Source organism: Dermacentor andersoni, unplaced genomic scaffold (assembly GCF_023375885.2).
Source record: "Dermacentor andersoni unplaced genomic scaffold, qqDerAnde1_hic_scaffold ctg00000033.1, whole genome shotgun sequence".
NCBI lineage: Eukaryota > Metazoa > Arthropoda > Arachnida > Ixodida > Ixodidae > Dermacentor > Dermacentor andersoni.
Genome location: NW_027314755.1, coordinates 2,363,244 through 2,651,601, shown reverse-complemented (window position 1 = coordinate 2,651,601; position 288,358 = coordinate 2,363,244). Strand labels below are relative to the sequence as shown.

General features: G+C 46.2%; 1 protein-coding gene, 1 long non-coding RNA gene and 1 pseudogene across 2 annotated transcripts; 1 reads left to right on the top strand and 2 right to left on the bottom strand.

The window, feature by feature from the left end:
- The first annotated feature begins 21,750 nt into the window (after positions 1-21,750).
- Positions 21,751-44,999, top strand: LOC140214411 (uncharacterized). Its single transcript, XM_072285778.1, has 3 exons — positions 21,751-22,161; positions 42,169-42,316; positions 44,696-44,999. Exons 1-3 carry the CDS (start codon positions 22,102-22,104, stop codon positions 44,845-44,847), a joined length of 360 nt encoding a protein of 119 aa, XP_072141879.1. The 5' UTR covers positions 21,751-22,101; the 3' UTR covers positions 44,848-44,999.
- Positions 45,000-51,115: 6,116 nt separating this feature from the next.
- Positions 51,116-176,302, bottom strand: LOC126518109 (uncharacterized; annotated as a pseudogene).
- Positions 176,303-177,159: 857 nt separating this feature from the next.
- Positions 177,160-182,009, bottom strand: LOC140214412 (uncharacterized). Its single transcript, XR_011891352.1, has 3 exons — positions 181,920-182,009; positions 181,498-181,853; positions 177,160-177,242 (listed from the first exon to the last, which is right to left on the bottom strand). It is a non-coding gene; the product is annotated as an uncharacterized lncRNA (long non-coding RNA).
- Between the last annotated feature and the right edge of the window lie 106,349 nt (positions 182,010-288,358).

The following is a 288,358-nucleotide window of genomic DNA, read 5'->3' as shown; positions in this document are numbered from 1 at the left end:
CGTTTGTTCGTGTTTACAGTTCAGCATATATGGTTCAAACATCAAAGAAAACACTTCATGTGTTTGGATAATCTCTGCTGTATGTCATGTGCCACTGTTCGACACCAACAGAGTCTCTACCAAGCACATATTGGTCATCACGGGAGCCCCCATCTACATCAACAGGAAGGCGCTGGAGCCGAATTTGCAAGGCTTTACACCATGAACAAAGAACTTGTTCCAGAAGTATTTGGATGAGATATCAAGTCTACAGACGACTGTGCTAAGAGTGAAAAGAGCCTCTGCCATCATTCCGCCAACACAGATATTGGCCGAGTCATCCAGGTACCTAAACAACAAAAATTCTGTCTTCAGATGTACCTGCATTCTCTGAACAAGCACAGACGACGCTGGCCAAAAGAGTTCCGTCAGCTTGCCCTTCCTTAAAGAGTTTCCTGCCCTTGTCAAATACCATTTGCGCCAAGAATATTTTTTTTCAATGAATGCAAGCTTTTCCAGTCCACATTCTTTTTAAAGATCATTCCTATTCCTCATCCAAACATTATAAAGGTCAACCAATTCTTTGCTCATACTTAACACCAGTCACTGTCTTGTAGCATAACATATCTGTAGCAGTATATTCTAGTGTGCGTTGCCATGTGCAATTGCTCCCCTCAAATAGCTTATGCGGCATTGGCGTGTGTCTTGCATTAACAATCGTACCGTGCGCTATGTAGCAATAAAATTTTCTAAATATTTTTGGCTTTCAATGCTTGGCAGGCAGAGTGGCTTCTTTCTTGAATGCAAGCTTTCTCATTCCCATATTTGATTCCTAGTTCAGAATTGCTATTCTTGGTAGACAGCCTGCGTTTTTCCACAAGCTACATTGAAGTGATTGATTGCGGAACCTTGTTGTGCTGCTGTCCGACTTGGTACACGTGACCATGTTACGTTTCTCGTATGTGGGAGCCTGGTCAGTTGCATTGGGTAGCAGTCTCTCGAGGCAAGCACCTGCACCTGCAGTCCGCACAGCGACATACACTCCGAATTTACACGCGCCGTGAATAGTGCTCGAGATTCCGTCCTTTCCTGTAGCTGCCGCCTGTAAATTTTGCTTGTGGCCTTCCTCGGCCATAATTTGGCATCAACGGAGAATATCACAAGTGATTACAAGGTCCGAAGTGTATGAAGTTGATACGCACATGGGTGGAAAGGCCAGGAAAAGTGGCTGAAAAATGGTGACGCCCAGAAAACAGACCATGCCCATATTTAGAGACTGTGGGGCACCAAGTTTTAGTCACACATTAGTGGCACGCAACAGAACAAATAGAAATGTGCAGTTTGGAACGCAAGAAATGCTCAAATGCCAGGTACTTCATGTCGCTATGTTGGCTGCGGCAGCAGATGTTTCCGTCACGCGATTCCGTTGCAATGCAAGTTGCTCATCTTCAGTGGTGACTGTCAGTGCAAACATGTAGGACCCACTGTTCAATCTGCTTCCGCAGCTGGTTGTTGCTTGTTACCCGACCACCATTTGCGACGAAGGCAAGCAGTTTGCCGGCAGCCGGACGGTTGAATGTGCCGTAAGCGACCCGCGTGCGTGAATGCTCACTGTTGTCATGTGGATCGTAGCCAATGTATAGTGTATAGTGCCAATCCGTTATGTTAGAGGTATGCTGAAGTGACTTGATTGCATAGTCTTATTTCAATGCTGTAGAACTTGGTGGCTGCTGTATTACATTTCTAGGATGAGCGACCTGGTCAGTTACATTGGGCAACAGCCCCTCAAGGTGAGCACTTACTCCTCTAGTCCGCACAGCGACATAGACTCCCAGTTTACACGAACCCTGATTGATGCTCCCCGTTCTATCCATTCCTCCTGCATCCATGTGCAAAACTTGCTTGTGGCCTTCCTCGGCAATAATCTGGCGTCAAGGGAGGCTATAATACGTGATTACATGGTCCGAAGTGTATGAGGTTGATATCCACATGGGTGGAAAGGCCTGCGAAATTGCAATTCCCGCAAAACAGATCATGTCCATATTTAGAGCAGGTGCTGCACGAAGTGTGAGCGAGATATTAGAGGACACCGAAAGAACAAAAAGAAACGTGCATGTTGGAAAGGAGTTAACGCTAAAATGCCGGGTAGTTCATGTCGCTGTGTTGGCTATGGCAGCAGATGCGTGCATCACCCAACTCATTCGCAATGCAACTTAAGGCGACTACCGATCCAAAAAGGTGTTACACTGCCCAAGCGCCGCTGGTTGTCCCTCGTTACTAGACCACCTTGTGCGACGAAGACAAGCACCACACTAATGTTCGCGTCGTGCATATTTAAGCAGTCTACGCGCAATGTACAAAAAGGGAATCGTCATCCAAGTTGTACATGCTACCATCTTCACTATTGTCGTGTATCAGTAAACGTTTTTTGTGCCATCCATGAGAAGAAGGAGAGCGAAGGAGAGCGAAGCGAAAAGCGCATTCATAATTTGGCACCACGCATAAAACGTACACCACCCCATTTGTTTCAAAAAAGAACAAGCACGAAACAAGCGTCCAAACGAACTAATTGATGATAAGGCGTTCCTGATAACAATGCAAAGCGTATGCATAGGGCTTAACCACATACGTTTCCCTGTAAAGATTACGGTTGCGCAAGCTGCCACGCTAAAAGAACAAGCATGGCAATTGATATCAATGCATACTATTTCGGGCTCCCGAGGAGCAGTGCGGATACGAGGAGCGGCAAAGATAAAAGGAAAGGTAATACCACCAGCGGAGGCGTGCGGTCGAAGTAACCTTTACTGCCATTACTCTACAACAATAAAGCACTGGATGCCCCTTCAACAGTTGCAGTGGTGGTTTTCAACATCTTCAATGGACATCTACTTATGCAGGGCGGGGATGGCGAGTCAACAATAGAATTAAGGCGAGTGCGTCAAGAATATAGTGAATGACGTATTTGGGACTCAAATCAATTGCTTGTACAAGTTAACGGACTGCTGTTATGGTGCGTTCACACAGACATTCGGCGCCTGGAGCGGCGCGGAACCCAAATCGGCGGCAGCGAGATCCGCCGGAATAACCACTTCCGCGCCGATCGCTCCCGGAGCGATTCTTCCGACAATTGCCGCCGGATTCCCTCACCGCGGACCAATTGGAATGCGTCTCAGAAATACGAAAGATCGACGCACTGGTCATATGGCAATCTTCGAATACGTTGCAACATGGGAAATGCTCATCGAATTGGTGCGTAACCACCCCGTCCTTTTGGACAAGTACCACGTAAAGCATAAGGACTAAGCGACCGCACAAAATGGCGTGGTCAAGCTTCTAGCGCTCTTGCAAAGCAGGACGAACCCACTAACGCCGCTGGCGTCGTCTCTTCGGCGATGCTACTGCGCGTATCGCATCGCCAGAAAGGTGCTTCCCAGCAGGCCTCGCAATCCTGCCTCTTCTTGTTCAGTGTTTACTACTGTCGTTGCAAGCAGTGATGGAGAGGCGCAACATAAAAACACGCGAACTCTACGCGACCGGAGAACAGCGCAGTTTCGATACGGTTTACTATATAGAAAGGGGCAGTGGATCCACGGCAGACCCTCCACTGCGGATTTTTTTATTGAAAGCTCAGTGGCGCCACAGTCGCTTTCCCCTGAATGAGCGGTCTTCACGACGGTCGGACGCCTGTGACGTCGGAGACCCTACGGCAGTTGCATGGAGATTTGGCAAGCCTTTCACTCTGCCACGTCTAGTATTGATACTCGGTGGCGGAAACTGATTTTCTTCCCCACGGATCTGCAGTCAATAAAAAGTGGAGAAAGAGTGGCTGAAACAATGCTAACGACACAACAACGACGGTGCGCTGAGCAGGCGACAGCCACTCAGCCCGTGAGTTCGCCTCAGCCAATGGGCGCTGCCGAAAACGTCGGAGCTTCAGGAGAAGGCGATTGCAGCGCCAGCGCAATTTCAGCGTTTTTCGCAATACTCTCGGCTCTTGCCAAACCAACCTCTGGACCCACTCCCCCATTCTAGTATCCTCTACATGATCCTGTAGTTTTCTGTCGCAGGAACATCCGGGATATGCCGCGCGATTGCTTGGAGGTGCGCATCTTACACGGCAGATGGCTCTGTACCGCGTTCCGGTGGCGCGGTGGGCAAGCAGTGTGCACGACGTGAATCTCAGCGGCAGGAGGATTCCCCAGTGTGAATGTGCCATGAGAGTATGTATTTCCATCTTATTAAAGGTGGATACACTGGAGAGTTGCACCGCCTTTTCCCGTAAATTGTGCGCATGCGTGTGTTGCGAGAGAGTTATTCGGGGACTGCACCTAGCTATACTAAGGAGGAGTACGTACGCAGTTTGCTCTGTTCCTTCCCAGCCGATGGCAATCCGCACAACGCAAGAACCGGCGTTTCAGTTCCGTTCAGTGATGATAAAAGTGGTCAATACAAAGTCCGAAAATGGGGAAGCATACAAAACGGCAAATTCTCAGTAGCAACCTTTCATTATGACGCGTGCCATGACCTGTAGCTGCGCTACAGATGTTGCAGACTTTCTGCTCAATGAAACCATGCTTCGACACTGCCCCCCGGGCCAGCTTCTTACTGATCGTGGCGGCTGTTTCCTAGCAAAGACCATTGACGAAATTCTTCGTATTTTGTCTACTGAACATAGCTTTATCGCAGTCTACCATAGATAGAAAAACGGTCTTACCGAACGCGTCAAACGAACACTGACGGATATGCTGCCTATGCACGTCTCTACTGATCACCGCGATTGTGACGCCATCCTACCATACGTTACTTTTACCTAAAGCTCGTCCCAGCATGACACCACCGGCTATACGCCGTTCTTGCTCCTGCGGAGCTGCAATGTTGCGTTGCCTTTCGAGACGCTCCTTCCTGCTGGTCCACACGTAAACACCGCATATGCTCAGGGCGTCATCTGTCGAGGCTGAATAGCTCGCCAGGTTGCTCACACTAGGCTGTGTGAATTGCCGGCCTCCCAAAACGAACGCTATGATAGCAGGCACCGCGAACTCCAGTACCCTCCTGGATTTCTCGTTCTAGTCAGGACGTCGACTCGACGCCAAGGCTTGTGCGAGAAACTGCTCTCTTGCTACACTGGACCCTACAAAATTCTGCGCAAACTCGATAACGTTGACAACATCATCACTATGCTGCCACATTGCCGGTCTTCTTTTACGTCTACTACTGATGTAGACGGGGTGCTACCACTCTAAGGGCTTTCTGAACATGCTCCATCCGGACATTGATCCGCTCTGCCCAGATTGTGGCACTGAATTTAACTGATTAGGTCACATGCCCGGGCAGTGCCCTGTGTTACAGGATTTTCACCGAGAAGAAAATTGGTCGAAGGCCATCAGAGACCTGAAACAAGACGTCCAGCACCTGGCTGTCCAGAGGGGCCGTGAACGAGCTGAGAGGCATGGCCTCTCTGTTGAGACATGGGGCTAGCCAATGGCAGGGTAGGGACTCACCTAGCAGGCTCCCTGGTTAGCTCCTCAGGACTCCAATAAAATCGTTTACCACTACTACTACTACTACTGGTGTTTTCCATGTGTCGCGCCTAAACTCTTCTTCACCAGCAGTGCTGATGGACTTTAGAAGTCGCCGTGACGGCGCTCCGTCCACCCTGAGTGATGCTACGAGGCATCGCGTATGAGCATGCCGCCAAAGGACTCTCCCCGCGAAGGACTGCCGCGTGAGATGCTGTCAACCATCCTGCGGTAGCAGCAGCCTGTAATTATTGTTATATACGATTCCGTCTCTTCCTCGTGCACTCGTGAATCCACGCGACAATATGGTGATGCACTAAAAGACCAAGGCAGCGAGCTGAGCTTTTATCGTTACGGGAGATCCGATGCGGCTTGCTTCAACGATAATTTGCCATTAGTGCAGTTTACTTTTAGCGATAATTGCAGGATCGCTTGCCATAAGCTCTGCGGGCAGGAATGATTTAGAAATGAAGAAACAATGTGTATTAGCCACAGCGTATCGCAGTCATGTTTGCTGCTGACCACGAGGTCATGGTTTCGATTCCCGGTTGCGTTGACCGCGTTATCACGGAGAAAGACTGCAGATGTGCAGGTGTAATTAGATTTCAGTACGTGACTAAGAAATCCATGTTGTAAAAACAAGTTCGGAACCAGTCACTACGACGTCTTTCATAGGCCTATCTTCCTGTCTGATTGTAGAATAATAATTATTTATTCGTCGAGCTATAACAACTTCAATAATCGATGGATGAGTGTTTCATTGCCGAAAAGCTTTTTACCTCACCTCATGTTATCTTTCTTTAATCATTCGGCAATCACATCTGGAGAAGCCGGCGGTAAATGGTTGCAACACTTCCAACTTTAACCAGAATACTAAATAAAGAATTCCCTTGCGTAAATCGAATGCCCCCTTTGCCTCCACATTTTCTGAGGATTTTGGCATGAGGCAAAATGCATATGAAGCGGCAGAGCAGTAGCGATACACTTAGTAGAAGGAGGTTGGCACATACTTGTTCAGGCGGACCTCGCTGCCTTTCTTCAAAGAATTTCGATCTCTACAGTGCGTATGCTTACATAAATGGCCGGCTAAGTGCGGAGGGTATTTGAAATATGTGTTGCTGGTAGGAAATCTAGAGAATTCTCGTGGTATTAAAAAAGTCTTTTTTCCGAATGAAGTGTCCTTTGCTCTGTGTGTGTCCTCTGGAGCTATCATTCGAAGCTGGCAGCTTTAGCAGCTCACCGATTTGACAGCGTTATTGCAGCGTTTGTGTAGACACATCTACTTGTGGTGAGTTTGCCAGGGTGAAGAAAAGGTGACTAAAAAAAGATAGACAAGAGAAAGGACAGTACACGATGGCGTGATTCGTAGGGTGAATCGCTAAGTTGAAGCAAAGTGAACAATGATAATAATGGGACGTCTCACAGTATCGGTAAATCATTAGTGAACGACACACTAGACGTAAGAGCATTCACAACGAGCCTTCCGACCAGCTGCTATTGTTTCTTTCCCGAATAGCATGCGTCTTTCTCACGCGCGTTCTTGCTCAACAGCTTTTAGCTGGCAAGATCACTCGTCCTTTCCCTATTTTATCCTTCCCGATTTGTTTTCTTCTAGAGGCCTTGTATCATTTCTTCTTATTACCAATGGACGGCCACTAAGGGTGAAAGCGGTGAGACTGGATGACAAGCAGGCGTGACCTTTTTAATGGCGTACCGGAATGTCTGCGCCGATCTACACGTCCAAATATATATTTTTTTCTTACTGTAAAGGGTACATCACTGCAAAGATGCTATTATCGTGGCGAAGCAGTAGAGTCAGGCATTTACGAACAGATTTACACACACACGTACGCTGACGCAATTACGAACAGGGGACCGCACATACTGGCGAAGGCACTGACGTACGTGCAATAACGCATGTGTGTACGCGTAGAAAAACAGGCTACGAATAAAAAGAACGAAATTTCAGACGGGTGGCTAACACTTAGGACGAAGCAGGTTGCCCGAGAAATGTGATGTAGCGGTAAAAGTAAACAGAAAAGGGCTATAGAAAAGACGAAGAGGGAATCGAAGGTCGAAAGCACCTAGTGTACGCTGAGAAGAGTGACAGAAGATATAATAAAAAACTCTAGAGGTGTGACAAAGACGGAAGAGTTCGTAGCACTTAAAACAGACGTGCACTCTGAGTATTTGCACACGGGCTGCGGGCTATGGAGTGTCTGCTTGACGATTTGGCGCAGAAAAAAAGAAAGAAAGAAAGAAAGAGATAAAGAAAGAAAGAAAGAAGAAAGAAAGAGAGAAAGACGAGTGATTGTGACAGAGCGCTTATGGATCCGTCCTTTCAAGCCGCGGCAACTATGGTAAGCGTGGTGTGACTTTCACGGTGGCGGTTGCCACAGAGGCGTTAATATGAAATCTCGTGCGGAAGTGGACTAGAGTTGTCCAGTCGTTACATTTCTAACAGCTTTGGAACAACGCAGAACTACATTTCATTACCGGCAGCCACCTTCATCCTCTCAAATGGATACGTGGTGGCACAAAGTTAACAGATTGCACGATATGAAGGAGAGTACAGAAGAAACATTAGATTAGAATGTTTCGCGGGGCCATCTACCATATTCAAGCCATATTTCACACCTCATTCATTAGAGCAAAATTTAAACTCGGTTTTGGTACTGACTCCAAATTTATTTAGGCGCAAATGAAGGAAATGAATGAATGAATGAAAATGAATGAAAAGTGTATAATAGCTGTGTGTTACCAGTACTCGTGTACGGGGCAGAAACCTGGAGGCTTATGAAAAGGGTTCTACTCAAATTGAGGACGACGCAACGAGCTATGAAAAGAAGAATGATGGGTGTAACGTTAAGGGATAAGAAAAGAGCAGGTTGTGTGAGGGAACAAACGCGAGTTAATGACATCTTAGTTGAAATCAAGAAAAAGAAATGGGCATGGGCAGGACATGTAATGAGGAGGGAAGATAACCCATGGTCATTAAGGTTTACGGACTGGATTCCAAGGGAAGGTAAGCGTAGCACGGGGCGGCAGAGAGTTAGCTGGGCGGATGAGATTACGAAGTTTGCAGGGACGACATGGCCACAATTAGTACATGACCGGGGTTGTTGGAGAAGTATGGGAGAGGCCTTTGCCCTGCAGTGGGCGTAACCAGGTTGATGATGATGATGATGAAGACGCTGACAAGTAGGTTTTTTTTATTCCCGATAACAGGTTACTTAGTGTTAGCACTGGTTGGGCGAACATTGTTGTCGGATGTTTCTTATGTGTCATGTCCTTCCGAGATTTCTAACGCCACATTTTGTTATTTGTTTATATTGAGAGTTTGCAGAGATTCTTGAACGCTTTTCAAGCACTTTATGTATTATGTGTGTAATCACGAAAGAATATGCTATGAATGGTGCTGCAATGAGTACCAGAATCTTGGAGGCGAGAGCCCTATTTCGCCGAGTGTATGCTGGTTGGAGCCACTATACTGCCGCCGCACTAAACACAGATACTATACGAACACATGCCGTACTGATCCCTTATGAGAACGAGTTCATTAACGTGCGCCTAAAGCTGGGATTAATGAGCAAGAAAACGTATGTCGGTCACACCATCTGCAAAAAAATGACCGTGGCTTGCTACTGCGAGTTGTTTCAGGTTTCGTTTTATGCAGAGGTCTTTTTCTGCCCTCATCATATTTTGCGTTTATATTCTTTTGTGGTATATTATTATTTTGAGCTCTTGGGCTGAGCGTGCGTCAAGTGCGTTCGTCTGAAATGTCTGTGCATACAAATATATTGTTTAGCAGCCGTTTCCCCTTGCTACTACGTGCGCTGGAGAGGATTAGTTCCAAGCATCCACTTCAAAGGTTTAATATAGTTTATCGAAGGAATGATAAATGCTTTTTGAATCAAATTTTAGCAAACATTTGTCATGCCAAGAAAGTTCCACAAGATGGGACAGAGTTAATAAATTGTGAATTACTTAAGAAAATTGGGGCAAATGATCAAGTTACTGAACATTGTCATTTCGGTGGTGTAAGGGTAACAAACAGGGATAAGGTGCCTCAGCAAGGGTGGCCAACGTTTTGATAGGAGGACCTATCTTCGTCAAAGGTGGCCTTGTCATCCGCGACATGTTATTTTTAAAGGTTTAGTAGAGTGACGTCAGGTACGGTTGTGCACGTTACGTGCATATATCAACATTACGACCCGTTTTCCCATATACAGCTGCCCCCTCCCGCGTTTACTCGTGGGAACCTCATATTTGTTATTCCGGCTTCGCCCGCCCCCTTTTTTTCTGCTTTACTTTGTCTTTTTTTGCAATACCCTCATCAACACATTCCAAAGTTTCAGAAGCCAGTATACCTTTTTCAGCACCTCAGCCTTACAGGGTGTCACCACTTCTGTATACCACCGCGACGACGCCTGCATTGAGCTACTGGTGCTGACGTCCCTTGAAAGACCAGGCCACTGGCTTCCAGATAATAACATACATCAGCACAAACTTGTGGTGCCAGTGGCCACAGCTAGATTTCATGTACTGGATGTCTGGGAGTGATCAGCATGGGCTGAGAGACCCCACCTCATGTGGGCCCTTGCTCTCCAGTACTGGCCTCCCCAAGACGTCTTTTCTGAATGAACTACGTAGGGGAAAGTTGGAGTCTGTGCGTAATACTTATATTTTTTTACTGTGGCCAGCCTTAACTATGTACGGCGTAGTAGAGCAACACAATAGTATTCATATAACGGTAAGGAAGAAAGAGAAAAAAAGAAAGAAATTGTTAAACCACACAGGACCGGTAGAAATACTAAGGAACACGTGTCGAATCTATTAGGGACATCTAAATTCTTTTCGTAAAGCTATTAAGGCAAACTAAGCTATTGCGAAGGACGCAGGCACTGAACTAAGCCAGATCCGCGTGAGACATACCCCCAAGTTCTTGACCAACTCCTAAGTTTCACCGCATGTCATACTTCTTGCACCGAAAACCAACCCCTGCAAGGAAAATTTCTTTCGCGGATCAGCGCAACTCCGCAGAGGAGCATATTTTGCTGCCTTCTCACGCGCCTTGTCTTTAAGCACCCGTAAATTGGCATTCCATACGACAGCCAAGTCGACCACCACCACTTTGTCCTGAGTCTCGATGACTATGTCAGCCTTCAGCCTAATGCCCTCCCGAATCGTTAACCGATGTTCTTCTCGAACCGTAACGCTCGGTCTCTTTTCCTGCACTAGACGCGCCACCTGTTTAGCCACAAAGTTGTGTGACTCAGTACGCGCGAGGTGCACAGACTCACATTCCTGCAAGATGTGGAGTGCAGTTTCCGGTTTTTCATGGCAACGACGGCATAGCTTTGCTAGTAAGAGACCTGGTTGGATAAAGATTAGTCCTAAGGCACAATGCCTTAAGACGATCACATTTATTCAACAACTTGAAATCATGATTCAACCGAGTGTTAGCCACGATGTGGTGTTGGTGCGCCAGGAGGTCCTTGTTGGTGTACTTGGACTTTAGACCAGACCACTGATTTTGTGATCGTCTATCTAGTGATGTTTCAATCGCTTGCGGAGATCTTATTCCGGAAGGGATTTGGAGAAGTTTTGAAATTCTTACAAAGTTCTTATTTAAAATGCAATGAAATTGATGATCCACGAATGTGTCCCCTAGTCTAAGTAAACACTCAAGGCTCTTGAAGTGAACCGCCTGAACAACTCACTGCAACTGAATTGCACCCAGCCCCCCGCTCTTTGAGACTAACCAGGTGTGGATATTGGGAAAGCCTGCCGGTAAATGAAGAACCTTCTTCATCCATTTGCGAATAAGCTAATCCAGCCTGCAGGATTCACTATACAGATGCACTATGCAAAAACACTGGAATAACCAGTTGTCTTAGGCAAATAACATTCTGAAATGACTTTAGCGAGGTCTCAGGAATGAGATCAAGAAGTTCCAAAGCTTTGTCGGAATGGACAGTCGGGTTCGTAATAATGAAGATATTTAAACAAAGATATCCAATCGGTTGATGTCTATGCCTTGGCTGAATTTCGTGACCTAAAATAGTAAATGTAGGATTGTTGTAGTGCACAGGTCTTCAATAAGCGGACAAGGGCATCCTGATTTTGTCTCCTCGTCTTAAAAACCACGGTGACAGACATCTGGCGGCAGCGCTGACTTCATTTGTAGCCTCTCCCTTTACAAACAGCCGCCACCGTCAACAATCGCACGTGATGTCACTCTACTAACGCTTTAAAACTAACATGCCGAGGATGACGAGGCCGCTTTTGACGGAAATAGGTCCTCCTATCGAAACGTTGGTCAGCCTTTCTGAGGCACCTTGTCCCTCTTTATAATCTTTATATCACAGTGTGCTACTCTGTCTGTCAGTCCCATTGTGATATTGTGCTTTGCAGTTCTAACGTGGGCCGAGCGGTTCGTCGTTTGAGAATGATCTCGCTCGTCAATATTAAACTTGGTTGCATTGAAATCTATTCTAGAGGAGAATTTGGAGAGAGATTAGTATTCAGGCGTGTGGAGATTGTGTACGCTGGGGTGGGAGGGGGGCTCCATTGGAAATTGTATGCGTTGCGTAATCGGTTACCAGTGAGGGGGTGGGAAGGGGAGGTGAATAATTTTAGATTTGAAGATTACTAGACACATGGCGATGGAACGCCGTGTCTTTGTTCCGCGTTTCATGTGTGGTTTCTTAAACTCAATATCACACGATGTTTCAGATGTAGCGAAAATGGGGTTACCAATGTCGACTGCTTGGAAGAGAAGGGATCCTTCTCCGTGACAAGACCTTAGACACCATAAGAAAAAGGAGCACCATTTGAATTAGGTACGTCCATTTCAGTTCTGTTACACTACTGAGTTTGAATTGACTCGACTAAATGTTTATGTTACATCGCAGATGCAACATAAATTTTTTGAAGAGCCGAGAGAAGGGGGGGGGGGATGCGTGTAAAACGCGATAATGTTTAGGGCAAAAGCTCCATCGTAACTCATAGTGCCTGGTGTGAGCTGGTCTTGGAGGAAACCCGTGCGCCTGTCATGAAATGTTTATTTCCCTGCTCAGGCTGTCAGTGCTAAAATACATATTAACAAAAAAGTGCGCGAAAAAGACATAAACGAGAAAGAGAGAAACGAGAGGCACGGGCGCTAGTTTTGATGAATTTCAGTTTTGCTAAAAGACGTTAAAAAAAAAGACAGACGAATGTTTATGCAGCACTTAGCTGTAGCAAACCTATGTATAAGTATTTCTGCAATATAATCGACACCGAAGCACAGGGAACTAAATACTACTGCGTTCTAAGAGGTTCAGGTGAAATACGTAACGGTTATTTTACGCGCCTCGTTGCTTCCCCTGCACTGCAAGTTCATTTTGACAGGGAATGTAGTATGTGCGTAACCTGTTCCTCTACAAGCACCTTGAAAGAGAGTAACTTTCTTTGGCTTTTTAGCTGGTTTTCATGGTCGGCGGCTGGATTTTTTCCGCAGATGTGTGCAATCAATCAATCAATCAATCAATCAATCAATATGTGTTAGAACAATTAGCGGATCACTCAATAAATGAATCATGGCCAAGTCCATGCACTCCCGCAAGCAAAACGTTTCGACGATAATTTTTGCCTCCGTCGTAAAACACACTTATCTACTTCATCAGTATGCTTCGGAAGTGTCTGTATTCATTTGATTTCGGCTGCCCTTGTAAGCTCTTCACTTACTTAGACGATCATCTTCGACTGTTTATGTAGCAATTTCTTACTTTTTTGTCTTTCTTTCTTCCTTTTTTGGGTTTCTTTCTTTTCTTCTTTGTTTTTTAGCTGAGAAACGTTCAGTGGAATTCCTGTGGATTTACTTTGTTGCTTGTTCCGCGATGTTGCTTCCGAGATAATCCCCTTTTCTTTCAGGCCCTATGCATTCTTGCAATGCATTTCGATCGGAACCAAGACAGAAGACGAACCCGCGACCCCGTGTTCAACCCTGAAACTCCATTTCCACAGGGGATACCGATATGAGTGCTTTCATTTTCTCTAATCGCTTCAACTCGCACAATAGCTTGCGACACTGATGCAGCTTCCGCGAACCCGATCGATATTTTTAGCTTTTTCTTTCTTTGCTACCGCCTGAGAGAAAAGATATCGAGACACCGTCAGCACAACGAAGGGAGATTGTGGTAGGTTGCGTACTAACGTGCAATTCTGCATATTCACGCTCTGACCTTTGAAAAATAAGAGTCCCATCATCTATGCTAAGCCCACGGAACGCGAGAACCGCATTTGCATTGGCGGCTCCAGCATTGGATGTAGCGACGCTTGCGAATAAAGGAGCGCCAGTGGAGACGGCTGACTGTCGAAGGCGCCTTTGTGTGAGCGTCACGAACTCTTCACTCACCATGCGCATGACATGGCCTGAATAGCGACTGATTAGCAGCAGTTAACGCGGTGTGCGCGTTTTCTTTTCGGCTGCCATCGTTAGTGATAATATTGTCGACTTGGTGAGAGATAGGTACTGTCTTAATTCAAACTAGAATTCCTGGCGTGCCTTCGAGACTGGAAGGCTGCTGAAATTAAATGAGAAACGCGAGCCGTCGCAAAATTTGGATTGGGGTGTAACACACACCCATTAAAATTGTCGATTAATTTGTTGGTAATTTACTAACACAGCCTAATTACACCGTTTTTTCATGGGTGCCACTATATTGCTACGCAGTGGCGCCATCTATGAGCAGTCTATGAGTGGCTGGGCGAGCGCTTTTGTCTTGCATGGCAGATATACACTCGGCCTGTAGTTCGCCTATTTAGTATGACGTGTGTCTTCTGCGTGGTGAACGGTTGTGTGCGACGTACTGAAGTGGTCCAAGTCGATGTGGTCCTACTTTGTGCTGGCGTTGAGGGGGACGGAGCACGCAGTGCGATGTGTGCGCACACGTTTGAGCCTGCAATCAACCTCGGAGACATGACATGACATGACAATAACTTTATTTGAGTCCTGAGGGACTGAGATCTTGGGGAGCTAAAACCGAAGGCTCCCGAAGATCAAGTCGGTGGCGCCACCCACGATGGGACCGGGAGATGAAGCTCCGCCGCAATGTCGTGGGCCCTCTGGACAGCCTGGAGTTGCATGTGGAGATTGCTGCTCTTGAGCGATTCCTGCCATTGTTCTTTCGTTATGGGTGGAGAGGCGTTAAGGGCTGGGCACAGCCAGAGCATGTGTTCAAAAGAGCATGAGTCATGACCACATTTGGGGCACGACTGTGAGTGGGCAGGATCTATCCTGTTAAGAGACCGAGGAGAGGGATACGAACGGGTTTGCAGAAGTCTGAGTGTGCTAGCCTGAGGTTTGTTCAATTTAGGGTGAGGGGGTGGAAATGTCCTCCTGCCCAGTCGATAATGGGAAACAATTTCATGGAAAGTACATAATGGATCTTTGTGGATGTTGACCTCGTTACGAGCCAGGCTACCCGCGACAGCGCGGTACGTGAAATCACGCGCTCTCCGGTGGGCCTGCTCGTTAGGATTACATCCAAGCGGGTTAACTGAGCTATCTAGATGGGCTGGGAACCACGAGATGTGGTATGTTTCGCTGCTCGCCCTAGTCTTTTGAAGTGCTTTAAGCAAAATACCATTCGCCTGTTCCGATACGATAGCGGACGAGAAGGATCTAACCGCCGTGCGCGAGTCCGAGAAGATGATAGCGGGAACTTTTGAGCTGTGAAAAGCCAGAGCGATCGCCGCTTCCTCCGCCACATGGGCAAACTTCGTATAAACAGAGGCTGCATTGACCAGGTTGCCTGCCGCGTCTACCACCGAGACAGCGAACTTATCCCCACTGTCATATCTGGCAGCATCGACAAAGAGGGCATCTAGTTTCTTCTGATTTATCTTTTTAAGGATGGACTTGGCTCTCGCCAATCTCCTACCCTCGTTATGCACTGGATGGATGTTTCGTGGAACGGGCTCAACCATGATGCGATTTCTGGTTTCCCCGATCAAGCTAACTTTGGTAGCCGGTTCATGTCTTGGTTGGATTCCCGCTTCTTCTAAGATCTTGATCCCTGGCTTAGTGGATGAAAGTCTCATTATTTGACCCGCTGTGTGAGCTTCTATTAGCTCATCGATGGTGTCATGGAGTCCTAGCTCCAGCAGCTTCTCAGTGCTTGTGGACTGCGGAAGGCCGAGCACGCGCTTGAGGCCGGTTCTGATTAGGGAGTCGAGCTTGGCCTTTTCCGCTTTACCCCAATTAAGGTACGGTGCGATGTAGATAACATGACTCAGGAAGAATGCTTGATAGGCTCTGAGCAAATTGTCCTCTTTGAGACCGCCTCTTCGATTTGAGACGCGGGCTACAAGTCTTAGGACATTACTAACCTGTCCAGTGAGCCTGTTGAGGGCCGTCGAGTTACAGCCCTTGGCATTAATGAGGAGACCTAGAATTTTCACCGAGTCCATCCTCGGTATAGGATGCCCATTTTTAGCTCGAATTTCTATCGGCAGAGTTTCCAGAGGCGCAAGGTTTCTGACCCCCTCTCTGGACTGGCGGTATAACAATAGCTCTGATTTAGCGGGGGAGAGTTCAAGGCCCGTGTTTGAAAGAAAGTCTTCAGTAGCCTCCAACGCGCTCTGTAACGAGTGTTCGAGCATGGCTAGCGATCCGCCCGGTGCCCAGATCGTCGACTTGTCGAATTGTCGATTTTTGAATGTTGCATTTACTAATGTGACCCTATTGCAGCAATATCCTCTAGTTCTAAGGCGTGGCTTAGGAGCAACGGAACGTACGCGATGATTGTAACAGCGTGAGTGCCATTCTGCTACGATAAGTGCTGTGTTGTTATACTTTGACAACCGTTAAAACTGTTAGCTGTAAATTACATAGCGCGACTACTTGGTTCCGTGGATGCTGTTTCAACCCATGAATAAAATAGTTTTGTTTAGTAGTAACAGCATACCTTATAGTGTGAATTAAGCTTGTCCAGCAAAGCGACCGTTTACGAACTGCGCGGGCGTCCTAAGCCGTGGTGGGTGTTGGATTACAGATATCTTTGTTCTATATAGCGCGTGGTCCAAGCAAACGTTGTGCGGCGTGACTATGCGAGGTCGTATTGCCGCATTATCCCGTTTTCTCTTTCTTTTTAGAGAAAGAGGACGATAACCGTTTTTTTTTTCGGTTGTGTTCGTTCCGTTCTTTACGAAGCCCTCCCACGTATTACGGAAATTTGGTCCTCAGAAATAGCCATCGCATTCTTTTTATGCGATCCCTCTCATATATCACTGCTTTACAGGGCGAAAAGGCAATACCGAAACACATAGCTTATAATATGTATCATGCTCGTTCACCAAACGGCAGTGACCGCTGTGTTGAGAAGCGCCATTGGCGTCATGAAGGAAGGCGAGCGTGGACATATACTATAGTGGTTTCAAGCCTACTACACTTGAAATGCGTGAGAACGATGCCGGTGTACGACAAATATTTGATAGCGCCTGCCGCTTAATGCCTCGTGGCTGCCTTAGGTTGGCCGTATACGAGCTTGCGCTCTTATGGTTTAAGTTTTAGTCCGTACGGCAAGAGATCAGATAGTGAGCGGATTGACCATTTCATGCTGGTATTACAGAGACACCGGTTCTCTTCGTTGAATTAAAACCGATATACACAAAATAGTTCAAAACACATACACACACCATGGCTGGTAACGCGCATCAGATGTTTGCGCCCCCAAGAGATATTTCTGCGTACAGTAGTTACCGATGCACCTAAGGGATTCTCTGACGACTTTATATGAACGGAGATTCCGTAAATTTCACAAAGCGGGATTTAAAACATCTTGAAATCGTTCTGCGGCACACGACAGCAATACTTGAAAAAAAAAAAACTGGCAGTGGCTTAGCTCGGCTATGCCCGGTTATAGATAGCGAAAGCTAAGGCATAGCATGGTTAGCCTTGGTTAATCTTTATTGCAAGTCCAGGTTAGTCTGCTTGTCTAGCTATGTTGCGGCGTTTAGCCAGTCGTTCGGCGCGCTGTTCGTCTGTTTCCTGGGCGATTCGCTTCCTCGTCATCTCGTTCCGATGTCTATGCCAGGCCTTCTCCTGCTTATCAGAATTGTCACCGTCCATACTGCCGCCTCAACTGTGGTTGCGGCGCACGCGAGCTCTCCTTTTCAATCCTCCGACATGTCATCAGGCATGCAACGCAGCTGACGAAGCGAGCGGAGGCGAGCGCAACGAAGAGGAACGTCATACCAAACGGCGGTGGCGGAGAGGCGCGGCACTCCGCAGCGGCGGAACACATGTGGCTCGGAGCTACTAGTGGCGCATGCGCAGTAGCGACTAGGGAGCGAGAGATAGAGAAATACCCGCGGCCAGGCGTGCTCCTCGGAGCACAGCCACGGCGAAATCGCAAGTTCGCAGCCAGTAAAGCTTTCGCTTTAACAGCGCGGTGCCGGATAGTCAGAGTCAGATAGTCAGAAAGCCTGGGAGGAGGAAAGGCTCACCGCGCGCCCTTTCCCACTCGCCCGATAAGAAAGTTTATATACAAACTTTTATTCTCCCCTTCCTCTCCGCCCCTCCCTTCTTATTTATGTGGCTGTGGACTCCATAATTACGATACGATGTTTCGGTGCGGACCGACGCGCCGAAGCCGCTTTTTTTTTTTTTGCCGTGAGCGGGACATGTTCGCGTGTGATGCTAGTGACGAGGGCATGACGAAAGGACCGTGCTACACGGAATCTTGCAATGAAATCAATGAACATTAGGGCCGCGAGTTTGTGGTTATGCCTTTTCGCGATGCGAATGCGTTCCGACGCCTTCCGCGTTTGTGAATGGCCAAGAGACGCTCGGCCCCGGCCGGAGCGTCGAACGCGGGTACTCACGAACGTGAAAAGCGCCGGAACGCATTAGCATAGGGAAAAGGCATCGCCACAATATCGCGGCCTAGATCTACGTAGTTAGTTAGGGTAGTGTTTTGCTGTAGCTGAACACACAAAATATACATTTCGTCTGTGCACTATCACAGTCCATAATTTTGAGATGTTCAGTATTTACAAGACGGATAAGCTTCCGAGCGCACGACTGTTTTACTCCAACGAAAAAGAGTTGGTAAATTTATTACTCACCAGTGTGACGCTCGTGCTGGCGCACTCGCTGCGGCGCTCTCTTCAACTGCTGCTTCAAGTTTTGCCATTGTTTTTACTATTCTCGTACATTTCGGCGCATCCTGTGTCTCGAACTGAGAACTTCAATTGCAGCTGCCCATGCAAGTTCGCGCTTTTTTCTTGTCAGCGCGGAATTAAATTTACACAAACAATGGAGCCTTTCGCTCGCCTATCAGCTGAATCAAATCCAATTTATCTTCTTCCGATCAGTGCTGACTTCTAATACGCTTAGTTACAGCCTCGCTGTCCATGCTTCTGGTTCCGTGCGCGGAAAAGCGTTTACGGAAACCTCGTTGTCATGCCGGATGTTTACATCAGGCGACGGCCACCGATTGGTCAGTTCCAAGCGATATGGACATCGAGATTGAGTTCAGCCCATTCCCCATCTCATTCCCAGTTGGCGGCAAAAATTAGCGCCTAGGTACTTAAACTACCTACCGCCTTCGTTAAGTGTGGGCTGGAATTCATTGTTGGTGGTTCCTGCAAGCGCACTACTGCAGTCGGGAAGTCCAGTAAAAGTTTACGTTGTGGACTAGCCCTTAATGAAACGGCATACGGACTGGCAAAGGCAGCGCTTGGTAGGCCAGTGGGTTTCTTTATTCCCAGCGTTACTCTGCTAGTGGTAACAAGAGTACCAAGGCGAAAACAAGTCCTAGGTAGAAAAGATGAGCCCCTCCTTGCTGAAACGCATTACCAGCATTTAGCGTTCCCCTGGAATGCCCGGGTCACTTCTCGGCAAAGTGAAGTTTCTATTATACTATTACGAGGTCGAATGCCGCAACTAAATCTGCACATGAGTATTTCGAAAGATTGGATGCGCTTTGTAGACGATCTCAAGGAAGAAGACGGAACAGGCGCAAACTAACAACTGAGGTGTCCCACTCGTTTTCTCGGCTCCCTGCAAGCTGAGTCACCTTTGCGCCCGCATTGGGAGTCTTCACGCGAGAAAGAAGCAAGGTTGTTTTGGCATGAAACACAAGAACCCCCATGCAGATATCCAAGTTGGCGTTATTTATCAGATTCTCCTGACATGCGGCAAACCCTACATAGGCCAGATGGGCCTTCGTTTGAAAGTGCGAATCCGTGAACACGAAAGGTCTATTAAAAACCAGGAGCAACCCATGCATTGCCTAGATCATAAATGCAGGCCTCTGCTCAATCAGGTTACGATCCTGCGCAAATGCAGTAACGAAAAAGCGCGGGAACTTCTAGAGGCATATTATATAAAAAAGAAGGGACAAGCGTGCATCAGTGACACATCGGTCATGCTTTACAATAGGGAGGCACGCTTCCTAGAAAATATGGTTAGCTGAGCCACGCCATTGGTTCTTTCTGATTTTGCGTTTTTTCTTCTCTTGTCTGCTGCTGATACCTCGATGCGCCTGCGCTGACATGAACTGATATTTAATTGCTTCCCTCGAATAAACCTCAGTTGTTAGTTGGCGCCAGTCCCGTCTTCTTGCTTGTGATCGTGTACAGAGCGCATCCGATCTTTCCAAATACAATGAACCAACTTGCACAACAACGCATACTGCTGCACATGAGTAGGTGTGGGTTCGCGCCATCGAACCGTTCTGCATCATGTGGGAATATAGAATCGCTGGAGCATTTCCTCCTATTTTGCCGCAAATATAATTCCGAAGGAAAGATCTGCCTAGTGCAGCCCTTATCGTGTATATGCGTTCTCCTCTGAGAGATTAACATTTTATCAATTGTGGCAATGACCCTTGGTCGAGATATAAAGGAGGTGTGACAGACAGTACATGAGTACATCACTGCGACTGGTAGACTTTCATGTTAAGCACATTTACCTCATTATTAAAAGTGAATCGCGTAATGTTCATAATATGGCATCTTCGTCATAATTGGTATGACCAATATTAGCGAAACAGAAACAGAAATAATTAATATTTACTATTACTTAAATATGAATACTACAGTTCAATAAGTTAACGGGAAGCAAGAAGTTCAAATTCTGTTTCCACTCAGGACAATGGCCAGTACGCCCCTCGTGGGAACGTGCCGAAATTTGAAGGAAAAGGAGAAGAAGAAGAAGGAAGTCCAAATAGCGCATAATGGGTATGCGCCACTGTTTAGGATGCAAGACAAGACAAGATCGGTCAAAGCCGGGTGGAATCGCAATTATGTCCACGTGTATTACGTGTGTTCTTGAAATTTGTTCCATTTCCAGCTACATAACATGCCTGCATGACGCGAAAGAGACCCTGGACGACCTTCTTTGCCGGAATTCAATGCAGTAAGTGCAACTGTGGAAAGACGCGCTACTTCGACTGCAGTGACCATTGCGCTTTTCTTTGACCATTGCGGTGGTTACCTCTTTCTATCGCGCTGTTGAGGGCCCTCTGAGCGCGATTGTCGTGTCACCTGCTTTCGGTGAGCTTTAAAAAAACACAGGTGGTCGAACTTAACCCGCAGACCTCACACACGCGTCGCATAGCCACCCGTCTAGCTTGGGAAGTTCTATCTCATATTATCACCTCCATTCTTACGCTTGTTCCAGGTGGATGTACTTATACAGATGAGATTCTGGAACATTTTTTTAGAGTACACATCTGTACGCGAGTGAGTACCGACAACATTCCATGGTTGCCCCATTTTCGGCTCTCTTTTAGAGAATGATTGTGCACCCCTAATGTAGCACGTTTACTCAGTTAGGGTACAAGTAGAGTAAACGTGACTAGCAGGGCTGTACGATAACTATTCCGGTTATAGTTAGACATGTGACAAGCAGGTACTCCATCGAATAGGATTTGCTAGCTGTCTTTTGCCTCAGCATATACGCACGCAAACAGCGTTTGCACGCTGGATTTCGCGTTGCATCGAACGCAACCAGCGCTCCGATGAACGCGCACCGGAACGCATCAAAGGGCTGCGGCGTTCCACTGAGCGTCGCCCGCTTTGCAAGACTGCTGCGGCGTCCGAGCTCGGTGGTGACGTCAGCGTACACCAGGATATATAAACGCGTGCGCTGACAATACACGGGGGCGTCCTTGGTTTGGGACTTGGACTCTTCTGTGTGGTGTTCTTCCAAGAGTGCGTCCCTCCCAACACGGTGGCAACAACGCTAGACAGCACTATTTCTTGCCGATGTCGTGTTTGTTTGTCCGAAGTGTATTTTCGACTTGGTTAGAACAATTTCCTTGTTACATGTCATTCTCAGACATGGACTCCGCAGCCAACTTTGTCATCGTGCCCGTCGCGCTGGGGCCGCAGGGAATGTCTTCATCTCTACATCTGGGCAGACATCTACTGCCAGCAGCAACCCGGGACACCCCAGGGAGCCCAAGCCCTCTACCGGTAGAGCTGCTGGGTCGTCGCCTACGTCGACCCTGTGGCTGCTGCAGCGCTGGCCACCCTCCCGGTCTTCGGCCTGTACCAGTACCCAGACGCCCACGCCGCCATCGCCGCCGTCGTCAGGTTGGAGACCATGGCCATCCTTGCCGCATCGACGTATTTAAATATGCAAGTCGATGACGGCAACGCAACGGTATGTATTTCTGCAGCATGCTTGTGACCTACATTTTTCGCAAACATTTTCTCAACAGTCAAATAATTATGTTATGTCATGTGGAGGGAAACAATGCATTGCACGCCGTAAATACAGGGTCATTATGTAAACATCTTAAGTGTTGCTCGTTTCGCAATAGATTGTTGTGTGAGATTGGATACTGAGTTCCCTATAGCTTACGATAGCATATACCGATAAAGAATTGAAGAATTACAGGCACATGAGCTTCTTTCAGTATTGAACAATATATTCGCCAAGATTATTTCCAATACAATCAGGAAAACGCTTGACCTTATTCAGCCAGGAGAACACGCTCGCTCCATGAAGGGATGGAGTAATGACTACATTGGACCAGATGTTTGTAATAAATCCGTTAATTAAGCAATATTTGGAGTGCGCTCAATCTCGGTATATGCCTTTGATTGATTATGAAAAGGCATTTGATTCAGTAGAGACATCATCAGTCATGAAAGCACTGCGCAATCGAGCAGTACAAGACGCATATTTGAATATCTTAGGAAATATCTGCAAGGATCCCATGGCTCCCTTAGGTCTCCACAAGGAAACTAGAACATCTACTATAAAGAATAGGGTCAGGCAACGAGATACAATATTACCATTGCTATCCACTGCAGGCTTACATAAGTATCACAGCTATTAGACTGGGACGGCTTAGCAGGGGGGATCAACGAGGAATATCTCGGTCTTTAGCTTGGCAGATGACATTATATTCTTCTGCTGCAATGGAAATTAATTGGAACAAATGTTTAAGACTTTAACTGAGAAATTAAAGGGGTAGCGTTGAAGAATAATATGCAGGAGACAAAATTAATGATGCATATCGTGGCAAAGGAAAAAGAATCCATGATCGCCAGTCAGCGTTGACACGGGAGCTGGTTGATGTAGGACAATTACTCACAGGGGATCCTGACAATCAGAAGGAAATTTACAGAATAATGGGTTGCTGTGCACACGGGACGAATTAACAAATCCCGACTGGCAGCTTACCGCTGTCATTGAAAAGAAAAATGCGGAATCATTAGATTATACCGGTGCCAACAATTGTGACAGAAAGTTGGACGTTAACAAGGAACTCGAGAAAAATCTAAGCTGTGCACATAGAGCGATAGAACGAAACATGCAAGCCGTCCACAGAGAGCAAGAGGGGATAGCCGATATTTAGGTGACATTAGGAGAAAAAGAATGCAGCTCGGCAGGCCATTTGGTTCTGCTAGATAACCGGTGGATTATTAGAGTTACAGAATGGCTGCCAAAGGAAGGGAAGGACAATCCAGGACGGCAATAAATTGTTAGGTCACGAAGTGAAGAAATTTGCAGCTGCAACTCGGAATCACTTGAACAAGTCCGGAAGTAATTGTCGGTCGCTGGAAGAGGTCTTCGTCCTGCAGTGGACGTAAAATTAGGTGGCGGCTGATGATGACGATGGCATCGAAGTACTTGAGTTTCTCACGACGGTGCGGTGAAGATTACTGTAGTAAAACATATCCATTTGTTGTAGTTTGAAAACAGACTAGCTGCATGGGTTGTCGGTCTCACGTATTATCGCGCAGCTTGGCAACGGTAGACAGGTCAGGAACCTAATTTTACGTCTCGCAGTTGCACCTGTACTGTCAGGGGCGCCATATATAGAGTAGACATGAGTAATAGATTAGGCCACCTTATGCTCCTTAATTTAATTATTAGTCATATCATAAGAAGCCAGCAAACACTGACACCAAGGACAACGTAGCGGAAATTGCTTGTGCTTAATAAATGAAATAATGAAACGATAAATGAATGGAAATTAAAGCGGATGAAAAAACAACTTGCCGCAGGTGGGAACCGAACCCACAACCTTCGCATTTCGCGTGCGATGCTCTACCAATTGAGCTACTGCGGCGCCGTTTTCCCATCCACTTTCCTGGGTATTTATGTGTCCTAGTAGAACCCTGGGAGTGTTAGCCAGCGCCACCACTCACAGACCTTGCCACGCACGCGAAATGCGAAGGTTGTGGGTTCGGTTTCCACCTGCGGCAAGTTGTTTTTCCATCCACTTGAATTTCCATTAATTTATCGTTTCTTTATTTCATTTATTAAGCACAAGCAATTTCCCCTATGTTGTCCTAGGTGTCAGTGTTTGTTGGCTTCTTATGATATGACTAATAAAAATCGGGCCCCTTGGGTAGCCCCCTTTCTTCTCGTTAATTTAATTATGGAGTTTTACATGCCAAAACCACCATATGATTATGAGGGGCGCCGTAGTGGGGTACTCCCCAATAATTTGGACCACTTGGGTTTCTTTAATATACACCTAAATCTTAGTTCACCGGTGTTTTCGCATTTGCTCCATCGAATTGCAGCCGCCATGGCCGGGATTCGATCCCGCCACCTCATGCTTAGGAACCAATCACCGCAGCCACAAATCGATCACGGCAGGTCTAATGCTCGTTAAAGGGCCCCTGAAAAATCTCTCACCTTTTTTTTTTTTTTGCACTTTTCAAGTCACGTGCTTCTTGTAATTCGTGACGATAATCGGCGGACGCAGCAGCGCTTCGCGGCGCGGGCACGCCACAAAAAAAAAAAAGAAAAAAAAGCATCGTCTCTCTCCTGGCTTTGCCGGTGCCTCTGCGCGTAGCGCGATGTGAACGGTGCACTCCAGTTCACGTCACAAGGTCAATGCTGTCGATTAATCGACCTACGAGAACCCACGACTTCCAATGGATGGATGGATGAATGCTAGACGCCCTCTTTGGTACAGGGCGGTAGCTTACGCCAACAAACTCTGTCCTACCTATGTTAAAAAATAAAAAAAAAGAACAAGGAAAAAGAAAAAAGATAAAGAAAATAATACACCGAATTACCATTACCAAAGTATCTGAATCCATATTTCGAACTTTGTTTTTGTACGCCTTCGTTCTTTGTAGCTTAGCCTACTTCCACCAATCTTCCAATCGCCATTTAGTCATCTCTATAGCGAACGTGTTTGCTTTTTTCCCTCCTCTCGCTCAACGCAAGGGTCTCAAGACGGCCAGTGGGGCCTAAATCGACCACTGGGGCAGATATCTTCACATTCCAAGAAAATATGCTCCGTCGTTTTCCTAGCTTTAGCGCAGCAAGCACATGCTTGTTTTTCTTATATCTCGCTTTATAGGTGTATCTTTTAAGGCATCCTGATCTCAATTCGACAAATAGGGAGCTTCCCTTTGAGTTATCATACATTATTTCTTTCCTGATTTTCTTCTTAAGTAGTTGCTCATGGCAGGTTTCCTTTGAAATTCCGCCACCCGTGACATTATCTCAGCCTCTCTGACTTTTCTCTTGACGATCGTTTTTGCCGTGTTGCTCCCCATGCAGATCGCATAGCACGTGGCAAGCTTCCTAATTCTTTTCCTCCATTCTGAATCAATGTTTTTTTGTCCAAATTACTGAACATTCTGCAAGCCCATTTACTCTCTTTCATATCCTCAAGTCGTTCTTCATAATCAAATTTACTGTGAGCTTCCCTGACTTGTCCAGCCAATATCACTCTGCACAGCTCGATTTGTAGTCTTCCCGTGAGCGCCCAATGCCAGGTGTCCCAGTGACCTTCGGTTGCCATCGAGTCTTGATTGCACCCCTGATTTCAAGCAAAGAACCGCATTTTCAAATATAAGCCCATGAACCATAACACCTTTCCACATACCATGGAACACCTTGTACCTAATAAACTCTATAGTGATGTGTTTTATTAATGACGCATTTCTCTTCCCCATTACTATGATTATTGCTTCCTTGGTTTTCACATATTATTTGCCTTCATTCATCCATATACTGAGGTATTTATATTTTGTTTACGCGAGGTATTATGCTGCCCTTTATTGACACTGTCTGTTCACTGTTTTCAGTGAATTTTTCACTGTTTCAGCGAAGGAAATTAGCCATGACATCTGCTGAAGTACAGTTGCATGCCCACAAAACCTTAGTCTGACCCATCATAGATTATGGTTGCAGAGTATGGAACCCTCATCAACAGTACTTAGAAGATAGGCTGGAAAGGCTTCAAAATAGTGCATTACGATTTATATACTCAAAGTATTCTCGGTACGAAAGCGTCACTGCACTTAGAAAGCAAGCAGGCATTTCCAAACTTTCCAGTCGGCGTCGCGTTGCCGACATGTAGTTCCTTTTCATGCTCCATCATGGGTCTGTGAGTATCAACAAAGATCGGTACCTGCAGCCACCACATCGCCACACTAAACGAATAAATCACGATAAGCACATCAGGCCCCACGTCACCCATAGCAATACATTTAAAATATCTTTTTTTTCCTTCGTCCGTCGAGTTATGGAATTCTTTGCCATGGAATGTTGTTGACAGCGATTGTGTGTCCAGCTTTGTAACCAAATTATCTTTTTTTCATCCTGTGCCATACCTTTTCTTCATCCTGTGCCATAGACGAACGGGTGGATGTCTGATTTTTCCCTTTATTCATCCTATGCCATAACGTGGAAGTTGTATGTGCTCTTTTGAAATTTGGCCAGAATGATGTGTTGCCGAACAGCACATTGATGTGCAAATGTCCTGTGTATAGTGATCGAAACAGTGAATACCCCTGTAACCCACCCCTCTATGGGCCTGCCAAGGCCTACAGTATTGCTAAATAAATAAATAAATAAATAAATAAATAAATAAATAAGAAAATTAAAATAAGACCTGATTTTTTAACCTTATGTTTCAGTTCTTGCCTTCCTGTCCACAACTATTAGCCAGACGATGCATACACTTTGCTCGTTATCTAGCAACACAATGTCGTCCGCATCAAACAAACTTGGAAGCTGCTTCTCTACTACATTGCCCGCCTGTTTGTATTTGAGATGAAACCCGATATTGATTCCATCTAGTGCCCTTTCCATCCTCACACTGTACACCATGAACAGCAGTGGGGATAAAGGGCACCACTGCCTCAGTCCCTTGTTGATATCAATTTTCTCCTCGCTCCTCATCCCATCGAATTCAACGCCAATCATATTTTCTTGGTAGATATTTCTGAAAAGCTGTAGACAATTATTGCCTAAACCTTCCCCTTCCAGAATATTCGAGAAAATGTTGTGGTCTACGTTGTCATACACCCCTGTAACCTCCAAACAGGCTACAGGTAAGGGTTTCCTGTCCACTCTTGATATTTCAATACACTGAGTAAGGTCAAATAAGTTATGATACAGACACCTACCAACTTGATGCAACTCTGAAGTTTTCCCAAAATGTTGCTATTGTCAACCCATGCTTGCAGCTTTAATTTATTTGACTACATTGCCAACCTGTACGTTACCGATGTAATGGCCAACGGTCTATATTAGTGAATTCTATCTTTCTCCCTCTTACTTTTATAAAGTTAATTCCTTCTACTTTGTCGCGAGCTGTCTACTATTCGTCTTACTTTTAAGGTTTTTCCCACTTCTTTCAGCAGAGCTTTCTTACTTTTTGGTCCTAGTGCATTGTTCAGCCTAACGGGATCCACGTATAGCCCTATCGCTGTGCGCTAAAGAATTTCCTCTTCGGGCTTCTTCGAGTTAAAATTTTTCAGCACCAGCTCCTTTTCCACCTGGTCCTCTTTCATGCGCCTTCTTTCCTCAACTACAACCTCGTCATTTCCCTGGACAGATTCGGCTGGTATTTTTTGGATGTTATTTAATGCCGCGTCCTCTTCGAGTTGGTTTCCATCTTCGTCGTGGATATATTGTATTTTTCCAGGCTTCCTGCGTCGTAGTTTTATGTGGACCCAATATATTCTAGGTGCGGCCTTTTTTTCTCAATGTATTTCTGAGAACCAACGTTAACTTTCACCTTCTATCTTTGCTTGCACCGGTAGTTGAACCACAGATTTTTTTCTCCCGGTATATATCCCATTTGCTGGCTACTTATTCGTCGGCAACTGGGCCTTCTATGCTTGCCTGTGCTCTCGGGATGCTTTATATCAATCAGCCACCGCTTCTCGTATTCTCCCTGTTCCACCAGCTTTTTGGATTCCTTTTTCGTTTCGCGCGAACATGTTGCTTCTTTTTCCGTATTTCGGTCGGTATAATACTTAGAAGCTCACTATATTGCCACTCTCTGCTTGGCCATTTCCCAAGATCTTCCTTGACTGTTGTTACTATATTTATTTATTATTTGTTGAACGTTCAAATTCGGATTGGCTATATTGCCCTATTTTCTCTGTTTCATAACTACATCTCCCATTTTCAAAACAATGGCTTTATGGTCCTTAACGATGCAGCTGTATTCTTCCTCGTCAATGATCATCTTTCTCAACTTATCATGAATTCCTTCTTTCATCAGAAAGTAATCAATTGTGAGTTGTCGGTTTCCTACTTCCCACGTGGTCTGTCCGTCACACATCCGTCCCCTTCACGATGAGGAGGTTATGTTACTGATGAAGCTCTTGCATTGACTTCCTGGTATTGTCGGTATAGGCATTTGTATATAGGCATGTGTGGCTGTTCATGTCCCCTAAAAGGATAATTTCGGCATCATTCGCGAAACCATTATCAGAACTTAGACATTCAGCTAACTTTTGATTCTTCTCTGTGCAATAAGTTGCGGCCCACAAATACGTTACGCTCAGCGAAGTTTCCTTTCCACTCATTGTACAGAATAACGAGAGATGCTCTTGACGTTCAATTTATTCTTTTCCATTTGACTCCCAGATGGAGTCTTCTCCTCCCTTTATTTCCGATTTACTTTTGAGGCACCCTTCGCAAACATAATTCTCAGTCACTGACGGCTGTTCCGAGTCTCTAGTTTTCGGTGCTGTAACCGCATACACCACTGTTCGTTCACTATTTAATTTGTCCTGAATCTCGAGCAGCTTTTCCTTTCTTGGGCCGCCCTCCATGTTTTCGTAGCCTATTACATAGCGAGCTTTCATTCTTGTTTTCATCCTTTTTCTATTATTGATGCCGACGGTTTTTTATGGTTTCTCTGAGGCATCTTCTTCATAACTACCTACACAGGCCTCCTGAGCCCAGCGCTGGGCTAGTCCTGTCACTTTTTTTAGGACGACATTTAGCCCACCTGCTACTAGGGTTAGTTGCATCCATGGGCATTTTCCGCGAGCTTTGCTTTTGCGCGCTCCATGAGAGAACCCAGTATTCGCCTTGGAAATGTCTTTACCACCCCTTTTTTACCGCCTTTCACCGAATCCACAATTGCTTCTCAGCACCTAGCCAGGTCCGAGTCGCCGGCGATAATCACCCTTTCACTCTCTTCTACTGCCAATGCCTCTCCGTGCTTCCCTTTGTCATCATTTTCCGGTGGTGGAGGTGACACAAAATATTTTGTGATATACATTATAACATCGTGGGTGATATACATTATTACCCGCGTGTGATTCCGACTTGACAAGTAGCTTTGACCGCTGCTTTCCGGCTTTTTCTTTGCGGTGGCGTCAAGGTAGGTATTGCACTTTCCAGCTACCCCGTCGCCACGTTTCACGCTTTCCACGTCCTTCGCTGACACTCCTTGCCCTGTTATATCGGGAGACTGCGTTACATTGTCACGACGATTCTCGTTCACGATGGTGGCCCTCTCCCGCTTTTCCTGGGCTGCGTGAAGTCTTTTTTTTTTCACCGTCTTTCGTACATCATGCTTCATAGTTACCTAATTTTTGAGCTCTTCGACCTGTTTCAGATGTTCATCCAGGAAATCCTCCATTTTCTTATCCTAGAATCGACATCCCAGTGTCTGCCGGTTGACTCGATTTCATCTCCATCCTCATCCTTCCCCTCGTCTACGTTGAGGGACCCCCCGCTCACTGCACGCTTTACCGTCTTTCCTTGCCATGTGTTGCACTTGGCTTTTTCTGATGCAAACACCAAAGATTTCGGAGCACGTGTCTCCTAGCAAAGGCCTATACGCACAGAATCTAAATGCTTAAAAGGATGCAATGCAATTCTCACCAATGTTTTACATGCAATAAATGCTGCACAGACTTAAGGTTTGACAAGTGTTCGCACGTGTTCAAACCACGCGGCCAAGCTCTCACTCTCCTACCAAAGCGTATTCCCAATATCAATGCACACAAAATAAAATTGCTAATATCGCTAAATCGCTAATATCGATAAATCGCTAATCTGTCTGCTTTCAAACTAATATTTAAAGGCTAGAAAGACTTTGACTATACCGCAAAAGAAATGTGCACGAAACACAACCGCGCGCACGAAAAAATAAGAGAAAAAGAGAGAACTAGCCAATTATAATTTAAAGGTTAAAAAATCGTCAAACCAGAAAACAGAAGCAATCTCAAAGCATGCGCAAAAACGCATGTTTTCATCGCCGCCAAGGAGCCCTGGAAAAACACGTCGGTTCGCCGTAGCGCTACCTCTGTGCAGTTGATGCAGTCAGCGCTCGCTGAGCCTCGTTGTGTTGCTTGCTGGCACGCACACGTGTTGCGTTTTTTTTTGTTTGCGACTCACAGTCCCACATTGTTCGATTTAGTTTTTTTGTCTTTTTGGAAAAGCACTAAAAAGCACTAATAACTGGAATAAGTCATGGTGCTCTGTAAGTGTGGCTGTCAAAAGGCAAAGCACCGCTTTAATTCCCGCAGTTCCTAAGCATGAACTTTCGCTTCGCTAAACGTGCTCCAATTTGAAGCTTGCCGGTGACCGCTACTCCGGCTGAACCAAGCTGCTTGCTGTGAGAAAGGTCCCTATCATGAAGGTGCATGTTAATTTTGGAGCGCGCAAATTTCTTTAGGTTTAGTGGTAGCTGCTTCATCGGCAAACGCTCATAAATTTATTCTTATTATATTTTGTTGTAGCTATGCCGCCAGTAAAGATTATGAAACTCCAGCTTCATAATTCCTCGTCACTTGGAAAATTATGGACCTAATAATTATTATCGCACAAATGACATATATACTGTGCATGAATCGTGCAAGTTATGTGGCATAATGGCCTATTTGGTTCCAATTTTTCTCCTAATGTCAATTAGAATATCGGCTTTAACCGTTTGTTCTTTCATTCAAACGGCTCTCGTTCTGTCTCTTAACGCTATACCTAGCATTCTTTGTTCCATCGCTCCTTGCGGAGTCCTTAGCTTGCTTTCAAGCTTTTGTGTCAGTCTCCATGTTTCTGTCCCATATTGACAGCATCGGTAAAATGCACTGATTGTACACCTTCCTTTTCAATGATAATGGTAACCTTCCAGTCAGGAGCTGACAATGTCTGCCGTATGCGCTCCAACCCATTATTATTCTTCTGTGAATTAACTTATGAGGGTAAGGGTTCGCAGTGTTTTACTGACTAAGGTAAACGTACTCCTTCGCAAATTCTAGTGGCGGACTTGCGATCCTGAAGTCTTGTTGCCTTCGCCGGCGATTATCTTTTTCTTCGGCATATTGATCTTCCATCCACTCTTAGACTACGAGTATCTTAAGGTCCTCAGTCACTTGTTGTAACTTGTCTGCATTGTTGCTTAACAAAACAATGTCATGTGAAAGCCGAAGGTTGCTGACCCTTACTCCTAAGCATTCGCAGTTTAATAGCCTGAAAACTTCCAAATCATTGGAGAGATTCTGCGTCCTTGTCTGATGCCTATCTTTTGAGTTATCTTGCGTAGATGTGATCCATTGTAAAGTATATTTTCCTGAAGCCAGCCTGTTCCCTTGGTTGATTAAAATCTAGTCTTGCCCATATTGTATTGAAAATTACCTTGCTAAATATTTTATATTATACTGGAAGCAAGCTAAGGGGCCTATAATATTTCAATTAATTAACGTCGGCCTTTTTGTGGATTAGTACAATGTTTGCAAGTTTTTCAAGCATTGCGTATCCTCTGTCTTTGATAAATTCGACTGTTATTCCATCTTCTTCTGCCGTTTTTCCCCGTTTCATATTTTTCAAGGCCCTTCTGACCTCATTGCTAGTTATAGGAGCAGTCTCTGCAAACTGTTGATTAATGGTTCGGATGGAGGTATCCTGGCTCCCCTGGTACTGTACAGGTCAGTATATGATTCTTCCACTGCTTTTATTATACCTTCGAGATTGCCGATGATATTACCCTGGATGCCTTTAAGTGCATTCATTTTCGTTTGTCCTATGCCAAGTTTCCTTCTCACTGATATCAGGCTGCGTCCAGTTTTACCGACTTCTTCAGTCTTTCTCACGTTATAATTTCGGATATCCCTTATTTTCTTATTGTTGATTAGTTTTCACAGTTTCCTGTATTCTATCTCATCTCTTGAATTGGACACTTTCATTCTTTGTCGTTTCTTTATTAGATACCTTCTTACTTGGGAGAGCTTGCCTGCCGGTTGCCTTGGTGTCTTGCCTCACACTTCAATTATTGCCTCTGAAGCCAGCCTAGTTACCGCTTCCTTCGTTACCTCCATGTCATCTTCACCTCTCTGTTCTGAGTGAGCGTATTTGTTTGCAAGTGCCAGTTTGAATTTGTTTGGTTAAACCTTAATGCCTCTAGCTTGGCTTGTTTCTTTTTCACTTCACTTTATTTCCTTAAAGACCCTCATTTGAGGGTATTACACAAAGGGTGGGGCACATGTAGGTTAACAACAGAATACAGAAAAAAATTTGAACGAGTTATACAAACAATGGTTATTGTGATGCAAGCGCACGCGTAATTTGGTTAAGGAACATAGATGGGCATATGATGGCAGCAAGTTCTTGGGGAAGGCCGTTCCAGTCGCTAGCAGTCCGGGGAAAGAAAGAAGAAAAAGCTTTTGTGCGTGCTCGCGGTCGAGATACCTTGACCAAGAGGTATCTCGTGCTTGAGTTATCTCGACTAAAATGGTCCAGAGACCAATTTTATGCTATCTGTCTTCAAATTGAGGTGTATCCTAGCCCTTAATTAGCTATGATCACTGAACTTTACCCTACTCTACATTTCTATATCCTGCACTATGCTTTCAAAGTTAGAAAGTATGAAATAAATTTCATTTCGTGTTTCACCATTACCGCTTTTCCTGGCCCACTTTCTGTTGCTATGCTTCCTGAAAAAAGTGTTCATTATTCGCAGCTTATTCCTTTCTGCGAATTGTACTGTCAAGTATGCATACTCGCGAACTCACCCAAATTTCAGCTTTTTAGCGTAGGGGTAGAACCGCCTCTGCACGCCACATAGCTTTCTTTCTCTGTGCTCCACGCAGCGTGTGAAATGCATTCCACCTTCGACGACGCACAGTAGAAGGGAACTCTTTCCGTGCAGATGAACGGATGTACTGATGCGATAAGAAGTTATTATCTTAGAGAAGAGGGAATTGTAGACACGAATCATGCGTCTGGTTCGTTTAGAGCGCATGATGCTTAGACGCATGATCATCATCGTTACTTGCCACTCCCCAGGCGACTAATGAGTGCAAAGCCAAACATACGGTTTCAGTACCTGACACTCTCCGATGAAACCAAAAATACGAGAATTTATTGTATTAGTACATCCCTAAATTTAACCCGAAAAAAATCGATTTCTCGCCGATTACCAGCTTGAAAAATAGCACCCGATGATTACCCACCGAAAAAAAAAAAATCAAACCCGAATAGAAACAACCCTTATTATATGTGAATACTGGAATTACTGGTGTAATGACCTCACTCATGTAAAATACGCGCCCAGAAATTTGTTAAAAAATCCCCCAAGACATATATTTAAAAATTACGCATTATAGGATTCATCGTTTTTTTCTTTCCTTTATCTGAGAAGCTTGGCAGTGCTATCTGTAGTGTGGTGCTAGAGTTCCGAAGCTTTTTTTCTTTTATTTAGTCGGTGGCAAAACAAGGACGTTGTGCCGAGATTTCGGTTCCCTGTGCACGTAGCAGCAGAACAGCCTCTGAGATCCAGCAGCTGCCTCCGAGGCGCTGCTATCGCGGGTCTCTGGGGCTTCACCATTCATCATCATCATCATCATCATCATCATCATCATCCTGGTTACGCCCTCTCCAGGGCAGAGGCCTCTCCCATACTTCTCCAACTACCCCGGTCATGTACTAATTGTGGCCATCTCGTCCCTGCAAACTTCTTAACCTCATCTGCCCACCTAACTTTCTGCCGCCCCCTGCTACGCTTCCCTTCACTTGGAATCCAGTCCGTAACCATTAATGACCATCGGTTATCTTCCCTCCTCATTACATGTCCTGCCCATGCCCATTTCTTTTTCTTGATTTCAACTAAGATGTCATTAACTCGCGCTTGTTCCCTCACCCAATCTGCTCTTTTCTTATCCATTAACGTTGCACCCATCATTCTTCTTTCCATAGCTCGTTGCGTCGTCCTCAATTTAAGTAGAACCTTTTCGTAAGCGTCCAGGTTTCAGCACCGTACGTGAGTACTAGTAAGACACAGCTATTATACACTTTTCTCTTGAGGGATAATGGCAACCTGCTGTCCATGATCTGAGAATGCCTGCCAAACGCTCCCCAGCCCATTCTTATTGTTCTGATTATTTCCGTCTCGTGATCCGGATCCGCGGTCACTACCTGCCCTAAGTAGATGTATTCCCTTACCACTTGCAGTGCCTGGCTACCTATTGTAAATTGCCGTTCTCCTCCGAGACTGTTAAACATTACTTTAGTTTGCTGCAGATTAATTTTTAGAACCACTGTTCTGCTTTGCCTCTCCAGGTCAGTGAGCATGCATTGCATTTGGTCCCCTGAGTTACTAGGCAAGGCAATATCATCAGCGAATCGCAAGTTGCTACAGTATTCTCCATTAACTCTAACCCAAATTCTTCCCAATCCAGGTCGCTGAATATCTCCTGTAAACACGCTGTGAATAGCATTGGAGAGATGGCATTCCTTTATTGGAATTGTGTTGCTTTCTTTATGGAGGACTACGGTGGCTGTGGAGCCGCTATAGATATCTTTCAGTATTTTTACATACGGCTCGTCTACATCCTGATTCCGTAATGCCTCCATGACTGCTGAGGTTTCGACAGAATCAAACACTTTCTCGTAATCAATGAAAGCTATATATAAGGGTTGGCTATATTCTGCAGATTTCTCTATCACATGATTGATAGTGTGAATGGTCTATTGTTGAGTAGCTTTTATGGAATCCTGCCTGGTCCTTTGGTTGACAGAAGTCTATGGTGTTCCTGATTCTATTTGTGATTACCTTAGTAAATATTTCGTAGGCAACGAACGTAAGCTGATCGGTCTATAATTAAAGTCTTTGGCGTCCCCTTTCTTATGGATTAGGATTATGTTAGCGTTGTTCCAAAATTCCGGCACGCCCGAAGTCATGAAGCATTCCGTATACAGGGTGGCCAGTTTTTCTAGAACTATCTGCCCACCATCCTTCAACAAATCGGTTGTTACCCGATTCTCCCCAGCTGCCTTTCCCCTTTGCAAAGCTCCTAAGGCTGTGCCATTCACCATTCAATTCACCATTCAATCTAGCCGGAAGGTGACGCGTTACGGGAATAGCCAGAGTCAGTGCAATCAAGTGCTGTAGTTAAATAAAGGGTAGCACCATCGAAAAGAATCACGAAAAAGAAAATCCTTTTCTCAGTTTAATGGCCACACCCTTGCTTTTCTCCCCAAATCTCAGAAAAAGAACCCGAGGCCTTCACACGAATATGTAAGTAATATTAAAGTTGTTGAATTAGTAATATGCAGCTAAACCTGATGCAAACAAGCATTTATTTTCATCCTGCACGATGCACTTCCTGGTGCAATGTTTGCATTTATGGGCACTTCAGTGATAGCCACATATTTAATGTGATGCATTAAAGTGACGGTCACAGCTTCGCTGTGACGCCTTGTTTCGCTGTCTTATCTGTACGAGCAGGCACTAAATTGTATAATTTATTCGGCAAATCTGCCCAGAAGCACAGATTCCACGAACCCAAATTCATATGAAGTCGCGGAAGACCTGGCCTTGAAAACACAAAAATTTCAAAATATTTTCTACGTTTTTTCTCAAAAATGAAACCGTTTAGTTTTACGTGCCAAAAAATATGCGGTTTTACTTGCCAAATTCATTTTCTGATTATGATGCACGGCGTAGTGGAGAACTGCGGAAATTCGGACCATCTGGGATTCTTTATTATGCACTTAAATCTAAGTACACTGGTGTTTTCGCATTTCGCCGCCATCGAAATGCGGCCGCCGTGGCCATGATTTGATCCCGCGACCTCGTGCTTATTAACCCGACACCCCAGGTTTCTCTATGCAGGCTTCCTTTTGCAAAACACGACTTGAGGCATTACGATCTAGATGGCAGAGTGGCATACCAGAGGCAGTGTGGCAGTGCAGATGATAGAGTAGCAGGTTTCTAAGCACAGTATAGAACTTTTCAACTATGACTTATGGGCTCAAAAGTATATAAAATCTAATTACATTACTAACCACAATTCAGAAAAACGATATACCCTGGTCTCATTCTTCTGAAGTGGACCAATCTATTTTTAATCTTTAATCTAGTCCGTATATTCTGTGGAAACTTGTGGCACATACCTGTTGCCCAAAATTGATGTAGACAAAGAGTTAAAAAAATTACAAACATCAGAGATGCCATGGAATATTATAGCTTGTCTGATGATGAATCTCTCTGCTTTATACTTATGGACCGACACTATACATATAGCATTATGCAGGAAAAAGCTTTATTTCCTCATTTGGTGTATCACTCGTCCGTATTCAGTGCAATACATTAGACAGCCTACCTGAGACCACACACTAGCGAATCGACAAGTGGAAACCAACAGAAAAACAAAAGAATTTTTGCCTAAGAAAATTTCGATTCAATCTCATCTGAATTGTTCTTGTAGCTACATTTACACATAATGGAAAGTTTCCACGTTTTCTTTTCTCGTAATCTAAAGTGATAGCAACTGCACAAATATCAGTGTGAGGCGACCAAAAAATAATACTGAAGCATAGCTAATTTAATATTGGTTTTGCACGAAGTAAGTTTGACGTTAATGCAACGACGTTTCTGTAACATATTCGAAGAAATTAAATTAGGGGGTTTCCGAAAGCAGTGTAGCCCGCATAAAAGTGACGGTCACAAACTATCTGTGCATTTCAGTACTCTACGCATAGCTGTGGTGTTATGTGGAGAAAGGGCGGTGCTGGTAGCTGGTGTATGTTGTACAGTCGTACACGTGTCAAAAATATGTTGTTGCTTTAAACCAGCCACTGGCTGGTTTAAACCAACAACATATCTGTAGAGAGCTTTAGATTAGGGGACGCCACGGCGTTGGTATGGGAGAACTAGGAGCTGTGGAACGGCGCATGCGCAGATCCATACGTATAGGTCTGAGCTTGCGCACTGCCATGGTTTATAGTTCTTGCATACGCAAGCCGCTTGCATCCCCTAATATAAAGCTCTCTAGTGACTTATGAGCACTGAAGTTAGGACGGTCCGTTCTTTCGGAGGAAGACTGTTTGGAGAGACCACATTTCTGGGCCTGGGAGGCCCGCCAGCGAATTATAACACACGTCTTCTGTATTAACAGCTGAATATATTTATTTACTTGTGCTGTGAAGTACAGTCGGTGTCATCCTTGTGTAGAGCGCGGGAACGGCAGCCTCCGGGGCGCTCAGGAGGCAGCTAGCGACGTCTAACGCTAGCTTCAGGGCCCAACGTCTAACGGTAGCTGCTCGCCACGTTTGGGCTCGGCAACTACCGTTTGACGTTGCTGGCTTGCTCCTGAGCACCCCGGAGGGCGCCGTACCCGCGCTCTACACAAGGATGATGCCGAGTGTACATAGTTAATTTACTGAAGCGAGGCTTCCTTTGGCTTTTCCTTCTACTTTCCCACTGGTGCTGCTGCTTTCTCGCACACCGCGTTCGGGGGAGCAGTAATGGGGCTTTACAGCATGTGTATACACTCGTTCAGATCTTGCCAATGCGTCGCATGTGAGCTCGCTGGGCATCGCCAGCTTAGCACTTTCAAAGCTATAATTATCCGTGACGCCCTGCAAAAGCATTAGAGAAGCTTCAGCGCTTATTCCTGTATTAACCTGTAAGTCTAGAGGGAGGGTGGATTGAACAGTATAAAGGGGGCATGGAATGGGTAGAGCCGATGGAGTCGCAACAGGAGTGAATAACAGCCTTGCCACTCATCGCTCACGGTTCCCATACAAGGAGGGAGTGGAGGATATGGATAGGTGATGTGAAAATGCATGGGCACGCTACTACTACTGACACGAGTGGTTGCGAGGGAACTCCATAAATTTAAGCCAAAGTTGCGGTACGGTACAGTTCTCCTTTTTCTACAAACTAAACGCCACGCAAATTAGTCAAGCGGACAACATACGCATGGCTTGCAGAACCAGAGCCGCATTTAAGCTCACCATATAGTCTAGGCGACAGTACGAAAGTGGTCGCGAGCCATCATTAACACTCATGTGCCTGCCGCGGTAGCTTTGCGGCTACGGCATTTGTCAAGGTCACGAGTTTGACCACAGCAGCCACATTTCAACCAAGGTAAAAAAAACGCCCCTGCGCTTAGATTTAGGGAAACGTTAAGGAACAGCATGGCGTGAAAATTATTCCGGAGTTGACCACGTCGGCGTGCCTCATCCTCTGTATGGGTTCAGGTACGTAAAACCCCATAATTGAATAAAACCAAGCGCATGCTTGAGAACAGCACAATAACACCGCGTAAACGCACCATCACGTGGCTTTTCTGATATTTCGCGGGCTTTCTTTGCTGCCTGGAAGATAGGACTACGTGAGACGTATCGCAAAGGAAACAACTTGATCGGCGGTTTCTGAAGGTTCCCTACAAATCTCCGTATCATACTTGGGGTCCTCAGCCAATTAACACAAATTTGGGCAATTCAAGTAAGTTAATTATTGAAATATGATAAAAACAAAATTGTCTGAATCACTATAGGCTATTGCGAACAGTATGCTTTTGGTTCAATTCGCTTCCGACACGTCTTCCATTTTTAAATTCTTGACTGAAATTTTGTGGGACGTTCAGTATGTTGCTAAGCATTCTTATCCTTGTTCTATGTGCATGATAACCCAAGAATGGAGTATAAACTCGACCTCCAGAACGGAGTGTGCCTGCCCCTGACCTCTGAAACAGAGCCAAGCTACCTGGATAGCGCTCATGCTTAATTACTTTCCTCCGATAATATAAAAGTAAAGCTAATTAAAGAACAAAAGGTCGCTGTTACAGGCTAAAATATTACGTTTGGCTGAGCGCTGATATCAGGATCACCCATAAAATTTGACAGAGCCATCACTATTCATTCTAACAATATTGGCACAGACGCCTGAGTACGAAGAAAAGAGTTCTTTTAAACTACCAATGCCTTTCCACGTCACGGAAATAAGGGAAATTAATTGGATGACGAATCCATGTAACTTCTGTTTGAGCTGAACAGCGCACATATAACGTTTTATGCTTAGGTTGTGGTTGATTAGAAGCACTTTGCCGTAGGTAAGTATGTGAGTAGGTAGGCGGGAAAGGTACGTCCTGTCCCGCTTTGTTTTCGGAATTGCAGCTGTGCCATCGGCACAGCAGCCACGTGCACTAGTCATTAGACTACTGCTACTTTAATCAGACCGACATCGCAAGCCTACTTTATCTCTGCAAAGCCATCAAGAACTTTGAAACGTATGGTGCGTGCGCGAAGTGCTAGTTTCTCGACTGCTTGCGTCTTGAAAGCTAGGGTGTTGGGGCGCTGTGAGATTGCACTATCTCCGGGATTGTCCCACATTAAATGAACAATTTCATCTTGTAGCAGCTCACGCTTTGTACAAACTGCGACGTTGTACCGAGTTCATCATCGGTCCAGGTTGAACAGATGTTAACGTTTTATTGCCCGACAACAAATGACTTCGTTTTGATACAAACCACCTAATAAAAGCAAATACACGCTGTATATGATTGTTAAACGCTAACATTTACTGGAGATTACGTCATAATACGCGTTTCTCTCGGCAATTCCTTAAGTACCTCTGCAGAACTCAATAAACGGCGGCCGTAAATTCGGGTCAGGAGGCTGCAGAAATTATGTAATTGTACACCCTACGTTCGTATTCAACGTCACCGTCTGGCGGCCTTCGTCACACTTAACCACTCGATTTACGCAAACACGTAAGGTTTAGCGGAACGCCTAGTAATATCGGGTTGCCAGGTACAGGCCACCCGCTATTACTAGGGGTAGCCTGTACCAGGCCACATGGTAAAAGAGAGCGGTAAAGCATTGGCACAAGTGACCGATAACCGGAGCAGGGAAATTGAGGCGCGCGGCACCCTTGTTCCAGTGCACACTGGTATCTTAACTGCCACGTGATTCATGTTTCAAGAAGCGGGTCCCTGGCACTCTCGTTTACGACGGAATCGGGAACAACAGCGTCGTGTACCACATTTTATCTTCTCGGATCATCGGTCACTTGTGCTGATCTTTTTCAACTGCAGCTATAGATCCGAAATGCTTCGCGTTCCCTGGCTTCGCGGAGTACGCCGCATTTCCGTATCTTTTGTGCAACTAAACTAGGCTTTACAAGTCTGCAGGCTACTCTGTATCCGTCCTTGAGATAACCAGGCGTCCGAAGCTAAGCCGAATTTTGGAAAGGAAAAATTCTCCTGCACCCCCGTATAGCACAAATGTACGAAGAAACCCCACGCGAATTTCTCAGAATGAAAGCTTTACAGTAAAAGAAAAGTTCTTTTTTTTGAGCAATCTGCATGAACCCGAATTTTTAGATCCGTAAGCATTTATGTACTTACCGAAGGAGAAGACCGTCCGTGCGTCCATTAAGACGCCCGCTTTCAACATAGCGCCCGCAGCAGCGAGCAAATTGACCTTCGTGCTGTCTCGCGCTTCAAAGCCAAAGAAGCGGTGACAACACAAAGCCGCGCGGAGCTCTGAGCAAACGCCGCCCCCAGCCACTTTTGTAGATTGCTTTCAAGATATTGGTCCGCGTGTCTCTATTGAACAATAAGTAAGCAGCGATAACACAGCACGCGAAGCTATTAGAAGTCGGCGCTATTTGTCGTCATCGCATATCGCTTTTAAGGCATAGTCGGTGCGGCGCTGCCGTCAGCCGGGTACGTTCGGTTTCCATTCTTAACGGTTGGACGCGGATGGATAAGGCGATAAGGAGCGATAAAGATTATAGTGATCGGAACATAAGTTCATGTCCCGTTGCCATCTGCATTACTTTGCTTGCGTCGTGAATGCTACTTGTGGCGACGCCCACACTAGTTCGCGTCGCCGTAGTGCCGTCTTTTGCACTCGCCGGATAAGTTTCATAACAACGATAACGACACTGGGGTGCGTGGAGATGAGCAAGTGGCACAGTGCTAACGCATACTTTGATAACTCCCATAGGAGTTCCTGCTCGACTTTTTTTCCTTTCGAGGCGTATGCAAATGTTCTCTTTCCGGAATCGTTCACCACTTTCGGTATTAACTGATTATTCTTAGCGAAATGTTGTTCGAGCAATTTGAAAGGTAAATGAGGAGAGCTTGCGTTAATTTCACCTTTGCATAAAAGACAGCGATTGATATTCCGAAGAGCTTCCGCATTAAGTGAGAAATTGCGTTAAGTGAGAATGAGCAGCCAATACCAGTACAATTAATGAAGATAGAACCATGCAGACTCGCCGTCATGAACATTTTTAATAGGAGCAAGCTAGTATGTAGCACTTGGTCCGTGCATGCATCATATATTTTGTTGTATCAGATGTAGCAGCGACGTCTCATGCTGAGTAGCCTATCACGACGCCATTTCACTATCAAAGCGCGACAAGAAGCGAGGGAACAAACATCACGCATTCCAAGATCAACCAAGCGCCGATTTAGGCATAAATTGCCGAGGCATAGAACAATGAACAACTTTCAAAACATGTTTCTCCTCTTCGTCTACACTCCGTTGTGGTTTCGGGCTTTTATGGCCGGAACATTGAGGATCACTTCATACGGCAGCAGTGCTGTCAGTGTTTCTTCTTTCTTCCTACACGTTCATATCACGGAATGCTGCAGCCTCGTCACTAGTCTCACAGTGAGGAATTGGCACCTCTGCTTTCAGGGCATGCAGACAAGACTGAAAACGGAAGCCCCGGTTTCAGACTGCCGGCCCACAGCAGCAGCAGCGGCGGCGGCGGCGATGACGCAGTGGCCAACACAAGCTGCGCGGGCATGGAAAAATCATCGGGCCTATTGGGAAACGAAGCTAGGTGAGCCAAACAATGGCAATAATTGCTTTGGATAGAGCAAGCCGTTGGGGCGATAGTGAATTCTGTGTATGGGTAAGTTGTGCTTGCACTGATGAACTTCTGCGAGGGATGGAAGTTCTGCCCATTCAAATGCCAAATGCCAGCTGCTGTTCACACTATATGACACTGGCGTAAACAGGAAGCTTTAGATCAGGATCTACTATCTAGGCACACGGGAAACGAGAAATCAGTTTCCTCGGCAACACAGTGCACCAAGATTGGTGAAGTTTGCTGCAATAAAGAAAAGTGCTATTACTGTTATTGGAGCAATGGCGTTCTTCACTGATGTCATATACTCAAGAATGAAGTGAGAAACTCAAGCATCAAGAATAAACATTTATAACTCTGCAATGAAATCAATGCAACTATTCTATTAATTACACCAAATGAGACATGTAAAGTACACAAAATATGTGCATAACACAGCCCTCTGAAATATGCTATTTCATGAGTAGGTACTTTGGAAATTCTTGTTCGCGTTGTAGCAATTTCACGGAAACTGCATATGGATGTAAAACAAACTTGTCCACTGAGGATTCTCCATGAGATGCAGCTAATAGAACTTCGGTTGTAATATTTTTGGGGAAGTTAAATTTGTAAATTTTGTGCATGTGATCTTTTCAAACTCAGCGATGTCAGAATTTTCTTATGAAAAACAAGTGAAAATTATAATTGACACGGTTGCGAAATAAAATGTTTCAAATAAATAAAACAACTTGATTACAACCCGCGCGGAAGGCAACAAAGAATTCTATTCTTAGGCCTACACGGGTTTTCCGAAAACAACACTGCCGCTCTCGTGGCCCGTTGATCACTTTCCCAGTTATTTATTTATTTACCTAGCTCTAATTGATTACGTATTCCACTCACGATACCGGCCAATCTGGCATGATTAGAAACAACGTACATGATATGGCCCCACGAGTTGAAGCACACCATAAGATCGCATGACTCATGTTAATCGCAGTAACAAGAATAGATATAGGTAAACAAATAAACAGCACATTACCGCAACAATAGCGAACAATATTCATCTAGAGCTTAGCTCAGATATTTCGAAAGAACAACAGACAAGAGAGAACACATACACTATGCGCCGGCGTCCTTGCTCTGCCAGCCCGGTCTTTTTTTTCTGTATCTATCAAACTCTACAAAAGATGTCGTACCAACAATGACTTCGCCCTTGCAAACTTCATTACCTTCCCAAGAAAAAGGCTGTCAGCCATGGGCAGAAAATAGAGGGGAATTCAGGTTATTTATATTACATCAACGTAGATTGCAATACACGCTGTAGTGCATACTTGCACAAGGAGATCAAAAAGCAAACAAAGATAAACTTCTTCGGCTGCACAATTCATTCATATTGGGTGAACACACTGAAGTAATTTACCTATTTGTGCTCACCGCGTCTGGGAGGATAGATGATCTGCTCCTCGGCTGTTCATTGCTTTCGGGGGGAACGGTTTATTGTTCGAATACGAGTCGAATGTTAAATGACTTGATACAACAGCTGCAGAAAGGTTTGAAGTTTGTTTTCTTCTTATACGATATGTAGGGATTGAGCTGTGACATATGACGTCGGACTTTGCACCACTTTCAATTATTAGCGTGCAGACCATAAAGTGGATCGTTGCAATGGCTCCTACCCGCAAGAAGCGGGTCTAGCCCAGAGAAAAAAATATATGATCATCAGGAATGGCTCATTCCCCGTAGGCAGGCAAAGTTGTAATGGCTGAAAATAAATGCAGAAACTAAACGAAAGAAGGATAAAACGAAAGAATGAATGAAAAAGAGAACGAGCGATAGAACGAAGAAAACAAGAACAAAGACGGAGAGAATGAAAGAAGCTTTACGCATTGTTTTAGGTTCAAGCATGTGTCGTTGCGGTGGTCGACCTACGGCTTGATATGTTTGCTTCACAGTGTGGCTCGTTATGTATCAGAAGAAGTCTGACCCCTCAGATTGCATAGCGTAATTTCACTACCACGTGTGCAGCAAGCTTTCCAATTTCACGTGTTACATAAGTGTAACATGCCGAACGTTTTACACTTCTTAATACGCAAGGCTTCCTAAAAACGCCGACGTATTATAGCTGATGCAAAACAATCTTTGTCAATACCGCATGTCTCACTTCCGAGGGCACACATTTCAGGACTTTTGCCTGAATACTACTTGTGAGCGTCTTAAAGACGCAGCAGCAACTTATTCACCACTCAGGTTCAGCAGGTCACCTTGCCAATAACGTACGGTTTCGTTTGTCACTCTCAATTGGCAAAATGTGTTTTTGTCCTCCCGTAATAAGAGTCTGCATATTGAGCTCCTTTGTCCGTCTTCTTGCAGGAATGCCACTGGAACCGGAAGAAGGGAACAGCAAGAGTCGTGCGGTGTCTGTGGAATTGTTTGGAGCAGACGGGATGCGTTACAAAGACACGCCAACGAACACACCCGCGACACAGCCCATATTTGCAAAGCATGTGATCAATCGTCTGTGAAGAATTCGAAGTTTGTGGAACATTGCCCCAACAATACCGGCAAAAACCGCAAATGCGAAACCTGTGGTGAACCGTTCCACCTGGCTGATCATCTATCTGAACATTACCGCCCGCGCACAGACGAGAGACCCTACAGATGCGAGGTATGTGATAAATTCTTCCGGTGTTCTGATGACCTAGGTGTCCATAAACGCATGCATACAGATGAGAGAACCTACAAGTGCCATATATGTGATCAATTATTCCGGTAGTATACGCCCATCTAGATGTTCATAAGCGAATGCGCACAGGCGAGAAACCCTACACTTGCTAAAGATGTCGTAACTCATTCGTGCGGATGACAGATCTCCGTAAACACCGTAACACTGACACAGACGACAAACGCCACACCTGCCATAAATGCAGTAAACCATTGAAGCACAGACTTAATCTCAACCGTTATCTCAACTCGTGTTGTGGAGACGGAGCTTTCGTTTGCGAAATATGTAATCTATCCTTTATTGGAAACTTAGGTCCGAGTCATCACCGCCAAAGCATGCACGGGGATAAAGCACTGAGCGATATGGTTTCGCAGAGAAAGAAACCCTTCATGGACATCTGTGCTACTTATGTGGAGGAGGAGGAAGAGGAGGAACTTGATTATTCTTAGGGGAAGAGGGGAAGGGAAAGGGTAGGGTGGGAGGGAAGTGGCTGTTTGGGTCCCCTATTCTAGGACACCAGTGACACTGGCTACTCCCTCCGCCTGCCCTGCTCCAAGAGGCGCCTTTCGGCCCCTAGCCCCGGCCGGGCAAGGAGGATCTCCCACGGCTCCCTACTGTAGGTAAGCATCTCAGGCGAGTTTGCTTCCTGTGGTCTTTTTGTGCATTCCCACGTCACATGTGGTAGTGACGGCCATGCACCGCACCATGGACAAATGCCGGCACGTAGGGTGGAATTCATGTGGTGTGCCCTTCCCAAGTGGGGATAGGTGTGTGTTTGTATTCTGTATGCGTGGGCTTCTTGCACCCCCAGTTGCCGATGTGGGGGTGCAAGGCGCTCTCTCGTGAGACGGTGCTCGAGGATGTCTCGGCCTGTAAGTGGACTATCTTGGAAAGGGCTGTGGTTCCACGCTCGGGTTGTGAGTGCTCGAGCTAAGGAGCGTGCCCTCTCCGTGCCTGGGATTCCCTCGTGTCCTGGACACCATATGATTGCATGTTCTTCTTGGAGTGCGTCGCCTAAGATTCTCAGCGCGATTCGTGGCGACCTGCCTTGCATGTACAGTGCTCACGGAATGAAATGCGACAGGCAGCCTTTAGTATAACCCCGCATATTTGCAAAGTACTCGAGGGTACCATGTCATGTCACCACGAATGTGGTCACCAAAGGTGACGCTGACTTCGATCTAAGTGCACGCGCCAAAATTACGTCGATGCGATAGGAACTGCAGCCGGTAGAAACGAAAGTATGCGCATTAGTTAGCCCTAAATAGACGCGTTTCATTCCGTGAGCACTGTACATTCTGCATGCTGCTTGAGAGTCGGAGCTAATGAGTGCAGAGTGCCTGGTGCTATCGCTGTGTCTGATTGCTATCGCGACTGCTGAAGCGTCGGAAGTGGCTGTACATGTTGTGTTTATTGAGGCCGTTATCTGACAATGACGTTTGACAATGACGTTTATTTGCATCAGTACATGACGCGAGGGGCATGCGCAAAAAGCTGCCACATGGACAGCTTGACGAAGCCGCAGGCCCCCACATTGGCGTTTGCGCGGCGTTAGCGAGCACGAAGGTAGTACATCATTGTTTACAAATGTACTTTACACAATATTGAGCATCGCGAACCATGCGAAGCAAATGAAGAAAAAAAAATGTGCTCTAACAGGTCATATTAAAAAAAACATATCTAACCAATAAGGATAAAAAACAATGATAGGCACAACGGTATTGCAACTGTTCAAAAAGCACGAGGGTGAGAAAGACATAATCATAACACAAGCTGTAACAATAACATTTCTCATACAAACTAAACAAATGAAAGTCAAGAATATGAGCTATACGAGGTGTGACACAAAAGAAACGAGACTAAGTGTGTAGTTTGAAAAAAGAGTGGAGTTGGCAACAACTGTTTTGCTGACGTAATCCCACACACCTCCTCTATTCATGCGTCCAGTTTCGACGGAATCGATCATGCCAGTTGGGAGTGCTGCGTCATTGAGTGAACATGTGCAACTGCATCATGCCGGAAAAATGTCTGATGTAAAAACCGAACAGGGAATCAACATCAAATTTCTTGCGAAGCTTAAAAAATCAGCCACAGAAACATTTCAAATATTAACCAAGGCTTATGAAGGTGTAACTTTATCTAGTCCACGTGTGTTTGAATGGCATAAGCGGTTTTCAGGGGGAAGGGACAGCGTGGAAGACGATGAACATGCTGGGCCCCAAGGTCAGCGATTACAGTCCAAAACATTGCCAAAGTTCGTGATGTGATCAGTGGTGACCGAAGACTAAGTGTTCGTGCAGTGGCGGAGCCGGTTCACTTGGATAGGAAAGCTGTTCGACGCATTTTATCGGACGAATTACACATGAGGAAGATTTGTGCGAAGGTTGTTCCAAAAGTTCTGTCCGTTGATCAAAAACAGTGCCGTAAAGACGTGTGTGTGGACATGTTAGAACTCATTGCAAACGAGCCAAATTTTTTCGAATCTGTTGTAACATGTCATGAGACATGTATTTTTACCTATGACCCAGAAAGTAAGTGCCAGTAAATGCAGTGGTGGTCTCCAGAATCCCCAAGACCCAAAAACGCACGCATGTCAAAAGCAACATTCGAGGCAATGTTAATTGTCTTCTTCGACATTAATGGAATTGTAATGATTGAGTGGGTTCCCAGGGGTCAGACTGTTAATCAACACTACTACATTGAAGTACTAAAAAGACTTCATGAAGAAATTAGGAAAGAAAGGTCACAGTTGATGAGTGATGAATGGCTGTTGCACCAGGGCAATGCACCCGCTCACACAGCCCTATCTGTCAAGCAGTTTCTGACCAGCAAAAACATTACTGTGATGGGGCATCCTCCTTATTCAGCTGATTTGGCTCCATGCGACTTTGATTTACTTCCTAAAGTTAAATCTTCTTAAAGGGAACCCATTTCACGTCAGTTGAAGAGGTTCAGGCAAAAACGGAGAATCTCCTGAAGAGCTTTCCAAAAACCTCCTTCCAGACCGGTTACCAGCAATGGCAGCACCTAATGCAGAAGTGTGTGAATGCTGAAGGGGACTACTTTGAAGGTGATAATGTCACAGAACTGATTCAGTTAGTACAATAAGTTATTAGATCAGTCTCTTTTTTTTTTGTGTCACACCTCGTACAATGGGACTAGTTGTTTTCGATAAGGAAAAATTTGCGAACGCCAGGGAAACAATCTAGTTCAGGCAGAAATAAGTATACAGAGCTTTAAAAGAGGTATTTTCCAATCCAGCGGTTTCGCAATCAGTAATCTTGGTAGGTTGTTACGAATAGTTTTGTTGTCCGTATGTCGTTCTGACGGTTTCTACTTCCGAAAACTCTCTGGACCTGGTCGTATATGCTGTAATGTTGATTTTTAAATCCGCTAGTGTTCTTAAAAAAGCTGGCTCCATTTTTTATTTCTTGTTTGTACGCTCTACAGAGTCTATAATCGTACATACTGGCAATTGGCATTACATTGTATTTTATAGAAAATTCACATGTATGAACATATTTTGGAACTTTTTCTACGACTCGTAGGATTTTTTTTGCAGTACATAAAGTTTTTCCAAATTTCCCTGTGTGGTAGTAGCCCAAACTAAGTGACAGTAGTTTAGACTAGAAAGAAACAGTGTGTTGAAAATCAGCATCATTTTTGTTAGCAGTATATGACGGTTACGGTAAACAAGCCCGATTATTAGAGATAATTTTGCCGCCAAGGAATTTATGTGCATATCCCAAGATAAGTTTTCTTGAAAGATAACACCTAAAGTATTAAAGTACGGAACTATATCGATAGGCGTTGAATTTAGCAATATAGGCGTAATAATTATTACGCTTTTATTCTTGCTTCAAAAAATTATTCCTTTTGTTTTGTTTGTGTTTATTTTAAGACAATTTTTACGTGTCCATTCATGCAATTTTTGAAGAATTAAGTTTGCTTCCTCAACTAATTCATCCGCCGACTTTCTTATCACGAATATGCTAGTATCATCGGCGTAAATTATATAGTTTGCCTTGATACTGATACTAATGATATCATCAATATATAAATTAAAGAGGAAAGGGCCCAAAATACTGCCTTGTGGCACGCCACAAGAAACGGCCAGTGGACTAGAGAGTTCACCATTCATACCGACCCTTTGCTTGCGGTGTTCTAGATAACATGTGATGAGGGATGCAGCCTTACCGCGGTAACCATAACGTAGGAGTTTCCTAATAAGAAGTCAATCATTGACACAATCAAATGCTTTTGTAAAATCTAGAAACAACCCCAGAACCAGTTTTCCTTCATCAATTGCCCTTGAAATTAACTCTTTGTGAGCAAGTAAGGCACACTCCGTGCTGAGGCCTTTGCGAAAGCCAAATTGGCATTCATTTAGAAGTTTATGTTTTAGCTCAAAATCCATAAGCCGATTTAACATTATTTTCTCAAGTACCTTCGAGAACATAGGGAGAATTGATATTGGACGATAGTTGCTCATGTCATTTTTGTCACCTTGTTTTATATAGGACACTAATGCGTGCTTCTTGCATTTTACTGGGAAAAATAGCTTGACTGAGACAAAGGTTGAAAATATATGCAATGCATGGAGCCAGAATATCGACAACGTATTTTAAAGGTTTTATCTGTAACCGGTCAATATCTTTCGCACTGCTGCTGTTTAGAGTTTTAATTATGTGGCTTACTTCGTTTTCACCTACAGGTTTAAGGAAAATAGTCTTGCTATTAACCGGAATATTACTAAGATCATTTGGTAGCATAGGCGTATTACCTGCACTTGCGAAATATGTAGTAAATGTATCTGCAAGCCGCTTCCCAGATAATTATATACCATTAATATCTAATTCAAGAAGTTTACTGATAGGTGGATGATGCCTTAATACAGAGCTGAGCCTTTTCCACATAATCTCAGAGCATCCAGCAGCTGCTGCAAAGAAATTTGCAAAATATTCTCGCCTAGCCTTTTTTATATCTTTATCGAGGCGATTACGGCACACTTTAAATTGGCGGAATAATTCGATATCTTTAGTTGAAATAAACTTGCCATAGAGAACATTTTTATGCGCGATACGTCTGAGAAGCTCAGAGTTAATCCATGGTTTCCGAATTTTTTTCCTTGGCTTAACGCGCACTGGGGGAAAGCTAGATTCATATATCGATTTGACAATGTGAAGAAATTTTTCATAGGCCCCATTTTCTTCGTTGGATTTATATACATCATCCTAACAGGCATCTTCTATTTGTTCCCGAAATATAGACAAATTGCGCGGGGTTATTTTTCGCATCTGCTGCATTGGCTGCGTTGCCTTCTCTCGAATGTGCCCTTTGGCGCAAATAAATATAGGCAAGTGGTCACTGAGGTCATAGGCAAATAGACCCGCCTTAACTTTTTCAGGGATCATATTTGTGAAAAAAATATCAATTAAAGATGATGAATATTCAGTAACTCTAGTGGGCAAGTCTATTACATTCGCTAAAGCATTCATTTTCAGTAAAATATCTAATTGTAAAGTTTGGGAATCGTTTTGGATCATATCAATAGTGATGTCCCCGCCGAAAATTAAATCAAGCAGATTTTTATTAACAAACTGAAAGATGTCTTCTAATTTATCAAAAAAATTGCTAACGCTGCCATTGGGAGGGCGATAACACACTATAATAGCGGTGTTATGCATTTTTATTGCTAGAATTTCATAGTCAGTTGTTGTTGCGGAAAGTTCGGGCAGTAAGTCACACTCGAATACTTCCTTTACCAGGATTCAAACTCCGCCTCCTCGAGAGTATGACCGATTTAAGTAGAAGGTACTATAATTTGGGATACGGAAAATATCTGCATCGTTCATTGACCATGTTTCTGTTAACAGTATCGTATCAAATGATTGCCCAAGCTGTTCAAAAAACAAGGAGAGGCCGTTTTTCTTATTAGAAACTGAGCGGATGTTTAGATGAAAGCATTTAAAGGATTGCTGAAATTTTTTGCCTAAATGCTGACTGAATACTTGTGGTAATATGTAAGTCTCCCCACTTGCACAAGCCATCGTTATCAAGAACTGTTTTTAAGCGAGCTTATCAAGGTCCCTCTCGGTACAAACAGCTACTGCGCGTTCACCGTCAGTTTTTCGGACAAGAACGCGGCCGTTGCTGTGCCACACATATTTGTAGTTTGCTCGCTTCACCAATATCTTTGTCTGAAAAAGCAAATCGCGAGTCCTTTTCGTGACATTTTCAAGCAGGAATACATCGTCTTTCGATTCACGTAACTTCTTTCTGCTTTTCCACCAGCGATCCCCATCTGCTTGTTTCGCGAAGCGACATATTATACCCGGTATCTTTTCTTTCTTTGATGGCAGCCGGTGAACTGAAACGTCATTTTCTGAGAGCTGTGGAAGTCCGAGCTGCACGGCTGCGTCGTTTGGCTTTTCGAGCAGGTTTTCTTTTTCAGAGTGTTGTATCCCATGAAATTCCAGGTTTAAGCGGTGGCTCCTCCATTCAAGTTGGTCAATTTCAGCCTGAAGCTGATCGACATCGCTCTAGTTTCCTTCAAGTATTTCATTTCTGCGTTTTAGATCCTGGATCACATTTTCATTTCGCTCCGTTCTTTGTTGCAGTTCATCGTACTGTTCGCTCAGAAATTGTAAAGTGTCTTCAATGCCTTCAGCTACCTCTCGGAGTGGCAACATCTGGTCAAGCTTTCCGTTAATGGTCATTAACAACTGCCGCACGTCTTGCGCGTCAGAATCATCCCTAGATTTGTTAGGTTGCACACGTAATTTCTGCCGTCTACAGGACGTGCAGCGCCAAGCCAGGCGGTACGCATCTCCCTTCGACCTAATTGTCGTGTCCGAGGTTCCTGAGCATCTCCCGGTGTGAAATTTAGAAGTACAGTCTCTACATTCAATGATAGAGTCTGAAACAGTAAGCGTTAGCTCACAAGTGGCGCATATCACATTGCAAGACATGGTCACAATTTGGCAGCATCAGCAATAGGGGAAAAATTACTAAGTATAGAAATACTAACCTGCGAAAAGGCAGGTTGTTACTTTGACGATGCTTCTTCGATGCTGCCGCTGCCGCCAATGTGAAAGCAGGCCTCGATTTCCACCACTTTATAGCTTGCTCTGTCGATGGTGGCGCTTGAAGAAGACTGCGGCGTGATCCGGACAAAGAGGGCTTGCAGCAAAAACGCTTGCAGAGCTACGCCCACCAAGGTTGAAGCAAGCGCGGTAGCGACGTCACAGGACAGCTGGCGTTATCTGCGAAAAGGCAGGTTGTTACTTTGACGATGCTTCTTCGACGCTGCCGCTGCCGCCAATGCTCTTTTCCGCAGCGTGTTGCGAATAGCTGTATTTGACGTGTCCTCTAGCAGTCCGAGTGGCTTCCAGGTATTGCACTTTTTGATTATTCCCAAAGCGTTTAAGTTGCTTGACTCGGGCTTGTTTTCGCCCTTTGTGGTATCGCGATTCATGTTGTTTGGTATCGGTGTGGCTTGTATTTGCTTCCTGATGTGGCGGTGTAATTGGTGGATTTGGTCACTGCATTACCGCGATCTCAGCGAGTATCTTAGTTCGGTCAGTCGTTGTTGTCCGGCTTGTGTGAGACACAGGCGCTATGTCTGATTTATCAGAACCGCTGCCTGTAAACTCCTGTGTCGTGTAGTCGTTCATTTCCGGTGTTCACTGGTGATGCTAGCGCCACCTTGTATGCGCACCGTATAATCTGGGCGACCAACTTGATTTCTGTGCCACTTAAGTTTATATAGGGTAGAACGTATGTTATCCGGCTGATGACAAAATCTTGAACCAGTCGTATCGTTTCGCTTTCGTACAGGCCCCTCCCTTTCTTTGTGATTCTCCCTATCAGTCTTGCTATTTGCTTCGTTGTGGCTTTTAGGGTCGCGATAGTGTGATCCGCTCGCCTGGTTCTTTGGATCCAGTGGCCCGAGACACGAATCTTGGTCTTGTCTGGAAACATGCTGTTCTCTAGTTGGAGGTGTAGGTTTGACCTGTTGTGGTAGTTTCGTCCGTGGATTCTGATCCATTCGGACTTTTCTGGTGCACAGGCCATGCCGTGTTCTGCCACGAAGTGATGGACGGTGTGGATGGCTTCTTGTAGGGTGCTTTCTTTGTGGCCTAACGATCCTCTGTGCATCTATAAGGCGATATCATCCGCATAGAGCGCAAATTTGAGGTCTTGGATTTGATGCAACTTTCTTGTCAAATTGTCCATACCAATGTTTAGCAATAAGCGCGAGAGTATAGATCTCTGTGGAGTTCCTTTGTTGGCGAGGCTGAGCTTGGGTGATCGTATATCTTCTAAACCTATCGTGGCAGTCCTACCAGTTAAGAAGGATTTGACATAGTCGAAAATTTTCTTTCCGCATCCCATTTCTTCTAGTTCCTCCATGATGAGCTTATTGGACATAGTGTCGAATGCGCTCTTTAGGTCCAACCTCACTGCTACGTTTTCTTCTTCAGTCGCTACGTGGTTTAGTACTTCGTCTCTGAAACTGAGGACAACATCCCTTGTTGAAAAATGTTTGGAAGATGTACATGTACAGACGATAGGAGGTTGTGACTTTCGATATAATCGGTTAACCTGGTGAGAGATATTACGTAACTGAGATTGGCCTGAATTTCTGAATAGCTTTCTATTTTCCCGGTTTAGGGATTAAGACTATGGTGGGATTCACTTGATGAGTCGGTTAAAATAATACACCCCTCGTTACGCATAGGGGTGGACAGCCATAGTATTCTGACTAGTGCGCAAGTTAAGTAATTCGCCCGCGGCTTTTGCATAACGAAGGGAAAGTGAAGCCGTGTAGGGAAACGACGCTGATATTCTTCCACAGGAGCAAGCAACTAACTAAACGCATCGTGTGCATACACCGGCTTCTCTTCATATTTAAAACGGCTGAGTAAAATGCTGCTTTCTAGCAATTAGTAGACGAGGCATTGTCGCCAGAAATATGTATCGTGCTTCATTGCCGAAGTACAGTGCAGGTCCTAGACAGCGCTATTGATTTGCAGAACTATGTTGTCGTCGAACGTAGCTTTAGAAAATTTCAAGAGAAACCCTAATGGGCTGCAAGTATGCGTTTTGTGTAACTAGTAGGTTGAAATGTCCACTCACCCGCCGTGCATGCTCAGTGGCTATGCTGTTGGGCGGCTGAGCACGAGGTCACGGGATCGAATCCCGGCCACGGCGGCCGCATTTCGATGCAGGCAAAAACACCCGTGAACTTCGGTGCACGTTAAACAACCCCAGGTGGTCGAAATTTCCGGAGTCCTCCACTAGGCGTGCCTCATAATCAGAACGTTCTGGCACGTAAAACCCCATAATTTAATTAATGTCCACTCAAGATTCTTGACACTTCATTTGGTTAGAGAAGTGTTTTGTGCAAGCGCTTTACCAGTACTATTGAACACGTTTTAATTCAGAATTCGTTTAGTCTTTCAGTGATTCTGCTGTGTGAATAGAAGAAAACAATTCACATTAGCGACCACTCAAAAAATGAGGACTGTTCTTTATTGTCAACTGAAAAGTAATCTCTGCCATCAATTGAGGTTCTTCAGCGCTGTTGCCTTCGACAGACAATAGTTGTAGGGGCTGTTAAGAAAATATATTGCCACATTGTATGCATAGGAATAGTTATTTCGTTTTTTTTTGTTCAATGCATTTCCTATTCTGGTTCTGTGTTTGGCTCTTGTGTTCTTACCGAAGATCTTTGTTCTGTACCATAAACTAAGCCGATGACAGTAGTGAGACTACTAAATTTAAATAGCTTGAAGCTTCACTATCTGATATGTTATCCTTATAGAGAATATTTAGTTATGCTTGCGTTATTGTGGTGGAACCTCTGTCAGTCTTTAAGGGCAGTATTTATCCCCTAGAATGTCGCATGTTTTGACTCGGCCTGCTCGCTAGTTAAAGCTGTAAAATCATCTTAGTCTCCTGCGACAAACGCATCCTTGCGCACGCTAGCACGGACTAACGCTGTTGGTGCGCAGCGACGCATTGAAGGAACGCCCAGTGAAGCATGGACGGAGCGCGCGGAGTGATAACGTTTCTGGGCTGTACTTCTTGCGTAGCTTCATCAGCGTTGACTGCTCTGTATGGAACCGAGTACAGTAAACACCTAATTATTGAAGTCGCTGAATTATTGAATAACGCATTTGATTGCTCGTGGAAGCAGTATTGTCGAACTTGCCACAGGTATGTGGTTTTATTTAAATTTCGTACAGCTCAAAAAAAAAAAATACACGCTATATAATATTTGAAGAGCTACATTTGAAAAGTAAAAAGGTAAATCGAAACCAAAGCTTCAATTTTCTTTTTCTTCGCGCTGAAGAGAACCTGAGGAAGCAAGTCCTATGAGACTTCAAATTATTATATCACAGATCTCAGTATCGAACCGCTGCCAGCAAACCGCGGGACGACAGGTACGGGCGGTTACACCAGTCGACCACTGATTCCAAAGTTTCAGCGAAGATACGCTTGGGTTTGTGAAGCTAGCACGTGCATTTTCACGACTGTGTTTCAAAAATCGCGTATAGGAACGATGCTACGCCATGCGTGAAGGGTCGTAACAGGCATCAGTCGAAAGCTGGGTTGTCGGACTACTTGCAATGTACAGGCTATTACGATATGCGTCGTAGCTTTATCACGGGGACGTTTTTCTCTTGAAAATCGAGTACAAATTTAGTCGCTTCTACAGGCTTCCATTGCTGAAGCTTTAACCAATCTCGTCACAAGATTGTCGCTTTCCACAGCATAACCACGGCATTTGCCTTATGTTGGTTGTTTTCCTGAACCACTCTGTCACCTGACTTTTACAATGATCGACCTGCAGCTTTATTTATTTGCTTAAAACCCACTCGTGATTTTGAAAACTTGCTAGCTTCACGCCGCGGCTGCTTGGGTGCCTGGTTGTACGTGTCCAGACAAGCAGGAAACGACCAGGTATACTGTGAGCATTATCTTCCCCTTAATCCTCTTACTCTGTTTACATCTGTTTACATTGTAGATAAATTATGATGGCCACGCCGTTCTCTTCAGCGCGCGACCCTGCTGAATTAGGCGTCGAGGTGCAACAGCTGCCTCGCAAGCAGCTGGTGCTTAAAGTCTAAGCAAGATCAGTAAGGAAGAAGGTATATCTAAGTTGAAATTTATCCCACTGGTTGCTTAGACTCACTGACTCAGTCGTAATTTTCCTGCCAATCTTCAAGATTGTACCAGCGGGGGCCAACGGACATGGTAGGTCGCGCATCCGAGCGCTGTCGGTGCATGAGGGTCTGGTCGGGTGGGCAGAGACGATGACGCCGGAGGCTCCTGCTGGTTCTTGGCCTTACTGGTGGAAAGGCAGAAATGATAGTATTTTTATCGGCTGTGTATAATTCTACACATTCGCGTAATAAATAAATTAAGAAGCTTGCTGTCACGTGCGCACAAACCGACACGAACACATCTCAAGCGATGACCGCGAAAACTCGCTGTCAAATCTCTGATTGTGCGGACACACGGCAGCAGCAGCGAGCCGCTTCTTGCTGCTTTTCGCTTCAATGCGAAGTGGCGAAGACTCAGCCCACACAAAGCTATCAGCCTTCGGCGCACTCTGTCCGCTTCGCAGATCGCTTTCGCGATAGGTTCTTCGCTGCCCTTTCTCCCTCCCCTTCCCCGGTGCCTTGCGTGCGGCGGAAGACGGTGCGCTTCGTCCCCCCTCCTCTCTTGCGTGCGCAAGTTTGACCGCGACTGCCGGCTCACCCTCGATAGATTTGACTTGCATATGCAGCATACGGTATGGCGCGCGGCGATGATGTTATCGGCCTTGGAATTTTGATCGAACGTCTCATAAAATATGGCTGGAGTGTCATGTACTGCTATCACAATACTTGTGGCGTACTTCTGACCGGGATTTGAACCATGGACCACTCCGTGGCAGCCAGTGTAAGCCAAATTGCATTCATGGGGGTGAAAGTTGCTCTGACAACAGTTTGCATCCCACCCGGTTCAAGCCAAATTATATTGAGAGGTCTCTCAATTTTTTTAGTCCCCTACAGTCCTACAGTAAGGCGTAGGCATCTTTTGGCGAGTACTCCAGGAAAATTTGTCCCACGATGCTTTAACTGGAAAATGAATGCATAAGTGGTCAATATGACGCACGTAATCGTTATAATACTGAAGGAGTAGATGATTGGCAGGGTTACCAAAAAAAACCTGGTTACGTCGCCCTCTTCGCGTCAAGGTCTTTACAATAAACTGAACATAAAGAAAGGAAACTTAAAAATGGTTGTGGTGGGGCCAACAGGAAAAGGTTGCGATGGCGTTTCAGCTCAGTAGATGCAATTTATCTGCAAAATAAATACATAAATCATCAATTTAATGTATGTAATTGTTATAATAGTCCAATAGTACATGATTGGTAGGAATGGGTAGACATGCCCAGGGTAACTAAATAAGCAAGGAAAAGCGAAGTAGCAGACGAGCCAAAAAAAATCTGACTAAATAGTACGCCATTCTCATAATTTCTGTAGGATGTTCTATTGCGTGTATTTGCATTGTTTCGAGCGCAGTACTACATATATAGCAGGATGTGTCACACATAATTATTTGTCTAAACAAAACCAACATGTTGTTCTTTTAGTCCGCGTCTTCGTAGCGCTCTTTTCATCAAGTAAACAAAACCAATACGGCCGTACTAGTATTTTAAGAAAGCTGAGATCTACTCGTTGAGCGAGTGGAGCCAGGTTTCAAAACCTCACCAAGCGTTTGATAAGCATAAATTGTTTTCCCAATAATTAAAATGTCAATATTGCTTCAACATGTTGGGCCAATAAATACATATTCAGCACGAGATGCTTTTAGTCCCCGTAGTTGGCAACATTCAAGTGATCTAGCACGAATGGCTAGAGCAGTTACCCAGGCGCACGAATGAGAACATCCGGGCAATTTTTGAGAACAAAACAAGATCGTCCGGACAATCACATCAAATGGAAGAAAATTCGGTCTGCTGTCCTCAACCACGTGGTACAGGACCACGTTATGTACGCTAGTTACTGCACAAACAAGTTGCAAAATAAATATTGCTTCGAAGTTCTTCCTTGTGTTGCTTCACATAATCAGTGAAGCTGTAACTTCTGGTGGGCTAAAGTTTTATTTGTCATAGCAGCCCATGATTTACGCGGTGCTGGTTTTGTATCGCCTCGAGAGATTTCGCCATTGCATCTTGCTGTTCTGCATTCACGAATATGCCAAACGGTTCACTGCCCTTTATCGTTTAGTTTTGTTTCTCTTACAGAGCAATAACCGCCGCTTGGCTTAGTAGACAAAGAGGAGTTGTTTATGAACCCAGTGAAAGTCCTCTTGCTTAAGATGAAGATGACCAACATGGCAGTATGCAAAGCTTGGCTCCATCAGCACTCGTTCTATAGTTGGTGATTTTCATGAATGCAGAACAAACGAGGGCAGTGACGACATTGTCAGTATTATTCACTACCCAGCGAAATATTTCATAATTGCAGGTCGAAATTGCCTCGATATTCCGCACAGGGCTATGGGTGCACATAGCAGATTAACTGGAACGGCAGCACCTGAAGTCAGGGTGCTGCCCTTGCTCTCTCTCCAAGGCATGAGCGTAGCGTTGATGGTGAGCCAGCCCACTTCGGTTGGTCGCGTGTACAGCCACTCTCCGGGGTGGCGTAGCGGCTATGGCTTTGCGCTGCTAAGCCCGAGGGTGCGGGAACAAATGCCAGCCACGGCGCCTGCTTTTCGATGGAGGCTTAATAGAGAAACGGCCGTGTAATGGGCATTGGGTGCAATTTAATGAACTGCAGGTGGTCAAAATTAATCCGGACTTCCCCAGTACGATGTGTTTCATGTTCTATCATGGTTTTGGCAGGAAACATCCGAGATAAAACCAATAAAGCATGCTACAATTTGTATATTACAAATTGACATGCAGCCGTTTCATCATCAGTCAAATGAAATGTAGAAACATGCATGTGTCGGAGCTTCAAAGCACGTTTACGCTAATATGAACGCACCGCTAAATATTCTCCCCGTTTTCGACAGAAACCAATATAGGGCGACGATCCTAGGGGAATTTGGGGGCCAATGCCTAGAATTCGGACTACATAAAATAAGGGAATAGTCATCGCGTGCTAACAAGAAATGACCATACGATTCTACACGAACTTTGTTGTTCTTACGCAAGCGTCTTGAAAAAGTAACTTTGAAGAGATAATGTAGAAAAGGGGCCCTAATTCTTGTGCTAAGGCAGTTACTCCACCTGTGTTTTTTAATCGCGCTCAACTTGTGAGCTTGCAAACTAAACTCCAAATTTCAGCTTGTATCATTCATGGTCAGGGAAACAGTAGTATATATAAAAAAGACTATATGTTTTCTAAGTGAATATTCTGATTATTCGTCACCTGCACGGGCACCAGAAAAACAAATCTATTATGCAGCTGACGTGCACCACGTTAGCTCATGAATAATATTTGAAAACATGCCTGCTTTAAAATGCCCCTGCGCCTGTGCTCACACTGCTTCCTGCAGCGTGATCACACGCTCGCGCTCCAGGAAGCAGAGTATGCGGAGCTCTCTGCTGAAATGGCGGCACGCCACATACAACAGATGGGAGAAGCACCATTCAGAGACACCGTCCACGCAGTACGAACAAAGAAAGAGCTGAAGTTCTCGAGAATGCCACAGCCAGGCCGGATGGCGGAGCCGAACAAAGCGGTACAGAGCGGCTGCCTTCGCTTCGGAAGCGACGCCCACAAGACCGCGAAAAGCAGGTTCCACCACGTTGAGTGTTTGTCTTGTCGGGGGAGGGGACACCTAGCTTCAATGTGAAATTCCAAGTCACGTCAAGAAAATGTAGCTCCTAGTTAGGAACCATCCTAGGACAGCGAGGACTACGGACTGTTCCTGTTACGCCTCCGTGAGTCGTCGGCAGGACTGGTCTGACCGATATGGCTAACACTACAGTGTAAGGGGTGTATGTGAAGATTCAAGTGGATACAGGGTCACCAGTATCAATAGTGACATGGCGAACTTTGGCCCAGCAACGCCACCGTTAGGCTATGCTCGACAAGTCGTCGTTTCAACTGCGTTGCTTCTTGGGGAGACTACCGGTGAAAGGACAGCTGAAAGTTCCTGTAACCTATGATGGGAAAACTGCCAACGCAACGCTAGGGGCGCTCGGCTGCTCAGCCCCAAACTTGTGCCGACGAGACATAAGTTAAGCATTTCAGCTGATCGAAGGCTCAGTGCTTAACGTGGACGGTAACGTCGGTAATCCGCCAGCTGCTGACGAAATTACCATTGCTGCTACGCTGACGGCGGAATATGCCGATCGGTTTCGCCAAGGCTAGGATTAATCAGCGGGTCTAAGGTTCATATACAATTGCGTCATATACAATTGCGCGAAGGAACCGTACCGTGATTCTTGAGGTGATTTCTGTACAATATGCGCTACAGCAGCCTGTAACTGCAGAAATGAGAAGGTTGGTTGACACGTGCACACTTACGCCAGTCACCAGCGCCGAGTGGGAAACTCCACTCGTTCCCGTGGTCAAGAAGGACGGCTCCATCCGCGTGCGTGGCGATTTAGAACGACAGTCAACACAGCATGCCACACGGAACAATATCCGCTGCCAGAGATAACGGATATATTTGCGAAGATCAGCGGAGGGGAAATATTCACTAGAATAGATTTGAAAGATGCATACAAACAGCTACAAATAGCTGACGCGACAAAGAAGCTGGTGGTGGTAAACATGCCAAAAAGTTGCATCGCTTCAACCGGCTGCCGCTTGAGGTTGCGCAAGCATCAGTGCTTTTTCAGAAGGGAATGGAAGCAATAGAGCAAGGTCTACCGGGTGTACAAGCATACTTGGACGACCTGGTAAAGAAAAAATGAAATAGTGACACGTTACGCAAGGTGTTCTAGTGGTACAGAAAAGCCGGTGGTACCGACGCAGTGGTTGTTCACAGTGCGATATTGCAGTGCGAGCTGCTGCAGGTCCAATGCTAGGAGCGTCACCTGAACTTCACCCGCTGAAATGCGGATTTCGTCAGCCGGATGCGGAATCCGTTGGTCATCGCTATAGCGCAACATCCCTGAGGCCGAAGATGGAGAACATCGACGCGCTTTTACGAATGCCTCGACCTACGTGCGTAACATAACTTCGCCCGCTACTAGGCGCGTTTACGTATCGAACTCATTCGTGTGGAACTTCGCTACAGTACATGCGCCGCTACACGAGTTATTAAAATAGAACATGCCTTGGCAATGGGAAGCTAAGCAATAGGATACATATGAGGCAGTGAAGTGAATAATAAAGGAGGCGGAGGTTTTTACCCACTATGACTCAGCAAAACTACTGATATTGGAAACGGACGCATCCTCATGCGATATCGGGACAGTCTTGCACCATAGAGGGGACGGCGTAAACCAACTAATGTCTGCAGCGGGGCGAAATTATGCTCGGGGAGGGGCGTGGAACCGGCAGCGCTATGAACTGCCGCTCACGCACGTTCTGCTTCTCGTGCAGGTTGCATGTAGTTCCAGGGCGCTTTCAACAGGCCAGGAATATATACCATGTAAAACATTTGCCGTTCTTATCCTGCCGGTTCCAACCCGTATCGTGCATAACTGCGTACGCATGCACTCCGACGCCAGAAACCGCTCACGGCGTCGAATTTTGCTGTTCTGTCGTTATGCATCTTATTTCTTATTGTTAATACTCTGTGGGGATATTGAAATGAATCCCTGCCCTAGCACTGATGCGACTCTACGAAAAATTTCGGATTAGCAAAACGTGATTGTTCGAAAGCTGAATACTATTGAGGCGACTAAGGCGTTACTAAAGGCAGCTGTAAATGATTTGACTTCACGTGTGTCGTCAATTGAAGCGAAAATGTCAGTGTTGACGAACTTATAACCCTCCATTATGGAGTGTACGGCACACTATGACGCACAGCACGGGGCGATACAGTTGCTCCAAAATAATATTGATGATCTTGAAAATCGTAGTATAGGCAGCAGAACCTCGTGTTCTACGGCACACATGATGCACATGTTTGCGAATCTTGGTCATCATCTGAATTGCTTTTGAAGGAAGTATGCTGAAGATGAGACTGAATGAGACATCTCTGTAAGGTGCCTTGCGGATGTCTCGTGCTGAAGATGCCCTCTCGGTGAGCGCATATTTCACCCCTCATCTTTTAAGAGGTTCAATACATACAAGCATTTGTCTAGCAAACCAGATTTTTTTTCAAGGGAACTTTCCACGTCTCAGTAATCTCTCTCGTCGTATTCGAGTGCTGATTGCCGTGTTATAGTTTGTTAACGAAGCTTTCCCTCAAGTCTAAATATCTTAAGGCAGTTTTCCTAGCCTCTAAAGCCGCTCGAGTTCGCTCTTCTCCTTGAGCGGCCATTTTTCCTAGAAAGTATGCCTTCCAACTACTACGCCCTTAAACTGGCTCTCTTAACTGTACTACACGCAGAGACAAAGAAACAGCGCGCGCATTAGATCCCATAGATGAGATGAATATTTACAATTATTATTAGAGTTATAATTATATTCGAGTGCTGATTGCCGTGCTATCGTTTGCTAACGAAGCTTTCCCTCAAGTCTAAATATTTTAAGGCAGTTTGTCGTGTGCGTATCATGGCTACGCACGCTTATATCGCATTCCGTTTCTCTACCACGGGTGCGCTTTAAAACCACGGCGTTGCAGTTTTTGCTTTTCCCTTCTTTCTTCTTCTCCGCCCTTAAACTGGCTCTCTTAACTGTACTACACGCAGAGACAAAGAAACAGCGCGCGCATTAGATCCCATAGATGAGATGAATATTTACAATTATTATTAGAGTTATAATTATATTCGAGTGCTGATTGCCGTGCTATCGTTTGCTAACGAAGCTTTCCCTCAAGTCTAAATATTTTAAGGCAGTTTGTCGTTTGCGTATCATGGCTACGCACGCTTATATCGCATTCCGTTTCTCTACCACGGGTGCGCTTTAAAACCACGGCGCTGCAGTTTTTACTTTTCTCTTCTTTCTTCTTCTCCGCCCTTAAACTGGCTCTCTTAACTGTACTACACGCAGAGACAAAGAAACAGCGCGCGCATTAGATCCCATAGATGAGATGAATATTTACAATTATTATTAGAGTTATAATTATATTCGAGTGCTGATTGCCGTGCTATCGTTTGCTAACGAAGCTTTCCCTCAAGTCTAAACATTCTAAGGCAGTTTGTCGTGTGCGTATCATGGCTACGCACGCTCATATCGCATTCCATTTCTCTACCACGGGTGCGCTTTAAAACCACGGCGCTGCAGTTTTTGCTTTTCTCTTCTTTCTTCTTCTCCGCCCTTAAACTGGCTCTCTTAACTGTACTACACGCAGAGACAAAAACCGACTATCGCGGACAATATGAGTTTCTTTCCACGTAAGTGTGTGGCTCGGAGCAGGAGCTGTGGCGCTTGAAAGTAGCCTGGGGCATGACGAACCAACCGACTGAGCTATCTTTCCGGGCAACATCGAAGGGTCACGAGTTCAAATCACCTGTTATGTTCCTTTTTTTTTTCCGCCCCTTTTTCTTTTCTTTCTTTTAATGTCTTTTCCTTTATTTTATCACTGTACGGGAACCCTCGTAAAAAAAAAAAAAAAAAGAAAGATATATATCTTCAACTATGTATGGCCTCACACTCACATGTGCAGGTCATAAATACCAGGTTCTCTAGCCGATTGCGATCCATGCGGTATAACCGAGCTCAGATTGGTCCACCTTGACTGACCAAGTAGGGCACCACTGTAGGTTAAATGAGGCGTACAACTCCTGCGGCACCCGCCGTGGTTGCTCAGTGGTTATGGTGTTAGACTGCTGAGCACGAGGTCGCGGGATCGGACCCCGACCACGGCGGCCGCATTTCGATGCGGGCGAAATGCGAAAACACCCGTGTACTTAGAATTAGGTGCACGTTAAAGAACTCCAGGTGGTCGAAATTTTCAGAGTCCTCCACTCCGGCGTGCATAATCAGAAAGTGGTTTTGTCACGTAAAACCCCATAAATTAATTTTTAATTTAACTCCTACGGGGACGGTAGAGTATCCGTCTCCTGTGCAAGAGGACCGTGATTCAAATCCCGGTGCCGCGCTATTCTCCACCGGAAAATACAAAAAAAAAACCGTGTGTTGAGAAAATTGCACAAACAGGCCTGGAGTGCGGCCTGTTCCCGGTGACCAGAACCGGTAACGCACTCTCTCACCAGAGCAGGATTGGCCACCCTGGTGCAGTACTTGGCCACAACCTCCTATATGAATACAACAATCGAACCCCGGCCCTCAGTCCCCAGCAGCCGCGAAGCAACTGACCACGGCGGCGGTCAGATCTGTGACGCTGCAGAGGGTGCTAAGAATACCTGGCTCCGGACAGGCCGCCATTGGAATCTGAACCTGGCAACGTTTAACGTTAGAACGCTATCTAATGAGGCGAGTCTAGCAGTGTTATTGGAGGAATTAGAGGGTAGTAAATGGGATATAATAGGGCTCAGTGAGGTTAGGAGGACAAAAGAAGCATATACAGTGCTAAAAAGCGGGCATGTACTGTGTTACCGGGGCTTAGCGGAGAGACGAGAACTAGGAGTCGGATTCCTGATTAATAAGGAAATAGCTGGTAACATACAGGAATTCTATAGCACTAACGAGAGGGTGGCATGTCTTGTTGTGAAACTTAATAAGAGGTACAAAATGAAGGTTGTACAGGTCTACGCTCCTACATCTAGTCATGATGACCAGGAAGCCGAAAGCTTTTATGAAGACGTAGAATCGGCGATGGGTAAAGTCAAAACAAAATACACTATACTGATGGGCGACTTCAATGCCAGGGTAGGCAAGAAGCAGGCTGGAGACAAGTCAGTGGGGGAATATGGCATAGGCTCTAGGAATAGCAGAGGAGAATTATTAGTAGAGTTTGCAGAACAGAATAATATGCGTATAATGAATACCTTTTTCCGCAAGCGGGTTAGCCGAAAGTGGATGTGGAGGAGCCCGAATGGTGAGACTAGAAATGAAATCGACTTCATACTCTGCGCGAACCCTGGCATCATTCAAGATGTAGACGTGCTCGGCAAGGTACGCTGCAGTGACCACAGGATGGTAAGAACTCGAATTAGCCTAGACTTGAGGAGGGAACGAAAGAAACTGGTACACAAGAAGCCAATCAATGAGTTAGCGGTAAGAGGGAAACTAGAGGAATTCCGGATCAAACTACAGAACAGGTATTCGGCTTTAACTCAGGAAGAGGACCTTAGTGTTGAAGCAATGAACGACAATCTCATGGGCATCATTAAGGAGTGCGCAATAGAAGTCGGTGGTAACGCCGTTAGACAGGAAACCAGTAAGCTATCGCAGGAGACGAAAGATCTGATCAAGAAACGCCAATGTATGAAAGCCTCTAATCCTATAGCTAGAATAGAACTGGCAGAACTTTCTAAGTTAATCAACAAGCGTAAGACAGCGGACATCAGGAACTATAATATGGATAGAATTGAACAGGCTCTCAGGAACGGAGGAAGCCTAAAAACAGTGAAGAAGAAACTAGGAATAGGCAAGAATCAAATGTGTGCGTTAAGAGACAAAGCCGGCAATATCGTTACTAATATGGACGAGATAGTTCAAGTGGCTGAGGAGTTCTATAGAGATTTATACAGTACCAGTGGCACCCACGACGATAGTGGAAGAGAGAATAGCCTAGAGGAATTCGAAATCCCACAGGTAACGCCAGAAGAAGTAAAGAAAGCCTTAGGAGCTATGCAATGGGGGAAGGCGGCTGGGGAGGATCAGGTAACAGCAGATTTGTTGAAGGATGGTGGTCAGATTGTTCTAGAGAAACTGGCCACCCTGTATACGCAATGCCTCATAACCTCGAGCGTACCGGAATCTTGGAAGAACGCTAACATAATCCTAATCCATAAGAAAGGGGACGCCAAGGACTTGAAAAATTATAGACCGATCAGCTTACTGTCCGTTGCCTACAAAGTATTTACTAAGGTAATCGCAAATAGAATCAGGAACACCTTAGACTTCTGTCAACCAAAGGACCAGGCAGGATTCCGTAAAGGCTACTCAACAATAGACCATGTTCACACTATCAATCAAGTGATAGAGAAATGCGCAGAATATAACCAACCCTTATATATAGCTTTCATTGATTACGAGAAAGCGTTTGATTCAGTCGAAACCTCAGCAGTCATGGAGGCATTACGGAATCAGGGTGTAGATGAGCCATATGTAAAAATACTGGAAGATATCTATAGCGGCTCCACAGCCACCGTAGTCCTCCACAAAGAAAGCAACAAAATCCCTATAAAGAAAGGCGTCAGACAGGGAGATACGATATCTCCAATGCTATTCACAGCATGTTTACAGGAGGTATTCAGAGACCTGGAGTGGGAAGAATTGGGGATAAAAGTTGATGGAGAATACCTTAGCAACTTGCGATTCGCTGATGATATTGCCTTGCTTAGTAACTCAGGAGACCAATTGCAATGCATGCTCACTGACCTGGAGAGGCAAAGCAGAAGGGTGGGTCTGAAAATTAATCTGCAGAAAACTAAAGTACTGTTTAACAGTCTCGGAAGAGAACAGCAGTTTACGATAGGTAGCGAAACACTGGAAGTGGTAAGGGAATACATCTACTTAGGGCAGGTAGTGACCACGGATCCGGATCATGAGACTGAAATAACCAGAAGAATAAGAATGGGTTGGGGTGCGTTTGGCAGGCATTCTCAAATCTTGAACAGTAGGTTGCCACTATCCTTCAAAAGGAAAGTGTACAACAGCTGTGTGTTACCAGTACTCACATATGGGGCAGAAACCTGGAGGCTTACGAAAAGGGTTCTGCTGAAATTGAGAACGACGCAACGAGCTATGGAAAGAAGAATGATGGGTGTAACGTTAAGGGATAAGAAAAGAGCAGATTGGGTGAGGCAACAAACGCGGGTAAACGACATCTTAGTTGAAATCAAGAAAAAGAAATGGGCATGGGCCGGACATGTAATGAGGAGGGAAGATAACCGATGGTCACTAAGAGCTACGGACTGGATTCCAAGAGAAGGGAAGCGTAGCAGGGGGCGGCAGAGAGTTAGGTGGGCAGATGACATTAAGACGTTTGCAGGGACAACATGGCCACAATTAGTACATGACCGGGGTAGTTGGAGAAGTATGGGAGAGGCCTTTGCCCTGCAGTGGGCGTAACTAGGCTGATGATGATGATGATGATGATGCTGAAGAAAATTACAAGTTAACTCTGAATCGATGGAAAAAGCCTATCGACTTGGAAAATTTCCAGAAGGAAAAACGCGACCCTTGGTCGCAAGGTTTGGGTCTCTGATAGAAAAACATTCGATTTTAGGAAAGGCCAAGAATTTGAAAGATACAAATATCAGTATGTCGGAAGACTTTTCCAATCCAGACCGCAAGAGAAGGCGAAATCTCTGGCGGTTTGCTCAGGAACATAAAAGCAAGGACACACGTGCGCAGTTAAAGCATGACATACTTTGCATAGACGCCATCAAGTACACCTATGATGACTTTTAAGACGAGGTTGTACCGTGCAAATGACCCAGTAAGACCTTATCGACTTCACTTTCTTTTCTGGTAGTCAACTGTAGGAGCATTAAATAAAAAGTTGATGTTTTCAATAATTTAGTGCGCATGGTCAAACCAAGTGTAGTTACTGGCACCGAGCCGTGGCTCGTAGCGAGCTCTGAAGTTTTCTCTGATAATTTTACATTTTATAGAAACGATAGGAATTATCACGGAGGTGGTGCATTTATCTTGGAAGACCAGCGCATTCCTTATATACGCGTAAATATTTTAGAGGATAGGAGTGAAGCTGCTTGGTGTGAGCTGAAACTCTCGAGCGGCAAATCACTACCATTCTGCTCCTTTTACCGGCCACCAATTGTTTCAGCTAGAGAATTGCGTCATTTTACTGCTACACCTACAATAATCACACCCGATTACGTCATTGTGGGTGGGGACGTTTTTCTACCTGATCTCAACTGGAATGGACAGCCGATAGCCTCTAGGCGCTCCCCTAGCTTCAAATCTAAAATTGCAGATTTTATGAACCGCCTTTCATCAAGACAAACCATGCTGAAACAGGCGAGGAAGTGGTATCCTAAATTTTTTTTTTTTTCTCGTATATCCCAGAAATGGTCCAGAAGACTGAAATATTGTCAGGGATAAGCGATCATGACGTCGTGCTATGCGAACTAAATATGAAGCATGTAAGCGTTTACAATGAGAAGAGTCGGCGCATGTACAATTACGCCGAGGCTGGTATCCAAGCACTGAATACTTCACTGGAAGCATATTTAGTTGTGTTCGAAACTCTTGCGGAAGAGTATTCGGTGGAAAACCTATGGGTTTTTTAAAAAAAATATTTTGAACTTGAACTTTTCAAAATTGAACTGGTTTGTTCCGTCGGGGGTATTGATTAGAAAGCGTATTGAAAGTAAGCCATGGTACACTAAAGAACATGTTTTAGTGAAGCGTAGGCAAAGAATTTATCCTTCGTTGAAAGGATACCCTTCTAAAGAGAACTTATGTAAACTAAAACTGGCAACCCGGGAAGTGAACAATGCTACCGTGCAAGCAAAATCATCCTACTTTGAAACAACAGAAAGTAAAATAAAGCAATGCCCGAAGGAACTTTGAAAGTCTATAAAATGAAATAAAAAGCTACATTTCTAACCTTGCTTTGACCAATGGTGATGTTATAATTTGCGACGCCACAGAAAAGGCCAAGTTGTTCAATCTGTGTTTTACATCAGTGTTCTCTACCCCAAGAGATCCTCGGAAAGATTTGAAATTGTTGAAACACGAATCCGCACACATGCCTAAAATAGTGATCGAAGCTTGGGGCGTTCAATTACTACGTGATTTAGATGGTGTGAAAGCTGTGGGCCCTGAGTGTTTACCCAATTTTATGCTGAAGTCTTGCTCTCATATAGTGACTTGAAAATTCCTTGGAACAAAGTTCACTTCCTGCTGATTTGAAAATGGCGTTGGTTGATCCTATACACAATACTGGCCCGCGTAATTCGTGCCGCCGAACCGTCCTTTTATCTGCCCGATCGTTTCTCGTTCGTGGTTTATTAATAACGAACATATCATTTCACTCACTTCTGTGTGCAGTAAAGTTCTAGAGCATGGTTTATGTATCGAAAGCAGCGTGGAGTTAGACAAGGATTATCATGAGTCACACAACTAGTAGAGTACACACGTCTTAGCGCAGCCCTGGAGGACAAACAATCGGCTTATTACATTTTTCTTCACCTTCAAAAAACCTTCGACACAGTTTCAAATTACGTGTTACTGCAAAAACTGAGCTGTTTTAATAATAATCCCCAAGTTATTGCATGGATCACCGAATTTTTGCGCGGGAGCCGACAATATGTCGTCGTTCATAAACGGCGAACAATCTGCAATTACTAATGTGACGTCAGGGGTACCTCAGGGATCAGTTCGAGGGCGCCTTCTTCTCCTACTTTATATCAATCACAATAATGAAAACGCACAGTCCCACATTAGGTTATTTGCCGATGACTGTATAATATACCGGAAAATAACATATGAAAGGCACTGCTTCGTAATTAAAAACGACTTATATGCGTAGACAAGTGGTGTGAGCGATGGGAAATGAAACTGAATCTCGAGAAAACGGTGTGCATGAGGTTCTCCAGAAAGAAAGATACTGCAAAATTTGAATACAGAGTAAAGTGCTCTCCAGTAAATATGATATGTAAACATAAATGCCCAGGCGTTTACTTTTGTCCCTCTTTATCATGGAATCGGCATGTGGATGATACCGTAGGCAAAGCTTGTCGGAGCTTGGGATTTTTGCGACGAAATACATGTGCATTTATTCCAACAAACCCGGGAGTTGTTATATAAATCATATGTAAGATCTGTACTGGAATAAGCATGTTCTGTGTGGGATCCATAACACAACACACTAACAACTAACAAAGAAAGACTAGAAAACGTTCAGTCCATGGCGGCAAGATGTGTACTGGCGGGCAGTTTAATGCAACGAAATCTAAGGCAATGCTAAACTGGCAATCTCTGCAGCAGCGAAGAGCGTCGTTTCGACTGAAGCTTTTACGCAGCATATATCGTTCTCATGCTCGAATTCCCCGTGACGTATACATAAACTAGCCTCACTACACATGAGCACGCAAAGATCACGAGCACAAGGTAAAAAGAATAGAAATGTAATACGTCGGCCTTTAGCAGCTCGTTTTTCCCAAGAACCATCAGTCACTGGAACCGACTTCCTTCCTCAGTTGTAGGAATTTCTTGTCCTAAGAAGTTATTTTCTGCATTAAAAGCGATAAAATATCTTGCTTCCTAAGGCTTGATAAATATCGCGTTTACGTCTAGCAATTATCATGACCTATAAAGAATTGCAGTTGCAAATGACTTTTAGTGCCTCATTTTTCGCCTTGTTGTACTGTATCTTTATCACAGCGTTTTGTTTGTAGCTTATTATTCGGTTTGTTCTTTATCTTTTCATTGTGAACCATTGCAATAATTCTGCTTTATGTACTTTTTCTTTCACATGTGACATCTGCAACGTGGCTCTGTATAATACTTCGTTTCTCACTTATATGAAATTATACAAACCTGTCATTTTCATGCTTGTTTCTTCTGTGTCCCCCCCCCCTCCCCCAACGTAATGCCTCAATGGGCGCTGCGAGTACTAAGTAAATAAATAAATAAATAAATAAATAAATAAATAAATAAAGTTTAAGGCTAGATGCACTCGGTATATTACATGAATGCACAGAAAGAGACAACGGTTGAGTGGGGTGAGCGCGAGCGACAACAACCGTCCTCTTCCTCTTCGTCTTCTGGTGGCGCCCGTATTTCTCACTGCAGTCACTCTCCGTCGAAAAGGGAGCCATCCTAGCGACCTATTAAACAGGCAGCAGTGGCAGATCGTAGTGCTACTCCAGTTGGTCGACATGAACAGTTTCGCGTCCGCGAAGCCGTTGACCTACAGAGGGCTGAATAGGCTCAACGAAGTAGTTGACCAGGGACGTCTGTTGTAGAACCCGGTAAGGGCCGTCATACATTTAGCTTAACATTGCAGAAAGGCCAGGAGCGGAGGAAGGAACGCGGATTCACACCAGCGTTCCAGGTGAATATGATGGAAAAGTCACGGTAGCGTAATGGCCACGTTTCTCGCTGGCCTGTTCTTCCGCGTTAAGCGAGTGAGCAATCTGAAGACAGTTTTCGGCATAAGTGGTGGCTTCGGATAGAGTTGTAGATTCGCGATACAAAAGAATTTTGTCCAGAAACGGTGAAGGTTCGCGACCATAAAGAAGATCCAGTGTTAGACTGAGGGGCGCGATTGTAAGCATACGTAACAATGGGGTAGTATGCGGTTCCAGTTAGTACGGTCAGCGGAGACGTACATGGCGAGCATGTCGCCCAGAGTACAATTCAAACGTTCAGTCATACCATTGGTTTGAGGATGATAGGCGCTTGTAGTTCTGTGGACAATGTTGCATACGCGGAGGGTTTCTACAGCTTCGGAAAAAGAAAATGAACGACCACGCAGGGCGCGCCGTGTCGAAGAACAAGGTTCCGAAGCATGAACAAGCCGACTTCATGTGGCGTGGCCGCCGAGAGTGCTTAAGTTTCGGCGTAGCACGTGAGGTGGTCCACGGCAACGATGACCCAACGCTTGCCATCAGGGGTGTACGGTAGAGGGCCGTACAAATCAATGGCGATACGGTCGAAAGGCCGGGAGCAGCAAGGCAATGGTTGGAGCGGCCCTGCTATCTTGTGACGTGGGCTCTTGCGGCGTTGGCACTTGGAGTGCGAGTGGACGTAATGCCGAACGAGGCGGTACATTATCGTTCACTAACATTCGAAGCCTTGTGCGTAAACGCGACCAGCTTTCTTCCTTCCTTGAAGATAGCAAACCGGACATACTAGCGCTAACTGAAACTTGGCTCCATCCGGATATACCTGATAAAGAAACCTTTGAATGAGTTCACGACTACAACATTCACAGATAGTACCGAAACGATAAAAAGAGGCGGAGGCGGCGTCCTTCCAGGAATAAGAAAAACACTTCCATCCTATGTAAATAACTCATACTCTAATCTAGAAATTATCTGGGTTGCATGCATGTTTTCACCCTCGCGAGCACTTATAGGTGTATGTTACCGACCTCCGAATTCTACTAATTCATTGAATAATGACTAGCGCACCAACATAAAATCAGTGACGAAGCTTCACCAATTTGATGCCATCTATCTGCTAGGAGAGTTCAAGTTTCCTCTGATCGACTCGATTAACTTATCTTCGTCCTGTAATACTCCAACAGAATTCACCAATTTAACCTTAGATTTTAACATGTTTCAGGTTGTTACGCAGCCTACACGGGGTAATAATATCTTAGATTTAATCCTGACAACAGAACCTGAGACAGTTCATCATATTGTGTCGATTAATGATTTTAGCGATCACTCCTTACTGCAAGTAACTCTCAACGTTCCCTCATCTTTTACAGGCTTCGCTACTAAAAAATACGCTAATATAACAAAGCCAAATACAACTTTATGAATTCGGAATTAGATATATTTTTTTCCCACATGCTGTTAACTTCATTTCACAGTCGGTCGGTGGAGGAGAATTAGATACTCTTCAGGAATAAGATTTCTGCCTTGGTTAACCAGTACGTCCTTTTCATTAAGATAACCAATGATAAATCTAACCCATGCTTCACCAGATCCCTACGCTTACCGAGAAATAGAAAGACGCGCCATTACGAAAGTGCTAAGCGCTTACGCATGCAAGCAGCTTGAGACACGTACGAGGAAAGCTTGAAAATTTACTGCTCTGCCCTGTCTTCAGCTAAAGATAAATACTTCACTCATGACCTACCATATCTTGTAAAATCTAATCCCAGAAAGTTCTGGCATATTATAAATCCAGATGAGGACCACACTAACAGCTCTTTACACAACAATAAAAACCCTCCCATTCCACATAATCAGTGTGCTTCTATATTCTGCATAGAGGATCAAGTTGATTTGCCAAATGCATGGGAACAGAACTTCCAATACATGTCACCAACTGAAATAACAGTTGAAGTTGTCGCATGCCTGGTAAATAACCTCAAGCTAACCATATCATGTGGTGTTGACATCAATTCCTCGCCAGTAGCATCGAAGCCGTAGGCGTACATACGTGTTTAGTACACCGGCATGCGCGCATTGCGGATCTGCATGAAAAGAGGCACAGACGTCACAACGTCAATGGCGAGGAATCACTAGCAACCATTTACGGCCATCAGGTAGGTAGTTGCAACGGAACAGGAGTCCTTCGCGGATAGCAAAGGGGCGAGCGGTGCGATGAAGCGAGCCGTCGGTGGTCCATGGTGACGGTTAAGATAGATAGCCTAGAAGAGAGGCTATCCAAGGATCCCTGTGTTACTCTGCTGGCATGTCGGCGAATGTAGGAGACGAAGAATCGTAGCTGGAGACACACGGAGTACCAAGCTCGTCGGGCAGTGGTGAGCGCGAAAGAGCATCGGCATCCGAATGCTTACGGCCTGCCCGGTAGACAGCACGGATATCGTAGTCCTGTAGACGAGGCGCCCAACGAACTAGGCAGCAAGATGGGTCTGTTAATGACGGCAACCAGCCTAGGGCGTGGTGATCGGTCACGACGACAAATGGAGGGCCATATACGTAGGTCGAAATTTCGTGATTGTCCAAACGATTGCAAGACACTCTTTTTCGGTGACCCAATGGTTGGTTTCCGCTTTGGTGAGAGTGCGGCCGGCATAAGAGACGACGTACTCTTCGAAGCAAGGCTTACGCTGGGCAAGAATAGCACCGAAGCCAACTCCACTAGCGTCCGTGTGGATTTCGGTAGGAGCGTCCGAGTCAAAGTGGCGAAGAATAGGTGGGGATATCAAAAGATGACGTAATGTGGCGGATGCGTCTTCACAAGCAGTAGACCCTGGCGAGATGCCTTCACTGTGCGCAAACAGCTGCGTTAAAGAGGCGATTATGGAGGCGAAATTACGCACAAATCGGCGACAGTACGGACACAGGCCTATGAAGCAACCGAGTTCTTTCAGCGTAGATGGCCCGGGGAACTCGGCCACGGCGCAAAGCTTTGCAGGGTCAGGAAGGACACCGTCCTTTCTGATATCGCCTAAGATGGTAAGCCGGGGGGCGGCAAAGTGGCACTTCTTTAAATTAAGGAGCAGTCCAGCGTATGAAAGGCAAGTCAGAACGCTTGCGAGGCAGGTCAGATAGGAGCGAAAGTCCTTCGAAAAGTCTACGACGTCGTCCAGGTAGCAAAGACGTGTGCCATTTGAGGCACACGTGTCTTTGTAATGCACCTGCCACGTTTGAAAGTGGCAGGCGCATTACAAAGGCCGAACGGCATCACGTTTAACTCGTATAGACCGTCTGGGTGTGATGTTATTTGGTACAGGCTCACACCAGAAAGAGACAGAAGCAGCACGCAGAACACACACGCACATCATACTTGTATTGGACGTACTTAACATATTGAAACGGCTCATACACGCGACAGTTACCCAAAATACATTCTAAAACACACGCAGCTAAAAATATGGATTAGTCAAACGCAATCTGCCCTCAGTTCATGCGGAAGCAGGTGTCGCCGTGTCGGAGACGTCGTGGAACTGGTGTAGGACAGCAGTGTCGGGCAGCGTGGCCGGACAGCAGGGTCGAACTGCAGGGTCGGACCGCCTCGTGGAGCTCAGGTGACCCTGCGCCATAGTAGATGTACCGGAGCCTTCACGTGCCCGGTTTCCCACCTGCGGGTTTTTCGCTCGGAAGCACACAGCAGCAGCCACCGGGTCACGTCCCCAGCTTACGGGTTTGTACCGCCAGCTGGGGACGTATACCTGGTTGTAGCCCTGTGGCCGCTCAACCAAACGCTCGTTCAGCCAAGCTCAGTACCACCAGTGCTCCTGGACCAGGTGCCCAGTGGAAGAACTGGGCGAGGTAGCCTCACAGCTGGTGACAGCGTTGATTCGGGTGCACACGTAGTGACGCGGGCGGCGATGGCTCCTAAGGGCCGCACGCCCCGCGAGGAAGCCCTTTTCCCTCGAACGCCGAACCTGCTCACGCCACGGGCCACATTCCCTCGCGCCACGCTTTTCGAGACCCCACTGTCGACGCTCAAAAATCGGTGTCGGTGATGATCATGACGGCCGTTTCGCACATACTCCCTCACGAGTATTTGCCAAGAGTCGATGTCCTGTTCGCCACCGCACGGAGCACTGCCTTCATATGTTTGTTTCCGCCTTCCGCGTACCATATATTATCACAATACCCCCCTTTTCGAGAAAGTTGTTCCCAATTATGCTAACACCAAGGAAAGGGGATAAAGAAAATAAAAATAAGAATTGTCATGTTCATATTGTCATGTTGAATAATTCAGCGGTTCCCTACTCCAGTTTGCCTCATTATCAAATCAGGTTTTGGCACATCAAGCCTCAGAATTCGAGTCAATTCTATTACAACAAAGCTGTTTATGCCGACCGTGTGCCGTCATTGTCGAACTTCATTAAATAGTGACCACGTGACCAAACGGGAGAAGAAACGAAGAGCTCAAGAGGGGGAAAGGGGTTGGAGTGAGTCTTTTTTCCCTGTAACAGTGCTATATAATACGCGAATCTTGTACAGTTGTCACACGGTGCATTTTCGGCCATCGAATGAGATCGGCATCGTATTGATCAACGATTGATTCCACTCTGACTCGAAAAAAAAACAAATGCTGGCGGCTTGCGGCCGACGAACCGTGCCCAGCGATTGAAACGAGATACTAGGAGTGCCGGCAGCCGCGCCAATCATCAAACCAATCCTTGCTCTCAATGCTGGCGCACAGAAAAGTCGTGGAGCAACTTGCGCGCGAAATAAAAAAGCATGGCGAAATACGGACAGAAACCTCACGCGCAAGAACAAAGCACTGGCAACCCCCCCCCCAAAAAAAAAAAATAATAATAATTTCTAAAGCATGCTCACCACGCGAAGCGCGCAAAAGCGAAAATGAGGTGAAAGAATGGTGAAACAAAAGATTTACAATATAAATTGCTTGCGAAGCTTGACATAATTTTTTCAAAGGGGATGCGCAGAAGTGGAGAGGAAAGACGCTCTTTCCTGTGCACGTCTCCATTTTCCGCAACACTTCGGCGCTCCCCTTTGCAAAGTCATTTCAAACCAACTAGCCCAACAGCCTACTATTCTAAATGCGAAGTTTGCCTTGTGTGGCGTAAGACTCTGCGTAACGAACACAGCTTCGCTGTTCCGCCATCTTCACTGACTGGAAGGAGCAGTGATACTTTACCGAGCACGTCAGGAAGCTTGAAGATTTTACGAAAATCACCCTACATACAATACGTGTTCATAGGAATCAAGGACTGTTCCTTATGCCCTTGGCAGTATGGCTTAAGCAAGGCGCTTTGAATTTCAGACGCCGTTTTAAACCTTTTCCGAGAACAAGTAAACGTAACTTAAAAACCGTTTCCGAGAACAAGTAAACGTAACTTAGTTTTATTTGCCTTTTCACCATGGATCACATACTAATTTATCTACGTTTTATTTCGGCGATTTCGAAATGCGCCAAGTGCAACGCAGCTTCGGGCGTGAAAAAAAAAGGAGGCTGTTCACGTCACCGAAACCTGGCGTGTCAGACTCGTTTATTCCAAGCAGTGCCACCGTGACGTGTACACAAATACCAAATATTTGTTTACATGTACACGAGGCGAATGGGTCGAGTGAGAAGCCCAGCTGCTTCCATCTCAATTTACGCAAGTCTTGCCAAGCGAGTTGGGCGAGTAAACCCAACTCTTGCAAGATTATTGACGCAACTCACTCCGACGCTTGGCCGGCCCGAATCGACAGGGTTTGCATGAAAGCAATGCCCGGTTTTTCAGCGGAACAAGCCGACTCGACCCGGCTTTATCGGGTCCACATGAACGTAGCCTACGCACGCAGCGTTCATTCAGCACTCGAGGGAAAATGAGGGAGGACTGGTTACCCTAAGTTTTCGAGAGAAGCGCACAATATAGTAAGTGCCAGCTGCGGAGCATCCCTCGACATGACCATTGTGCAGCCTTCAGACACCGCAGGCTGCCGGGCTCGTAAATTGGCAAGTGAACCCCCCCCCCAAGCCCCACCTACGTTTTCAGTGTGGTGTACAGCCTCTTCTGTCATGGCGCGTCCTGAACGGGAAGCATTAAAGGCACCTTGATTATTTACTCCTGACAACTCGAGAAATTGAAACTTAGTATTATAATTACTGAGTCGACATCCACATAAATAAAAAGGGAGGGGCGCGGAGGAGGGGACATAAAAAGTTTATGTACATACATTTGAGTGTGTGTAGCCGTCGTGTGATTCCGTCATTGTGTAAAAGAAGCAATACAGCAAGCGATAGCTTGTGCTTGCAAATAAAGAAAAGATTAAAGAGAAACCAAAGAACGACCAATAATTTAGGCTCTATTAGAAAATTACCAACAAATTGTTCAATAATTTTGATGGGTGTTTGTTGCACCCCAAGCTCCAAATTTTGCGACGCCTCTCGTTTCGCATTTGAGTAGCCTTCCAGTCTTGAAGGCATGCCAGGAATTCTAGTTTAGCTTAAAACTGTACCTATCTCTCATCTAGACGATGCCAGCCGACGAAGAAGACAATCGCGCACGCCGCGTTAATTGCTCGTAATCAGTCGCTATTCAGACCATGTCTTGCGCCATGGTGAGTGAAGAGTTCGTGACGCTTACACAAAGGCGCCTTCGACAGTAAGCCGTCTCTCCTTACGCGCTCCTCTAATGACAAGCATCGCGGCTTCCAATGCGCGAGCCACCAATGCGAATGCGGTTCTCGCATTCCATAGTCTTAGCATGGCTGATGAGACTCGTGCTTTTCAAAGGTCAGAGCGTGAATATGCAGAATTGCACGCGAGCCCGCATCCTACCGCAATCTTCCTTCGTTGCGCTGACGCTTCCGCGACATTTTTTATCTGCGGCGGTGGCAAAGAAAGAAAAGAAGTAAAGGCATCTATCGGGTTCGCTGGAGCTGCTTCACTGCCGCAAGTTATTGTGCGACTTGAAGCGATTAGAGACAATAAAAGCACTCTTCCCGGTATCCCCGTGGATGTGGTGCTCCGGGGTTGAACACGAGGTCGCGGGTTCATCTTCCATCTTGGTTGCGATGGAAATAAAATGCAAGAATCCATAGGCCGTGAAAGAAAAGGGGGTCATTTAGGAAGATAATAATAAGAAACAAAGTAAATCCACAGGGATTCCTCTGAACGTTTCTCAGCTGAAAAAAAAAATAAAACACAAGACAAAAAGGAAGGGAGGAAGAAAGACAGAGAATGAAGACATTGTTTCGTAGGCTACCGAAGATGATCATCAAAGTAAACGAATAGCTTACAAGGCCAGCTGAAATCAAATCAACAATACAGACATACTTCCGAAGTATGCTGATGACGTAGATAACAGTGTTTTACGACGGTGGCAAAAAATATCGTCGCAATGTTTTGGTTGCGGGAGTGTATGCAGTTGCCCTTTATTTATTTGTTGATTGATTGATTGATTGATTGATTGATTGATTGATTGATTGATTGATTGATTGATTGATTGATTGATTGATTGATTGATTGCACACATCGGCGGAGAAAGTCCGACCGCCGACCATGAAAACCAGTGAAAAAGCCAAAGAAAGTTACTCTCTTTCAAGGTGTTTGTAGAGGAACAGGTTGCGCACATACTACACTCCTTCTCAAAATCAACTTGCAATGCAGCGGAAGCAACGAGGCGTGTAAAATGACCGTTGCGTGCTTCACCTGCACCTCTTAGTACGTAGTAGAATTTAGTTCCTTGTGCTTCGGCGTCATTATACTGCATAAATAGCTTACATGCGTTTGCTATAGCGCAGCGGCGCACAAACATTGGTCTATTTTTTAAAGGTCTTTTAGCGAAACTGAAATTAATGAAAACTAACGCCCATATTTGTCGTTTCTCTCTTTCTCGTTTATGTCGTTTTCGCGCACTTTTCAGTTAAGATGTATTTTAGCGCTCAGAGCGTGAGCAGGCAAAATACATTTCATGACAAGCGCACGAGTTTTCTCCCAGAGCAGCTCACACCACGCACTATGAATTAACGATGGAGAATTTGCATTAAACATTATCACGTTGGACACGGCCCCCTTCCCCCATTTTGTTTCGTCTCTTCAAGAGTTTTCTGTGGCATGTGCGATATACAATAAAGGTCCAGCCGAGTCAACTCAAGCTCAGTAATGTAACGGAACTGGAATGCACGTATCTAATTCAAATGGCGCTCCTTTTTCTTAACGTGTCTAAGGTCTTATCGCTGAGAAGGATCCTTTTTCTTCCAAGCAGTCGACATCGTTAAGACCTTGTTCACTACATTAGAAATACAATGTGACCTTTAGTTCAAGAAGCCACACATGACACGCGGAAGAAAAGCTCTATGTTTCATCGTGATGTACCTAGTAATCTTCAAATGTAAAATGTTTCGCCTCCCCATTCTACCTCCTCCATGGTAACAGATTACGTAATGCAAACAAGCAGAAATTTGAAAATTTCCAATGAAGCCCCTACAGCACGCACAATCTCCACACGCTCGAACATTAATTTCTTTAGAAATCCTGCTCTAAAATACATTTCAATTCAACCAAGTTTAATATTGACGCTCGAGATCATTCTTAAACGACGCACTGCTCGGCCGACCTTCAAACGGCAAAGCACAATATCAACAATGGGGTTGACAGATGTAGTAGCACACTGTGGTATAAATGTTATAAACAGGAATAAACTGTCTGGGAAAGGCTGACCAATGCTTCGATAGGAGGACCTATCTTCGTCAAAAGCGGCCTCGACATCCTCGGCATGTTAGTTTTAAAGGGTTAGTAGTGTTACGTCACGTGCGGTTGTTGTCGGTGGCGGCTGGTTGTGAAGGGAGAGACTGCAAATAAAGTGAGCGCTGTGGCCTGACGTCTGTTACCGTGCTTTTGAACACGAGGTGAGGAGAGCAGGAGATTGGAAGATGGCGAGAAAAAACTAGAAAGAAAAGGAAAAAGCGAAGAAGGACTAAGCGAGAGAAAAAAGGGGAAAAGAAAGAAGGGCATAAGTGGGTGCTGGGCGAACAAGATGTTAGGCAGCATTCAAGGGTGTCGCTGGCGGCATGCTTTTGTGGCTTTAGAAGAGTCGGTCAGCCAGTCAGTACTTGAGCAACAAGAAAGACTGTTACAAAGGCATCACTTGAAAGAATAAATTGATTAGCGTAGCAGCCATGCGTCGGGTAATTTTGAAAAAAAAGTTAAGATGGCTACAAAGAGTCTGGGGTGTAGTGCATTAGTCTTCCAGCAGTCGGCCGGGTACCGCCAGCGACTGCGAAGTCTTCATCGAGCACGTCTAGGCCACCTCGTCGAGACATTCGCTCCAAGGCAATGGAACGATTTGCCAGCATACGCGCTGCAAAAAAACAATGAGCTCGGTACGAATCACGCTGTCTCGAAGGGCATAAACGGGAGTCGCAGCGGCAGCTCAGCACCGTGGCGGAAAAGCAGCCGAGTTCAGTCACCGTGTGCGCGCTTGCACGTTCGACCACGACGGGCGGCCAAGTGGTCAGAGAGGCCCAGCTACGCGCACATTGGTCCGAATCCCTGCGACGTCGCACGTGCGCGCCTAGCAAGTGGGCGTTTCCTCTCAATTGGCTGGCTGTGGCTTTGCAAGGGAAATAATTTGAACAATGCGGATCATTGGTATGCGCAGCGGAAGCGTGTTAACAGGCGGAATGTTCTGACGAACTTGCAAAGGAAACCGCGACAGCTTACTGATTGCACCGAAGAGAGCGAAGCAGTTGTGGCCCTGCTCCCTTCCTTTCGCGATGCCTCCCAAACAACAACCGACCGTCAAGCTAGGAAGGTGTGACGTCACTAGCGCACCGTTAATTCGGCTGCAAGAATCATATTGCGGTGACAGACAAAATCCCTATTGTTGCAGAAGCATGAAAGAAGAGAGAGGATAAAAAGATAGCGGAGACGCTGGCTGCTGCGTGTTGCTGGTGGTCAGCCATCTTAACTACTCTAGCTCGTTTGTATATATATTGTAAATACTCTTTCTAAAGTCCCAATATCTCCGTAACTTATTAGGGAGAAGTGCGGGTTACCACGGCTTAGAACGGAGCTTCCCAGTGGATGTCCCATCACCGTATGCACCGTGAATGACGGTGAGCACGTGGTATCAATGCCGTTGCCGCCCCTACGTCACCGTCACTGGCTACGTCGCTGTCAGCTTCAGTTGGCGTTGTGCTACCCAAGGATCCTGGAACTTTCTGCGGGATCGATGGCACTGACGTTGAAGATTGTGTGGCCATGTACGAACACTTGAGTGGAATGAACCGATGGGACCCTACGCTTATGCTAGCTAACCTATTGTTCTACCTAAGAGGCACGTCAAAGATGTGATAAGATAACCACGAAGAGGAGCTAACGAGCTGGGACCAATGCAAAGAGAAGTTGACAGAGTTGCTTGGGAAACCAGCCGGCCGTAAGATTGCCGCAAAGCAGGAACTTGCCTCCTGTGCCCCATTCCCCACGGAGTCATATGTCTCGTGCATGCAGGACGTGCTGGAGCTTTGTCGTAAAGCTGATCACGACGTGGTAGAAGCTTAGAAGGTCGGGCACGTGCTTAAGGGCATTGCTGACGGCGCGTTTAATCTGCTCATGTGCAAAACCTGCTCTACACTTGATGCTATCATTAAAGAGTGCCAACAACTCGAGCTGGCCAAAAGCCGACGCGCCTTACAAGCATTCGTCAGACTTCCCAATACTGCCACAACGTCGACGTGTGAAGATCAAACCGCACAGCAGCATGCGTCGCCATCAGAGGACTCAGTGTGAATAGTTCGATGTGAACTGGATGCGATGGCGCCCGCAGCTTTGCGGTCGCGTAGCCCTGAGGCTACCACTTTTTCAGTTTCCATCATACAAGCCATCGTTCGACAGCAACTTGAAAACATTGGTGTACGTTCTGTGTGCGCTGTCGCCCATCCCAGAGCTAACGAACGCCCTTCTAGTATTTTCGCTCCACCCCGACGCTTCTCTCCGCGTTATCGCAAACCGATTGAGTGGAAAACTGCGGGAGACCAGCCGATATGTTTCACTTGTCGCCGCATTGGTCATGTCGCCCGATACTGTCGCGACTCGTGCCCTCAACACCTCGCACGTCGGCCAACCTGAGCCCTTTTAATGGAAATTCCCGCAATGTTTCGCGCACCGCCAAGTCCAACAGCGTCGACAAGTCTGCTAGGAACACGTGGCAAAGTAGCTCACCATCGCCGCGCGGACACCAGTCTCGCTTACCGCAAACACGTCGCCCATCTTCCCATTTGCCGCAGCCACGTCGCCTTTCGTCCCCTGTGGCTTTTGGCCGCACCCTTTCGGTAAACTAAGAAACGCAGCCCTTGGAGGTGATGCTGCATTGCATACTACTGCAGCAAAACCCTCTGTCTGTGCCCACAAGGAGAAACGTAATTGACGTTAAAATAGACGGCGTACCTGTGCAAACACTTGTCGACACTGGAGCCCACGTATCTGTGATGAGTGTTAGCCTACGTCGTCTTGTTTAAAGAAGGTCCTCACCCCAGCAGCTGCCCGAGCGCTTGCTTCGCGTGGCCGACGACGGCGTGCTGCTTATTCTTGGAATGTATGCTGCGCGTTTAAGTATAGCCGGCCGCCCAACTTCTGTTCTCTTTGCTGTGGTCGACAAATGCCCTGGCGACGTTATCCTCGGATTGCACTTTTTATCCCGTCATTCCGCTCTCAGCGACTGTGCAACCGGCGTACTTCAGTTGGAACTGCCCCAGGTCGCCGATGCTCCGAGCACCGCTCCACCGCACTTGTGTTCGCTTCACGATGTGTGTCTGTCACCTGAGGCAGTCGCTTACGTCGCTTTGACCGCACAGCCACAGATTGCTGACGGTGAATGTGCGCTTCGCCCCATCATCGACGGGCTTTTGAACCAGAACGTTGCTCTTCCGCATACTGTGGTGACGATTACTAATAACAACGTCGTTCTTCCGCTTCTGAATATCAATGTGCGCCCTCAAGTGCTTCCAGCCGGCGTATTCTTGGCCAGCCTTTCTAATACTTCCGAATTGCACATTGAAAGTATGGATGCCGAGAGTGGTTTCTTAGCGCCAATTGCAGCACACATCTCTGGTTGCCTAGCGGATGACTTCGCGAAGATGACTGCACCTGACCTCACTTCTACACAGGCCACGGACATACCTCTCCTCCTCGAATCGTACCGTCACATCTTTGATTTCGGCGACAGGCCTTTAGGACAAGCATCTGTTGTTCACCACCGTATCAACACTAGATACACGAATCCTATTCTTCGCCGTCCCTCTCCTGTATCGCATGCTGAACGTAGGATAAGGAGTGGACAAAATGAACAAAACTGAACGTATCCAATCGGAAGTGGACAAAATGTTCCGAAAAGGGGTAATCGAACCATCAGCCAGCCCCTTGGCTTCGCCTGTCGTCGTTGTCAAAAACAGAAAAAATAGATGGTACCTGACGTTTTTGCGTCCATTATCGCCATATAAGCAAAATCACCCGAAAAGACGACTACCCACTACCATACATCGATGACACCTTGGACTGCTTGCACGGAGCTAAATACTTCTCGTCCATCAATTTAGATTGGTCTACTGGCAGATTTTAGTTGATGAAATGGACCTCCACAAGACGGCCTTCATCATGCCGGAAGGCTTATATCAGCTCGAAGTCATGCCCTTTGGCCTATGCAATGCTCCTGTGACATTTGAACGTATGATGGACTCTCTTATGCGAGGCTACAAATGGGCCACCTGTCTCTGTTACCTTGACGGCGTTATCGTTTTTTCTGCCATGTTCGGCAGCCGCTTTACCCGACTCGCTGCCATGCTTGTAGTCTTCCGAAAAGCCAGCCTCCAACTGAAATCCGCGAAGTATCAATTCGGGCGCCGTCAGATTATGATGTTGCGACACCTTGTTCACGCATCCGGTGTCCAACCAGGGGCTGAATCTTATAACGGTTCGGTTGGGGAACCGTTCCTTTGGCCTCACCTGATTGGCCAAAATTTTGATTACGTCACAGGTCGTCAGAGGCAGCGGGGTGGTATCGCAATTTTCGAATACGTCACGCATCTGTCAATCATCTGCAAAGCGAGCCGGTCGTAGGAACCGGCGAAGGGGTAGCCCGCTTTGGGTTCCGTTGCTGTGGCTTGGCTCTTGGCTTGTGACCCTGGCCGCGCGCGCCGGTCGCGCGTCCCGGGAGACACGCGGGTGTCGCGCGCGCGTGCGTTGGTTGCTTCGGAGGCTATTACTTGCCTTCGTCGTCTGCTTGGCCTTTTTCTTTCGGTGTCGACCACGGCTGGAAATGAGATACGCTTTCGAACAAGTGACGGATAACGAGTTGCACCGCTCTTGCTGGCTTTCTAAGTAGACCTTTTGCAGGCTACGCTATCAAATGGAGGAGACTCGGGTGCAAGCGTAGGAGTGGCCATTCCACGCAGAGGAAGGAATATTGCGCGATGCGGTTCATTGCCACCGGCCTGCAGCTCCCAGAGCTCAGTCGGACGTGAAGCATTAATCGGAATCGCCTAGATCACTGCTGCCGGCATTGTGAACAAAGTTGCTATCGCAATTACTGTGTTGGCCGGTTGAAGGGCTGGGTCAGCTTTGCCGTGACCTCAGCTTCAAAGTCAATGCCAAGGAGATATTTGCATGGTGAGATCGAATTCCCAGTGCTCTCGCCAGTGTGAATAGCTCGCAGATCGCCGTTTAGCAGTAAGAAGGGTTCAGGCTAGGCTGGTTCAGCGCTTCCTTCGTTCGGCTGATAAAACTATACAGTCAGGACGGGAAGGTATTGCGGAGCCCTCTTATTTGGCTGCCCTTTCTTCTCTAGTTCGGGAGTGCCATACTTTGTTTCTCAATTTCACGGCACAGCGCGCACCTTCAGCACCACACTCTTCGATTTGACTTCGCGCAGGCAATGCAGGGCCCGTATACCGTAATGTTCGATTTAAGTTCCACTGCTTCTATCACGCGACGCGCCGTGGGGCAGATCGCAGGGATAGCGTCAGCAAGGCGGCGAGCCAGTCATGCCCGAGCCGATGACGAAGGGCGAAAAAAGTAGGAAAATTGATATAGTCGGCTAGTAAAGGTGTCCCTAAGAACCAGTTCACGGTTTTGTCGCGCTAGCTACTTGAGAAGTGCTGGCAGTGCGTTCCTGTTGCATGCATCGTGCGAGCTCCTGGTAGCAGACGACATAGCCTTGCGCTCTGCCAACTCCGTAGCCAACTCATTTACGCTTACGATACCGCCTGTGGGCTGAGAATGAAAAAGAATGACATTAATAAATTACTTCTGCATTGCGTAAACGCCCGGCACCACAAGTTTATACTTCAAAACTTGGCGTATAATATTTAATTTATATTTTACATTTATTTAGCAAGCAGAAGCATTCTGCAATTCCTCGATTAGCTCGTCATATAATGACGTACACTTCAGAGGTAGCACCCTCTCATCTATTGGCCGCGTACTCCCCTTCTTCCACCGCCGGCTTGGGAGTGGCACATCTAGTGACGTAAGCGGCGAAGTGAACGGTTCGTATTCCGAACCGTTATAAGATTCGGCCAGAGATCCGGAAAAATTTATCGCTGTACGGAGTTTCCCTGTGCCACGTTCTGCTTCTAACGTGCGTTGCTTCGTGGGCTTGTGCTATTACTGTCGCCGTTTCGTCAAAAACTTCGCCGACATTGTCGGCCTTTGACAGGTCTTCTAAAGAAGAACACGCCGTTCTCATGGGGCCCTGAGCAAGCTCACGCGTTCGCCGCTCTCATCGGATTTCTGACTACATTTCCCATAGTTGCCCACTTTTATCCATCTGCACCGACCGAAGTCCACACTGACGCAAGCGGCCATGGCATCGGCGCTGTAGTCGCCCAACAGCAGAATAGTACCGAGGGCGTGATAGCTTACGCCAGCCGCCTGCTGTCACCTGCTGAGAGAAATTACTCCAGCACCAAGCGGGAGTGCTTGGCTTTCGTTTAGGCTGTTGCCAAGTTCTTGCCATAATTATACGGCTGCACGTTTTCAGTCGTTACAGACCACCACGCACTTTCTTGGATGTCTTCCCTCCGGAACCCCACAGGACGGCTTGGTCGCTGGGCTTTGCGGCTCCAGGAGTTTTTGTTTGTTGTCAATTACGAGACTGGACACCTCCACAAGGACGCTGACTGCCTCTCTCGTCACGCCATGGATCCACCTGATCCTGCTGCGCAGGATCCAGTGATCTGCGTGATGGCTTTTACTGACATGACCGACATGCGCGCTGGACAACAAGGCGACGAATCCTTATAGTCTATCATCGCTGGAGTGCAATCCGCCAGCACTGACGGCACGTCCCACATGTTCGTGTTGCGTGACGGCATTCTATACCCCCGCAATCTCAACCCTGACGGCCCCGAGTTGCTCCTTGTCCTTCCTCTTCATCTGCGATCCGTCGCTCTCGAACAACTTCACGATGCACCGATGGCGGGACACGTTGGGGTTGTGCACACATACGACCGCGTACGACGCTGGTTCTTCTGGCCGGGTCCCTAATGCTCTGTGCATCGTTACGTCGCAACTTGCGAATTGTGTCAGCGCCGGAAGAAACCTCCCCTGCCACCTGTCGGACGACTCCTTCCAATTGAAGTTCCCTCCGAACCGTTCTTTGACGTAGGCCTTGACAAGTTTGGCCCTTTTCCGACGACGACTAGAGGGAATAAGTGGATGGCCGTCGCTATTGATTACGCGCAATGTTACGCGATAGGAAAGGCGTTGCCGAGTAGTTGCGCAACAGATATCGCCGATTTTCTCCTACACGACGACATTCTCCACAGCGGTGCACCTGGACAGTTACTTACCGACCGGGGCCGCTCATTCTTGTCTCGAGTTGTGGACGACCTGCTCCGCCCTTGCGCCACTGAGCACGAGCTGTCCGCCGCCTACAACGGTTTTATGGAACGTTTCAAACGAACAATCACAGATACTGTCAATGTACGTCTCCAACGATCACCGCGACTGGATGCCACGCTGCCCTACGTGGCGTTCGCGTACAACTCGTCGCGACACGACACCGCAGGATATTCACCCTTTTATCTTTTGTATGGTCGCGAGCCCACATTGCCGTTTAACACCATCCTCCCTTCGGGGCCCGTGTGACAACTGAGTAGGCTCGTAAATTCATTGATCGCGCTCACACGGCACGTCAAGTCGCCCGATCTCATTTATTAGCATTGTAGCATATACAAAAAGAGCGTTATGTCTAGTGACGTCACGATGTTGAGTTCACGCGTGGGGCTTCGGTGCTCCTTTAGTCACCATGTCGTCAGGTTGGCATCTCCCAGATGCTCCTCTCTCGCTACGCCGGGCCTTATGAAGTCCTACGTCATGTTAACGACGTAAATTACGAGATTTCGCCGCCACAGGTTGATGAATCCTCAAGTCTGGCGCCTGTTTACGTCGTGCATGTTTCGCGGCTGAAGCCATACTTCGACCTGAATTTTTCGCCTACTATGCGCCCACATGGCGCTTCACCACCCGGGATCCTGTTACGGAAGGATGAAAGAAAAGAGGAATAAGAAGATCGTGGGACGCTGGCTGCTGCGTGTTGTTGGTGGTCAGCCATCTTAACTATTCTGTCTCATTTTGTATATATTTTGTGAATACACTATTTTTATACCCCCAACGTCCCCGTAACGCTATTTCACTTCGACGACAGCCGTCACTTGGCTGGGCGGAACCAAATGGCGTCAGAACTGAGCCACCGGTCCTGTGGACAAACGGGGTGCCCTTGACCGCTGCTTGAAGACCAATGCACTACAACATTCCTACAGTAGCTATTTAGGTCAGGAAATTCAGCCAAGGCATAGAGATGAACTGATTTGATATCTTGGTTTAGATATCTTGATAAATAAGAACCCAACTGTCCACTCAGACAAAGCTTTGGAACTTCTTGAACGCATTGCTAACACCTGACTAAAGCCGTTTCAGAATGTTAATTGCCTAGACAACTGGCTAGTCCAGTGTTTCTGTATAGTGCATCTAACACACTAGAGGTTCTTTCGGAATCTTGTAGGCTGGACGGGCTTATTAAGAAATGGATGAAGAAAGTTCTTCATTTACATGCAGGTTTTCCCAATATCCACATATGGTTACCCTCAAAGAGGTGTTAGGTGTTGGGTGTTATTCAGTTGCAGTGTTGCTCAGGCGGTTCAGTTCAAGAGCCTTGCGCGTTCACTTAGACTAGGGGACACACTGGTGGATCATCTATTTGATAGTATTTTAAATACGAACTCTGTAAGAATCTTTGAACTTTTTCCAAATCCCTTCCGGAATAACTTCCCCGAAAGCGCTTGAAAGAGCCCCTAATAGAGGATCACAAACGTGGTGGCCTGATCTAAAGTCAAAATACATCAACAAGGACCTCCTGGCACATCAAGACCAAATCGTCGCTAACACTTGATAGTATTGACACATTGATGTGGGACTCGCGCACCGCGGGTCGGCGCCATGAAAGATGAAGCGCGTCAGCTACACGTTCTTCTTCTGGCCCGACATTAAAGAGAAGCGTCTGCTTTGTAACACTCCGGCTTCACTCTACGTTTCATTTCTCTGGTGGAGGTGCGGCGCACATGCGACCACTCCCAGATCGAACGTGACGCCTATTCACGTACGGACGAGCCGTCGACTTCAAGCACTGCCACCTGAGCACGAGTCTCTATCCTAGTCGAGTCAGAAGGATGAGTACATCAGTTCCGTCTTCTTCAACCGCACCGACCGAGGTCATCTTTACCCAGCCGCGAATCTCCACGTCCTTCCATGGGGACACCTTCGAGGATGTTGACGACTGGCTCGATCACTTTGAGCGTGTCGCAGACTTCAGCGGCAGGACTCCAGAGCGCAAGCTACGCAACACCTACTTTGCCCTCGAGGACTATGCACGGACGTGGTTTCAAAACCATGAGACGGCCCTATCGACATGGGACGAATTCCGACGGCAGCAAATCAGCACATACGGCTGCCTCGATCGCAAGGAGCGAGCTGAATCTGCAATGCAGGCGCGAGTTCAGAGGCCGAACGATAGCGTCGCAATGTTCGTGCCGACGCGCGGATCCGACCATGCCGGAAGAAAAGAAGTTCAGGAACTTGATGCGCAGTGTCAAGCAAGAGCTATTCGGTGGCATAATACGCAACCCACCAAAGAACGTTGCAAAGGTCCTCGCGGAAGCCATATCAATGGAGAAAGCACTGCAGCAGCGAACAGGGGAGTACAACTGCGACGTGTCGACCCTGTCGCGTGACTTTCTCGCTATACCATTGGACAACACGGACGCCTTGCAGGAGCTCATTAGGCTTGCTGTTCGAGAAGAGCTTCAAAAGCGTCAGGTGGCTCCAGCATCGGTACAGCGACTCGCTCTGGATGAGGTCGTCCGGGAGGAAATCAGGCAGGCAGTCAAGGTCCCAGAGCGAAGCGAGACACCGCAGCACGAGGTACGGCAGCAACAGCCTCACATGTCGTATGCGGAAGCTGCGCGAAGTTCGTTGTCCCCGATTTTTCGCGGTGTGAGCGACGTCCCGGCCTTTATGGTGTGCATGCCGTTGAACAAGCAACTGGCAACTTCATGCCTCGCCGCACGCCATTCATGGCTGAAGCAAGACCACCCCGCATGAGCGACGTATGGCGCACTGCAGACAGGAGGCCCTTGTGTTTTCATTGCAGTGCAGCCGATCACCTCTACAGGGCGTGTCCTTACCGCCGAGCTGGGCTCCGTGGTTTTTCACTGAATGTGCCGCGCCCGCGAAATGGTGAACGCCCTGCTGGAGATCGAAGCCTACCTCGTAGACGCCAGGACCTTGTTTGGCCCATGACTCCGTGACCCCCGGTAAGGTAGTCGTGACCGGGGTTCATGTTTCGGTCACCCGCCCGAAACAGGTCTTCCAGCCCCCTCTTCCCGCCGAGCGCAACAAGGCAACGCTCACGGAGCCCTGCCTCCCGGGAAAACTGAGTCCAGCGACCTGCGGAGGTGAGGTCACTGATGTTTCGAACGCTGAAGATCCTTCACTAGCATGACCGCGATATGACGTAATTGAGACGCAGAGAAAGCAGTGTAGTTCGATGTCAGTATCTTGGGACGTACCAGTTACCATTGACGACCACGAAATCTCGGCGTTAATGGACATGTGTGCGGACACGTCTGTTATGAGCCAGAATCTCGCGCGTATACTCAACAAAGTTTCGACGCATTGGACCAGAACTCAGATCCGTACTGCAGGATGGCACCTCATAAGTCCGATGGGCACGGCACGAGTCAACATTCGGGGCTTTACGTACATCGACGAGTTCGTCATTCTTCCTGAATGTTCAAACGAACTTATTCAAACGAACTTTCAGGTGAAAATAGCCATCATTGACCTCCAAGAGTCTAGAGTCAGCCTCGCTACTACGCCAGCCATTGCGAACAGTAATGGTGACTTCGCGCTTCACGTAGATGGCAATCACGTCACGTTGCCACCCAAGAGCAGCGTGCTTACCCTTGTCCGATGCGACATGGAGGACAACGCCGAAGGAATTGGTGAGGCCGACATACCTCGGCTTCATAAGCGCCACATTTGCATAGCCAGAGGGCTTCTTCAGGTGCGAAACCAATGTTCAGTCATTTTGCTAAGAAACTTTAGCTTCGAGTATCGGCATGTACCGCGAGGAACGATAATCGTACTCCTTCGCGAAATCATTGATGGTACTGACATTCCCACATTGGAAATAGCATCGTTTCAGCAATCTGAATTACCCAGCCTAATAGAACGGATTAACGTTAACGTTACTCTGCCAGACCATCAGAAAGACCGTCGACTGAGTCTCGTAAATGAATTTGCGGACTGTTTTTCAACGTCATCCAAAGTGCGGCGCACGTCCATTACAAAGCATCGCATTATTACGGACGAGTCCGCACGTTCTGGTCGTCAGCATCCCTACAGAGTGTCTCCAGGGGAAAGGGAAGCGATCAAGCATCAGATGGAAGAGATGCTCCAAGATGACATGATCCTGCCGTCCACCAGCCCGTGGGCCTCCCTGTAGTGTTAGTCAGAAAGAAACACAACACACTAGGCTTCTGTGTAGATTACAGCAAGTTGAACCGTGTCACCAAGCGCGTTGTTTATCTATTGCCCTGCGTAGACCACTCGTTGGATTGTCTATAGCATGCCAAGTTCATTTCTTCGTTGGATCTTAAATCAGGTTATTGGCAAGTCAAAGTTGATGAACACGATCGTGAAAAACTGCGTTTTTGACACCTGATGGGCTTTATGAGTTCAAAGTTCTCCTTTTGGGCCTTTGTTCCGCACCTGCTACCTTTTAGCGGATGATGGATACCATGCTTGCTGAACTCAAGTGGTAAACCTGCCTCGTATACTTCGACGACGTCGTCGTGTTCTCGGCACGTTTGACGAATATCTCGCACTAGTTGAGAGAGTCCTCGCTGCGATCCATTCTGCCGGCCTTACCATCAAGCCTGAAAATACTACTTCGGGTTCAAAGAGCTCAAATTCCTTGGCCATGTCGTTGGTCCTACAGGTTTCCTACCAGACCACGACAAGTTGCCGTCGCCTAGTTTTCACCACCCCCAGAAAAGAAGGCTGTCCAACGCTTCCTTGGTTTGTGCGCATATTATAGGCGCTTCGTCGAGGGATTTTCGAGAATCGCTGAGCCTCTGACAAGGCTTACACGCGACGATGTGCCTTTCATTTGGGCGGACGACGAGCAGCAGTCGTTCAATGAATTGCGCAAGGGTTTCCAAGCGGGCCCACTACTATCTCATTTCAACAAAGACGCCGACACTGAAATTCACACTGACGCCAGCAATGCCGGTCTCGGCGCAGTTCTTGTGCAGTGGCAAGCTGTTGCGGAACGCACCATTGCTTTACAAGCGGCAGTCTCACCAAGGCTGAGAAAAACTACTCCACCGCTGAAAAATAATGGTTAGCGGTTGTGTGGGCACTTGGTAAATTCCGACCCTACTTGTACGGTAGACCCTTTAAGGCTGTCAGCGATCACCACGCCCTCTTCTGGCTTGTCAACCTCAAGGATCCTTCAGGCAGATTAGCCCGTTGGAGGCTGCGCTTACAAGAGTACGACATTACAGTTGTCTACTGATCTGGAAGGAAGCACAGCTACGCTGACTGTTTGTCACGCGCACCACTCCCTACGACGTCATCGGACCCTGACCATGGCTTGCCATTTCTCGGCGTTATCGACGCCATCAAGAGGGCTTAGTACCAGCACGATGACCCTGAGTTGCTGCCGCTTATCGAGCACCTTCAAGAAGTTAAATGTGTTTTACCCCGCTTGGTCGTGCGTGGCTTATCATCGTACAATTTGCACGACAACGTCCTTTACAGGAAAAACTGCGGAACTGGTCCAAATACGCACCTCCTTGTCGTGCCGTCGGCGCTGCTCCAAGACATCTTGCAAGCCTGCCATGATGAGCCATGCCCGCGCACCTGGGGTTCACTAATACATTAGCAAGGATACGACAGAAGTATTACTGGCCCCGGCTTTTTTTTCTGTACAAAGATACGTGAAGAACTGCCGCGATTGTCAGCGCCACAAGAAACCACCAGTCAAACCGGCTGGCTTTCTCCACCCTGTGGACCCTCCTCAAGCACAGTTCCAACAAATATGAATGAATACACTTGGATCATTCCCAGTGACCTCTGCGCGCCACAGATGGATAGTTGTCGCTACCGACTGCTTAACTCTGTACGCCGAAACCGAAGCTATTCCGCAAGCAAACTCCTATGAAGTGACCAAGTTCTTTGTACGCCACATCAGCCTACGACATGGTGCACCGTCTGTTCTCATCACCGGTCGCGCTACAGCCTTTACAGCCGAACTTATGCAGGACGTTCTCCAGCTGACGCATAGCTCTCACCGCAAGAGCACTGCGTATCACCCTCAAAACAATGGATTAACGGAACGTCTGAACAGAAAGCTGGCTGGTATGCTCTCCATGTATGTCGGCATAGAGCCCAAGACAAGGGACGAGATTTTAGCCTATGTGTCCTTCGCGTGTAACACTGCTGTAAAGGAGACTACACACTTTACGCTGTTCGAACTTGTATACGGGCGCCCCGTCACGTGAACACTTGGCGCCATGCTACCTGTGGCTGATAATGGATCGACCAGCAAACACGTGAAGAGTTCGTTCAAAGAGCTGAAGAAGCGCGCCAGCTTGCTCGGCATTGTATCCGGATTCCGCAGCATGCCGACACCCTTCGATGAAACCAGGGTCGACGCGACGTCCATTACAATACCGGCGCCTGCGTGTAGGGTCTGGACGCCCACCCGTCGCCATGGACTCTCGGAAAAGTTGCTCCGCTGGTATTTTGGTCCCTACAAGGTTACACACCACCTTAGTGACGTGCCCTACGGAGTCGTCCACTGCAGTTCTGACCTCGCTTCGCTCCGTCGTTGTCCTCGCGCTGAAGTTGTTCATGTAGTGCGCATGAAAACTTACTATGCCCGTACGGGAACGCTGAGATACACCTGAAGAGCTCCATTTTTTGTAGTCGCTGAAATAACTTTCGACGCGACCAAGACGGTCGCTTTTCACAAGGGGGGCAATTGACACAATGATGGGGGGCCCCCGCACCGCGGGACGGCACGCGCAAACGTCGGCGCCATGAAAGACGATGAAGCGTGTAGGCTGCCCGCTCTTCTTCTGGCCCCCCATTAAAGAGAAGCGTCTTTTGTAAGACTCCGGCTTCAACCTACGTTACAGTATGCGATTCCAAGTTGTTGAAGGAAGGTGGTCGTCTTCATGCATTTCCCCTTAGGACTAATTTTTATTCAACGAGGTCTCTTACTAACAAAAAACAGCGATACAACTTCATGGATCTGCTTCCCGATCGACTTCCCGATCCGACTTCCCGGATAACATGAAAAACCGGAAACTGCGTTCCACATCTTGCAGGAATGTGAGTCTGTACACCTCGCGCGTACTGAGTCACACAGCTTCGTGGCTAAACAGGTGGCCCGTCTAGTCCGGGAAAAGAGAGCGAGCGTTACGGTTCCAGAAGAACCTCAGTTAACGGCTCGGGAAGGAACGATGCTGAAGCCTGACATTGTCATCGAGACTGACCATGAAGTATTGGTGGTCGACTTGGTTGTCGTATGGGATGCCAAGGAAGGGTTGCTCAAAGACAAAGCGCGAGAAATGGCAGCAAACTATGCTTCTCTACGGAGCTGCTTTGATCCGCGCAAGAAATTTTGGTTGTAAGGGTGGGTTTTCGGTGGAAGGAGCATGACATGTCGTGAAACTTAAAAGTTGGGCAAGAACTTGGGTATGTCCCGCGCGTGTCTGTCTTGGCTCAGTGCCTGCGTCCTTTGTGGTACTTTAATTTGCCTTAATATATTTAGAAAGAGAGTCTAGGCGCTCTTTCGACATTCAATTCGCGTTCTTTGATGTTTCAACTTGTCGTTTGGGGTTTAATTTTCTTTTCCTTTTTCTGTTAAGTTTGCTATTTTTATTTTCGCTGTTTGTCTCATTTTCTTCCCTTGAATACCATTGTGTTGCTCTATGACGTATTTAGTTGAGGCTGGCTACATTAAGAAAAGATAAGTATTACACACTGACTCTAGCTTTCCCCTAGGTAGCTCATTTACAAATGACGCCTTGGGGAGGCCAGTACTGGACAGCAAGGGCCGACAGGAGGTGGGGTCTCCCCGCCCGTGCTGATCCTTCCCAAACGTCCAATAGGTTAAATCTTGCTGTGGCCACTGGCACCACAAGTTTCTGGCGCAATGTATGTTAGTAGCTGGGAGCCAGCGGCTTGGTCTTTCGAGGGACGTTAGCATCAGTAGCTCAACGCAGGCGTCGTCGCGGCGGTATACAGAAGTGGTGACACGCTATGCGACTGAGGCGCCGAAAAAGGTATCCTGGCGTCTGGGACTTTGGAATGTGCTGGTGAAGGTACTTACAAAAACAGACAAAAACAGCTGGCGAAAAAGGGGGGGGGGATGGAAACCGTATTAATAAATATGAAAGTGCCACGGGTTATACTTGGAGGGGGCAGGTGTATATAGGAAAAAGGGTCGTAGAGTGGATATAAGCACGTGACGTGCACAAATGCAGATCACGTCAGTATATTTACCCTTTAAAACTAATATGCTGATGATGACGAGGCCGTCTTCGACGAAGATAGGTCCTCCTACCGTAACGTTGGCCAGCCTTTCTGACGCAACTTATCCATGTTTACAAACTTTATATCGCCGAAAGTGCAATGTACTGTAATTTGATAATATCCTCTAATTTCTGGCTCATTAATCCCAGCCTAAGGAGTAGGCTAGCGAACTCGCCCTAATAAGTCATCAGTACTGCGTGTGTTTGTGAAGTATCGGTGTTTAGTGCGGAGCGGTATAGTGGCGCCACACAGCATACACTCGACAAAAGAAGGCTCTCGTCCCCCAGATGCTGGTGCGCATAGTTGCGCTATTTATAGCCTTTTCTTTCGTGATTACACACATACCACACAAAATGCTTCACAAGAGTACAAGAATGTGTGCAAACTCTAAATCTCGGAAGCCCAATGACACCTAAGAGACTTCCGACAAGAACGTTCGCCCAACCAGTGCAAACACTAAGTATGCGTTGCACTCGGGAAAAAAGCCTACTTGTCAGAATCTTCATTTGTGCCTAAATATTTGGGAAGTCAGCCCAACAACCGAGTTCTAATTTCGCATTATAGAACGAGGTGTGAAATATAGCTTGAAGGTGGTAGATGGCACCGCGAATCATTTTGCTTGTTCTGTACTCTCCTTCATACCGTGCAATCTGTTGACTTTGTGCCACTACATATCCAGTTGAGAGGATGAAGATGGCTGCCGGTAAGGCAATCTAGTTCTGCGTTGTTGCAAAGGTGTCGCATATGTAACGAGTGGTCAATTCTAGTGCAGTTCTGCACGAGATTTCTTATTACCGCCTCTATGGCAACCACCACCACTGTGAAAAGCCCACCATCCATACTATAGTTGCAACGGCTTGAAAGGACGGATCCATAAGGGCTCTATCACAGTCACTCGTCTTTCTTTCTTTCTTTCTTTCTTTCTTTCTTTCTTTCTTTCTTTCTTTCCTTCTTTCTTTCTTTCTTTCTTTTCTTCCTTCCTTCTTTCTTTTTGCGCCAAATCATCAGGCAGACACTCCATAGCCCGAAGCCCGTGTGCAAATACTTAGAGTGCACGTCTGTTTTAAGTGCTACGAACTCTTCCGTCTTTGTTACAACTCTAGAGTTTTTTATTATTTCTTCTGTCACTCTCCTCAGCGTACAATAGGTGCTTTCGACCTTCAATTCCCCACTTCGTCTTTTCTATAGCCCTTTTCCTTTTTACTTTTACCGCTACATCGCATTTCTCGGGCAACCTGCTTCGTCCTAAGTGTTAGCCACCCGTCTGATATTCCGTTCTTTTTATTGGTTCCCTGGTTTCCTACGCGTACACATGTGCGTTATTCCACGTACTTGAGCGCCTTCGCCAGTCTGTGCGGCCCCGTATTCGTAATTGCGTCAGCGTACGTGTGTGTGTAAAGCTGTTCGTAAATGCCTATATTGCTTCGCCACAATAAGAGCACCTTTGCAGTGATGTACCCTTTACAGTAAGAAAAAAAAACATATTTGGACGTCTAGATCGGCGCAGACTATCCGGTGCGCCATAAAAAGTCACGCCTGCTTGTCATCCAGTCTCACCGCTTTCTCCCTTAGAGGCCGTCCAATGGTATTAAGAAGAAATGATACAAGGCCTCTTGAGGAAAAGAAATTGGGAAGGATAAAATAGGGCAAGGACGAGTGATCTTGCCAGCTAAAAGCTGTTGAGCCAGAACGTGCGTGAGAAAGACGCATGCTACTCGTGAAAGCAAGAATAGCAGCTGGTCGGAAGGCTCGCTGTCAACGCTCTTACGTCTAGTCCGTAATTTACTCATGATTTACTGATACTGTGAGATGTGCCATTATTATCATTGTTCACTTTGCTTCGAGTTGGCGATTCACCCAACGAATCCCGCCATCGTGTGCCGTCCTTTCTCTTGTTTGTCTTTTTCTTTATTGACCTTTTGTTCAATCTGGCAAACTCACCACAAGTAGATGTGTCTACACAAATGCTGCAATAACGCTGTCAAATCGGTGAGATGCTAAGGCTGCTGACTTCGAATGATAGCTCCAGAGGACACAGACGGAGCAAAGGATACTTCATTCGGAAAAAGACTTTTTTGAAACCACGACAATTTTCTAAATTTCCTACCACCAACACATTTTTCTAATACCCTCACCACTTAACCGGCCATTTATGTAAACGTCCTTCTACTAAGTGTACCGCTACTGCTGTGACGCATCGTATGCATTTTCCCTGAGGCCAAAACGCTCAGAAAATGTGAAGGCAAAGGGGGCATTCGATTTACGCAAGGGCATTCTTTATTTAGTAATCTGGATAAAGTTGGAAGAGCTTCAACCTTTTACCGCCGGCTTCTCCAGATGTGATTGCCGAATGATTAAAGGAACATAACATGAGATGACTTAAAAAGCTTTCTGAGAGTGAAACACTCCTCCATCGATTAATGAATTGGTTATAGGTCGACGAATCAATGAATTACTATTCTACCATCACAAAGGAAGGTAGGCCTATGAAAGACGTCGCAGTGACTGGTTCTGTACTTGTTTTGACAACATGAATTTTTTACTCGCGTACTAAAATCTAATTACATCTGCACATGATAACGCGGTCAACGCAACCGGGAATCGAAACCATGACCTCGTGGTCAGCAGCAAACATGACTGCGATGCGCTGTGGCTAATACACATTGTTTCTTCATTTCTAAATCCCTGCCCGCAGAGCTTATGGCAAGCGATCCTGCAAATATCGCTAAAAGTAAACTGCACTAATGGCAAATTATCGTTGAAGCAAGCCGCGTCGGATCTCCCGTAACGACAAAAGCTCAGCTCGCTGCCTTGGTCTCTTAGTACATCACTATATTGTCGCGGGGATTCACGAGTGCAGGAGGAAGAGACGAAATCGTATATTACAAAATTTACAGGCTGCTGCTACCGCAGGATGGTTGACAGCATCTCACGCGGCAGTCCTTCGCGGAGGGAGTCCTTTGGTGGCATGATCATACGCGATGCCTCGTAACATCACTCAGGGTGGATGGAGCACCGTCTCGGCGCCTCCTAAAGTCCGTCAGCACTGCTAGTCAAGATGAGTGGTAGGCGCGACACATGGAAAGCATCAGTAGTAGTAGTAGTAGTAGTAGTAGTAGTAGTAGTAGTAGTAATTTTTACGGCAAGCCGCCGCTGGTCGTACTGCCGTTTTTTTTTCCTTTGCCGCACCTCGTATTCACGCTTCTCTTCGGGAGTCCTAAGTCGTACGCGTTGCCTACCCATGGCGGTGTCACAAGAACAATGATATCTGCTGCCATGCTCGTTATTTTATATACAAAAGGCTAGAGACGCCCCCCCCCCCCCCTAAGTCGCAAGCCGCCGTCACCGAGGCTGCTTGCGAAACTGTAATCTTTACTGGGAAACATATGCGGAAAACGTCAAGGACGTGCTTTGCATTGTTACCAAGAGTGCCTTATCATCAATTATGTGGTTCGGACGCTTGTTTTGTGCTTGTTCTTTTTGAAACAAATGAAGTGGTGCATGTTGTATGCGTGGTTCATAAGAATGTATGCACTTTAGGCTTCTCGCTGCTTAGCTTGAAGCCTCCACCACCTCCACCGCAGGTCGGTCTGGTATTCATACTTGCGGCATTCGGCCACATGTTTGAGCATGGATGAATCACGAATCGTTTATTCGTACACGATGATACAGAAAACCAAACAGTGAAAAAATTGCAGAAGCGTGAGCGCTTGCTCCGTGAGGACGAACGGCATTTGACCTGTAAGAAAAAAAAGTTTGAGACGTTTCAGTTCGTGAACAACGGATTGCGCGCGAGCATACGACTGCTGTTCGCATTTTGTGCCTCGCGCGTAGACCGTTTTAATATGCAGGACGTGAACATGCTCAACGACCACAGCAGCGTCGAAGCACAAAGGGAAATGGTGCGAACGTGGTGGATAACGCTGCGTTGATCTTGAAGGTGCAACGCCTGGTGTGCCAGAGTAAAAGCACATATCGAAGCAGGGCCTCGAGGCGCAAGGCTTTACTGAATTGAATTGCTCAAAAAACATTATGTCAGAGAAACCGCAAAAGACGCCCAAAACACGCACTAGAGATATGATAGCATCGGAGTTTCATTTCAGTATATAAGGAAACATAATTCTGTTGCGCGGAAATTCAAACACAAACCCCTTACCCGAACGGCGCGGACCGATCGGTTCCTTGGAACAGCAACGCGCTCGGCTCCGCACATGCGCAAGAAAGCTGCGATTGCCGGGAAGCGTGAGAAGCAGTCAGAGGTCTTTGAACTTTATCGTGTCCCAGTCTGAAGGGCGAAGCTTAGGCGCCCTCCAAATTTTGCCGCGAACTGGCACAGCCAGCAACCCGGATTCGAAGCACAAACTAAGGACGCGAACGCGGGGAAGGTCTTCTCGACACCTAGGAGCCCCCTGCTCCGGTGCTCGCTTGAATCGAAACGACAGGCATAACATCGCCGATTTCATACGCGGCACATGGAGGCGTGCGCATTAAAGAGAGATTTTCTTAAGTGACCGACTGCACTTCAAGGCATCAGGTTCTCGCCTGTGCCAAAAAATTGTTTATGCGATTGTAATCTTGTTGTTTACTTTTGCAAGCTACGCTAGGAATGAGTGAAACAATAAACACATTATGTCGATCCTGCACACGGTGGGAATCGATGTAAGCGAAGCTTTCTGCACTGTTTGCTATGACCAAACGTACTTAGCAATGACATGCGCGCCACAAAAGAACATATTTTACAAAAGCCGATGCTTCAAACATGACAAAAAAATATGCCTATCAAGAAAAAGACCGCATCTTGAATCTGCCGCTTCACCAAGATAACTTCCTACGTTACATTGACCCAGAAATGAGACCGAAAATTCCACGACCACTTCCTCGACACTTAGAGACATTGTACCATCGTCTTCGACTGAACGTGGCATACACGAACAATTATCTGTACCGCATAGGACTTACCACTAACCCATACTGTGATAACTGTCGCAACTTAGAGACAATTGAGCACATATTACTAGAATGCCCCGCGTACCGCGACGAGAGACAATTTTTTGAGCGCCAAATCGACATGATTTGCCACGAACCGTTAACGTTACCGAGCATCTTAGGTCCAATGCCCGGCCCTTCAAAACAGCGACGGGTTTTGGATTTATTGTTCAATTACCTGACAGAAATTGGTCAAATAGGAAAGCTTTAAAAATTGCATCCTTTCTATACAAAAGCTTAATTTTACCCGCCATGTCACCTGTAAATATTAGTATCAGGTCCACTCGGACATTTCATATTTACTTTTATCCTGTTTTTCTCCAACTCTTTTCTGGAATCTTTTAATCCCACTCCCCATCCCTATACAGAGTAGCATGCCAGCAGTTATATACGCGCCGGCAAAATTCTCTGTTTTTCCAATAAAGAGCCCTCTCTCTCTCTCTCTCTCTCTCTCTCTCTCTCTCTGCGCGCCACATGTTTATTTCTTTATCGTTTAGTCTATCGCGAGAGAGGTGAGTTGATGTTAGGAGTTGCTTTGCATGCACTCCTATGTTTGTCTGCGTAGTACACATAACAGTCATTGTTGTGCGTCACGCATGAGAACCAATGCGAGTGTTGAGAATTGTCATTGCCTAACTGGTTCATCCTGTCGAGGCACAAAAATTTAGCTTTTATTCACTTACGGGGCTGTATGTGCCAAAACCACACTCGTGCGATGAGGCGCGCCGTAGTGGTGAACTGGATAATAATTTTCACGCCATGGTGTTCCTTAACGTGTCCCCAAATTTTAGTTCTGGGGCGTCTTTTTTATCTTGGTCCAAATGTGGCTACTACCGTCGTAAACGTCACGATCTCGAGAAACTCAATAGCAGCAAAGCTACCGGGGCAGGCACTTAAATGTTCATTGGACTCGTGACCGCTTTCCTACTGTGGCCTAGACTCTACGGCGCGCTTTAACGCGGCTCTGCTTCAGCAGGCCATGCGTAAGTTGTCCGCTTGATAAATTTGCGTTGTGTTTTTTGCAGCAATAACAGAAACGTACATTAACGTACCTTCGACTTAAATTAATGATGTTCCCCCGCAACCGCTCTCGCGTCAATAGTAGCAGCCTTTCCTTGCATTTTCGCATGACCTATTCCTATCCTCTTCTCCCTCCTTGTATGGAAACCACGAGCGAGGAGAGGCAAGGCTGTTATTCACTCGTGTCACGACTGCATCGGCCCTACACCTTCCATGCCCCCTTCCTACTGTTCTATCTAGCTTCCCTCTAGACGTTCGCGTCCGTAGCTGGGTAAGTGCTGCAGTTTCTGCAATGCCTTTGCACGGCGTCACGGATAATTACAGCTCTTAAGAGATTAGTCCTGCGATGCCAAGGGAGCTCACATGCTACGTAATGAAAAGGTCAGAAGGAGTTTTATTGCATCGCCTTTCCTCTCTGCCGCGCTCCTGTCGTGCTTACATATGCATTAACCACCCTCCCGCCCGACCCCTGACGCGGTGTGCGAGACAGCAGCGGCAGCAGCAGCAATAGTGGGGAAGTAGAAGGGAGAGGGAAAGATAGCTTCGCTTCATTAAATTACCTATATACACTCGGTGTCACCCTTGTGTAAAGCGCGGGAGTGGTTGTCTCCAGGGTGCTCAGGAACCAGCCAGCGACATCTAACGGTAGTTGCAGAGTCCAATTGTGCCCAGCACCGGCCGTTAGATGTTGGGCCCAGAAACTAGCGTTAGACGTCGCTAGTTGCCTCCAGAGCGCCCCGGTTGCCGCCGTTCCCGTGCTCTACACAAGGGTGATGTGAACTGCACGTCACAGAACAAGCACATCCTTATATTCAGCTCCTAATGAAGACGACGTGTGTTATAATTCGCTTGACGACCACCCAGGCTGGGGATCCACATATTTGGCCTCTCCAAACGGTGTTCCTTCGCAAGAGCGGACCGTCACGACTTGGGTCCTCTGACATCACGAGAGAGCCTTAGATTAGAGGTGCCAAACAGATTGCGTATGCAAGAACTAGGGATCATGGTACTACGCAAGCTCAGACCCCTACCTCTGGACCTTCGCATGCGTAGTACCGCGGACTCTACTGCCCCAATAAGCAGGCCGCTTGCGGTCCCTAATCTAAAGCTCTCAACAGATAAACATCACCGGTTGGTATAAGCCAACGACGTATTCTGCCACATGTACAACTGTACTACAGACGTTGGCTACCTGCACCGATGTTTCTTCAATTCACGCTACAGCTATGTTCAGGGCACTTAAATGCACTGATATTTAGAGACCTTTACTTTTATACCGGCAACACAGCTTCCGGAAACTCTTAAATTCAGTTCCTCGGACATTTAAAACAGAAACGTGGTTGCATTAATGTCAAATTTGCTTTGTGCAACACCCATATAAATTAATTAGGCTGCCTTTCTCTTTTTTGGTCGCTTCCCACTGCCGTGTTTGTAGTCTAGCTATAGGTTAGACTATGAGACACCCGCGTATATAGTTTTTCTCAATTGTGGTTATGTAAGGTAATTAGATTGTACATTTGTTTTAGCGCATAAGTCAATGCTGAAAAGTTTTACACTGTCCTTAGAAACCTGCCACTTTTGCATCTACACCTCCTCCGCTATGCCACGTTGCCATCTAGGCGGTAGTGCCTCAATGTCCCGTTTTGCAAACGAAAGCCTGTATAAAGAAACATCGAGTACGAGGTCGCGTGATGGTAGCCCGGCCACGGCGCACGTATTTCGATGGGGGCGAAAATCCGAAACCACCAATGCACTTAGATGAAGGTGCACGTTAAAGAAACACAGCTAATCCGAAATTCCGGTGTACCCCACTACGGCGTGCATCATAATCAGATCGTTGTTTTGGCATGTAAATCCGCACAGTTTAATTTTGATAAGAAACCTGGAAAAACTTTTGAAATTAGATCTTCTGTTTTGAAGAGACCGTCTTCTTTGTCGACTTAATATAGATTTGTGATGCGTGGAATCTGGGCTTTTGGTCACATTCGTCGCATTAATTAGATAATTAGGTGCCTGCTGGTGCAGATAAGGCATCGAAACAAGGCGTCACAATAAAGCTGTGACCATGTCTTTAATGTATAAAACTAAAGCTCTGAATAACACGGAAGTGCCCATAAATGCAAACATTGCAGCAGATAGCACGTCGTGCAGGATGAAAGCAAACACTTGCTCGCATCAAATTTTGCCGCATAATATTACTTTTCTCTTTTTACTATTACCGTATATACTCGTGTAAAATCCGCACTTTCGTATTCTGAGATTAGGGGTGAAAATTGGAGGTGCAACCATAACAGGAAGAAAAAAACTTTTTTTCGTGAGTGTTTTCTGTGGTACCGGCCTTTATTGAACTACTGCGGAGCCTTGTACTGGCTCTGGCTATTCCCGTAGAGCACCACCTTCCGGCTAGAATGAATGCTGAAGCCCCAGAGACCAGTGATGGCAGCACATCGGTGGCAGCCGCTAGATCTTGGAGGCTGTGATTTTGCTACCTGGAGGAGCCGGAAATTCGGCATGGCTGCCTTGTATTGCCACCGATTAAAAATAAGAATGCTTCCGTACTCTCGCACCACACAACAAATATCACTACCAACATTCTAAAAAAATTAGAGGGCGCGGCCTACACAGTGGCAATTTTTAAATATTTGTCCTGAGGGATTTTTTTTACAATGTTCTGAGTGACATTTTTGCGTGGGTGCGACCATTATACCAGTATATACGGTATTCGCTTATTTTAAGGGTTGTTTGATTTCCGGTTTTATACGTTTTGTTTATTTTCGGAGGGTAAAGATTGGGTGATATTTTTTGGAAGCTGGCAATTGGGGAGAAATCGACTTTTTTTCCGGTAAAATCTACAATTGTATGAATAGATAACATTCGGGTATTTTTTTATTTTATCGGAGGGTCTCGTGAGTGTAATGAGAAGGAAAGTCACGGAAGAATAAAAGTGGGTTGGAGTGCATATGGCAGACATTGTCAGCACCAGTTGGAAGCATACCATTATCATTTAAAAGAAAGGCGTAGAAACAATGCTTCTTACCGGTGTTGACATATCGGGCAGTGACTTGGACATTGATACAGACGCTTGAGAACAAGTGAAGGAACGCGCAAAGAGCGAAGAAGAATGGCAGGCATAACGTTAAGAGACAAAACAAGAGCGGTTTCGATCAGAGAGCCTACATGGATAGCCTATAACCGAGTAGGCATTAAGAGAAAGAAATGGAGCCGGGCAGGTCAAGTGATGCGCAGGCTAGATAACGGGTGGAGCATAAGGGTTACAGAATGGGGGCGAAGAGAAGGGAAGCGCAGTCGAGGATGGCAGAAGACTAGGTGTGGCGAAGAAATCAAGACATTCGCGGGCACTAGTTGGAATGGTTTGGCGCAGGACAATGGTAATTAGAGGTCGCAGGAGGAGGCCTTCGTCCTGGTGTGAACAAAAATTGGGCTGATGATGATACTTGACTGTAAGCGCAAAAAAAGCCTGTTGTGCCTTTTCTTCAGCCGGCCTCCGCAGAATGTTACGGTGAGTTACCAACTCCTAGTTAGGTGCGCTCGTTGGGCGGTTGGTTGAGGGCCTCGTAGCGTCGCCGTTCTGCACACAGCTTGTGCACAACTATCAGTAACTAGAGTTCACTTAGGCAAACAGGCTCCAACTTCGTTGTCCCGACGCAAGGTTCGTGCTAGCACGTGCGCACCGCGAATACTTTGTAGCATGCAGAGAGAGAGAGAGAGAGAGAGAGAGAGAGAGAGAGAGTGGTATTTGGTCTCAGAATTCGCAGAAAAGTCGCGTTTAACCCGGATATCCGGAGACACATCCGGAATGTAAAAATCTGGTGAAATCGTGGGTGACCGGTAAAGAACAAGGTTACGTTGATACATTTCAACATCTGCATAATTTCTGCCAAACGAACATCTGAGAAAATAACTGAGTCTGCTTGCAAAAATGCAATTGAATTAGAAATACTCACAAATACTTACAAAAGAGCTCCCAATCAGGAGGGAGGGCGTCCTTGAAGGCCCCCGTGACTAAGGCCACACCGCACGCAACACCATAAAGCCCACACAGCACCTTTAGTGCCATCGTGGTCCACTACACCAAACATCCGACAGACAAAATTTGAGAAAGCATGATGTAACATATTATGAAGAGCTGGAAGTAGCTATCGCTCAATTCAAGTTTACAAATGCGTCACTAAATAAAGCCTTTGAAGTGCTATGCTTGAATAATTGGGGCACAAATTACGTGTTATTGTGAACTCGATATTTAGTCTGACCAGCTCTTTTGAAGTGCGCATCTGCCGGCCAATACCAAAGGCTATAACGAAAAAGCGCAGACTAGCAAAAAAATAGTTATTCAAATCCGTTAATTTCGCTCATTAATAGTTTGTCGAGAAAGCTATTGATATTGTATTACCTGAGTGTCATATGATAGACAGAATGCTATTGGAAACAAATCCGGAATAGTATTGAATCCGTCAGTAAAAATTTCACAAGGTTGTGCCGTCCTTTGACGTGAACAAGCTGTTAACTTACAGAAGTTGCGTGATTTATGAACAGTATATATATGTCCCTTGTAGATAATAATTATTAGGTCCATAATATTTCAAGTGACGAGGAACTATGAAGCTGGAGTTTGATACCGCTTACTGCTGCAAGAGCCACAACAAAATAAGCCTAGGTTAAATTGATGTGTCTTTGCCGATGAGGCAGTTACCACTAAACCTGAAGAAATTTGTGCACACAAAAGTTAACATGCACCTTCACGATAGGGACCTTCCACACAGCAAGCAGCTTGGGTCAGCTGGAGTAGCGGTCACCAGCAAGCTTCAAATTAACGGACGTTTAGTGAAGAAAAATTGAAGCTTTAAGAACTGCGGCAATTAAAGCGACGGTTTGCTTTTGAAGCTCAACACGTACAAAGCACCATACCATTGCATATACTTCAATTTCCTCGCAGGAGTTGTTGCAAAAGTAATATCAAGTCACGTTTGCAACATCACGGCTACCAGGTCAAGGTGTTTAGTCTTCAAGCATAAGCTCGAACAGCTCACCTGAACAAGGATGTAAATGCAAACATGTACTACCGTACCAGGCGCCTACTTCGAACTGCTGTTTGTCTAGCTCCCCAGCAACCACTTCCCTTTTGTATGACGTAGGTGCCCAACGGCGATAAGGAATTTCTTGTTCACGGCTGCGATAAGCGAGTAAGTAGAGCAAATGTCTATATTAAATCATTAACTTTCACACGGGCATTTTAAATGGACACTGAGCATTCCTCTACCCGATATTAACAAGCTGGATGTCGTGGACAGAAAGCACCAAGCACATCATGGCGACCAAACGGAGGAGGGGGACTTCGCACTTGTCCGGGCGATACGACACGCGGCTAGCCAATGCAACAATCACATCGAACACGTGACCGAGGAATTCTAGATTTGTCAATTCTTAAGAGCCCAGCCGCGGTAACTTTCAGGAGGCATCTTTTAGGCACTTGAGCTATCGTACGCGTGCTGAAGCGACAAGTTTATTTGAATCTAATTATCTACGTCAGGCAAGCCATTCCAATCACTTATGTTTTGTTTTAGTCGAACGGCCAATGAGCTCGGATACTGAACATAAAAAGCATTGAGCCAGGCCGATTTCATAAAATTCTATTCTATCGCTCTCTAAACAACACCGAAGTCGAAAATTTCCTATGTAGTAGCACTGGTGCACAAGTCTGCAACGAAAATAACAGTCGAAATAATTCTTGAAAATGATGCCCTCATATCAGTTACAGGAGTTGCACAACGAAGAATGCGGTCGCCGCTTGTTTTTTCTTCTCGATCCCATCTCTCCTCTCAAGCCCTTTCTTCTTCTCGCCCTGTGCTGATAAGGGCACGTGGAGGCTACGTCATAACCCTGGCCACGTTCGCGCTTTTTTTTTCTTGTTTCACAGCACCGCTCTGTTCGGGTTACCACCACTTTGCCACGTTTTTCGGCTGCCACAATGCCTCCCGTGCCGGGCCGTGCTCCTGCTAAGAAGGGCTGCGATATACCTTGTGTGAATAACATGCGATCGCTTCACGTTTTCTTTACAATGCGTTATTAGCGGCCCGACAACCCATCCCGCAAGGACAAAAGAGAAAGTGCGAGAAAGCGGATGAAGGAGGCTCCGCTACTCGCCGGCGCTTTGCCAGACCGGAAATGTGATACCATGCCGCCGTGTTCCGTTAGTAAAGACTTGCCAGTTCCGCTTGCATGGTGTACATCACCGGCACCAAAGAGAAAAACTAAAGGTGACGCATTGCGTCGTAGCCACGAGGAAATGCGATTTTGTGTAAAGTTCTTATTGTTCTTTTTCCAAAATAAAAAAAAAAAACGAGAACGATCGATTTGGGACAGCGAGTCGCAAACCAAAACACGCGACATGTATACGCGCCAGCAAACAACACAAGGAGGAACAGCAAGCGCTGACAGCATCAACTACAAGGAGGCGTGCTAGGCTCCAGGTGGCGCAGTGGCGGAACGACGTGTTTTTCCAGGGGTATATTAAGAAAGTAAATCACCAAATATTGTTTGTCACCTCCACCACCACAGTAACCTACGAAGAGCCTTATAGGCTGCTAGTGAGGATATATAAACAATGACCTGGGGGAAAGGTTTCAAGCTTGTAGAAAGTAAACAGGCAAGTGAGAAGCTGTGGTCGTTTAGAACGAGAGGGGATCCACTTTAATTATATGGTTGGACCAGAAATGGGCAGGTGACTCGCTGGACGCACGGCCGCTTTTTTGGGGGGGGGGCCCACGGGCACTCAGGAGGCTTGCGTAGGTAGTAATGAACAAGGTGCCCCAGGAAAGCCGTAGAAAACCATCGGCATCAGTAATAGAAAATGAGGAAAACAAGAAAAAATGTTGGCTATGTAATAGGCTACAAAAACATGCAGGGCGCCCCAAGAAAGGAAAAGCGGGTAGAGATTGAGGAGCTGTTTAAAAGAGAACAAATAGGGGTGTATGCGGTTACAGAACCGCAAATTTGACACTTGGAGGAGCCGTCGGTGATTGAGAATCATGTTCCTGAAGGGCGCAACAAAGCCAAAATGTAAATAAAGGGAGGCTAGATGGAATGCTCACCGATTAAGGAGCCAAATGGAAAAGAATAAATTCAATACGTCAACAGCATGTCTGCTTATCCTGTACTATGAGTGGAAAGAAAACTTCACTCGGTGTAACGCATTTGTGGACCGGCAATTAGAGCACAGAAAAATCAGCAGTTAGCTGAGTGCCTAAGTTCTGATATTAAGGGATTCGCGAATGATGCCGAAAATATCCAATTAGGTGACATGAATGCCCACATACAGGATCTAGGTGGCTATACCGACAACATCGTGAAGTGAATGCTAGATGTTTCCGAGCAACGTAACCTCGTTATTGGGAGTAGGGGGCCCAAGTGTGATGGGCACACCACGTGGCAAGTAGGAAACCGACAACTTATAATTGATTACTGTTTGATCACAAAAGGAATTCATGACTGGCTGAGGGAAATGGTCATTGACGAGGAGGCAAATAGGAGGATCGGGAGTGACCATAAACGCATCATTTTGAAATTGGGAGATGTAGTTATGGAAGAGAACAAAGAGCGCAATATCGCGATTTCAAATCCTAACTCCGAACAAATATCAAATATAGTCACAAGAGTCGAGAAAGAACTTTGCTATTGGCTAAGCAAAGAATGGGAATATAGTGAGCTTCTAAGCACAACAACGACAGAAACACAGAAAGAGAAGTAACATGTTCGCTCGAAACGAAAAATGAGCCCAAAAGGCTGGTGGAACAGGGAGAATACGAGAAGCGGTCGCCATATGACAGAGAGCATCCCGAGAGCACAAACACGCAATGAAGCCGCGGTTGGCGCAGGATCGGGGAAAAAATTGTGTGGTTAAAACGATACCGGTGCAAGCATAAATAGAAGGTGAAAGTTAACGTTTGTTCTCAGAAATACGCGAGAAAAAAAGGTCGCACGTACAATGTTTTGGACCTGCAGATAATATTGTTACGAATGATGTTTATTTACAGGGTGAGACGAGGTCCGAGATGGAAGCTACAGGCCAGGCCCAGCCGGCGCAGAGTACCCAGAGATAAGGCGCGCACACTCTACTTCTTCTTTCTCTGCATCAGTCGCGCAGTGCTGCGACAATATTATCAGGCAGGAATTCTGGAACAGTTCAGCAGCACATCCTAGATGAAGATGCAAACAAGCTTGAAGGGGACGCGGCATTAAATTACATAAAAAAAGTAAATACCAGCCGATACTTTCCAAGGAAATGAAAGGGTTCTGGTAGATGAAAGAAGGGGCTTGAAAGACAACTAGACGGAAAAGGAGCTGGTGCTAAAAAATGTCAGCTCGAAGAAAGCCGATGCGAAAATTTTATAGCGCACAGCCACAGGGCTATAGTTGGTTCCCGTTAGGCTAAATAATGGACTAAGACAAAACGTCAGCAAGCTGTGTTGAAAGCAGTGGAAAAAACTTTAAAAGAAAGATGTATACCAGAGAGTTCGGAGGGGCGACAAAGTAGATGGACTTTAATTTATAAAGATAAGGGACAGAAAGATAGAATTCGCTCGTACAGACCATTGACCATTACATCGGTAACGTACAGTTTCACCAAGCAGGCAAATAAATTAAAGCTGCAAAGATGGCATAATAATATTAAAATTTTGGGAGAAATTGAGAAGGGCATCAAAGTAGGTAGGCGTCCGGGTGATAACTTATTTCTCCTTACTCAGTCTATAAAAGTATCAAGAGTAGAAAGGTAACCAATATATGTAGCCCTTTTAAACATTACAGGAGCGTATGACAACGTAGGCCACAACGGTCTTTTGAATAATCTAGAAGGAGAAGGCTTAGCCGATAATTGTCTACAGCTTTTGCAAAATGTTTACCTAGGAAATACTGTTTGGGTACATTGAAAGGGAAGGCATTAGTTGCGAAGAGAAAATTGGTATCAAACAGGGACTGAGGTGCCTTTATCCCCACTGCTGTTTATTATGTACCGGGCGGGGATCGAAAGGGCACTAGAAGGAAGCTATATTGCATTAAATCTCATATACAAACAGGCCAGTACACTACTAGAGCTACAGCTTCTAGGTTGGTGTTATGCGGACTACATTGTGTTGCTAGCTAACAAGCAAAGTGATATGCAATGTCTGGCTAATATTTGTAGACAGGAAGGTGACAATATAGGTCTAAAATTTAGCGTTAGAAAATCAGCTGTTTTGGTATTCACTGAAAACTGTGAACAGACAGTGTCAATAGAGGGCCGGAAAATAGTTAGCGCAAAAGAATATAAATACCGTGGTATATGGATAAAGGAAGGAAAATATTATATGCAAATCAAGGAAAAAATAATAGCAGTGAAGGGGAAGAGAAATACCTCGCATCGGGCGCTCACGGGAAGACTAGAAATGACGCTGTGCAGGATGATATGGGATGAACAAGTCAGGGAAGCTCAAAGTGAAACGACAGAAGGATATGGAAGAAGGTAATTGGGCTTGTGGAGTGTTCAGGTATTTTTACATTAAAAACATTATTCACAGTGGAGGAAAAGAGCTACTATGAACGTTACCACCAACAATGCGATCTGTATGGGGAGAACACAGCAAAAAGGAACGTGATGAGGAAAGTCAGAGAGGCTGACCTAATCTCATGGGTGGCGGAATTCGAAAAGAAACCTGCCATGAGTTACTGCATCAGAAGAAGAAAAGGAAATCAGGAAAGAAACCATGTATGATAACTCGAAGTGAAGCTCAAAACTTGTCGAATTGAGATCAGGATGCCTTAAAATATGCACCTATAACGCGAGATATAAGAAAGAAAAGAAGCATGTGTTGTTTGCTGCGCTAAAGCTAGAGAAACGACAGAGCATGTTTTGTTGGAATGTGAAGATATCTGCCCCGTGGTCGCTTTAGGCCCAACTGGCCTTCCTGAAGCGCTTGGGTTGAACGAGAGCAGAGGAAAAGTTAGCGTGTTGGCAATAGAGATTACTAAAAGGCGATTCGAAGATTAGTGGAAGTAGGGAAACGACAAGGACAAGGAAGTATAAAAACAAAGTTCACGCTAAGGGTTCACAAACTTTGTTTACGGGAATCGGTCCGTTTGTATTTTTTCCTTTATTGTTTTTCCCTTTCTTTTTTATTTCTTTTTTAACACTGGTATGACAGAGCTTCGTGGCGTAACCCACCGCCCCGTAACAAATAGGACTCTTTGGAACAGGGCGGTGGGTTCGCGCCCCGTTAAAGAGAGACCCGCTGTGGTTGCTCCTAAGCACGAGGTCGCGGGATCGAATCCCAGCCATGGCGGCTGAAATTCCATGAGGGCAAATGCGAAAACTCCCGTGTGCTTAGATTTAGGTCCACATTAAAGAACCCGAAGTGGTCCAAATTATTCCGGAGTGCCCCCCCTACGGTGCGCCTCGTAATCATATCGTGGTTTTGGCATTTAAAACACCGTAAATAAATAATTGAGTATTAGGCGGCGTAATGTATTACTCATTTCTACTTTATAGTGCCTCGTAGAGTACTGGTGCAACTACAATACGTAAAATTGCGTAACTGACCTGTCTGTGCGAAACTTAATAAGAGGTACAAATTGAAGGTCGTACAGGTCCCTACATCGAGTCATGATGACAAGAAAGTCGAAAGCTTCTATGAAGACGTGGAATTGGCGACGGGTAAAGTCAAAACAAAATACACTGTACTGATGGGTGACTTTAATGGCAGGGTAAGCAAGAAGCAGGCTGGAGACAAGTCTCTGGCTGAATATGGCATAGCCTGTAGGAAAAGCAGGGGTGAGTTAATAGTAGAGTTAGGAGAACAGAATAATACGCGGATAATGAATGCCTTCTTCCGCAAGTGATATAGCCGAAAGTGGACGTGGATGAGCCCGAATGGCGAGATAAGCAATGAAATATACTTTATACTCTGCGCTAACCCTGGCATCCTACAAGATGTGGACGTGCTCGGCAAGGTGAGCTGCAGTGAGCATAGGATGGTAAGAACTCGAGTTAGCCTAGACTTGAGGAGGGTTCGGAAGAAACTGGTACATACGAAGCCGATCAATGAGTTAGTGGTAAGAGGGAAAATAGAGCAATTCCGGATCAAGCTACAGCACAGGTATTCGGCTTTAACTCAGGAAGGGGACCTTAGTGTTAAAACAATGAACGACAATCTTGTGGGCATCATTAAGGAGTGTGCAATAGAAATCGGTGATTAACGGAGTAAGCTATCGCAGGAGACGAAAGATCTGATCAAGAAACGCCAATGTATGAAAGCCTCTAACCATAGAGCTAGAATAGAAATGGCAGAACTATCCAAGTGAATCAACAAGCGTCAGACAGCTGACAAAAGCAAGTATAATATGGATAGAATTGAACATGCTCTCAGGAACGGAGCAAGCTTAAAAACCAATTAGAAGAGTCCAGGAATAGGCAAGAATCAGATGCATGCGTTAAGAGACGAAGCTGGCAATATAATTACTAATGTGGATGAGATACTTCAAGTGGATAAGGAGTTCTATAGAGATTTTTACAGTACCAGTTTCACCCACGACGATAATAGAAGAGAGAATAGTTTAGAGGAACTTGAAATCCCACAAGTAACGCCGGAAGGAGTAAGGAAAGCCTTGGAAGCTATCCAAACGGGGAAGGCAGCAGGGGTGCATCAGGTGACAGCAGATTTGTTGACGGATGTTGGGTAGATTGTTCTGGAAAAACTGGCCCCCCTGTATACGCAGGGCCTCATGACCTCGAGCCTACCGGAGTCTTGGAAGAACGCTAACATTATCTTAATCCATAAGAAAGGGGACGCCAAAGACTTGAAAAATTATAGACCGATCAGCTGACTGTCCGTTGCCTACAAAGTGTTTACTAAGGTGATCGCAAATAGAATCAGCAACACCTTAGACTTCTGTCAACCAAAGGACCAGGCAGGATTCCTTAAAGGCTACTGAACAATAGACCATATTCACACTATCATTCAGGTGATAGAGAAATGAGCGGAATATAACCAACCCTTATATATAGCTTTCATTGATTACATGAAAGCGTATGATTCAGTCGAAATCTCAGCAGTCTATAATTTTTTTCTTTATTACATACTGCAGACCGCCACAGGGTCCACGCAGGGCAGGCAAAACATAGTAACTGCACAACAGGAATAAGAATGCGGGACACAAGACAATTCAGAATGCGGAAAAAAGTGTTATTAAAATTACGACGAAGATGTAAGATGGTTCCATTCTGATATGGTACGTGGTTAAAAAGAAAATTTATGACAGTTCTCGAAAAATATGGCATTAATGACTGCGTGTTGTGGTGTTCTTATATGTCGGGTGGATAGAGGAGATAAGGAGGGGGGGCGGGGGGTGTCTTTTGCGAGCTTACGATTCAGTAGCAGCTGAAGGAAGTGAAGGCGAGATTTACTTCTTCTATCTTGAAGTGTTTCAATATTGTTAGTCGCCATAAAATCGGTAGGAGAATCCGCCATTGTGAATTCTGAATGAGTAAAGCCGAGAGCCTTTCTTTGAATTCGTTCAAGTTTATTAATGTTTTCTTTAGTAAGAGGGTCCCACACTATAGACAAATATTCTAGTTTCGGTCTGATGTAGGTGTAATATGATAGGTGTTCATTATTTTGGGGAAGGGGGAGGGGCATTTCTATGCGTATGGTTTAGAAAACATAGCTTACGGAACGCAGATGAGCTTATGTTTTCCATGTGAAAGTTCCAGGTAAGATCGATAGTTATCGTGACGCCTAAATACTTGTAACTATGCACCTGTATTAATGTTGATGAGCCTTGTTGATAAGTATAGTTTAACGGATTTTTTTTATGGGTAATCTGAATAAAAATTTTTTCTGTGGTAACAGTCATACAAAATTCACTGCACCAATGAACCACATTGTCTAGGCTCGCGTTAAGTTCGTTTTGTTCTTCCGCGCACGTAATTTGACGAAATAGCACACAGTCATCTACAAACAATCAAATTTCTGTTCCTGGAGTAATGACGGTAACAATATCATTATTATACAGCTGAAATAACAATTTCCCTACGACACCTCCCTGGGGCACTCCTGAGGTGACTGGAAGACAACTCGAGTCGTTGTCATTAACTGGAACAAATTGCACTCTGCTGGTTAGATAATCGGCAATCCAGGAAATGAAAATATCGGGAAGGTTAATTTCTTTTACTTCTTGCATTAGTTTTAAATGACTAACCCTGCCAAGCACTTTGCTAAAATCGATAAATATGGGTTCAATTTGACCATGATTATCTAAAGTTTTTGAAAAAGTATGGACTAATGTAACTAATTGGGTCATTATCGAGTATCCTTTTCTAAAACCATGCTGAAAGTTACCTATTACGGGGTGTTGTTCAAGAAACTAATTTATGTATATAGCAATGATATGGTCCAGCATTTTACAGAGTACAGAAGGTAAATATATAGGAAGAGATTTTTGTATTAGTAAGCGGTCACCCTTCTTAAAGAATGCAATAACTTGAGCGGTCTTCCAGTCCGATAGAAGTCTTGATTTCATCAGGGATTTACGAAACAGCGCAAGATACTTCGCAATGATTTTAGCATGGAGTCATGGAGGCATTACGGAATCAAGGTGTAGACGAGCAGTATGTAAAAATACTGCAAAGTATCAACAGCGGCTCTACAGCCACCTTAACCCTCCATACAGAAAGCAACAATATCCCAATAAAGAAAGGCGTCAAGCAGGGAGATATAATCTCTCCAATGCTAATCTAAGGTGTTAAAGGAGGTATTCAGAGAATTTGATTGGGAAGAATTGGGGATAAGAGTTAATAGAGAATACCTTAGTAACTTGTAATGCGCTGATGTTATTGTCTTGCTTAGTAACCCAGGGGATTAATTGCAATGCAAACTCACTGACCTGGAGAGGCAAAGCAGAAGGGTGGGTCTAAAAATTATTCTGCAGAAAACAAAATAATGTTTAAAAGTCTCGGAAGAGAACAACAGTTTACGATAGGTAGCGAGGCACTTGAAGCGGTAAAGGAATACATCTACTTAGGGCAGGTATTGACCGCGGAGGCGGATTATGAGACTGAATTATTCAGAAGAGTAGCAATAGGCTAGGGTGCGTTTGGCAGGCTTTCTCAGATCATTAACAGGAGGTTGCCATTGTCCCTCAAAAGAAAAATGTGCAACGGCTTTGACTTACCTGTACTCACCTACAGGGCAGGTACCTGGAGCCTTAAAGTTGGGGTTCTACTTAAATTGAGGATGACTTAACCAGCTATAGAAAAAAGAATGATGGGTGTAACGTCAAGGATAAGCAAAGAGCAGATTGAGTGAGGGTACGAACGCGACCTAAAGAAATCTTATTTGAAATCAAGAAACAAAATGGGCATGGGCAGGGCGTGTAATGAGGAGGGAAGATAAGCAATGTCATTAAGGGTTGCGGACTGCATTCCAAGACAAGGGAAGCGTAGCAGGGGACGGCATAATGTTAGGTGGGGGGATGAGATTAAGAAGTTTGCAGGGACAACGTGGGCACGATCAGTACATGACTGGGATAGTTGGAAAAGTATGGGAGCGGCCTCTGCCCTGCAGTGGGCGTAACTAGGGTGATGATGATGATGACCTGTCTGTCGTTACCAAGCTGCGTGATAAGTTGCGAAACCGACAACCCATGCAGCTAGTCTGTTTGCGAACTGCAAGAAATGAATGGCTTTTACTGCAGTAATCTTCAAACGTGACTGCACCGCTGTGAGAAACTGAAGTACTTCGATGATATCGCCGTGATCAGCCTCCGCCTATTTCTATGTCCACTGCAGGACAAAGACCTCTTCCAGCAACCGCCAATTACTCCGGTCTTAATGTACAAGCTGATTCCGAGATGCAGCTGCAAATTTCTTCCATTCATCACCTAGCCTATTTTTATACTTCCCTCGTGTGCCCTTCCCTTCCTTCGACAGCCATTCTGTAACTCTAATGGTCCACAGGTTAATGGTCCACAGAACCGAGTTGCCCGCCGAGCTCCACACTCTTTCTCCTAATGTCTACTAAATATCGACTATCCCCTCTTGCTCTCTGCTCCACGCCGCTCGTTTCCTGTCTTTTAACGTTATGCCTTGCATGTTTCGTTCCATCGTTCTTCGTACGGAGCTTAAATTTTCTCGACCTTCTTTGTTAACGTCCAACTTTCTGTAACATATGTTGGCACCGGTATAACCTAATGATTCCACACTTTTCTTTTCAATGACAGTGGTAAGCTGCCAGTCAGGATTTTTAATGCCTCACGTACACATCCAACGCATATTTACTCTTGTGTGAATATACTTCTGACTGTCAAGATCCCGTGGGAGGAATTGTCTTACATCAACGTGCTCCTGCGTCAATGCTGACTGGCGATCATGAAATGTTGTTTTCTTGCCTCGCTGTTCAACATTATCATTGCCTCCTGCATATTATTCTTCAACCCCAGCCTTGGATTGCCTCTGTTAAAATACTAAACGAAATGTTTTCAATTCATGCGCACTGTTGCCGAAGAACACATGTCATCTGTTAAGCTACGGTTGCCGATATATTCACCATTGACCTTCACTGCTAAGCCACCGAAGTCTGGTACCTTCAGTACTTACATAAGCATGCAGTGTATAGCAATGACAATATTGTGCCTCCTTCGCAGACCCCTTTCTTTAATGGCAATCTTCTACTTTCCTTCTGGAATCCTCCTGATATCTCTACTGAATAAAGTCGTGTTTCTTAATGAATGAGTCATATACAGAGATTAAGTGTACTTAAATGTTCACATTTGACTGATTTATGACAAGCATCTGGTCGATTATAGAATGTCCCTTCGTTAAGCACGCGGGTTGTCTTGGTTGAATGAAGTCCAGTGTTTCCCTGATTATGTTGGAAATTATCTTGGTTCAATACCGAAAGCAAGCTCATCTGCCTGTAATTCCTGAATTCTTTATTGGTTTATGCTATCGTAAGCTATAGAAACTCGGTATCCAGTATCGCAGAACCGTCTGTTGCAAAACGAGTAACAACACTTAAAATGTTTACAGAATGGCCCTGTATTTACGTTGTGCAATGCATTTTTTCCATCCACGTGACATATTATAATTATTTGACTATTGAGCAAATATTTGCGACAAATGTAGGTCGCAAGCATGTTGCAGGAATGCATACGGTCCCATTGTCGTTCTCTGCCATGATCTTGAGGTAGGTAGCTGCTGTAAGGAGGCACGGCGTCACCACCATGACAACAGCAGCCAGCACAGCATGGGCCTCCGAGTACTCATAAGGGCCATATGTAGGCAAGGAGGCGAGCGCAGTGGACGCCACCAGATCGCCGTAAGCCGTAATCATGTAGCACCACCCGTAGATGGCCTGTGCTGGCTGAGGTATTCCCGGCTGCTGCGTTCGGTAGATTGCAGAGGCCCAAAACCAAAGCAGCAACCGGGTTAGCCCCCTGGCAACCAGCGTGGCCACCCAGGCTTCCCTGCTTCCCCAGTGGCCCAAGCACGAGGAGATCGTGGGAAACGGTGGCGTCGTCTGAGAATGAGATGGAACAAAGAAAATGTTCCACCCAAGTAGAAAATACATATAGGACGAACCAACATGAAATTTAAGGAAACAGTGCTGTTTCGCGTTGCTGCCACTGTGTCGGTGCACACGAACTGTTGTAAGAACAAAACAGACAACAGCCCAAGTCCCAAACCAAGGAGGCCCCCTTTTTATTGTCAGCGCACCGCTTTATGAATCCTGGCGGGCAAAGCGGACATCGCTCATTGGAACGCTGGTTGGGTTCGATGCAACGCCACAAGCACCGTGCTAACTTAGTATTGCGTGGGTACACGCAGGGGCAAAAAACACAGAGCTAGAAAATCCCATTCGACGGAGTAGCTGCTTGTCACATGCCTAACTATAACCTCGAAAGTTATCGTGCAACCCTGCGAGGCACGTTTACTCCACTGGTGTCCTCACTGAGGGAACGTTATTCATTGGGGGCGCACAGTGATTCTCCAAGAGGGAGCCGGAAATGGGATAACCATAGAGTGTTTCTGGTACTTACTCGCGTACAGAAACAAGCATAAAATTAGATGTGATAATATAAGGTCGAACGTGCGAAAGCAAGACTGGTGGGTACGAGACGCCGTGGAATGTCTGCAGGCAAAGTTCGACCCCGTGATGTTTTTTTAAAGCTAACCGAAACCAGGTGACACAACACGCGCGACCAGGTGCTGCTCCAATGCGGCATAGAAAGAGGTAACCACCGCACTGGTTAAAGAAAAGCGCAACGGTCACTACCGTCCAAGAAACGCGTCCTTCCAAAGTTGCGCTTACTCCGTTATTCTTCGGCAAAAGAAAGTAATCCTGGGTACCTTTTGCAACTTGGAGGTACGCTAAACACCTGCTAATTAAAGCAATTTCAAGAACCACATAGGTAAAATAGGTCAACGTTGCACTTACTCCGTTAACTTGGGGCAAAAGAAGGTCATCCTTGGTAGCTCTGGCGTCGTAGAGGCAGGCTACATACCTCTCAACTAAAGCAACTTCAAGGACCACATAGATTAAATATGTGAACATAATCGATTGCTGATCGCCTGGACTTCGACCTCACCGTACTTTTCGCTTCTTCGTCTTCTCGTTGTTCTTCAAATTTTGACCCGTTCCCAAGATGGGGGGGGAGGGGCATTGGCCATGGTTTTGAGCGGAAACATAATATGAACTTCTTCGTGCCGGTTAATTTATTGATCATATTTAAATAACAGTACATATTACTTATTTTCCGTTTCCGTTTCATGAATAGTGGTCATGGCAATTATACGAAGATGCCATATTATGAAAATAACGCGACTCAGTGTTAATATTGCGGTAAATGCGCTTAACATGAAAGAAAGTCTACCAGTCGCAATGACGTACTCATGTACTGTCTGACACCCATCCTTACAGGCTCGACCAAATGATAGGACTTTAATCTGAGAGAGGAGAATGCGCGTACGCAATAGGGGCTGCTCTAAGCAGATCTTCGGAATTATATTTGCGGCAAAAGAAGAGGAAACGCTCCAGTGGTTCTATATTCCCACATGAACCAGGAAGGTTTGATGGTACGTACCGACACCTACTCTCGTGCAAATTGAGTTGCGGTATTCGACATCGTAATAGTGTAATGGAAACTTCCCATTGCCGAGAGGGACAAGAACGGGCATTCCAGGGGAGCGCCAAATGCACGTAATTCCGTGCAGCAAGGAGGAGCTCATTTCTTGTGCCTAGGACTTGTTGTCGCGATCGCAATCTTGTTACCACTAGAAAAGTAAGGCTAGGAATAAAAAAACCCATTGGCCCAGCAAGCGCTGCCTTTGCCAGTCCGGATGCCATCTCACTAAGGGCTAGTCAACAATGTTCAGATACCTAAAAAACGAACTTTCTGCAACATGATTTGGAATAACCCTAAGGTACTGCTGTATCTAAACGTTAGTGGCACATAGCCGCTCTGTTGGATTCTCGAAATGCTGGCTCAAACCCACTACGCAGCATTCGCAAAGAGGCGGTAGATTAAACTACGTTTATTAGAATCAAACACAAACATCGGTTGTCTGGCGTATCGTTGGTTAAATAAATATAATTACGAAATTACAAAATAGCTACACAAACGACAGGTACCCACCGTGGGGTAATCGCCCAAGAATTCGATGCTTTGAAGGAAATGGATGAGAAAAAGCTAGAATAAAATACCAGGGGAAGAGTAACTTTTGCGGTCTTCAAAACTGACAAAGTGCTCCTGCTAAAATGAATGAAAAGATAAATCAATATTTACGATAATTCGTCGTTTCAGAAAGGCGCCCGATCGGTAGCAAGAATAAAAGTGCTTCATCCCTTTTCAAACAACCTTTTGGCTGCACCCTAACGTGGAAGTCTCCAGCGAAAGTAAGACGTGGAGGCTCATGCTGAGACCAAGCTTGTTTATAGGGACCCCAAGCAACCTTCTTCTTAGCGGGTGAAATCGTTGGCACGCAACGCGGTCAATTGTTTCGGTTTTCCGGCAATTTGTGCACAAAGTAGATGCGGCCAAACGATGCTTGTGAGCGTCGGAATTTAGTGTCCGGACGCGGCAGCATAACCTCTTTAGCGTAACCTCTATCTTGCGTGCTGGGCTCCGCGGGCACTTGACTCCTAATGTCAGCGCTGGCCTTGTGGTGCTACAAGGAGGCGAGATGTGCGTGCCGCTTTGTGATTGGTGGAAACGAAGCGTCTTTCATGGGGGAGGGGGGGGGGGGTCGATCCCTTAGCGCGCGCGCATCAGCGCCAATAAAGTTGCTATTGTTTCCACTTGTAGTATATAAGGCAAAAGGCATGCGCTGTCTCGTTTCATAATAAGTGTTACCGGTCATCCTCGAAGTTTCGAGGAATAACTCTGTCACGAATGTAAGAAGGTATAAGGAACTTTTGTGATAGAATGATGTTGCAATATAACCCCTATATACCCCATGTAACACAGCAAGCCATGGCATAGACATACCTATGCGTCAATATATACGAAAAATTGCGCTCATGGCCAACTCGGCATTTTCAGCATAGCGGGATCATTAGAACAATCGCATTAATTATGCCAGAGCTATTGTTTCTTCAACTTGCGGGATGAATTTCTAGGTGCGAAACTTTTTTAGATTTCCTGCAGCAGGTAGCACGATTCCAGTCATGGAGCCGGCCTACTCGGAGGAGGTGCGCTATACTTGACCAAGAAATTTGAAGGCGTGTTCTATATTTAACATAAATTCACAATGGCCTGTGATAAAAACGTGCCAGTTCTTATTAAAAAGCAAAATACCGAGCTAGAAAATATTTTAGGTTGGTGTCATGCTAACCTATTATCGATTAATGCCACCAAGACTAAATGTATTGTATTTTCCTCACATCAACAACATCCGGCTTCCTTCCCTTTCACTTTTTGCTCACATTCTATGTCTCCGAGTCCATGCTCATCATTTCTTGGGATTTTTCCTGACTCCAACCTGAACTATAAAAATCACATTTCTCACATAAGAAAGAAAATAGCATATGGTATTTTCTAATTAAAGCTCATTCCTACTGTACACATAATACATTCATCTCGCTATGCCACTCATTGACTCTCATATTAACTACGTCATAATACGCTGGGGTAACAGTTATAACACTCACTTGGTATCCCTCCAGGTAATGGAGAACCAATCCATAGGAGTTATTACAAGCAGTTCAAGCTTTGCAACAGGAAAATTACTACTGCATGAAAACAACATCCTAACCATTTCAGAACTCGCCAAATATATTCTAGGGCTTTTATTCTATAGATATATGACTAAGGAACAACCATCGATCTCCTTCTCACCTTGTGACTTGATAGCTCATAGTCACACTAGATGTGCACTGAATAATAATTTACGTCTAGCTAAAGTGCGAGCTAACTATGGTAAACAGACTGTGGAAATTTCCTCGATATAGCTTTGTAACTCTACCACCTAGCAAAAAATTTATACCAACTTAAAAGAGAACTAAAAGCATTCATAATAAATACTTACTGATCTTGTCCATTTTTTTCTAATTTTATTATGTTTTTGTATTGTCATGCTGTTAACAAGTGTTCTAATTACTCATATGCTATAAACATGTTTGGATGTTACTCTTAGCTGTCATTTGTACTACTTTTGCTTTAAACATTGTACACCATCATAAGTACCTTTAACACGAGGTCCCCACACAGTCTTTGAAAATGGGACCTCCTTATGTATATTACGCACATGTAATTTTCTGTATATTCACTAATAAGTACATTATGGAATTTTATGACAATATTTATTGCCGAATTTTTCTTTTTATACTACAGGCTCGTGAAGCTTCTGCGTATGTAGGAATTCAAAGTGTAGTGCGTCAAATATTTCGCAAGCACATGGCATGCTTAAAAATGTTTAACATTGATATTCACAATTATTTCTCTCTTGTCCCCAGAATAACTGCCACTGGTTTATAAACATTTCATGAGCTTGAACTTCTTGAAATGACACATGAAGCCCAGTATTTACTGCGCCGCAGTTACAATTGAACTGAGCTGTTTTGTAGTTAGCATGATTTTTTCTCTCACATGTTTTTTTTTTATATTCCTGGCAAGTTATCCCCATTCATGCAAGTAGGCTTTGTCCAGTTACATAATTTTTTACTTTACGTCAATGGAGCCCTGACCACATAATTAGCTGGTAGAAGGTTCAGTGTATTGATGCTCAATAAATAAATACCAACACTATTTTGCAAAGAGTGCAAAATTGTCTGCTTGCACTCGGTTTAGTGCAAGCTCTTGGGCCAGTTCGTGCATGAGGAATTTGAAAAAAAGGGATACCAGCTAAACACAAAAGACGCGCACCAAGGAAAGGGCGTTCGACATGGACGGACGTTGGACTTTCAACTGTACTTCATTGAAATTTACATTGCCACACATGACCGCGTCTAAGGCCTTTTTTATGCCTGTGCGCGTACTTTGTGTTTCGCTGGTACCCCCCTTTTTTCAAGTTCATCTTGCACTTGCTGTGGAGTTTGCTCGTTCTTGCAATGTTCTAATGAATTTGGTTTCAACAGCACCAGAGAGAACATCTGCTTGGCACTGGTGTAATTTTAGTAGTTATAATCAAACAAGAAGCTCTACTTCTACAGCTGTCAATAATAATATTTATTCATTTCGGTCCCTTTCCAAGTATTTGGTCAGGACAAGTGGGCAGTGTTCTACTTATTCCGAAAAAGCGTAGGTTTGGGCATGTTGGTATTCTATAACTTTTTTCTTTTAGCCCACGAAAAGGGGCGAGAGACATAAGTTAGCGCTGTGTCCACGTCGTACTTATGTCTCTCGACCCTTTTCGTGCGCTAAAAAAGTAATTTATTGTGCTTGGTGCTGTTCAGGTCAGAATATGTTCAACGAGCAAGTCCAAATTATAATGCTACTAGTAAGACTTCGACTACTGGGCTGATGAATTGAAAGCATTTTATCTAATTCTCTAAGTATTTTTGATAAATATACCAGTGTCTACAACAAGCATCATATGCACTGCAACTCAGTGTTAAGCAAGTGTGTATATCTAAGAGTACATGTGCATATATCTTCTACATATTAGCTAGCGCTTTCACTAGAGGAAATAGCCTATGTTGTGACTGCTCAAGTGACATTTGTGGTTGATGCACCAGCTTGTTTTTGTTTTTGTGCACTTACACTTTTGTGGTATCTTAAGCAATGTAGTCATGTGAAAGCTGAAGTATTACAGTTATGTTGAGTCTTGCTTGCACCTACTATTGCTACAGTATGCCAACAGATGCCTATCACCCTATTTGTGCATTTCCTGAAAACCACCTGTGTTCGCTAGCGGAAATTTGTAGTGTTATTTTTATTTCCCTGGTCAATTATGTAACATTTCGGGGCAACATTTACAATGGGAGGCAAGGAAAACCATACAACAAAACTGCTGCTAACAACTTACTCTTTATTTTGATGGAAGGATTAAAAATAACAATAACACTAGATGTATGGTTATATATTACACAATTTCTTTCAGTGGAAAGGCATAAGCTGTGATACAAAGGCATAAAATTACAATAAACAGTAATTCCATAAAAAGAAAGGTAGATATGCGCAGATTAATTTCTATCCTTTGTCATCTGGAAAGGATGCCTTTTTTTTCATGCATTGTTAATTGGGTCTGGCTCACGCGTCCTATTTATGTGGTATGCTTCGTTGATTTCTCTTGTAAAAAATGTGTAACTGCAAAGACGCAACAGAACTCACCTAACTTCCTGCAATTCCAGCGCGTATGGCTATACATTAACAGCCTTCCAAAATGTGAGTCCATCTGGTCCAACTGCCAACTCAGCAATGCCTATACGGCTGTGCCCTGCAACATAAAAGAAAATTATCAGCACTCCGATGCTACACACAAGTGTTAATAATTTTTTTAGACGGGTCTTTACCAATTACGCACGTGTTCATGAATTACCATGCTCTTCTAACTTGTAAAACATAGCATTTGCTTTTATCCTGCAATTTTTGTTTTCTATATGAAACAGAAATTACTGTGTTATTGTCAATGCAAACTGCAAAGATAGAAAATGGTTTATTCGGTGTGGCGAGTAGCCCATGCCTTCCTGTATAGGCTTGCATTGCTTATATTCCGGGCCACGTCTTAGGCTGTACATAACAATGTGGTATATCCGAATGAAGGCTCAATTATATGGTAGGCATGAAAGATAGGTGTATCTACCGGGAGCCTGAGGGGAGGGGCAAAGTTTGTCAGTTGCCTACCCCCCCCCCCCCGCCCCTGAAAGCGAGCTCTTTCGGCTGCATGCTGAAAACTGCCACAGAACTACAGCTCAAGCAAAATTTTCTTTCTTAATAGAGTGACCACATAAGTAGTGATTTTCCTTGCTACGCATCCCCTGCTTGGAAGCGAGGTTTGCCTTTTGTGCCTTCTCAGGTCTCCCTGCGCCAGACGATGCACAGCATTCGCCACACATACTCGCGTTGCGAAACGCCTGGTGCTGGGCAGTACCCGCTCTAATATGTAAGCTTGCACAACTTGCATTATGCCCAGTTTTTTCAGACCACTATATATCCGCATTTAAAAACACAATCAGCTTCCTAGAGTTAACCTGTGGGCGAGTGGAAGGTCAGCTTAAAATATAATCAGCCGGGCCCAATGAATAGCGCGCCTTAGGGCATGAAACCATTTGATTATCAATTGCTGGAACTATTTAATTTCTGTCCAGAGATAGCCTACATAGCGTTGCAGTCTCAGTATCTTATCACAATCAAAAATAGAATGAAACCTCTTGCAGGTGTAACTGTCTAATTTTATTTTGTAATCACGACTTATCGTAGATATGCTCCTGAAAGTTACCTTGGTCGAACGTGCAAATCCATTACAATACCAATAGAACACTTCTCGATTTTTTTCTAAGCGCACGTTTGACTTCCGATTTGGCGATATCGTTTTCAGGCTCTTTCTAAATAGGAGCAAGACTATTACTTGTTTCCCAGCAGGACTAAATTACAGATACTTCGTATTTTCAAAAACTGAGGGCCACTTTGTGGTGACGTGTACCGAAAATGTTCACTGCCTTGGTTGCTTATGTGCTTTGAAAACATTTACAGAAAAGCCACTTTCTCGCAGTTTTCATGCGGTATACACGGCTTTTAGTTGCTCTGCCTTGGTATCCTTGGTAAAATATATCTATATGTGCGGCACAGCATTTATATTTCTTCGAAGTATGAATCAATGTTATGAGCGACGAGCGATTTATTTTTGATTTATGCAGATTCATCACTATCATTGTAGAAAGTCGCGCATTGAGACATTCCAGGATGTCACACTACTGCTAATAGGAATGTTTTCCAGACTCCTAAATCAACAGCATCAGAGACGGTTGAAATTCCGTGACATTAGAGAGAGAGAGTGATACTTTGAGAAACTGTCACTTTCTTGCTTTAACTACAAGTTTTACAGAGTAGCCGACTAAACTGCTACTTTTGCATGTGTTTTCATGCGTCATACGAGATTAGTAATTTATTTCTTTGGTGTCCTTTGGAATCTAAACAAGGTATCTTGTTCATATCTGCGGAAAATTAGGGGCATGGTATGGCCAATATGTAGACAACATATGGGTGGGCTAAATGCTCATCTTCCAGTAGAATATGTATGGAAGTGCTCCACAGCATTATTAGTCTGTTTTACGAGCAGTGTAATACTAAGACAGATGCCTTGGTATAACCACAACTATAATTGAGCTGAAATTTTGCGAGCATATTGAAAACAATGTGTCAAGTTCATGTGCAATGGTAAACGCGTGTTGATAAAATACAGCGTTAAAAATGTAAGCAATGTAAGTTCGAATGTACGACGCTGCGGCTATTAGCTAGATTTGAAAATCTCCGAACAAAACTCTGCGTTAGAGATATTTTATACTTTGAAGGAATGGGCGGCATTTTAAGTGCAATATGTCACATATATTTAATGTTTCTGGCATATTTAGAAGCGTTGCGATTAATTATTAGAACCACTTTCTTTTCTTCATGCATGATCTATATCGCCAGGTGTCCTCACTGAAGAAGGCAGCTTCGTTATGTTCGGTGACTTAAGGACAAGTCAGTTACCGAGACGCAGAAGGTGTTTCCAAGTAAAAAAAAAGTGTTATAAAGAGGTTTAGAAATGCTTATTGAATGTTCGTTGTATCATAAGGTAGCTAGGTCAGGTGGCCACACGCACCAAGCCACACTCGGGGCCCTTCATTCCAGAAGAATAACCACCACTCCAATCGTCTGCGATCACATCTCTCGGCTCTTTGACAGCACCAGCCTTTCTAATAAAATTATGACGTCATGTATATAACAGACTGCATAGCAAACAACTCAACATGCACTTTCCCTTAAGAAAAGAAAGGAAGAAACTAACTCAGCCATGCTGGAGGTCGGCGGATTCTAGTTCTGCGCTCTGACTGTGATGTAGCGCTCCTGGATGTCGATGGGGACTCTAGTTGATGCTCCTCTCCTCTTTGCTCGTTCTCTGCTAGATCTGTTTATTCTGTGGTGTCGAGAAGGCCAGGGCGCTCATCTGGCACAATTTGAGGCTCGGAAGCAACAGGAATACTGGCATTCCAGTTGCCAGCCACAGGAGTTGTCAACGGTGAGCCTCCTTGACGACCCGTGTACGACACTTTAGACAGCCTCTCGGCATTCCACGTGTTCTTGTCTTCCAGGGTGAAAGCACTACTTCTATATTTACACACTATCTTCAGGGGTTCACTGCATGACAAATCACCTTTCCTGGAAACATGAGGAGCTTTCACCCTCACGACAGAATGTTAGCACTTTTACCCTCTCTTTCGATCTGTATACTCCTTGCTGCTGATTTGTTTACCTCTCACCCTCTTTCGTGACTGGACAATTTCTGGTGCCGGCTTGTAACAAAAACCTGGGCTTGGGGATAATAAACCTGATATGTCCAACACGGTGCGTGGAGCACGTCCATGCAAGAGTACAGCTGGTGTAACGCCCGTTGTATCATGTGGTGTGCTGCGATAAACAGCCAGGCACTCCAATACTGCTGTCTCAATAGGCCGATGTTCTAAAACTGCAAGCTGCACGCAGTCTTTCAAGACCATGTTGAAACGTTCCACCTTTCCGTTCTTTGAGGATGATAAATCGATGAGCAAGAGTGCTTAATTAAGTGCTTTACGGGAAAATCTTTGAACAGGGTGGACTTCAGTTGCGGTCCATGATCTGGGTAGCCCTCTCTTCTGAACCCTGCCGTCAAGAATCCGATCACAACATTAGATGTCACGCTTGAAACAAAGATACCTCGGGCAACTTCGAATACAGGTCAATAACGCTATTGCAAACGTGCAGCTCTCATCAGCTCTTGAAAAAGAACCGACAATGTCCAGCGCTAGTTTCTGCTAAGCACGCTCAGGTAGCGGAATGGGTTCCAGTGGTGCTACTGTGGGCTTCGCTGACTTATCTGCCGCTTGACACACACTGCAAGACGAGATTGCCTGCTCTACTTGCTTGTCGAGTCCTGGCCACCAATACTGCGTGCGAAGCCTCTGCTTCGTGCTCACAATTCCTTAGTGAAGTTCATGCGCGTACTCCACGAGCATTGATGTCAACGCAACTGGTATGACTAGGCACTCATTTCACAACAGAAGGCTGTCCATAACTGCCACCTAATCCCGCACGTAGCGAAAGGGTCGCAACTCAGGCTGATCGGACTGAACAGCTTCCTGAAGTTGTGCCTTTGTGATGCAGGTGGAAACAAGCGACCCAACTTCTTCCTCTTGTTCTTGTGTGTCTGACAGCGGCAATCGTGATGGAGCATCCGCCCCCTTGTTATCACTTCCACGGTGATATAGTACATCAAAATTGTAGAACAAAAGACATGCCGGTCATCTTGCAATTTGGGTAGACCGGTGGCCTGTGCACCGGAATGAAAGGAAAGTAACCAGAGTTTGAAGTTCAGTTCGTAGCTCAAACTTCCTTTCCCAAAGAAAAGCGTGCCGGTGTTCACACGCCAATACACATGTGAATGCCTCCTTTTCTCCTACTGAGTACTTGCGCTCCGTTTGCGACAGCCTTAGAGACGCGAAGGCAAAATGGTGCGGAGTTCATTTCCGTACCTTTGTTGTAGTACTTCTCCCAGACCGTCATGGAAAGCATCTGTAGTCACTACCGGAAGCATCGAGGGGTTAAACATTTGTATGGCCTTGCCTGTTGCGAGTAGTTGTTTCACCGCACGGAAGCTTTGAGCAGCCTTGTCGTCCCAGGAAAAATAAGCTCCTTAACGAAGTAACGAGCAAAGAGGCTCTACGACGTCAGCAGCAGAGTGGGGAAGGGCATAAAAGCTTTCATGTCCATGGGATAAACATAGCTTTGTGATGTTCGCGAGCGCTAGGGCATGAACAATAGCTTCAACCTTCAAATTCAAGGGTAACAAGCCGTTGTGGCTGACATGTCCCAAGAACGTGAGTTCATGCACATTGAACAAGCACTTCTTGTTAAGCCACAAGGGAGCCGCTGAGATACACTGAAGGCTCGCAGAGTGCTCACCCCCAAATTTACCGTAGATGATGATATCATCTACGTAGCAAAGTACGCCCCTGCAGCCTCTCAGAATTGAAGTCATCATCTTCTGAAAACCAGAGGCGAGGCCGAAACACACTCGACGGAACCGAAAAAGACAGTCGTGCGTAATGAGTGTCGTCAGATTGCGGATTTCAGGCGTTAATTCCAGTTGATGAGAAGCTGATGACAAGCCAATTTTTAAAAGTGTGTTGCCCCTGCTAGCTGATGTAGTAGGTCGTCACTATGTGGAAAAGGATATCCATGAACGATGATAGCTTGGTTGGCTTCACAAAGAGCACAAAAAAAGCACACACAAAGAGCATACAAAGAGCACACAAATTCAAATGCTCTCGCTTTTCTTTTAGACCTCTAGCACTGGAGATATTTATTCAGAAGCATCCCCTTTCTCGAATAAACCTGCTTCCTCAAGTCGCTGTACTTCCGCAGGAAGTTGTTCCCGAAGGGCCAGAGGAAATAGAGGTAGCTTAGCGGCCACTGGAATCAAATCCAGCTTGCGGTTGATGTCTCCTCTGAGAAGAAGTGCCTGTCCATTTAGCAACTGATAAATAACCGATGCAATGCATATGACCTCGCAGTAAGCTCGTGCGCTGATCGCTTTATGTAGCTTTTAATGACAGCGCTTCAACATCGATGTCCTGTAATGAATACTACCTCTCTGCGCTACCTCAATGTGCTGGCTTGAGATCCAGGATGAGCACATTAAACTCTATAGCCTGTGCTGCTCGTAGTGGGGTAGTGAATTGTCACCGAATCAGCCCGGTTATTTGTGCTCACTTTCATACACTTGGTCACTTCACCATTTCGCCTCGGTGGAATTGCGAATTGTCGCTGTGGGCGGATCTCGAATCGTGAATCACCAGCCATGCCTGCTGCTATGTCAGTCTGCCATTTAAAAGTGATTATCTGAAGTGAGACGTTGGACTTCACCTGTAAATTATATTCTGCATCTCTCATTTTTGCTACGTGCTGCGTTGTGCATTCCCTCGACATGGTCTGTAAATTATGCTATGCATTTCTCTTTTCAGCGTGCCATTATCTCCAGCAAATGCACATGAAAGGCAAATTCAAGCATGTGGGCAAATTCAAGCATGTTGCTGCTGTGGTGCTCTGGGTGAATGAGTCCCAGCGGGAATTATGGACAGAGGTTCCAGCGCGACTAACTGGAGTAATCCAGCGCACCCGACGCTGCGCTCCGTGATGCCTTGAAGGAAGGAAACCGGTAGAATCTGTTGTGGGGATTCACGCCTCCTTGTTCATGGCAGCCCACGACGCAACAGTAACTACGGTGACAGTTTTTCGAGGCTGAGCTAGGTCTCTCCGGATCGGCCTCGCCGATTCCTTCTGCTTCAAGCATTACGTCCCATGGCACACGGAGAGTCTGTTTTCGTTAAACTATAGGCTGCGGCCAGCTCCCAGCGTGGTGTATGAGATGTGACGAGCCTTTTCGCACTCATAACAGGGCCCAAAAAGTTCGAATCGATGCAAAACTCTGGCTAGAAACTTGCTTCGCCACAGCCAGTGCTCAGTACTACTCAAGCTGGTACTACCCAGACAAAGTTTCTCGCCGCCACCACGCGCCGCTACTATATCTCACACTCCAGCGCAAGAGGCCCATAGCGGGGCCTTCCGTCCCAGATATCTCCGGAGAATAAAGACCTCTCAATCTGCCGAAGTAGCACCAACCATTTCCCTCCTCCTCCGCTCGGCGCGGCCTCGACGGTGGCGCCGCCAGTGCTGGCCCTGCCGTAGTTGATGACAAGCTACTACGATGGAGGTTGGCGCTTCGTAGCCTGCAGCGAACGGTGGAGCGTGTATCACTTGTACATGCCAAAGATAGATGGCACACGCGTTGCTTTTTAGATTTTTTTAGAGACTCGCAAGAGCCGCCAGTCATTGAGAATTATGTTTGGGAAGCGTGCAAGAGAACTAAGTCGGAAAGAAATGGAGGGGGAGTCGGAATGCGCATCCATCAGGGAGCCAAATGGAAAAGAGTAAATTCAGAATGTCAAGAGCATCTTTGGTTAACAGGTACACTGAGTGGGAAAGAAACTTGGCTGGGCGTTACGTATTTGTGGCCCGGAAATAATTGCACAGTGACGAATAAAGAGTTAGTGCAATGCATAAGTGCTGAAATTAAGGGTTTGGGAATGGCGCTGAATTTATCCTATTAGGTGACATGAATGCCCACATGCTGGATTTAAATGGTTATACCGACTACAACGGGTAGTACCTTCGCGTAGTAACATAACCTTGTTATTGTGAATACAGGACCTAAGTGTGAAGGGCATAACGTGGGAAACCGGCAATCAACAATTGATTACTGTCTGATGACAGAAGGAATTCATGATAAGTTGTGAGAAATGGTAATTGATGCGGAAGGATATGGTAGCATAGAAAGTCACCATAAACGCATCGCTTTGAAAATGGGATATGTGGTTGGGAAAGAGAGCAATGAGTGCAAAATGGGCAGTCCAAACTTGAACGCTCAACAAATAAACAATATAGTCTCTAGATTCGAGGAAGAACTTGGCAAATGGCCAAATAAAGAGTGGGAATATTGGGAGCTTCTAAGTGTAATAACGACAGAAATACGGGAAGCAAAACAACATGTTCGTTAGAAAGAAAAAAAAGGCTACAGGATCTAGATGGCTATATCAACAACATCGGGAAGTGAATGCTTGCTCTTTCCGAGCAACATAACGTCGTTATCGCGAGTACAGGGCCCAAGGGTGACGGGCAGACCACGTGGCAAGTAGGAAACCGACAACTCATAATTGATTACTGTCTGATCACAGAAGGAATTAATGACTGGTTGGGGGAAGTGGTCATTGATGAGGTGGCAAATCGGGCTACCGGGAGGGACCATAAACGCATCATTTTGAAAATAGGAGATGCAGTTATGGAAGAGAACGACGAGTGCAGTATGGCGAATCCAAGTCTGAACGCTGAACAAATAACAAATATAGTGACAAGAGTCGGCAAAGAACGTGGGAAATTGCCAAGCAAACAGTGGGAATATAGTGAGCTACTAAGTAAGCGTTATAACGACAGAAATACGGAAAGAGAAGTAACATGTTCGTTCGAAACGAAAAAGGAAACGAAAAAGCTGGTGGAACAGGGACATTCGAGAAGCGATCGCCGAAGTACAGAAAGCATCTCGAGAGCACAAGCCGGCAAAGAAGGCGCAGTTGCCGCAGGATGAAGTAGCCAGTAAATAGGAAACATACCGGGAGAAAAAGTCTATGGTTCAAATGCTGGTGCAAGCAACGATAAAAGGTAAAAGTGAACGTTGGTTGTCGGAAATACGTGAGAAAAAGAAGGCCGCACTGAGAATACTTTGGAATCACGTAAAATTATTAGGCACGAAGTCAACAACAATACAACAACATATCCTAGATGAAGATGGAAACAGACTCGAAGGAGAAACGGCAATAAATTACATCCGAAAAATAACATCCGAACCATTCCAAGGCAATGACGAGGTTGTAATTGAGGAAAAGAAGAGCATGAAAGAAACCCACGTGGAAAAGGAGCTGGTGCTGACAAATTTTAATTATAAGAAAGCCGAAAATTCATTAAGCGCAGAAGCACAGGGATAGATGACTTTCCCGGTTGGCTGAATGATGAATTAAGAACAAAGAACAAGGAAGCTCTGGTGAAAGCAGTGGAAAAAGCTTTAAAAGATAGACGAATACCAGACAGTTGGCGACAAAGTAGAACGAATTTAAGTTAAAAAGGTAAGGGGGAGAAAGATATAATTCACTCGTATAGACTGTTCACCATTACATCGGCAATATACAGGCTAGCAATGCAGGCAATCAAACTAAAGCTGCAAGCATGGGCAGAAAATATTGGCAGTTTGGGAGAACTTCAGAATTGCTTCAGAATAGGTCGGCCTTTTGATGATAACTTATTTGTTCGTACTCAGTGTATTGAAATATCAAAAGTAGAAAGCAGACCGTTATCTGTGGCCTTTTTAGACATTACCAAAGCCCATGACAACGTAGACCGCAACATTTTGTGGGATATTCTGGAAGGGGAAGGCTTAAGTGACGATTGCCTACAGCTTTTGAGAGAGATCTACCTAGATATCAACAAGGGACTGAGGCAGGGGTGCCCTTTATTGCCACTGCTGTTTACGATGTACATGGAGAGCGCGCAAGAAGGAAGTAATATCGGCTTTAATCTATCATACAAGCAGGCGGGTTCCGTAGTAGAGCAGAAGCTTCCAGGTTCATTTAATGCGGATGCCATTGTGTTCTTACCTAACAAGCAAAGTGATTTGCAATGTCTGGCTAATATCTGTGGACAGGAAGGCAACAATTTAGGTTTGAAATTTAGTGTAAGAAAATCAGGTGTTATGGTATTCAATGAAAACAGTGAACAGACACTGTTGATACAGGGCCAGTATCTACCTCTGGTAATAGAATATAAATACCTTGGTATATGGGTAAACGAAGCCAATAGATGTATGGAAACACAGGAAAAACAACAGTGAAGGGGAAGAGAAATAGAGCCATAATGAAGCACAGAGCGCTATGGGGAGAGAATAGGTATGAGGTGCTCCGAGTGATGTGGAAAGGTGTATTTGTTCCAAGACTTACTTTTGGAAATGCGGTTGTTTGCTTTAAATCAGAGGTACAATCAGGACTCGATGGGAACCAAAGGTCAATGGGTCGCCTCGCATTGGGCGCTCAAGGGAACACAACAAATGAAGCTGTGCAGGGTGATATGAGCTGGACTTGTTTTGAAGTGAGGGAATCTCGCAGTAAAATTGAGTATGAAGAACGGCTGCGGAATATGGAAAAAATAAATGGGCTGGGAGAGTGTTAAGGCACCTATCTGTACAGGAAAAACATTGATTCACAGTGGAGGAAAAGAACTGGGAAACTTACCAGCAAGTATGCTACCTTTACGGTGGACAACACAGCAGCAAAGAAGGTCAAGCGGAAAGTCCGAGAGGCTGAAATAATCTCATGGGTGGCGGCAATGGAAAACAAACCTGTCATGAGTAACTACTTGAGAGGAAAAAAAAGAAATCAGGAAAGAAACAATATATGATAACTCAAAGGGAAGCTCATTACTTTCGAAGCTAGTTCGCAATGCCTTACTTAAAACACGCACCTATAAAGCGAGATATAAGAAGGAAGAAGAAGCATGTGCTTGCTGCGGTAAAGCTAGGGAAGTCTGGAGCATGTTTTATTAGAATGTTAAGACGTCTACCCAGCGGTCGATTCAGGCACCACTGGCCTCCTTGAAGCCCTCGGGTTCAGCGCGAGCAGTGGTAAAGTAAATTGGAGGATTGGTTGAAGAAAAGTAGGGAAACGACGAAAGACGGAGACGTACAAAAGCACAGTTCGAACTAAGGGATACGAAAATTTGAGTGTGGTAGTTCATAGTTTTTTTTAATTATTTCATTGATTAGGCTAGGTAGGACAATAGGCAGTATAATAGTGTCACGTGGTGGTGACGTTAAGAACATAGTGGCAATACTGTGAAAGGCAAAACTAGATTTTATTGGGCGAACCTGTGCCCACAAAACAGGCTACACTTATAGCACAACGAAAGCGGCGAACACAGTCGGCGATCGTCGAAAATCTGATCAGCGGGTGAAGCGCGTCGGCTTTTATAGAGCAGTCGTCGAATGTTCCAGACTAATCGTTCGGACCCGCGTGTCTTCCACAAAGTTCTACACCATTCGCGTCAGGTGACGAACAAAGATAACATAAGGTACGGCGACAACAGACAGCGGATAGAAGCATCGATAACTTTCCAGAAACTTAAAACACGCACCTATAAAGCGAGATATAAGAAGGAAGAAGAAGCATGTGCTTGCTGCGGTAAAGCTAGGGAAGTCTGGAGCATGTTTTATTAGAATGTTAAGACGTCTACCCAGCGGTCGATTCAGGCACCACTGGCCTCCTTGAAGCCCTCGGGTTCAGCGCGAGCAGTGGTAAAGTAAATTGGAGGATTGGTTGAAGAAAAGTAGGGAAACGACGAAAGACGGAGACGTACAAAAGCACAGTTCGAACTAAGGGATACGAAAATTTGAGTGTGGTAGTTCATAGTTTTTTTTAATTATTTCATTGATTAGGCTAGGTAGGACAATAGGCAGTATAATAGTGTCACGTGGTGGTGACGTTAAGAACATAGTGGCAATACTGTGAAAGGCAAAACTAGATTTTATTGGGCGAACCTGTGCCCACAAAACAGGCTACACTTATAGCACAACGAAAGCGGCGAACACAGTCGGCGATCGTCGAAAATCTGATCAGCGGGTGAAGCGCGTCGGCTTTTATAGAGCAGTCGTCGAATGTTCCAGACTAATCGTTCGGACCCGCGTGTCTTCCACAAAGTTCTACACCATTCGCGTCAGGTGACGAACAAAGATAACATAAGGTACGGCGACAACAGACAGCGGATAGAAGCATCGATAACTTTCCAGAAACTTCGGATACATGCAGGCGCGTCCCACGCTGTGCGATTACATTTGTTAGGCGGCGAAACGTGGTTGCCCGATAAAGATAAGTACACGTGTCAATACCCCCCTCTTAAGAAGCATCGACCCGATGCTACAAACAAACGGAGTTATTAACAAAAGCACTCTTAGCAAAGAAAAGAACAGAAATGACGAAGTTCGTCAGCGTCCGTAAAAGGGTTTAAGGCATACCACGTGGACCACTTCAGATCGTGCGCGGCGCCGCTGTGAATGCGAAATGCCGTCTGGCACGAGCTCATAGTCCCGAGCTCCAATACGTCGGATGACCTTGTAGGGTCCGAAATAGCGTCGGAGTAGTTTCTCACTGAGTCCTCGTCGGCGTATCGGGGTCCAGACCCAAACACGGTCGCCAGGCTGGTACTCGACGAAGCGTCGTCGGAGGTTGTAGCGTCGGCTCTCGGTCCTCTGCTGGCTCTTGATTCGCAGGCGGGCGAGCTGTCGGGCTTCTTCGGCGCGCTGGAGATAGCTAGCGACGTCAACATTCTCTTCGTCAGTTACGTGCGGCAGCATGGCGTCAAGCGTCGTCGTCGGGTTCCTGCCGTAGACCAGCTTGAATGGCGTGATCTGTGTTGTTTCTTGTACCACCGTGTTGTAGGCAAAGGTTAAGTACGGCAGGACCACGTTCCACGTCTTGTGTTCGACGTCGACGTACGTTGCTAGCATGTCGGCGAGGGTCTTGTTCAGGCGCTCCGTGAGACGATTCGTCTGCGGATGGTAGGCAGTTGTCCTCCGGTGGCTTGTCTGGCTGTACTGCAGAATGGCTTCGGTGAGCTCTGCTGTAAAAGCCGTTCCTCTGTCGGTGATGAGGACTTCTGGGGCACCATGTCGCAGCAGGGATGTTTTCGACGAAAACTTTCGCCACTTCGGCTGCGCTGCCTTTTGGTGGAGCTTTAGTTTCAGCAAAGCGGGTGAGATAGTCCGTCGCCACGACGATCCACTTATTCCCGGATGTTGACATCGGAAACGGCCCCAACAAATCCATCCCAATCTGCTGGAATGGTCGGCGAGGAGGTTCGATCGGCTGTAGTAATCCTGCAGGCCTTGTCGGTGGTGTCTTGCGTCGTTGACAATCTCGGCATGTCTTGACGTAACGGGCGACGTCGGCGGTCAGACGCGGCCAGTAATACCTTTCCTGTATTCTCGACAGCGTCCGGGAGAATCCGAGGTGCCCAGCGGTTGGATCGTCGTGTAGGGCGTGCAGTATCTCTGGACGCAGCGCTGACGGTACAACAAGAAGGTAGCTGGCGCGGACTGGTGAGAAGTTCTTCTTCACGAGTAGGTTGTTTTGAAGCGTGAACGAAGATAATCCACACTTAAATGCCCTAGGGACAACGTCGGTGTGCCCTTCCAAATACACGACTAGGGCTTCTAGCTGCGCGTCCCCTCGTTGTTGTTCGGTGAAGTCTTCCGCGCTTATTATGCCAAGGAAGGCGTCGTCATACTCGTCATCTTGCGGCGGTGGGTCAATGGGGGCGCGTGATAGGCAATCGGCATCTGAGTGTTTTCTTCCGGACTTGTATGTTACAGTGATCTCGTCTTCTTGTAGTCTGAGGCTTCAGCGCGCCAGCCGTCCTGAAGGGTCCTTTAAGTTAGCTAGCCCACACAACACGTGATGGTCGCTGACCACTTTGAATGGCCTGCCATAGAGGTAAGGGCGAAATTTCGCTCTAGCCCAAACGATGGCGAGGCATTCCTTTTCGGTTGTAGAATAATTGCCTTCCGCTTTTGACAACGACCGGCTAGCGTACGCTATCACGTGTTGATGTCCGTATTTTCTCAGGACTAGGGCGGCACCGAGGCCTAGGCTACTGGCGTCAGTGTGTATTTCGGTATTGGCGTGCTCGTCGAAGTGCGCAAGTACGGGCGGCGACTGCATGCGTCGTTTGAGTTCTTGAAATGCGTCGGCCTGCGGCGTTTCCCACTTGAACTCGACGTCACATTTGTTTAGCTTTGTCAGCGGCTCAGCGATGCGTGAAAAGTCCTTGACAAAGCGCCTATAGTAGGCACACATGCCAAGGAATCTGCGCACTGCCTTCTTGTCGGTTGGCTGCGGGAACTTTGCGATGGCAGCTGTCTTCTGTGGGTCGGGGAGTACTCCTGATTTGATGATCACGTGGCCTAGGAACAAAAGCTCATCGTAAGCGAAACGGCACTTTTCCGGCTTCTGAGTGAGCCCTGATGTCTTGATGGCTTCTAACACTGTCGCAAGCCGCCTAAGGTGATCGTCGAAATCTCCGGCGAAGACAACGACGTCATCCAGGTAAACTAGGCACGTCTGCCACTTCAGTCCGGCTAACACCGTGTCCATGACGCGCCGAAATGTTGCAGGCGCCGAGCACAGTCGGAATGGCATGACCTTGAACTCGTAGAGGCCGTCTGGCGTGATGAAGGCAGTCTTTTCGCGATCTCTCTCGTCGACTTCTATTTGCCAGTAGCCAGACTTGAGGTCCATCGACGAGAAGTATTTAGCGTTGCAGATCCGATCCAATGCGTCGTCTATCCGTGGAAGGGGGCACACATCCTTCTTCGTGATCTTGTTCAGTCGACGATAATCGACGCAGAAGCGTAGGGTTCTGTCTTTTTTCTTTACCAGGACTACAGGGGAAGCCCACGGGCTTTTCGACGGCTGGATGATGTCGTCGCGCAGCATTTCGTCGACTTGTTGCCTAATAGCTTCACGTTCTCGCGTCGAAACTCGGTAAGGGCTCTGGCGGAGTGGTCGAGCGCTCTCTTCGGTTATTATGCGATGCTGTGCAACTGATGTTTGTCGAATCCTCGATGACGTCGAAAAGCAGTCTTTGCATCGTCGGAGAAGACTTCTGATCTGTTGCTGCTTACTCATAGGAAGACTTCGATTCACGTCGAAGTCTGGTTTGGGGACGATGCTCATCGGGGTAGATGTGGCTGAATCCGAGAGAACAAAGGCATTGCTGGTTTCCACAATTTCCTCGATGTATGCGATTGTCGTGCCCTTGTTGATGTGCTTGAACTCTTGGCTGAAGTTGGTTAGCATAACTTCCACTTGCCCTCCGTGGAGTCGAGCGATCCCTCTTGTGACGCAAATTTCACGGTCGAGCAGTAGATGCTGGTCGCCCTCGATGACGCCTTCTACGTCAGCGGGTGTTTCAGTGCAGACGGAAATAATAATGCTGGAGCGCGGCGGGATGCTCACTTGATCTTCGAGCACACTCAAGGCGTGGTGACTACGACAGCTCTCCGGCGGTATCGCTTGATCTTGTGACAGCGTTATCGATTTCGACTTAAGGTCGATGACTGCGCCATGTTGATTCAGGAAGTCCATGCCGAGAATGACGTCTCGTGAACATTGTTGGAGTACAACGAAGGTGGCAGGGTAAGTCCGGTCATGAACGGTAATTCTTGCCGTGCAGATCCCAGTTGGCGTAGTCAGGTGTCCTCCAGCGGTCCGAATTTGAGGGCCTTCCCATGCAGTCTTAACTTTCCTCAACTGGGCGGCGATGGGTCCACTCATGACGGAGTAATCAGCGCCTGTGTCCACTAAGGCGGTAACTGCGTGGCCGTCGAGAAGCACGTCGAGGTCGGTGGTTCTTTGTCTGGCGTTGCAGTTAGGTCTTGGCGTCGGATCGCGGCTGCGTCGTGTTGAACTGAAGCTGGCACGTCGCGTCATCAAGTCGTCTTTCGTCGGTGTAGTCTTGGCTTCCTGACTGCGTCGGGACGGCGGCGGGTCGTTATTATGTCGTCGAGGTGGTCTCTTCGTCGTCTTCGTCGGCGGTGGAGGATCTTCGTCAGTTCGACGAACAGCAACCGCACCTCCATCGGTTGCTGCTTTTAGTTTTCCGGATACGGGCTCGCTGACCGGCCCCGGGCTGGGCCAGTGTATGGTCGGCGCTGCGGCGACAGGTAGCGGCCTGGTGATGGCGAACGCGACGGTTGTCGAGAGCTCCACTGAGTAGCGGCGAGGTAGTCGGTGATATCGCGAGGGCGTTCACCTTGCTGTGGGCGTGGAGCGTTCATGGCGAAACCTCGCAGTCCCATTTCCCGGTACGGACATCGTCGGTAGACGTGACCCGCTTCCCCGCAGTGGTAACAGAGCGGGCGGTGGTCAGGAGCACGCCAAACGTCGGTCTTCCTCGGGTAGCTGCGCTGGGCGACAGGTGGGCGTGCTGGCGGCGGCGGTGGTCGACGGAATTGCGGCGTTACAGGGCCCTGGCGCGGTCGCGGAGGAGGCCCTTGACGGCGTACGACGGCGGCGTAGGTCATCGCTTCGGGCTGGGGTTGCGGTAATTGAGGTTGCACCTCCGGAACTCCAAGTGACCGCTGAACCTTATCTTTGACGATGTCAGCGATCGAGGCCACTTGAGGCTGCGATGACGGGAAAATCTTCTGAAGCTCCTCTCGCAGGACTGCCCTGATAGCCTCGCGCAGGTCGTCGGAGGCCAGTGATTCAATTCCGGCATAGTTTGTAGAGTTGGTGCGGCGGTCGAATTGCCGGTTTCGCATCTCGAGTGTCTTCTCGATGCTAGTGGCCTCGCGAAGAAACTCGTCGACGGTCTTCGGTGGGCTTCGTACCAAACCGGCGAAAAGTTCCTCCTTTACACCACGCATCAGTAGCCGGACTTTCTTTTCCTCGGACATTTCCGGGTCGGCGTGGCGGAATAGGCGGCTCATTTCTTCCGTAAAGATGGCAACGTTCTCGTGTGGTAGCTGCACTCGGGCGTCCAGCATAGCTTCAGCCCTTTCCTTGCGCACGACGCTTGTAAAGGTGCGCAGGAAGCCGCTACGGAACAGGTCCCACGTTGTCAAGGTCGATTCCCTGTTCTCAAACCAAGTTCTGGCGGCGTCTTCTAAGGCGAAGTAGACATGCCGCAGCTTGTCGTCGGAGTCCCAGTTGTTGAACGTCGCGATGCGTTCGTAGGTCTCCAGCCATGATACCGGGTCTTCAGTCGCTGCTCCATGGAAGGTTGAAGGCGTCGTCGTCGGGTTCCTGCCGTAGACCAGCTTGAACGGCATGATCTGTGTTGTTTCTTGTACCGCGGTGTTATAAGCGAATGTTACGTACGGCAGGACGGCATCCCAGGTCTTGTGTTCGACGTCGACGTACATCGCTAGCATGTCGGCGAGGGTCGTATTCAGCCGCTCCGTAAGACCATTCGTCTGCGGGTGGTAAGCCGTTGTCCTCCTGTGCCTTGTCTGACTGTATTTCAGAATGGCTTGGGTGAGCTCCGCTGTAAAGGCCGTTCCTCGGTCGCTGATGAGGACTTCTGGGGCGCCATGTCACAGCAGAATGTTTTCGACAAAGAATTTCGCCACTTCGGCTGCGCTACCTTTCGGCAGTGCTTTTGTTTCAGCGAAGCGGGTGAGGTAGTCCGTCGCCACGACTATCCACTTATTTCCGGTTATTGACGTCGGAAAGGGTCCCAACAAGTCCATCCCGATCTGCTGGAATGGTCGGCAAGGAGGCTCGATTGGCTGTAGTAATCCGGCTGGCCTTGTCGGCGGTGTCTTGCGTCGCTGACAGTCTCGGCATGTTCTGACATAACGGGTGACGTCGGCGGTCAGGCGCGGCCAATAATACTTTTCTTGTATCCTCGATAGTGTCCGGGAAAATCCGAGGTGTCCAGCGGTCGGATCGTCATGTAGGGCGTGCAATACTTCTGGACGAAGTCCTGACGGGACAACAAGAAGGTAATTGGCGCGGACTGGTGAGAAGTTCTTCTTCACGAGTAGACTGTCTTGAAGCGTGAAGGAAGATAATCCGCGCTTAAATGCCCTGGGAACAACGTCGGTGTGCCCTTCCAAATAATCGACGAGGCCTTTAAGTTCCGGGTCCGCTCGTTGTTGTTCGGCGAAGTCTTCCGCGCTTATTATTCCAAGGAAGGCGTCGTCATCCTCGTCATCTTGCGGCGGCGGGTCAGTGGGGGCGCGTGATAGGCAATCGGCGTCTGAGTGTTTTCGTCCGGACTTGTATGTTACAGTGATGTCGTATTCTTGTAGTCTCAGGCTCCACCGTGCCAGCCGTCCTGAGGGATCCTTTAAATTCGCTAGCCAACACAAGGCGTGATGGTCGCTGACGACTTTGAATGGCCTGCCATATAGGTGAGGGCGAAGTTTCGCTGTAGCCCAAACGATGGCGAGGCATTCCTTTTCGGTAGTAAAATAATTGCCTTCCGCTTTTGACAACGACCGGCTAGCGTAAGCTATCACGTGTTCATGTCCATCTTTTCTCTGGACCAGGACAGCGCCGAGGCCTAGGCTACTGGCGTCAGTGTGGATTTCGGTATCGGCGTGCTCGTCGAAGTGCGAAAGTACGGGCGGCGACTGCATGCGTCGTTTGAGTTGTTGAAATGCGTCGGCCTGCGGCGTTTCCCACTTGAACTCGACGTCACATTTAGTTAGCTGCGTCAGCGGCTCAGCGATGCGTGAAAAGTTCTTGACAAATCGCCTGTAGTAGGCACACATGCCAAGAAATCTACGCACTGCCTTCTTGTCGATGGGCTGTGGGAACTTTGCTATGGCAGCTGTCTTCTGCGGGTCGGGGCGGACAACAGATTTGAGGATGATGTGGCCTAAAAATAGAAGCTCCTCGTAAGCGAAGCGGCACTTTTCCGGCTTCAGAGTAAGTCCTGATGACCTGATGGCCTCTAGTACTGTCGCAAGCCGCCTCAGGTGATCGTCGAAATTTCCGGCGAAGACGACGACCTCATCCAAGTATACGAGACAGGTCTGCCACTTCAATCCTGCTAAAACCGTGTCCATCACGCGCTGGAACGTTGCAGGCGCCGAGCACAGTCCGAATGGCATAACCTTGAACTCGTAGAGGCCGTCTGGGGTGATGAAGGCAGGCTTTTCGCGATCTCTTTCGTCGACTTCTATTTGCCAATAGCCAGACTTGAGGTCCATGGACGAGAAGTATTTAGCGTTGCAGAGCCGATCCAATGCGTCGTCTATCCGTGGGAGGGGGTATACGTCCTTCTTCGTGATCTTGTTCAGACGACGATAATCGATGCAGAAACGTAGGGTTCCGTCCTTTTTCTTTACCAGAACAACAGGGGATGCCCACGGGCTTTTCGACGGCTGGATGATGTCGTCGCGCAACATTTCGTCGACTTGTTCTCTTATAGCTTCACGTTCTCGCGCCGAAACTCGGTAAGGGCTCTGACGGAGTGGTCGAGCGCATTCCTCGGTGATTATGCGATGCTTGGCGACTGGTGTTTGTCGAATCCTCGATGACGTCGAAAAGCAGCCTTTGTATCGTCGGAGCAGACTTCTGAGCTGCTGTTGCTTAATCATAGGAAGATTTGGATTAATGTCGTAGTCTGGTTCGGGAACCATGGTCGTCGGGGTAGATGCGGCGGAATCCGAGAGGACAAACGCATTACTTGTTTCCAGAATTTCCTCGATGTACGCGATCGTCGTGCCCTTGTTGATGTGCTTGAACTGCTGGCTGAAGTTCGTCAGCAACACTTCAGTTTTCCCTCCATGCAGTCGAGCGATCCCTCTTGCGACGCAAATTTCACGGTCTAGCAGTAGACGTTGGTCGCCTTCGATGACGCTTTCTACGTCAGCGGGTGTTTCGGTGCTGACCGAAATAACAATGCTGCAGCGAGGCGGGAGGCTCACTTGATCTTCGAGCACACTCAAGGCGTGATGACTACGAGGGCTCTCCGGCGGCATTGCTTTATCTTCCGACAGCGTTACTGACTTCGACTTCAGGTTGATGATTGCGCCGTGTTGGTCCAGGAAGTCCATACCAAGAATGACGTCTCGTGAACACTGTTGGAGGATAACGAAGGTGGCAGGGTAAGTCCGGTCATGAATGGTTATTCTTGCCGTGCAGATCCCAGTCGGCGTGATGAGGTGTCCTCCAGCGGTGCGAATCTGAGGGCCTTCCCATGCGGTCTTAACTTTCTTCAACTGGGCGGCGATGTGTCCACTCATTACGGAGTAATCGGCCCCTGTGTCGACTAAGGCAGTGACTGCGTGGCCGTCGAGAAGCACGTCGAGGTCGGTTGTTCTTTGTCTGGCATTGCAGTTAGGTCTTGGCGTTGGATCACGGCTGCGTCGTGTTGAACTGAAGTGGGAACGTCGCGTCATCATGTCGTCTTTCGTCGGTGTAGTTTTGGCTTCCAGACTTCGTCGGGACGGCGGCGTGTCGTTATGTCGTCGAGATGGTCTCTTCGTGGTCTTCGTCGGCGGCGGAGGATCTTCGTCAGTTCGACGAACAGCAACCGCACCTCCATCGGTTGCTGCTTTTAGTTTTCCGGTTATGGGCTCGCAGAGCGGCCCCGGGCTGGACCAGTGTATGGACGGCGCTGCGGCGACAGGTAGCGGCCTGGTGACGGCGAACGGGACGGTCGTCGAGAGTTCCACTGAGAGCCGGCTAGGTAATCGGCAATGTCACGTGGGCGCTCCCCAAGCTGTGGACGCGGCGCGTTGACGGCGAACCCTCTCAGTCCCATGTCGCGGTATGGGTATCGGCGGTACACATGGCCGGCTTCTCCGCAGTGATAGCAGAGCGGGCGGTGGTCGGGGGCTCGCCAAATGTCCGTCTTCCTCGCATAGGTGCGCTGGACGACGGGTGGGCGCGCTGGCGGCGGCGGCGGCGGACGACGGAATTGCGGTGTTGCAGGACCTTGGCGCGGTCGCGCAGGGGGGGCTTGACGGCGGGCGACGACGGCGGCGTAGGTCATTGCTTCCGGCTGGGGTGGTTCGGGTTGCACCTCAGGAACTCCAAGGGATCGGTGCACCTCTTCTTTCACGATGTCGGCGATAGAGGCCACTTGAGGCTGCGACGAAGGCAAGACCTTGCGCAGTTCTTCGCGCACAATGGCCCTGATGGTCTCGCGCAGATCGTCCGTGGCCAGTGATTGAATTCCTGCGTAGTGGGTAGAGCTTGTGCGGCGGTTGAATTGCCGGTTCCGCATTTCGAGTGTCTTCTCAATGCCGGTGGCCTCGCGAAGGAACTCTGCTACGGTCGTCGGTGGGCTTCGTACCATTGCGCCGAAAAGTTCTTCCTTCACACCACGCATGAGTAGGCATACTTTCTTTTCCTCGGCCATATCCGGGTCGGCGTGGCGGAACAGACGGCTCATTTCTTCCGTAAAGATGGCAACGTTCTCCTTTGGTAGCTGCACTCGGGCGTCCAGCATAGCTTCGGCCCTTTCCTTGCGCACGACGCTTGTAAAGGTGCGCAGGAAGCCGGTACGAAACAGGTCCCATGTTGTCACTGTCGACTCCCTGTTCTCGAACCACGTTCTGGCGGCGTCTTCTAGGGCGAAGTATACATGCCGCAACTTGTCGTCGGAGTCCCAGTCGTTGAAAGTCGCGATTCGCTCGTACGTCTCCAGCCAGGATTCCGGGTCTTCAGTTGCTGCTCCAGGGAAGGTTGGTGGGTCCCGAGGTTGCTGTAAGATAACGGGGGACACTGGGGCAGCCATTTGGTTTGTCTTGACCACGGCGATCTTCTTTGTCGTTTCAGGCAGAAGTCCGTGCTCTGGGGGCAGTCTTTGCAGTCTGCGGCTAGCACGCTGGTCTTGGGCGATGTCGGTTTTGTCCTCGGGCTTCGGGCTTGGATTGCGGCTTTGCGGGGGCGTTCGGTACATGAACGCACAAGCACCTCCACCAGATGTCACGTGGTAGTGACGGTGAAGAAAGCAGCAGTACGGTGGAATAAAAAACTAGCTTTTATTGGGCAAACCTGTGCCCACCAAACAGGCTACACTTATAGCACAACGAAAGCGGCGAACACAGTCGGCGATCGTCGAAAATCTGATCAGCAGGTCAAGCGCGTCGGCTTTTATACAACAGTCGTCGAATGTTCCAGACTAATCGTTCGGACCCGCGTGCCTTCCACAAAGTTCTACACCATTCCCGTCAGATGATGAAATCACATAACATAAGTCTCGGCGACAACAGACAGCGGATAGAAGCATCGATAACTTTCCAGAAACTTCGGATACATGCAGGCGCGTCCCATGCTGTGCGATTACATTTGTTAGGCGGCGAAACGTGGTTGCCCGATAAAGATAAGTACACGTGTCAATAGTATTTGCATTACAAAAAGCCGTGCAATACATGGGATCACAGCCAGGAAAGGAGGCAGTGCCCGGGGGGGGGGGGGTCCCTCAAGGTAGATGACGGGACGGATGAGAATGGAGAGGGAGTCAATTCGCCCACACTGTAATATCGATGCTAGGCTGCAGAAAATGGAGTAATATAGTATTTGCATTACAAAAAGCCGTGCAATACGTGGGATCACAGCCAGGAAAGGAGGCAGTGCCCTGGGGGGGGTCCCTCAAGGTAGATGACGGGACGGATGAGAATGGAGAGGGAGTCAATTCGCACACACTGTAGTATCGATGCTAGGCTGCAGAAAATAGAGTATTATAGTATTTGCATTAGAAAGAGCCGTGCAATACATGGGATCACAGCCAGGAAAGGAGGCAGTGCCCGGGGGGGGGGGGGGGGTCCCTCAAGGTAGATGACGGGACGGATGAGAATGGAGAGGGAGTCAATTCGCACACACTGTAATATCGCTGCTAGGCTGCAGAAAATGGAGTATTGTAGTATTTGCGTTACAAAAAGCCGTGCAATACGTGGGATCACAGCCAGGAAAGGAGGCAGTGCCCTGGGGGGGGGTCCCTCAAGGTAGATGACGGCACGGATGAGAATGGCGAGGGAGTCAATTCGCACACACTGTAATATCGATGCTAGGCTACAAAAAATGGAGTATTATAGTATTTGCATTACAAAAAGGCGAGCAATACATGGGATCACAGCCAGGAAAGGAGGCAGTGCCGGGGGGGGGGTCCCTCAAGGTAGATGACGGCACGGATGAGAATGGAGAGGGAGTCAATTCGCACACACTGTAATATGGATGCTAGGCTGCACAAAATGGAGTATTATAGTATTTGCATTACAAAAAGCCGTGCAATACATGGGATCACATCCAGGAAAGGAGGCAGTGCCCGGGGGCGGGGGGGTCCCTCAAGGTAGATCACGGGACGGATGAGAATGGAGAGGGAGTCAATTAGCACACACTGTAATATCGATGCTAGGCTGCAGAAAATGGAGTATTATAGTATTTGCATTACAAAAAGCCGTGCAATACATGGGATCACAGCCAGGAAAGGAGGCAGTGCCCGGGGGTGGGGGGGGATCCCTCAAGGTAGATGACGGGACGGCTGAGAATGGAGAGGGAGTCAATTCGCCCACACTGTAATATCGATGCTAGGCTGCAGAAAATGGAGTATTATAGTATTTGCAGTACAAAAAGCCGTGCAATACGTTGGATCACAGCCAGGAAAGGAGGCAGTGCCCTGGGGGGGGGGGGGTCCCTCAAGGTAGATGACGGGACGGATGAGAATGGAGAGGGAGTCAATTCGCACAAACTGTAATATCGATGCTAGGCTGCAGAAAATGGAGTATTATAGTATTTGCATTACAAAAAGCCGTGCAATACATGGGATCACAGCCAGGAAAGGAGGCAGTGCCTGGGGGGGGGTCCCTCAAGGTAGATGATGGGACGGATGAGAATGGAGAGGGAGTCAATTCGCACACACTGTAATATCGATGCTAGGCTGCAGAAAATGGAGTATTATAGTATTTGCATTACAAAAAGCCGTGCAATACATGGGATCACAGCCAGGAAAGGAGGCAGTGCCCTGGGGGGGTCCCTCAAGGTAGATGACGGGACGGATGAGAATGGAGAGGGAGTCAATTCGCACACACTGTAATATCGATGCTAGGCTGCAGAAAATGGAGTATTATAGTATTTGCATTACAAAAAGCCGTGCAATACATGGGATCACAGCCAGGAAAGGAGGCAGTGCACGGGGGGGGGGGGGTCCCTCAAGGTAGATGACGGGACGGATGAGAATGGAGAAGGAGTCAATTCACACACACTGTAATATCGCTGCTAGGCTGCAGAAAATAGAGTATTATAGTATTTGCATTACAAAAAGCCGTGCAATACGTGGGATCACAGCCAGGAAAGGAGGCAGTGCCCTGGGGGGGGGTCCCTCAAAGTAGATGACGGGACGGATGAGAATGGCGAGGGAGTCAATTCGCACACACGGTAATATCGATGCTAGGCTGCAGAAAATGCAGTATTATAGTATTTGCATTACAAAAAGGCGTGCAATACATGGGATCACAGCCAGGAAAGGAGGCAGTGCCTGGGGGGGGGGGTCCCTCAAGGTAGATGACGGGACGGATGAGAATTGAGAGGGAGTCAATTCACACACACTGTAACACCGATGCTAGGCTACAGAAAATGGAGTATAATAGTATTTGCATTACAAAAAGCCGTGCCATATATGGGATCACAGCCAGGAAAGGAGGCAGTGCCCGGGGGGGGGTGTCCCTCAAGGTAGATGACGGGACGGATGAGAATGGAGAGGGAGTCAATTCGCACACACTGTAATATCGCTGCTAGGCTGCAGAAAATGGAGTATTGTAGTATTTGCATTACAAAAAGCCGTGCAATACGTGGGATCACAGCCAGGAAAGGAGGCAGTGCCCTGGGGGGGGGGTCCCTCAAGGTAGATGACGGCACGGATGAGAATCGCGAGGGAGTCAATTCGCACACACTGTAATATCGATGCTAGGCTACAGAAAATGGAGTATTATAGTATTTGCATTACAAAAAGGCGAGCAATACATGGGATCACAGCCAGGAAAGGACCAGTGCCGGGGGGGGGGTCCCTCAAGGTAGATGACGGCACGGATGAGAATGGAGAGGGAGTCAATTCGCACACACTGTAATATGGATGCTAGGCTGCACAAAATGGAGTATTATAGTATTTGCATTACAAAAAGCCGTGCAATACATGGGATCACATCCAGGAAAGGAGGCAGTGCCCGGGGGCGGGGGGGTCCCTCAAGGTAGATCACGGGACGGATGAGAATGGAGAGGGAGTCAATTCGCACACGCTGTAATATCGATGCTAGGCTGCAGAAAATGGAGTATTATAGTATTTGCATTACAAAAAGCCGTGCAATACATGGGATCACAGCCAGGAAAGGAGGCAGTGCCCGGGGGGGGGGTCCCTCAAGGTAGATGACGGGACGGCTGAGAATGGAGAGGGAGTCAATTCGCCCACACTGTAATATCGATGCTAGGCTGCAGAAAATGGAGTATTATAGTATTTGCAGTACAAAAAGCCGTGCAATACGTTGGATCACAGCCAGGAAAGGAGGCAGTGCCCTGGGGGGGGGTCCCTCAAGGTAGATGACGGGACGGATGAGAATGGAGAGGGAGTCAATTCGCACAAACTGTAATATCGATGCTAGGCTGCAGAAAATGGAGTATTATAGTATTTGCATTACAAAAAGCCGTGCAATACATGGGATCACAGCCAGGAAAGGAGGCAGTGCCTGGGGGGGGGTCCCTCAAGGTAGATGACGGGACGGATGAGAATGGAGAGGGAGTCAATTCGCACACACTGTAATATCGATGCTAGGCTGCAGAAAATGGAGTATTATAGTATTTGCATTACAAAAAGCCGTGCAATACATGGGATCACAGCCAGGAAAGGAGGCAGTGCCCTGGGGGTTCCCTCAAGGTAGATGACGGGACGGATGAGAATGGAGAGGGAGTCAATTCGCACACACTGTAATATCGATGCTAGGCTGCAGAAAATGGAGTATTATAGTATTTGCATTACAAAAAGCCGTGCAATACATGGGATCACAGCCAGGAAAGGAGGCAGTGCACGGGGGGGGGGGGGGGGTCCCTCAAGGTAGATGACGGGACGGATGAGAATGGAGAAGGAGTCAATTCACACACACTGTAATATCGCTGCTAGGCTGCAGAAAATAGAGTATTATAGTATTTGCATTACAAAAAGCCGTGCAATACGTGGGATCACAGCCAGGAAAGCAGGCAGTGCCCTGGGGGGGGTCCCTCAAAGTAGATGACGGGACGGATGAGAATGGCGAGGGAGTCAATTCGCACACACGGTAATATCGATGCTAGGCTGCAGAAAATGCAGTATTATAGTATTTGCATTACAAAAAGGCGTGCAATACATGGGATCACAGCCAGGAAAGGAGGCAGTGCCTGGGGGGGGGGTCCCTCAAGGTAGATGACGGGACGGATGAGAATTGAGAGGGAGTCAATTCACACACACTGTAATACCGATGCTAGGCTGCAGAAAATGGAGTATAATAGTATTTGCATTACAAAAAGCCGTGCCATACATGGGATCACAGCCAGGAAAGGAGGCAGTGCCTGGGGGGGGGGGGGTGTCCCTCAAGGTAGATGACGGGACGGATGAGAATGGAGAGGGAGTCAATTCGCACACACTGTAATATCGATGCTAGGCTGCAGAAAATGGAGTATTATAGTATTTGCATTACAAAAAGCCGTGCATTACATGGGATCACAGCCAGGAAAGGAGGCAGTGCCCGGGGGGGGGGTCCCTCAAGGTAGATGACGGGACAGATGAGAATGGAGAGGGAGTCAATTCGCCCACACTGTAATATCGATGCTAGGCTGCAGAAAATGGAGTATTATAGTATTTGCATTACAAAAAGCCGTGCAATCCGTGGGATCACAGCCAGGAAAGGAGGCAGTGCCCTGGGGGGGGTCCCTCAAAGTAGATGACGGGACGGATGAGAATGGAGAGGGAGGCAATTCGCACACACCGTAACATCGATGCTAGGCTGCAGAAAATGGAGTATTATAGTATTTGCATTACAAAAAGCCGTGCAATACATGGGATCACAGCCAGGAAAGGAGGCAGTGCCTGGGGGGGGGGTCCCTCAAGGTAGATGACGGGACGGATGAGAATGGAGAGGGAGTCAAATCGCACGCACTGTAATATCGATGCTAGGCTGTAGAAAATGGAGTATTATAGTATTTGCATTACAAAAAGCCGTGCAATACATGGGATCACAGCCAGGAAAGGAGGCAGTGCCTGGGGGGGGGGTCCCTCAAGGTAGATGACGGGACGGATGAGAATTGAGAGGGAGTCAATTCGCACACACTGTAATATCGATGCTAGGCTGCAGAAAATGGAGTATTATAGTATTTGCATTACAAAAAGCCGTGCAATACATGGGATCACAGCCAGGAAAGGAGGCAGTGCCCGGGGGGGGGGTTCCCTCAAGATAGATGACGGGACGGATGAGAATGGAGAGGGAGTCAATTCGCACACACTGTAATATCGATGCTAGGCTGCAGAAAATGGAGTAATGTAGTATTTGCATTACAAAAAGCCGTGCAATACATGGGATCACAGCCAGGAAAGGAGGCAGTGCCCTGGGGGGGGTCCCTCAAAGTAGATGACGGGACGGATGAGAATGGAGAGGGAGTCAATTCGCACACACTGTAATATCGATGCTAGGCTGCAGAAAATGGAGTATTATAGTATTTGCATTACAAAAAGGCGAGCAATACATGGGATCACAGCCAGGAAAGGAGGCAGTGCCTGGGGGGGGGGGTCCCTCAAGGTAGATGACTGGACGGATGAGAATGGAGAGGGAGTCAATTCGCACACGCTGTAATATGGATGCTAGGCTGCACAAAATGGAGTATTATAGTATTTGCATTACAAAAAGCCGTGCAATACATGGGATCACATCCAGGAAAGGAGGCAGTGCCCGGGGGCGGGAGGGTCCCTCAAGGTAGATACACACTGTAATATCGATGCTAGGCTGCAGAAGAGTATTATAGTATTTGCATTACAAAAAGCCATGCAATACATGGGATCACAGCCAGGAAAGGAGGCAGTGCCCGGGGGGGGGGGGTCCCTCAAGGTAGATGACGGGACGGATGAGAATGGAGAGGGAGTCAATTCGCACACACTGTAATATCGATGCTAGGCTGCAGAAAATGGAATATTATAGTATTTGCATTACAAAAAGCCGTGCAATACGTGGGATCACAGCCAGGAAAGGAGGCAGTGCCCTGGGGGGGTCCCTCAAGGTAGATGACGGGACGGATGAGAATGGCGAGGGAGTCAATTCGCACACACTGTAATATCGATGCTAGGCTGCAGAAAATGCAGTATTATAGTATTTGCATTACAAAAAGGCGTGCAATACATGGGATCACAGCCAGGAAAGGAGGCAGTGCCTGGGAGGGGGAGGGTCCCTCAAGGTAGATGACGGGACGGATGAGAATTGAGAGGGAGTCAATTCACACACACTGTAATATCGATGCTAGGCTGCAGAAAATGGAGTATAATAGTATTTGCATTACAAAAAGCCGTGCCATACATGGGATCACAGCCAGGAAAGGAGGCAGTGCCTGGGGGGGGTGTCCCTCAAGGTAGATGACGGGACGGATGAGAATGGAGAGGGAGTCAATTCGCACACACTGTAATATCGATGCTAGGCTGCAGAAAATGGAGTATTGTAGTATTTGCATTACAAAAAGCCGTGCAATACGTGGGATCACAGCCAGGAAAGGAGGCAGTGCCCTGGGGGGGGGTCCCTCAAGGTAGATGACGGCACGGATGAGAATCGCGAGGGAGAGTCAATTCGCACACACTGTAATATCGATGCTAGGCTACAGAAAATGGAGTATTATAGTATTTGCATTACAAAAAGGCGAGCAATACATGGGATCACAGCCAGGAAAGGAGGCAGTGCCGGGGGGGGGTCCCTCAAGGTAGATGACGGCCCGGATGAGAATGGAGAGGGAGTCAATTCGCACACACTGTAATATGGATGCTAGGCTGCACAAAATGGAGTATTATAGTATTTGCATTACAAAAAGCCGTGCAATACATGGGATCACATCCAGGAAAGGAGGCAGTGCCCGGGGGCGGGGGGGTCCCTCAAGGTAGATCACGGGACGGATGAGAATGGAGAGGGAGTCAATTCGCACACACTGTAATATCGATGCTAGGCTGCAGAAAATGGAGTATTATAGTATTTGCATTACAAAAAGCCGTGCAATACATGGGATCACAGCCAGGAAAGGAGGCAGTGCCCGGGGGGGGGGGTCCCTCAAGGTAGATGACGGGACGGCTGAGAATGGAGAGGGAGTCAATTCGCCCACACTGTAATATCGATGCTAGGCTGCAGAAAATGGAGTATTATAGTATTTGCAGTACAAAAAGCCGTGCAATACGTTGGATCACAGCCAGGAAAGGAGGCAGTGCCCTGGGGGGGGGTCCCTCAAGGTAGATGACGGGACGGATGAGAATGGAGAGGGAGTCAATTCGCACAAACTGTAATATCGATGCTAGGCTGCAGAAAATGGAGTATTATAGTATTTGCATTACAAAAAGCCGTGCAATACATGGGATCACAGCCAGGAAAGGAGGCAGTGCCTGGGGGGGGGGTCCCTCAAGGTAGATGACGGGACGGATGAGAATGGAGAGGGAGTCAATTCGCACACACTGTAATATCGATGCTAGGCTGCAGAAAATGGAGTATTATAGTATTTGCATTACAAAAAGCCGTGCAATACATGGGATCACAGCCAGGAAAGGAGGCAGTGCCCTGGGGGGGTCCCTCAAGGTAGATGACGGGACGGATGAGAATGGAGAGGGAGACAATTCGCACACACTGTAATATCGATGCTAGGCTGCAGAAAATGGAGTATTATAGTATTTGCATTACAAAAAGCCGTGCAATACATGGGATCACAGCCAGGAAAGGAGGCAGTGCACGGGGGGCGGGGGGTCCCTCAAGGTAGATGACGGGACGGATGAGAATGGAGAAGGAGTCAATTCACACACACTGTAATATCGCTGCTAGGCTGCAGAAAATAGAGTATTATAGTATTTGCATTACAAAAAGCCGTGCAATACGTGGGATCACAGCCAGGAAAGGAGGCAGTGCCCTGGGGGGGGTCCCTCAAAGTAGATGACGGGACGGATGAGAATGGCGAGGGAGTCAATTCGCACACACGGTAATATCGATGCTAGGCTGCAGAAAATGCAGTATTATAGTATTTGCATTACAAAAAGGCGTGCAATACATGGGATCACAGCCAGGAAAGGAGGCAGTGCCTGGGGGGGGGGTCCCTCAAGGTAGATGACGGGACGGATGAGAATTGAGAGGGAGTCAATTCACACACACTGTAATACCGATGCTAGGCTGCAGAAAATGGAGTATAATAGTATTTGCATTACAAAAAGCCGTGCCATACATGGGATCACAGCCAGGAAAGGAGGCAGTGCCTGGGGGGGGGTGTCCCTCAAGGTAGATGACGGGACGGATGAGAATGGAGATGGAGTCAATTCGCACACACTGTAATATCGATGCTAGGCTGCAGAAAATGGAGTATTATAGTATTTGCATTACAAAAAGCCGTGCATTACATGGGATCACAGCCAGGAAAGGAGGCAGTGCCCGGGGGGGGGGGTCCCTCAAGGTAGATGACGGGACAGATGAGAATGGAGAGGGAGTCAATTCGCCCACACTGTAATATCGATGCTAGGCTGCAGAAAATGGAGTATTATAGTATTTGCATTACAAAAAGCCGTGCAATCCGTGGGATCACAGCCAGGAAAGGAGGCAGTGCCCTGGGGGGGGTCCCTCAAAGTAGATGACGGGACGGATGAGAATGGAGAGGGAGGCAATTCGCACACACCGTAACATCGATGCTAGGCTGCAGAAAATGGAGTATTATAGTATTTGCATTACAAAAAGCCGTGCAATACATGGGATCACAGCCAGGAAAGGAGGCAGTGCCTGGGGGGGGGGTCCCTCAAGGTAGATGACGGGACGGATGAGAATGGAGAGGGAGTCAAATCGCACGCACTGTAATATCGATGCTAGGCTGTAGAAAATGGAGTATTATAGTATTTGCATTACAAAAAGCCGTGCAATACATGGGATCACAGCCAGGAAAGGAGGCAGTGCCCTGGGGGGGTCCCTCAAGGTAGATGACGGGACGGATGAGAATGGAGAAGGAGTCAATTCGCACACACTGTAATATCGATGCTAGGCTGCAGAAAATGGAGTATTATAGTATTTGCATTACAAAAAGGCGTGCAATACATGGGATCACAGCCAGGAAAGGAGGCAGTGCCTGGGGGGGGGGTCCCTCAAGGTAGATGACGGGACGGATGAGAATTGAGAGGGAGTCAATTCGCACACACTGTAATATCGATGCTAGGCTGCAGAAAATGGAGTATTATAGTATTTGCATTACAAAAAGCCGTGCAATACATGGGATCACAGCCAGGAAAGGAGGCAGTGCCCGGGGGGGGGTTCCCTCAAGATAGATGACGGGACGGATGAGAATGGAGAGGGAGTCAATTCGCACACACTGTAATATCGATGCTAGGCTGCAGAAAATGGAGTAATGTAGTATTTGCATTACAAAAAGCCGTGCAATACATGGGATCACAGCCAGGAAAGGAGGCAGTGCCCTGGGGGGGGTCCCTCAAAGTAGATGACGGGACGGATGAGAATGGAGAGGGAGTCAATTCGCACACACTGTAATATCGATGCTAGGCTGCAGAAAATGGAGTATTATAGTATTTGCATTACAAAAAGGCGAGCAATACATGGGATCACAGCCAGGAAAGGAGGCAGTGCCTGGGGGGGGGGTCCCTCAAGGTAGATGACTGGACGGATGAGAATGGAGAGGGAGTCAATTCGCACACGCTGTAATATGGATGCTAGGCTGCACAAAATGGAGTATTATAGTATTTGCATTACAAAAAGCCGTGCAATACATGGGATCACATCCAGGAAAGGAGGCAGTGCCCGGGGGCGGGAGGGTCCCTCAAGGTAGATACACACTGTAATATCGATGCTAGGCTGCAGAAGAGTATTATAGTATTTGCATTACAAAAAGCCATGCAATACATGGGATCACAGCCAGGAAAGGAGGCAGTGCCCGGGGGGGGGGGGTCCCTCAAGGTAGATGACGGGACGGATGAGAATGGAGAGGGAGTCAATTCGCACACACTGTAATATCGATGCTAGGCTGCAGAAAATGGAATATTATAGTATTTGCATTACAAAAAGCCGTGCAATACGTGGGATCACAGCCAGGAAAGGAGGCAGTGCCCTGGGGGGGTCCCTCAAGGTAGATGACGGGACGGATGAGAATGGCGAGGGAGTCAATTCGCACACACTGTAATATCGATGCTAGGCTGCAGAAAATGCAGTATTATAGTATTTGCATTACAAAAAGGCGTGCAATACATGGGATCACAGCCAGGAAAGGAGGCAGTGCCTGGGAGGGGGAGGGTCCCTCAAGGTAGATGACGGGACGGATGAGAATTGAGAGGGAGTCAATTCACACACACTGTAATATCGATGCTAGGCTGCAGAAAATGGAGTATAATAGTATTTGCATTACAAAAAGCCGTGCCATACATGGGATCACAGCCAGGAAAGGAGGCAGTGCCTGGGGGGGGTGTCCCTCAAGGTAGATGACGGGACGGATGAGAATGGAGAGGGAGTCAATTCGCACACACTGTAATATCGATGCTAGGCTGCAGAAAATGGAGTATTATAGTATTTGCATTACAAAAAGCCGTGCATTACATGGGATCACAGCCAGGAAAGGAGGCAGTGCCCGGGGGGGGGTCCCTCAAGGTAGATGACGGGACAGATGAGAATGGAGAGGGAGTCAATTCTCCCACACTGTAATATCGATGCTAGGCTGCAGAAAATGGAGTATTATAGTATTTGCATTACTAAAAGCCGTGCAATCCGTGGGATCACAGCCAGGAAAGGAGGCAGTGCCCTGGGGGGGGGGTCCCTCAAAGTAGATGATGGGACGGATGAGAATGGAGAGGGAGTCAATTCGCACACACCGTAACATCGATGCTAGGCTGCAGAAAATGGAGTATTATAGTATTTGCATTACAAAAAGCCGTGCAATACATGGGATCACAGCCAGGAAAGGAGGCAGTGCCTGGGGGGGGTCCCTCAAGGTAGATGACGGGACGGATGAGAATGGAGAGGGAGTCAAATCGCACGCACTGTAATATCGATGCTAGGCTGTAGAAAATGGAGTATTATAGTATTTGCATTACAAAAAGCCGTGCAATACATGGGATCACAGCCAGGAAAGGAGGCAGTGCCCTGGGGGGGTCCCTCAAGGTAGATGACGGGACGGATGAGAATGGAGAAGGAGTCAATTCGCACACACTGTAATATCGATGCTAGGCTGCAGAAAATGGAGTATTATAGTATTTGCATTACAAAAAGGCGTGCAATACATGGGATCACAGCCAGGAAAGGAGGCAGTGCCTGGGGGGGGGGGGGTCCCTCAAGGTAGATGACGGGACGGATGAGAATTGAGAGGGAGTCAATTCGCACACACTGTAATATCGATGCTAGGCTGCAGAAAATGGAGTATTATAGTATTTGCATTACAAAAAGCCGTGCAATACATGGGATCACAGCCAGGAAAGGAGGCAGTGCCCGGGGGGGGGGGTCCCTCAAGGTAGATGACGGGACGGATGAGAATGGAGAGGGAGTCAATTCGCACACACTGTAATATCGATGCTAGGCTGCAGAAAATGGAATAATATTGTATTTGCATTACAAAAAGCCGTGCAATACATGGGATCACAGCCAGGAAAGGAGGCAGTGCCCGGGGGGGGGTCCCTCAAGGTAGATGACGGGACAGATGAGAATGGAGAGGGAGCCAATTCGCCCACACTGTAATATCGATGCTACGCTGCAGAAAAGGGAGTATTACAGTATTTGCATTACAAAAAGCCGTGCAATACGTGGGATCACAGCCAGGAAAGGAGGCAGTGCGCTGGGGGGGGTCCCTCAAAGTAGATGACGGGACGGATGAGAATGGAGAGGGAGTCAATTCGCACACACTGTAATATCGATGCTAGGCTGCAGAAAATGGAGTATTATAGTATTTGCATTACAAAAAGGCGAGAAATACATGGGATCACAGCCAGGAAAGGAGGCAGTGCCTGGGGGGGGGTCCCTCAAGGTAGATGACTGGACGGATGAGAATGGAGAGGGAGTCAATTCGCACACGCTGTAATACGGATGCTAGGCTGCACAAAATGGAGTATTATAGTATTTGCATTACAAAAAGCCGTGCAATACATGGGATCACATCCAGGAATGGAGGCAGTGCCCGGGGGCGGGGGGGTCCCTCAAGGTAGATACACACTGTAATATCGATGCTAGGCTGCAGAAGAGTATTATAGTATTTGCATTACAAAAAGCCATGCAATACATGGGATCACAGCCAGGAAAGGAGGCAGTGCCCGGGGGGGGGGGGGGGTCCCTCAAGGTAGATGACGGGACGGATGAGAATGGAGAGGGAGTCAATTCGCCCACACTGTAATATCGATGCTAGGCTGCAGAAAATGGAGTATTATAGTATTTGCATTACAAAAAGCCGTGCAATACATGGGATCACAGCCAGGAAAAGAGGCAGTGCCTGGGGGGGAGTCCCTCAAGGTAGATGACGGGACGGATGAGAATAGAGAGGGAGTCAATTCGCACACACTAATATCGATGCTAGGCTGCAGAAAATGGAGTATTATAGTATTTGCATTACAAAAAGCCGTGCAATACATGGGATCACAGCCAGGAAACGAGGCAGTGCCCGGGGGGGGGTCCCTCAAGGTAGATGACGGGACGGATGAGAATTGAGAGGGAGTCAATTCACACACTGTAATATCGATGCTAGGCTGCAGAAAATGGAGTATAATAGTATTTGCATTACAAAAAGCCGTGCCATACATGGATCACAGCCAGGAAAGGAGGCAGTGCCTGGGGGGGGGGGTCCCTCAAGGTAGATGATGGGACGGATGAGAATGGAGAGGGAGTCAATTCGCACACACTAATATCTATGCTAGGCTGCAGAAAATGGAGTATTATAGTATTTGCATTACAAAAAGCCGTGCAATACATGGGATCACAGCCAGGAAAGGAGGCAGTGCCTGGGGGGGGGTGTCCCTCAAGGTAGATGACGGGACGGATGAGAATGGAGAGGGAGTCAATTCGCACACACTGTAATATCGATGCTAGGCTGCAGAAAATGGAGTATTATAGTATTTGCATTACAAAAAGCCGTGCAATCCGTGGGATCACAGCCAGGAAAGGAGGCAGTGCCCTGGGGGGGTCCCTCAAAGTAGATGACGGGACGGATGAGAATGGAGAGGGAGTCAATTCGCACACACCGTAACATCGATGCTAGGCTGTAGAAAATGGAGTATTATAGTATTTGCATTACAAAAAGGCGTGCAATACATGGGATCACAGCCAGGAAAGGAGGCAGTGCCTGGGGGGGGAGGGGTCCCTCAAGGCAGATGACGGGACGGATGAGAATGGAGAGGGAGTCAATTCGCACAAACTGTAATATCGATGCTAGGCTGCAGAAAATGGAGTAATATAGTATTTGCATTACAAAAAGCCGTGCAATACATGGGATCACAGCCAGGAAAGGAGGCAGTGCCTGGGGGGGGGGGTCCCTCAAGGTAGATGACGGGATGGATGAGAATGGAGAGGGAGTCAATTCGCACACACTGTAATATCGATGCTAGGCTGCAGAAAATGGAGTATTATAGTATTTGCATTACAAAAAGCCGTGCAATACAGGGGATCACAGCCAGGAAAGGAGGCAGTGCCCTGGGGGGGGTCCCTCAAGGTAGATGATGGGACGGATGAGAATGGAGAGGGAGTCAATTCGCACACACTGTAATATCGATGCTAGGCTGCAGAAAATGGAGTAGTATAGTATTTGCATTACAAACAGCCGTGCAATACATGGGATCACAGCCAGGAAAGGAGGCAGTGCCTGGGGGGGGGGGGGGTCCCTCAAGGTAGATGACGGGACGGATGAGAATGGAGAGGGAGTCAATTCGCACACACTGTAATATCTATGCTAGGCTGCAGAAAATGGAGTATTATAGTATTTGCATTACAAAAAGCCGTGCAATACATGGGATCACAGCCAGGAAAGGAGGCAGTGCCTGTGGGGGGGGGTCCCTCAAGGTAGATGACGGGACGGATGAGAATGGAGAGGGAGTCAATTCGCACACACTGTAATATCTATGCTAGGCTGCAGAAAATGGAGTATTATAGTATTTGCATTACAAAAAGCCGTGCAATACATGGGATCAGAGCCAGGAAAGGAGGCAGTTCCCGGGGGGGGTGGTCCCTCAAGGTAGATGACGGGACGGATGAGAATGGAGAGGGAGTCAATTCGCACACACTGTAATATCGATGCTAGGCTGCAGACAATGGAGTATTATAGTATTTGCATCACAAAAAGGCGAGAAATACATGGGATCACAGCCAGGAAAGGAGGCAGTGCCTGGGGGGGGGGTCCCTCAAGGTAGATGACTGGACGGATGAGAATGGAGAGGGAGTCAATTCGCACACGCTGTAATACGGATGCTAGGCTGCACAAAATGGAGTATTATAGTATTTGCATTACAAAAAGCCGTGCAATACATGGGATCACATCCAGGAATGGAGGCAGTGCCCGGGGGCGGGGGGGTCCCTCAAGGTAGATACACACTGTAATATCGATGCTAGGCTGCAGAAGAGTATTATAGTATTTGCATTACAAAAAGCCATGCAATACATGGGATCACAGCCAGGAAAGGAGGCAGTGCCCGGGGGGGGGTCCCTCAAGGTAGATGACGGGACGGATGAGAATGGAGAGGGAGTCAATTCGCACACACTGTAATATCGATGCTAGGCTGCAGAAAATGGAATATTATAGTATTTGCATTACAAAAAGCCGTGCAATACATGGGATCACAGGCAGGAAAGGAGGCAGTGCCCGGGGGGGGTCCCTCAAGGTAGATGACGGGACGGATGAGAATGGAGAGGGAGTCAATTCGCACAAACTGTAATATCGATGCTAGGCTGCAGAAAATGGAGTATTATAGTATTTGCATTACAAAAAGCCGTGCAATACATGGGATCACAGCCAGGAAAAGAGGCAGTGCCTGGGGGGGAGTCCCTCAAGGTAGATGACGGGACGGATGAGAATAGAGAGGGAGTCAATTCGCACACACTAATATCGATGCTAGGCTGCAGAAAATGGAGTATTATAGTATTTGCATTACAAAAAGCCGTGCAATACATGGGATCACAGCCAGGAAACGAGGCAGTGCCCGGGGGGGGGGGTCCCTCAAGGTAGATGACGGGACGGATGAGAATGGAGAGGGAGTCAATTCACACACACTGTAATATCGCTGCTAGGCTGCAGAAAATGGAGTATTATAGTATTTGCATTACAAAAAGCCGTGCAATACGTGGGATCACAGCCAGGAAAGGAGGCTGTGCCCGGGGGGGGGGTCCCTCAAGGTAGATGACGGGACAGATGAGAATGGAGAGGAAGTCAATTCGCCCACACTGTAATATCGATGCTAGGCTGCAGAAAATGGAGTATTATAGTATTTGCATTACAAAAAGCCGTGCAATCCGTGGGATCACAGCCAGGAAAGGAGGCAGTGCCCTGGGGGGGGTCCCTCAAAGTAGATGACGGGACGGATGAGAATGGAGAGGGAGTCAATTCGCACACACCGTAAAATCGATGCTAGGCTGCAGAAAATGGAGTATTATAGTATTTGCATTACAAAAAGCCGTGCAATACATGGGATCACAGCCAGGAAAGGAGGCAGTGCCTGGGGGGGGGTCCCTCAAGGTAGATGACGGGATGGATGAGAATGGAGAGGGAGTCAAATCGCACGCACTGTAATATCGATGCTAGGCTGTAGAAAATGGAGTATTATAGTATTTGCATTACAAAAAGCCGTGCAATACATGGGATCACAGCCAGGAAAGGAGGCAGTGCCCTGGGGGGGTCCCTCAAGGTAGATGACGGGACGCATGAGAATGGAGAGGGAGTCAATTCGCACACACTGTAATATCGATGCTAGGCTGCAGAAAATGGAGTATTATAGTATTTGCATTACAAAAAGGCGTGCAATACATGGGATCACAGCCAGGAAAGGAGGCAGTGCCTGGGGGGGGGGGTCCCTCAAGGTAGATGACGGGACGGATGAGAATTGAGAGGGAGTCAATTCGCACACACTGTAATATCGATGCTAGGCTGCAGAAAATGGAGTATTATAGTATTTGCATTACAAAAAGCCGTGCAATACATGGGATCACAGCCAGGAAAGGAGGCAGTGCCCGGGGGGGGGGGTCCCTCAAGGTAGATGACGGGACGGATGAGAATGGAGAGGGAGTCAATTCGCACACATTGTAATATCGATGCTAGGCTGCAGAAAATGGAGTAATATAGTATTTGCATTACAAAAAGCCGTGCAATACATGGGATCACAGCCAGGAAAGGAGGCAGTGCCCGGGGGGGGGTCCCTCAAGGTAGATGACGGGACGGATGAGAATTGAGAGGGAGTCAATTCGCACACACTGTAATATCGATGCTAGGCTGCAGAAAATGGAGTATTATAGTATTTGCATTACAAAAAGCCGTGCAATACATGGGATCACAGCCAGGAAAGGAGGCAGTGCCCGGGGGGGGGGGGGTCCCTCAAGGTAGATGACGGGACGGATGAGAATGGAGAGGGAGTCAATTCACACACATTGTAATATCGATGCTAGGCTGCAGAAAATGGAGTAATATAGTATTTGCATTACAAAAAGCCGTGCAATACATGGGATCACAGCCAGGAAAGGAGGCAGTGCCCGGGGGGGGGTCCCTCAAGGTAGATGACGGGACGGATGAGAATTGAGAGGGAGTCAATTCACACACTGTAATATCGATGCTAGGCTGCAGAAAATGGAGTATAATAGTATTTGCATTACAAAAAGCCGTGCCATACATGGGATCACAGCCAGGAAAGGAGGCAGTGCCTGGGGGGGGGGTCCCTCAAGGTAGATGATGGGACGGATGAGAATGGAGAGGGAGTCAATTCGCACACACTAATATCTATGCTAGGCTGCAGAAAATGGAGTATTATAGTATTTGCATTACAAAAAGCCGTGCAATACATGGGATCACAGCCAGGAAAGGAGGCAGTGCCTGGGGGGGGGTGTCCCTCAAGGTAGATGACGGGACGGATGAGAATGGAGAGGGAGTCAATTCGCACACACTGTAATATCGATGCTAGGCTGCAGAAAATGGAGTATTATAGTATTTGCATTACAAAAAGCCGTGCAATCCGTGGGATCACAGCCAGGAAAGGAGGCAGTGCCCTGGGGGGGGTCCCTCAAAGTAGATGACGGGACGGATGAGAATGGAGAGGGAGTCAATTCGCACACACCGTAACATCGATGCTAGGCTGTAGAAAATGGAGTATTATAGTATTTGCATTACAAAAAGGCGTGCAATACATGGGATCACAGCCAGGAAAGGAGGCAGTGCCTGGGGGGGGAGGGGTCCCTCAAGGTAGATGACGGGACGGATGAGAATTGAGAGGGAGTCAATTCGCACACACTGTAATATCGATGCTAGGCTGCAGAAAATGGAGTATTATAGTATTTGCATTACAAAAAGCCGTGCAATACATGGGATCACAGCCAGGAAAGGAGGCAGTGCCCGGGGGGGGGGGGTCCCTCAAGGTAGATGACGGGACGGATGAGAATGGAGAGGGAGTCAATTCGCACACATTGTAATATCGATGCTAGGCTGCAGAAAATGGAGTAATATAGTATTTGCATTACAAAAAGCCGTGCAATACATGGGATCACAGCCAGGAAAGGAGGCAGTGCCCGGGGGGGGGGGGGTCCCTCAAGGTAGATGACGGGACAGATGAGAATTGAGAGGGAGCCAATTCGCCCACACTGTAATATCGATGCTAGGCTGCAGAAAAGGGAGTATTATAGTATTTGCATTACAAAAAGCCGTGCAATACGTGGGATCACAGCCAGGAAAGGAGGCAGTGCCCTGGGGGGGGGTCCCTCAAAGTAGATGATGGGACGGATGAGAATGGAGAGGGAGTCAATTCGCACACACTGTAATATCGATGCTAGGCTGCAGAAAATGGAATATTATAGTATTTGCATTACAAAAAGCCGTGCAATACATGGGATCACAGCCAGGAAAGGAGGCAGTGCCTGGGGGGGGGTCCCTCAATGTAGATGACGGGATGGATGAGAATTGAGAGGGAGTCAATTCGCACACACTGTAATATCGATGCTAGGCTGCAGAAAATGGAGTATTATAGTATTTGCATTACAAAAAGCCGTGCAATACATGGGATCACAGCCAGGAAAGGAGGCAGTGCCCGGGGGGGGGGGGGTCCCTCAAGGTAGATGACGGGACGGATGAGAATGGAGAGGGAGTCAATTCACACAAACTGTAATATCGATTCTAGGCTGCAGAAAATGGAGTAATATAGTATTTGCATTACAAAAAGCCGTGCAATACATGGGATCACAGCCAGGAAAGGAGGCAGTGCCTGGGGGGGGGGGGGGGTCCCTCAAGGTAGATGACGGGATGGATGAGAATGGAGAGGGAGTCAATTCGCACACACTGTAATATCGATGCTAGGCTGCAGAAAATGGAGTATTATAGTATTTGCATTACAAAAAGCCGTGCAATACATGGGATCACAGCCAGGAAAGGAGGCAGTGCCCTGGGGGGGGTCCCTCAAGGTAGATGATGGGACGGATGAGAATGGAGAGGGAGTCAATTCGCACACACTGTAATATCGATGCTAGGCTGCAGAAAATGGAGTAGTATAGTATTTGCATTACAAACAGCCGTGCAATACATGGGATCACAGCCAGGAAAGGAGGCAGTGCCTGGGGGGGGGGGGTCCCTCAAGGTAGATGACGGGACGGATGAGAATGGAGAGGGAGTCAATTCGCACACACTGTAATATCTATGCTAGGCTGCAGAAAATGGAGTATTATAGTATTTGCATTACAAAAAGCCGTGCAATACATGGGATCAGAGCCAGGAAAGGAGGCAGTTCCCGGGGGGGGTGGTCCCTCAAGGTAGATGACGGGACGGATGAGAATGGAGAGGGAGTCAATTCGCACACACTGTAATATCGATGGTAGGCTGCAGAAAATGGAGTATTATTGTATTTGCATTGCAAAAAGCCGTGCAATACATGGGATCACAGCCAGGAAAGGAGGCAGTGCGCGGGGAGATCCCTCAAGGTAGATGAAGGGACAGATGAGAATGGAGAGGGAGTCAATTCGCATACACTGTAATTTCAATTGTAGGCTGCAGAAAATAGAGGATTTTCCAGGAAGATCATCTCAAACAGGTTGACGAGCTCAAAAATGAGCTAAATAGCGTGCGTGATGCACGGAAGGTAGTGGAAAAAAGATGAAGCAGACGAGCAAAAGCTGAACTGCGCCGCCATTGTGAACGAGAATGGTCGTGACAATGGAACGCAGTCCCCTGGCGGGACATGTGAGGGAATGTCAGCAAAGCACGTGGAGTGCATTTAACGTGGCGAGGGAATAGTTGGAAACAGCGGCACCTACCTTAAGGCCGCCACGCGGAAAATTCAAGAGCGCATGGATCAATGCCTCTTGTCGAGTCCGAATCACGCGGAAAAGGACAAAGGGAAGCAGGGAGAGGACGGACAATGTGAAATGATTATCGCGGGCGACTGAAACCTGGCTAGATGCTCGGAAGCAACTGTGTAGAGGGTCGAAGGCGATAAAACAATGGCGTTAGGGACATTACCAAGGTGGACGCTGGGTTCTTTCTCTCATGGAGCAAGCAAAAGCAAAGCTCGCGGGAAATGGCCACGTGCGCAACCTTGTGATAGTACACGTGGGCTAAAAGACGTCCTAAACAGGAAAAAGACAGGAATAACGCAGCGATTCTTGAAGGGGGTGGACAACTTGCGCGAGCTATCCCCTCAAGTGCAGATCGGGGTGTGAATGCTGCAGGAGGTGCCTGTACGTGACAGTCACGTACAACGAGCCGTAGTGACTGCTAATGAAGTGATATGAAAAATGAACCGTGATAAAGACTTCGAGGTTGTCGAAGTAAACAGGAAAGTGAGAAGGAAGTGAGAAGATGTGGTGGTTTTCAACAAGACGGGATCCACTTCAATTACAGGCTTGCACGAGAAGTCTGCTGGCGACTTGCTGGTCGCGATGTTGCTTTTTTAGGGGGCCCACGGGCGCTCAGGAGCCCAGAGTAGGTAGTAATGAAGAGGGCCCCTTAAGAGAACCTCGGAATAGCATCGCAAATATTAACAGTAAAAGGATGACAGCAAGAAAGAGACCTTACCATGCAATGCTACATAAACATGCAGGGCGGCAGAAGAAAGGAATAGTGGGCAGAGATTGTGGAGGTGTTAAATAGAGAACAAATACGGGTGTATTCGGTTACAGAAACGCACCTCAGAGACTCGGAAGAGCCGCCAGTGATTGAGAGTTATGTTTGAGAAGGGTGCGACAGAAAAGCCGGAAAGGAATGGAAGGGAAGGCGGAAAGCTCACTCATCAATGAGCCAAAAGGAAAAGAGTAACCCTTTGGTTATCAGGTAGAATGAGTAGGAAAGAATTTACTGGGCATTAGGTATTTGTGGACTGGAAATAATTGCACAGAGAAGAATCAAGGGTTAGTGGAATGCATAAGGGCGGATATAAGGTGTTTCGGGAATTCTGCTGAAATTATCCTATTATGTAACGTGAATTCCCACTTACAGGATTTAGATCGCTATACCGACAATAACGGCAAGTCAATGCTACACCTTTGTGAGCAACATAAGCAGGTTATCGTGTATACAGGGCATAAGTGTGAAGGACAAATGACGTGGGAAGTGGGAAATCGGCTATCAACCATTGATTACTGTGTGATGACAGAAAGAATTCATGATTGGTTGAGAGGAATTATCATTGATGAGGAAAGGTATAGCAGCATAAGGAGTGATCATAAACTCATCATTTTGAATATTGGATAAGTAGTTGGGAAAGAGAGCAAGGAGTGCAAAATGGCCAGTCTAAAATGGAACGCTGAACAAATAACAAATATAGTCACTAGAGTCGAGGGAGAACTGGGAATATGGTCAAGAGTGGAATATTGTGAAATTCTAAGTGTAATAACGACAGAAATATGGAAAGAGAAATAACATGTTCGTTAGAAAGGGAAAAGAAAATAAACAGAAAAGCTGGTGGAACAGGGAGATACCAGAAGTGATCACCGAACGACAGAAAGCATCCCGAGAGCACTGGCAGGCAAAGAAGGAGGGTGATTCCACGAGAGATCAACACGGGTCAAAAATTTCATATTTTAGACTTTATTGAATATTTTATATTTTATGCGCATATCCCTAGGTAGCACTAAAGTGAGCGTGGCTTCTTTGCTGAATGAATATTTTAGGAGGAAAGAAATAACGATATTGTTCAGTGTGGAGGTGCCTATTTAATGCACAAGGCATTTCACAAATTCGTAACGATGTGAAATACAGTATGTTACAGCTACAAAGAATACATTCTTTTGTGTAAAACCTAGACGTAAAGAAGGGTCACCTAGCACTGTTTCAGGCTTTCGCGCAAAACGGAAGTGTTTTTAAAAAATTGCTTAATTTGCTACAATCTTCAAAAGCTGCTATATTTACGATTTTTTATCAACTAAACCAATATACGAAGCCTTTTGAAATTTGCTGGACTGCGAGACCTTAACGTATTCAACAATTGTGCTGAATATTCCTGCTGTATCACAACTTGCCATTTCTACAATTCGCCTCAAATTTGAAGTTTTGACAAAAATGAATGCTATATAAAAATGAAAATAAAAAAACCCCATCGTAAATTTTTCTCAATATCTCGTAAACAACTATTCACAGGCACGTGAAAAAGAATATTAAAAAATATGTTGCATTATTTTGTTTGTAATTACAATACAGGTGGTAGAAATGAGAGCTTTGCCAGAATGCAGCAAGGTGCTAAGAAAAATGGACATCGGGGTAAAAACAGCGTGCATAAGGCTCTGCCTTGCCTAAACTTGACCGTAATGGCAACGTAAAGCCAGTTTTGGTAAACTATAATTATTTCAATCACGGCGTTCTATAATGTCTGAATTTCTGACATAAATTCCTGGAGTCATGCCTCTCCTCGGCCATCATTGGCGCCCATATTTAGTTCCCGCTTTCAGATGCGGCTGCTGTAAAAATAGTCGCTTTTGATCGAGTTGATAGAGTGTAGCATAATGGGAAGTGAATCCATGGGAGGCGGTGAATTCTTACCGGAAGAAGACGAACTGGGAGGTAGAAAGAAGTGCCACTTGAAACTTTGCCTCACGTTCATTAGCAGAAGTCGGATTCGCGACGAAGGAACTTTCGCCCGGTGCTAAAGCAAATTCAACTCGGTGGCACTGCAAGGTTCAAATCTTACTTCGTATAGTGCAAGTGCCATTTGGACCCCTCAGGTACGAACACCTATGACATGTGCTCTTCGTACCAAAAGCGAATGCGCTTGTTGACTCTACTGCGAAGCCAGTTGGAGCGCCGAAAAGTTCAAGCTCTCATTCCAAATTTGTCAGCCTACATTACATACAAATCCCGACGTTGGTGCGAGAAACGTGGAATATGATCAGCACCAGACGCCCCTGAGAGAACACGGTTGAACGCAACAGACCTTTAGACCGCTGTGGAATATTATACCAAAGATGAGCATGAATGTGCTCGGCAGAGTCCCAACAAAAAGGACGTAGTATCTGTTTTGATTGATGGAAACAAACAGTATGCTGCCAAGAGATTCATGACCCGCTCGGTACGGGAGACATATCGTCTCTTTAAGGAAGCCAATCCGGATACATCTATTGGGCTCTCAAAGCTTTATTCTCTCCGGCCGAAATGGGTTCTTCTTGATCCACAACAATAAGTGTACCTTTTCATGTATTGCGCCAACGCCACACAGTGTGTTTCCGCGCTAGAAGTGCTCATCGAAGGTGTCTACACAATTACCCACCTCAAAGAACTATGTCTTTGCACCTCGGCCACGACCGATTCTTTCCTGGGCGATTGTGATTATTGTGCAAATGAGGATGCTTTTACTTCTACAACTTTGGGAATCCCTGAAGAGACAGAGGTAAACAATGCGGTATGGGAAAATGGCAACCTCGTCATAAAGACAGCACATGCTACTACCTTTCTCCAGGAGCTTGGTGCATGGCTTGTCATGTGGATCACCCATGAATATATAAGGGCATTCAAGCATCAGCAATGCACGATGCCAAACGGAATCAACAGCACGGATCCCGTGTTTTTGACTTTACTGAGAATTGGACAGCTGTTGTACCGAACGACGTACAATCATACCATTGGCACAAAAAAACAGGTCTCGCTATTTACGTGTGTCGTCATGAGTAGCAGATCCACTCAATGTTTTGCGGTTCTCAGTGATGACGTATGTCATGATGCTGCACACGCTTGCTTTGCGCTGGAAAACTATGAGCGCATGAAGGAAGAACTTCAGCTTGTCAAACATGCTACATACGTGCCTGACGGTGCCAGTAGCCATTTCAAAAACAAGTATCAGCTTTAGCAGCTGTTACAGAAGGAGCACGCGTCAAAGTGGCTTTTTTCGGCCACAGGACAGGGCAAAAAATGCTTGCGATGGTGTTGTTGGCTTAGTAAAGCACCAAGCCTCGCTGTACAATCTCGGAGCAGACAGCACTACAGTCATTAGCTCAGCCTCTGAAATGGTGGCGCAGATGGCCGCAACGCTGAAAAACGTAAAACTACCCTATGCAGATGTGGATGAAGTAGAGAACTTTCGCCGCCTCAAAAGGAACCAGTGCAAATCTTTGCCACGTGTTCCGGGCATACGGTTATGGTACATTTGGTTAAGCGAGCCTGACGCCACCAATTTCGATCGCGTTGTATTGGTGTCTCGCACTGCTACAGGTAATTGGAAAAGCATCAAGCCTTTCTGACCGTATACAGCGGGAATGCTCGAAGTTCCTTGTGCCCTCTCCCTGCCTCCATGCGGCATGTGCGGATCATTAACAAGTGTGCACTGACAGGTCAGTAAGTCAGCAGGCAAGCAACTGTGCCACTGCGTATTGGATTCGCTCCATTAGAACTGCGTGGTCTGGCCCTCTGGATCAGGTGGTCCTATAGAAAAATGCGGAAAGAGCTGCCAGTACTGCAGCGCTTCGTAAACGTAGGACGTGTTCTCAGCACGCTATCATCCTTTAGCATTCGTCAGTCGTGCTTCAACAACTATCCCATACATTGTATACCAGCAAGTTTGGCCGAGAGTTCATCTGGTCCTGCCAATACTTCAATGAAGAAATATATGCTCTACTTGAGTCTTTGCACAGAAGGCAATTTCCTCAAGAGTGCGCGGACCAGGTAATGTTTCGCAAAAGTCCCAAGTATCTGAAAGAGGAAGTCTCGTGCTCCTTTCCAGCTTTTCTAAGAAACTGTTAACTTTACGACAAGTGGTGATCCTTAGGGACTGTGAACTTTTGATTATATAGTATTCTAACAGTTAATTTTTTTTGTTTTTCTTCAGAGGCAGTAAAATAAGCAATCGCTGGAACAATCTGCCAGCTAACCCTGCCTTAACCAACACCATCGCCACTCCCAACACCGCCTCTTAGGTTGTAAATGACCTTCATGTAATGACCAATACGACATATTTAGAGGCATTTACCTGCCGTACAGTCTGTTACCTGTGTACATTTATACAGAGTTAACTGTTAATACTGTAGCACACAAAGAAATAAAAACCCTGCATTAACAGAAGGCACAAATTATCTACGCTGCAAGGCGCACGCACTTGCTGTTAAATAATATGAGCCACGTAATGGTTATGATGACGCTTCGTTATTCCCATTCAAGCGAATAAGTAGTGTACTAAACGCACTTTTGTGCAAAAGTATTAATTATTAGGTCAAAACTGGCTTTACGTCGCCATTACGGTCAAGTTTAGACAAGTAAGAGCCTTATGCACGCTGTTTTTACCCCAATGTCCCTTTTTTTTAGCACCTTGCTGCATTCTGGCAAAGCTCTCATTTCTACCACCTGTATTGTGAGTACAAACAAAATAATGCAACATATTTTTTAATATTATTTTTCACGTGCCTGTGAATAGTTGTTTACGAGATTTTGAGAAAAATTTACGATGGCGTTTTTTTATTTTAATTTTAAATAGCATTCATTTTTGTCAAAACTTCAAATTTGAGGCGAATTGTAGAAATGGCAAGTTGTGATACAGCAGGAATATTCAGCACAATTGTTGAATACGTTAAGGTCTCGCAGTCCAGCAAATTTCAAAAGGCTACGTATATTGGTTTAGTTGATAAAAAATCGTAAATATAGCAGCTTTTGAAGATTGTAGCAAATTAAGCAATTTTTTAAAAACACTTCAGTTTTGCGCGAAAGCCTGAAGCAGTGCTAGCTGACCCTTCTTTACGTCTAGGTTTTACACAAAAGAATGTATTCTTTGTAGCTGTAACATACTGTATTTCACATCGTTGTGAATTTGTGAAAATGCCTTGTGCATTAAATAGGCACCTCCACACTGAAGAATCTCGTTATTTTTTTCCTCCTAAAATATTCATTTGGCAAAGAAGCCACGTTCACTTTAGTGCTACGTAGTGATATGCGCATAAAATATAAAATATTCAATGAAATCTAAAATATGAAATTTTTGGCCCGTGTTGAACTCTCGTGGAATCACCCAGGAGCAGTTGCCGCAGGATGAAGTAGCCAGTAAATGGGAAATATACCGGGAGAAAAAGTATATGGTTCGAATACTGGTGCAAACAAAGATGAAATGTGAAAGTGAACGTTGCTTGTTAGAAATACCTGAGAAAAAGAAGGCCATACCTAGAATATTTTGGAACCAGATAAAATTATTAGGCAGGAAGTCAACAACAATACGACAACATATCCTAGACGAACAGAACAACCGAATCTTTCCGCGGCAATGACGAGGCTGCATTTGAAGAAGAAAAGGACCATGAAAGAGAACCAGTTGGAAAAAGAGCTCCTGATGACAAAGTTCAACTGTAAAGCCGAAGAGAAAATTCCTAAGCACAGAACTACTCGAGGTTCCCATTAGGCTGAATAATGAACTAAGACAAAAAGTAAGGAAGCTCTTTCGAAAGTAGTGGAAGAAACCTTAAGAGAAAGACGAATACCAGACAGTTGGCGACAAAGAAGAAGGAAATAAATTTATAGAGGTATGTGGTAGAAACATAGAATTCACTCGTAGTATAGGCCATTGTCAGTTACGTCGGTAACGTACAGGTCACGATGCAGGAAAATAAATTTGAGCTGTAAGCAACGGCAATGACATCAAAATAGGTAGGCGTCCGGATGATAACTTATTTGTCCTTACTTAGCGTATAGAAATATCAAGAGTAGAAAGGAAACCATTATATGTAGCCTTTTCAGACGTTACACGAGCGTAAGACAACCGAGACCACAATATCTTGACGAATATTCTGAAAGGGGGAGGCTTAGGCAATAGTTGTTTACAGCTCTTGAGAAATATTTGCCAAGGATGCATGCCGTTTGCATTGAATCAGAAGGGCCGAGGAGCGAGGACGAAATTAATAACAACAAGGGACGTGTAAGCAGGAGTGCCCGTAATCCCCACAGCTGTTTATGATCTACAGGTTGAGGATAGAAAGTGCACAAGAAGGAAGAAATGTCGGGTTTAATCTGAAATACAAACAGGCGGGTGCAGCAGAAGAGCAGCAGCGTCCAGGTCTGTTTTCAGTGGACGACGTTGTGTTGCTAGCTAACAAGCAAAGTTATATATGCATTGTCTGTCTAGCATTTATGGACTGGAAGCCAAGAACTAAGGTCCGACTCTTAGCGTTAAAACGTCAGGTCTTTTCGTATTCGCTGAAAACAGTGAACAGACAGTGTCAATAGAGGGCCGGAAAATACCTCGCGTAAAAGAATATAAATACCTTGGTATATGGATAAACGAAGGGAAATAATATATGGAAAGCAAGGTGAAAATAATAGTAAAGGGGAAGAGAAATGCGGCCATAATGAAACAGATCGCAATGAAGATCGTATATATGGTACGAGGTGCCCCGGGGTATGTGTAATGTTTCCAGGACTTACATTTGCAAATGCGGTTCTATGTTTCATTTCATTGGTGCAATTAGGGCGGTATTCTGTAAAAGTCAACCTAGTGGACTGTCCATTTCGGCCGTTGCTCATTGGATGGAGCTGTACGAGAGAAGACAAGCGACCCTAGCAAATTAGCAGCGGCAGAAATGGACAGCCCACTAGGTGGACTCTTAAAAATACCCCCTCCCCCCTCCTCCCGCGCTCAGGACTCGATGGCATCCGAAGGTCAGTGGGTTCCCTCGCACACGGGAAGACTAAAATCAATCTGTGTAGGGTGATATAGGCAGATGAAAAATCAGGAAAGAAACAATGTATGGGAACTCTAAGCGGAGCTCACTAGTTTGCGAAGCGAGATCAGGATGTCTTAAAACATGCCCCTATAAAGAGAGATATAAGAACGAAGAACAACCAAGTGTTTGCTGAGCTAGGGAAGCTAGGGAAACAACGGAGCATGTTTTGTTGGAATGTGGTAATATCTGCCCAGTGGTCAATTTATGCCTCACTGGCCTTCTTGAAGTCCCTGGTTTCAGCGAGAGCAGAGGAAAAGAAAACATGTTCGCTATAGAGATTACTAAAAGGCGAACGAAGGTGTACAAAAACAAAGTTCCCAATATGGGTTTACGATGCCGGCCACCGTGGCCGAAATTCGATGAGGGCCAAATGCGAAAACACCCCTATACTTAGATTTAGGTTCACACTAAAGAACCGCAACTGGTCTAAATTATTGCAGAATACCTCAAACGGCGCGCCTAATCTATTACTCGTTCGTTCTCTATGGCGCTCCTCACAATACTGGTGACCTACTAGACGCAAAATTATGTCACGGACCTGTCTATCGTTGCCAAGCTGCGTGTTAAGTCGTGAAACTGACAAAGCATGCAGCTAGTTTGTTTTCAGACAACAACAAATGGATCTGTTTTACTACAGTAATTTTCAAACGTGACCGCACCAGTTTGAGGAACTATAGTATTTCGATGCCATCGTCTTCATCAGCCTCCACCTATTATGTCCACTGCAGGACGAAGACCTCTTCCAGCAACCACCAATTACTCCAGTCTTGTACAAGCTGATTCCGAGGTGCAGCTGCAAATTTCTTCACTTCATGACCTAACCTATTTTTATGCATGCATAGAGTGCCATTCCTTTCCTATGGCAGCCATTCTGTAACTCTAAAGGGCCGTTTATAGTCCGACGTAACGTCCGCGCGCGTACACGCTACGTTACGTCGGCGAAAACGACCCCTCTATAGTCGGGCGCACCGGCGCAGCCAACGTAACCGGCGGCTTCCGACGCGCCCCGACGGGCCCGGCGCCGATATGGCTCCTGAGCCATTCGCGCGTCGGAGTCGGCGGAACTCTCGCACCACAATGCATTGCGCGCGAAGAAAAAGGCGCCAACACGAGTCCGCAGACGGCTTTTGCGGACGGCGCGCGACTTGGCGAACGTTCTGCGCCTGCTCCGAAGATAATAGCCGACGGCGGACGCGTTGAAGTATAGAGGGGATAGCATCTCGGCTGGCGCAGCGCAACCGACGTAGCGTGACTGACCACGAACGACGCTCGCCCGCGCGCCGATAACGTCGGACTATAAACGTGCCTTCCGGTTTACCGGTCTACCGGTTATCTAGAAGAACCAAGTGGCCCGCCGAGCTGCATTCTTTTATGCGAAGCATACTAGCCGCACAACCACGCTCCTCCTTGCTGCGCCGCGCGCGGCCGCGTAGCTACCACATGACGTCATAACAGCTGCAAAAGCGGAGGCTCAACTCGTGCGCTCGCTTGCGGCCGCGTAGCTACATAGCCGGGTCTCAGCTCGTGCGCTCGCCTGCGGTCGCACAGATGGTACTGCGGCCTAACTTCCGCTACTCCCGCTAGGGTACTGACGTCGCAACAGCTGCAAGCCGGTCTCAACTCTTGCGCTCGCCTGCGGTCGCACAGCCGGTGCTGCGGCCTAACTACCGTTCCTCCCGCTAGGGCACTGGCGTCATAACAGCTGTATAAAAGAGCGGCGCGCTCTCGTCGAGGCCAGTTGTATAGCGCGATGGCGGGAAAGGAAAGGGCCGCTCGTCAGAACGCAAAGCGCAAGTTACAAAGAGCCACGGAAACGGCCGAAGAACGAGAAGTTCGGCTTGCCAAGTGACGTCTACAGTACGCGGCTAAACAGCAGCGTTCCTCCCCACAGAGTCCGAGGTAAAGGATGAAGTTGCGAGTGTATCTGGGAGTACTTCTACTCTAGTATGCTTCGCATCCTGGGCTTAACCTTAGCTAAGCCACAGCCATTTTATTTCTCCTAACGTCAACTAAATGTCGGCTATCCCCTCTTGCTCTCTGGTCCACGCCACTCGCTTCCTCTGTTTTAACGTTATGCCTTGCATGTTTCGGTCCATTGCTCTTTGTGCGGAGCTTAGATTTTTCTCGAGCTTCTTCGTTAACGTCCAACTTTCTGTCACATTTGTTGACACTGGTATAATCCAATGATGCTACATTTTTTTCCTTTTCAATGACAGTGGTAAGCTGCCAGTCAGGATTTTTTATTGCCTTCCGTACGCATCCAACGCATTTTTAATCTTCTGTAAATTTACTTCTCATTGTCAGGATCCCGTGAGAGTAATTGTCCTACATCATCAATGTGACCCTGCGTCGATGTTGTTTCCTTGCCTCGCTGTTCAACATTACCTTTGGCTTCCTGCATATTATTCTTCAACCCCTCCCTTGCATTGCCTCTATTAAAATACTAAATGAAATGTTTTCAATTCATATGCACTGTTACCGAAGAATACGATGTCATCTGTTAAGCTACGGTTGCCGAGATATTCGCCATTGATCTTCACTGCCAAGCCGCCGCTTTACCTTGAGTACTTAAGTATATAAGCATGCAGTGTATAGCAATGGCAATATTGTGCCTCCTTCCCAGATCCCTTTCTTTAAAGATAATCTACTACTTTCCTGGTGGAGAACCAAGGCAGCCACGGAATCTTTGCAGACATTTCCTAAGACATCCAAGTATGTGTCTTGAACTAATGAATGAAAGGCATATACACAAATTAAGTGTACTTCAAATGTTCCTAATTGACTGATTTATGACAAGCATCTGGTCGATTATAGAATATCCCTTCGTTAAGCACTCGGGGTTGAATGAAGTCAAGTGTTTCCCTAATTATGTTGGAAGTTATCTTGTTTCAATACCGAAAGCAAGCCCATGTGCCTGTAATTCCTCAATTTTTTATTGCTTTATGCTGTCGTAAGCTATGGGAACTCGGTCAGTATTCAATATCACAGAACCGTCTGTTGCAAAACGAGTAACAACACTTAAAATGTTTACAGAATGACCCCTTATTAACGTTGTGCAATGCATTGTTTCCATCCACGTGACATAATATAATTATTTGACTATTGAGCAAATATTTGCCACAAATGTAGGTCGCAAGCATGTTGCAGGAATACATACGGTCTCATTGTTGTTGGGTGCCATGACCTTGAGGTAGGTCGCTGCTGAAAGTATGCACAGCGTAACCACCATGACCACAGCCACCAGCAAAGCATGGGCCTCCGAGTACTCATAAGGGCCATATGTAGGCAAGGAGGCGAGCGCAGTCGACGCCACCGGATCGCCGTAGGCCGCAAACGCGCAGCACCAGCCGTAGATGGCCTCGGCTGTCTGAGGTATCCCCGGCTGCTGCTCTCTGTATATTTCTGATGCCCAGAAGTACAGCAGCAGCCGGGTTAGCCCCCTGGCAGCCAGCGTGGCCACCCAGGCTTGCCAGGAGCCCCAGTGCCCCATGCAGGCGGAGAGCGTTGGGAAGGTTGGCATCGTCTGAGAATGAGATAGAACAAAGAAAATGTTCCATCTAAGTAGAAAATACACTTCAGACGAACAAACATGAAATTGTTAGGTAACAGTGCTGCTTAGCGTTGCTGCCACTGTGTCGAGGCACACGCGCTGTTGAACGAACAAAACAGACAAGATACCCCAAGTCCCAAACCAAGGAGGCCCCCTTTTTGTTGTAAGCGCACTGGTTTATGAATCCTGGTGGGAAAGCGGACGTCGCTCATTGGAGGAACACGGGTCGGGTTCGATGCAACGCCACAAGCACCGTGCTAACATAGTATTGCGTGCGGACAAGCTCGGGGAAAAACACAGAGCGAGAAAATCCCATTCGACGGAGTAGCTGCTTGTCACATGTCTGACTATATAACCTGGAAAGTTATCGTGCACCCTTGCGAAGCCTGTTTACGCCACTTGTGTCCTAACTATGTGAACGTTATTCGCTAGGGGCTCATAGTGATTCTCCAAAAGGGGGCCGAAAATGAGACAACCATAGAGTGTTGCCGGCACTTACTCGCGTACAGATGTTTACTCGAAATAAACGTGCCAGAATTTCAGCGGTATAATTACCCCTCCCTTGAACAAGCGTAAATGAGCATGTGAAAATATAAGGTGGAACGTGCCAAAGCAAGACGGGTGGCTATGAGACGCCGTGGGAGCTCTCCAGGGTAAGTTCGACCACCCGAAGTTCTTTAAAGCTCCCAGAAAGCAGGTGACATGAAACGCGCGACCAGCAGGTGCTCAGCAGCGGGACAGACAGAGGTACCCACCGCAATGGTTAAGGAAAGGCGGAACGGTCACTGCAGTCGAAAAAGCGCGTTTTTCCAATGTTGCGCTTACCCCTTTGATCTGCGGGAGAAGTGGTTGATCTTTGCTGCTCCTGGCATCCTCGATGCACCACAAGTAGCGGAAGATCAAGGATGCTTCCAGAATCATGTAACAGAGGTAAATTCACATGATTTCATGAATACACGCTACTCAAGAAAAATTGAATTGTTACTTCTTTGCGTTTTCCTTCATATTTTGGCACGTTCCCATGAGGGGGAGAGGGCTGACCATGGTCCTCAGTGGACACAGAATATGCACTTCTTGCTTCCCGTAAATTTTTTGAACAGTACTATTGATATCTAATTAATAGTAAATATAAATTATCTTGTGTTTCTGTTTCACTAATGTTGATCATACCAATTATGACGAAGTATATATGAACATTACGCAATTCACTGTTAATAATGAGGTAAATGTGCTTAACATGAGAGTCTACCAGCCGCAATGATGTACTCATGTACTGGTCACACCTCCTTTTAATCTCAACCAAGGGTACTTGCCCGAAATGATAACATGTTAATCTCTCAGAGGAGAATGAATATACACGATATGGGCTGCTCTAGACAGATCATTAATTGCATTTGTGGCAGAATAAGAGGAAGCGCTCCAGTGATTCTATATTCCCGCATGGACCAGGAAGGTTTGATAGTGCGTACCCACACCTACTCGTGAGCAGATTTAGTTGCGGTATACGACATCGTAATAGCGTAAAGGAAACTTCGCATTGCCGAGAGGGACAAGACCGAACATTCCAGGGAAGCGCTAAATGCACGTAATTCCGTGCAGCAAAGAGCTCATTTTTTGCACCTAGGACTATTTGTCGCGATCGCAACCTTGTTACCACCAGCAGAGTAAGGCTTGGAATAAAGAAACCCACTGGCCCAATAATGGCTGCCTTTCCCATTCTGTATGCCATCTCATTATGGGCTTGTCCAGAATGTTCAGATATCTACAAAAACCAAATTTCTTTAAGGTGATGTGGAATAACCACAAGGTACTGCTGTATCTAAATGTTACTGGCACATAGCCGCTCTGTTGGATTCTCGAAATGCTCGCTCGTGCGCACTACGCAGCATTCGCCAAGAGGCGGCAGAATAAACTATGTTTATTAGGATAAACACACAAACATCGTTTGTCTGGCGTATCGTTGGTAAATAAATATAATTACCAAATTACAAAAAAGCTACACAAATGACAGGTACCCCGTGGGGTAATAGAAAAAGCTAGAATAAAATACCACGGGAAGAGTAATTTTCTGCGGTCTTCAAAACTGACAAAGTGCTGCTGCTAGAATGAATGAAAATATAAATCAATATTTACGATAATTCGTCATTTCAGAAATCCGCCCGATTGCTAGCAAGAATAAAAGTGCTTCATGCCTGTTCAAACAACCTTGTGACTGCACCCAAACGTGTAAGTCTCCAGCGAAAGTAAGACGTGGAGGTTCATGCTGAGACCAAGCTTGTTTATAGGGACCCCAAGCAACAACCTCTTAGCGGGTGAAATCTTCGGCACGCAACGTGGTCAATTGTTTCGGGTTTCTCCGCTTTGTGTACACAAAGTAAATGCAGCCAAACGATCCTTGTGGGTGTCGGAATTTAGTGTCGGGACACGGCAGCGTAACCTCTTTAGTGTAGGCTCTCTTTTGCGTGCTGGGCTCCGCTTGTACCCGACTCTTAGCGTCAGTGCTAGCCTGGTGCTGCTCAAGAACTTCGATCCCAAGTACTCCGTTGAGAAACTCAAGTAGTTCGATGCCATCGTCATCATCAGCGTCCACCTATTTTATGTCCACTGCAGGACGAAGACCTCTTCCAGCCACCGCCAATTACTCTGGTCTTGCACAAGCTGATTCCGAGTTGCAGCTGCAAATTTCTTCACTTCATCACCGAACATATTTTTATGCTTCCATCGAGTGCCGTTCCCTTCCTATGGCAGCCATTCTGTTACTCTAATGGTCCACCGGTTATCTAGGAGAACCAGGTGGCCCGCCGAGCTGCATTTTTTTCTCCAAATGTGAACTAAATTCCGGCTATCCCCTCTTGCTCTGTGGTCCACGCCGCTCGTTTCCTGTCTTTTAACGTTACGCCTTAAATTTTCCTTTTATCGCTTTCTCTGCGGAGCTTAGCTTTTCCTCCACCTTCTTTGTTCTGCCCATATGTTGGCGCCAGTATAATGCAACGATTCTACATTTTTCTTTTCAATGAGAGTGGTAAGCTGCCAGTCATAATTTGTTAATTCCTCCCATATGCCCTCCAACCCATTTATTTTTCTCATTTATACAAGTACCTGCAGCACCACAAGAGCATTATTGCCGGGGGGGGGGGGTACAATGAGGAAAATAAACATGTGACAGAAAAATAGAAACAGCTAAGCACAGGTGTTAAAAGTAACAAAATACGTAACATGGATGAGTCATCTCGACGGCGAAACGGTCTTCAGCAAAACTGCCGTGCAAAATCGCAACACAGAAATGGCAAGGGTACACTATCGCATGAAGCGCAATGCCAGCCAAATGATGTTAATTAAGTTAACGGAATGATATTATACTACGGCATACTGCGTGACAATAAAGACAAAATTTCTGAACTCGTTTTACATTCACCAATGCTCTTGGGAATCCTATTCCCGTGTGCGGAAGCATGCGGAATGAATGAATTACGGTAGACATCAGTACGACAGCACATTTCAAGAACTTTCAGGCCGTGATCACATCGTTTAGAGATGAAGTGGGTAGGATTATTGTGCAAGGTCTTATTTATTTCTGGGAGATTAGAATGAATTCAGAAAAAAAGTTCTAATTTTGCAGTGAATCGGCGGTGTGCTAGTGTTTTCCAACCAAGGTCTTCTTTAACTAATGTAATACTTCTACGGAAGTTATAATTACCAGAAAGAAATCTTGCAGCGCGGTTTTGGACGCGTTCACGCTTTTCTATAAGTTTAGAGCTTTGGGGGTCTCATACCTGGCAAGCGTATTTGGGGGGCTTTATAAAAAATACGTCTATCAAGCTTTAGTATACGAGATGATGTTAAGGTTAAGCATTCAATATGTCTGCTCTATGTTAATTTTTCTGAAAAATAGACCCCGAGGTATGTATAGAGTTGGACCTTTTCAAGGAATAGTCCGTCCAATTTATACACTGATCTCACAGGAAAGCGTTTATGGGTGAATGACACAAGCTGACATTTAGCACTGTTCAAAAGGAAAGACATGCCGCACTTAATGCACCGAACATGAGTTTAGATCATTCTGCAAACTACTAACATCACAATCATTTTAAACATTCTTGTATATGGCACAATCATCAGCATATAACCTCATTCTGCATTCCAGATTGTGGACAATGTCATTTATAAAGACTAAAAATAACAAAGGCCCCAAAACAGACCTATTTTATTCTTCTGTAAATATCTGTCCCATTGTGAGGATTCCCTGTGAGTAATTGTCCTACATCAACGTTCCCCCGTGCAGACTCTCGACGCTGACTCGCGATAATGAATTCTTGTTGCCTTGCTACCCTATTGGACATTGCCTTTGTCTCCTGCATATTCATCTTCCACCCCACTAAATCAAATGTTTTCATTTCATACCCATTTTTTTGCCGAATAATTGGATGTCATCTGCTAAGTTAAGTTGCCTAGATATTCAACATTGATCCCCACTGCTAAGCCACCCCAGTCTAATAGCATCAATACCTATATAATAAGCTTGCAGTGAATATCGATGGTAATATTGTGCCTCCTCGCCTGACCCCATTCCTTGTAGGCAATCTTCTACTTTTCTATTGGAGAAGGAAGGCAGCAGCGGATTCTTTGCAGATATTTCCTAAGATATTCAAGGATGTGCCTTGTACTCCTGCGCAGAGCTTCATGATGGCTGATATGTCCAATGAATCAAATTCCTTTTGAAAATCAATGAAAGGCATATACAGGGGCTGAGTGTACTCCAATATATTCTCATATAACTGATTTGTGGCAAGCATCTGGGCCATTGTAGAATATCCCTTCATGAAGCCAGCGTGTTCTCTTGGTTGAATGAAGTAAATCCTTTCCCTTATTCTATCGGAAACACCTTGGTGAATACAATACTCGATACTGAAAGGATGCTGATGTGACTGTAATTCTTCAATTCTTTATCGGTTTATGCTATCGAAAGCTATAGGAACTCAGTATCCAGTCTCACACAACCGTCTATTGCAAAACGAGAAACAACTCTTAAAATATTTATAGAATGACCCTGTATTCACGGCGTGGAATGAATTGTTTCCTCCAGATGGCATAATAATATTTTTTTACTGTTGAGTAAATATTTCCGACAAATGTAGGGCACGAGCATGCTGCAGGAATACGTACCGTCGCGTTGCCCGCATCGACTTGCATCTTCACGAAGGTCGATGCTGTGAGGACGGCGACGGCCCCCACTATGACGACGGCGGCCAGGGCGCCGTGCGCGTTCGCGTACCGGTACGGGCCGAAGACAGGTAGCGTAGCCAGCGCTGTAGCGGCCACAGGGTCGGCGTAGGCGACGACAGCGCAGCCACAACCGTAGAGGGCTCGGGCTCCCTGGGGGATCCTCGGCTACTGCTGGCGGTAAATCTCCGCCGCCATAAAGTAGAGCAGCAGCCTGGTTGCTGTCAGCGTCGCCACCCACGTTTCCCTGCGGCGTCAGTGCCCCAGGCACGCGGAAAAGTCGGCTGCGGTGGCATTTCCTGACCATGAGATGGAACAAAGAAAATGCTCTAACCAAGTAGAAAATACAATTCGGACGAACCAACCGGAAATCGGAAAGAAATATTGCCGTCTAGCGTTGCTGCCACTGTGTCGGGACGCACAGTTCCAAGAGCACAACTGACAACAGTCCAAGTCCCAAACCAAGCTCCCCGTTTGGTAGCGCACGCGTTTATATATCCTGGCGGGCGGTGACGTCACCAGCGAGATCGGAAGCCGCAGCAGTCTTGCGAAGCGGGCGACGCTCAGTGGAACGCCGGAGCACTTTGATGCGTTCCGGTGCGCGTTCATTGGAGCGCCGGTTGCGTTCGATGCAACGCCACATGCAGCCTGCTAACGTAGTATTGCGTGCGTACAGGCTCGGGCAAAAGAGAAAGCTAGAAAATGCTATTCGACGGAGTAGCTGTCTAACATGTCTAACTATCACCTGGATAGTTTTCGTACAACCCTGCGAGGCACGTTTACTACACTTGTGCCCTAACCGTCTGAACGTGCTCCACTAAGGGTGTACAATGATTTTTTAAAAGGGAGCCGAAAATGGGGCAATCATGGAGTGTTGCCGGTACTTACTCGCGTACTGATGTGCACTCTAAATAAATGTGCCAGGATGTCAGCCGTATATATACGTCTCCCTAGAACAAGCGTAAAAATGGAGGTGATAATATGAGACAGAACATGCCATAGCAAGACTGGTGGCCATGAGATGCCGTGTGGGACGTGGGCAGGTTAAGATCGACCACGTGGGGTTTTTTAAAGCTCACCGAATGGCAGCTGACCCGACGTGCGCGACCAGAAGGTTTTCAACAGTGGCATAGACAGACGTAGCCACCGCAATGGTTAAAGGAAAGCGGAACGGTCACTGCAGTCGAAGTGGCGCGTCTTTCCAAAGCTGCACTTGCTCCATTGAATTCCGGTAAAAGAACATCCTCTTCGGTCTCTTGGGTGTCGCGGAGTCACCTTATGTAGCTGGGAATTTTACCAAATTTCGGGAATGATATAAGTAATGTAGGTGAACATGACTGAGCGGAATTCGACTCGATTTCGACCGATTTTTTCTTCGTGATGATGATGGCGTAATATTATGTACTGGGGTATTGGCCAGGGATTTCGTGCTGAAACGATTACCTATTCTTTTGAAGTGTTACATATTCGATGAAAAAAAAAACAAAGGAAAGGAAACATACAAAATTGAACAAAAGACTAGAGAACAATAAAAAAAATTATTCGTTTTGTTGATTGTATGTAACCATAAAAGGCATCAAACAAGTCCCAGCTGACCCCTATACCTGACGCACCGGAAGACTGTATAATTTGTGATAACATTCTCCTTAATTTAGCAAGCGGAAGTTGTATGTGTCTTTTTCTTAACAATCTAGTGATTCTGTTTCTTGGCAGTATGGCATAGAGGCGATAGCGTCAGAGCAGTCATGTGTAAATATAGGTTTAATGGAGAGATAGGGCAGCGTAACCTTGTCATCACTACTTCTGATTGTTTTGATGGACACTACTGGATTTTCCTAGGAAATCTTTAGGTGCTGAAATTCTGTCCATGTCATTATTGATTCATTAACATCTCTATGAATTCAATAATATCTATATCTAATTGCCACTACTGGAAGAACCGGCATTATAGGTCCACTCAGGGATGCTCGCGCTAATGAGTTTGCCATTTCATTTGAACGTAAGCCACAGTAGCCAGGTACCCATAATTGGTTTAGTGAATTCAACTTTAGAGGAACTAATGTTAGAAACGCCTTTAGAGTTGGCGAATTGGATGAAGCTGTAAGCAAAGTACCGACCGAAAGGGAATCCTGTTATAATAATCGCACTTATAGAGTTCGAAGGGAGTTTTCGAAAGGCTACAATCATTGCTGAAAGCTCGGCTTCCAGAAGGGGTGAGAAATGTGGCAGTCAAGAGGAGAATGACCAGCCATGGGGAAGCGAGAAAATGCCTACGCCCGCCTTCTCATTGTTCAGTGAAGCGTCTGTAGCTATTATGTTATATGTTTGGACGTGTGCAAGGTAATCTTGCAACATGTTTTTAAAAAAAGCGACTGATTAAAACTTAGAGTTAGGAGGGAAAATGTATACAAAATCTAGCTTAATATTCTGATTTGATTCGGTTGATAAAATTACCTCTCAAATGTTCACATTCAGGCTATCTGATTGTTTTTGTGCAAATACAATCTGTCGACTATCAAAGCAAAGCCAATGAGCAAGAGAGAATGAATTTGGATCATTAATAAAGGTTTATTCAGATCGTCTGTAAATTGTAAAATGTAGAGCTGTAAAATTTCAGAAGTGCTTGTATTGTTAAGATGCGAAATCTGCAGGGCAGTGTTGGAAGGCGCGCTTCTCAATAGATAACAATAATATCCGCCAACCTGGGGAGTCCCAGACACAGGCGCAGGGCCTCACGCTCCAAAAGAACCAGAGGCTTTAGTTTTATAAGCAGGGCCACCTGAGAACAAGACACACACATATTCCAATATGGGGCGCACATAAATTTTATCAATCGTTAACAGTGAATCGTTACGTAGTCCATATTGTCGGTTACTCATTTTTCGCGGAATACCTAAGGCAAGTTGTGCTTACACGCTACTGTTTCTACGTGTGGACTCCAGTTGAGTTTTCTATTATATATGATCCCCAAGTATTTTAGAGACTCAACCTATGGAACGGGTTCTTGCTTATGAGCAATAGCAATTGAAATCGGATCCATGACGGGGATGTATCTTTGTAATCTTTAGTATAAAGTGGTAATGTCATTGTGAGCCGCAAAGAATGCAATGTCATCTGCATACCCGTCAACATGCAAGTCCTGACAAGTGCGGACGGAGCCCATTATGATATTAACATAGGGGACAGGACTGCTCCTTAGGGGACACCGCGAGTCTGTCTGAATGTAGGCGAGGAACATCCGTACTTGAAGCAATAAAATTCTCTTTATCGCAAAAATTCTGCCAACCATGCCATAATATCATTCGGTAACTTACGACGCGGCAGAATATCCAGTAAAATTGAATGCTCAACGCCGTCATAAGCTTTAGCTACATATAGTTTCACTAAAGCAGAATATTGTCTCCTTTTCCGGGCAAGTTGGATGCGGCTCCCTAAATCAGCATGTGCTCATCATATTGAGCAATTAGCTCTGAAGCCTATTGTGTCTGCCCTAATAGTAAATTATCGTTCATCCAGATAGTAAATCTGCAATGTAATACCCTCTCTATGAGTTGACCATATTAGAGGTAAGAGAAATAGGTCTGATGTTTTCTATGTTATAAGCTACTCCTTGTTTTTAGGTATCGGTACTACCTTAGCTGCTTTCCAATTGTAAGGTATCCAGGCTTTCCATCAGGACCAGGGGGTGACAAGGGTAAGTTTCGAATCACTTGAGCTAATTCAGGCAATGTAACTTTAGTGAACACTGATGTTGGGGCTGATTTTTGCAAATTATAGGATATCGATGACGTGTTCAGTTCAAGAAATTTTCTCATTTCATCCGGACAACTGATTGACATAATCAATATTAGCTGGCAATGGCCGAATTTTCTGATATCTCATATCTAAACAACGATATTTTGTCTTTAGTTTTAGAAAGAAAATCGTAGTGTTTCTTATCATAGCTTTCTTTAGCTTGAGCCACTGAACGTTTAAATACAGCAGCGTGAAATTTATAATCAGACCAATTTTTTGGGCACTGGTTGTAAAAGAGCTGCTTCCAAGCTGCCTTTCGGCGTCGGTGGTCTAGCGTACAGTCTGTATACCACCAAGGGTTATAATGTAGCGCTCTTCAATGAAGCACACTAAACGCACCGGTTTATTGTGAGCGAACTTGTGCCCGGAGACTCAATATTAAGCATTCACACACTTTAATAGAAGAGTTACCAGGAGCGTATTCCACAGTCAACCGCGTCTCTTCGCAGAAACGCACTTTTCACGTGCCCCGAAGGCCGAGAGCCACGCCATGGCTTCTCATTGGACGGCAGACTCGGGCGCTGCCGTGAGCACGTGCACAGGAGACACGCGCTGTATCGCCATGCGCGAGGCGTTGCTGGCGCTCTTCTAATGGCGATGCGACGAGTAATGGGTTTTAGCGATGAGACGCTTGGAAAGGTGCCTCACCAGAGTGCTCGTAACTGGCATGTGGAGAGCTCTCTGCGGCAATAAGATGCTGTCCTTGCAGATATAACACTAAATTCAGCCATTTTATATTTTCTTTTAATTACAGCACGAAGTTTCATACCCTTCATTTATTCACGCTCGTCAAAATAGGAGGCCAAATGTACCTTAAGGTCGTATTTAAACTTATTTTAATATACAAGTACGCGTACCTAGGAGCTTGATGGCATAATCGGGCAAGCAATTTCAAACATTATTAGAAAGTGGTCACTGTTGGTGGCACAGTGCAAGGCTGTCCAGGAAGAGCTAGTGCGGGACGAACTTACGAAACTTAAATCCAATGCTGAGGGGAACTGTTTGCCAATATATGTAATAATTCTGATGTTGAGACAAGACAGATTATTATCTGTTATTTTCCACACAAGCGGGGGGGGGGGGTGCTTGCCCCATTGCTTAGTTCGAAAGTCCCTGAGGGTGTGATGAAGGGAGTTGAAATCTCGAACAAGAATTTTGTCGTTACACCATGAAGGAACTGCCGAATCCAAACATCGAGTGTACTGCACACCCGCTGGGAAGCATAAATTTACTAACTAGAAAGGTAGACACCCTCGTATGGTTATGTCAAATGCAAAAATTTCACTTTCGGGAGACAAGCTTATGTGAAATCTTTGCCTTAAGATCAATTGTTAGTGATAAAGAAAGCTAAACCTCAGCCCTTCAATAGACGGTCGAGTCCGAAAGATCGGTAGTTGTTTACATGAACAGAATGATGTCCTGAAAGCAATGTTTCTTGCGAAGCAATATTATGCCCGCAAAATTTCAAAGATAAATACAAGAAATCTGTTGCTGCAAAGTGAATTGATCGGCAAGTCCAATGGATTTTGAGGAGCCCTATGGTTGCGAAAGTACGGACTCAGTAACTGCCTTACTTCAAATGCTTTCCTTTAAGAAATCTTCCTTTGTAAGGCTGTCTTACGGATATTTTTTTGTCTTTGACTGTGTAAGACTCGTGGCTTTTTTTTTTGACAAATGGAATCTACATTGTTTTAACGATCGAGGATCCAAGTCCATTTTAAATTCACCCCGTGTGTTATCATTGAAGCTTGCGCATTGGCTCTGGTTGACATCGATGGATGGGCCTACAATTTGGACATCTTGGGACGTGAAATCGGCGTTTACTTCTTAATGTGAAGGACGTGGACAGTCTATTGTTCGAGAAGTTATACCAACAGCTGTTGGTGTTCTGAATATCTGTGCCATCTAGCTAGTTAGAACTTGTGTGGAGGACTCGCAGAGGTTTCCAGCTAGGTGCTCCATATCTTTTTCCATTGCCCTTCCGACAGCATCATTAATAGAAAGGGAAAGAGACACGTGCGTTGCTGCCACCTGGCGGGCTGCGACACCGGCGTATCCCTGTGTCCTAGCATGAATTTCAGTTACGGCTTCTCTACGGGAACAACGTATTCGTTCAATGATTTCCAGGATTTGAATTTCCTGTGTCTTTGCTGAGCAATTAGAACAATAAGCAGCATGCGCGTCATTGCAGAGGCAGCACCTTTCTTTCTTGCTTTTGCACTCGCTAGAATTGTGCCCTTGACCCCAAATCGGGCACCTGGAAGAAGATCTGCATCCTTTTAAGGTGTGTCCATAACGCCAGCACTTTACCCATTGGAGGGGAGGAGGGGACAGAGGTTCAATTCTCTTTGTAGATTAGAGACCACGCCTTAAGCTCTGATGGTTGAATTGTCCCTGCAAATATGGTTATGACCGACTCAGTAGAATCCTGTTTTTCTCGACCACACGTCTACACCGATAAACTGACATTACACCCGCCGGTGATAACATCTCTAATACCTCTGCCTGTGTCATGTTCATATCGACGCCGCGGACAACCCCTTTCACACATGCCAAGTGGGGAAGAATAAGTGCGCTCACCGGATAGGCGGCGAACAGCAAACAGGGTAAAATGCTTTGTACCCAGGACTGGTCTGCGGAAAAGCAGAGGATATCTCCCCTGCCACACTGGCGGACCTCAGTCATGTTCTGGAAATTGCCGATCGGACCATCGCCGATCGCCATTCCGCCTGAATCGCTTTTGGATTCTTCATCCGTATGACACCGTCACCGGTTGAAACAAGAGCCACAACAACTGATGTGATGCCGTTGAGTAGAAACAGATTTTGATGGAAACAAACTTGCTGGGTCCGTTGGGCTCAGGATCCTTTTAATAACGACACGAGAGACGGCCGCTTTTTACATGCAACACAGACTTTATTTATACAGACACGCTAACACGATACAGACGATTTACATACACGCTTACTAGAGAATTCGGAAGTCGTTTGTCTATCTAAGGATGTGCCTAGCACTCATGCATCAAGACCTGCCGGTGTGTGTCGTCGTTGTGGTAACCATTACGGTTATCGTTGCGTAGTGCGTCGTTGCTTTGTCTGGCAGTTGAAGACAGCTGGTGTGTTGTTGCTTGCGACGGCGAAGTCTTACGCCATCATCATCATGCCAAACCTTGTCGCGACGTGGAAGCAGGGGAACAGCAGGCCGGCAAAACACCAGGCCACTGTTTTAGTTGGCCCATAACGCCTCTGCCGCTTTAACGTCTGGCTCTGTCCGCAGGTAGCTCAGGGGCCCCGGTGTCCAGCAGGAAGCACTGCACCAGACTGCTATAGCAGGCCATTGGTGCCAGGGCAGCTCAGCCACGAGCGGGATCTCTGATCAGGTCCGCAGGGTATCCGGACATCCGGTCGCCCGTCATCGGGCTCGCTCAGCAGGCATGTAGCTCAGGCGTCCCGTTCCCCAACGGGGAGCACTGTACCAGGCCGCTATAACCGCAGGCCGCTGGTGCCAGGAGAGCTCAGCCACGAGCGGGATCTCTGATCAGGGCCGCACGGTAGCCGTACACCATGTCACCAGTCAACGAGCCTTGCACCCCCGTTTTACCAGTAGCCGTTCAAGACTTCCGCTCGCTCTCACGCCCTGCGCGCTCTGCACGCCGCTTCTTTGTTGGTGGCACATGGTCTTCTTCGCAATCACCGGTGCGCTGCCTGATGCTCTCTGCCAGGTGCTGCGGCCGCATCAGACCTCTGCCGTATGGGACCTGCGTCGGCTCCGGTGCTCGTTCCTGCTGTAGCTGTTTAGAGCCTTTCCTGCCACTAAACGGGAGCATGCTCAAATTATGTTTTTGTCACCGATCATGCGGTCACCCACTGCGGTGCAGGAGGTCTTGCGCCTGCTTAAAACAAAGATTGATCATGTTCAAGCGAACCTTATGGATTAACGCTACGTAAAACATCCCATGGTATCACGGCCTTATCGGAGGATCTCGCGTCTATGCTGCACCTACAGCAGGCGATGGAGAATAACACCGTTACCAAAATGGCAACATCCGTTCGTCTGGTCAACCATCGGAAGCCCCAGGGTAAACTCACGGTGGTGGCTCCCAACGTTTCTGCGAATACTCTAATCGAACAACTTAACGTGCGTAATACTGACTTGCACCTTGACCCCTCGTTTTGTGAGGTGCGGGCATGGTTCCGCGAGCGATCGGGGAATTTTTCCCACGTCGTCGTGGTGGATCCGTCGGCGTTCCGCACACTCATTAGCCACGTGCGTGTCGCTGTGGGGTGGTCGTAGCGTGAGGGAGGACCTCCACGCTCCTACGTGTCATCTGCTCCCCCTGCGGCCACTCCCGGCGCGTCTGCCCCGTTCGATGGCCGCCTGAGTGCGCTGTATGCACGCGATGCGCGGGTCCGCACTTCGGCGAGCGATGCACCGTTCGCTTGGAGGATGTAGCCGTGTGCTGCAGTGAGTGTCGACGCGTGGGACGACCGAGCGCGCACCCTACGGGGTCTCAGGCTTGCCCAATACTGCAAAGCAGGATATCCCGCTTGCGGGCCCACACTGGTTATGGATAGTCACGCTTTCCCTGCCTCTTCGCCCCGGTATGGCGGTCCCCTGTCGCTCGCGGTTGCCGGTGGCGCTCGGAGGTGCGCGCGCACTTCGGCGCGGCGGGCTGTCGGAAGATCGCCCAGTGGTTTTCCGTGGTCTTATTTGTCTTTCCTTCTTTCTTCTCCTCCTTGTTTCTAGTCTCTTGCTTTCGAGCTTGTTCGTTGTTGCTTTTTCTTCTTTTCCTCTGCCTACCATCTACGAGAACGCGCGGCACATCGCGCGGCTGTCCACGTGATGTGCTCGGACCTTACGTCCCGCAACCTCTTCGGCCAGCCTTTCCAGTCGGCATTAGCCACGCTGCGCTCCCCCACTTGTCTTCCCCCGCTAGAGACATCGGATGGCGTCCTCACCATCTCGGTTCAGGCTTCCGCTGCGCTCTTGCTGTGCACGCACGTCGCGGTGGTCGATCCCGCTGCGGAAAGTGAATTTCACAGTCGCACTCGTGCGCTCGCGGGCTCTCCTTATCTGGCGGTACCAGACGATCACCCATTTACACTTCCGGAGATAGAAGATTCGCTGCTTCTGGGAAATCTACGTGTGGCACCGGGCCTGCATGGGCTAAGTGGCATGTTTGTGCAGCAACTCCATCATCCCCACCCTCATTTCTTTTTATGCATACTCAACGCTTCGCTTCGCTTGGACTATTTCCCTTCTACGTGGAAGACGGGCCTCAACATTTTTATCCTTAAGCCTAACCATCCCCCTCACGTTCCATCAGCCTATCGTCCGGAGGTCATGAGTTCTCTCTGGTGAAATTCTTGAACGCCTGCTCAATTCTCGCCTTTATTATTTGCTTAACTCTCATCACCTTATTCATGAAAACCAGTTTGGTTTTCCTCATGCGCGGAGAGCCCCTCTTGCACTGTACGCCCTCAGGTAGCGACTTAGTGCGTTTCAGGCCGTCAAGGCGCCTGCGCTGTTAATCTCATTGGATTTCACTTGCGCCTTCGATAGCGTCTGGCATGATGCCGTGTTGTTTTTTCTTCGTACACACCGTTTCCCGGCGAACCTGTATCAGCTTCTTCAGTCTTTTCTCAGCGGTCGTACGGTAGTTCTTCGGACAAAGACTGGAGACATCTCGGCCCGCCCTTCGATTCGCAGTCCGCAGGGATCGCCTATTAGGCCCCTGCTATTGAACCTAGTCATTCATCCACAACTAAGTCTCCCATTGCCCGAGGGCGTCCACATACAGGCGTTTGCGGACGATCCCATCGTTGCTTTATGGTTCATTGCATTTGCAACTGCCGGCTTTAGCGGAATCAGCCTTAACCTCTATTTGCGATTGGGCCAGGCAAAACAAGGTCAAAATCAGCCAATCAAAATCTTTCTTTGTCTTCTTCAACAACGAGCATATTGGCACATCTAATCGCCGTCCGTCTATTCGATTGATTGAGCTTTTCTAAAACATCAGGACCATCCATATTAATAAACTCCTACGCGTGTTCTTGGATGACAAACTAACTTTCACGCCACGGTGACTATCTTAAGACTAAAGCAGAGATATTGGTAACGCGATTGGTAAATTTTATCCGCAGGCATATTACGCTGCGTGCAGTCCTTTTACGTCGTTTTTATAGACAGGTTCTGCTGATTTCCGTTGCATACTCGTCGCCGGTATGGAGGCCGTCTCTCCCGACGACGCACCTTCAGACACGCGTCCTATCAGTACAACGGTCTCTGTTGGTGGCGTTGACTGGATCCTTCTATACGACCGGAACTTCGGCGCTGCAGGTTTTGGCAAACTGTCTGCCTCTCACACTGGAGTTGGACCGCCTGAGCACAGAGTTTTCGCTTTTCGCGCTCCATGATATCACCTATTACGGGTCTGACACTTTCCATCCGAGCGACATCGACTGCCCGTTTAACCAGTGGTCCCGTCACCCTCGCCAAATATGTCGCTTCACCTTCACGCGCCTCCCTACAGCACATTCTGCTCGCATCGCTGCCCTCTCTGCTTTTCACATCTACACTGACGACGCGTTCAGGAGTGTCTTCTTGGGGGTGGCTTTTCTTGTGTTCGACCCTCGCGGACGCTTAACGGTTCTGCGCAACTTCCAAGATTTTAAACGCCGCAAGCGCGTATAGCGTTGAGGCGCTCACCTTCGCCGAGGCGCTCGCGTTCATAGCTTCGATGCCTGTTGGAGCGCCCGTACACGTCTACACGGACTGCCTTTCTTCACTGTCTGCGATCTCACATCTCAGCGACACGGACTCCCGCGTGTGGAGGTGCAAACGGGCGCTCACTTTGCTGGCTCGCGAGGGTCGCCGCGTGTGCCTGCATCACGTCCCTGGACACCGGGGCGTTGTGGGCAATGAGTTGGCAGACACCGTGGCGTCGTCGGCGGCTAGATCGGGCATGCTTCGCACTTCCACTGCCCCATCAAAACAGTGAGCGCGCGCTTTTATCGCATCACGCGAAACCAGCGGAGTAGTTATTGGCAGCGGCAGGGCTGCGGCACGCGCCTTTACCGTTGGGTTCCCAGCGCCCATCCCATCGCTGATTGGTTCCCGTCGACCAAGCTTCTTGGACACTTATTTACGGGACGTGGGCGTCTTGTTTCTTACCGACATAGATTCCACCTTCGTGATTCAAACTTGCGCACGTGGGGCGCAGTGTGCGACGACGTGACGCATTATTCCACCTTCTGCTCTAACAAGGCAGACATAGTACCACAGTTGTGCGGCAGAGCACACGTTCAGTCTCTGTCTCCCAACAGTTACTCCGTTCGGCTTAATTCTCGACGACCCCCGCAGGTGCGTCTGCGTCAGCAGGCGTTTGGTATGTGGCGACACCACGTACCCGAGCACACGAGGGCTGGACCCTCCAGCGTGTAGCCGTGCGCGGCTTAGCCGTGTCTGGGGAAAAGGGGATCCTGGGGGTTGAGCCGATGCTGGGTGTCTGGACCTTTAAGGGCCCCCGGCGGAGGCAACACACCTCTTCGGCCTCGGCTTCACATAGACGGCACCTCCAGGCTGACCCACCTGGAGGACATCGGCAGTCGCCTTTTCCTGTCTCTCCCTCCTCGAATCTTCGTCTTATCTCTCACTTTTTCACCTTTCCTGTCTCCTTCTCTCTTCTTTTTACTTCCTTTCTCCTGGCGGCAAGGGTTAACCCTGTGTGGCTATCCAACCTTGGGTACACCATATTCGGTTATAGTGACGGCGTACGACTGGCGTCGTGCAGACTTGTACGCAAGCTCTGCCGCGTCCCCTCGTTGGGCTCCGTGGTGGGCGGTCGGCGCTGTTGCCGAATGCATACATTTTTTCATGGAAACTTCTTTCCCCTCCCTTACTAATCGCCCTCAGAAACGAGGGCGCACCGAAGATGTCTTCAAGTTTTTCGGACGCCAAACCCAGAACTTTTCCCGCTTCCATGTTATTCATTCGGAAATGCCAAACAAAGCATTGCGAAACATCTCACCATTCCTTGTTTCAAAGTCCCTAACTGATATTTTTGGTCCAGGTTACAAAGTGTCGAGGATGGCAAGCGGTGACCTCCTCTTGGAGCTCCGCGATGTAAAACAGTATGAGAAACTACCGCAACTAGTGTCATTTGGAGAGACCCCCATAACAGCAACCCCGCACCATACAATGAACACCACCCGTGGTGTTGTGTCAGATGATGATTTGCTGAAGCGGAACTACTGGAGGGCTTCAGCGAACAAAATGTGACAAATGTCAGAAGAATTAAGATGAGGTGGGATGGAAAAGAGATACAGACGAAGCACCTAATAATTACTTTTGGATCAAGTATCTTGCCCGAATCAATCGAGTCCGGGTACATCAAGCTCCGTGTCAGGCCGTACGTGCCAAACCCACTCCGATGTTTCAAATGCCAGCGCTTCGGCCACAGCTCGCAGAGCTGCCGAGGCCGCCAAACATGTGCAAAATGCAGTGCCCACGAACACACATCTGAAGCTTGTGAGAATGCTCTCCACTGTGTAAACTGTGATGGGGAGCACGCCGCGTACTCGCGGGCGTGCCCATCCTGGAAAAAAGAAAAGGAAATTGTAACAGTTAAAGTAAAGGAAAATATAAGTTTCAAGGAGGCACGCAGGCGGGTATTGTACCTGCCCAAGAAAAGTGGCGCGTCAGGGGGCAGCGTCACAACGGCCTCCGGCGGCTGTCCGACCCACAGGCAGTGAGTCGGCAGTTACACCATCTGCCCCCGCGGCGGTTGCAGCTAGCGCTGCTCCGTCAACCCAGAATGAGGGACCATCGACCCCCAAGGTGGCTGCCGCCGAGGCTGTCCCAACCTCCCCGGCCCCTTCCAGCGCTGGCAACAGCCGGCGCAGCCAAATCCCGCAGGGTGCCTCATCGACCTCCGGGCTGGTGGGCGCAGGGGTCGTGCCCTCCAAGGCAGGACTCTCTCTTGTAACTTCTCGCTCGCAAGAGCACGTGTCCGGCGCCTCACAAGAGGCAATGGACACTACGGTCCTCAAGGCGCACCAAACGCCTAAGGAGCGCCGAGGCTCCCTCGAACGCTCCAGAAAGGCCAGAACCCCCGTTACAGGGCCTCGAAAGAGCTCTGTAACCTAAGGCATCACCTCCCTTTCCGTACACACAGCACTTATTTACTTTCAACATGGATACACAAATCATTCAATGGAATGTCAGAGGTCTTCTTAGGAACCTTGATGATGTGCAAGAGATTATACACAAACACAATCCAAAAGTGCTGTGTCTACAGGAAACACACCTAAAAACACAACACACAAACTTTCTCCGACAGCATGTTACTTTTCGCAAAGATCGCGATGATGCAATGGCATCATCGGGAGGTGTTGCAATTGTAATCTAAAAGAGCATAGCATGTCAACATTTACAGCTACGAACGGCCCTTGAAGCAGTGGCAGTTCGAATAGTTTTGCTAAACAAACTTACCACTATTTGCTCGATTTATATACCCCCACACTACAAACTAAGCAAACATGAATTTCAGTCCTTCATAGATGAATTGCCAGAACCTTATGTTGTTCTTGGCGATTTCAATGCACACAGCACCTTGTGGAAGACTCTCGTATATCGATGCGCGAGGTCGTCTCGTTCAACAGTTCCTTTACTCTTCTGGAGCGTGCCTTCTAAATAAGAAAGAACCCACATATTACTCTCTTCCGAACAGAACCTTTTCGTCAATAGATCTTAGTATAGTTTCCGCCTCTTTACTGCTCGAACTCGAATGGGAAGTTACGAGCAATCCTTACGGGAGCGATCACTTTTCGCCGTATTGCTAAGAACATCTAAAGAAAAGGAATTTCCTCCACAAGCTCCTAGGTGGAAGATTGATACAGCAGACTGGGAGAAATTGCGAACTCTAAGTAGTATTTCATGGGGTGACGTGTCCTCGTTAGGAATTGATGCTGCCGTGGAATATTTTACAGCCTTCATAATAGATGCCGCAGCTAAATGTATATCACAAGTAAATGGATTGGCATGCAAACGGCGTGTTCCGTGGTGGAACGACGATTGTAGGATCGCTCGTAAGAAACAAAACAGAGCGTGGGGGTTGCTGCGCGCCTCCCCCACTGCGGAGAATTTTATCAGTTTTAAAAAAGTAAAATCCCAAGGCAGGCGAATCCGCCGACAGGCCAGAAGAGAGAGTTGGCAGAAGTTTTTATCCGGTATCAATTCGTATACAGATGAGGCCAAAGTTTGGAACAGGGTTAATAGGATAAAAGGGCGACAAACATATTCCCTTTCTTTGGTAAACACACAAGGTCAAACACTGAAAGATCAGGCAGACTCGCTTGGGGAACACTTTGAGAGCGTGTCGAGTTCAAACCATTATTCGCAATCCTTTTTGAAATACAAACAAATAGAAGAATGTAAGCCAATAATACGAAAATCCAGACAGAATGAACCCTATAACCGGCCTTTCAATATTGCTGAGTTGACAGCTGCCTTGAACACATGCAAAAGCACTGCACCGGGACCTGATAGAGTCATGTATGACATGATCATAAATTTACATACTGACACCAAACTTACACTACTCACACTTTTCAACGCTATTTGGGCTACGGGATACCTCCCATCCACATGGAAAGAAGCGACTGTGGTTCCTGTTCTTAAACAGGGCAAGGACCCTTCCTTGGCGGCAAGTTACCGTCCGATAGCCCTTACAAACTGTATTTGTAAACTTTTTGAAAAAAATGGGTAACCGCAGACTTGTACATTTCCTTGAACTCAGCAATATGCTCGATCCCTTTCAGTGTGGCTTTAGACAAATGCGGTCCACAACCGATCACCTTGTGCGCATTGAGGGAAACATTCGCGACGCCTTTCTACATAAACAATATTTCCTATCCGTATTCCTCGATATGGAGAAGGCGTACGACACTACGTGGCGCTATGGAATCTTGAGAGACTTGTCGGGAAGTGGCATCTGTGGCAATATGCTCGTCCTAATAGAAAGCTATTTGTCCAACCGTACATTCCGCGTGAAAGTCGGTAATGCATTGTCGCGACCTTTTATACAGGAAACTGGTGTACCTCAAGGAGGTGTACTTAGCTGCATGCTCTTCATCGTGAAAATGAACACCCTTCGTGCTTCATTACCGCCAGCCATTTTTTATTCTGTTTTCGTAGACGACATACAGATAGGCTTCAAATGCTGCAACCTTACTGTATGTGAGAGGCAAGTTCAACAGGGCTTGAACAAAGTGTCCAAATGGGCAGAAGAAAACGGATTTAAAGTTAACCCCAACAAAAGTTTTTGTGTGCTTTTCACAAGAAAGAGAGGGCTCATTGCAGAACCCAGTATCGAAATGAATGGTCAGAGAATTACTGTAAACAACGAACACAAGTTCTTAGGCATCATACTTGATTCGATATTAACTTTTATTCCACACATAAAGTACCTCAAGGTCAAATGCTTAAAAACAATGAACTTACTCAAACTGTTTTCCCACACAACATGGGGCAGCGACAGGAAATGTTTAATGAATCTTTACAAGAGCCTCATCCGATCACGGTTGGACTACGGTGCCGTGATCTATCATTCTGCAGCCCCGAGCGCGCTAAAGATGCTAGATCCGGTCCACCATCTAGGAGCGCGGCGTGGATTATGGTAGCCGCACAGCTGGCAGAGACGGCAGCGGAATGCTTAGGAATCCGACTGGCCACTGGAGCTTTCAGAACAAGTCCTATTTAAAGCTTATATGCAGAATCAAATGAGTGGTCACTTCATCTGCAGAGAACCTACATCAGCCAAACATATTTCTTGAAAGTCTACTCTAATCCTCAGCATCCATGTTTTCATACCATTAACGATACGACATATGCTACACTCTTTCATAATCATCCCTCCGTAAGACAGCCTTTCTCGCTGCGTGTGAGGGAGCTTAGTGACGAAATGCTTGTCCCAATCCCCGAGCTTCGCCCAATGCATCCAGCCAAGCTGCTACCTCCTTGGGAGTGGCAGCTGATACAATGCGATATATCCTTCATGCAAGTTACAAAACACGCTCCAGAGATTGAAATCCAAATGCATTTCCGGGAACTCCAGCACAAATACTCCTGCACGGAGTTCTACACAGACGCATCAAAGTCACACGACGGGGTGTCCTATGCAGCCGTCGGTCCATCGTTCTCGGAATCCGACGTACTGCATCCGGAAACTAGTATCTTTACGGCTGAGGCTTACGCACTGCTGTCGGTCGCAAAGCATATAAATAAAGCAAATCTCCAGAAATCAGTTATATATACGGACTCCCTTAGTGTTGTGAAGCCCTTGATGTCTTTCTGTAGCCACAAAAATCCGGTAATTAGTGAACTCTACTCCGTACTGTGTAAAGCATATATATCTAACCAACATGTGATTATATGCTGGGTGCCTGGACATAGGGGCATTGAGGGAAACGTACTAGCGGACCAGATGGCCACATCCATTTCATTGCATGCAGTTAGTCCTACTGCTTCGGTCCCTGTCACAGACCTGAAGCCTTTCTTAAGAAGAAAACTGCGAAACCACTGGCAATGTATGTGGGACGCAGAAGTAAATAATAAACTACACGTAAGAAAGCCACAGTTAGGTCCTTGGACCTCCGTAACAAAATCACGGCGAACAGATGTCCTATTCTCTCGCCTCAGAATAGGACACACGTTTGGCACGCATAACTTTCTACTCACTGCAAATGATCCTCCAACCTGTGGTAGATGCGGGGAGAGTCTGACCGTCCTCCACGTTCTCCTGGAGTGTCGGGCAGCCGAATCTGAAAGAAGGAAACATTTTTCCCTAGCATACCGGCAGCACATCCCCCTACATCCCATAATGCTACTCGGCCCAGAACCTTTATTTGACGCCAACGCAGTCCTAAGTTTTCTGAGAGATGTTTTCTTGCATGTTTTTAGCCCCACATGTTCGTAGCGGGTCCTCTTTTCAGAGCAGGCCGCTGCGATAGCTCTTTAGTGTAGCACATGCCTCTAGGCCCTTGTGTTTCAAGGGCTCTGACGAGGCAGTAGTGCTCCAAGTAATTTGACCATCCTATATATTTTTTATTTTGCATCATTTTCCTACGCTGGATCTTAATGTTCATAGTATTCGTCATTAGCCATCGCCATAATTTTATAGCACGTAGATTTTACGCACCTTACAGCGACTATTTTTAGGCCCCTTTACAGCCAAGTCACATCTTTTTTCACAGAACTCATCATTCCACTGCTAAATTACTAACACTGTCTTGGCGCTCTTTGGACGGGCCTTGCTTTTCCAGCTAGCGCGTCTCGCAGTTCTTTCTGTCTCTCCTTCCTCTCCCCCTTTCCTAGTTCCTGATGCATCCTAAATTCACTCTTTCATTCATTTATCTGATTCATTTTTTACCTCATGTTACATTAGCATGTTTGTTCGTGTCAGCTACACTGTTTCAGCCTACTATTGGCGGGGCTTCCCCGTGTCAGCTGACTCTAGCTGCATGCTTGATCATTCTTTTCTCATTTCCTTTCTTCTACCTTCCCAGATTCTGTCGTATCACTTTCTTCTTTTTCCTGGCCATTCTTTGGTCTTCCTGTGCACTCTGGACGTTACTTATCATTTGTCTTCTGCCAAGCGTGCAGCCCAAGGCATCGTCTCCACCTTCCTGGCCGTTTCCTCTGGAAGCCGGATGTGGCATTCCTGACTGGCTACGCTGGCGTCAACTGCCTACCGGTGGACATGCGCAAACTCCGAAGAGCACTCTGCGCCCACGGGCTGCTTTATTTTCAATAAACACCGCCAATGCTGCGGATTGCTGTGGTGGGTAGGCCTTTGGGGGGGGGGGGGGGGTGAGGCTGTAGGGTTGTCACACAAGTAGGAGCACGCCTCTCCACTATGCGAAAGAATTCATTGTTTTCCTACGGCGATCACATTTTCTTCTGACCACTCATTCAGGCTAGCCTCCGATTTTTTTCTTTTACTAATTAGCTTTTACCTAAATTTCTCCTGGGACAGCTCACGCTTCCCCTATTTGTTTATTTTTTATTGGCTTTTACGCCTGCTATACCTCACTCATTGTGCGGGTTTCCCCATTTCTAAAAAAATTTATTTTGGGGGAAATAGAAAGCAATCACCATCGCCAACTCTCTTCTTGTTGTTGTCACAACACAATCATAATTCTAAGCTGGTCTTTTCACTACCACACGCCACTATCCACATCATCACGCAGTTCCACAGGTAGCTCCTGCGGTGGAATGTAAGCGGACCAGGAGACGGCCCCTGGCTCTTGTAAAAAAATTGCATAACAGTCAGCAATCGATAAAAGAAAAAAACAGCTACTCAATCCTTGGCCAAAACCCTGGGTGGCAAGAAAATCTCCACTGGAAGCGGCACTGGACCACGCTGTGCGATCAGCAGCCGCTTGGTTTGGTTTGGTGCCTGTAGATATAGCACAACCCACTACGGGGGATCGGCCATGAATCGCGCGGCAGTGGGTCGAAAAAGAATAAATGCCTAAATAAATGTATTCTAATCGTTAATAATATTTTTCATGCTATAGTTCCTTAAAATTAGAAGTTAATATTTTCGGTTTCTTGTTGTGGAAAATAAAACAGTAAGGTCAGCATGGAAGTCTCCTTGTTTTTATTACGAAATTTATACATGGCATCACTAATCCAAGTTATCGGAAGCGACTCCTAGAAGTCGTTTTCTATGCACGTTGAACCTACGACACTATATAAATAAATTATCCATAGTTTCGGATTCATTGCAGTAAAAACATTTAGGAGAAGGTACCATACCAGACCTATGGGAATAGAAATTAAGCCGTGGTATTCTGCAACGCATACGCATAAATGAAACTTCAAATTTTCTTGTTGCACATCATCCGCTGTGCCAAGGAAATCTAAGGTGCTGAAAATCGGCGTTATCTAATACACATGCTTTGGCATGTTCTTGAATGGACAATTTTTCAAATCTTGCAGAAGTGACGTATGCCGAAGGTGTTAGGATCCTCAGTACCGGGCTTTAAGAGATGCCGCTGCTAGTGCGTCTGCTGACTCGTTTAAAGTGAGCCCCACGTGCCCTGGCACCCATACCAGATGGATGAGGCGTAATTGTTGGGGAATGAATGAATGAAATTCATGGAGAATGATACTTGAATTGGGCACAGATAAAGCGGAGCAAACAGACAAGGAGTCGGTTAAGATTACGGCTGAAAAAATAGATGGTCGGAAGTTTCCGTAGAGCTAGGATGATCGCCAATAACTCTGCTTGAAATATTGGCGTAAAGTCGGGTAGTCGAAGAGAGAAAGACGAATTTAATGATGTAGAAAAAATACCCACTCCGGCCTTCTCTTCACTGACAGAAGCATCTGTGGCTATTATTGCATTTATTTGGAGGTCTTCAAGGTGGTCATCTAATAAACCTTTTAGGTAACGAATTGGTAGGAGCTTAGCGTTATTGGGAAATATATCGCCAAATTCAACACTTACTGTCGAAGTAGGTAAATTTTTAAACGCCACATCACGGATTGATATTTGTAATGGCTCTAATAGCTTCTGCACAAGAACTACCTGGGGACAATGCAGTCTGGACCATTGATTCTCAAAGAATGCAGTTGGTTCTCAAATAAAAGAGAAGGCAGGTGAGTTTCATGATATAAGATATTATTGGCTACAAATTTTGGAAGGCCTAGACACAGACGTAGTGATTCGCGTTCTAAATGAACAAGAGCGCATCCAAACTTTAGACTAGGGCGGACATACATACAGTAAATCATTAGCAAGGTCTCCCTGCGCATTCCAAAACGACTGCTGCAGACCCTTCGTAATAAGCCAACAGCGCGTGCTACATTAGATGCGATGTATTCTATGTGTGTCTGCCAATTAAGCTTTTCGGTGTAAATCATTCCCAGATATTTTAAAGAATGTACCTGCGGAATAGTCTCCTGGCCATACGACAGCGTTATTCGGATAGGAAAAGTTAAGGGAAAGAAAATGATCGCACTTTTGTTGACATTTAGCGACATTTGTATTCCTTTTAGCCAAATTTCAGTCTGTATCAAATACGACTGCAAAGCTTTAAATAGGGCATGTATATCATTCAATACCGTGCAAAATGCGATATCGTCAGCGTATACGTATACTTGTACGTCATGATGTGTCGGGATGTGATTTAATAAAATACTGAATAATATTTGGGAAAGTACTGCACCTTGAGGAACGCTTCTTGTCTGTTTGTAACTTTTAGAAGAAACACCGTTTTGATAGCAATAAAATGTTCGTCCGCTTAGACGATTTTGAATCCATGCAATTATATACTGTGGAAGATTCACAGTATTGAGTCTGTTGATTAAAGTACGTGGTCGACACTGTCATACGCCTTCGCAATGTCTAATGTCACTAAGACCACGTGCTGGTTGTTGCGGCGAGCGAGCTGAATTCTTTTCTCCAACTCAACATGAGCACACCGAATTGAGCAGCCGGGCCCGAATCATATTTGAGAATCACTTAATATTTCGTTCTGGCCTATTCACCTATCGATGTGACCATACAGAACTCTCTCAATCACCATTATTAGATTTGAGGTGAGAGAAACAAGTCTAATGTTGTCTATTGTATATCTATCGCCTGGCTTTTTGAGTAGTGGGATTATTTTGGCAACCTTCCAATCTGGTTGAAGCCATGCATTTTTAATCGAGTAGTTTATAAAATTAAGCAAATCCTGGAGCGACAATTTGAATAATAATTTTATCATTGCTGTAGTTATGCCATTAGGACCTGGGGCTGAAGCTTGCAGCATGTTTACCTCTCTCATTAATACTTCTAGTGTGACTGTTATGTACTCACTAGCTGGTTCAGGTGCCGGTATATGATAGGGCAAGGTGATGTGAATCGACGCTCTAAGCCTTTTGCAATATCCTCCAAAGTGCACTAATTCAGTGGAAGTTAAGGTAACAGACTAGACTTATGATAGGTAACTGTATTTTTTGGCGTTATAATTTTCTTTCGCTTTGTCAAGTGTTTGCCTGAATGTAGCTGCAACAACCTATAGTCATTCCAATTACGTGGACATTGATTATACAGTAACTTTCTCCAGGCTGCCTTTCTTCTTCTATATTTGCGTGCACAGTCCGGATTCCACTATGGTGAATAAATACCACCTTTAGTTGACTGCATACTGAACTTGTATTTTTTATAACTGTCACTTAGCACTTGACACAAATTAACTGCCTTAACTTCATCATTTAGGTCAACCTGTTTTTCTAAAGCTGATCGCAGTGAAACTTGAAATTTATTATAGTTAATATAGGTGCGGACATGCTTTTCAACCAAAATAATTGGGCGCGTTATTTCAAAAGTTATTGGAAGATGGTCGCTATTTGTGGCTGAGGTATTAGCAGACCAGGAGGAAATTACGCAGCCCGAACTGGAAAAAGTACCGAACGCGATTTGCCGGAAACATAAGTTGGGGTTCTCGAATTTACACAAATAAGGTTATTTCACGAAGCCCAATCTAACAATCGTTTAGAACAAGAGTCGGACCGATAACCCCATGATACTTGGTGAGAATTAAAATCACCAGCTATGATTATATTCTTTCTGCATGCTGCAGCCGCGGCATCAAGAGAGCCTGTATTGCGGACTCCTGTAGGGAAATAGACAATGATTATCGAAAACTGGGCGCATCCAGGAAGCGTTGCATCCAATGCTAGAATCTCACTTTCAGTGGAGAATGACTGGTGACTAATTTTAGCTCGACATCCCTTAATACTGTGGCCATATCGCCAACACTGAACGCATTGCACTGGGTGGGGAGAAATTGCCTCCACCCTGTATATCAATGGCCACGCCTTGATTACGAAGTAGATGCCATCTGGAGGAAATCAGGAGAAATATCTTCACAGACATATAAGAGATCAGCGGCTGCAGCAAAAATGGAATGACAGTTCCACTGCAGCGCTTTCAAGCTTCCTATGATGACAATATTCCGGCAGTATTAACTGCCGTCTGTAGAGTGTTATCCTTTAGGAAATCATCCTTTGATAAGCTCTTATTTTCACTCTCTTTAGCTTTTAGTTTTTGGAGGGTAGCAGCTCTCGAGGAGTATGGAGAAGCACGACGTTTACAAGTTCTAGCATCCAAGTCCATGTTATCAATGGTATCTGAACCGGATTCGTGACTGTGAAAGCCCCCATGTTCTACATGATTTGCGGGAGCTTCGGAGGCATCAGTACTGCGAGGCGAGGCCTCTGTAGATACGTGTTTCTCTATGTTCTCATCAGAGACTATGATTTCAGAAAACGTTGTGACAACTGAGAGGTGTCATGGGCTTTTGCCATAGCTTTCTCTACGGCAGCAGCTACAACATCACCAAAACATGCATCCATTGCTTTGGAGTGACGAGCACCAGCTTCAGCATAGCCAGATGATTTCTCTAATGAGACGGCACGAGCTTCACAACGCGAACACTGTTTCCATTCTATAATTTGTAGAATTTCGAGCTCTTGGTCTCTGGCAGGGCATTGCGCACAGACCGCCGGGTGGGAACCTTCACACAAACAGCATCGTTCGCTCTGAGAGGAACACGTTTTTCCATCGTGGCCTTTTCCGCAAATGCGGCACCGAAGCTCTGATCGACATCCCTTAATACTGTGGCCATATCGCCAACACTGAACGCATTGCACTGGGTGGGGAGAAATTGCTTCCACCCTGTATATCAATGGCCACGCCTTGATCTCTGACAGCCTATTTGTGCCTGCAAAGGAGACAATAACCGACTCTGTGGGGGCTCTTCGATTCTCACAAATGCGTGAACATCGGTAGACGGAGACGGCACCTGCAGAGTAGAACATCTGCAGGAACTCGGAAGCACACAGACTCGCGTCGACTCCACCAACTACACCCTTAACGTAAGCTAGATGAGCAGGAATAAAAGGCCTCACCGGGTGATTCGCGAACATTTCGCACTTCAGAAGGTGGGAGACACAGGTCTGGTTAGGCGAACAGCATAGAATGCCCCCTCTGCCAAATTGTCGAATATCGGTTATGCTTTGGAAACGCGGGGTTGCTTTCCACAGCTCTTCTTGAATTACCTTGGGATTCTTCACGCGGATGAATCCCCCACAGGTCGGCACTAGGGCCACTGCAACGCTGTGAATGCCACTGCGCAAGAAAGCCCCTATAGGCATGTCATTAGTAGGAGGCGAAGCCTTCCAGACGAAAGATTTCTGGCCGGGAGAAGAAAGAGACATTAGGAACTCACCATCAGATTGACGACACAATAAGAGGAAAGAACAAAACAAAACTAAAAAAAATTAAACCGCCCCATGCTTGACCGATTCCCCACAGAGAGCAGGACCGGCTCCGTGCAAAGCCTCGCCAGCAGTGTTCCAATAATACGGGCCTCCCTCTCAGTAACAAACTGGGACAAATTCCCCGAGTCCAGAAGAACGCGAGCCAGTGAAGGATCTACCTCACCCTGACCCCTGTTTCTGTTCTTCTTCCTTCTTCGACTTCTTCTTTTCATTAAGGTTTCGGCACGTTACCATGAGGGGGTGGGGAACTGGCAATGGTCCTCATTGGAAAATGGAACTTCTTCGTTTTTTGTAATTTGCTGATCTGTACTATTCATATTACGTTTCGTATTCATATTCATTCATATTCAAAAAGCGTTTTATTCAGTCGAAACCTCAGCAATCATGAAGGCATTATGGAATCAGGGTGTAGATGAGCCATATGTGAAGATATCTATAGCGGCTCCACAGCCACCGTAGTCCTCCACAAAGAAAGCAACAAAATCCCAATAAAGAAAGGCGTCAGACAGGGAGATACGATCTCTCCAATGCTATTCACAGCATGTTTACAGGAGGTATTCAGAGACCTGGAGTGGGAAGAATTGGGGATAAAAGTTGATGGAGAATACCTTTGCAACTTGCGATTCGCTGATGATATTGCCTTGCTTAGTAACTCAGCAGACCAATTGCAATGCATGCTCACTTACCTGGAGAGGCAAAGCAGAAGGGTGGGTCTGAAAATTAATTTGCAGAAAACTAAAGTAATGTTTAACATTCTCGGAAGAGAACAGCAGTTTACGATAGGTAGCGAGGCACTGGAAGTGGTCAGGGAATAGATCTACTTAGGGCAGGTAGTGACCACGGATCCGGATCATGAGACTGAAGTAACCAGAAAAATAAGAATGGGCTGGGGTGCGTTTGGCAGGCATTCTCAAATCATGAACAGCAGGTTGCCACTATCCCTCAAGAGAAAAGTGTATAACAGCTGTGTGTTACCAGTACTCACGTATGGGGCAGAAACCTGGAGGAAATATGGGTGTAACGTTAAGGGATAAGAAAAGAGCAGAATGGGTGAGGGAAAAAACGCGGGTAAATGACATCTTAGTTGAAATGAAGATAAAGAAATGGGCATGGGCCGGACATGTAATGAGGAGGGACGATAACCGATGGTCATGAAGGCTTACGCACTGGATTCCAAGGGAAAGGGAAGCGTAGCAGGGGGCGGCAGAAAGTTAGGTGGGCGGATGACATTAAGACGTTTGCAGGAACAACATGGCCACAATTAGTATACATGACCGGGGTAGTTGGAGAAGTATGGGAGAGGCCTTTGCAATGCAGTGGACGTAACCAGGCTGATGATGATGATGACTATTTATATTTATTTCATAATAAATATAAAATATTTTCTCCTTCCGTTTCTTGAATAGTGGTCATACCAATTACGATGAAGATGCCATATTATGAAAATAACGTGATTCAGTGTTAATAATGGGGTAAATGTGCTTAACATCCCAGGTAGGGCCCATTCTTGAAAACGTATTAAGGCATTCAACGTCTGAAACGGATTTTTGACAAAGATCAACGGATCAAAGACGTTCCAAACAAGATAGCTTAAAAACGAGCGGTGAATACGTGTTGAAAGTGTTGGAAGCCAGACAGCTTAAAAATGAGCGGTGAATTCGTTTTGAAAACGACTGCACATGACTCGCTCTATCTGTTTAGTTATCAAGGGTACCGGGTAAGCTTTCGGCAGCGCCTTCCGCAGGAGAATTTCTCACTTGACTCGCTCTATCTGTTTAGTTATATTCGACCTACATAAGAATGAGTATCGCAAGAAAAAGAAAGCCTTTTGGTGTGTTAACCTCACGTCAGTTTGCGCCAGGAGGAAATGGAGCGCGAGTGCAGAAACATCGAAGCCGCCCTTTGTAATAAAGACAACGACTCCGCATTGACCTCGGAGGAGCGCTGCCAGTCAGCACATGTTGCTGGCGTTAACGCATATTCTGATAGCGCGTCCGTTACATAAGTAGCCGAGGAACTATAAATATGCTGTAGCTACGGAAACAATCTTGGACTGCCAGGGGTAGGCGACGACTACGGCTATCCAGGGTCCCATCTAGAAGCCCGCGTCGAGGTTGGCTACACGTTTTCAAGACGCCTATATAGTTCCAAGCGTGGTTAGCTTCATTGACTACTGGGCACGCCATCCCACTCAGTGCAGTATCAGAACTTCTTGTCCGATTGCGGAATGTGTGCAACGTAGATGTTCCGGCAGGCGCGAGAACACTGCTCAGTACACTGAGGCGTACTCCGACACCTAGCGTGCCGCCTGGCATATATACTCACTTTTCCCTTGCAAAAACACTTAAATGCTCGACAGCTGCAAAAAACTTTACTGGTGGGACAATGCTTGAGCTGTTTTTTTTACATCGACGGCACGCGTGTTGGCAGCACCACTGAACAATTCTGGCCCATTCTTGGAAACTGTGATCAGCTGGATCCACGTTCTGTGTTTATGAGTGGCTGCTACGAAGTAAAGAGAAAAAAAAACTTCATTATGTACAAGCCTTCCTTTCGGAGTTTATGGTGGACCTGGCCAGTCATTAACACTGGCACCACATCGAATGGTCACCACTTTGTGGTGCACGTGAAAGGATTTATTTGCGACGCACCAGGAAGAGCATTTGTGCTTGGCAAAAAATATCACGGTGGATACCATGGCTGCAGCGAATGCCAGCAGAAGGGCCTGTATTGCATGGGCAGAGTAGTTTTCCCTGATGCCGAAGCACGACAGCGGACAGATGAGGACATTGAGAAAAGAGCTTGCCCTGAGCATCACGCGAACACACCACTCTCGGAACCTCCGATTGGGTTAGTGAGCCAGGTCCCATACGAGTACATGCATCTGGTGTGCTTGGGCGCACAGAAAAACTCTTACCAGTTGTGGAAAGGAGAAAGCAGGTCTTCTTTCAAACTACGGCCCGATGAAATTTCCAGTTGGGCAAGTAAGTTGGTAAACATTGGCAGCATATACGTCTGCCAAGAATTCGCTTGCAAACGGCAACCTCTACATGACTTGAGCGCGTGGAAGGCTACCGAATATCGGCAATGGCTTTTGTACACAGGTCTGGTATTAATGTAACGCCACTTAATTCGCCAAAGGTATGGCAACTTCTTGGTGCTGCATGCGGCCATTACAATTTTGGATCGCCAGCACTTGTGCCACAGCATGGACCAGTACGCCCACAAGCTGCTGGTATTCTTCGGTCGTACATTTAGCCAACTCTGCGGCCAGCAACATGTAATGTACAATGTCCTTGGCCTCGTGCACCTCACTCAGGATGTCCGGCAGTTTGGCCCGCTGGACGGTTTCGGCAGCTTCAGAGCAGAAAAACTACATGAGTCAAAGAAGACGGCCCATTCGACCTGGGAAACATCAGCTGCAGCAGCTCTACAGGCGCGTGCAGGAGAAGCATCAATCCAACTGCGCTACACTTCGATCCAATGCCACGCCAGAATTGCAGTTGAAACAGCTAGCCGCACGAAGGAGCGTTGCTGCCACAGCACTGTACTGGTACGCAGTACTAGGTAGCACACATTCAAAGTAGTGTTTTGAAGGCAAGTGAGGCTGACAATTGTTGTGTTCTTTAGGATGGAACAGTCATAATAGCAGGTAGTGATGTTTTTGATTTGGATGCCCGTACGCCAATGGTAGTCGGCCGAGAATTCAGCAGGAAGAAAGATCTGTATGACTGCACGGTTCCTTCCAGTCTCTTTGCCATATCAGAGGTGTCAGCACTAATTCTGACAACGACCTCCTGGAAAATAAGCAGCTTCGTATGCAAATGCTTCAAGATTCCCGCTGGACAAGGCAGATTTGCCGCGTTTCCTCTTATTCACGGTGCAATGATGTGAATACCTTACCGCTAAAATGACTTCATTTTTCTTGTACTGCTGAGGCACGAGTGCAGTGCAGTTTTCGTGCGTAGAAAGCTAACTTTTGGTGCCGAAGCATCTGAATATTGAAAACTACGGTTGTATAATAAACAGCAGCTTTGTTTTATTTCCTCCTTGTGTAATATAGTAAACGTTTTCACCATTCTAGCATGTACAAGTTCACTATGCTTTGCATACGTACGTATGAAGTTAACATTATATATATATATATATATATATATATATATATATATATATGGTGTGTATGTGTGTGTGCACATATTTAACTCGATATTAAATGTTAGGTGATAGCTTATGCATATGCAATACAGTAAGCGTACACAATTCATCAGACAACGCGCTTCCCCGAGAGCAATGAACAACTTGCAGCTTGGCCCCAGAGCGCAAAATCATGCAAGTCGCAACTTTGGTTGTGCGATCTGTTTGGGCAGGGCATAGTTGCGCTATCGCATTCGCATTGCGCTGTGGTATTTTTGCGGCTGATCTGAATGTGCTGCCGCTAACCATTGTCGTGTAAGTGTTGCAGTGTTTTGCTGTCAAGAAAGCGATATTCTTTGGTTAGTTTAGGTTGTGCGATCTGTTTTTGTGATTTTAATTTGGAAACCAGTAGTGTTTTCTATTGGCATGTGACCAAGCTGGCTACGTGATTCGTGAAGCCGGGCAACCGGGCAGCCCGGCGAGCAAGGCATTGTTGCGTTATTGCGCTCGCATGGTACTGTGGTCCGTTTGAAGCTGTTCTGAATGTGCTGCCACTGCCATTTGTCATGTAAGTGTTGCAGTGTTTTGCTGTCAAGGAAACGACATTCTGTGGTAAGCTAGCGTTGTGCGATCTGTTTGGGCCGGGCATAGTTGCGTTATCGCACTCGCATTGCGCTGTGGTATGTTTGCGGCGGTTGGGCATGTGCTGCCGCTAACCATTGTCATGTAAGTGTTGCAGTGTTTTGCTGTCAAGAAAGCGATATTCTTTGATTAGTTTAGGTTGTGCGATCTGTTTTTGTGATGTTAATTTGGAAAGCAGTAGTGTTTGCTATTGTCATGTGACCAAGCCGGTTCCGTGATTCGTGAAGCTGGGCGATATAGAGACGAACCCTGGTCCTGACAGATTGGACCGCGTTCTTGCTAAACTGGAGACGTTGTCAACCGGTCAGGACCAAATTATCACCGATGTACAGGACCATAAACATCAGATGCGTTCTATTGACACAACCATTTCTGACTTGAGCAAGCGCGTAGCAGATCTAGAAAGCGTTTTCCAGGGTGTCTCAACTCTCAAAACCGATCTGCAGTCTGCCCAACCTGTATCCGCTAAGACTGCTGCTCTTGTTACTAACCTTGAAGCTCGGTTAGATGGCGCCGAAAATAGGTCACGCCGCAACAATTTGATATTTTATGGCCTTTCGGATTCTAATTCGCGCGAAACGTTGGTTAGATCTGAAGAATTGCTAATCCGCCATTGTAGTGACAAATTACGGATAACCTTGGACCCATGTCAAATTGAGCGTGCACATCGTTTGGGCCGCTACGAATATGGCCGTCAGCGGCCGATTATAGGTGAATTTTTGTCCTCTAAAACAAAAGAAACTCTCCTCTCAAACTGGCCCAAGTTAAAGGGCGCCAATTTTATCATTGGAGAAGACTTTTCCCTTCCTGTTCATACAGCACGCAAACACCTTGTCGCATTCGCAAAAGCAAAAACCGCACCGTTCTCCCTGCGGTACAAAACTTTGTTTCTCGGAAAGAAACGCTACACCTTCGATACTGCCACAGAAACGGTTACGGAAATAGCATAGCGCTTACCTCGCCATCGTCACAAACCTAATCTTTGTGATACCGCCCCTCGAGAGAATATGTGCCTCTCGGTTATCTACACCAACATACGTAGCCTGCTTCCAAAGAGCGATCTTGTGTCCAGCCTCGTGTCTTCAACGGGCAGCAACCTGCTCTTCTTGACAGAGACCTGGCTGACTGATAATATAAGCGACGCTGAAGTTCTTTGTAACCTACCTAACTTTAATCTTTTCCGCACTGATCGCACAAACTCTCGAGGGGGTGGCGTCCTTATTGCTACAAGCAATAATATAGTGTTCCCACATCAAAATCTCATCAGACCTTGAAATATTATGGCTCCTTTGTCGCGCCACACCAGTATCTATATTAATTGGCGTTTGTTATAGACCCCCTCACAATAGCCCCGAATTCCCCCGTAAGCTGCACAACAATTTGAACGAACTTAAAGCTAGAGACCCTAACGCACACATTCTTCTTTTTGGGGATTTTAACTATCCTGGCATAGATTGGTGTGCCCCTAATTATCCTACTTTTAGACAGGATGAATCCCGTGAATTTATGGCTGTCTGCTTAACTTTTAACCTAGCCCAACTAGTAACCCAGCCTACACGCATCGCCGGAGATACTGCTAACATTCTTGACCTCATACTATCTAGCCTCCCCGACAGCCTGAACGCCATTACTTATCTCCGTGAAATCAGCCATCATAAAGTCATCCATGCATGCTTTAACTTCACTCCAATAACAAAAGCAACTTGCCAAAAAACAATTTCTCTCTACAATAAAGGAAACTATGAGGCCTTCAACGCGAAATTGGAGGCCTTTTTTCCATCATATGAGGGGTCATTTGACGAACAAGACATCCACACAAACTGGTCAATGTTTAAAAATAAAATGAATGAATTGGCTAATAAATATATTCCCAAATGCAACTTCCGCGCTAACCACCACAAGCCATGGTTTACCAAGACTCTGGGAAGATTAGAAAATAAAAAGAAACGCCTTTTCCGAAGTGCTAAACTGAGCAGAACAGACTGCGCATGGGAAAAATATTACGCTGTTGAAGAGGCGTTTTTGGTCACAGTAAAAAACGCTAAACGTTCCTTTTACGACATCGATTTGCCAAACATACTTACAGATAACCCGACTAAATTCTGGCAGCTTTTAAACCCCCAATCTTCGCGCGTTGTTACACTGACTGACGATTCTGGACGCCTTATTTCAGACGTTGAGTGCGCTAACATATTTAATTCTGCCTTCGCATCTGTATTCACTAAAGAACAAAAACCACCACCCCTCATGACAGAGCCAGTGACCCCACAATTGCAATGCCAGCCGTTACGTTCTCAGAAACCGGCATATCCCTTCTTATAGATAAGTTAAAACTTTCTTCATCTACCGGCATTGATGAAATCAACACAAAGGTCTTGAAAAACACTCGCCACACGTCTGCCAAGTTTTTATACTTACTATTCTCGCAGTCCATTTCTACAGGTATCATACCCCACGACTGGAAAGTGGGGAAGGTCGTCCCAGTCCAGAAGTTGGGTAAAAAAGATTCACCACTTAACTACCGCCCCATATCACTTACCAGCATACCATGCAAGCTCATGGAACACGTCATTTACTCTTTAACAATGCAGTTTCTGGACTCAAATAATTTCTTTCATTCATCACAGCATGGATTTCGTAAAGGTTTTTCCTGTGAGGCTCAACTAGCCATTTTTGTTCACGACCTGCATGCCAACCTTGACGCTAACCTCCAAGCCGACGCAATCTTCCTCGACTTTGCTAAGGCATTTGACAAGGTACCCCATAACCGCCTATTTCTGAAACTTTCCAGCCTAAACTTGCATTGTGACATACTAGCATGGATAAAAGAATACTTGACTCACCGCTCCCAATCAGTCGTCATTAATAAACAAATGTCTAACTTACTACCAGTTTCCTCAGGGGTACCCCAAGAATCCGTCCTAGGGCCTCTTTTGTTTTTAATTTATATTAACGACCTACCTAAGAAATTAGATTGCCATATTCGGATGTTTGCCGACGATTGCGTTATTTGCAAAACAGTTACTGACACCTTTAACCAACAATCCCTACAAAATAACCTAAAACTGGTACAAAACTGGTGCAACGACTGGCTAATGACACCTAATATAAACAAATGCAAATATATTTCTTTCCACCGTCACAGTAATCCCCTCCTGTTTCCCTACACTATCTCTAACGTTCCTACCAACCCTGTCCAATCATACAAATATCTCGGTGTTCATCTTAGTCATGATCTTACATGGAATAGCCATATCGCGAATATTATTTCATCTGCTAACAAAACCCTTGGCTTCTTAAAGCATCATTTCCACTCTGCCCCCCTGCATGTTAAGCTACTCGCATACAAATCACTAGTTCAACCAAAATTAGAATACGCATCGCCCATCAGGTCCCCGAAACAAGTATACCTTGCTAATTCACTTGAATCAGTTCCAAACAGGGCAACTAGATTCATTCATTCCTCGTACTCTTTTGATATCAGCATATCATCTTTGAAATCGCAGTCCAACTTACCTACTCTTGCACTTCGTCGCCACATTTCTAGTTTGGGCTTATTTCATGAGTTCTTTTATTCCGAGCTATCACAGGAACCCTACATCTGCCCTCCCCCACCACGTTTCTCTCTTCGCACCGGACATCAGCAGCAGGTGTCTCGACCACGAGCACACACAAAAACTTTTGCTTCGTCATTCTTCCCCCGGACTGCTTGCGACTGGAATGGCCTTCCCCAAGAACTTGCTGCCATCACATGCTCATCTATGTTACTTAACCAAATTACGCGTGCGCTTGCATCACAATAATCATTTTTGTTTGTATAACTCGTTCGAAATTCTTCTGTATACTGTTGTTAACCTATATGTGTCCCACCCCTTATGTAATACCCTCACATGAGGGTCTTTAAGGAAATAAAGTAAAGTGAAGTGAAGCCGGGCAGTCGGGCGAGCCAGGCATTGTTGCGTTATCGTGCTCGCATGCTGCTGTGGTCTGTTTGCAGCTGTTCTGAATGTGCTGCCGCTGCCCTTTGTCATGTAAGTGTTGCAGTGTTTTGCTGTTAAGAAAACAATAATATGTGATTAGCTTGGGTTATGCGATCTGTTTGGGCCAGGCATAGTTGCGTTATCGCACTCGCATTGCGCTGTGGTGTGTTTGCGGCTGTTCTGAAAGTGCTGCCGCGGCCCTATCTAATGTAAGGGTTGCAGTGTTTTGCTTTCAAGAAAGCGATATTCTGTGATTAGATTGGGTAGTGTGACCTGTTTTTTTATTGATACGATATAAGGAGATCTTCACGCACAATTTAAGGCACCAGCTACTCCTTATCTCTTGAATGGTTCCATCATACAACATACAGGGTTCGAGATTACATATGTGAATAATCTTTTCACGGGAGCACCAGGACTTATCACGCAACGTTTTCACAGAAAGACTTTGGCGTAATAAACATGCCAATTGAAAACACAACTGGTTTCCAAATAAAAATAACACTAACAGATCACACTGTATATTAATCAACCTGCAACCTGTAAATCAATCAACCTGTGGAAAGATTTATAGTGTGATCTGTTTGTGTGGTTTTTATTTGGAGACCAGTAGTGTTTTCAATTAGCATGTGACCAAGGTGGCTACGTGATTCGTGAAGCCGGGCAGGCGGGCGAGCCGGGCATAGTTGCCTTATCGCATTCGCATGGCGCTGTGGTCTGTTTGAAGCTGTTCTGAATGTGCTGCCGCTACCCTTTGTCATGTAAGTAAATGTTGCAGTGATTCGCTGTCAAGGAAACGATATTTTGTGATTAGCTAGGGTTGTGCGGTCTGTTTGGGCCGGGCATAGTTGCGTTATCGCACTCGCATGACGCTGTGGTCTGTTTGCAGCTGTTCTGAATGTGCTACCCCTGCCCTTTCTCATGTAGGCTTTGCAGTGTTTTGCTGTCAAGAAATTCTTTGATTAGTTTAGGTTGTGCCATTTGTTTTTGTGATTTTAACTTGGAAGCCAGTAGCGTTTTCAATTGGCATGTGACCAAGGCGGCTACGTGATTCGTGAAGCTGGGCAGCTGGGCGAGCCCCGCGTAGTTGTGTCATCGCACTCGCGTGGCACTGTGGTCTGTTTGAAGCTGTTCTGAGTGTGTTCCCGCTACCCTTTGTCATGTAAGTAAGTGTTGCAGTGATTCGCTGTCAAGGAAACGATATTCTGTGATTAGCTAGGGTTGTGCGATCTGCTTGAGCCGGGCATAGATGCGTTATCCCTCTTGTATTGCACTGTGGTATGTTTGCGGCTGTTGTGAATGTGCTGCCGCTACCCTTTGTCATTCTTTGATTAGTTTAGGTTTGGCCATCTGTTTTGTGATTTTAATTTTGACACCAGTAGTGTTTTGAATTGGTATGTGACCAAGGCGGCTACGTGATTCGTGAAGCCGGGCAGCTGGACGAGCCCGCGTAGTTGCGTTATCGCACTCGCGTGACACTGTGGTCTCTGTTTGCAGCTGTTTTGAATGTGCTGCCGCTGCCCTTTGTCATGTAAGTGTTGCTGTGTTTTGTTGTCAAGAAATTATTAATATGTGATTAGCTTGGGTTGTGCGATCTGTTTGCGCCGGGCATAGTCGCGTTATTCCACTCGCATGGCGCTGTGGTCTGTTTGCTGCTGTTTTAAATGTGCTGCCGCTACCCTTTGTCATGTAAGTGTTGCAGTGTTTTGCTGTCAAGAAAGCGATATTCTTTGATTAGTTTAGGTTGTGCGATCTGTTTTCGTGATTGTTAATTTGGAAACCAGTAGTGTTTTCTATTGGTATGTGACCAAGACTGCTACGTGATTCGTGAAGCTGGGCAGCCGGGCCGCCGGGCGAGCCGGGCCTTGCTGCTTTATCACGCTCGCATGGTGTTGTGGTCTGTTTGCAGCTGCTCTGAATGTGCTGCCACTGCCCTTTCTCATGGAGGCGTTGCAGTGTTTTGCTGCCAAGAAAGCGATATTCTGTGATTAGATTGGGTCGTGTGATTTGTTTGTTTATTGATATGATATAAGGAGATCTCGACGCACAATTTAAGGAGCCGGGTACTCCTTATCTCTTGAATGGTTCCATCATACAACATACAGGGTTCAAGATTACATATGAAATAATATTTTCACGGAAGCACCAGGACTTATGACGCAACGTTTTCACAGACAGACTATGGCGTAATAAACACGCCAATTGAAAACACAACTGGTTTCCAAATAAAAACCACACTAATAGATAACACTGCAAATTAATCAACCTGCAACAGTGGAATGATTTACATTTTGATCTGTTTGTGTGAGTTTTATTTGGAAACCAGTAGTGTTTTCAATTGGCATGAGACGAAGGCGGCTACGTGATTTGTGAAGCCGGGCAGCTGGGTGAGCCCCGCGTAGTTGCGTTATCACACTCGCGTGGCAGTGTGATCTCTTTGCAGCTGTTCTGGATGTGCTGTCACTGCCATTTTTCATGCAACTGTTGCAGTGTTTTGCTGTCAAGAAAACAGTGTTCTGTAATTAGCTTGGATTGTGAGATCTGTTTGGGCCGGGCATAGTTGCGTTATCGCACTCGCATGGCGCTGTGGTCTGTTCGCGGCTGTTCTGCTTGTGCTGCCGCTTCCCTTTGTCATGTAAGTGTTGAAGTGCTTTGCCGTCAGGAAAATGATATTCTGTAAGTAGTTTAGGTTGTGTGATCCGCTTTGTGTTGGTTTTAATTTGGAAATCAGTAGTGTTTTCAATTGGAGGACGTCGAGTGGGAGGGCACTAATGAGGTCGTGGATTCATTGTCGTGTTACGTGAGGCGCCTTTTCATTGGCCCTGTAATTCAGGTATTGAGGGCAGTATAAGGACGAAAGTTAAAGGGACGAACTTGTGCTTGTGTGTCTCTAGCGTCCGGATCGGCCGCTATGCGTGAACCTAACAAGAAAGTCGCATTTTGCAGAATACGAAGAAAGGCGTCAAAATTACTCTCTGCGCACCTTGCCGATCTCCGCAGTAGAGCAGTCATCGTGGTATGTTAGTATTTCAAGTCTGTTGCAGACAAGAGAACTGTTACAAACGCTCTTTTTTAATGATTCAGTACTAGTACGGTATCCCAAGAGGCAAGGTCAAGTGCCCGCCCTATTTTCTTCCCTCGTGCTACAGCACACCGACAGAATTTGGCGTGCCCTATACCGTGCTGTTATCGTTTGCCCTTCAGGTTCTTGATTGTATTTTCGCACCCTTTACCCACATGATGGTCTTACAGGGAACTTGTGTCCTATATGGGAAACAACCGAATTCGATTTTATTTGACGCCTAAAAAGGTAGTATTATATTGAGCCCCTTGTAGCTTTGCGCTTGTTATCAATTTTTCTATTTGGCGAATGGATACAGCATGTTGGCTGCATAATACGCTCGTGGATACTGCGTAATTGAGTCGGGTATGTTCATGGTAAAAACTAACTTGTATGCGCCAGGTAGTACCATTGTCCGCAGTTTGGGACATGTGTCAGACTGTACGCTGTGTGCCCTTCGCGCTGTATTTAGTTGGCCGCATGCCGAGTTCGTGTGGGTACCATGTGTGCGCGTGGAGTTTGCGAAGCGCTCGCTTAGTTTTTTCGATTTGCGTTCTGTTCGCGCGCTTCGCACCACAGGGCATGCAACAGCTCTTTGTCTTTGTGCAACACATTTTCCAAGCGTACGTCTGTGCATTATTTGATACCGGTTTCACACTGGGCCCTTTTGATCAAGATCCAGTTCATTACAAATCGAATTTCTCGGTCGTGATTGGTTCCTTTGCGGAAGCTCCGAAAGTGAGCCAATCGCATCGAGAATTTCGATCCGGATCGGGCTTGATCGCGATCAAGAGTGGTCGTGTGACACCGGTATTACACATGGCACCCACATAGGGAACAGTACAAGTTGCAAGTGCATATATATGTCAGGGGTGGTATGGGGCGGTTTATGGTGAAGCCAATGCTTGGGCATTCAAAAAATTTCAACTACCAGCGTAGTGCATCAGCGTGTCTACTTCGACAAAATGGAGCAGCACCAGTGCAGATATCTTGGCATACCTGTCCAGGGCAGCAGTTGTGTCTACATTGAAACCACTACCAGCATGTGCGGTAGTTCTATTTCCAGCTGGACTGCAGAATATTCAGTAGTGTGCTCTCATGCTGTTCACAGCCTGGACTGTGGGCGAAATATTTTTGGACGTTGAAGTGGGGGTGAACTGGCAAACATCGGAGGAACTGTGCCTGGAGTATGTGGCAAATATTTTTGGATGTGAAAGTGTGGGCGAACTGGCAAAGAATTTGCTCTGGGCTACGTGTGTTAATTTTTTTTTTTGTCATTCAGAGTGCTTTTTTTTTACTTTAGGAGACTGGAGATGTGCGCGAAGTGTGACATGTCAGTGTACTAATGTACTTGCTGGTTTGGAAATTATTTGTTGTAACTTTGTTTTTGCCAGATCGGTACATATTTGCCTCTTGTACAGGGCTCTTGAGATAAATCAATTACTATTTATTATGACCATTGCTTTCTTACACAAATGCAGCTTGCAGTGCATTCCAGTTTATTTACACGTTTATGTAAGTTTCTACAATGAGGCTTGCACCTTCATTTCTCATGTTAAGGAGTGGCAAAATACAGCATTACTCAGTCTCATCGTTCACTGTTTTACAGTACTGCTCACTTGTTATACGGACTCCCCGTTTAAGTATTCTGTACTAATTTCACTGTATTGCTTTTTGTGGTATGGTTCTTTTTCTCGCCCTTACGTTCTTTGATATTTCCTAAAGGCAATATTTCCAATATTCAATTGTTGCCATTGTTTGATTTCTGTCACAGGATTGTTTAATAATTGTATGTGGCGGTATTTTTGTTTGTGCTCTTTTCAAGCTTCTAGCTGAATGGTAACATTGCTTGGAGGCAGTTACCATCCGATTCAAACTCTTGCATTTTTCAGTCTATTTCTTCCATTTGCTGTGATATCACTTCTGCATAACTCTAGTCCATCTAATAGCACGTGCTCTTAACTATGATAAATGAGAAACTTTAGTACACTCCATGTTTTTCTGTTCATTTTGGTATGTGTACTTGGAATTTTGTTTATGCACTAGTGAACGATCACTTTCGCGTTCATTACAAATCCTTTCTGCGATTTTTGTCATTGTTGATGTACTTTTACTTCTATTTGCATTTTCACAAATTTTGCTTGAACCTTGCATAAGCATTACATTTTAATAGTGTTTTTTCTTGGTCACAATGTTCTCATTTCATGCACTCTTGGCATGAAGGGCTTGGTCTGGCCACCTGCCAAGACGTGGCCATTTGGTCTGTGCAGGATGTCATTCCCATTGTGGTTGTAAGCATCGTAGCTTACTAAAGGCGGTATTAAGAATTCTTTATTCCTAACAGGTTCATTATCATGTGCCTTGGTAGAGAGAGGATGCGCCGGCCATGCGGGTATCAGGGCTTGCCACTGCGCCGTGGCTGTTACAGTGAACGCCGACGCTTCTATTCATCTGGGCGCGATCAGAGATACTCTTTAGAAGCGCCCGTGCTGTTTCACCTCACGCGATTGACCTAGGCCATGCCAACGGGTTCGACTGACGACGTCGGCGCGGCATAGGCCAGTCGCGGAGGCGAAACTGAACGCTCGTTCTGAACAACGATGTCCGATCGCGCCCCTGGCACCCGCAAAAATTCCCTTTATATTATCGTAAACCTTTCAAGACACTTCTAGACCAGCTTTCTGATGACGCCCTAAAGCGTTGAGAAATTGTTTACGAATAGTTTTGGCAAAGGGATTATTTGTGTTTTTCCCAATCCTATTTCTAGACCAGCTTTTCGAATGCGTCTTGCAGACCTATTCTAGATCGTCTCAAGAAAGTAATAAAGTCGGAAATTAGTAGACGTATACGACGTTTTCACAACGCAGTTCTCTCATTCGTGTCTTCTTTAACCCGTTTTTATCGTCTTGGATAAACGCTATGAAAACGTTAGGTATATTTTTTCTGCTATCTGGGAGGAGAGTCTATCACTCGCAATGATGTACTCATGTAATATCTGACACATTTCCTTTCAGCCTCGACCAAGGGTAGTTGCTCTAAATGATGAAATGTCTATCTCCGAAAGAAGAATACCTATACGCGATAGGAGGTGCTTTAAGGAGATCTTTAATTATATTTTCGACAAAATAGGAGGAAATGCTCCAGTGATTCTATATTCCACACATGCTGCAGAACTAAATGTTTGATGGTGCGTACCCACACCTACTAATGTGCAGATTTAGTTGCGGTATTCGACAGGGTAATAGTGTAATGAAAACTTCGCATTGCCGAAAGGGACGACAGCGGACTTTGCAGGGGAAAGCTAAATGATCGTAATGCGGTGCAGCAAGGAGGCGCTCATATTTTGTACATAGAACTTGTTGTCGCCTTCGTAATCTTGTTACCGCTAGCAGAGTAAAGCTGGGAATAAAGAAACTCACTGGCCCACCGAGCGCTGCCTTTTCCAAGTGGTCTTGAATCTCATTAAGGGCTAGTCCACAATGTTCAGGTATCCGCAGAAGCAGAGTTTCTTTATCATGATGTGATACTGTTATATCTAAACGTTAGCGGCAGATACCTACTCTGGGGTATTCACAAAATGCTGGCTCGTGCGAACGACGCAGCCCTGACCAAGAGGTGGAGATTGAACTATGTTTATTAGAATCAACACAAAAACTACGTTTGTCTGGCGTATCGTGGGTTAAATAAACATAATTAGGAAATTAGAAAAAATGCTACACAAACGGTGCGTACCCATCGAAGGGGAACCGGCCAAGAATTGGGTGGTTTGAAGAAAATGGATGAAAATGGTTAGAATAAAATACCACGGGAAGAGAAATTCTCCTGGGTCTTCAAAAGCGCCAAAGCGATCAAGCCTAAATGAATGGAAAGGTAAATCAATATTTATGACAGTTTATTGTTTTAGGAAGGCGCCTCATTGGAATGAACAAGAAAAGTGTTTGAATGCTGTGCAAACAATGTTGTGGCTGCACCGCTAACGTGAAAGTTTCCAGCGAACGTATGAAAGGGACTGTCACATATAAGAGGGAAGATAAAATAAAATGGTAGACGAAGAAAGGTTTCAAGAAGACGACGAGGATGGCGTTAAGAATGACGTGGATTAACCGAAGACAAAAGAAGATAAAGAAGAAGTTCTCAGTGAGGTGACAAGAGATGATTGGTGGAGAAGTATCCGGTGAGATGGAAAGCGATGATTGGTGGAGAAGAGAAGAAAACGAAGAGAAGGATTACGTGGACTAACAAGGCTATAAAAGGGTGAGGAAGGGCAAGACACGGGGGGGAAGGAGAAAGCAGCGGAGACTCGGCGGGTGAGGGATGGTTCGACCGGAAGAGAGCGACGCCGGCTACTGCTCCGGCGTGCTCGTGTTCTACGGCTTTGCACCGCAGACTTCCTGCCGTTCCCGAGCCCGTTCCGGGGAGTCCACGGAGGACGCCGCCACCTGCTACGGCCAGGGGTGTGTCTACCGCTGTTGCCACCCTTCCGGGTGGTACCCCAACGCCAACATCATTGGCCACACCTCCACGGGCGTTTGGACCGGGAGTGTGTACGACGCAACCAACGACGCCTCCAGCGACGCCAGCCATAGAACGTCGAACGCCACTCCGACGTCGGCTACGGGACCCGCACCACACCACATCCGCATCGAACCAGACGTGAGCACGAACGCCAACCACTATCAGTAGAACGCGAGTGTAGTGTTACTGGGACGTGTGTACTGACAGTCTTTGTATCTTGTGTGTTAGTTTTGTTAGGTTTGTGTGCTGCTGTTCGTGCCGCGTGGGTTGTATTAAATGTGCGTCTGTGGGGGTACACCTGTCGCCCCGTCCATTCTTTCGGCCAGAGTGTTCTCCGGAGGAGATCCGTGACAGGGACGTTCATGCTGAGACCAAGCCTGTTTATAGGGCCCTCGAGCACCCTTCTTACCGGGTAAAATCGACGGCATAGAAAGAGAAAGTGGTCAACTGTTTTGGGTTTCCCGCATTGTGTACACAAAGCAAGTGCCGCCAAATGAGCCTTGCGTATATAGAAATTTAGTGTCAGGAGGCGGCAGCGTAACCTCCTTAGTGTAACCTCGATTTGGCATGCTGGGCTCCGATGGCACCCGACTGCTAACGTCAGCACTTGCCTGGTGGTGCTACAAAGAAGCCGGATGTGCGTGCCGCTCTCTGATTCGTAGAAACGCTGCATCCTTCATGGATGGCTCCCGGAGAGCGCACAGCGGCACCAATAAAATTGTTATTGTTTCCACTTTTCACATACAACTGTGTGTGATACGATTTAAGATGAAGGGCATGCGCTGTCTCATTTCATAATATTTGTGGGCTGTCATCCTCAAAAGTCTGCAAGAATGTAAGGAGGTATCAGAGACATTTGTGGTAGAATGGTGTGGCTATATAACTTGCATATACCACGTGTGACATAGAGCCTGGCATATACATATGCGTAAATATATACGAAAAATTGGGGTAATGGTCAACGCGGCATTCTTTTCATAACGGGGCCCTTACAACAAGAGCTTAAATTATGCCGTAGCCAGTTGAGTTTACTATCGTAGATCGCCCCAAACTCCTTGGTTTCTTCAACTTGCGGGAGGAATCGTTATTTCTAAATTTTTTACGATGCCCTGTGGCACGTAGCACGATTCCAGTCCATGAGTCGGTCTAATCGGAAGAGGTGCACCAACCATACTTGACCAAGAAATTGAAATGCATAATCAATAATTACCAGAAATTCACTTTTGAAGTTTTAAACTGTGTTCCAGCGTTCGATCATGCTATGTGAACCGCTTGTGTCTGCCTCAGTATTCACATAGCACTGACTTCAGCCACCACTCAGGTGTTCTCTTTCACTGCACGCAAAATCGTGTGCTGCGCGAAACGTGACAAACGCCACAGCTGGCGCGCGATCCCTCCATTGTATGTGCGACGCCCAGCAACAAAGCGATGGCGACAAAAACGAAGGCGGGGCGCGTGACGCATGCGTCACGTGATCCTCTAGGTCTGGTGTGGGGGAAAGTAGGGAATGACTTTCGCTCGCGGAGGCTAGACGAGACAACTGGAGAGAATGTGTACGTTTGCGGTGAAGGCTGGCCTCCTAAGTAACTGAAACGTGAACTCATTTCTCCGCAGAGTTCGGGAAATAATATCTAGAAACTGGTGTCACCATGACTATTCGTTCTAAGTGAATCCGCTTTCGGAATTCCCGGGCTAGAATTTCTCATTTGAAATGTGTGTAAAATGTAATTAGTTAGAAACATAACTAGTGAAGTTTTGTGAAATAGTCGATTACGACAGTTCAATTTTTTGTCAAGTAATACTCGGCGCTTGGAATTTACCACCTCATGCATTAGAATTGTGCCATGAAGCAGATGCTGGCAAGCAGGCAATGAACTTTAATCGACTTCGATACCCCCTTACGAGGGAGGAGCCGCTGCGGACGGCTCGGACGTCAGGGCGGGTAGAGGAAATTAAAAAAAAAAAGTTTTGACGTGAAATACACCCCGTATATCTCATTTGTAGGATGAATTATGAAGTCCGTAATGCTGAAAATGAGCAAATATGAAGCTGCAGTTTCATCAGTGTTACTGTTACCATAGCGAAAACAAGTCCATATGGAATTACCAGTGAAGCAGCCACCGCTAAACAAAGGAATTTGTGCGCAAAAATATTAACATCTGCCTTAATTATAGGGGACCTTTGCCACACGAAGCAGCATTGGTCAGTGGGAGTAGCGGCTACCGGCAAGATTCAGATTAGCGCACGTTTAGCAAAGCGAAAGTTCCTGCTTGGAAATTGCGGGAAATAAAGTGGCGTTTTGCTTTTTAACCACCGCACATCCATAGGAGCACGACCTAAAGTACCATTAATTCTCACTCATAAGAAGTTGCGAAGGCAGCAGCATGTCACTTTTTTAACATCACGTCTACCAGGTCTAGGTGTTCCGCCCTCAAACTAAGCTCAACCGTTCACCTGAACAAGGGCATAGACAAAACGTCCTGCAGGAGTAGCGCCTTCTTCCAACTGCTTTCTTTGTACTTCCCTATCAAGCACTTCCTGTATATATATATATATATATATATATATATATATATATATATATATATATATATATATATATATATATATATGTATATATATATATATATATATTTGCTTCCACAAGAAAGGAGGTACATGGTTGGGGCGGAAAAACAAGGGGAAAAAGGCTGCAGAGAATGCAGCTTGACTGGCCCCAGGTTCCGTTTACAATGGCAGCAGCAGGGCAGGTGGGAAACGTGCTAAAGAAAAAAAATAGGAGAAAATAAAACAAAGAAGAGCAAATACACCAAGGGCGAAAGTCACAAAGTACAACCGTACACACTTTTGGCGGAACAAGTGAGCACATCGCTATTGCATCTGGTGAGATCATTGAGTAAACTGGGCAGCCAGTGGCATAACATTTGCTGGCCATAATTAGTACGAAGTTGAGGAACACACCGAGTCTCAGGAGCTCGAGTTGTGTAAGGGGTTTCTCGTTTTGTGAGATTAGCGAGAAAGCTGAGGGCGCCAATATCTGTAGGTTGTATAGTAGTATCTGTATCTTCTGTAGGTTAACAGGCGCAGGGTTATTAGTGCGGGCAATTTAAGGGTTCTAAGCGCGCTGAAAAGAGGAGCGGAATGAAAATCACGAGGCTTATTATAAATGACACGAAGAAATTTCTTCTGGATAACAAACAGCTTGTGAATATTTCTTGCTGAAATTGTCCCCCACACGAGGCTGCAGTAATTTAGGTGACTCAAAAAAAGTGACTTATAAATCAGCGATTTCACGGATTGCGGCAGGTACCTAACGGAATGAACAACACGCAACACCTGTGACAGTTTGCCGGTGAGTAAATCTACATGAGAGCGCCATGTTAGATCATGATCAAAGTGCACACCCAGACGTTTGATTGATTGTACGACTTCAATAGTACAGGAGTTCAGCACAATACGTCCAGGTAGCACGACATTCATATTTCTTGGATGAAAGAGCAAGGCTTTCGTTTTTGCGGGGTTGATTAGATCGTTTTCGAGGGACCACTGATGTACTTTAGAGAGCACACTGTTAGCGCTTAAGACAGGTCATCCAGGGATTTGGATGAAAAATAAAGTGTGGTGTCATCAGCATACATAATGTACATTGTGCCAGAATCAATGTTAATAAAGCCGGTGAGGAAAATATTGCACAAAAGAGGGCCTAAGATGCTTCCTTGTGGGGCACCTACATGAAAACAGGAAGGACACTCGATGATAACCCATTTACGTGCACAAGTTGCTTTCTGCGACTCAAGTAGGATTCAAGTAAGCTGAGGGCAATACCTCGGAGGCTCGTCGACCGCGTAGCGAGACAGGCAGTCAGCGTCCTTGTGTAGTTGGCCAGATTTGTAGGTGACAGAATACGAATATTCTTGGAGGTGTAAGGCCCAGTGACCAAGTTTTCATGTAGGATCTTTCAGTGAGCACAACCAGCGACGCGCGTGATGGTCTGTCACAACAGAAAGGGTCGGCCATATAAGTATGAACGGAATTTCGCAACCGTCCAAACTAGGGCCAGACACTCACGCTCAGTGATGGAACTTGCGCTTCGAGGGTGCGAGAAGCTTGCTGGCATAAGCGATAACACGGTCGTTGTTGCGCTGGCGTTGTGCCACTACTGCGCCAATTCCGTGACGCTGGCATCAGTACGGACTTCGGTAGGCGCAGAAGGATCGAAATGGGCCAGAACGGCAAGCGTTGTGAGAAGGTCGATTAGATGCGAGAATGCAGAGGCCTCGTTATCGCCCCACTGGAAAATGGCGTCTTTTTTTGAAAACTCCGTTAATGGTCGTGCTATGACGGCGAAATGTTTCACGAAAAAGCGGAAGTACGAACAAAGGCCGATGAAGCTGCGCACATCCTTGACACACTTCGGAACAGGGAAGTGCGTAACAGCATGGATCTTGCCTGGGTCCAGTTGCACTCCTTTCGCGTCAACGAGATGCCCAAGGACGCTAATCGGGCGACGGCCGAATCGGCACTTCGATGCGTTGAGTTGCAGACCGGCTCGCCGAAAAACGTCCAGGACTGCTGTGTGGCGCTCGAGGTGCGTAGCGAACGTTGGGGAGAATACTATAACGTCGTCAAAATATCATAGGCACGTAGACCATTTGAAACCGTGAAGAAGGGAGTCCATCATGCGTTCAAAAGCGGCAGGAGCGCTACATAGACCGAACGGCATCACTTTGAATTGATAAAGACCGTCGGGTGTTACAAAAGCAGTCTTCTTGCGGTTGAGATCGTCCACGGCAATCTGCCAGTAACCGGAGCGAAGGTCAATAGAGGAGAAATAGCGACAACCGGGGAGGCAGTCAAGGGCGTCATCAATCCGAGGTAGGGCAACACGTCCTTTTTGGTAACCCTGATAAGGTGCGGGTAATCCACGCAAAAGGGCCATGAGCCACCCTTCTTTTTTACCAGTGCAACAGGTGACGCCCATGGACTACATGACGGTTCAATAATGTTCTTGGCAAGCATTTTGCAAACTTCTGGGTGAATAACTTCACGCTCAGCTGGTGACACTCGGTATGGGCGGCGATGAATAGGAGGTACATCGCCGGTATTAATGCGATGTTTAACAGGTGTAGTGTGGGCCAATGGACCATCGAAGTGAAAAACATCGTGGTAGGAAAACAGAACGTGTTAGAGCTCACGAGCATGCTCGGACGGCATGTCGGGCGCAATCATTTTCTGCAAGTCGGCGATGGTACAAGCTGCCGACTGCGATGGTAGAGGAGGATCGGCTGAATTTGCGTCTACTGCAATAGATGCTACTGAGTGATCCTCGAATGAGAAAAGCTGGGCCAGAGTCATCGCGCGTGGCAGCACTTGTGTCGTCAAGCTAAACTTGACCACTGGCAGGCAGACGGGCAAACTGGTGGTCGATACGTCGGCCTTTTAGCGAATTCCATTCGGCAGCACTCTTTTATACCTCCATACACCGTCGCCACGTCGTTGAAAACGAACAAGTTGAAGGCGTCATCGGCAATGCCTTTGAGGATGTGCGAAACCTTGTGGGACTCAGTCATGTGTGCGTCAACATTGCGGCACAGAGCCAAGACGTCCTGAATGTACGTGACGCAGGGCTCCGTTGACGTCTGCACGCGGCCGGGTAACGCCTTCTGCGTGGCAAGTTGGTGACCGTATAGGTTGCCGAACAAATCTCGGAGCTTTTTCTTAAGCCAATCCCAACTGGTGAGCTCATGTTCGTCGGTCTGAAACCACACCATAGGTGTGCACCTAGGTAAAAGACTACGTTGGCGAGCATGATAGTAGGGTCCCACCGGTTATGGCGGCTGACGTGTTCGTACAGGCTGATCTAGTCCTCGACGTCTTCCCCATTTTTGCCCGAGAATACGCCAGGATCACGGGGAGCGGGGAGAGTGATGTAGATCGTCGAAGTGGCAGGAGGTGTCGGAGCCGGCGGAGTCGACTTGTCGTTGCCGGGAGCCATGAAGGAAGGCTTGACGTACCGTCCACTGCGAAGCTCCATGACGAGGTACAGGGAATGTCCATCTACCTCTACCAGATATGTTACGTAGGAAGACACAGACGAAAAGCTATATATAAGTATATTTAAAAGGGAATACGTCGCACTTGGCCAAGAGGCAACAGCCCGCGCTAGCCTCCAATTGTCGTCGGCGTCGTCGTCTTTTGACTGCCCGCCTCTTCGTTATTGCAAATACTGTTGAGTAGCAACATAAACAGCCTAATTTGCGTACGAGTATTTTAATTGGTCACTTAGCATTCCTTCTTCTCAAATTTGCATCTAGATAGCGTAGACAGAAAGCATCAAGCACATGTCTGCAACCAAACGAAGAAATTTGATTTTAAAATTATGCAGGCCATACGACACGTGGCTAGCGACTTTCAAATGGCGATTACGAAATAGTGTAACACATGTTATATCGTTAACGCTATTAGAACACGTATGTTGATGATTAGAGTTACCTTTGAGAAGGCATGTTGGGCTGATATATGCTTTCCGCAGATGGAGTGACCACTCATGTTATTCTACGTATAAACTTTCAATGGGACCTGTACTGAAAGGGCCAGTGGCCATCCGGATACCTAGATGGTGGACCGGATCGAGTACCTTTAGCGTGCTCGGGCCGGCAGAATGATTGTCCAACCGTGATCTAATAAGGCTCTTTACAGCCTAATTAAGCACTTCGAATCACTGCCTCATGTTGTGTGGAATAAAATTTTCAGCAAGTTTATGGTTTTTAAGCATTTCACCTTGAGATATACTATGTGTGGAATAAAAGTAAGTTTCGAGTCAAGTATAATGCCTAGGAACTTGTGTTTTTATTCAGAGGTATTTGTTGCCCATACATTCCGATATTGGGGTCTACAATGAGCCCTTTCTTTGTTTTGAAAAGCACACAAGAACTTTTGTTGGGTTTCACATTCAATCCATTCTCGTTTGTCCATTTGGTCACTTTGTTCAAGCCCTGTTAACTTGCCTCTCACACACTGCAAGGTTTCAGGATTCGAAACCTATCTCTATGTCGTCTACGTAGACGGAAGGAAAAATGGCTAGCGGTAATGAAGCACGAAACGTGTTTATCTTGGCTATAAAGAAAGTGTAGCTAAGCACGCCTCCTTTGGGTACACGAGTTTCTTGTATAAAAGATCGCGACAATGCATTGCTGATTTTCACGCAGGAGGCACGATTGAACAAATAGCTTACCACTACATTTACCATATTTTCACGTATGCCCATTCCCGACAAGCCTCGCAAGATTCCGTAACGCCACGCTGTGTCATACGTCTTCTCCATATCGAGGAATATGAATAAGAAAAGCTGTTTATGTAAAAATGCATCACGCATATTTCCTTAAGTGCGCATAAGGTGATCAGTTGTGGACGGTCCTTCTCTCAAGCGACACTTACAGGGATCAAGCATATTGTTCAGTTAAAAGGAAAATGTATGAGTCGACGACTAATCATTTTTTCGAAAAGGTTACGCAGACAACTTGTAAGAGCTATCGGCTGATAAGTTGCCGCCAAGGAAGCGTCCTTACCCAGCTTCAAGACGGGAATAACAATAGTTTCCATCCATGAGGATGGGAAGTATCTGGCTGAACAGATGGAGTTGAAAAGTGCCAAAAGTGTCATCTCGGCGTCGATGTGTAAGTTTTTATTCACGTCATACATGATTTTATCAGTTCCCGGTACAGAGTTTCTACATGGGCTCAAGGCAGCTAAGCTTGGGAATACTAAAAGGGCGGTTGTATGTTTCATTAGGACTGTATTTACGGTCCAGTAACTTAAGTTCAGCTACTTGTTTTTATTTAAGAAATGATTTTGTCTAATGAAGGGAGCTTGATACATAGTCGAAGTGTTCGCCCAGAGTGTTAGCCTGGTCTTCCAATGTAGCCCCTCGGTCATCAGCTAAGGGCAATGGGTGGATTTGGTGCCCCTTCAGCTTTCTTACGCCATTCCATGCTTTAGACTCTTAATTGTAGGATGGGATGCTCGAGAGAAAGCTCTCCCAGCTAGCCCTCTTTGCCTGTCTACGCGTGCGCTTTTCCGGAGATTTCACCAGTGTAAATTTGATGAGGTTTTCTGCAGTGGGGGAGCGACGCAGCAAACCCCATGCCTTGTGTTCTTTCTTTCGTGCCAGTCTGCACTGCTCATCCTACCAGGGGACCCGTCTTTTACGTAACAGACCTTGTGTTTGTGGAATGAACTCTTCCGCTGCGTCGAACATAAAGCAAGTAAAATACGCCCCTGCTTAATCAATGCTAAAGTCGTTGATAAGATGTCGTGATAATTAGGTGGATTCCTTAGAATGATTCCAATCAGCGAAGGCTAGTTTCCACCGGGGGGCATGTGGAGGGCATTCTTGTTGACGTAATAAATTTAACATTACAGGGAAGCGGTCCCTTCCGTAGGAATTTTTCTCTTCCGTCGCATGTGAGCTCTCTGGGCATCGCCAGTTTAGCCTCTTCAAATGTATAATTGTTCGTGACGCCCTGAACAGTGTTGCAGAAACTGTAGCGCTTACCTCTCTACTAACGTACATGTCGAAAGGGAAGCTGAGCATAAGTAAAAACAGTTGCGCACAGTTCCGGTCACAAAAAGTTCAGTGCCATTCTACTCATTGGAGGTGCATGACCATCCAAAGCTCTGTTTAATGATGACTAAACACACGGGTCTACAGCGAACCTTATTTAGAACCCTAAGCAAACTGGAGTAATTTTTATTTAATGCTTCAAATAGTGCAATTCTTTCTGATATTTCTGTCTTCGGGATTTCATTTTAGTATGATTCTGAAAAGCTTCAGCGTGCTTGGAGAACTTCGCAAAATGCTTCGCAAAAAAGATACGGGACACGTAGGTTGCGCCTTTAAAGGTATAACGCGATAGCTGAATTGCTTCCCTTCAGTGGCTTTTCTTCTTTCACACTCACTGTTGTTTGTTCGCATTCATTCGTTTATAACGATTATCACAGAAGAGGTTCTGCATTGTTGAGTGTGAACTGTTGCACTGTGCAGTTTACGGACATAACGCTGGTTGCTGGGTATTCTTGAGGCCTCAGTCGCTTAGCCTCCTCTTGTTACGCCAGAAGCGCATGTCGGTCGCGATCCAAATCCGTGGTTTTCGTTGCGACGCTTCACTTCTGGCATTTAGCTGCAGCTTCACGCGCACGTAGTTTGGCGTCTGGGCCATCACGTGACTGTGACGTGGGTTTATCGACACGCTGTAGACGGCGCCGTCTCTTCCGAAGAACCGGAGCCTCAACGCTATCGCTTTAAAATTGGCTGCGGCTTAGCTAAGCTAACCCTGCATTACCAAAGCGAAAGTTTGGTTCGGCATGATTAAGTCGTGGTTTCACTTAATTAACCTTTGGTTTAGCTGTAACTAATATACTGAGGTATACAATCATCGTGAAGCCAGGTAAGACCGTTGTGCCCAGGTCGATCGCTAGACATAACTGCTATTAGGCTTGGGTAGACATGCATCATTCGACGGCGCGACGCCTGTTGTGCCACAAGTAAAGCGCAAGAGCAAGCGCACATGGAAAGAGACGTCACGAACATGCGCAGCGTCAAAGCACAAACGGACAGGGCGCGAACCCAGCCGCTACATTGATCTCGACGTTGCGATGACTGTTGTATTCCGGACCCTGTCCAGTGAAGCAGCTCGTCGGGCGGTATCCCAGTCCCTGCTTGGCGGTGATGGCTCAAAGCCTCCCGTTCCCGCGCAATGCTTAAAGAAGACGGTCCGGCGTCGCTCTCATCCATGGCCAAGCTGGCTCTGACTAGGCGAGCGCGGCGCTCCTCCTAGCCAGGCGCGTGGCAAGTCACGTGGTCAGGAGGTGGCCCAGTTGCGGAAAGCGCATGCGCCAAGCAGGCGACGGCGGCGCAGCTCGGCGCCGTGCTTTCCGAAGGTTGCGGCGCAGCTGCGGTCAAACGAAGGTCAAACTGCTGGCGACGCTGAAACTCGGCTCGACGAGGCTAGTAAAAAGATTTCGCTTTAAAACATCGCAAAATAAATATGCGAATTCCGTTACATTTCGACTACCAACACAACTCGTAGTTCATGTTCTGGCTATTTTTCTAAGTCAGAAGGTCTTTCAGACGACTTAGCCCCCCTTTTTCATATGGGGTGTGTATGTTTCTAACCTCTTTCGTGGGCCAACCGCGATATAGGGCAGTTCAAGTTAGACTCGTACAAGTGAATTGCATGTAATGAATTAGTTGTAATCAATTACGTATGTTTAGTAACTTAGAATTGTGGCAATTATTTCATTTAATAGGTTACGCTCCCTGTTTTTCAGTTTCTTTTTGTTTCAGTCGTCAATTACATCTACCAAGTTACATTTTCAGACCAAGCAAGCTTGACAGCCAAAGTAGCATTGTGCACTTGTATTCATGGCCAGCTCATCCATGGCCAGCTTGGCCATGGATGTGAGCGATGCCGGGCCATCTTCTTATAGCATTCCGCGGGACCGGGAGGCTTTGAGCCCTCACCGCCAAGCAGAGACTGGAATGAACACACATGCAAAGGTTACCCCATTCCCCGAATCAGCATCGTGCAGCTTTCCTTTACTTTGATTTTATCTCTCGATCCCCTGCAAATACGCCTCGATTAGCGGAGAATGTCAGGGTTCCAGATTTGCTAACCACTGTTGGAAGTCCAGTTTCAGCTTTTTTAATAGGATAAATACCTCCCTCTTTCTCCTGGAGGCACTATGAAGCGGCCTTCATTGACGGTAAGAGCTTCTACTCCTCAATTCTTTAACGATTAGTTGATCCGATGACTATTCTGATATTGAAAGAAGTCCTTATCCTTTAAACGCATATGCTTCTATCTTTTTTATATATAAGTTAGACATATAAGACTATTTTTGCGATTGTAACAGAAAAACAGTATTTTAGGGCTGCATAGTCTGCAGTTTTAGAATAAACTACATTATGTATTTGGACAACTATTCACGTAACGTGAAGGCTTGCTGGCGTCTGTCACAAGTAGTCGTCTAAACCTGAATGGCTAAACGAGTAAATGGCACCGGGCGGATCGATATCTATCAGACGTCGGCTGCCAAATACACACTTCGCTTCTACATAGCGATGAATACTTCAGATGTGATTCCAAGGAATCACATATAGGCCATTTTTCAGTTTCTCAGTGGCCCTATCGACAGGGCCTTGTCTTAGCCCCGGCAACAATACGACGATTCGTTTCGTACATGACCCATATCTGAGCAGCGCACAAATTGAGTAACCGCAATGTTGTAAACAAGGCGCTCGTGCTTTACTTACACAGGTTTTAGCACCAGCGTGCACATTCAGTGAGTTTTCCGTGTCGCTGCAGATGTCTTCAGGAAAAAAAAAAAGGAAACAAAGGAAGATTATAGAAGAAAACTTGAAAGCAATTTTTTGTAAACATAAGCAATGTATCAAGGGTAGCAGAGGCCACAGTGAACGGGCCAGGACAGCTCGTTTTATTTACTGTATTTGTAAAGTAAAGTGAAATAATCGACTGCTTTTTATTGCTGAATTATTTTCGTAGGGAAGTTATTGATAACCGTAATCAATAACATTTTGTTAAGAACTCATTGGGATCGGATGCTTTATTTCTGTAACGTGTAAAATACCGGCCACCCTACACTTCCGCAAACAGTGAGCAGGAGACCATAGATGATACTGCTGCCTGTTCCTAATTCTTCGTGTACCCTAATGCGCACAGTTCACTTGCTATATATAGTAGATAAAGAGTAGGACAGGGTATGACCGCTCATTTAAGAAACGCGTGTCGATACTACTACTTAAGATTCTGGCATCTGAAAGAGCCGGTTGTTGCACGCCGATTTATTAAAGGTTGCCCAGTTGGGATAAGCGACAAACAGTGCATCTTAGATGTTATGTAACGGTTCAGCCTAACCATGCACACAAATACACCTATGTACGTAATCACATATGTTAAGGGAAGCAGATGCGAGTACGGCTGGCAGCCGTCGGGAACGGCGATGTACTGATGTTTATAGCGCATTGCGCAGCCCCTTCTCAGGTTTCGGGTGTGCGCTCTAGGAATTGAAGAATCGTTGATCTCGAATCGGTAAGGTCAAAATCCTACATTATCAGGGAAACGCTTTTCCTTCCTAATGGCGGTCTGGGCTGCCCGTAGCTGGCACGTGAACTCGGGAACTGTTGCTTAAAGTCATCGGATAAGTGCGATCGACATTGGCTCAAACTGTATTTGCAGCACGTGAAGACTGAAGTTTGCGCTTCGAAGAATCCGTCGCCACTTCCCAATAGTCCCCGCCCGGTCACAGAGAGCGCAACTTCTTGCGACATCAACATCTCATGCTAAAGCATACCTCGCAATTGGGGACTTATACGCTGTCGTCTTCCATTGTTTCCCTAGCAAGCTCTGCGCATACCGCTATTTACCCCAAGACACCGTGTGGTCAATAACCTAGGAGAAAACGAGGAATGCGGTTTTAGGCAATTGTAAAATTAACCGCCAAGAAATCATCGCAACCCTCAGCCCTGCTGTGTTGAATATATGACCGACGCACATGTGAACAGGAAGGTCTTCAGCGAATTTTCTTGACTTCCGTCGAACTCCCAAATTCGCCGAAGTTGACATTTGAAGGTCAATGATTAAGCACAGAATGATCAATGAGGTTAAGTGTTGAGAAGTGGTGGTATGCGTGGGACGCAGTAACTATATTATCCTGATAACTTTCTTTTTGTCCTTAATGCCTGATATATATTCCAAAATTGGCTCAATATACACAAGGCACACAGTTCCCTGTGGGTAAAGCTAAAAAAATGTCTAAAGCTTAGCATATTTATTTTGTAGCAAACGTACGTGCGTATAGGAGATGCCAAAGCCTGGTACAGTCAATATCAATAAATTTGTGTCAATATTGTGTTACCTATACATGTCAATAGGTTCTTCATCCCAAAATTAGGCAACCAAATTAGGCAACAGGGAACTTGACGCGCCAACTAGCCCTACTTACGCGGTGCGCCGCAACAAGCTTTTGTCATGAATTAATCTGAGTTGCGATTATTGAAAGTGCTCCAAGATGTCTGCGTCAAGTTATGCAGGACAAGGTGGGGCGGAACACCTTTATAGATTGTGAAAGCTTGTGAAATTTTGTGTGACAGGGTTTGTTACAGATTTTGAGGACAAATACACAAAAGAATTGCTAGGCTCGAAACTCCTGCTAACAGAACCTGCACAGACGCTGACGTTACAAATTTCTGCAACCGATTCGCGAACCTAAGAGTGAATAAATATGAGAACCAATAATTGTATATTTAATAATCTTTAAGCTAAAATTAAAAATATTACATTTCTGCAGGAAAAGATATCTGCACTGTATTGTTTCAAAAATTTCCTTCTTTCTTCTTGAACCATGTTGAAAACAGAACGGCGATGGCACTCCATACGATGGCGCTAAGTATCATCATCAATGATGTATTCCTACTTTATTCACTTATGGCGGAAACAGTTATTGATGACTCTGCGGATTTCAGCAACCATATTCGTTTGACAGCGTGAAAAAAAATAGACATATCTTTGATGCTAGAATAATACCTGCGATGTATCGTTACTAGACAACTCTAGAATGTATTTCTTTAAGTCAATATCACCGGTCGTACAAACATCCATATGTTTGCGCAAGCCTTTCTTTCGTCCACTAAGTGTCGGAAAAAATAATCCGCTATGCACCCTAGTGGTTCTCCTACATAAGAAACAAACCATGTTAGGCCGATTTCGGTGCTAAGGTACAGCCACAGCACAAATTGCTCACGTCCTGTGCATTTATGGATATCCTTGCGTCGCTTCCTTCTTTAGGTAGTGCAAGACAAAGCGTACTTGTGAGCAACAGCATCTGACTTACTGTACTGTCAAGTAAATTCCTAGTTTTCAGGTGAAACGAACGTGCTCTTAAGGAAGCAGAAATAGCAGGGTTTCAATGGAATCAGCATTGTAACGAAAAAAAGCACACTTGCTGCGTCACAAAACCTCCGAGGCTGCTCTAGGATCTTTACATAACTTTGTCTTCATTTCTCAAAAGGTATTAGGCATATGGAAACGGCGATCGAATAATATCTACGTAAATATCCGCAGTTCACGTCTTCTTTGTGTCATGTTCTGTTCTTCGGTTGGAAAATGGAAGTCCTTTTCTTTCTCTGCAAATTACGTTTTTTTTTATCCACTACTTAGCCTAATATAGCACGAAGGTTGGCGGTGTAATGGTTTTACCGCGATACGTATGAAAGGAAAAGGTGGGCTAAAGAAAGTGGCAGCAGAAAAGGAACTGCCTCCTTTATACTACTAATTTTTGTAACGCTAACATTATTGAAAATATTATTTAAGAACAGTCGTTTAAGATAACCACTTTCTTGCCTAAATTGGATATAATTTTCGGAAAGGTCGGATGACTATTTATAAAATTTCGATGCAATATTTACGGGGCTGTAGAGGATAAGTTTGCGGGCGCCTGATCTAGATAGCGCCACCATACAGAGGGAGGCTCGGTATCACGTTGTTTGCAGGTCACGTGACCTTTGGTCTGATGAATTCATCATACGACATTTGAGGTCACGTAATCACATTTGGTCATTATAGGACGATCCCGGACGTAGAGCAAAGAAGCCCGAAGTAAGCTTTCTGGCGCTTCTCCAAGAGGCATCACATGCCATCAGATTATATCGTCACATGACTATGACATCATAGCGTGACGTCATGCTTAGCGTGATGTCGTCATCACATGTCGTCATCTGGAAATAACATGACGTGCCGATGCCATTATGTGACGTAAAGCTCGACGTGATTATATCACGCGACGTTTCGTGTGTTCAAATCGTCACTCGACGTTTAAGCTGATTACATAATCACGTTTCATCATCATGTCAAACATGACGCCACCATTTGGTCACATGGGTTTTGGTACCACCGGATGTCAACGCAGGATGTATCACTTCGTGGGCCATGTATGACGATTTCGTATTTTTAAATAGTTCTAGTGGCGGTTTTCCACAGCTTTGCTGGACGTCCACTATCGTAGGGCCGGGACGGAGAGTTATTCTTTATTATGCCCCAAGCTGCCTTCATTCAATAGGCATACTTTCACAGCGTGTCTTGGGCTTCGATTCAGACAGTGGCCAGGCTGCCCAACATATTACGTCCGCATCCTCTAAAAGGTGATGTAAAAGAGTTAGTTGCAGCAGGCTACATGTTTGTGCGTGTGGCCCTGGCTGCAACTGTGTAGGCGGCCATTTTAATATTTATACAGAGGCTGTTAGGGGTGGTAGAAAGTACTTTATGCCGTCTTTATTTCGATTACAATTATTCACTCTTTGCAGGGCGATCTCGTGGGCGGTGCCATGATTTCTTCACATGGCGACGCGTCCATTGCTTGCCTCAGCTGCTTCCATTGTCTCCATGTTTACAATGGGTGAGTATGACACCAGTGCACCTCTACAAAGCTCTCTTTTCGAGGATATCGCAGGCGATGACTGGGTGAACGACACGCGGATATTTGACTACCACTTCAAACAATATAAAAGGTATTTCGGAGCTCATCACGCTTTGTCCAAATGGCACGAGCAGCGTATACGGTGCTTGCACTCAAAGCGGTGCTAAAGATGCATTGTAAGCCATCTCAACTTTCCGCTCATGAATTGAATGAGTATCAGAGTGTTTAGCTCTTAGTTCATTATTTAGCAAATACTTTTAAGGAGTGGCTTGTCGCGTTTGACTTAATACTTGTTCCCCGTGCGGTCACTATTTGTTTGTTTATTTTCTGCCTGATCGCTCGCGCGTGCACACAGTTGCGATAGATTTGGTCTTGCTGGGCACAAGGTTTGTAATGTAGATATCTTGCGCGTTGTAATTGCTTGTAGCAAATATATATTATTGCTAGTCACTCGCATACTGTGTAGATTGTTATGAAACATTTAGCATCGAACGTTCGTCGGCAGTCGGTGTGGTTACCGTCACCCATTCTTCGGCGAAAATATTCAATCATGCACCCGTTTACTTATTCTTGATATGTTGGCGATAGAGTAGGCGTAACTTTCCGTGCGAGTTGATCTGGATGCGTGCAAATAACGTGGAAGAAATTTACTATATGCCAACAAGAGACGCTACTCCCTTTTTCACCACATAACGAGCAGTATTCGCTCGTGCAGACGTAAGGCAGTTGAATTCCTTTCTTTGTTACCTCTACAACGCAGGCGGATGAGCGAAGTAAAAGAAAAAAAAAACATTTCCATGACCTAAACACACTGGCGGGCTAGTTTGTTAGAAGCCATGACAGAATGCGTAAGCGCGACTGAAGGAGGACGTAGAAAGAAACAAATGCACAGAGACAGCGACACAGCGACAGAGTAGCCGTGCGTTGCGAAGGACCGGCACAACAGGCAGTCCTTGCGTAGCAGCGCTTCGGGAACTTGGGTACACATATTCATTCCATTCCTTAATATGTCAGTCACAGTTTTTTCCTACCGACTACTTCACACGTCATAACTACACCACTTCATATTTTGCAGCGTGAATGGAGCACAGTGCGTTAGCGAAAGCTGTCTTTCCGACGGCTCAGCGCACAGAAGCACGGCAGAAGAGGTCGTGGTTTTTTATTCCTGTGCTTTCGCTGAGGCCACGCGCGGTGTACCGCCGTAAGTGCGATCTCGTTTCGCCAGAACAAACTGCTTCGCGAAAAGGTTCACCTGATCCTTTACTTACCCCTATCTTAGGCCACGGGCCATCCTTTCTAATAAAAGCTTCAGTCATCAATCAATGAGTACAAACACTCCAGGCATGTTTGCTTCGTCGGCACTATAGTTGTGACGCCACTGAATCAAGGTATGTGTTTAGCCCACGCTGAGCGGGGTAGGTTAATAAAGGAAAAATGAGAAATCCACCAAATCGTAACAATTGCTGCAACATAAAACCATACGAGTTCCTCCAAAGAACGAACTCGCATGGGTTTCCTTTCTAGCAATTGCTACGATTGGGTGGATGTCTCATTTACCTTTATTAATTACTTGTCTCCACCTTGCGGGTGTCCGGAGAACTATTCCGATGGAGAGCGGTAGGTTTCCACAAACGCATTTGTGCCTTTGGCCTGAAGAGCGACGAAGGAAGGTGCACGAACTCTTACAGAACGCGTAATCTGTAATGCCGGAGCCGGCGCAGCGTTTTGGACCAGTCACTAAAACAAAACGCATAACGTTGTCGTTCTAGCTTCCACTACAGACGCCGTGCAAACACACGTTAGCGCTTCAGCCTCGCATTTTTTCAGTTAGGCAAAAGTTTCTTTTCCTTGAGGCATGTAGTGTGAAAATGCTTTTAGAAGCATGATATAAAAATGAAAATACTGAAAAAATTTTAAAATAAGCATACAGCTTGGTTATATTTTGTATTCCAAGGGCGATAAATTCTGATTGTATGTCCTTCAAACGTTATGTTGGCGCGTTGTGATACAAACGGGAGTTCGTGGGCCCAGGGCGCAACGCACAGCGAGAAAGGCATAGAGAACAAACACATTGAAAGAAACCACGATAGCCCATGCCTAATAATCCTTCCAGCAAATCGTCTATATCCCATGTATGCCAGGATACGCCGAGCATTTGCATACACACAAGAATATATACAGCACTTAAACAAGTCCAGAGCAGGCTTCACGGTTCTATTTTAGTCGTCGTTGTGTACGCGGGAAAGTTCGCTGTTGCGAAGTGTCCGCTCTCACCAGACGGGCAACTAACTCACGCGCAGAACCACGGTGGTCTCCTCACGGTGTTCCAAATGGCCGCATCGTGTCGTCTAGTGGAGCTGCCATGCCCCGGCACCGGGAAAGAGGGCGAAAAAGACTCTCACCGCTCTCAGCTCGAGGAGCTTCACAGGCCCGTCGGTCGTGAGCTCTGCGAGTTCCTGCCAGCGTAACATAGCAAAAAGCACTTCTGGCGGCCAAGCAAACTGAAGCAGTGTTCGGTTTCGGCGGCAGCTCTCAGGTGGGACAGCTGACACGGCCACCAATGCGGACCATTGGCCACTCGGGCTTGGCTGCCCGGCTGTGCGATCGAGACGGGCCGGTAGCCGGCTCAATTGCTTCTGGAACAGGTCCCACCAGGTCGTCGCCGTCCCGTGTCCGTTCTGCCGAGCAGTCCAATTGTGAACCGTAGCGCGCGCTCTCCTAGCGCTCCGGCCGCCGCGCACTTGCACACCGACACCTGCCCGTGGTGCGGCGCAAGACCCACGCTGGCCCACATAACGTGGGAATGTACGGCTCGGCCCAGCAACGTCAATTCAACTTTTCTAAGCGTCGCAGACTTCGTACAGCAGTGGGAGGCACTACTCGCAAGCGAGGATCAGGGGAGCCAATTGGCCCTCCGGGACCAAGCTCAGCGAGCCGAAAGAGCCTGTGTAGCCCTGGACTGAGGGCCCCACCCAGACCTGCCATAACTTCAATGAACTAAGCAATAAAGTTTTTCTTTCTCTCTCTCTCTCTCTCCACTTGCCCTGCTCAAGCGCCCCACTTGTCACACTGGTGCAGTGTTTAAACAAGGTAATGTAACTGTACCAAATAAAAAAAGGCACGTTAGATCTGAGACCTTCTTTTCCAAGTCGCAGTTCACACTGAGTCGATGAATCTATTTTCTTAGCTTCTTCTTGAATCTTTAGTTTCTCTTTCTACTAGTGAACAGGTTGCCCATGAGGACTCAATGAGTGTTTTTTCGTCTTATCGGTGAATAATCTACATGCACCTGGACGTCCTATAGGGTTTTACCACAAGTTCTGCAATAACGGTCCCGAAAGAGCCACTATGCAGAATTCAAGGTAACCATTATGCCCACTACACTGTTAAAGACCTTTCGAGTAACATAGGGAAGAAGGCAGATTGACTACTTCTCATTTCAATATTACAAGCATTGAGCGCTGGTGTCGTCAAATTCGTACACTGCTAAACAGGCTATTATGTGAGCCGCGAAAAGCACATCGCCTATTTTTTGTATTGAGTTGCTATGGAACATATCTTTATTGTGCAATAAAATTATGAAGACAGATGACCAAGTTTTTTTACACAGACGACGTCAATCGAAACGAAGATTGTTAATCAATCAATCAATTTTTATTATTATTACTAGACAAAACAATTACAAAGAAAATGTAATAAAGAAGCAGGTCCCAAAGTAAACACTGTCAGGGGGACCTCCTGTTACAACGTGTATAAAACATATAATATAGGTTTGCAACGAAGGTGAGAACAGCGAGAAAATACAACCAACATATTACACGTAATTAATGAATGATCTGGTAGTTGAAGATTACGCACAAATTATCAAGAATAATTCTATATTGAAATACACATGAAGGTACGAACATTACAGTAATTGAAAAGGAGTATAATAATTATGTAAGAAGAGTGCGCAATCCAACAGGGCGACAAAACTAATTTACAAATGACTAATAATCTATGAACATAAAACTAGAAAAGCAATAAAACATGGCTACACAGTAAGGAATGTATACACGCACGCATACATACATACACAGATAAACACATACATATAAACGCACACATATATACACACAAACATATGCATGCATATAAAACTATATATGCACTTGTCTAAAAATCAGGCTAGGTATGCTGTTAGTAGGAACTGTTTTAGAAGCCGCCGGAAACAGTGTAGTGAAGAGCATAATTTAATATTTGATGGCAGTGAATTCCAAAATGCTATTGCAGAAAGGAAGGCTGTCATTTTACCGTAGTTAGTGTTCAATTTAGAAAGCAAGAGATTATTATTTCATGAAAACCGCGTGTTATTTGTATTGAAAAGTAGCGTTGGGGGAAGTAAATCATTTGGAATGTCACTGTTTATAATTCTATACAATATGAGACTTAGTTTGAGTTGAAATGTCCAGGTTAAGGGTAGAATTTCAAGAGTGCGAAATATTAACGTTGCTCATGCGGTGTATGAACTGTGGGGAACTTTTCGGACCACCCAGTTCTGAGGGTGACTGAGGGATGTTAAGTGTGCGGGATGTGTGTTGCCTCATGATGAAATGCAGTAAGTAAGGTGACTGTGCTAATAGTGTCAAAAGCTTTAAGTAAGTCAACATATACCACCCCCACCCATAGTCCACTGTCGGTAAACTGCTTTATGCTATCATTTAGTTTTATCAGTGCTAATTCGGTTGATAGGTTAGCACGAAAACCAAACTTCTTAGGTGCCAAAAGGTTAAATTTTGTTAGTTAGTTCGTTAGCAGATTAACAAGGAGCTTCTCAATTGCTTTACTAAAAAGTCGGAACATCGTTATAAGGCGATAATTAGTAAAGATACGTCGATCACCTTGTTTAAATACTGGAATTACTTTTCCTTGTTTGAGACTCGTTGGAAAAACACCAGTACTATTGATTTTCTGATTTTATCGTTTCCGCAGAACAGTGGCTGTCTCGCACCATTTGACCTAAACATTTGCATTGAACATCCAACATATTTACATTTTCCTTCTTGGTTCTTTTTTTGTGGGTTAAACCTTCTAACATGGCGTTTACTACCCCCCCCTCTCCTCTTATAGCATTTGTATAATGAATATAGAGTGCATATGTACTGCCTTGTTCACCTAAAATTACCTACGTCTGCGCCTACTTGAACTGTGTTCTCTTGAATATGTGTCCTGCCCCCTTCCGGCAACAGCCTCAAATGTGAGGCTAGCAGTATGTTCAAATAAATAAATAAATAAATAAAATAAATAAGAACAGCTCCAGATTGCCTCAACGCTAGGCTGGCTGCACAATAAAGGCTTAATTTTTTGTAGTAACAGAGTTTAATTATTGCGCAGGACATTTTCAATAATGGCGTCAATTGACACCACCAGGGCCCAGAGGGTTAAAGTTTTCCTGAGCAGCTCTGCGAAAACCAGGTCATGGTGCGTAAATTAGTCTCCTCAGCACAGCCAGTAAACATGAACCTAAACCAACCTAAACTTTTTTTTTTTTTTGCTCTCACTAATGCCGTTATTTTTCATTGACTCTCATCTTACACCACTGCTATGCAACGTCTGCAACATCGTTGGCGGTGGTCTTCGTAATGGCAGCTTTTTCAGACACCTTCAGCGGAAAGCTAAACCTCGTTATTGAGTTCAATGCTTTGCTCTCTGACAAAACAGGCATCTTTTTTGCGTTATTCTTGCAGCTTTTTCTTACGTTTTGAGAGACGTGAACAGAAGTATACGCCGCAGTTATCGTTTTCGCGCACTCACCGACTGTCCACTACTCGTCTCTTTCGTGTCCTACGAAAGCGCGCATTTGCAAAGCACACATTCGGGTTCGCCAGCTTCCTCTATATTTGCCAGCTTCATGTTGTACACGTTACTCAGTCAGTGAGGTCAATTGACAAATGGTGGGTGCTTTCCATTCTTTTGTCCGGGTAACTTGATGAGTAGGGCAACAGGTCATTTGGGATCGCGCACCGTACTTCGTTCTTACTTGGTCGTCACTAAGGTTTACATCTAGCAACCACGCATGTTGTTGCTCAGGGATTCCGTTGTAATCGTCAGCAGGATACGGTTAGTCCTGGCTTCATGGTAGGTACAGTTATTGTAGCGTAGCAAAGTACACAGCCTCGATAACCACATCGCTTCTTTTAACAATTTCCTTTATAACAACATAATCATAGCAACACTATCATTCCTCATTCCCAAGAAGAGCATGTTGCCCGCATTATCACTCGCTTCAATCTGCATCCCCTACTAACCAGTGTAGAGTAACAAACTAAACCGCATTATTACCCACCTCACAGGATTATCTATTCTCTTCTTCTCTCTTCCGCATAGCAGAGTATCGTAAGGCGGCAAGGAAATGCATGTCAACGCAGACGCCTTCCGTCTGAAACAAAGGCTTCATTAAAAAAAATGCTTTTATCCGTACTGCATGACAAGCCTGATCCAAGCAGTAGTCAATTACAGTGTTCACAAAAATTAACAGCAAACTATTCTGCGCAGTGAAAGGTGTTTGTATGCTATCAGGTATTTGGTATAGCAATCACTGACGCAGTAAAACAGAGTACGAAATCAAAGAGCTCTTAAGCACTTGCGTGCGTTACACAACAAGATAAGAATGAAAGTACATTTCACGTAAAATACAATAGGGAGAAACCTGCAAAATAGAAAAGTAATTGTTAAGTGCTCGAAAATTCTTCAATAGAGCGAAGTATGTGACTTGCAATAAATACACCAACAGGCCATCAGTTTCAGTGGGAAATTTTTGGCGGGAAACTAAGTGTTAGAAGGAAGTATCGGTGCAAAAAAAAAAAATGTTAACCTGAAGGATGATGGTGTCTTACAGGTCCCGTCGACGATGTGTGCAAGTGAATGGTTTCTTTAGGTTTATAAACTTAAACATGATTAAGCAAACTTAATTGAGAAGATTTAAGTTGGCTTAACCGAATTTTATTGTAGGTAATTTGCTGCGATACACTAAGGAGGACGGTTTGTTATCAGCGTTTATAAGCTCACTTGAAGAACTATAAAGGAATAACAGTTACATATAAATCTAACTGCATTTCGCGCATTTATTTACGCTTTCTCAACGGCAGTTTTTATTTAGCGTTTTGAATAAAAGTCCGTCATTGTAAGAGTTTATTATCAGTATACCTAAAAATTTTGCCGTATTTTCCATCTCGTTGCTCTAGCTAATCCGTTTCGCACTAAAAGTTAAACAAATTTTAAAGCTGTAACTAAGGAAGTACAAATCAATAGAAATGGCTTCAATGAAGATAAAGAAATTGCCCTTTGAAACTGATGAAGGTTCCCTCAGAATAAGACAACCACTAATAAATCTTCTAGCAGGCAACATCAGCGAAACAACCAAAGAGTACCTCGAATGCATCTGAGCAATCGCGATATCCATGCAATGACAAATATTTCAAAGAAAGAAGCTGTGCTCGAGAGCACATTGCGGCTAAAGGCTGTCGTGAAAATGTAGGCAAGCATTTTTACTGGAAGTCAACAGCACCTAAGTAACTCAAAAATGTGCAATTAGCTTACCTATTTTTCCTACAATCATTCCTTCGCTATCAAAGTTCTCCATAACGAGTTTTTTTTTTTGTTTTCTGTTCACACTGTAGAATCAATAAAACCGTGATACAACAACGCTTTCCTACATGGGGGTGAAATGCGAAAACGCCCGTGTACTTAGATCTAGGTGCACGTTAAAGAACCCCAGGTGGTCGATATTTCCGGAGTCCTCCGCTGCAGCATGCCTCATAAGCAGAAAGAGGTTTTGACACATTAAACCCCATAATTTAATTGTAATGATAACTATTACAAAGAAATCTTTTAAACCAGAACGAGCAGTCAATAGTCTGAACGAGCAGTCAATACTCTGACGTCGTTTTTTCTTCGTCACGGCCTCGCTGCCATACAATCGACGTCAGCCATTCATGATCACAGCTTCCCATTGCAAGCGCCTGCCGCAGCAAAATGGGCCAGTAGAGGGGAAAATGTATTGCATATAGTCTAGGCAGCGGAAATTTCATAGTTATCACTGCAGCTGATATATTACTACTTCAGAAGTTTCGCTACAATAAACCTTCGGCACACATCGGTAGATTTTTAATGCGTTCACATTCTGTGATGACTTCGCGCACTTTTTCGGGCCTATCTGTCTGTTCGTATGTTTTTATCTAACCATTTTCACGCCTAAATGGCTTACTGGCCACTCAGTAATCGAAAGAGTAATGCTTGAGACTCTGAGGTGACAGGGTTCGAAATCAACAATTGGACCAACTGGGGTCAGTGTATATGTCGCAAAGTGGACATTCTTGCCACACTGCAAAGAACCGCTTTACCGCGAGTCACTGTAGACGCGTGAATGGCTAAGTGTATCTATTTAGGAACTCCTTAAGCGCAAGTTGAAGTATTGGCTCCGCGTCACTTGGACCCTGTTGCTATTTAATGAACCTCTTCGGTTGCACTTTGGGTCTCTGCGTATGTGGCAGTAGGCGTGTGCCGCTCTTCATCGAACGTCTTTGAGCCTGACTTGACTAAGTAGCTCTGCTCCGTTAGGATATTGCCGCTCTACAAGGACGAAAAATATTCAACAAATTTAGCTGAAGCTCAGCGGAAATCAGTGCAAGTAAGAAGGGTTTCTCAAGGACTACAACCCGACGCATTAGCAGGTTGCTCAATAAATGCAAGCGGTTTCTGGGGCTTTTCAATCAATTCCTTTTACGACAAAGATTTAGTGAGCTGTGTCATTATTACGGTCGGTATGTGCCAGTCTTCACATGTCTCTCGCCAACGTGGGTCACTGAGTACGCGCCACTGGGTGGGCGGCGGAGCGAGACATCAATTATCACCGTCGGCGGGCACCGTCCAGCTGCGCGGTCTTAGACAAGCGTGAAAGCAGAGTCTGACTCCACTACACGCCTTTGAAGGAACTCGAGTTGATGTTGACAATACGTTGTTTCGCCATAGTGGTTCATTGCCAACCTATTCCCGTGGTCAGTCATCATGGAATAGGTTCTTTCACGATTGCGGACCGTATCTACTCGAACTTACTTGCACGTTTTAATGAGCAGAACTGTTCTCGTGGCTCGCCTGGGAGCATTTCTCGCGCAGCGTCCAGCGCTGCCAACAAACTGCCAGGCAAACGCATACGTATACAACACTTATGTGTGTATTCATGGCACAGTTTCCATGGCTATATTGGAGGTGACTGAAAGCAAGCGCAGTCACTGAGAGCAAGAAGCGTCGCCTAAAGCCGCTTAGCCACGGTTCATGTCATAAGTCAACAATCACTGACGCCAAAGACAACATAGGGGAAATTACTTGTGCCTAATAAATGAAATAAACGAACGATAGATGAATGGAAAATGAAAGTGGATGAAAAAACAAATTGCCGCAGGGGGCGAACGCTCCCACAACCTTCGCATTTCGCGTGCGATGCTCAACCAACTGAGCTTCCGCGGTGCCGTTTTCCCATCCACTTTCTTGGGTATTTATGTTTCTTAGTAGAACCCTGGGATTGTTAGCCAGCGTCACCACTCACAAACCATTGCGGCGGATGTGGAACATCCTTTGTGCCGCAGGCCTCACGAGAACGTGATCTTTTTCGGTGAAGGCAACCGGTCAATAAACCCACACATGCTACCTGAAAGCATCAATGATGCTGGATTCGCGACCCTCGTTATGTAACAAACTAGAAGAAAGGGGGTTAACCGAAGGGCCCGTTTCTTATTAGTCATATCATAAGAAGCCAACAAACCCTGACACCAAAGAAAACATAGGGGAAATTACTTGCGCCTAATAAATGAAATGAAGAAAGGACAAGTTATTGGAAAATGGAAGTGGATGAAAAGGAACTTCCCGTAGGTGGGGGAACGATCCCACAACCTTCGCATTACGCGTGCGATGCTCCACCAATTGAGCTACCGCTGCGCTATTTCCCGATCTACTTTCTTGGGTATATATTATTCCTAGTAAAACCCTGGGAGTGTTAGTCAGCGCCACCCCTTATAAACGACGGCGGCGGATGGGGAACATACTTTCTGAGCTGTCACGAAAACGTGATCTTTTTTTTCGGGGGGGTGGGAGGCAACTGGTAAATAAGCCCACGCATGCTATAACAAGGCAACAATGTTGCCGGATTCGAGCCCCTCGTTATGTAATAAGCGAGAAGAAAGGGGTTTAGTCGCGTGGCCTTATTCTCATTTGTGATACAATAAAAAACCCACAAATACTGACACCAAGGACAACACAGGGGAAATAGCTACGGTTACCATCTGCGCTATAAGTTGTTAAGCCTAAATTTAATGTCGCTTTAAGGGTACTTTTCTCATTGCTTGGGGATTAGTGTCGCTGCGAGCTTTCTTTTTTCAAAGATGATTTCTTTCAAGTTTTTTGCCGCCCGCCTATGGTGGAGCCACCTCTTTATACTCTAGCGTTCCTTCCACTGCTTAGGCCAGTGCCCAAGTTGAATCTGCGGTTCCAGTGGCTTTATGAGCAGAAGCCTAGTCTCGAACACTTGGTGGCTAGGTCTTCGCAGTAGAGGTTGCTGTTGATCGCGAAGGTAAGAGGAATAAAGATGTTCACTTCTAATGCTATCCCATTAGAAACTATGCCAATACCCTTGTAGATTTCTCGAGGTAATACGTGATTGCTCTTGCGATAAAGGATTCAATGTCCTTGATATTTTGTCCCTGTGTTAATTCGCCTTACCTATGCACGTAACATCCCCAGTGTATCTAATTTCGGCATGCCTGAAGCTCTATTTCGTACCTTGCGTATAAAGGAGACTTCAAAGAGGTTGGCCTAGGTGTAAGGTTCCTTCCAGTACAGGACGCCATTTTCTTAAAACAGGGGGCTAGTATAGTTGTTGTTAAGGTGTTTTGCTAGTACTGCATACGCATCCGAAAGTAGAAACAAGTGGCCGGCACAGTGCCTCTGAACTACAGCTGTTCATTTATTCAACGAGAGCCGTGCTTCTCGATTCGCTGGTTCCGAGGTCAGCCATGCTTTACTGCGATCATCTGTCTTCCCGCATCTTCCGGAAACCTTGGCGCGGCTCGTCGACACCAGCCTTTACGGGTCCACGGACATTTTGTGACACTTCCAATTTGGTGCTTTGGGCGGATTTCTGCGTGGTTGATTGGGCGTTTTGCAACGAAGTTCATGTGCAGTTCGGTGGTAGGATGATCAGTCCAGAGCATGGCGCTTGATTGGTTCACAGATTAGGCGGCAGATTGGGCAACTGGTTGGGCTGAGCTATTGGGCTTGCGGGCGGGCCTAATGTGGACATCGATTTCTTCTCACCTGTAACTGACGTGGCTATGGTTGACGCAATATATATTCGCAAATCGGAAGCCTAAATAAGTAATAGAGTGATGTATAGGCCACAGTTATTATAAGAATATCCCAAAAAATTTCACAAACCCCATTGCAAAATCCGGAGCAGTCCTCGTCCACCATGGTTGGTCTCAGCGACGTGGCCGCGCAGCTGTTGCGATCATTTCAATATATGGCATATACCCACAATCGAACAGAAGGCAAGAAGCAGTCTATACATTTGAAATAAAATAAAAACTAAACGTACAAATCCTAAGCCATAATATGGGTAATGTAAAAAAACAGAAGCATTGTACGACTGCCTAAATATTACTGAAAAAAAAGGAACAGCTGCTTCACAGTTTCAAGTGAAGTATAACAAACACTATCCTTTTCTTATCGCAATAATCTCTCTTTTTTTCATTTGGAAAACAAATTCCGAGCCTTGTGGTCTTAGGATGGACACAACGTCCCAATGAAAATGATAACTGAAAATGGTCCACGTTTGATAAACACCATCATCATCATCATCACCATATTGGTTACGCCCACTGCAGTGCAAAGGCCTCTCCCATACTTCTCCAACAACCCCGGTCATGTACTAATTGTGGCCATGTCGTCCCTGCAAACTTCTTTATCTGATCCGCCCACCTAACTTTCTGCCGCCCCCTGCTATGTTTCCCTTCCCTTGGAATCCAGTCTGTAACCCTGAATGACCTTCCCTCCTGATTACATGTCCTGCCCATGCCCATAACTTTTTCTTGATTTCAACTAAGATGTCATTAACTCGCGTTTGTTCCCTCACCAAATCTGCTCTTTTCTTATCCATTAACGTTACGCCCATCATTCTTTTTCCATAGCTCGTTGCGTTGTCCTTAATTTAAGTAGAACGCTATTCGTAAGTCTCCAGGTTTCTGCCCTGTACGTGAGTACTGGTGAGACACAGCTATTATACACTTTTCTCTTGACGGATAATGGAAACCTGCTGTTCATGTTCTGAGAGTGCCGGTCAAATGCACCCAAGCCGATTGTTATTCTTCTGATTATTTCCGTCTCATGATCCGGATCCGCCGTCACTACCTGCCCTAAGTAGATGTATTCCCTTACCAGTTCTAGTGCCTCGCTACCTATTGTAAATTGCTGTTCTCTTCCGAGACTGTTAAACATTAGTTTTCTGCAGCTTAATTTTTAGACCCATTCTTCTGCTTTGCGCCTCCAGATCAGCGAGCATGCATTGCAATTGGTACCTGAGTTACTAAGCATGGCAATATTACCAGTGAATCCAAGTTACTAAGGTATTCTCCATTACATTTTATCCCCAATTCTTCCCAATCCAGGTCTCTGAATACCTCCTGTAAACACGCTGTGAATAGCATTGGAGGGATCGTATCTAGCTGCCTGAGGCCCTTCTTTTTTGGATTTTTTTTGCTTTCTTTATGGAGGACTACGGTGGCTGTGGAGCCGCTACAGATACCTTTCAGCATATTTACATACGGCTTGTCTACACCCTGATTTCGTAAGGCCTATATGACTGCTGAAGTTTCGACAGAATCAAACGCTTTCTTGCAATACATTAAAGCTATATATAAGGATTGGTTACATTCCGCACATTTCTCTATCCCCTATCACCTGGTGTGAATATGGTCTACTGTTGAGTAGCCTTTACGCAATCTTGCCCGGTCTTTTGCTTGACAGAAATCTAAGGTGTTCCTGATTTTATTGGCGATTACCTTAGTAAATTGTTTGTAGGCAACTGACAGTAAGCTGATCGTTCTATAATTTTTCATGTCTTTGGCATCCCGTTTCTGATGGATTAGGATTATTTTAGCGTTCTTGCAAGATTCCGGTACGCTCGAGGTCATGAGGCATTGTGTATACAGGGTGGCCACTTTCTCTAGAACAATGTGCACACCATCCATCAACAAATCTGCTGTTACCTGATCCTCCCCTGCTGTCTTCCTCCTTTGCATAGCTCCCAAGGCTTTCTTTACTTCTTCCGGCGTTACCTGTGGGATTTCGAATTCCTCTAGACTATTCTCTCTTCCGTTATCGTCGTGGGGTGCCACTGGTACTGTATAAATCTCTATAGAACTCCTCAGCCGCTTGAGCTATCTCATCCATATCAGTAATGATATTGCCGGCTTTGTCTCTTAACGCATACATCTGATTCTTGCCAATTCCTAGTTTCTTCTTCACTGGTTTTAGGGTTCCTCCGTTCCTGAGAGCATGTTCGATTCTATCCATAATATACTTCCTTATGTCAGCTGTCTTACGCTTGTATATTAACTTCGAAAGTTCTGCCAGTTCTATTCTAGCTGTAGGGTTAGAGGCTTTCATACATTGGCGTTTCTTGATCAGATCTTTCGTCTCCTGCGATAGCTTACTGGTATCCTGTCTAACGGAGTTACCACCGACTTCTATTGCGCACTCCTTAATGATACCCACAAGATTGTCATTCATTGTTTCAACACTAAGGTCCTCTTCCTGAGTTAAAGCCGAATACCTGTTCTGCAGCTTGATCTGGAATTCCTCTATTTTCCCTCTTACCGCTAACTCATTGATCGGCTTCTTACATACCAGTTTCTTCCGTTCCCTCCTCAGGTCTAGGCTAATTCGAGTTTTTACCATCCTATGGTCACTGCAGTGCACCTTTCCGAGCACGTCAACATCTTGTATGGTGCCAGGGTTAGCGCAGAGTATGAATTCTATTTCATTTCTAGTGTCGCCGTTCGGGCTCCTCCACGTCCACTTTCGGCTATCTCGCTTGCGGAAGAAGGTATTCATTATCCGCACATTATTCTGTTCCGCAAACTCTACTAATAACTCTCCGCTGCTATTCCTAGTGCCTATGCCATATTCCCCCACTGCCTTGTCTCCAGCCTGCTTCTTGCCTACCTTGGCATTGAAGTCGCCCATCAGTATACTATATCTTGTTTTGACTTTACCCAACGCCGATTCCACGTCTTTATAGAAGCTTTCGACTTTCTGGTCATCATGACTGGATGTAGGGGCGTAGACCTGTACAACCTTCATTTTGTACCTCTTATTAAGTTTCACAACAAGACCTGCCACTCTCTCGTTAATGCTGTAAATTCCTGTATGTTACCAGCTATGTTCTTATTAATCAGGAATCCGACTGCTAGTTCTCGTCTCTCCGCTAAGCCCCGGTAGCACAGGACGTGCCCGCTTTTTAGCACTGTATATGCTTCTTTTGGCCTCCTAACTTCACTGAGCCCTATTATATCCCAATAGGTAGTGAGGCGCTGGAAGTGGTAAGGGAATACATCTACTTAGGGCAGGTAGTGACCACGGATCCGGATCACGAAACTGAAATAATCAGAAGAATAACAATGGGCAGGGGTGCGTTTGGCAGGCATTCCCAGATCATGAACAGCAGGTTGCCATTATCCCTCAAGAGAAAAGTTTATAACAGCTGTGTCTTACCAGTACTCACGTACGGGGCAGAAACCTGGAGGCTTCCGAAAGGGGCTCTGCCTAAATTGAGGACGACGCAACGAGCTACGGAAAGAAGAATGATTGGTATAACGTTAAGGGACAAGAAAAGAGCAGAGTGGGTGAGGGAACAAACGCGAGTTAATGATATCTTAGTTGAAATCAAGAAAAAGAAATGGACATGGGCAGGACACGTAATGAGGGGGGAAGGTAACCGATGGTCATTGAGAGTTACGGAATGGATTCCAAGGGAAGGAAAGCGTAGCAGAGGGCGGCAGAAAGTTAGGTGGGCGGATGAGATTAAGAAGTTTGCAGGGACAACATGGCCACAATTAGTACATGACCGGGGTAGTTGGAGAAGTATGGGAGGGGCCTTTGCCCTGCAGTGGGCATAACCAGGCTGATGATGATTCCTGTATGTTACCAGCAATATTCTTATTAATCAGGAATCCGACTCCTAGTTCTCGTCTCTCCACTAAGCCGTGGTAGCACAGGACGTGCCAGCTTTTTAGCACTGTTATGCTTCTTTTGGCCTCCTAACTTCACTGAGCCATATTGTATCTCATTTACTGCCCTCTAATGCCTCCAATAGCACTGCTAGACTCGCCTCACTAGATAACGTTCTAGCGTTAAACGTTGCCAGGTTCACATTCCGATGGCGGCCAGTCCAGAGCCAGCGATTCTTAGCACCCTCTGCTTCGTCGCAGGTCTGACCGCTGCCGTGGTATGTTGCTTCGCAGGTGCTGGGGACTGAGGGCCAGGGTTTGATTGTTGTGTTCACATATAGCAGGTTGTAGCCAAGTACTGCACCAGGGTGGTCAATAGTGCTCTCGTGAGAGAGTGCGTTACCGGTTTTTGTCACCGGGATCAGGCCACACTCCAGGCCTGTTTATGCAATTTTACCAACACGCGGATTTTTTTTAATCCGGTGGAAAAGTGCGCGGCACCGCGATTCGAACCACGCACCTCTTCTACGCGAGGCGGGTGTTCTACTTCTACGCCACCGCTGCACCTACGTTTGAGAAACGAAGTCTCGCAAAGTATTTTGAAAGCTGTAGCTTTCATTGCATGTTCCCAAAACGAAGCAGTCTGTCAATTTTTAGGTGTTCGTGGCCAACGCGGGGCACTACATTCCCTTAGTTGTCTCATAATAATCGTCATCATCAGCATCATCATCAGCAGCAGCAACGACCTGTTTTATGTCCACTGCGGGACGAAGGCCTCTCATAGGGATCTCCAGTTACCCCAGTTCTTCGCGAACCAACTCCAACTAGCGCCCGCGAATTTCCTATTTCATCGCTCCACCTAGTCTTCTGTCGTCCTCGATTGCGTTTCCCTTCTCTTGGTACCCATTCTGTAACCCTAATGGTCCAACGGTTATCTAACCGGTGCATTATATGGCCTGCCCAGCTCTATTTTTCTCTCTTGATGTCAATTAGAATATCTTCTATACCTGTTTGCTCTCCCGTCCAAATCGCTCTCTTTCTGTCTCTTTACGTTATGCCTAGCAATATTCGTTGCATCGCAATTTGCGCCGTCCTTAACTTGTTCTCAAGCTTCGTTTTCAGTCTCCAAGTCTATGCCGCATATGTCATCAATGGTAAAGTGCACTGAATGCACACCTTCCTTTTCAATGATAATGGTAAGCTTCCCGTCATGAGCTGGCAATGTCTGCGTAAGCAATTTAGCCCATTTTATCGCTTTTTTGAATTTCCTTGTCATGATCAGGGTTCATTTTGAATAATTGACCTAGGTAAACGTATTCCTTCACAGATTATGGAGGCCGACTGGCAATCCTAAACTCTTTTTAATTTGCTCGGCTATTTATCATTATCTTTGTCTTCTGCATATTAATCTTCAACCCCACTCTTGCACGCTCTTTGTTAAGGTCCTCAATCATTTGTTGTAACTCGTCTGCATTGTTGTTGAATAGAGCAATGTCATTGGCAAAGCGAAGGTTGCTGAGATATTCGCCGTTCATCTTTACTACTAAGTCTTTCCAGTTTAATAGCTTGAATACTTCTTCCAAGCATGCAGTGATAAGCATTGGGGAGATTGTGTCTCCCTGTCAGACCCTTTTCTTTATAGGTATCGTCCTGTTCTTGTGTAGAATTCAGGTAGTTGTAGAACCTCTGTAGGTATTTTCCAAGGTATTTACGTAAGCCTTCTGTACTCCTTGATTACGTAATGCCGCTATGACTGCTGGTATCTCTAATGAATGAAATGCATTTTCGTAATCTATGAAAGCCGTATGGAGAGGCTTCTTCTACTCTGCGGATTTCTCGATAACCTTATTAGTGAGATGGATGTGATACATTCGGATACATATGGATACATGTGAGTATCCCGTCCTGAAGCCAGCCTGTTCCCTTGGTTTTCTAAAGTCCAGCGTTGCCCTTATTCTATTCGAAAATATTTTGGGTATTATTTTATATAATACTGGGGAATAAGCTGATAGGCCTAATATTTTTCAATTTTTTAACGTTTCCCTTTTTGCGGATTAGTATAGTGTTTGCATTCTTGCACTTTTCTGGGACCCTTGCAGTCGATAAACACTTCGTACAAAGAGCCGCAAGTTTTCCAAGCATTATGTATCCTTCATCGTGGATGATATCGCCTGTTATTTCATCTTCTTCTGCCGCTCTTTCTCGTTTCATGTCTTTTAAAGCCCTCTTGACCTCATCGGTAATTACCCGAAGAGTTTCTCTATCCACTTCCTTACTGTTGTTAATTGAGGTGTCCTGACTCTCTGGGTGCTGTACAGGTCAGTAAAGAATCCTTCCGTTGTTTTAATATAGCTCCAAGATTGCTGATGATATTACCCTGCTTCTCTTTCATTGCGTACATCTTGGCTTGTCCTATGCCAAGTTTCTTCTAAGTGATTTCAGGCTGCGTCTATTTTTTTGGCTTCCTTGGTCTTTCTCACATTATAGTTTCGGATATCACTTATTTTCCCCTTCTTGATCGTTTTGACAATTCCGTGAATTCTATCTTCTTTTTTGAGTTGGACATTTTCATTTGTTTGTCGTTTCTTTATTAATTCCTTCGTTACTTTGGAGGCCTTGCCTACTGGTTGCCTTGGTGCCTTGCCTCCCACTTCAATTGCTACCGCTGAAGCCGGCCTAGTTACGGTTCCGTTCGTTGGCTCTATGTCATCACTATCCCTCTGTTCTAAGGCTGGATATTTTTTTGCAAGTACCAGCCTTGATTTGCCTGCTTTTACCCTTACTGCCTCTAGGTTGCCCTGTTTCTTCTTGACCAATTTTGCTGTTTCTTTCTTCAAAGTCAGGTGAATCCTAGCCCTCACTAACCTATGATCACTGCACTTTACCCTACCGATTACTTCTACATACTGCACTATGCAGCGTTCAGCAGAAACTATGACGTCAATTTCTTTGCTTGTTTTCGCATGAGGGCTTTTCCAGGGCCACTTTCTGTTGCTACGCTTATTCCTTTCTGCGAATTCTCCCAGCATCCCTCCTCTAGCGTTCCTAAAATCGACGCTATAGGTGCCAATTCCTTGTACCCCAGCCCGTTTTCCCCCACTTTTGCATTGAAGCCGCCCATTACTACAGCATACTGAGCTTGCACTTTTCTCATCGCTTATTCAACATCTTCGTAAAACTGATCTACATACTCATCATTGTGACTGGATATGGGAGCGTAGGCTTGAACTACCCTTAATCTATACCTCTTAATGAGTTTGATTACGACTACAACTACCCTCTCATTAATGTTGTAGAATTCGTCAATGTTTCCCGCTATGTCCTTATGGATTAGGAACCCTACGCCGTATCTTCTTATCTAGGAGAGCTCTATAGCGGAGGACATGCCCGTTATTCCGCAATGTATAAGCCTCACCAGTTCTATTCTCACTAAGGACAATGATATGCCAAACAATGTCTGATATTTCGTCAAGGATTCCTGCTAAGCTAGCCTCGCTCGAGAGGGTTGGGGTGTTAAACGTTGCAAGGGTCTGTTTCCATTGGTGGCCTCTCCGGACCCAGGGATTCTTAGCACCCTCTGCTGCGTTACAGGTCTGATGACAGCCTCAGTCAGGTGCTCCGCAGCTGCTGGGGACTGAGGGCCATTGGGTAATTGAGTGAGCCATTTGGGAGGGGGCGGACGAATGCTGCACTAGGGAGGCCAATTCCTGTTCTGGTGAGAGAGTGTCGCTTCGAAGTTTAGTGGCCCTTGATAATTTGGTTGTACCTAGATTAGAATAGCCCCACTCGCTCTTGGCATCATTTGGCGGTGACAGTCGTCACTCCTAGCATGCAGGTGTTGTGCACTGGAGGAGTTGAATTTGAAGTTCACCATCATACAAAAAAAGAAAGAAAAAACTCTCATAGCGGAATTCAAACTTCCGACTATGGCAACCGAGCATTCGACATAGTCAGATAAACCCACTGGCGGCGAGGCTACCTTATCGCCAATAAGTGCAGCCAAGAAGGCCCTACATGCCTAAGAACTTCTTTGATTAATTCGCGATAAAGTGTTCGACGCGTAACTCAATATAGAACGATTGCTAAACGGTTCTGGCCTCCTAGTTCCGGAGTGGAACGTGTGCGGCCGGCCGTGAACTTGGCTAGGTAAACCCTACAGGCGTACTGAAGATCACACATACGCAAGCGGTCGTCGATTCGGCTTGCCAAAAACTACACAGCCGACTGCGACTCTAGTTAAAAATAATAATGTTGTGCACGATGCGCTTACTTCGAGTCAGTCACAGTCAATTTTGTACATCTCAAATGCTTGAAAAGATGCTTGAAATTTTCCGCGCAATAGGGGCTTTGCTGATTGCAGCAGGTGACAGGGCATAGTATTATTCAATGTTTCTAACATCGTGGTTTCGAAGTCACCCGTACGCATGTGGCCATGAACGCGGCTCGATATAGTGTACATTTTCGGCGAACTTGAACAATACCTAAATGTAGTGTGGAAAAAAAGGAAAATGAGAAAAATAAAAGCTTTCAGCGCTTACAGGGAATTTACTAGTCGAGTGTTCAGGGCGGTACACCAAACAAGTAATGGTCTCGGCTGCCTGTCTCACACATCGCAGGAGTCATTCTTAACGAGATGAAACTGATACTGAATCGTCGCCCAAGACTGAGGCGCAAAAAAGAAAATATATTTCCAGGGTGATACCGGGAAGTATGACGGTAGTCTGAGAGTATTATCTGATAGCGTGCGCTGCGATTCTGGACCGATTCTAATGCGTTTGAAAGGTGAGCAAGGCATGGTTCCCATAGCGAAGAGGCGTACTCGAGTTTTAGCGATGAAGGTGTCACATTAAAGTTCCTGCGTAAATAGCTAAGCATCCGGTTAGCGTTGTTACATATGGGTGATTTCACGCCAAATAAATCAGCGTTTATTCGACCACCACAGATAAAGCTGCAAAAAGTTCCACATGTTTGTTGGAGTTTAAAACTCATGCTCCAGGTTTATTTTTCCTTCCGAAAACTTTGAAGAATTTTGACGACAATTTGTTTTTTTTTCTGCCAAGCAGAGCTAGACGGCATAAATCAACATTTTTTTCTCAAAGACACCTTGTATGATCCATTCCTTCGAATAGCGTTTATGGCCACCCAAATATGCGATGTGACAGCAAAAATTGACAATTTCATAAATGTTGGAAAACTTCGATTGGTGGTGGCACTAGCAAAAGCGTGTTAAATTGCAAAGTTTGAGTTTTTTCTCGGAACGTATAAAAACGTGGAAGTCACATACAAAATATATACCGGTAGCCCAGTTAACATTGTTCAGGTAAAAATATTTAAAGTATTGAAGGATTAGCAATTCGCATGGAAAAATATTGTAAATTTAAGTTTTTTTTTGCAATAAGCTCCATATTCAAGGTAAAAAATGGTGCCTTGGTGGTCGGCCTAAAAATATATGCATTACATATATGAATAGCCCTACGTGTCTACTATGCATGTCGGAAGTTAAAAGACGCTATTTTTTAAACGCAAGAACTTATTTTTTTAAATTTTCAGTACGTGGAACAGCGTACATGTATGAATCGTAGCCGTCCTGCAAAGACATATTGGCAACAAACAAAGTGGGCCCAAGAAATCATTCAGCGAGGAGCTTGTGGTTTTTTATTGTACGCATACCAAGACAAGCGATTTCCAACGCCGTATCTCTGACTTTTTTTTCCATGGCTACGAAAATTTAATGTCAACCGCGTTTGAATACAAGAGCCTGAACATAGCTCGTATCACTTTTAGAGCCGAACACGTGCGGGCTCTAGAACAGCTTTAACACTTCTTGTCTTCGACGAAGACTTGAATGCAACCTTTAGTTGAAAAAGTGACGTCGGCAGAAAATAATGTAAAGGCCTGGTTCAGTTAATGCGCATAGTATTCGCAAACCAGGACGACAGTTGTACCTCCCGCATAGATATTGCACTTCCCGGCACCCAAATTGGATTTATATGTAAAAGGCTTTCGAGTGCCCAGTCGTACAGCTCAAACGGTGTCAACATCTGCCTTGAGAAAGGCCTTTGTAGGCTTGGCTTGGAAGCAAACCGTTTCAGGGTGCCACCCACCTCACCACAGGCACTTCTTCCGCGTGATGTAGCAAAAAAAAAATGCCATGTAGCATCCAAAGTAACATATTCCTGGTGGTAGCACAGGTTTGCAAAATTCTTTCTGTTCTTATACTGGGAAGCAGCCCCATCCGAAAAGTGGCACACTAGTTCTACCTGCAGAATGTCTACTTTAGGTTGATCCATTAGCACCTCCTGTAATGTCGAAACAGCGGCAGTCGTATGGTCGAGGCAGTCGGATATCACTGCGTACGATTGAGCATGTGGTTCATCAGAAAAGTCCAACGAGCGAGAGTAGACTACACTTTGGTGTACTCTTGCTTGAGAGTTGTCCCCGTATATTGACTTTGGGGCGTTCTGAATGACAAAGCTGTAGTTTTCAGAGCAATGCACTAAAATTATGGCTTTCAAATTGCGTAGGTGCCGAGCTTGGAGCATCCTGAAAAAGTGATGCAACCTTAAGTCGCTTATCATCTCAAGGAGACGGTCTACTACGTAATCGGCAGCGCAGTCCACTAGCCCACTGACGGGCAGAAATACTTGCTGCCAAATCCCGGTTCAGTGCAGGAGAGCTCAATATCAGCGATTTGAGCGACGGATTTCCACGGCAATTGCTGCATATACCGGTCATACAGCGCGCATTCGTTATCTCACACAGTCTAAGTTCACATTCATCTAGGCTGTCAGTTCTAATCACGAAGGTGTTTCTCACTTGTGTCATCTCATGACTATCTTCGGGTCCCAGTGAGCACGGCAAAATGTGTTCATCTGAAAATTGAAAAGAAATTCACCAATTTCAGGTTGAGGTTTTGTTTATATTGCTTTGCGTAAACGATGCGAGCGCTCTTTCTGCGTTTAATTCATACTTATGCGTAAATATTTCAATTTATGGGTGTATGAAACATACGTTTCAAGTGTGCAGGTCTCTCTGGAGAAATGAAGCAGTCCTGAAGTTCCATGTGCAATTGCAGGATGGTTTACCTGGCACACACCAAGCACAAGCCGCATTGCAGTGAAGCGTGCGTCTGTTCGCAATGAACTGCAGATGATCACACCTCTTCCCTTTCGTCTTCACCGCAGGCGATGCTAGCTTTGTCGTCTGGATCTCAGGCCAGCAAGCCTGGGCTGCGGACCACCGGAATCAGTTCTCTACCTAGCTTGACTACCGTCGGAAAGAGGCCGGTGCTGACACGAAAATAAAAAAAAAAATCATTTCTTCTGCTTAAAACTTAATACCTTTTTATACCTTCCCACATGCACAGTAGACACGTAGGGCTATCTAATGATGTAAATTATAAATTTTTAGGCCGACAACCAAAGCACATTTTTTTACCTTGAATATGGAGCTTTTTGCAAAAGAAATGGAAACTTACAATTTTTTTCCATGCGAACTGCTAAACCTTTGATACTTTAAATATTTTTCAGCTGTACTATGTTAACTAGGGGTACCAGTATATATTTTATATGTAACTTCAAGGTTTTTCTACGTTCCGAGAAAGAAAACACAAGCTTTGCAATTTTACACGCTTTTGCTAGTGCCAGAACCAATGAAAGTATTCAAATGTTTGTAAAATTGGCGATTTCTGCAGTCACATCGCGTCTTTGGGTTGCCATAAAAGAAATTTGAAGGAGTGGATCATACAATGTGTCTTTGAGAAAAAAACGCTGATTGGTGCCGTCTAGCTGAGCTTGGAAGGCAAAACAAATTGTCCTCAATATTGTACAAAACTTTTGGCAAGGAAAAATAAACATGGAGGAGGAGTTTTGAACTGCAGCAAACATGTGAAAAATTTTTCAGCTATATCTGTGATGGTCGAAAAAGGCTGGTTGATTTGGCGTGCGATCACCCATATGTACTCAATGTGCTTCTTCCAAGATAGGTTGGTGGTCTTGTGTACTCGTAGATATTTATACGGCATCACTTTTTCTAGCACGGAAACTTCGACATGATAGTTGTAAACATTACTACAAGTTGCGTTACCTGAAATTCTCATTACTTTGCATGTTTAGCATTTAGGCGCATGTTCCATGACGCACACCAAGCTGAAATATTCGATTCGATTCGATTAGCTGATATTCGATTCTCTCGCTGCTAATGTAATTGCGCCGATCGAAAATTGGCTGCCTAATATAATCTGCGATAACGAGTTGTTTGTTTTTGAAATAAACTACGTTAGTTACCGTCGCTATCGTGATGACAGAATTGAAGGTGGTGTGTTTGTTGCTGTTGCCGATAAATTAAAGTATAGTGTTGTTGCCCTTAGCACAAACTTTGAATTTATTTGTGTCCGTACTCATATAAACCATAAGTGTGTTCTATTCCATGCGTGTTATCGACCACGACGTTCGGCACCCACCTTCTGCAGTGATCTCCATGATGTACTAAACCACTTCGTCTTGCTGTTTTCACATCCAGCAAAATTCCGTCTAGGTGATATTAATTTACCAAAAATTACATGGTCAGGACCCTCCCCTGTTGCGGAAGGATCATGCGAAAGACAATCATTCCTTGAACTGTGCACGAACTTTTCTCTGACGCAACTTGCATCAACACCTACAAGATTTGGGACCACAGCGTCTAATGCTTTAGACTTAATACTCGCTACTGAGCCTCAACTTGTGAATTTGATTGATTACTTTCCCGGTGTACGCGACCACATCTTCATTTATATCACCATCAAACAGCACGTCTCTCCTGCTGTCACAGACCTCAAATTGATCAAAGTTCACGCGAGAGGGAACTATGCTGGAATTAAAACCGAACTCTCATTATTCGTTGAGGAATACATACCTTGCTTAATCGATCGCACAGTTGAAGAAAACTGGAAATTACGCAAAACAAAGCCGCATTACTAGTAGCTAAATATGCATCAACTACTAAGATTTCCTAAGAGGGCCCCTCACCAGGCCCCAAAGCAAATTTTGGTTATACGCTGGAACCTGTGACGTGTCCTCTGGGGAGCATCCTGCCGCGAAAATGTTTGGAATCGGCTCACTAAAAGGCGAGATATAAATCTAACGCCGCGAACCCACGATTTTCAGCAGGCGGCACCACTGCCAAGTGAGACGCTCTCTCAAATGGCCCTGTCTAGCCTCCGCAAATTCCTTCCTGCGTTCTTTTATACCGGACCTCGAGGTTCGCCTGACGCATATGTCACGGGCCCTGCTTTCATTTCTTTTCTGTCCTCGCTTTTATTTTTGCGGCACTGCGCACTTCCGTTGATAGCGTTGCGCGCGACTTCTTCTGGTTGTCTCGCTTCGCCCAGCTCACAATTTTGCGCGCTGTGCGCAAGGACACATGACTCGTGTATCGTTCAGTGCTATATGAATACTGAGGCGGAACAATCGGATCGCAGAGCATGATCACGCGGTGGTACACGGTAGAAAATTGCATTGTTTCGGTACCTGCTCACAGAACTGCAAGACCGTGGGAACAAGCAGACGAAGCAGAAGTTCATCTCTCTTGCTTCAGGGCGAAGTAAAACAAAAAAAAAAACACGCGGACATTCCGTTTATGTGTATTTTTATTTCTCTAAACTTCAGTTCGTCAATTCAAGCAACAGATCACACAAATAACAGATGTTGCCTTTATTAACTCTCGAAGTCACGTGTCACCACGAGCGACGTCACATTGCGGGCACGACTACGTGAGCTGAGGAACCTGAGTACGTCACTGTCCGGCTTGCAGCACGATCGCCGCGAGGAAAAGGGAAAACAGCATTCGGATTGAAATTTTTTATATTCTTTTTCTTCAGCATTGATTTAGACGCAGTGAAGGTCTTAGATGGCAAGGCTAAAGGCAGCACATTGTCTGCCTGGCTTAGGCCCCATCACCCATACATTGCTCAACAGTGAGGTAGCGTATAATAACATATGGATGGTATACACACAAATCAATAGCGTGGATTTAGATATAAATAGCATACATTACAAACATACGAGCATTAAATACAACAACCTCTGTACAACTTTCTAAGTAGAAACAATTTAGGATCAACAGAGTAGTATGAAGAAGAAAAAAGATTTATATATAAACAAGAAGAATGTGAAACCGAGTTACAATAATTATACATAAAACACACAAGAAACAAATTCGCACAATGCCAATCAGAAAGGCAAAGCAAATATTTTTTCATAACAGTTTTAAAGCAGTTTACTGCTCTGAAGTTTTGCGTGATAGTGCTCGTGTTAGGTTGTGCATCTACGAAGGGTGGGACTAAGTATGCTAGTTGTTTTCTACCGTAGTTCGTCCTGAATAATGGAACCCTAATATTGTCACGTGGTGGTGACGTCTAAGAACACAGTAGCAATACTGTGAACGACAAAACTAAATTTTATTGGGCGAACCTGTGCCCACAAAACAGGCAACACTTATAGCACAACGATAGCGGCGAACACAGTCGGCGATCGTCGAAAATCTGATCAGCGGGTCAAACGCATCGGCTTTTATACTGCAGTTATCGAATGTTCGAGACTAATCGTTGGGATCCGCATTCCTTCCACAAAGTTCTACACCATTCGAGTCACGCGATGAAATCAGATAACACAAGGTTCGGCGACAACAGGCAGCGGATAGAAGCATCGATAACTTTCCAGAAACTGCGGATACATGCAGGCGCGTCCCGCGCTTTGCGATTACATTTGTTAGGCGGCGAAACGTGGTCGCCCGATAAAGATAAGTACACGTGTCAATATTGTCATGCCTGAAATTGTATTGGGTAAAACTTGAGAGGTGGTTTGATAAAAAAGGAGTGAATTTTTCTCGTGTTCGCCTCGTATGTAAATAGCGAGCTTCAGTTCGTACAGTTGATTAATTTTTAAAAGTGTATGTTTTATGAAAAAAGGTGCCGGGTGACCGCGGGGTCCAAGGTTCTCAACACAGTGAACTGCTTATTTTTGGAGACATATCAATCGATCCAAGTTTGATGAATAAAGTATGAAAAAAGGTGCTGGTTGATCGCGGGGTCAAGGTTCTCAACACAGCAAACTGCTTATTTTTGGAGACATATCAATCTATCCAAGTTTGATTTGAATGTAGTCCCCCATACCAAGAGGGAATAACTAAGATGGGGCTGAATTAAAGCATAATACAGACGGCGTTTCAACAAAATGGGAACAAGGTATCTAATCTTAAACAGTATGCCTATTGACCTACAAATGCTAGAATGAATCTTCGTTACATGAGGTGTAAAACTGAGGTTCTGATCAAATATTACACCTAAAAATATAAAAGCTGAAGTCCTCTAGATTACACAACTATTGAACTTTACTGAAAAAGCAGTCATGAGGCCTATTTCTAGGCTTAAAAACCACATACAGGAAACTCTCAGTTGTACGAACGTCGGTTTATCGAATATTTCAGAATAACGAACTTTTTTAAGAATCCCCGGCCGTTTTCTTATTGACTTTATGCAGAAATGTTTCACTTAAACGAATTTCGGAACAGTCAATATTTCAGTTGAATGAACTCGCTCAGAGGGCTAAGGCTCATTTTTACGATCACAACCGATGACCGCCCTCACCAAACCGCCGCCTTAGCGGCAATATAACGTCGCTGGCGCTACAGCGCCCCTGGGGCAAAGCGGCGGCGCGGAAAACGAAGGGTAACAAGGCATGGCCTGCGAGATCGCCGCACAAAACGAGCAAGCATGTAATCTCGGAGGTCATGAACAAAGTAACATCGCTGGCGCTTACAACGCCGCCAGAGCAAAGCGGCGATCTGTCACACGAAAAACCGCGTGGTGTGTGTTTTTTTCCGACCGGCTAGTCGTGGCATGGTCATCATCTCTTTTTTTCGAAGAGGAGACGAAGAAGACGAAGAAGAGGCAACTGCCGAGCCAGTTTCATGCCCTATAACTCTAGCTGAGGTTGTAGGGTACATAGGAAAGTTGAGAGACTTTGTGTCTCAACAGCAAGCGGTACCAGAAGAAGTGTACAAAAACATTGACTCTTTGGACAGTTTTGTTACTTCCTGTGCTTTAAAAGTATAAGTGCAGAAGAAGTTTACAGATTTATTTTCTAAGTGAGAAAGGCAGCATTATAACTGTTATGAACCTTGTACTTGTTGATATGTACAAATTCCATTTCACACATTTTGAACACTATGGATGCCATGTCTTTTGCTCCATGAATTGCACTTCCAACTTCTGACTCTGCATGCGATGTCTTATGTTGGTCTAGTGAATATTGACTTTAGTGACCTTTCAGTTAAGTGAACTAATCCTTCGGTCCCTTGAAGTTCACGCAAGTGACAGTTCACAGTATTTAGTTTTATTGTCTTTTAACAGTAGGTGGTTCACTGATAACGTTACTAAAAGTTGATCTAACCTATTATGAGCTGTAATTTCTAGAACTCGTAGACTGTCACCTGAGAAAAACAAACAGACGGCGTTTCAACCAAGTGGGAAGAAGGTATGTAATCTTAAACAATATGCCTATTGACCTACAAATGCTAGAATGAATCTTCATTACATGAGGTGTAAAATTCAGGTTCTCATAAAAAGTACACCTAGAAATATGAAATCTGAAGCCCGCTCAATTACACCATTATCCAACTTTACAGAAAAAGCACAGTCATCAGGCCTATTTCTAGGCTTAAATACCACATATTTAATTTTATTGACTTTTAACTGTAGGTGGTTCACTGATAACCAAACTAAAAGTTGATCTAACCAATTATTAGCTGTAATTTCTAGCACTCGTACACTGTCACCTGAGAAAAACAAACTTGTGTCGTATGCATACAAGACTATATCTGGAGTAAGCAGTACATTTACAATATCGTTTACGTTTAGAATAAAGAACAATGAACCCAAAATTGACCCTTGAGGGACACCGAGTGCAATTTTTTTCTTTTGAGAACAAAACCCATTATAACACGTGTATTGCTGTCTTGCAGTGAAGTTATACCGGTTTTAGGGCCACTCCGCGAACTCCGTAGTATGACAGTTTATTAAATAGGATGGTGTGTTCAATGGAGTCGAAAGCTTTTCTAATGTCCAGGAAAAGACCAACCGTATATAGTTTGTTCTCGATGTTACTCAGGAGTTTTTCTTTGATCTTAAGAAGTGCCATTTCAGTAGATCTCTGTTCACGGAAGGCAAACGCTTGGTCCACAAGGGCGTGGTCTAAATTATTTAAATCAGCGACAGGGCCTCCCTTATACAATACAATCACTTTGGCAATTTTCATAGAATCGGGAAAAATTCCATTCCCGAAAGCACTGTTACAGATATGGCATAATGGAGCCGAGACAACATCAGCAACAGATATGATTGGTGCTGCTTTTATGTTATCAGCCCCTGTTGCAGTATCTTTCTTTAAGGCCTTCCACAACGGAATACACCTCCATTTCAGTGCAAGGTGATAGGAAGATAGAATTGGAAGTCTCGTAGTTTAGAAATTTTTCAGTTGCCAGTAATGAACCACTCGAGTGGGATGACCCACAACCAAGTAAAAAATGATGGTTGAATTTATTGGCCAAGGAAGTTTCACTGTATTCAGTGTCACCAAACGTTAGAGTATTCGGGTTTGTGTTATACTGAGTTCCTTTGAACCTGCGAACTGCATTCCATAATATCTTTGGATTGTTTGATACCATAGATACCTGTTTCTAGCTTTTTTGAGGTCTGAAGTCAACTTGTTTCTTATTTTCTTGTATTCACTTAGTATAGCAAGATCCCTGTACTGAATAAATGTGTCAAATAATTTGTCCCGTTTCTTCATTCTTTTATACATCTCTCGAGTCACCCACGGCTTCCTAGCTTTCTTGTAGGTCCTTATTTATTGTAATGGGAAAGCAGCATCATAGCACGACTTTATTATCTGAATAAACGTATGATACGAAATATTCGGCTCATTTTCGCTATACACTTTAGACCAGTCTGTATTCTCTATCGTTGAGCGAAAGGCACTCATATTCTCACCGCTAAAGTGGTGACAGAAAGAAAGCTTTTTTTGTTTTGATGTCGTGGCAAAAAACAAAATACTGGCAAATGATCACCTAAATCAGGGGTGAGAATTCCCAAAAAGACATCATTTGGATCGTGGTTCGTGTTACATATATCAATTAATGATTCAGAATCTGGCGTTATTCTGGCTGGTGAGCAAATTGTGTTAGCGTAATTATAAGAATGTAGTACGTCAATGAATTGTTGAGTGTGAGCAGTAGGTAATAATATGTTAATGTTCATATCGCCACCCAAAACAGCCGGGAGACTTAGATCAGAAACATATTCCAATATTTTGGTAATGAATTGAATGAAATCATCAAGGTCACCTGAAGGAAGGCGGTATTTTGAAGCAATTAGGTATTTACAGCATTTTACAGCAATACATTCATAGGAATCAGTAACGCACGAGAATTCACACAGAAGCTCGTTGGACAGATCGTTTTTAAATAAAGTGAAGTACCTCCACCACGGCGGTGTTTACGATAAACACTTCACATTTATAACCATCAAATTGAATAATATCATCTGCGCTTGTGAACCACGTCTCGGTAAAATCTAGAACTTCGAATGTATGTTCTAAAGACTCCAAATAAGTTTAAGTTTCCATATATTTATTTTTCAGGCTCTTATCATATAAATGAAAGATAGATAGCTTGTTATCTTTTAGAAAAAAATGAGGCATTTGCGGCAGAAGTAAATAAAGAACGGTCATAGTAAGCTGATGCGCATGTACCCGCCATGAGAAAAGAAAGTAATTTATAACGCTCAGAAGGCACGAGAAAGTCAGCGACTCAAATCAGCTTCGCATGCAATACGGATTCCGCGCTCGCCCTGTGCCCTGCGCACGAACAGTTTGCGCCCCTATGCCAAGCGAATTGGTTATGCTTTTCCTGACATCATAGCTTCATCTCCCACAGAAGCTTTTTGTTTTGTGGCGTCAAATTATCAAGGAAGTAAACATTCGATGTCTTTGCTTTCAAATCACTCTTTTTTGTCATCCATTCGTCCCGCGTGATACGGGATACAAAACGGACGAGTAGTACAGGTTCTTTGCGTGGTTTGGGTGTAAACCTATGCATGCATTCAGCATCTGCTCGAGAAATTTCAGCAAGTTGCAGTGTGTTCGCTAAGTTTTTTACTTTGTCAAGCAGTTCTTCATTGTCATTCTGTGGAAGACCATGAATTTCCAAATTTTGGTGCCTACTATGCCGCTCATGTTGGTTAATTTGCTTGCGCAGTTTAGGAATTTCTTCTTGGCCGTTGTTTACCTCAGCTTCTCTGACCTTTTTTTTTCAAACCAGCTATCTCTAAAGAATGTGTTTTCATTGTAGGCAGCACTTCATCGTACACATCCGAGAAATGCTGCACAGTTTGCTCTAATTTGCCTAATGTGTGCTTCAGCAGCATGAGTTCAACTTTATTCATAATGGCTGGTAGTTGCATCAACTGCTTGTTAATTTCAGACAACATTCGTTTAACTCCTGAAGCTTGCTTGTGTTTCTCTTTTCGCAGGTCAGCGGCCATTCGGGCTGCTAATAACACACGTCTGACATTTCCCATTATTCTTCGTCGGCTCATCTTATGCCCTAAACACGGGCGTAGCCACGCCTCAGCATGCGTCGAGGTGGTCACCAAAGCCGCATTCTCTGCACATAGGGTACGAGCCTGATTCTGGAAGGGTGTCATTGCAGACTAGACAAAGTACAGGCAGAGACATTTCTAAAAAAAGGGCATCATAGTAACATTAGAAGCAGCAATGGTAGTGGCAGGGAGCAAGCAAGACTTCTACTAAAAGGTACAGTTTGCACCAGCACACACCTGCATATATCGAAGAACTTGGCTACACTTTCTGCGATGCCGTTCGCCAACACCACCGCGGAGCAAATGCCATTTCAGACCTTTGGACGTTAGGTAGTGATGTAATACGTTGCAGACACGATCGTTAGTGCGCATTGTATGCTCTGCATTTGTCAGCTATATATGGCCAGACCTGGTGAGGGGCCCTTTAAAGAAGCGCTCGCCTTGGTTTTCAATTGCCCTGAAAAGAATGTTATACAAGAAAAAACTACGTTTTCATCTCGCAAAGCCGGACAGAACTCGTCGGTATGCATATAGCGAAGCTTTGCGCATTTATAGAACTGTGACAGGAAGAGGTAAGCACGTGTTTTTCAATAGCACATTGTCTTCCTTTCTTTCAACAAACTCAAGAAGGTTTTGTAGGACAATCAAGCCTGCAAAGAAAAACGACATATCCCTCACAGACGCTGATGGCGATGTCATGACTAGTGAAGACTGCTGTGCAGTACTAAACAATACCTTCGCGAATACATTTACGGGAGTTCATGCTGCCCCAACACTGCGCATGTACAAACCCAATATTTTTCCTATGAACCCATTTCTAATTGAATTTACATGAATTTTGAAGATAATCCCGGACTAGAAACAGCCGTCTAGCTGCGGTGTTGACGAAAGTATTGTAAAATGTTTGAAAAACACTGCAGTATATTCCTCTGTAATTTTTATGTACCTCTTCACCCAATCTCTTGAAAGCGCATCATTACCTGCAGATTGGAAGGCAGTGAAAGTCGTCCCTCTTTTTAAATTCGTTAAGCCATATCCAACTCCTAATCATAGAGCTATTTCACCAACAAGCATTCCCTGCAAACTTCTTGAGCACTTAATCTACTCCAACCTCATCTCCTTTCTTGAATCAAACTCATTCTTCACTCCTTCTCAGCGTGGTTTCCGTTAAAGTTACTCCTGTGAAAAACAATTCATATGCTTGATTAATAAGTTAGCTTCCTCTTTAGACAAAGGACTGCTAGTTGATTGCGTCTTCCTAGACTTAGCCAAGGCATACGACAAGGTTCCACACCAACTGCTGCTCGTTAAAATCAGTGCCCTAAATATAGATCCTAACATACTGAAGTGGATTGAATGCTTTCTTACTAACTGTACGCAATTTGTCACTTAAAATACTTCGCTGTCACAGCATTGTGCAGTTCAGTCAGGTGAACCACAAAGCTCGGTCTTAAGACCATTGCTATTTCTTATATATATCAAAGACGTCCCCGGCCCAATTAACTCGTCAATTATATTCTTCGCAGATGACGGCGTCCTTTACCATTACGTAATAAATTCACAGGACCCTTTTATCCTGCAGACTGACCTGGACATTATCTGGAACTAATGTTACAAGTGGCATCATCTTCATCAGCCTGGTTACGCACACTGCAGGGCAAATGCCTCTCCCATATTTCTGTAACTACCCCGGTCATGTACTAATTGGGACCATGTTGTCCCTGCAAACTTCCTATTCTCATCCGCCCACCTAACTTTCTGCCCCCCCCCTGCTACGCTTCCCTTCCCTTGGAATCCAGCCCGAAGCCCTTAATGACCATCGCTCGTCTTCCCTCCTAATTTCATGTCCTGCCAATGCCCATTTCTCTTTCTAGATTTCAACTATGATGTCATTAACTCGCGTTTGTTCCCTCACCCAATCTGCTTTTTTCTTATCCCTTAACTTTACACCAATATTTCTTTCCATAGCCCGTTGCGTCGTCCTCAATTTAAGTAGAACCCTTTGCTTAAGCCTCCAGGTTTCTGCCCCGTACGTGAGTATTGGTAAGACACAACTGTTATCCACTTTTCTCTTGAGGGATAATGGTAACCTGCTTTTCATGATCTGAGAGTGCTTGCCAAACGCACCGCAGCCCATTCTTACTCTTCTGTTTATTTCAGTATTATGATCCGGATCCGTGGTCCCTACCTGCCCTAAGTAGATGCATTCACCTACCACTTCCAATGCCTTGCTACCTATCGCAAACCGGGACTGTTAAACATTAGTTTTCTGCAGATTAATTTTTAGACCCACCCTTCTGCTTTGCGTCTCCAGGTCAGTGAGTATGCATTGCAATTGGTCTCCTGAGTTACTAAGCAAGGCAATATCATCAGCGAGCTGCAAGTTGCTAAGGTATTCTCCATCAACGTTTATCCCCAATTCTTCCCACTCCAGGTCTCTGAATACCTCCTGTAAACATGCTGGGAATAGCATTGGAGATATTGTATCTCCCTGTCTGACGCCTTTCTTTATTGGGATTTTGTTGCTTTCTTTGTGGAGGATTACGGTGGCTAGGAGCCGCTATATAGATCTTTCAGTATTTTTACATATGGCTTGTCAACACCTTGATTACGTAATGCCTCCATGACTGCTGAGGTTTCGACTGAATCAAACGCGTTTTCGTAATCAATGAAAGCTATATATAAGGGTTGGTTATATGCCGCACATGTCTCTATCACCTAATTGATTGTGTGAATATGGTCTGTTGTTGAGTAGCCTTTACGGAATCCTGCCTGGTCCTTTGGGTGACAGAAGTCTAAGGTGTTCCTGATTCTATTTGCGACTGCCTTAGTAAATACTTTATAGGCAACGGACCGTAAGCTGATCGATCTATAATTTTTCACGTCATTGCGTCCCCTTTGTTACGGATTCGGATTGTGTTAGCGTTCTTCTAAGATTCAGGTACGCTCGAAGTCATGAGGCATTGTGTTTACAGGGTGGCGAGCATTTCTTGAAGAAATAAGCCACCAATCTTCAACAAATCAGCTGTTAGCTGATGCTCCCCAGCTGCCTCCCCCCTTTGCATAGCTCCCAAGGCGGTCTCTATATCTTTCTGCATTACTTGAGGGATATCTGTTTCCTCTAGTCTATTCTCTCTCACATTATTGTCGTGGGTGCTACTGGTAGTGTATAAATCTCTCTATAACTCCTCAGCCACTTGAACTATCTTATCCATATTAGTAATGACATTGCCGGCTTTGTCTCTTAACGCATACATCTGATTCTTGCTAATTCCTAGTTTCTTCTTCACTGCTTTTAGGCTTCCTCCGTTCCTGAGAGCATGTTCAATTCTATCCATATTATAGTTCCTTATGTCAGCTGTCTTACGCTTGTTGATTAACTTAGAAAGTTCTGCCAGTTCTATTCTAGCTGTAGGGTTAGAGGTTTTCATACACTGGCGTTTCTTGATCAGATCTATCGTCTCCTGCGATAGCTATCCGGTACCCTGTCTAACGGAGTTACCACCGACTTCTGTTGCTGACTCCTTAATGATGCCCATAAGATTGTTGTTCATTGCTCCAAACTAAGGTCCTCTTCCTGAGTTAAAGCCGAATACCGGTTCTGTAGCTTGATCGGGAATTCCTCTAGTTTCCCTTTTACCGCTAACTCATTGATTGGCGTCTTATATACCAGTTTCTTCCGTTCCCTCCTCAAGTCTAGGCTAATTCGAGTTCTTACCATCCTATTGTCACTGCAGCGCACCTTGCCGAGCACGTCCACATCTTGTATGATGCCAGGGTTAGCGCAGAGTATGAAGTCTATTTCATTTCTGGTCTCGCCAATCGGGCTCCTCCACGTCCACATTCAGTTATCCCGCTTGCGGAAGAAGGTATTCATTATCCGCATATTCTTCTGTTCCGCAAACTCTACTAATAACACTCCCCTGCGATTCCTAGTGCCTATGCCATATTCCCCCACTGCCTTGTCTCCAGCCTGCTTCTTGCATACCTTGGCATTGAAGTCGCCCGTAAGTATAGTGTATGTTCTTTTCACTCTTCCCATCGCCGATTCCACGTCTTCATAGAAGCTTTCCACTTCCTGGTCATCATGACTGGATGTAGGGGCGTAGACCTGTACGACCTTCGATATTTACCTCTTATTAAGTTTCAAAACTACACCTGCAACTGTCTCGTTAAGGCTATAGAATTTCTGTATGTTACGAGCTATATCCTTAGCAATCAGGAATCCGACTCCCTGTTCTCGTCTCTCCGCTGAGCCCCGGTAGCACAGGAGCTGCCTGCTTTTTAGCACTGTATATGCTTCCTTTGTCCTCCTAACCTCACTGAGCCCTATTATATCCCATTTACTACCCCCTAATTCCTCCAATAACACTCCTAGTCTCGCCCCACGAGATAACGTTCTAACGTTAAACATTGCTTCAGATCCCAATGGCAGCCTGGCAATTGGCAAATGGCAAATGGCACGTGGCAAATGGTGCTTAACCTAAGAAAATGCAATGTAATGGCAGTGTCTCGGCAGTGTAGCCTATCCAACACTTTCCAGTACAAATTAACGAAGTTAGTCTTGAAGCAATTCCCTCGTATAAGTATCTCGGTACCCATGTGGCCAATAAGCTCTCCTGGCATGCACATATCTCGAAAATCAGGAGTAAGGAGAATACAATGGTAGGGTGCATATGCAGGAACTTTTCGCAAGTCTCAGAACACTTGAAACAGCTTCTGTACAAAACACTCATTAGACCGAAGCTGGAATTTGCGTCATCTCTGTGGCATCGAATCAGTACAAAACCGCTCAGATTGTTTCATTGTTTCTAATTATTCGTGGAGTGCTAGTTTTAAATGCAAGCCTAGTCCTTGATAATTTACAAATTAGACGGAAAATATTCCGCCTCTGTTTACTCCACAATATCGTTTTTCAGGACCAACTGTTTAAGTAAGCACTTTCGAAAGAACCAGCTTATGCGTCTTCCAGAAACAATCACGCGCAAAAAGTCTTCGTTCCCTTTAGTCGACCAAATGCATTAACTGACTATTTTTGCCCAAGACAATTACGGAGTCAAACCACCTTCCCTAGTCAATCGCCTGCCTAGAAGTTATAATGATTTTGAAGATTGCCGTTAAGGGCCACATACTTCCCAGTAGTTGAGTAACAATGTCTTCATTTATATTTCGTTTGGCGCTTGTTGTTTTCCATTTACTTTACTTGGGTGTACGTGTTACGCGCTTTGTCTATAAAACTTTTTGTGAATTTTTTGTTTTCATGTTAATGCTTCGTTGTTTCTTGGCTTACCTTGGCCGGCTCACGGGAGACCTTGAGGCAGGCATATCCGTGGCCCGTGTTCTGCGCCCTGCAGCATGCAAGTGCCGTCTGCTGGTTGCCGATGTGTTCGTGCAGGGAGTACAGCTCGAAGCGCAGCTCCACGTTGCAAGAGTTTGCACGCACCGCCTGGATTAATTAAACCACATATTTGACGACCAGCCTTGAACCCTGCTAATGCAGTACCGAAGCCTGATTCACTAAGCTATGACCTAGAGGCACACGTGAGGTAGTAGAATCAACCCGCGTAAGTTGCAGTTGGGCCGCGTCCCATAGCAACATTTCAATTTACTTGTAGAAAGCCTTTCGTGCCTAGGCACTGATGCCATATAAATCGTGCTTCCTTTTTCCTTATTCCGTTTTCATACCTCACTCACTTACAAAAACTAAGCCCACTCATTTTCTAAACGCTAATGCACAATGCAGCTTATGAACGGGTTCTTTCCCCAAACACTTTCCGATACGCTGAGTGTACTTTCGCTCACAATCTCAGTGTGAGCAGTCGTAAAATGGCCCCTTCTTTGCCACTTCCGAAGTGGCTTTGTGCTAGGTTTCGGCAAGGACAAGAAAATATTGGGCGCCTCTTATCGCATTATAGCAGCGCGGCGCGTTGCTGGAACGTCAAGTACGGCGTGTCTTCTGTATAAATCCGTTTTGTGCCGAGTAAATGTACTAATGTTTGCGCAAACTGAAGAGGCCCGAAACAGCATGCTCGTTCGCGAAATTTGGTCTTTCCTCCAAACCCAGCGCGATGCGAGCGCCCTTGCATGCAGGACAGCACACCGAGCCAGAACAATACGCTGAAATGGAGCATTGACGCACTGTAGCTCGTACACTCGGGGATCGAAATAGTGCGAAAGGGCAGCGCAAGCAAAATGCAAAAGACAAAGCGCTCTGCTTTGTAGATTGTGTTCTTTCTTGTTCGGTCTTTAGTGCTGTTTGAATTCCTTTCTTTGCAGGTAAGGGAAGTGTGTTATGGTAACGCAAATTAAGAGAAAGATAAGGAAGTAAGCATAACGGACGCTGCATTTTTACGGTTTATTTAAAATTTACATCCTTGTTATTGTCTTGTTTAGTGCTACAGTACGCTGATCTTTGAGAGATCGTTGCAGCTGTACGTACAACAAATTATTACCAAGAGGTTCGTTAGTTTTCTCTTCTGTAAATTGGCTGCGTGGTGTGTTTTGCATTTCACTCCCATTGAGATGCCGCTACAGCATTTGGGAAGCAAATTTGCAACATTGACCTTAGTAAAAAAAACAGGTTACGACCACACTGGTAGAGCCGCAACAAACATTTTCTTTGAAAGTTTCTCGATTCTTCGAGCAGACAGCCGGGCTTGTTTGGCAAATAAGCTTCATTTGTTGGCAACTTTAGGTGGACCACCAGGAAACTTATTTTGCAGAATAATGGTAAAAAACGAGAGATTCGTCTTAACTTATGGAGAAACAGCTCTAGCCTTGACTAGCGTTACTTATCAAAATAATGCATTGCAGGTGAAATGTGCAACTGACTCCCTCCTTCCTCACTCGTAAACATCATCATCAGGCATCAATTTTGTTCCTCTGAGAGATCATCATCTACGTCTGTCATCTCTTTTTTGTTTGCGTATGTCAAGCTCTGCGAATATAAAGCAGTACCTCAAACATCGCAGAAGTTTGCTTCTCTTTCGTCCAAGTCTTCACCAAATTTCTGGCTTGAGCTTCTCTCGGGTCAGTGGTTAACACAACCTGTCCTGGCCATGCAAGATAAATCTGGCTGCCCGATGCTACAGCTCCTACGCGCTGTTCGACTTCTGGAGTGACCTTTGGCAGTCATCGACATGACCCACTAAAGTTCACTGGTCTAGGCGGGCATTAAGTCCTGCATTCGTTGACAACAGCGACCGAGTCAGCAATTTGGACCGGTGGAAGAGTTTGCATAAACTGCGGCACGCCCCTTTATAATTCTTTGACGTCATGAAAAACTTGTTCTCAAACAATGACTCGATCGTCATGCCTGCACGGCATTTTTGATAAAGCTGCATCAATTTTTTGGTGGCCCCTAATTCACGCTGAATTAACGAGAAACGAAAAGTTCGTTGAGCATATCTAATATACTGGCCAATCACGCGCGTTGTAATTTGAGGATATGATTGCACTTTGCGAGTTCATCAACTCTATCGTGTCCCAAAACGACCGGATACTCCATCTCATCATACGCATCAATACAGTCGCATTTAACACCTTTGTTGCGTAGAACCCCCCCTGCCTTTCAGGATGTTACCACATTTTGCCAGTGACTTGATAAACTCCAGTGCCCTCGACTTTCATATTCCTCTCAATACGGCCCCGGATTGTCCAGAACAAGTCCGCGACACCGTTTAGGCAAAGCTTGACGGGAGATACTCTTCATATGCGCTTAACTACAACGTCTCCTTCTTAAAGTGGCTTGCGTGAGAGCATCAAAGGTGGGATCCTCTGTCCCTTGCCTCCTACTTGTTAAGATGTTTCCGGCGCGCTGCCGCTGCTATGCTTACTGACATTGCCGCCCTTTCTCCTGCCATGAGCAACCCTGGGCCAACAGCAGAAAACGTGTCACCTCTTGCTTCACAATAACCGCCGGCGCGTATACCTCTATATTATTACACTGCGGAACTTGCTCGACCTACTTGATCTTGACTATTACTACCGACTTTTGTTCAGCCTGAAAAAAGTAACCACGCCTTACAACCTTCCTCCCCTCCATGGAGCATACGGGGTTGCCATTTCTCCAACTGCGGAGTGCGCATTGCGTGTTTCTAGCGATGGCATTGTCCGGCACTTCATCATTTGCAGTATTCGATGCGTGTTACCACCAACTCATTTCAGGGTCGGATTTTAGTGTTCCGTGTGCGGGTTTCTTTGTTGTCGCCAGGACCTCGTGCATATGACTGCTACCAAACGATCCTTTCCAAATACGAAAGGCATAACTTCGTGCCTGACTTTCATGAGGCCACGGTCGTCATGTATTCTACGCCAACTTAGTAGCCCACGTTGTCTAATAACATGGGCTACTAGGCATATGACCGTTGTCATAATGCCGTTGTGTGAGTTGCCCTGATATTTTAGCTTTGTCATTGCACTCTAGTCGCGTGGTAGTCTTCATGTCATCGTCGCAGATAAGCTTCACAATAAAGTCGTAGTCACACCATTGTAATTATATTCTCGTCGTCATCCGATTGTACTGCTACCGGCGTCATTCCTTCGTCTTCATTGCGTCGTCGTCTTGGAGTCCTCGCTGTACTTTTCTTGTCACATCGCCGTCATGATGCCCTCGTGATGACTCGATCATGTTTATCATAACTTCGTCATTGGACTCTCATTCTATCGTGACCGTCCACTCATCGTCGTCAGGAAGACATACCGTTGTCGTCATGCCGTCATTGTCAAGCTGAGGATTTTCCATTTCCATTATTTCAATAGCGTTGTAGCGCTCACCGACGCCGCAGTGCGTGGAAGCAAAGGTCGGTGCTCAGAGCCGGCGCCTTGCTGCCAAATGCGAAAGACGGGGAGAATAAAGATGGGCGGCGAGTGCTCGATGCGCATGCAGGCACGCGCAGTGTTGTTTGAGAAGCCTGCTGTGACGGTTTTCTTGGTCGGACGCTCCGCGGCAACCCGTTGGTTCCCGACAGTGCCATCCCTTTGTCGTCATGCTGTCGTGGCGATTCCAACTCCGCCGTTCCATCGACGTCAGTCGGTCGTTATTCTATCGAATTCATGTTGTCCTTAGTCAATCATGATGATGCCACAGTTTGTAGGCCATCATGGTCATATCGTTGTCTTCAAACAGCTGCCATCATCCTTCCGTTGATATACTGCCGTTGTCAGGCAGTCGCAGTCATATCAAAATTACATCCTCGTCAGGCATTCATCGCCATCTAAGCTTCGTGATGCAGGCACCATCATGGCTTGACACTATCCACTTATCCTAATCCCATTCCCTTCATACCGATGTCAAACCCTTGCTTTTATTGTGTGGTCTTTGTAGAATCGCCGTCATGCGCTCGTTGTCATACATACTTTGTGACTTCGTTTCCGTGGTCCCGTTGCCGTCTAGCCTTCTCACTATCCTTTTGTCGTCATGACGATTATATCAGCCATGGCCACTGAAAGAGCGACAGACGCCAGTTCGTATGGAGCGAACAAATGACAACAATCGTTTATTGCATCGTATTTAAAGCCAGGCTAGGCGAGAAGGTTAGTGTGAAAGGAAAAGTGTCACATGGAAGGAAGGTTATCTCAAAAGAAAAGGTTGGCATGTTTTTGCTCGGAAGCAAAGATAAGTCAGCACACAAGCAGATAGGATTCATCTCCTTCCTCAATAAATAGTTCACTTGAAAAACACTTTTGCCGTCATTTGCTGAACTCTAGAAACTTTCCCATGTAGCCCAAACATTGGGGCGGCCTAAAGTCGGCGGACATTGGCTGGGTGCGATCACTGCAGTAGCAAGTTTGTTCATGCCCAGGTGTGGTTCAGGCGATGTGCTTGTCTCACCATCAGAGTTGTCACTCGAGTCATCATCCGATGATTCGTGGTGGAACTATTCTTTCTTCCTCTGAAATAGTTCGCGCTTTTGCCGTAGCATCCTATCGTCTTCTCTAAGAACATACTAGGACCTCGGCCTTGCTGCTTCTGCTGCTCTGACATTGCATAACGATATGAGCCCTTCTTTACGCTCTCCCCATCATCCTTGGGGAGGCGCGGCACGGATTTGGCAAAAGTAGTTTTCTAGAGTTCTAGTGCTTCTTCACCTCCACAATTTTCTCTTCTCGTAGGTCAGGCAGTGGGGTATGCAGGCCGCCTCATTAAAGAAGCGCTCCCAGGTGCTGACTGTCGTCCAGGTGGTTTGCCCTGTAAGCCATAACACCAAGCCAGAAGTCTGCGTCAGCCCGAGAGATTTTCTTCAGAATTCCTTTGGCAATAACGACTGATAGATAGTGCAAGAATCGCGCGTCTCCTTTAGGCATTGCATCGACAGTGCGCACTACGCAAAACGCCGTGGAAAGTGCCAAGCCACCTGAGTCGGTATGCATAACCGGAGCAGATAAAAAAAATCTTGAAGATTTTCAGGCAGCGGTTTGAACTGTAGCTGAAACCAACGGAATGCATCAAAAAGCAATGAAGAGAAGCGACAAAGACAGCTTTGTTCTTGAGCATGGCATACGAGGTCGTCATGGAAGTTTTCATTACCTTCATATTCACACAAGGAGAGAACAACGAGGAGTTCTGCATCGTCCTCGCCAAGTTTGAACAATACTACGTTGAGCGAAAAAACCTGCTTCCTAAGGGGGACGCGTTCCGTACCGGAGTAGACTGAAGCAAAGCCCCTGAAGAATTTCTTGTGGAATCTAGAAAAGGAAGCTGAGTGCTGCAACCTTGGCAGCCTCATAGACGACATGGTTCGAGACCAGCTAGTGTTTGGCACCAACTTGGCGAAGTTATTGAAAAACTGCTGAAGGAGAAGTGAACTCTTGTAAAAGCGACTTGTACGTGCAAGGGAGCGGAGACTTCTTCGCGCCAGAGCGTGTCGTGGTAAAAACCGATGACACCCAAGCGGAGGCTCTCACTACAAGCCGGACAACGTGACGCCCACCTCAGCAGGCACTGAGGTGTTGCTGATGTGGAAGATCGCATGCATCTTGACGGTACTCAGCGTTTGGAAAAATTTGTCGTACTTGCAACGGATGGGGCTATTTTAGAACAAGTTAATGCGTTTGGATCGAGAGGACGTCATTCAAAGCGTCAGCGAGCGAACTGACTTTGTAGGTACCCTCGTGATTATTCGTAAGAAAGATACCAAATTACTGGTTCGCAGGAAAAAAGAGCTAATTATGAAATGCCCCGCCGAGAAGGCATCGAGGCTGAGCTGCTAGGCGCGAAGACTTTCGGTCATCTCTATGCCAACGCTGGCATACATCAAGTTCCGCTATATCTTCCTTTATCAAAAGTGTGCACGTCTACACCATCCTTTGATCGCTGCCGTTTACTCTGAGTGCCGTTTGGTGATGATGATATGAAGCAACATTTGCTGGGCCCGAAATAAATCGGTGGTGCACGCAGGCACCAGACGGGGTGGTTCCCTAGTTACGGGACCCATATGTTTCCAGCAGCTCCTGGCCCCTGTCCGTCAGTGCGAGCTGAATCGGTAGGGCGGGGCTGGATAACAAGGTCTCCCATCGCTCAAGGGGTTGGGGATAGGGGGGGTTGGTGGGAAGGGGAGGAGGGGGGGTCTTACGTTCTGTGCACTCTGCCAAGACGTGCGGCAGGGTGCGCTTTTCTCTTCTGCAAAAAGGACAGAGGATATCGTATTCCGCAGGGTACATGCGGTTCATGAGTACGGGATGCGCAAGCGATCCCGCCTGCGCTCGACGCAGGATCGTCTGTTGTTGCCTGGTGAGTATGGGGTGCGGTTCTGGCAGTCTGCACCTTTCCTTTTGGTACATCCGGGTAATGTCCCGAAAGCTGGTAACCGGGTGCGGTAGCTCTTCCGGCTCGTGCTCGGCCCGGATTGACATTTCTCGGGCATGGTAGTCGGCGATGGTGTTGCCTGCTACCTGCGAGTGAGCCGGGACCCACACGAGCTCTATGGCTCTTCCCGGAGGCTTGTGCTTGGCTAGAATAGCTCGGGCCGCGGAGGAGATTACCCCCCTGCGGAAGCTTCTGTAGGCTGTCTTTGAGTCGGTTACTACGGTGTCCATGCTCGGCTGTGCGAGTACGAGGGCCACGGCCGCTTCTTCGGCAACTGCGGGGTCTGTTGTCTTCAGGGACGCGCTGACGATCAGCCTGTCTTTTGATGTAACCACCACCGCTGCACGGTCACTGTGTTTTCGGAGTGAGGCGTCCGCGTAGAGGACCCTGGGGTTCTCTTCCAGCATTCGGGCTAGGGCTTTAGCTCGCGCGGTGCGCCTCTCGTCGTCCTTGCCCGGCGTCATGTTCCGGGGAAGGGGTTTTGTCTGAATGATTGTTTTCCAGTCTTCCGTAAGGGCCGTCTTTATGGGTACTGGCTCGATCTTCCATCCTATTTTGCGTAGAACGGCTCGTCCGTGTTCCGTGTGACTGAGCCGCATTCTCTGATTAGAGAGGTGGGCTTCGATGAGCTCCTTCACCGTGTTGCGGGCGCCCATGTCTAGCAGTTTTTGAGTGGACGAGTAAATGGGCATGCCCAGTGCTTGTTTCGTTGCCTTACGAAGCATCGTGTTTAGGGTGTCCCTATTCGCCTTCGTCAACTGGAGATGCGGTGCGGAGTAGGTAACCCGCGACACGACGTACGCGCGTACCAGGCGCATGGCATCGTCCTCTTTAAGGCCTCGGTTTCTATTAGATACCCTCCGAATCATACCAAGTATGTGTTCGGTTGAAGTCTTGATCTTTGTGATGGCGGCCGGTGCCTTCCCGTCGCTCTGAAGTAGTAGGCCGAGAATCCTAATTTGCTGTGTTGGCTTGATGGTAGTTCCGGCAATGGTGATAATCACATTCGGCGGCAGCGCCTTTTTGGATTTTCCCGGTTGGATCATGAGCCGCTCTGATTTCTGGGGAGCGCAGCTCAGTCCGCACGACTTTGCGTACTCGTGCACGGTCGTTGCCGCCCGCTGCAAGACTTCCTCCATCCAGGCATCGGATCCGGCTCGGGCCGTCCACACCGTAATATCGTCGGCGTAGAACGCGTGGTGCACGCCTTCAATTTGCTTGAGTAGATCGGGCAGGGGCAGCAGGGCCAGATTGAAGAGCAGGGGCGACAAGACCGATCCCTGAGGGGTGCCCCTATCGCCGAGTTCGACAGGGTCCGACTTCTCCTCCCCTATCCTGATGGTCACCGTTCGGTTTGACAGAAAATCTTTTATGTAGCCAAATGTCTTTCGGCCACACCGGGTTTTGTTTAGATTCTGCAACACGCTCGCGTGGGACACGTTGTCAAACGCTCCCTTCTGGTCGAGAGCGAGTATTCCGCGCGGCGCGTGCCTCGTTGCCGGCTTGACGACCAGTTCGTGAAGCTGGATCATCACGTCTTGGGTGCTGAGATGTTGCCTGAAGCCGTACATCGTCTCTGGCATCTGATCCGTTTCTTCGAGGTGCTTCTGCAGCCGGCGAAGGACCATGCGCTCCATCACCTTCCCCACGCAGGATGTGAGAGAGATGGGCCGCATGTTGTCTATCGTGAGGGCCTTGCCGGGCTCTGGAATGAAGCGGACCTCGGCGTCCTTCCATTCCTTTGGCAACTGCGAGCTCTCCCACGTTTCGTTAATGTGCTCTAGGAGGCCGCTGGTCGCTGTACCGCTCATATTACCGAGTAATTTGTAAGTTATGGCTTCCCTGCCGGGTGCACTTCTCTTGTTACTGTCATCTATCGCTGTCCACAGTTCTGTCATGGTAAACGGCCGGTCCAGCTCTTCGTTGTTGGGTCCTTCGTACCTCTCGGGCACCGGGTAGTGGCCCTTCTCTGACATTAAGTATATGGCCTTCAGGTCTTCCAGGAGCCTGCGGCCGTCTCCCTTGTACGTGTTCAATACTTTGGTGAGGTTGCGATTGGTCGCAGTTTTGCTGCTCAAGGGGTCGATCAGATGCCTCAAGAGACACCACGTCTTCCACGTCGAGAGCTTGGCCTGCAGGTCGTCGCAGGTCTTCAGCCAATTTTCCTTCACATAGTTCGGCCGCGTGCTCGGCGATCTGTTTGTTCAAGACTGCTATGCGCTTGGCCAGCTTTCTGTTGTGTCTCTGACGTTTCCACCGCCGCGTTAACGAGTGTCAGGCCGCCCACATGTGGGTCAGTCTGGCGTCCACGTACGGTGTCTGCGACGTCGTTGCGATTTCTTGGGTAAATTTATCGAGGGCCTTCTTCTGGTCCCTCACCCATTCGGTTTAGGTCCTTTGTGTTTCAGCTTGTCCCGATTCTTCCTCGGACGCCTCTTCTTGTTCTTGGGTAAACTTTCTCATCTTGTCCCAATCCGTGATCCGCGTCGTTCCCAGCAGAGCCCGATATCGGGAGCCTCGGATCGTGATGCCGATCGCGCTGTGGTCAGACCCCAGGTCCACTTCTTCGCTTCTTCAGGAGACGTCTAGCGTGCCTGATAACCACGACAAGTCTGGCGTGGTGTCCCTCGCGGTACTGTTGCCTGTTCTGGTGGTTACGTCCGGCTCGTTCAGGAGGGCCATCTCGTGATCCTCCATTGCTTTGGCCAATGCTTTGGCCAATGCTTTTCCTCTCTTGGACTGAAACTTATAGCCACACGTTGTGTGAGGGGCGTTACAGTCGCCGAGGATCAGGAGCGGTCTGGTCCCCGCCAACCCTTTCGCCTGGCTCACGATGCGGTCAAATTCGTACTGCCGTTGTGACGGCCGGCAGTACGCGCTCATTACAAATAAATTCCCCGAGGTGCCAATTTCTCTCGCATGAATTTCGACCAGCGTGTGCTCGCACCCACCCTGCACCGTGACAGGTTGAGTTGCCGCCACGTTGCTGCGGATGAGCACCGCCGTTCCTCTCTCCGTGGGGTCCGTGTAAGTGACGTACCCCGGGAGTCTTGGTTTCCCGTTTGTTTCTTGTAAAGCAATTACATCGGGCTTGTTTTCTTGCCCGTCAATGTGTAATAATAGTTCCGCTTCTTTGTTGCGAATCCTGCGGCAGTTCCATTGGTAAATTACGGTGGTATCCCCCCTGGTTTTCTTCTTGTGCTTCTTACTTAGCTTCTGCATCATCCTTTCCGGACGTCTCGAGTCGATTGCGCCTTTTCGCGATCGCGCCTTTGATTTTTTCGGACCGCTCCTTTTTCAGGGACGTGAATCGGTTCCTCACCGTTGTTGAGGCTACTTTTGGCGCTAGGCGCTTGTGCTTCACCGATCGCATCTGAGGCTTACTCTCGACAGCCTCGAGTCGGGCGTCCATTTTGCTTAGCCTTTCATTAATTTGGGAAATTGCGGCCAAAATGGCCGTCAGCTCTCCTTCTCGCGAGATCTGTGTCGTTGCCGTGGTCGCGGTCTCTGCGCTCGTCGCTTCCTCTCCGCTCGCGGGGCTTATTTCGGCATCCATCGCCTCTTGATTACTTGATGCACGTTGCGTAACCCCAGCCTCTCCCGCCACCCGCCCTAGGCGGGGCAAAGGGGGGTCCCTCCGCGGCAACCTGCACAAGCCTGCGGCGTTGTTTGCCGCCGTGATGTTGTTATGGGGGCTAGCATTTGCCGAACTGCCGTTATTCGCCAACGCTTCAATCTTGTTCATAAGCGCCCGTATTTGGGCGTTCTGCTCCTGAATCTGGGCGTTTCGGCGCTCTATGATCCTCTTAAGTTCTAACACTTCGCTATTGTCCTTTTGCGGATTCGCTTGCGAGTTAAGGGGTTGAGAGGGGCTGAGCGGTGGGAACTCAGTGTCGCTGGTTCGAGCGACGGGAGACCTGTTGGTCCAGCCCACCTTTTTCTCGGCGATCCCTCGGCGTCCGGTTGACTCGCTCCGGGACCTTGAACTGGCCCTGGATCTCGAACTGGTCCGGGAGCGCGAGCGGCGGTTGACGCCGCAGTTGCTGCCACCGGATGGTGTCTTCGAGCGGGAGCGACTCCGGCGGCCGTTTCCGCCGCCACTGTTATTGCTGCTGCCGTTTGGCATTGGATGTGAGAGCGAAGTATTTCAGAAAGTGTGAAACCAGATCTTTGATGGCCTGCCAGGGGCGTACGCGTGCTCTTGAATGACGTGCTGATTTAGGGAAGCGATAACGCGGAGCATGAGTGGCGGCTTGGTAGCGCGCTGAGAAAAGTGCAGTGGGTAGGCTTCGTGTTCAATGCACAAAAATGCCAGTTCGGTGTTCAGGAGATGGAATTTATGGGCGATATGATTAGCGACAAAGGAGTCAATCAAAATGCTACCTTAGTTGCCGGTCTAGTGCAGATGCCAAGCTCAATAGCGGGCTTGAAGTTGATAGGTTGCTGGGCGTGGTTAATAACTTCAGCGAATACATGCCATCTGTATCCCAGAAAACGGCGGCTTTGCGTTCTCTCTTTAGTCAGGGCTGAGTATTTCACTGAATGCATAATCATGAAGAAGAGTGGAGATACATGCATAGCTCTAGCCGAGAAACCACTACTTGCAGTTTTTGATTCAGGCAAGCAAACAAAAATAACGTCAGACGCCTGCGAAAGCAATACTGCACCTGCTCTGTTGCAGTTACGAGGATGGCTGGAGGGCAGTAGCTTACGCGTCTAGATGTCTGACAGACAAAAAGCAACTGTATTCTCAGATAGAAAAAGAGCTAGGCTCTTGGCCGAGTATTTAGCAGTGAGAAGTTACCACATTTAATAAACCATGTATAAGTACTGACGATTGTAAGAGTAATAACGTCTCACAGAATGACGGACGCCAGTTGGCGAAGAAGGGAACGGATGAATGCAATCATTTCATGCGTCGTATTTATTGCCATGTTGTGTGAGAAAGCTAGTGTGAAATGAAAAGTACCACTGGGAGGGAAAGCTATCGCAAAAAGGAATATTGGCATGTTTACGCCTGGAAGCAAAGATAAGCCGTCATTATGTGGTCGTACTACAATCGTCTTCGTGCACCCGTTGTCAAACTTAGTCGTGATTTCGACACCATGGTTACGTCTCCATCACTCGAACTTGGTCGACGGACAATCGTGATGCCACCGTCGTCACGCCATCATTACGCTAGTCAAGCAGTGGTGGCCACATTGTCGTATTATCATACTTCATTTCACATTTCGTCCACTTCGCTCCTTCGTCATTCTATTGCACCATGCTGTCGTCATTCAATCGTAATTATGGGGATGTTGTCATTCCATCGTTGTCAATGTGTGATGTCATGGCAAACACTAATATGAAACCTTTCCACTGCCGCCGTTATCATACCAAGGTGGTTGTGATCTTGTCGTTATTCCAGCATCGTCATCTGCATTTCTTCATACCAGCCTTATTGAACATTCATCATCATATAATGGTTTTCATGTAGTTATTACCCAGTCCTCGTTATATCCTTGTTTTCAATTCAGAATCGCCATGAGATGTCATCGCCAAGTTGTCATATCGCCTTCGTCGTTGCGTTCACGTCCTTTCCCTCTCCATCACTCCGTCATCGAAGCACAGTAGTCGTAATACCATGATGCTCACTGCTGACCTTGGCTGGCGAATGCCCCAGCAAAGTGGGACGGTAGCAGGAAAAGTGCATTTCGTATAAGGTAAAAGCAACGGAAGTACCAGAATAGCCACGGCTGATGCTACACATGTGGACTATCAAAAAGTGTCCCTAGATTGCCCAAATGGTATTCACGTTACTATCGACGCTTGTTGTAAGATGGGCTCTGCTGTAGTTTTTAAATGTGTTAGCAATCATTTGGTACTTAACGCGATTTTCACGGCTTATCGGGTTTCTATTTTTGCACGTTTGTAGCATACAACTTTTGCTTCTACCAGGGTCATCGGGCAGTCAGTAATCAACTGAGTAGCACATGGGGCTGCTGTGCTAACGTAACTGTTTGGGAAGTTAACAGTCAGATCAACTCTGGTTACAGATTGTGGCAATGTAAACACAAGTGTGGCTCTTGAACGGACCTCTTTCCCGCCGACATGGGCCACTGTATATGGAGAACAGGGTAGGTAGTTCTGTTTGAAGAAATTCTTCGACGCTGATAAATGGAGTACTGGATATGTGTCACTCGGTTGCTGAACTCATATGAACCTGTTAAACCATCGTGCACCATTGTGTATGGGCCAGTAGGTGTCTGGCGCGGTTCAACGAACGTCTTTGACTCCAAGTTGGATAACCAGGTATGCGCTACTGAGAATATGCTGCTCTACAAAGATAAAAAAAATATCCCTTATATTTCTGCGATGGTGAGAGGAAACAAGCACACGTCCTGAGGGTTCCTGAAGGACAGCAGCCCGATGCATTAGCAGGCTGCGCGAGAAATGAATTTGCTATGTGCCGCTTTTCAGTGAACGCCTTTTAGGCCAAGGCTTCAGGCAGCTGCGGCATAGTTGCATTGCGAACGTGACACTCTCCTGCAAGCCTCTCGCCAAGTTGTACAACTGAGTATGTGAAACTTAGTCTGTGGTCAACCAAGCGCACGCATTTCAGCATTCGCAGGCACCGGCACGCGATGATTCTCGTTCAGCAGGACACGCATCGACTTCTAAGCAGTGCCACTAGCTGGCGCAGCGTATCCAGAAATAAGCATAAGAGTACCGATGCCGTACGACGAGTTTCAGAGGGTCGCACCCACCACCATGGCAACCATTTCAACGGCCGTTGTCAGGCTTCGCTGTTGCAGCTGTAGATGACACCGAGTTTATTTAGGGCACCCGAGAAGAGTGGTCCTGTTGCAGTGCATTCCTAGTTAATAACTCGTTTCCATGGTGGCAATATGTTGCTTCGCCATGCTGATTCAATGCTAAGGCATTACTGTCGAGAGTAATCGTGAGATGGGTTGTGCAACATTAGTTTCACGCGGCAATTCTTTATATGTTAATTTTCTCAGATATTGTGCTCAATAAACTTGTTCTCAAAGCTCTTGTCGGAGCATTTCACAGGTCGCCCCCAGGTCAGCGCGCGAACCTCCAGGGTAAGGTCGTATACAACATATGCATGTGTATCTGTGTCCATCAATATTATTTCTGAGATTCACGAGCCCATAGCCACTCAGAGTAACCAGCATCGCCTAAGTCCCGTTACATCGCGTTTTATTTGCGCCATAAAATGTTAAGCACAATTTTGACGTCCCTGCAAAGGAACCATTACCATTGCATTAGGAGTTTTAGGGATTTTCATCCAAGCTTTGCTCCACGTGTAATGCTCACCGCCTATGGATTGGTAATCTCGCTCTACTGTAATGTTGCCGCCGTCACCGAGGCCACCGGCCACAAAACAGCAGCGCCCAAACACGATCTAGGGTTATAGTGGCTTTTGTAAGGGAAGACAAACGCTACTGAAGACGAATGTTGGAGGGAACATAATGATGATGGCTTCCAGTGGTATCCCCTTAGAAACTGAGTGACTAGTCACCAAAATGTATTGAGCTAATCCAGGTTTGCTGTTAGAGTAAAATGATTCCAGCTATATCTCCCTGATACTTTCTCCCTGCTTAAAACCCTGTTAGCTACACTCGTAACAACCCTATGTCTCCTACCTAGCGTATTAACTAGGTGGCAAAAAGGTTGGCCTTCGAGAACTTCCCTTTCCGATCCAGTAGGCTATGTCCTCTAAATATAGGGCTTGAGTATTTTCTTATTATCCGACTTGCTCGTATTGCGTACACATCCCAAAGGAGATACAAGTAACATGGACACTGCCGGTGCGCTAGCACAGTATATTTATTGACCGAGAGCTATGTATCGCTTCGCGCTCGTTTTGAAGTTTGGTGTGTGTTGCCCCTGGCGTCTTTCATCATGCTTTTTCCGGAGACCTTGGTGCTTGCAGCTCGTCGACACCAGCCTTTTCCGGTTCGTCCGCATATTGTCGCCCGTCCGCGAGCGTTTGATTTGGCGGTTCATTGGGCAGTTGGATGTGCGCTTGGCTTGGCAGTTCAGTGCACGTTCGATTGGGCGGTTGACTGGGTGGTTGATTGGCCGCCTTACTGAGCCTTTTATCGCGCAGTTTAATGGTAGGATGACTGGCCGAAAGATTACCCGGGTGACTGGGAGGCATATTGAGTGACTGGCTGAGCTGCAACACCTGCTCTTCTGCGGGGCCAAATTCCATCGTCGATTTCCACTCACGCCCACTTGGTCTGCCTACGGTGGAGGCTACGCGGGTGTCGTTGCTCACAGGGGTCTTGCTTCTTGCTCCACAATAGTGTCCCTGGTATAAGTCCATGACAATAGAAAAGAGCGTAATTGCTGCAACTACGCCGGTAATACGCGGCGCCCGCGCCTTCGCGGCTTCGATGCAGGTTCTCGGTGCGCTGTTGCCGGTGTGTGGGATGCCCTCGCCCATGGAAGCCCTCACGGCATCCGCCATAGCTGGTCTAGGCGACGTGGCCACCCAACAGTTTCCATGATGTAAAATATATGGCACATACCCACAATCGGACTCTGTGCGAGATGTAGCCAGTACACATAATTAAAATAAAATTGAACAAATAAATATTATGTAATATTACATGTAATACAAGGAAACAGAAATGTCATAAGACTTTGATATAATATTGAAAAATATTGAAATTTGCCTTTTAGTTTCATGTAAACTATAACAAGAACACATTTTTATTATTGCAACAAGCACCGTCTCACAGTTATATGTTGGTGAACGCCCAAATTTAATTTGTTCCATGCCGAAATTTGAAGTTGGCCGAATTAAATTTGGGGGTGTGTGAGTTTATATTTGGGGGTGGACTAACATGAAGTTCAGGCTTTGAGAACAGAAATTTGAGGCTGGCTCAAGTTTGCAATTTGCGGGGTCACAATTTAAATTTGGAGGTGGGCCATCATGAAATGTAGGGGTGGGTTTCCTGGAAATTTAGCGGTGTGCAAACGAGAAATTTTCGGCTGGGCCAACTTGACACTTCTACGCGGGTCAACTGAACTTTCGGGCTCGACCAACATAAGTTTTCGGGTAGGGCAACTTGAAATTTGGGGTTTGCAAACAGAAATACGTGGGTATTCTTACGCACACTTAGGAAACTC

Coding starts and splice junctions, on each gene's coding strand:
- LOC140214411 (XM_072285778.1), top strand. CDS start 22,102: ATGGCCATCCTTGCCGCATCGACGTATTTAAATATGCAAGTCGATGAC. Junction 22,162..42,168: donor TCGATGACGGCAACGCAACG/GTATGTATTTCT, acceptor CTCTGCTTTCAG/GGCATGCAGACAAGACTGAA. Junction 42,317..44,695: donor CTATTGGGAAACGAAGCTAG/GTGAGCCAAACA, acceptor GTCTTCTTGCAG/GAATGCCACTGGAACCGGAA.